This window comes from Archocentrus centrarchus, chromosome 3 (assembly GCF_007364275.1).
Source record: "Archocentrus centrarchus isolate MPI-CPG fArcCen1 chromosome 3, fArcCen1, whole genome shotgun sequence".
Lineage (NCBI taxonomy): Eukaryota > Metazoa > Chordata > Actinopteri > Cichliformes > Cichlidae > Archocentrus > Archocentrus centrarchus.
Genome location: NC_044348.1, coordinates 4360436 through 4648793, shown reverse-complemented (window position 1 = coordinate 4648793; position 288358 = coordinate 4360436). Strand labels below are relative to the sequence as shown.

General features: G+C 38.6%; 2 protein-coding genes across 5 annotated transcripts; one reads left to right on the top strand and one right to left on the bottom strand.

Annotated features, from left to right (window-relative positions):
• Window positions 1-75648: 75648 nt before the first annotated feature.
• On the bottom strand, window positions 75649-224278 carry luzp2 (leucine zipper protein 2). 3 transcript variants are annotated; one of them, XM_030726331.1, is made up of 12 exons: window positions 224015-224278; window positions 152783-152900; window positions 146663-146733; window positions 142674-142755; window positions 138654-138716; window positions 115038-115100; window positions 102708-102770; window positions 97724-97798; window positions 96999-97166; window positions 88259-88363; window positions 82593-82667; window positions 75649-76583 (listed from the first exon to the last, which is right to left on the bottom strand). In XM_030726331.1, exons 1-12 carry the CDS (start codon window positions 224074-224076, stop codon window positions 76476-76478), a joined length of 1053 nt encoding a protein of 350 aa, XP_030582191.1. In that variant the 5' UTR covers window positions 224077-224278; the 3' UTR covers window positions 75649-76475. The 3 variants fall into 3 exon arrangements, with proteins under 3 accessions (XP_030582191.1, XP_030582192.1, XP_030582193.1); XM_030726332.1 differs by lacking the exon at window positions 115038-115100; XM_030726333.1 differs by lacking the exons at window positions 152783-152900; window positions 224015-224278 and adding an exon at window positions 147296-147299.
• A 25831-nt stretch (window positions 224279-250109) lies between these two features.
• On the top strand, window positions 250110-267429 carry lingo1b (leucine rich repeat and Ig domain containing 1b). 2 transcript variants are annotated; one of them, XM_030758220.1, is made up of 2 exons: window positions 250110-250343; window positions 264054-267429. In XM_030758220.1, the coding sequence occupies exons 1-2, from the start codon at window positions 250338-250340 to the stop codon at window positions 265821-265823; spliced, it is 1776 nt and encodes a 591-aa protein (XP_030614080.1). In that variant the 5' UTR covers window positions 250110-250337; the 3' UTR covers window positions 265824-267429. The 2 variants fall into 2 exon arrangements, with proteins under 2 accessions (XP_030614080.1, XP_030614074.1); XM_030758214.1 differs by having other exon boundaries at window positions 250110-250349; window positions 263964-267429.
• The last annotated feature ends 20929 nt before the right edge of the window (window positions 267430-288358 follow it).

Genomic DNA, 288358 nt, shown 5'->3' with positions numbered 1-288358 from the left:
TGATGACTGACAGGGTGCAGGTGTCAAGACTTGCCTTACTCTCTGCAGGTATTAGGTGTTTGCAGCTTTCCTAGCAGCCTCTTCATGGTTCCCATTTTCCTGTGGGATTCCAAGGTACTTATAGATGTCTTTAGTGTCTGCAATGTTGCCTTCTGGTAGTGTAATCCCCTCAGTTGAGTGTGAAGCAGCTGGCATGAGAATTAGTGCCTCTACTGTAAGTCTGAGGCCATGGTCCTCAGCCGGAAAAGGGTGGAGTGCCCACTCCGGCTCATGGACAAGTTGCTGCCTCAGGTGGAGGAGTTTAAGTATCTCGGAGTCTTGTTCACGAGCGATGGGAGAAGTGAGCTGGAGATTCACAGACGGATTGGGGCTGTGTCTGCAGTGATGGGGACGCTGTACCGGTCCGTCGTGGTGAAGAGGGAGATTTGATGGGCAGACCCAGGACACGCCCGACAGATTATATGGAGATTATGGAGATTGGATGGCCTGGGAAAGCCTCAGTGTCCCCCTGGATGAGCTGGAGGAGGTGGCTGGGAGAGAGGGGAGTCTGGGCTTCTGTGCTTAGGCTGCTGCCCCTGCAACCCAGCCCCAGATAAGTGTAACAAAATGGATAGATGAATGGATGGATGGATGGATGGATGGACACGGTAGCATTTTATTCCTCTTAAGGAAAGTGCGCAATTAAGTACTCCCACAATTTAGTGTGGGACTTGTAAATTTATCAGGTCTAAATTAATATTTCTCTGTCTCAATATAGTCCAGTCACAAATAGTCTTTAATAGAATGTTTCCCTCAAAACTCAATATCCCGGATGAATTCCTAAAAAAAGCCACATGCTGCCTTTTGACAGTTCTCATCTCTTTGTCTCCTAGAGGTATTCCTTTTAAACATGATGCATGTGCAGCTTTAACTATAATAAAAGACTGTAGTTATTGGTTAGCTATCTTTAAGACACATTTATCTTTATAGCTTCCTATACCCAAATATAATTGCTACATACCCACTCTCACACCTATTTACAATGTGTCTGTAAAATTAAATATTCTTAAATGCTTTAAATAAACCGAACTTCTAAATATTCCAGATGAAGCATAATATATATATATATTTTTTTACTTGACCTAAAGTGCATTAATATACATCACTCATTAAATCAGCAGTTAACTAAATATGCTCTTTGGTCTTGAAGTTGAGCATCATCGAGGGGATCACATGTGATAACACGCGCTGGGGGGGTTTTCAGTCAAAACCCCCCAAAAGGAGGACGTGCTTGGTGCTGTTCCAGCTCATGTGCTCTTTGAAGCTCAAAGTAGACTGAATCAACATACATGTGCATTTCAGGGTTGTATTAAATTACAGGACTCTCGTGAGCATCAACAGAAACATCCCGTTTCCCACGGCACAGTAGTGCAAGCCTACTTTACTGCATGGAAACAGCTCTATCTGTTTAATTACCCTCCTCTGAGGCATCAACACATCTCAACTGCCACCCCCACCACTCATGAATTAATGATGCACATCTCTAGTTGTTATCAGTAAGCTGCACTGGGAAAAAGACTGGTTGAATTTCATTGAGATTCAGCTGTAAAAAACTTAGTTTTGTTCTTGTCTTCATGGCAGTAGTTGTTGAAGCAATAAATAGATGCTGTCATTTGTTACAGTAAGGCGTGCTGCCCTTAAGTATTAGCAGTACACCATTTGGATACAAGGCCTTTTGGTGTGGCTTTGCTGTTATCTTGAAAAGAAATGTTTCTGAGTAAACTGAGGATTATTTTTCATGGCGTGTCAGTGTGTTACAGTAACTACCTCTGCCCTGATCTATTTCCCTGTGTTGCCTCTGCCTTCAGCCATGTTCTGTCTTGCTCACGGCGCATTCCTACGGACCCACCCAGTCTCTGCCATTCAACACCTGACCACCAGATACCCTCACACTTTCCCAGCAGTCTAATCACCTGCTCCCTATTCCCCAGTCACCCCTTCAGCACTTACTCCAGCCATTTCCACCTGCTGTCTGCTAGATTGTGTTGTTTTGTGCCCTTAAGCCTGCAGACTTTTAGCATAAACAAATAGATTCATGTCGGCCTTTACTTTTTACAGGTTTTACATCTGCTGTGGGTACAAGTGGTAAGTGACAACAGATCTTTTTCACCACATTATATAATAGTACGTAAAAGGAGATAATTATCTACTATTACTATTGCCTACAATTTCAATGAAATCACTGCAATGTGATAGGTCAGTCAGTCAGTTTAATGGCAGTTTCCTTGGGCTAGAAATGTTAATATTAAACTGCAGAATTAGTTCATTACCTAAATGTTTGCCTTCCATAAGGAAGTGAAGTGCTGCTGTGCCTTTGCAGGCCATGTTTATACGAATATTACATGCTGTTCAGTTACAGAACTTTCTGACATTAAAGTCAAAATTTCTACTTTTAGTTTAAAATCCATTGGAAAATAAATTTTTCTAGCATCTTTAGTTGTCTTTACTAAACGATTATCTACAGATTCATCAGGAAAAAGCAATCGCGTGCTGAATGTGGTGCAGAAAAAAGAAAATGCAGATGTAACACACAGTGAACGATAATAATCTGCTAAATGTTACAGTGCTGGATGACAAAGAAGGGAAAAAAGGGATTTGATAAATTTTCTAAACCTCCAATATGTTTGTTTGCAGTATGAACAGAAAATACATGTATATAAATACATAATAAATGCATGTGTGCGTGTCTTTTACATTTGTGTCTCTGCCTAATCTCATCTTTGCTCTGTGTTCCTTAGTGCTCTCATTTCTTATTGTTGCTATTAATTTCCTTTTGTCCTCACAGCTTAAACACAGCTCACTCCCAGCTCCACCCAGAGCACCAACTTTAAGCTGCACAAAGGCAAAATTACAGAAAAGCAAAATATACTTTGTTTTCATTGTTAAAATCCTGTCTATTGTCCATTCAGATTTAGGCCCACATTACACTGTGCACAGTTCTTCTATGATCTTGATGTATCACAGCAATAGTGAGTAAAGCCTTTGAATGATGACAAGGTGTGGGTGATACATTTCACAGGATTACCTGGCATGTCTTAATGCAGGCAAACCTTATTCATTACAAATCTAGCACATTGTAATAAAGAAGATATTACTAAGCAACGGCGCTTTCAGATCTTTTTGAACTTTGGTGCACAATTTTTCAGATGATGCCAGGATCTGATTTCAATATCAGTATGCAGAGTTCATTAAAGTGTTTGGCTCCTGCAGGGTTAAGCTGCTCTTTAGGTACAGCTAATACATGGTGATTTCAGACAGGAGGAAAGTTCTGTGGCAATTCAGCTTTGTATAATAAATGGAAAATGTTTTCTGATTCAGAGTCAGATGTGATTAAAATGGCACACAGCATACATTTTTAGGATGCAATGATGTCAACTTGTTTATTATTTGTTTAATGGTATTGTTTTTAACCAATACCAAAGAACAGATCAAAGAAGGCCTAACGTATCCTGCTGTCAATAGATTGTCAAGAAAACTCTTACAATTTCAGCCACAAATGTATCATTTCTTTTTCTGAAATTGATCTGAAATTTTGAAGTGTAAGGGAATAAGATGATGACAGAGCAGCTATTGAGGGCATGCTTCTGGAAACAGAGTCTGTGCTTCCAGTCTTTCTGTGGGCATTTTTCCATCTCCAGTTCTTGAGCATTTGATGATTGGAGATGTGCTGTCAGCGTTCCCGGTGCAAATTAGCCCTGTATGGCCTATGAATGTGGATTCAAATCACTTTCCAGTTTTCAAAAGCTGCACATGGTTTGGTTTTATCCTGAAAAAAAAAAAAAGAAACTTACACATAACAGACGTGTCCATCTGTTGGACAAACAAACAAATAAAAACACATTATTTTATTCATCAAAGAGCTGGTTATTAATCTTAGTGATTAAAAAAAATTACTCAGTTTTATGAGAGTCTATCTGACAATAAAGTTTAAATTAAATGCAACTGATCTCACAAAGGTTTTTAAGGCACAACCATAAAACTCTTAGGCTTTGTCATATTTCTGTGTTCACAGGGTTGTAGTAAAAATGTCTTCTTATTTTGCTGTTACAAATTTTTTGCCAAATAAGTACTACTCTAATTTCTAAGGAAAAAATAATTTAAATTTCTGATACATATGTCAGGGACTGATTTTAGATGCCAATCAATGCACTTTTTGTAATCACAGACTTATAGCAGCTTCACTCTGTATGTGAGATTTGGACTTAAAAAAGAAGCTTTAGTATCTATTTTTATTGTAATGCTGAAACACACCAGGCTTTTAGCTCATGACTAGTGTGAATCACGCCTACACTCATTATTTATAATAACATTGCCAAAAATAGTTTTTATATAGCTCCTTTATATGCCATGTCTTAGAAAACATGCATGAAGCCAAAATTTAGTAAGGACAGATTATTTGCATGAGCACTTTTACCAACTAGTTTCTAATTTATAAAGTAAAAATTCCACTACAAAAGAAGAAAATATTTTGTACAGATTGAAGTGATTGTAAAGAAGCTACATTTGTCCTTCATATAAGACACTGTATAATAGTATATAGCACTCACTGCTCTGGAATGTCATGTCTTTGGTACAAAGTGTAAGGGAAAGCTTGAGTGACTTGGCATTTTTTTTCCTGTCTATCAATTCTCCCTGATACTGTAGGAGAATTAGCTGTGAGGAAAAAGGCTAAATTCACTCATGCCTATCTTGGAGCTGTGTGCAAAACACATTACAATTCAAGGCTGAATTGGCAGTCTGTACCCTTGATTACTTGTTCTCATTTAAAATACCCTGAAAAACCTTACAATTAAAGTGCACAAGCTGCACTTGAATATTAACAGCTTGGTGACTTTCCACTCTTCCAGGTTATAAGAAGACTTACAGTATATGAATGGTTCTCCATCCAGCATGTCTTAGACTCTGTCTGGGTCACTTTAATATACTCTTACGTCTTTATTTTGTCTTTTCTTTAACACATTAATGAAGAACTCATACAATGTCAAATTCATATATGTAAACTTTAACAAACATGACCTTTCTCTAATAAATTCCCCAGATGCAGATGATTCAGGGACAGACTGTGCCCGTGGAATGATGGTAGATAAAAGTAAAGGTCAGAGCTAATATCCGTTTTGCAAATTTTGAAATACTCTCTTGCTTGTCGTTTTAATAAAATTCGCTAAAGTTAACTTCCCATAGTGTAGACTTCTAAGGGGAAAAAAAATCCTATTGATCGAGATAGTTGCGGGGATTCTCCCAAGCTTTTTCACAGCACATTTCTCCGCATCAGCATTGCCACAGGGCATCATAGTGAGCAGCAGAGTAGTGTAGCTCTTGAGGAGAAGGGTGGAGGAACTTGATACAGGTGAAGTGAATATAATGACTTATCTCGACATTCCAGGGAGACTGGAGCACTTCAGGGCTCGGTAACATCTCAATAACTTGATCCCTTGTTATAGACCATTGTTCCAGTGCATGAGCTTCTATATTAAGAGCATAGAATTTAATAGATATCAAAATACATTCAAACTTTTTTCTCATGTGCTCAAAACTGAAACATCTAACTAGGTCCAATATTTTAATATTTATACCATTCCCTCCTTTGATGTACCACAAAGCAGAATGAGTATTAACTAAGTATCACATCAAGGTGTTTGCAATAATAGTAGCAGAGGTATTCACAGTTATATCAGTAGTGCAGAACAGCAGCTACAGTGAAGAGAGGAACAAAACGATTGAATTCCCAAGGTGAAATTTCTAAACAACTCATGGAATTAATGATTACATTCAGTAATATGAAAAAGAGACTTTTCTTAGGATTCTACGCAGTCATGTGAAAAACTAAGTACACCCTTACTGCTTCTATAAAAATTAAGACAGGAAGTAGCGGCCAGGTGCTCCGAATCAAAATAAAGCACCTGCTAATAATGTTCCTTTAATGGACTGTAACATCCAAAACAGGTGAGTAAAGAAGTAAAGAAGAGTGGATCAAAATTCCTCTACAACAATGTGACAGACTGATAAAGTTATACTGAAAATCATTCTTTTGTCTTTCTCTTTCTTTAATGTAGGTTACCATGAAATTAAAAAAAAAAAAAAATCTCCCACTGCTATTGTATTGTACCTACTAGTACTAGTTTAAAGACAATGTAGCAGTAAAAATGGTGGTGGTCATATGCTCTTTAAATTCATGTTAGTAATATAAGTAATCACATGGCATATGTTTAAAATTGATATTGACACTGTAGTGTTTTGCGGAATACGCCAATAATATCATATACAGAACAGAATATTTAATAAAAATTCACAAAGAAATAACAATATACAGTAGCATCCTCAACTGCAACAAAGAGTAAAACCGTTAAATGTGGATTATCAAGCATTCATGTTAGTTCATGTTAGTAAATGATTTAATAATTGATCAACATATTGATTTATTCTGCCTTACAGAGACCTGGTTACAGCAGGATGAATATGTTAGTTTAAACGAAGCAACAACCCCGACTCACACTAACAGTCAGACTCCTCGAAGCACAGGTCGAGGAGGAGGGGTAGCAGCAATCTTCTGCTTCAGCGTATTAATCAACTGAAGAACCAGACAGAGTTTTTATTCATTTGAAAGCCTGACTCTTAGCAATGTATGCCCTAATTGGAAAACTCAAAAAACAGTTTTATTTGTTGTTATTTATTATCCACCTTAATCAGAGTTTCTGTCTGAATTCTCAGACTTTTTAATCTGATTTAGTGCTCAGTTCAGATAAAATAATTATAGTGAGTAATTTTAACATCCATGTAGATGCTGAAAATGACAGCCTCAACACTGTATTTAATCTATTATTAGACTCAACTGGCTTCTCTCAAAACTGAACATTTAACAGTATTCCCTGAAAACACTCTTTTTTTCTGCTCATTTTATAATAACATTTAAATTAGAAATAGTGTATTACACAGCAGTGGGGAATACATTTCATTACAGCAGAAGTCTTTCTGAAAGTGCGTTTAAGTTTAAAGTAAGTTTAAGGATATAATTCCTCCACTGTTATATTCTTCAATGCCATGTGCCAACACAGTGCAGAGAAGCTACCCAAACTCTGCTCCCTCAGAGGTTGATTATCTCGTCAGTAGTTTTACATCCTCACTTCATATGACTCTGGGTACTGTGGCTCCTTTGATAAAGAAAGCCTCAAATCAGACATACGGTATAACTCACAATTGCGGGGCTTAAAGGAGAAAACCTGTAAGCTAGAGAGGAAATGACATCTCACTAATTTAGAAGCTCTTCATTTAGCCTAGAAAATGAATTTGTTGTCCTATAAAAAAGCCCTCCGTAAAGCTAGGACATCTTACTATTCATCACTAATTGAAGAAAATAAGAACAACCCCAGGTTTGTTTTCAGCGCTGTAGCCAGGCTGACAAAGTGTCAGAGCTCTGTAGAGCCGAGTATTCCTTTCACTTTAACTAGTAATGACTTCATGAATTTCTGCACAAATAAAATTAAAATCATTAGAGAAAAAGTTATTCATAACCATCTCACAGACGTATTAATATGTACAGCTACTTTCAGTACTATTGATATTTAATTAGATTTTCTCTTGAATTGAGCTTTCTGATTTAACTTCAGTAGTTACTTCCTCCAAACCATAAACATGTCTATTAGACCCCATTCCTACAAGACTGCTCAAAGAAGTCCTACCATTAATTAATGCTTCAGTCTTAGATATAATCAGTCTATATGTATTAATTGCCTTTGTACCACAGGCCTTTAAGATGGCAGTAATTAAACCATTACTTAAAAGCCATCACTTAACCCAGCTGTCTTAGCTAATTATGGGCCAATCTCCAACCCTCCATTTTATCTAGTAGTTGTAAAATTCAATTCAATTTTATTTATATAGCGCCAAATCACAACAAAGAGTCGCCTCAAGGCGCTTTATATTGTAAGGTACTTTACTTAAGTATTTATTTTTCTGACAACTTTTTACTTTTACTCACTACATTTTTTCACAAGTATCTGTACTTTCTACTTATTACATTTTCAAAACAAGCTCGTTACTTTATTTTTAATGCATCTGATAAACGTTTGCATTTCCGGACAGTGCGGGAGGCGGCTCCTGATTGTGAGCGGTTTTTTCTTGGAAGTCGCAACAACAGGGTAGGCGGGAGGGAACAGACACCCCAGACGGTAAGAGGGAGAGGCTCCTGCAACGCTCGCTTGGAGACCAGAAAAAGCCAGAGGAAGCTGCACTTTACAAAGAGGCTGCACGCCGGAACGGTGAGGAAAATAAATGACAGAAAACGTAAAGGACAAAAAAAGTGTGTGCAGTTTTGTCACACAGTGTGTCTGCTAGCTAAAAGAACAGCTGCTGTATTTTAAGGGAGAGCAAAGAATGAGTGATAACTTCACTCAGATGGAGAAAGATGTAAGAAAGAGGTAGAAACGTCCTCCAAGGAGCTACTTTTACTTTCTTACTTTGAGTAGATTTCAGAGCCTGTACTTTTTTACTTTTACTTGAGTACAGAAGTTGAACCAGTACTTCAACTTTTACCAGAGTAGTTTTTAACACAAGTACTTGTACTTCTACTTAAGAATGTCAGTACTTTGGCCACCACTGCTCAACAGTCAAAACGACCCCTTTAAGCAAACACTTGGTGACAATGGGAAGGAAAAACTCCCTTTTAACAGGAAGAAACCTCTGGCAGAACCAGGCTCAGGGAGGGGCAGTCTTCTGCCTGAGGCTGAGGGGAGAGAGACGGGACAAAGACACGCTGTGGTAGAGAGCCAGAGATTAAAAATAACTAGTGATTAAATGCAGAGTGGGGTATAAACAGAGTAAAAATTGTGCATCATAGGAAACCCCCAGCAACCTAGGCCTATTGCAGCATAACTGAAGGATGGTCACCTGATCCAGCCCTAGCTAAAAGCTTTAGCAAAAAGGAAAGGTTTAAGCAAAATCATAAAACTAGAAAGGGTGTCTGTCTCCCAAATCCAAATTGGGAACTGGTTCCACAGCTAATCAGAATCAGAATCAGAAGGTTTTTATTGCCATATGGGTGAACAGGTTCACAGCATTAGGAAATTGCTGCGCTACTTCGTGCTTACAGAAAAAACAAATAAGTATAAAAACTATAAGACAATATACAAGTATACAAATTGCAAATATACAGAGATATTAGAGCTATAACTATAACACAATATTACAAAATTACAAAATATACAGTGCAGAGACTAATTAAAAGATAAAAGAATGTAGACTATATTCCACTAATATGTACATCAGTGCAGTCAGACAGGTGCATAGACATAGGGTCATCAGCGTTTGTGGAGGGTGGTGGTAACAGTCTTAGGGTAATTGTTCATGAGTCCAACAGCAGAGGGGAAGAAACTGTTCTTATGGCGGGAGGTTCTGGTCCGTATGGGCCGTAACCTCCTGCCTGAGGGGAGAGGGTCAAAAAGTCTGTGCCCAGGGTGAGAGTGGTCGGCTGTGATCCGACCTGCACGCCCCAGTGTCCTGGAGGTGTACAGGTCCTGGAGAGATGGGAGGTTACAGCCAATCACCTTCTCAGCAGAGTGCACAACGCGCTGTAGTCTCTGTTTGTCCCTAGTGGTGGCTCCAGCGTACCACACAGTGATGGAGGAGGTAAGGATGGACTCAATGATGGCAGTATAGAACTGCACCATGGTCCTTGCTGGCAAGTTGAATTTCTTCAACTGCCGCAGGAAGTACATCCTCTGCTGGGCCTTTTTGACGACAGAGGTGATGGTGGGCTCCCACTTGAGGTCCTGGGTGATGGTAGTTCCCAGGAAGCGAAAAGAGTCCACTGTGGTGATGGGGGTGTCAGTCAGGATGATGGAGGGTAGAGGGGCTGTGTGCTTCCTAAAGTCCACTATAATCTCCACTGTCTTCTGGGCGTTCAGTACCAGGTTATTGTGGCTGCACCAGGACACCAGACGTTTGACCTCCATCCTGTAGGCCGACTGGAGAGGAATGGTTTATTTGAAGAGTTTCAATCACGTTTCAGAATTAATCACAGTATAGAAACAGTATTAGTGAAGGTTACAAGTGATATTTTTATTGCTTTTGACGGTGCATTTACTGTGCTTGTCCTGCTACATCTCAATGCAGAATTCAATACTGTTGACCATGAAATTTTATTATGGAGATTAAAGGTATTAAAGGTACATCTATCTAATAGACTAATTTGTTCATGTAAATGGGGAGACATAAGGCGTAAGGTTCCACAGGGTTAGGTGCTAGGACAAATTCTATTTACATTATACATGCTTCCCTTAGGCAGTATTATTAGAAGGGATGACATACATTTTCATAACTATGCAGATGATACCCAGCTTTATCTGTCCATGAAGCCAGGTGACACACACCAATTAGTTAAACCGCAGGAATGCCTTAACAACATAAAGACCTGGATGACCTTCCTGCTTCTAAATTCAGATAAAACTGGTTATTGTACTTGGCCCTACAAATCTTAGAAACATTGTGTCTAACCAGATTCTTACTCTAGATGACATTACCTTGGCCTCCAGTAACACTGTTAGGAATCTTGGAGTCATTTTTGACCAGGATATGTGCTTCAGAGCAGGTTGTCCTAAAAACTCCCTGAAAAGCCTTCAGTTGATCCAAAATATTGCAGCGCGTGTACTGACAGGAACTAGAAAAAAAAAAGGATATTTCTCCCATATCGGCTTCTCTTCACTGGCTTCCCATTTAAACCCAGAATTGAATTTAAAATTCTTCTCCTCTCATACAAGGTCTTGAATAATCAGACCCCATCTTGTCTTGAAGACCTCGTAGTACTGTACCATATTACCCCAGTAGAACATGTCACTCTCAGACTTCTGGGTTACTTGTGGTTCCTAGAGTATTAAAAGTAGAATGGGAGGCAGAGTCTTCAGCTTTCAGCCCCCTCTTATGTGGAACCAGCTCCCAGTTTAGATTTGGGAGAGAGACACCCTCTCAACCAAGATTACACTTAAAACTCTCCATTTTGATCACATCATATAGTTATGGCTGGATCGGGTGACTCTTAACCCTCTCTTAGTTAAGCTGCAATAGGCCTTGCCTGCTGGGGGGCTTTCCATGATGCACTGAGTGTTTCTTCTTTACTCACTTCTTGTCTCTCTCTGTGTTTATACACCACTCTGCATTTAATCATTAGTGATTATTAATCTCTGGCTCTCTTCCACAGCATGCCTTTTGTCCTGTCTCCCTCCCCTCACCTCAACCACTCACAACAGATTTTACAATATATCATTTTATTCTGCATTATACATGTTTTGTCACAAATGTTGAGTTTTAATTCTAGGGAGGTACATGGCACTCAAAGAATCCGGATTGTTCAGTCTTCAAGATGGCTACTGAGTGACAAGACTTGCTACTAGAAGGATTTGGGTTATATCCAAATAGTTCTAGTGGGATTAGAAAAAGCAGTAATATTATATTACACCGCACAGGATTATACTAATGCCACACACATCCACCCTATAAGATATTAATAGTACGCACATATACAAGAGAAATAAATCCACAGATGACTCCTGAACATACTTATTACCATAGGTTATACTGACTACATCCTTCCAGGAAGCTAAAATAAGCTTCACATACCCCGCTGAATGGGATTAGTACTGCAATTATAGTGTATCTCTGTGTTCTGAAGTCACAACACATTTTGTTTATTAAGACTTCAAAACAGGTTATTGTATAAGATGAGGAGAGATCAAACAATGCTTAAAAATATTTACAGAGCTCCATGTTATTAAAGACAGCTGTAGTAATCAGTGTGTCTAAGATGGTTAATCCATGTCTTTCAGTCACATCCTAATGCTTGGATTTAAACATTTATTAAACAGTTTTTCTGGATCATTTTGATAAAATGAATTTAAAGGTCTTTAAAGATTGCTATATGCATTATATAATTTTTTAGTTGACTTACTACATTGTCAGTTTTAAAGCAATTATCTCTTGATTTTAGACAGTCATTCATGACTGCCAACTCACAGCTACAAGTTGGCTCTGAGTTCTGCTGGCGTAGCAGTTGAAGGAAATGCATGTTGACAAATACTACAAGCCGAAGGTTAAAAACCAAAAAAAAAAAACAAAAAACAGTTTTGGCTCCAGAACAGAGCATGAAGATGCATAATCACCAATGGAGACTAAACATTTTCTCTTTGATGGGTAGAAGATGAGCCAGCCTTTCATAGCCCTAGAAATACCAACCTTATTCCCTAGTCTATCAGTTACAACATGATTAATCACATCTGCAGTGGGGCTTAGGTCAAGTAGTGCGAACACTGAGCACTTACTGGAGTATACATTAATCAGATGATAATTAATAACCCAGAGAATGGTGATTTTGGTCCTGTGGGGCTTAAAAATGTTCCTTTATTGAAATATGTGACATTTGGAATGAGACGTGTAACGAGACGTGTAACAAGCTCTTATTTGTCAAAGAAGTTTTAATAGACTAACAAACTGGACCAGAGCTATTCTGCATTTGTTTACACCACCATAAACACATCTCCACTGACCTGATAAAACGCTGGTGGCAGTCTTGACTTTCCCAGGCTACATACAAATTAGGGTAAGTTTTTCTCCTCCCGTGGCTCTCAAACACCACCAACTCACTTAAATGAAATACACTTATGAACTATGAGCAAGAAAAAGGATTAACCATCTTTATGGTCTCTCATTGAAGCAATCTCTTGCAAAGATCATTCATTGGTTGCGCTGATCAGGAATGAGATAATTGCTGTAACAGCTCTGTGCAGATTTGATACGACCGTGCGCTGTATGTACTAAAACCACTGAAGTCATTTTCCCTGTCCCAATTGATGATATAGGGAAATGCACAGGTAATTTAAGTGTAATTTAATTGTACCTTGAGCTGGTATTCTCTCAGCGGACAAGTCTCTAATCACTCTGGAATGCTTATTGGGTACATTTAGGCTTTGCTCTTTTGAGATCCACTTCAGATGAGTGAAATGAATAAGAGAATATGTGGTTAAGGAGTGTGAACAGATTTCATGACTAAGCCAGTGCGGAAGCAGAAACTACAATCCATGTGAGGACCTTTTTGAAGGTCTACAGGTCTTTTGATGGCATTGAAGATGAGTGTCTTAACAAGTGAGCTGTCAAGTAAATAAGCTTTAACCGGGAAGTGACGCACTGATAATTACGCAGTTAATAATTTCTCCAAGTTAACACTCAGGAACACCTGTCAGGGCAGCGATTACAAAGTGATTAACGGAAGGGAATAAAAACCTGCAGAGGTGAGTTTAGAAAAATTTAATTTAGGTCCAGATGATCTAATTGCTGATTGTTTCCTGGATGGAGCAATAATATGCACAGCTGGGTAAAATCATTACCAGATTCATTGTGGGAGAGACTGAGCCATTTGCACTCAAACTGACAAAAGAAAGACTATTCTGTGGGATGTTCATTAAAGATGTGATAGCACACAGCATGCTCATGATTTGCTATGGCTGCTGTAAAAAAGGAATGAAATAACAATACACTTGCGATCAAAGAGAGAAATAGATGCTCCCCTTAGGAGTATTTAGAAACAGACCAGACACAGAAATGGCTTGGTGTTTAATTCAAAGTAACTGCTAAATCTAAATCCAAATAAAACTCAAAACTAAAACCCAGTATTAAAAACCTTCAGCCCTGATTCAGGGGTTTTATGAAATCTGACAGTAAAGCGATGGAGAAAAATGAGGCAGACAGCCCCATGAAATGGCTGGTGATAATGACATTTAAACAGCGCATCAGGATTCCATTGTAAACCTTAAGCCCACATAACTTTTCAGCAGTTTTTATTGATCAGCAAGTACAAAACGTGTACCACGTGGAGGTCCGCTCCTTGTATGCGCTCACATAAGGACCATACCCCATGTAAATACAAAAAATGTAAGAGGGTTGTGGTTGGTATAACATGTTTCAAAGCTACACCCAATATTTCCCATCTAAGTTTTAAGTTTCATGGCCTGTTTGACATCTTTATATTTTGCACTTTGCTTTTGTTTGCTTATTTGTTTCCTAGCATACCAAAATCAGCACAGGCAGTAGATCAGACTGCAAGGATGGATCAAAAGAACTTTGGACTTAAACACCGGTTGTTTCTTATTTCAAATCGACAGTTCATTTTCTTTAGGGACCGTGTAATGATGCGATTGTTTATGATTATGTAAACATGCCCTATTAAAATTATACTGTCTATTGGCATAATAAGGTCTTTAACCTTGGTCCAGCTTTGCTAGCCACATTTTATAAGTCGTGTCCTGGCAGTGCCTGCCTTCTCCTCCTTTCTTCCCTCCTCTCTCACCTTCTCCTCCTCTCCTAACTTCTCTCAGTTCTCTCAGGAGTCTCCCAGGTCCTGGCTCGAGGCGGGCCTTTCAATTAGTCCCTGGTTGCTCCACCTGCATGCACTCGCTAATCACGCCTTCATCAAGGCATTTAAAGAACAGTTCATTTTTCAACTCTTCACCAGATTGTTGTAGCTTCTTCAAAGTGTAACGGCTCAAGTTTATTGTGTGTTTGTACTTGTCTTACTTACCGTGCTTCTTCGTCTCCCCCTCCTAATATTCTTTGGTGCATCTCTGGCTGTCCTGGTGGCTGGATTGGATTCTCCCTGCCTGTTTGGAGTTCTCCCTCAGACCCCTGCCTGGAAAAGAGAGGTTTTTCCAACCCTTCCACTTTCCACTATTCTCCTGTTACTGTCTCGAACTTGTTCCTGGTGAACATCGCCTATAGTGTTTGGTGCCTGGCCTGCTGTAAATAAACCACCTTAAATGTTAGTTAGTTTCTGCGTTTACACTTGAATACTCTTAATTCTTAAATTATGACATATTTGTTTAGGTGAGAACATGCGATTAACAAGATAGATGTGCAATGGAGTTTATTTCTATCACTATGCAGGTTGTGAACATAATTCCAGCTCGTACATATATTCTGCCATTGATCACACTGAAGTTCAGATTTCCTCTTTTCATGACACACTAGCCTGTTGCTGTGGTATTTCACATGTTATGCCCCCAGGAAGAGTTTAGCTTTGCAACTTAAGAAGGGAAAGAAATCTTGAGTTGAATTTCAACTCTCACTTTTTCTGTCTCTGTGAAATTTTCTTGGAACTATTCTTTTAATGGCTTTTTATTATGTAGTGAGAACTTTTTTTTTTTTTAACACGTTTATTAAGTTTACTTTCAACCACTTCTGCATAAGGAATGGAATTTAACCCTAAGACTTCATATTTGTATTGTCATTTTCAGTTTCATCTCCCATTCTGCTGGAGGGAACCTGCTCTGTACAATCTGATCTGTGCATAATTATTCTGCATATCCTTGTCCTTGCATTATTAAGGATTTGGGAGGAACAAACGCTTGTCCTATTAAATACTTATCATGTCTCTTATTGTACCCCACTATCCTGACCAAAACGTATATATTTCCTTAGATGAGCTTACTGCTGGCCTTAAAAATACCCAACCCTTTCAGAAAAAAGTCATTTTTCTTCTTGCTTTCAAATCCCTTCTGTTAGATAACTCTCATATAACACTGCAAGATCTCAGTCTGGTGCTCTGTGCGGTTATGGATCCCTTGAAAGACCATTTTCAATGCAACAGTGGCCAAAAATACTCCCCTCATAAAACACGATGATCTCTGAAACTGGCGACTTTCCACTCTCTGTGTCAGACAGATTAAGCTGGGTCATTGCGACCTGTCTCTTTAAAACGACTTTCGATATTTCTACTACTTCTAATATGTTTCACCAAATACATTTTGCAGGAAATTAGTAATGTTAATTTCTTGAAAATGTATTTGTTGTTGTTGGAGCGTTGGCAACTATATAATAAGAATAATTTACGACTACGCTTTGCAACAAAAATTAGCAATATTATCACCCCTTGCAAAAAAAAAAAAAAGGGGGGTCTATGAGAGAGAAGAAGCCCATTTCTTCAATGAGAGATGTGCTGTGGAGGTTTTTCTTTTTTGTGTGTCATTTTGTTAAGGGAAAACAAAGGCTACTGCAGCTGTCCTCAGCCTTTAGTCATGGATTTTTTCCCAACCAAAGATCCACAAACTTTAACTTGTAAATGCTGCTTCCATAAGAAATTTGAATACCTCAACACACTTTTCTGTCCTGGTAGTAAGGGATGGCAATATCACCTGAAGGAAAGGACATCACGGTAAGAAGTGCGCTTTTGGTGGACTCTGAACAGATGGCATCAATTATGTTTTCATCCACAAGTAGAATGAGGCTGAATCCCAAGAGGAAAAAATGCTGAGGATGGCCTTGCCTGCCATTGGAAGGAAGTCAATGGATTTTAAATTTATTTAACAGAAAGCCTGATGGTGCACTATTTTCTATTCCTCTTTTCTCTCACTAAATCTATCGTTTCTACTCAGCATTTCATCTCTGTCACTTTAAACTGTAAGTGTTGCCTTTAAACCATCTTTATTTTTTTTTTTCTAATGAAATACTTTATCAGTTTGACAAAAAAAGTTACAGTCAGCAGTTTATTCATAGGAAATAAGACAATAAATTAATGGATGGCCTCAGCTGAATTTTCTAACCTCTAAACCATTTTTCTGCCCTGAAGTGTAAAGCATGTAGTTTATTCAATTCAGACCCACTGTATAATTGTCTCACTGAATTTCATCTAATGACTGCTGTGAATATTACTGCTGACAGCTGCTGAAAGACCGTGCAAAAACAATAACAATAGCAGTAGCTGATCGTGGGGAAAAGACCCAGCTGAGGATGTAATGGGTTTGCGACCCATGAGAGTTGTATTCAAGGCCAGTTTAACTTGCTACCTAAAGCCAAACAATGACAGCTGTGAACATGAGGGCCAAAAACAAGTAGAAAAGAATAGAAAAGTTCTGCCCTTTGCTTTGTTGGAAAGTAACAACTTAAAATGACCTGGGAAAAAAAAAAAACCTAGAGAAAAAGAAAGAGGTGCTTGACAAAAACCAGACGTCACATCACAGCACCCTGTGACAAGTCAAAGATAAAATCCTTTCAAGTCAAGTGACACATAATATACCACACTGTGCACAAAAAAAAAAAAAGATGGGTCTGGAAAGTCAAAAGTTTAAGCAGCTAAAGAAGGAAGTGACCAGCAGGCAGAATCAGCCAAAGTAAAATGGCCTGGGGCTATACACAAAAGGGAATCCTGAAACTAGTTTGAAAACAGTATCAGAGTGGCTAAAAGAAAGGATGGGAGAAGAGAGAAGATGGAGCAAGTCAGAGGATGTTACGCAGTAAATGACTCAGGAGAACGTGAGTTCACGCAAACAAAGAGGTGGCATCAATGAGGCAGCAAAATTAAAGTGGTACAAGTGACAGCAAACCATTGCAGTGTGAAAGAGAGACAGCTCCAAAAAAAAAAAACGCAACGGAGAAAGGAAGATCAGACGGATCAGAATCGAAGTGTCGATAAACTACGAGTAAACAAAGACTTATTTGATACTGACAAGAGTCTTTGAGGGAAAAGAAAAAAGACGCGACAATGAAGAAAGGAGTTATGACAGCATTTTACGAGCACCTCTTTAAATATGCAGAGCATCTCTGGAAATGATTGAACTGCTGTTATATTTTCTTTTTGTTCTCAACAATGATTCCCCAATAATTTTCTTTCCATTATGTGTTGCCCATATTGCCATAGCTTGAGTCTGATTATGCTTAAGTGACACAAGTCCATTATCTAAAAACCTTAAAATGCTGCATCAGTTGTGTTCTTTCATTGAGATTAATATGGTTAGTGTAGTCCATCAGACAGTGAAAGGAAACTAAATAACTATCATAATGAAACATAATCTAATCTCTGACCTCTGCTTTGTGGAATTGCACTTTCTATATCGTATCTGGACACATATAAAAGCAGAAATGATTGGATGCAGATTGTTAGACAGCAGTTGTTCTCAAACAGTGGGGCAGGCCCCACTGGTGGGACACAGAGACACTTGGGGTCGGCTGCAGACAGTCAGGTGAAAAATAAGGCGTAGAACTAAAATGGGCCAACATGATTTTTCAGGGAGAATTAACAAGAGCTTGTGTAATATTCAGTCTGGATCCTTTTTTTTTTCTTTTTGTGAATTTTTGATAGAAATTCTGGGAGCTTTTGAAGTGGATCATGGCATAAATAGTTTGAGAAATTAGTCATTTGTGTTTAATTTTCATCACTTAAACAGACAACTGACAACAAGATCCATGAAAAAAAAGATTGTTTACAAAGCTGTTGAGGTCACGAAACTCATTTCCTTGTCTGTGCCGGTGAAGCTGGGCGATCAGTGCTGTGTGAACACGCTCACCAAAAGCAGAGTTTTTGGAACTCTCCAAAAGATTTTTAAAAGTCATGTGGACTTTCCTTGAAAACAAAGTTTCTGTTTACATTTATGTGTTTTGTCCTTGTAGCATCCTTGAAAACGAACAAATATTCTGAATTAATTTTCTTTCTCATAGAACATTTCTGAAACTGTTGAAAACCAGCACTGTTTATTTCTTGCTAGCAGTGATCGTCTTCATTCCCTTTGCTGGCTTTGACTGAGTTCCTTGTCAGGTTTCTGCCACCTGCTGCATGGATCAGTCGAATAGCTCTGCACCTCTGTCAGGAATGTGTTTGCATCACCTACGTACAGGTGCACCAGAACAAAGAAGTGGTGTCCCTTTCTTAAAATTACCATTACCTGCAAAAGCTCCACAGGATACCTCTGGGACATTTTTGAAATCTTCCCGTGAAGTGTTTCAGTGTCATTTTAGAGAATTTATTCTTAACACCAATTTCTTATACTTTCATTTCATTCTTCATTGTCATTCAAAAATAGAAGGAAGTGCTGCTAAATCCAAACTATTATGCTGGTAAATGCCTCTTTTTAACATACTGTATAAATAAATGAGAATGTGTCCCTGGGAATACTGCAAAATTGAGCAAAAATACAGTCAACACTGTGGCAGCTTGTTCCAGCACCTTGTTGTGGACTGGCACAGGCAGCCATTCTGCCACCCTTGAGCTGCTTCTCTGCCACTCTGCTATAGTACATCTTGTCTGCAGAGCTTCCACCACTCTATCACTGCTTCCCTGACACCCTTTGTGTGATTTTTCTCTTTCTTCCCTTTTCTTTTCTGCCAGTGCCAGACCACCATGAAGCTGTTTCTTTACATCTATTTCTACTCTTAAAGTGAAGACTTTACCATCAATTGTATTTTGTTTTCAAAGACATAAAAAATTCCATACTGATGCAATTGAATATATTTACATTTTAAATTTGAATGTGTTTGTTCTCGATTTAGTGAAACGAAATGCTTTGATTTTTATATCAGAGCTTAAAATAATTTTACATAGACTTTTAAAAAAATTCATTCAGAAAGAAGGAATTATTTCAAACATCATACTCCAATTAATGATAATATTCAAACCCCACAACTGACAGTTGAACCATCAGAAACCTTTCAGTTTTTAGCAAGATACATAGAAAATCAAAGCTTTATGAAGGACATGTTCTTTGTGCAAAGTGCCTTGAAAATAGCTCAAAAAAAAAAAACAAACATCTGACATGATTTCAACTGAAAAGTCAAGTTCAGCACAACAAAGCTTGATACAACAAATACACTGCACTTCTTGACAGCTACTGAATTACCTGCTTGAATCACCTGAAACATAATGTAATAATTAGGGGTGGGACTCGATTAAAAAAGTTAATCTAATTAATTAATCGAAATTAATCGCATTTTAATCACATTTCAATATTTAACATGATAAATATTAATTTAAGTTTGGTTGATGAATGAATCAATATACATAAGCTTAAACTTTATTTTCCCACCAGTCTACTACACAGACCAACGATGGGTGGAAGTGCTCCATCCTTCGAAGGACCCGTCCTACGCAGACCGGGTCCTTCGCGGCCCACGAAGACCGCAAAGGCTGGAAGTGAGCGGCTGTGAAATTGGACGGTCTAGCCTTCATCCTGAAATATCATCCAGGTTTTCATGCCCACCACAGCACAGCTTGTATCAAAGTGACAAATGATTTATTGCTTACTGCTGACTCTGGTCTCTGTGCCATTTTAATTCTTCTGAATATGAGTTTTGCATTTGATAGAGTTGACCATGATATCCTTATGAACCACCCTGAATGTTGTGTTAGTATCAAGGACGCTGCTCTTGTCTGGTTTCTTTCCTGTTATAATGGCATAATTCACTTCTTCCTCAGCCCACCCTCATGTGGCAGTCCACAGGGCTCAAGTTTGGGTCCCAATTTAATCTCCATCTACATGCTTCCAGTGGGTCAGATAGTGCAATGTTAATTTTCACTTCTTTGTGGATGACATGCACTTACATGTTCCAAAGAAGAGAAGTAAAAAACATACAATCTCAAATCTTATTGCCCACTTCTCTGATGTTAAATACTGCATGCCACAAAATGTCCTTCAGCTCAATGATTCTCAGAGGTTCTTTTATTCAGCCTGTAACTTGACCTGTAATTTAGAAAGAAACCCTGGAAATCTGCACTCCAATATTAGAAATTCTGCTTGAAATTGGAGTGTAATCTTTGACTCTGAGCTTTGTTTTACCTTACAAATGACCAAGTTCTTACATTCATGCTTTCTCCAATTAAGAAATATTGCAAATGTTATTTATTTATATATATTTCAATATATTTCAGACAAATGTCTATTTCCCACCTCCAGCTTGTTCAAAACTAAGCAGCTAAATGTTTAAGAAAATCAGAGAGCAAAGTCTACATCACTCCCATCATTGCCACGCCTTATGAACTGAGCTGCTGCCTGCATTATTCCTCAGGTCAGACACTCCTAACTGATCAGGCCTCCTCGTTATTACAGGAATCAGACTTTTTTTTTTTTCAGAATGGCTCCCTCGCTTTTTTTTCTAAAGAAACAATTCTTATTATTACTGTCTTTCTGCAAAAGATGCAAAAGAGAACAGAAAATTTTGACTGCATGTGTGCTGGTTGAGCAGGACAAAAGTTAAATGAGAAACATTATATACAGGGTAACATAATATTTGAAAGTAATGTCTAACAATGCTAAGAGCCTTACTGCATTATATCCCATTTTGTGATTTATTTTACATGGCTTAGGATATAGCCACCATGAATTCAGCAGAAAATGTGACTAATGCTAAAACTTAAACATTTCTTTGCTTTAAGTCCTTCAACAGTCTAAACATGCCCATCATATAAAATCATAGGTGATACACTGTACTGCCAAAAGCATTCACTCATCTGCCTTCACACGCATATGAACTTGAGTGACATCCCATTCTTGATCCATAGAGTTTCATGTGATGTCGGCACCACCCTGATCCCGCTCTGTGATTATACATGGCCTACCACTTTGTGGCTGAGTTGCTGTCATTCCCAATCGCTTCCACTTTGTTATAATACCACTAACAGTTGACTGTGGAATATTTAGTCGTGAGGAAATTTCACGACTGGACTTGTTTCACAGTTGGCATCCTATCACGGTATCCTGCTGCTGAGAGCGAGCCATTCTTTCACAAATGTTTGTAGAAGCAGTCTGCATGCCTAGGTGCTTGTGGCCATGGAAGTGATTGGAATACCTGAATTAAATGATTTGGATGGATAAGTGAATACTTTTGGCAATATAAAGTGACCCTAACTGGCGGACTATGTGTGTGTTTGCAAAGGATGGTGGAGGGGGGAGGGCATCAACTTCAACTTTACATGCACCCTGTATTGCCCTGCATTTGAGACATGCTCACAACTGGCAGAACTAATAAAGGTTCAAGAACTAAATTTACCAAATAGTCTGCAACATTGCAAACCCTTCTTTTGGCATCAAAATAAAAATTTTTTTTTTTTTTTTTTACTGGCCTTATTACATATGCACACTAGAGTGCATAGTCCAGAGCAAAAAACTTGGGGAGAGGAATATTTAAATGACTCATATATATCTGATTTACTACATTTTTAGTGCTGATTGTACCAATATTTGACAGAATAAGTCCACAGTTGGCGTGGGTGGATTGCTCAAAGCTCTGAGTGCAGTACCAAAATTTTAGTCCTGTAGCTCTTCATCCTGTGTATTTTGAGCTGCACCCTGCATATTTCTGGTCCTCAGCACTGAAATTTTAATGTAACAGAACAAAGCTTGACGTCAAGCATCAGAGGGAAGCAGAGAATAGCAATAGAGAATAGCCCGTAAAGCCATGGCTGTATTACCGGCAGCAAAATTATTTTTTACAGTAAGCAGAGTGGTTTGCGGTGCATCAGAGATCAGTCCATAATAAAATCTCCAGAGAGCACAAAAGTCTCAGTGTGCTTTTACTCAGCAGAGCACGTTCACATGGCTCTGCAACATGACAAATCAAATGGACTTTTCTCTAGTATCAGGTACATCACACAACAAACTGAAATGCTGCTAAATTACAGCGTTCAGTGTCACTCAGGTAGATCAGGTAGATGTTAGAATTATTTCTGATTTCTACAATTTGAGAATGAATAATAATGATAATAATATTATTTATTTGCAGAAACTGGTTGATGCTCACAGGTGGCTACGTGTCTGATTTTGGTTTTCATTGACTTCGATAAATTGAACTAGAACTTGAACAATAACTTCATCAAAGTGCGGATGGGCCGGATTCTACAGGTCAGCTGCTACAAACACCCTTTAGGTTTATAGAATTTACCTGGTTGGAATAAAACAGCACTCCTCTAAATAAGTCCTGCATTTCATTTCAGATTTGTCAAGAGATCAGCTGCTCCCACCTCAGAGATCCCACATAGTCTCCATTCATTTTAAACAAAGTTCACACTCACAACAGAGGATCTCAGTTCTTCTTCAGCTGCCACTTCTTGATCTAAGCTGTCAAGTGTAAAGTCTATGATTATGCTGTCTTATTTTTGTCAGGTAGATTACTTACAGTAAACGCCATTTTTGACCTGTTAATTTGGGCTGCTATTGGTAGATTGCATTAGTCATTACTGCAATGAAATGACTGCATCTGTGTTCTTAAATTAGTAAATTGTTAGCAGATCACTTTCCACTACCATGAGAGATTAATTCTGATTGTTGTATCACGCCCTGCTTAGTAAACCAGGCCACAAGTTTCAACACCTTTTATAGCTTCATCCTCATATTTTTTTCATGGACTTTATTGTATAGATGCTCCCTGGTACACTGCAACTTAAGCTCCCAAACCCCCACCAAAAAACATGGGTATGTTTGCAGAAGCACAGGAATGTATTAAGTCAAGATTTAAACATTTGAAAGAGACACAGCTGTTTAAAAAGAAGGAGACTACATCATTTACCTAATCCCACTCCAGAAGATCAGATAATTTTAACAGTAAAGGTGGGATGTTGCAGCGGGGGGGAAAGATGTCTGAAATCAGCGTGAAGCAGATAAAATAAACACCTCTTCTGAAGGTAGTCACACTGCACCCACCAGTCAATCTCTTTGCTATCCTAGCATCATCTGATGCTTAACCTGCAACCCTTGACTTCCACGTCCCCTGTTCAGCTTCACACAGAGGCTGTCATCACTCTTCTGACAGAATAAATGGCAAGACAGTGGCACAGGTCAAACATGTTAGTGGAATAAAAGAGGAAGTAGTAGGAGCATGATGAGACGGGTTTGTCAGTTACTAAGACCAACAGGGCGGCAGCAGCAGAGCCACAACAGTGAACGGGTTTGTGTGCTTCTTAGCCAAGAAAAACACATTTGCACAGATGGTTACTATAAAAATATAACTGTAAGTGCAATAACTGGTCAGATTAGAACTGAAAATCTAGTACTGGAATTATTACCACAGTATGTATTTGATAGAGGGCTATGAGGTTGCCGCTCCTTCATTAGATGAGTGCTGGGTGAGTTTTCTTGAGTGTCGATTAGTCCAAGTTCATGAGCTAAAAATAGTTAATGGAATGCATCAGGTCACTGGTCTCTGCTGTGCCACTCAACAAAGATTTATGCTTTAATTTTCATACTAATGGGTATTTTAATATTTCTATTAACTTATAGCTTTGTTCTGGATGTTAATGTTATTTTGCAGTTAACGCATCAATCTTGATTTAGTAACTATTTTAGCCTATATGGACGTATATATCTCTGCTTTAACTCAGCCTGATGCTTACTCTTCATCTCAGCTGTCATCACACACACTGTGCTCTGCAGCTGTCGCTCTTTCATCCACAGGTTTAAACAGACTTTATGATCATTTTGGACAGCTTGAGTTACAGATCAGCTGATTGTTTGTGCTCTGGTACTATATATATATATATATTTATTTTTTTTTTTCTTTCTTTATTTTACATACTAAATGTCAGTTCAAGTGATGAATTGAATCACATTTTCTCATTTAAAAAGAATTTCTTTGGAACATCAAATGCAAATCTAAAGTAGTTGAACTTCACCTATCACTCACAGCAACCAACCATGAAAAACAGTCACAGTGGAAAAAGTTACTGTGACAGTCAAAATGAGTTCAGGGTGCTACTGGTTCACCTGCTTTTCGTTTTTCACTTGCCAGGCAAAGTACATTCAACCAAAAAGTCAGAGACCCATAAAAATATGTACAGAACTGGAGCTAATCACAGGTTACAGTTTCTGAGTGGAAATTTGCTTCCAACTTGGCAGATGTGGCAATGTGAATAGTCAGTGAAAAACTAATTTTTCCCTCTTTGGGTGAGAAAGTTTCTAGGAATGCAATTTTCTGCACATCTGTGGCGAATGCAGTATTCAGTAATGTTAGAATATCTGCAGCTTCAAAGACAATTTCATTTGGGTTTATACAAAAATATTCAGATTTAAAAGCACTGAGTCTAAAACCTATGTGTATATCAGTCTTTCCCATCAAACAAACCAATGAAAGTGCTGTGTATATATATATATATATATATATATATATATATATATATATATATATATATATATATATATATATATATATATATATATATAAATTGATGCGGCAGCCAGAGTCCTTACAGGTACGCAAAAATTTGACCATATTACCACAATATTAAACACACTTCATTGGCTACCAGTCGAATACAGAATTACCTTTAAAATACTTTTATTAGTTCATAAAGCTCTCACTGGTTTCTCTCTGAATTGCTCACTGTTTACAACCAAGTCAGACCTCTCAGGTCATTAGGTGCCGATCTTTTAACTGTTCCCATAACAGATCTAAGTGTGGTGAAGGTGCTTTCAGTTATTGTGGTCCTGTTCTTTGGAGCAAGCTCAACAGACTCAAGACCTTTTTATCTACACAGGGCTACACTCAATGGTTTTTTGGGGGGGCAGTTTTCACTGCTCTAAGGCATTGTAAACCTACACAGGTTTTTATGTTTTTATCTTCTGTGTTAAGAACATTGACTTTGAGTCCTCACATATCGACACTTGCTGAGGACCCCTTAGCATGTTTAGAGTTTTGTGTTTTAGAGTAATTTTTCAATGTAGCATCTTGCCAGAGGAGGAGGAAGAGAAATTGATGTGAGTACATTGACCAGGACCTCACAATCGATCCAGAAAATACAGTTTCACCAAAATGCCCTCATCAAGCCTCAATATAGTATGTGACAGATGCCCTCACAGGAGCAATTAAAAGAAAAAAAAGCTTATTTTTGATATTAGTGGTTTGCTTAAGATGTATGATGGAACAAAAATTATGATACAGTCATGAACTATGAAACTTAAAAAGAAAAACTCCCCCAAGAGGACAGAAAAGAAAATAATTGTAATTGTAATAATTGTGTTTTTCTGTTTCTAAATCTGGAACTATGTAACAATTACTGATTAATCTTTTTTCAAATGAACAATATGAAAAAGCATATTCAAAACTATGTTAAATTGTCCTGTTAAACAATATTAATGGGCACCTTTAAGCAGTCAATTAACTACCGTATAAAAAGTTATAAAGAAGAAGAAGAAGAGTAGGATAGCATGAAAACAAGATGCAGAGGAAACACAGGACAAAGTGATAAATCCCACCAGGTTCTAAACTGCTACAGGCCCTTCTTCAAAGTGCAGACATACATGTATGTACATCTAAGTCATATTCAGAGTATGGCACCCACATACTTCAGCCACATCTTTGTCATATACCATGCTCTCTCTAGTAGTCACCTAATTTGTCATTTTGCTTTCAAATAATGGTTTGTGGGAATAGAGAGACAGGCAAATCATTTGATTAAAGTGGGACATTACAGTGAGTGTGGAAATCAAGCTGACAGAGAAATGTCCCAGATGTTATGTTTTGGACAATGAATATGCAGAGGGGGTGAGACTCTTGGCAGTTGGCACAGGTTTATTCCCTGCATTCGGATGGCCTCATTCCTGTCAGCCACACAATGTCCGTCTGGAGAGCTAAAAATAGTGATGGAGGCAAAGAACACTGGAGAACTGTGCTCTCTTAAGACTGTTCTGACCTGAGCACACTCAACTAAGTTGCACTGTCATACATCACAACTTTTTTCAGTTGAGTGCAGTGTAGAGAAAGCTGTATAAATCACCAGATTAGACACTGAAAACTACAATGCGTCTCCTTCCATAATCACTTGTGTTTTTTGTTTTTGTTTTTTTCTGTCAGGCACTCAGCTGCCCTAGATAGAAAAACATCAGAAATTCCCCTGAGCTCAACTAGCTTCTGTTTAAGTCACATATGGTCCAAAGATCAGTCCTCTCCTGATCATTAAAATGACTGCAGCATTTGAGTTTTTGATGGCTCCTCACTTTTGTACTGAAGAGATGACCGTCGGGCTGTCAACCATCTGCAGTCACGACTGCCTGCAGCCTCCATTCTCTGGGTTTTCATAGTTGGCTCTCCTCCTTATTGTTGCTTCTACCATTTCTCCAGAAGAGCCAGCTTTCAAGTGTGAATACTGCAGACAGCTGTAAAATATTCGGCCTGTCCATGCATTGTCGCTACAGTGGTTTTCAGGAATTTGCACAGCTTTCTTAGGTCAACTTAAGATACACAATTGGTATTCTTAGCTGAGGCAGCAGCTTTCCCCCTGCTTTTCTCCCTCACCACAGATAGTGTCTGTTTCATCCTTCACTACTCGCTTGAAGAACCTCTTCTACTCAATGTCACTTTTGCCTTTCATCCAGATAATAAACCGAATAGTTGGGAGGCTGTTAAGTTTGTTCCCTATGCCACTACCTGTCCCAATCCACAATGGTACAGTTGATCCTACTGAGCTGGATCCTGCCCCTTTTAACTTCCTACCACTCTTCACTTTTAAGTGAGAACTGTCAAACTTTATCTTTAAACTTACACATCGGGCAGCAAGGGATGGTTTGGAGTAGCTAAGTCATCCCTTACAAAGTCACTGCCATGTCTAATGCAAGAATTTGAGCGCCAATATAAGCATGAAATTACCATCCAATAGGCATGTCAGGAAAAAAAAGAGCTTTGGAATTGACAGCTTATCACTTTTCACTGATTGTTATGTCATGTAGATGAATAAAACTTTACTTTAGTCATCTTTAACCCTGTTGGTCCCTTGGCAGCATCGTGCGCATCACCTCATGTTGGTGTTTCTTGAATCTAAGAACAATCTTCTGAAAAGTGAAGCCAGTCCATCTAATGATGGAGCGGCAAAGTGCTTTATTCCTACATTCTTTCAAAAGGTCAGCAGGGGGTTGACTTCTCTGCTTGCAAAATTAAGTCTATTTGCATCAACATATGTGATTTATAACTTCATTTCTCTGATGAATCTCAGTTGCTAGTTTTAGGTGTGTACATGGTGTTCTTTTGGTCCACCTCTCACTCGTGACATCTGACCCCAGTGTTAAAAGAATTTGAAAAAGCTGTTTCTTTTCTCTATCGCCAGCCTCTCCCTTTTTCTTTTTAAATAACTTGCTTATTTATTGTGTATTACATCCAAAGCCTTTGATGGTATTTGCTAGTAATTTCCAAGGTCTAGGCCCAAACATCAGCTTGATAAACAAAACATTCCAGTGGTAAAAATGCCAAACTTTGGGAATCAAAATGGCAGCCCACAAGCCTGTTGGTGAAATCATGGTAGTCCATGTCTATGTGCTGCATGCACATAATGAAACCACTGCTCATTCTTAATATGTTGCATTCATGCTGTAAATACTATTTGTTATTCCATAGTTTCTTGCATTATGTTTGTATTCATTAATAAATATTTATTAATTCATCAATGTTGGTCTTTATTAAGTGAATATAACAACTGCCAGAATTTTTTTGTTGGGAAAATGGCCAACAAACCACTTCCACTCATTCTGATTGAATCTGTGAATTTATTTAAATTTAGATTTGTGTCAAATATATTTTATTTGTGACTGGTGTGGTAGCTATAGACAGATATGACAGTCCTGACTTTGTTTTCAGTGGTCCAAACAGCTAAAATAGCTTCTTGATGTGCCTTTCTGTAATAAGCTATTTGTGCAGGTGCAACGTGTACATATGTTTTTTAGAGTTGGACTGCAATCACCTGCTACACACATTCGTTAATGGGCTTTTTGAGTGACTTGCAGCAGCCAATTAATGTAGATAAGTTGGAACGCCCACAGTGTGAGGCTGATGGGTTTTTATGGAGAAAACACTTATATTTTAACTAGCTGCTGTGCATTAGCAAGTCTACTGTGCCATCTCATAGCTTTTTGGCATTTTTAAAAATTGCATTCATCTTTGTGGTTGGTTGTGGTACACCTTTGTTGTGTGCATTTTGTTGTCAAACAGCATGAATTTTGCAGATCACTAGTTTTAGGTTAGGTTTAGAGTGGCCTCTCTGCATAGGCTCACAGAGCTCTAACCTGCATCTGTGATTAATGGCAGCATCATCTGTTATACCTTGTTATTACTGGGAAACTGCAGAGATAAAGTAAATGCTAGATAAGACAGAGACTGTGTGTCTGAAGACATGCAGTGTGTCTATGTGCTTTATTAATGTATATTCAAAATTCCAGATCATTTGTTATCATTTTGTAACAGAAGTTCTAAAAGTGAAATTGTAGTCTCCCCATTCTACTTAACAAAAACGAATAAGCTGAAGAAAATGGATGGATGGATTAATAAAAGAATGAAGACAAAATTTAGTCATTAACAGATCAGTATTGTGAAGGATGAGTTCAGTTATATCACTGCCTGAAGAAAGAAACTGCTCCAAAGTCTCATGATACTTCAGCAGGATAGTTCTGCATTGCTTGCCAGATGGCAGCAGGTTGAACAGGTTGTGGCTGTGCTCGTAATCTTTTAGTATCCTTTGTGACTGATGCTCTGGTTTTTATATATATATATATATATATATATATATATATATAAAACCTGTGACATTATAGGAAATGTGTAAATATAATAATGCAAAACACATTCAATGCTATTTTGTTACAGTGAAAATGTGGATTTGGGATTTTTAAAAATAGAGCTGGCAGTGCAGAAGAATTACTGCTTTGATGTGTTCTGAGTTATGTTCAATACTAATTACCCTCACTTCTCTACTGAACTAGAACTTGTTGCTAGTATGACCTCAATAATGGCTCGTATGAGTCCTCTTTTTGAACTAGAAGTGGGGATATTTACAGATTTTGATGGCAGGAGAACAACTTGCTGTGGGTGGTAGAATAGGCTTCATTAATGTAGCTTTCACAACTTATTAAACTTATCAAACGTATTGATTTTCCCAACAAAACCCTAAAAAGCCTAATTTGTTTAAGAGAAAAGAAACAAGTGACCACATGGCTGCTTCCAGCAGGATAACGCATGATGTGACAATAATTTCACTGCACTCAAATGACCCCCACAGTCAGCAGCACATCACCACACACTGTAAACCCAGATTTTGATTCCATTTAAAAATATTGAGTTCATATTACTTAAAATTGCCTAGAATGTGAACATTACTTGTTAATGCTGAGTAGACTGTACTTTTTGATGGTCTATCTTATTGTAATCATGTGTTTGAGTTCAAACAACTTAATATCATCAAGTTTTGCAGCTGCTAAAAATCTAGTTTATACCAGTTTTAACAAACTGGATTAATGCGCAGCTGCATGGTGGCATGATGGTTAGCAGTGCTACTTCACAGGTAGAATACCATCTAGAAGGTCTGGGTACAATTCCGGCTTGGCCCAGGCCTCTCGCTGTTTGGAATAGTAGACATTTGGTGTTTTTGTTTGGTTTTTGTTCACAACGCTCTCTCGTATAGGTTTTTATTGTTCCATGGACAAATGTTATTTGTAAATGTTAATGTACCAGCATTCAGCAGGGCTGAGTTTTATCATGTTTATTTACCAAATTTAAACAGACACAGTTCAACACTGTAAAAAATATTTTTGTTCCTGGGCAGCATGGTGGCGTGGTGGTTAGCACTGCTGCCTCACAGATATTATAGTTATAGTCTGGGTTCAATTCCACCTTAGCCTGGGACTCTTGCTGTGTGGAGTTTGTGTGTTCTCCCTGTGTCTGTGTGGGTTTCCCCCCCACAATCTGAAGACATGCAGTTACTGGGGTTAGGTTAATTGGTCTCTCTAAATTGCCCACAGGTGTGAATGGTTGTCTGTGTCAGCCCTGCAACAGACTGGTGACCTGTACGGGGCGTACCCTGCATCTTACTGCCTTGTCAGCTGGGATAGGCTCCAGCCCCCACCACCCCCACACAACCATGAAAAGGATACGGGAATTGGTCAAAAGACATTTTATTTTTTCATGAACTATAAAAGATAAATTTGGTCAATTAGAACATACAATTTAGTTCAATTGGAAATGGAGTAGTGCTTACTTAACAGGCTGAGTTAAATGAACTGTTTCATTACTTAAAAAATTTAAGGCAACGAGTTATCTTGGTTTTTTTAAGTAGATTCAACTTATCCGGGTTTACGGTGCACATCATGTGGATGCAGCCTGCAACTCTTGACCTGTTCAGTACTCTTGATTCCTCCTGTGCATCTCTGGCTACTTTTTCACTGCAGTTTTTCATAAATTTCAGTAAATTCCTGAAGGGAGGTTGCTGAAACTTTTGGAACTGATGTGAGGGAATGTACAGCGAAGTGGGAAAACCTGAGGGACAAATATGTTTGGCTCTAAAAAAAAAATGATCACAACAAAGAGCGGCAACCCCAGAGGGAAAAAAGTCCCACCATTTTATTTGTTTCTATCAGTTGGTGCCACATATAAAACACCGGGACACAACCACAAGGTAATTAACACATGATGCACAACACACAAGCGTAAATGACGTCGGCCACTTACAGGTTACATCATTGGCTCCACAAGGATTCCCCACAGAAGTCTAAATCAGGCCTTAGAAAGTGAAGTGGGGAAACTGACAAACCAGTCGTGATAAATTTTATAACATACAATAAAGTCAGTATAACATACCTGAATTTTTTAATCATAAATGATACAGCAGTAAGTCAAAGGCTTTTTACATGAAATCATTCTGTAGCATCAACATGATTTATTACTCACTGTGGCACTTTGGTAATGACACGCATGAAGCAAATTCTAACTGGGCTTTTAGATAAAGATCAAAGACTTCAAAACCTTGCATCTAATTCTCAGACACACAAACACTACACACACACACACACACACACACACACACAAATCCAGCATTTTATTTGAACATTTGAGCCACAGAGGGCCTTGTGCGGGAAAAACTTTAGGAAGGGCCTAAACATGAAGTGATGCAATTTATCTGACATATCCTTCAATAGGTGTGATTGGAGAAGCTAACAATTCACTCTGTGCTTGTGCCTCTTCCCTGTCTTCCAGTGCCTGGCTGATGAGGGTGCAGTGAGCATTAAAGGGCTGCTTTGAACAAAAAGATTCAATATGAAAAGGAATGGGATATTAGGCGCCATGAAGGGATCGCAGAGCTGCAGCTCTCCCTCCCTTGAAGCTGTCATATAATTAGATAAAGGTAGATGCTCTGCTGTGAGTCCATCCCCATTGCGAATTTCCTGCGACCCACAGGTCAGCCCGCAGACAGAACGGCAGGGAGAATGCAAGATGTTTCTACCTTCATGTCAAGGTGACATCACCTCACAATAATGAAGGAAGGGAAAGAGGGAAACACAAAGGATATTGTATAAGGATCATTTGATGATTAAAAAAAAAGAAAAACAGAAAAGAGGACATCTCTGCTTTTACCTTACAAATGACATATCTGTGAGTTAAAAGAAGACACGCTGAAGTGGTCTCACCCTTGCGCTACATGCAGTCAGACTGGTCACAGTTTAAACCAAAGTCAGGTGTTAATAGTAACCTCTGTGGCACGTGAATCATTTTTATCATCCTCTCCTAACAATAAAGCGAGGATTTATTTGTGGCGAGGCAACGTGAGTGAGGAATATTTGGTCAAAAACGTCTTGACGTGTGTAATCTCTCACTTGACAATTGCTGTTCTCTGAAAGCAATCAATGTAATGCTCACTGAAATATCTTTATCTGAAAATCTCAAAATATAAATGTTCAGTGCCTCAAGTCAGACACCCCGTGTAGTTCAATCAAACCAGAATGCTTGACATGCTTTAATAAGCATAGGTGCACATTTTCCACTCTCAAATCTTTTGCCTCATTCTGACCCAGTTTTCCCAAACCTTGTGTGATGTACTGACAGACGAGCTCCTCTTCTGCACACAAAATGCGCTGAAACTTGTAGAATTGCAGGCCTTTGGGCAATCATTTTCTTTGGATAAGTGATATAAATTCCTGGATATTCAGCAAAGCAAACCAAAAAATTGCCCTAATACACAATCATTCACATCCCTTTTACCAGTAAGCTGATATATATGTTGTTGTTAAGGTGTTTTGCGTCATTGTGTAGGAGGCTGCAGCTGTGAAAAGATGAAATATTTATTTGAAAGTATACCCTTGAATGACTCTAATTTCTTCACAGTTTTGCAAGTTGTGCATTGTAAAAATGAATTCATATCCCCAGTGTCCGTAAAAAGATGCTTGATTTAATGATGCGCAAACAAAAAGTTTTACCTAATTATATTATTTTTGGTCTTTGGTTTCTTGTTTCTGTGATTCAGAGACTCAGAAATACATTATTTCTTAATTAGCTGTCCAAGGTCATAATAATACCTGGATGATAGAACACTTATTATATTATATTAGTTCATATACTGAAAAAGATATAAGTTAAGGGGTGACAGAATGAAGTTTCTTTTACCTTTAAAACACACCAGTAAGCATCAGTGAACAAGCAATTTTCAGGAACAGGAACTACCCTTAAAACGAATGTAGTCCTCATTTCCACCTCTACTCACGTCTTTTGTGAAAAGATTTATAAGCACAGACTACCAAGGACCAAGGAGAAAAAAAAAAAGCTCTCACGAACACGATGGTGCCACTATGTCTTTGATGCTTAGTCTTCTAATAATGATCAAAAGTAGACTGGAAGATCTCTCACGTTGGCAAGGAATTGAGTAGCATGACTTTCTCACTAAACTCACTAATCTCCCTACTTTTGTTCTTTAAAGTTCGCCAGGTTCAGACAGCATGCTGAAATAGAAGGCTCAAATGAAAGTGACAGCCAATGCAGTAATATTTTGAAATTTTCTGGGGTTAAAGAATCCACCCACCCACCCAAAAAAAAAAAAGTTAATTTTGGAGAACCTTGATAGATATAAATATAGATATAGATATAGATAGATATATCTATATCTATATCTATATATACTTGTCATAGTGAGCAGATAGATCAGCTTCTAGTGTTTCAGATTTTTGATGATGATGATGATGATGAATTGTCTTTATTTCGGACATATAAAACAGCAACAACAATATATACATATACTGGCATATACATACACACACAGACATGACTATGTATACACTTACACACATACCCAGAAACGTGCACAGACAAAACCAAACAAACTCCCCATGCCCGAGATGGAGTAGGAAGAAGAATGTACCTACTTATTAAATCCCTACCCCATTTATTAATCCCTACCTCCAGTCACAAATCAACTTTCATGTACTTCTATTTTCTCTCTACTATTGGATCATTACATTATATATTGAAATAATGACCAAACTACACATATTAATGTAATTTAGATCAGAAGTGTGTAAGAGTAATGGCTGAATCTAGCAGAAAAAAAGAGCCATGAACACATGAGCCAGCTACAGTAATTTTATCCACACTCAGGATCTGAGAGAAAACATATTTTGTGTTCTGCACATCTGACGGGTCAGCTGTAATACACCGATTTCAGGTTTATACAGTGGAGCTGTTTGTAATATAGCAGCCCTTATCTGGATAAATCATGTGCATCCACTAAGCTAAATGTATCCAGAGAATAGCTACCCCAATCTCCAAGACCCGGCATAGTCTCTATCAGCTTCTAATGTAAGAGTTCACCCTTATATCAGAACATAGTGATTCTTTTTTAGCTGCCTCCTGTTGATCTCAATTGGCATGCTGTTTCCAGAGAGAAACACATACACAAAATCTAAACTTATACTGTGTTTTTGTTAGCAGTTACTCACTCCCTCATCAGGTCTGCTTGTTTTTGACCCAATAATTTGGTTTTGGTACATAGTGTTGGTCATTATTGAAATGAGCTGACTGCATCTGTGTTCATGAATTTGTACATTTTAAGCAGATCACACACACAACTTTCTGCTCCCCTCGTGATAATTTACCCTGCTTAGGAAATCTGTCCCTGAGTGTCTTTGCTTAATTTTCCAGATGAGACCCCTTCTGTGTCGGCCTGCGATTACAGATTCCCCCCTCTGCTTGTTAGATTTATGGCTCGTTCCATTCTAGACATGTTTTGTTGTAGGTGAATGTCAAATGTTTCATTAATAAATCAAACAATGTCAGGTAGTGAGGCAAATGCTGTAATACATCTTATTGTAAGTGAAGCAGTAGGAAAAGGCTAAATATCAGATAGCATAATGTGCATGTTAACACTGTATGTTACAGTTTGTGTAATTAATGCATTTCCAAGTAACACTGCAAACACCTTTAATTTACTTTTGGATAACTTGTAAGTTTTAGCAAAGGCAGACACAGTACAGTGCTTTTCCATTTGGAATCAGACAGGAAAGATAATGCAGTTGTTTACCAGTTTCATTGTTTACTATGCTATTGATAAATTTGCAGTCTTTTTAGTCATTTTTTAATCCAGTCAAGCCACGTACAATGCCAGATTTAAAATGTGCAAAAGCTGTGTTAATTTGAAATCATTTGCTTGAGAGTGCAGGCTGTTGGATGGTTTATATTGTGCAATTTTGAGCTATAAGTTGAGTCATGCATGTGTGGCCCCAGCTGTGGCAAGGCAAGTTAACACTACACCAATACTTGAATATCAAAAAAAAAAAATAAAATAAAAAATACCACAAATCCTAGATGCCAATAAAGGAGCAAATCACTGATTTTACAGGTGGCCATGCTCAGTAACAGCACACACAAAACTCTGCCTCCCAGTACAGCTGACCAACACAACCAATACACACTAAACCTTGGCCTCAGAGGACTATAACAAAGGATGGAACAACTTAAGAGAAGTCAGCTAAACAGAATAAACAAAGCAAAATGAAACAACAAAACAGGACAAGTGAAAACCAAACAAATCAGCAGTGGAGGCTAGCGTCTACAAGTTTAAGCACTATTTAATGGTTCAAAAGTATTTTACCTCTCCAACCTATGATTGCAGTACTTGAAATGCTTAGCACGAACCTGCAACATAATTACTACAATTTAATGTAGGAGTAGGGAACCTACTAGACCATGCAGAGACCTCAGGAGGAGCCAGGAGAAAACAGCATCCCACATCCTAGCCTAGCCCTTATATCAATGGAGGCAAAGTTAGAGGGGTGAGCTACAGTAGGCTAGGAGTGACAATCAGCTACCAGCTACAAAAAAATGTGTTTACATTTACAGTCCTTTGCCAAAACAACATTCCGTGTTTTCCTTATGACACGCTCACATGACCCATGATTCTTCTACTCTAATAAGCAATTACTCTACAAGAACTTATTGTAATGCAAAAAAAAGAAACAAAAAGACCGGGACCAATTGAGTCCCTGCACAGATTGGCAAATGAAAATGAGAAAATGGCCGCTAACAAGAACGACACATTTCATTAGCGTTAGTGAGGCAGCCAGATAAAATGTAGCATTTATAGTGATTCGCCTGTTTACACAGCATATTGATACAGAGCAGGGCAATCACAGTTGTGGTCTGGACTGTGCCGGTGTGTAGATAAACACCAAAATGTCTTGGATTGTATCCATCCCTGTTCTTCTGCCTATCCAATTCAGTCATGGGAGGGCTGTAGCCTATCCCAGCTGTCATATGGGGTGAGAGGTACACCCTGTACTGGTTCCCAGTGTGTTGCAGTACACATGTTTGCACTTGTTTAATAAAATTTCAAGGCTAACCCTGATAGATTACTATTGCTAATGGATGACAGCTGCCAATGTAAATACACCTCTAGCATTAATTCTTGTAGCAAATCTGGGAAATTTCATACTGAAATGAATGGTGGAGTGAATGTGAGGGGAAAGAGAAAACAGAAAGGAGAGCATGGGGAGACAGGGCAAAACACAGGCTACGGGAGAGAGAGTACAAAAGCACAAGCATAAGACTGGTGGAGCCGGATGATAGAGTTGGATGATGTAGCGCTGTAATTCACTAAGCATTTGTTGCACAGTCTGACATCCCTCAAATAGATTTTGTACAGATTGAGACCAAGATTTCATTTGATCCATCTCGCACAGTGTGACATGCAACTTACACAACTGTTGCTGTCACACAGTCTAAGATTTCCTTCAGGGAGAGATCACCTTCATGGTTAAAGGAAAACATTGCTAACTTTAGAAGGAAGAAAATACCTTTTACCTGCAGTCTGTGCTAAGAGATGTCAACCTAACACTCATTCCTGCTTTGGCACTAAACAGAAAGATTTTCTTTTTTTTAAAGAAGTGGACTCTGCTGTACAGGAAAATGAAAATGATGATGCAAACGTATCATAATACAACTGCATGAGGAATGATACTAAAGCTACTCTAATGCACTTTATTAGAAGCATCTCTCAAGAAACAAATTACAGAATAAAGGAAATTAAATGAAGCGAATGTATAAAATGACACCAGTGAGCAATAAAGACTTGTCCTCTGTTTTACTACCCGAAGAACTGATTGCTGCTTACCAGTCTCTTCCAGTGGGAAGTCCTTGCATAAGAAATGTAAGCTAACATGCACTGCATTAGCAGCTGAGTCACAACAACCCTGCTGGGAAAACCCTTTTGAATATTTGGTGCTGCGCATCCCTACCCACCAATAATTTACTGAGTTTCGGCGGCAACAGGAAAAGCAGCTGGCGGCTCTAGCTGGATAAGCTATGAAAATAATAACTGTGACAGATGCTTCTATTTATCACTTTAACCCTTTTGCAAAATCTCAATTGGGTAGCAAGCAAAATGCTTGCAGACCCCGAATATATGTATTTATTTTACCTTAAGTGTAGCCACTGTTTTCTTGTAAAGCTCAGTTCGTGAAATGCTAAATAGGACCTTTGCACTCAAAAAGTTCAGTTGATGTCTTAATGTTCGATCAGTTCATTTTGGGCATGGAAATAATTTTCTTTACATGCAGGGTATGAACATTTAGCACATCAGTATTTAGAGGATACTGATGTGCTCGGGGCTGAGTATTGGGTCTGTATAAATGCAATCAACATTTACTTTAGGTCGTAGAGAAGCAGATACTACTATTCAGTTCAAAGCTTGTTTAATAATTGTTAAATTAATTAATTGTTAAATTAATTAATTATTTATTAATAATTATTATAATAATTAGATTATTTTTTTAAACATTTAACTGCCTAAGGGCTGTTTGACACCAACCTATTTTTAAAAATGTATTTTGCACCAAAGCAGCAGTTTCTGTGTTCTAACACATTTTTGTGCCATCTTACTCGATACCATAAACAACACAGCTGAATACTGCTGGATACATCCATTCAACAAGATGTGCTAGTTTCTGATGTTGCTGGCAACATAAATAAGCATCAGTCAGAATACATTCCTATCTTGCTGATGACCTTCCAGCTCAATAAACAGGAGGAGAAGGAGGAGGCGGTGCAGATGCTTGACTTGCTCTACTGTCCTCTTCCGTCAAAACAGAATACTAAATCAAAGCCCTAAGCCTTCCCTAACTTCTTACCATTACTGTTTTTTTTCAATAAATATAGATCATCCTAGTGGATAATTGCATAATTGCACAGGGTGAGACATGACCAATCTTCTGCATTACTTTCAATTTAGTCCAAACAGTGTATTTATTCACAAAAAATAAAGAAATGAATGCAATTTCACACACACACACACATACACACACACACGGGCACGTGCGTGTCAACATTTTCTTGATTTATAAGTAAAACAGCCTAGATATAATACTGAAAAATGAGTCCTTGTCACGTGCAATTATCACTCATCTTACTGTTTACAAGACCTGAGTCTTAGTTTATTCGTAAGTGCCAGGAAGTATCATGAAGGCCTAAAAGTGCACTTGCAAGTAAAAGCAAATACCAACTAAATGTCAGAGACTCTGCTCTCCTACCAAATAATTCATCGAATCATATCACTGTGTCCAAACTTTCTACTGGTGCTGTGTGTGTGTGTGTGTATGTATATACACACACACACCGTGTGTGGGAAATTAACGCGTTAAAAATTTTAACGCATTTGAATCGCACTTTGCACCATGGAACGTTTCTCAGTGCAGAGTTCCAGGCATACAGATTATATCGACGCACAATGTCCAAATTAGGGGCCGCATCCTGCGAAGGACCCGGCCCACGTCTTTCGCAGCCCACGAAGACCACAAAGGCCGGAAGTGAGCAGCTAGCCTTCATATCAGCTGCCGTCACCTCTGCGTAGCTCATGTCGCCTAGCAACCGTGAGTGCGAAGCACAGCTGTGTAAAAGCAGCTGATTAAACGGAGAACGAACTTTTTCTCCTTTTTGTGGTTTAATTTTAAGTCTTTAATTCAAAATAAGCTGTTAAAACAAGCATAACACATTTCAACATCAAGGAATACAGCTGAGTGAATGATTAATTTCCAACTATAACAAGTGAGACATTAATGTTGAATAAAACTATCCAGTTATGATGCTTAACTTTAATTTCAGGAGTTTATCATAGGAGCACTTCCACCCTTCATTGGTCTGTGTAGTAGACTGGTGGGAAAATAAACAAAATTTTGAAGTTTAAGCTTATGTATATTGATTCATTCATCAACTAAACTTAAATTAATATTTCTCATGTCAAATATTGAAATGCGATTAAAATGCGATTAATTTCGATTAATTAATTACAAAGCTTGTAATTAATTCGATTAATTTTTTTAATCGAGTCCCACCCCTAATATATATATATATATATATGTATATAGTAGGGGTGGGACGTTAATATATATATATATATATATACCCTACTATATATATATAGTAGGGGTGGGACGTTAACACGTTAATTATGATTAATTACGGGGAAAATAACGAATTAAAAAATTTAACGCATTTTAATCGCACTTTGCACCGTGGAACGTTTCTCACTGCAGGAGTCCAGGCATACAGATTATATCTATGCACAATGTGATTAGCGTTATGAGCTGTGTCCAAATTCATATCGCTTAATTGCAATAAGTGCTCGGAGCTGTCCGTTGCCGCTGTTCTACCAGCAGTTCGCCTCGCTAGCTGTCAGCTGACCGGGCTATCCAGGTTCGCTTTAGCCGGAGAGAACGTCCGACTGCCGTCACATCATTTTCAACCTCCCGCTGAGTGCTGAGTGGAAGTTAAACACAGATATAACTCATTCAGACAGGGGCGTGGTGACCATCGGGAGGTTCGGGAGGTTTCCCGAACGGCCAGTGATCAGAATTTTTTTTTTTTTTTTTTTTTTACCCAGTTAAGCAGGCAGCGCTGGCTGCAAATAAAGTTCTCTTGTCTTAAAATTATGGTTTGTCCATTTGCCTCTCCAAACCTAGCTCCTGGGCTGAATTTTAACCCCAGCCCGCCCCTGGTTGGAAATTAATCATTATCTCAGCTGTATTCCTTGATGTTGAAATGTGTTATGCTTGTTTTAACAGCTTATTTTGAATTAAAGATTTAAAATTAAATCACAAAAAGGAGCAAAAATTCATTCTCCGTTTAACCAGCTACGAGACTACGCTGGGGGATGGGAAATTTAAATACAAGAAACTTCCAGGTGGAAGTACAGGAAAAAAATCCTGAGTTTGCTTATCACAGGAGCACTTCCACCCTTCGTTGGTCTCTGTAGTAGAAAATAAACAAGATTTTGAAGTGTAACCTTATGTATATTGATTCATTCATCAACCAAACTTAATCAATATTTCTCATGTTAAATACTGAAATGTGATTAAAATGCAATTAATTAATTACAAAGCTCCTAATTAATTATATTAATTTTTTTAATTGAGTCCCCCCTAATATATATATATATATATATATATATATATATATGGGCTTCTGTTTTATTGATCTGGTCAGGTTAGTAGCAGAGGGGTTTTTGATCAGTTTCAGCTGCTTTGGTGTTAATGAAATTAACAACAGGTGTACAAAATGAGACAACTCCTCAAAAACGAATGCTTTGGACACTGACATTTTTTCCTCCTCATCTTTTATGACTCTTTTTTCAGTAGTTTTGCACTTGGCTAGGGTCAGTGTCACTACTGGTAGCAGGAGGTGATACAGTAACTGGACGCTACAGAGATTGCACAGATTGTCCAACTCATCCAGGATGGCACATCAATACATACCGTTGCCAGACGGTTTGTTGTGTCTCCTAGCACAGTCTCAAGAGCATGGAGGGGATTCCAAAAGTCTCTAGAAGAGCTCGACAGGGCCGTAGAAGTTCCTTAACCATCAGCAGGACCGGTATCAGCACACAGAATGAGCACTGCCAGAGCTACAAAATGACCTCCAGCAGGCCACTGGTGTAAATGCAAAACTATATATATATGTATATATATATAATATGTGTGTGTGTGTTTAATTTGCATTTATCAATGGCTTTTTAAGCAAAACAAAAGACATGACATGCTTTGGAAACTTTTCTTCTTGTCTGGGCCCTGAATGTATGAACCAGTAACATCCTGTTAATAATCCCTTTGTTTGGCCTCGTCAGACATCAAAGGATAAAACACCACAGGCGTAGCCTAGTTTTAGATGGGGGTTTCGTCTAGGGAACTTTAACACTTACAGTTGGGAGAAGAGTATGTAATTGGTAGTGAAGGCTTTTTTTTAATTATGTCATTTATTTATTAAATTCCAGTCAACTACAAGATTCTGCGAAAACACGAACTTGTCTGTAGCTGGCTTAAACAATGCCACATTCTTGGAGCACTGTAACAGGGGCGTGTTCGGTCTGCTGTAGGGCTGCAGCACTTTGTGAGGAGGCTAGAATGGTAGACTCTTTGTTTCCATGGTAACCCTGCAACTGTGTGAGTGAACAGGAGGGGAACATGGTGGAGATGCTTGAGGTGAGTTCATTTTGCAAAATGATGTGACTGCTTACTTTTCCTTCCTTAATCACTGGGCACATCTCAGATGTGTGTGTGTGTGTGTGTGTGTTTAGTCACATGTGACTCACACTTACTATACAGTAGTTTTCTCCTAAAATCATTCTTGAGGCTGAAGAATGCTGATGGTACATTCAAGGTGGCAGGCTGACATTCCTGATGAGGTTATCTTTCCTATTTCTTCTTCCTCATTATTTCAGAAAGGAGAAGAGCTTTGATCTGTAAGAAAAAAGCCTCTAGAGAGTTGAGAAGTGCGTGTATAATGCATAATATGTTTAAACTTACAGCAGCTTCGGAATCTCTAAAGTCCTCCTTAGAATTTTTTATTTTTCCTGACCTTTATAAAACTATCATGTTTATTCCATAGTTTAGTCATTTGTTGGATATCAGACTTTGATTTTAGAAACACAAAAGGAAGAGGGTAAAAAATAGAAGTTGCAAATGTCAAGATGATTTCATCTACTGGCAGAGGCACATTTTGCACATGACGCTGAATATTAAATGTTTGTTATTGTGCTTCTATTTGATTTGCTAAATTTATCAACTGGCAACTAAATTCTCAAAGTATGAAGAAAACCAAATTTCATTTGGGTTTGCTTCTGCAGAGCTGAGGCAAGTACAGAGGTTGCATTTTTTTTGTGAAGTTTATATATGATTTTCTTTCAGTAACTTATTGTAGGTGAGGTTATATTTGAATGGGTTCAGCATTAGTGAGAGTGACAAATGTCACATTTAATTTAAGATGAGATGTTTACAAATAGTTAATTTTCACTTGTGTCCTTAATATTCTCATCTTTCATCAAATTACCTCAGACAAAGAAAAAAAAATCTCACCTTTAACACTTCAACACTTTCCTGTGCTTTTCAAATGTGTTAAAAGAACATTAAATAGAAAATAAAGAATTAATCATTGTCTAATTTAGGGGGTCATGAGCTAAAAAGGTTGAAAGCCACTGGAAAATTACCCTCATGCCAATCAGCTGTCAGACACCAACAGCTTACCCTTCACAGTTCACTGAAGTACTGCTGTTTTGTCTCCACTTTCTGGAGAGAGATTTAGCTCTGTCTCAACTTTTACTGAAAATTAAAACATGGTAAATTAACTATGGTTTTGTGTCCACTCCTGCAGTTCCAAATAAATACGATCTTTTGGCACCACTACTGGAGACCAGTAAAACCTGCTTCCTAGACATAAATGGTTGGCTTGATGTACCACCACAAGCCTGTGATAGAGTTATCTTAGAAAGCTTTTGGATTTGCTGCTGGACAGAGACCAAAGTGCTTTAAAAGTCCATCTGGAGGCAAATACAGCAGATGATAATGCTTTGCAGTGCCATTTGCAAATATGATATTCTTTAGCCCAGATTCAGCCCTCATCTGGGCAGTTTTCTGTTTAATATTGTATTGAATGTGTAAGCCAAGATCAAAGAGTTTATGATAACAGAATTCATTGTATTTGTAAAAGATGGCCACCCAGCAGTCAGAATATTTTACATGGATTAGGAAAAGAGTAGATGAAAGAGTGAAATAAACACAGTCAAGCCTTTCCATACCTTCTTTCTTTGTTCTCTTGAGAGTAGCGGGGATATTGCTGCTTTCTCGCACTCCCACCCACTCCTATTACAAGATGTGTCTTATGTCGCTGTTGATGTTTATTGCTCTAGCTGCTGGCCATATACCAGTGAAAACTGCAGCTCATCCCCTTCCAACAAAAAAAATTCCTACTTGGTGTTCCTACTAACGTACACCCATAGGACCAAACAACAACAGTATGCGCTCCACCATGAGGCATTTCATCACAGGTGATGTTGTGCTGGTGGAAGCAGTGGGAATTTTATTCCGAATCAGGGCAAGGACTAACCTCTGGAATGCATTTGCTGGATATTTGAAAAACATTATGGATTTTGCAGAGTGATTTCATTACCCCTGTGACCAATAAAGCGCTACATCATTTGAGGTGGAAACAAACACTTTCCCCTCAAGCAACTCTGCAACAGCTACTCCTTCCTGGTCTCATTATGGGGCAAACTCTTCTCCAAGGCTCCTCAGATAATAACATGATAAGTCAGATGAGACTATGTGCCTTTGCATTAGTTAGATGCCAAGGGCTTGCACTGGCCTTCCATACTGTGCTTGGGCTTTTACAGAAATGCAGTAAAGAGGCTGGTACCACTCTGTAAAGGACATGATTATGGCCGTGTCTTATGTATGTGCATATAATTTATTTACAAGACCTTAAAGAATTTTATAATGTGCGTTTATATGTCATTCCTCAGAGATTTTGATCCATTTTGACATGATAGCAGCTACACATCCATGATACAAATCTCCTTTCCATCACATCCCAAAGGTGCTCTATTGGATTGAGATCTGGTGACTGTGGAGGCCGTTTGAGTGCAGTGAACTCACTGTCATGTTCAAGAAATCAGTTTGAGAGTTTTTTTCTTTCCTTTTTTTTTTTTTTTTTTTTTTGGATCATTCTCTGTAAACCCTAAAGATGATTGTGGTGGAAAATCCCAGTAGATCAGCACTTTCTGAAAAACTCAGACCAGCATATCTGGCACCAACAAGCATGCCACACTCAAAGTCACTTACGTGACCTTTCTTCCCCTTTTTCTGAGCCTCGGTTTAAAATTCAGCAGGTTGTCTTTGCCATGTCTTTATGGCTAAACGCATTGAGTTGCTGCCTTATAACTGGCTGAGATATTTGCGTTAAAACAAGCTGTTGAGCAGGTTGAACAGTGGCCCGTGAGTGTAAGGTTATTAGCAATCGTATGACACAACACAATATTTATGAGGACTTATGAGCTGTATTTGCAAGTAAAGTGTTAAAGCTTTAAATCTGGATTGCACAGATTTCAGTTTTGAAAGACCCTCTTTTATTTTACTTCAATTTACCCAGTGTGAGCTGGCTGAGCTCACTACCAGCAATAACAGCACATGCTCACATGTGCACTAACACCTTGCTTAATGCCATGGTGCGAAATTCCCACCTGTGCTTGGAGATTACCCAGTACTATCCACTCTTGTACCATTTATCACCGCGTATGGTGTGAGTTTTCCTGTTTTTGTCAAAATAAAAGCAAGATTTTTGTAAGGAATTGCATATTATTTAGTACAGTGTATAAAATAAAGTTTATCACAGAGTGCAAAAAACTAGACACTACCTTCTTACTTACCATGTCATTTAGTTTCAACTCACGTCTGATTACTGTACACAATGGTGCTTACACCAACAGCAGCAGATAATTATGATAGTGTGGATCGCAAATTATTGAAGGACTCTCCTCTGGCTGCCCTGCTTTCATCACATTGAGCCTTTCATTGCCCTACACATTAACCTCTATTTGAACTTCACTGCTTTTCCATGAAATGTCACTGTCACTTTACCAATGAGTCAATTTTGTGTGACACATTAATGATTTTACTGTTGCTAAGGCCACATATAAATAACTTTTGCTGCTCTGTGGTGTAAATGCAACCTTGACTTATTTTAAAGGATTAAATGTCTCTGATGCATCTCGGTGTGCTGTAATTGGACGCTGGTTTCATTATGATCAATTTATAACATTTGGCTGTCTTCTCTGAGACACTTCTTTGGGATTCTGTTTGATCCAAAAAATATCATTTGTGCAAGGAAATGAAATATGAGAAAATGTTTCCATGAATTAAAAAAAAAAACTGCTCTGTGTTTTCATTGACCTTTCAGCATCACGAGGACCTGCAGCTTCTCTGCTGTAAGGACGAACTGATCAAAATGGACTTCAAGCTTCATGTAAACAACAAGTGAATGAAGCACATCAAATGTCAACATCACATGACATTTTTTCTTTTTAGTGCAAGTTCTCTTTTTTTTCTTAAAATAAAAATGATTAAAATGTTATTTTGTTGTTTTTTTATTATTTTGCCTTCCTTCATCAAATGCAAGCCAAACCATGAATTTTGTCTTAATTTGGCTAATCCCCATTTCTGTAGTCTGGGCGAAACACTTTTGTTAGCTTCAGAGGCAGAAGAAGCTTCTTCTGCAAATCAAGAATCACTTTGTGATTTGGATTTGAGTGTTTCACGTGTACTGTGAGAAAGCAGTAATCAAGATTTCTTTTTAAGGAAAAATAGGTCTGCAGCCAATGCTTACCATGAGAATTACAAATCTCTACATGTTGCCTCCAGTTTAGTGCAATGTAAGTCAGGAACCAGGAAGGAATGTTTGGTATTCTTGTATGAAAAATCACTTAAATAAAAAATCTAAAAGGGCAACAACGCACTTTGGCATGCCAATTATTTGAAAACAGTATTCTAGGCTCATATTCTCTGCTACCTTCTAGTGGCCTATTTCTGCCTTCTGTTTTTGTGCATTTTGTTTGTGTTTAAATGACAAACACTTCCCCCAGCCTTCTCAGATACAAATCAGTTTTCCTGGTACAGATGAGAAATGTGTCTGAACACTGTGTAGGTATCCACTCCCACAGTGGGCAGGACAGCAAAACTCTGGGTTTGTTCTTTGACAGACGACGAAAAATCAAAGTCTTTGTCGTGTCTTTAACAGATTGTCACAAAAATACAAAGCCAAAAAAAAAAAAGTTTCATAAAATATGATGTGGGTGTCTCAGTTTGAGTGCTCAGTATGTTTACGTCTCCTCTGAAAAAGCAGGTGCAAGGTTTACTGATGAAAAGGCTTCTGCTGGCAATGGCCTTCGTCATCTGTGCACAATGGAGGCATGCTGTGTATCTCACATAAATGTGCTGATGCAGGCACACGTGCTGGGTCTCATTATTTCTGGTAACTGAGAACATATTTTCATATTATAGGCAGTTGGACTATAGATGATCAGGACAGATTAATACGTATCAAACTACAGATGCCTCTTTTTGTGATGATGAAAACAGCCTTGACCATGATGAAGGCTGCATTGACTTCTGTGTCCCCCCCCATACCCATGCTGTTTAACGTATTCAGCCATTTGATGTCTTGAAATTGCTTCTCTTGTCTGACCAACAATCTTAAAATGCAAAGGTATGCTCATATCATATTAATATTAGAAGCTCTAAAAAGGCAGAAGCAGCAAATCAAACAAACAAACAAACAAACAAAAAAAACAGTTGAACACATTATTTCCAAGTCAGTTGCGGATAACTGTGTTCACTGACTGGTTCACTGAATAATAACATCTTTTAAAGATGTAGAAAGATTATTTGAACCAGACACAAGTCAGTCATGACAATCATAACAAATGACTGCTACCAGCGAATATTTTTCCCAGCGATGGCAGTGTGTTGTATTGTTATCCAATTACTGACAAAAAGCAGTGTCTCAGTGGTGGCAAAAATGAGTGTGTGTGTGTGTGTGAGAGAGAGAGAGAGAGAGTGTGGGATGTATTTTACAGTTCCCTTTCAGCTGGTTTAGTGAGTTACAATATATCATTAGAGGTTTTGCTATTGTGGGAGAGAGCAGTTAGAGCATTTCATGACCTTTGCTGAAGCATAAACAGCTTCTGGACTGGCTCATTCTCTGGGTCATCTGCACTTTACCTCTAAACTCCACAAACGCATTTTTTGGTTTTCAAGTAACTCTGGAGTACAGATTGTGAGGCACCTTAGTTATGACAGTGCTTCAAATTTCAAGCTTTTTAATGAGTATAGAAATTGAAATTGAATAATAAAAACTCATCGTTAACTCAAATATCTAATCAGCCAAATGCATGGATGCATGGAGACTTGGTCGAGATGACCTGCTTAAGTTCAAACTGAGCATGAGAAAGGGGAAGAAAGGTGATTAAAGTGCCTTTGAACATGGCATGGATGTTAGTGCCAGACGGGCCGCTCTGAATATTTCAGAAACCGCTCATCTACTGGGATTTTCACACACAATCATCATTAGAGTTTACAGAGAATGGTCCAAAAAAAAGAAGAAGATGAAGAAGAAATGATCCAGTGAGCATCAGGTTTCTCTGTTAAAATGCCTCTCAAACTGATTTCTCAAATGTGACAGTGAGTGCACAACCATCTCTAGGGTTAACAGAGAATGGCCCAAAAGAAAGAAGCTATCCAGTGACGGCAGTTATCTGGGCCAAAATGCCTTGTTGATGTGAGAGGGCAGAGGAGACTGGCCAGATTGCTTCACATTGACAGGAAGGCAGCAGTAGCTGAAATAACCACTTGGTACAACAGAAGTATGCAGAGGAGCATCTGTGAATGGACAAGGCCACACCAAGTTCATTCCTGAATTTCATATTTACACCAGAATTTGGTGTAAACAGGAAAAGCATGGAACCATCCTGTGTTGGATCAACCGTTCAGTCTCCTGCTGCTGCTGTAATGGTGTGGGGGATATTTTCTTGGCACACTTTGGCCTCCTTAGTACCAACTGAACATTGGTAAACACACAGCGTACTATTGCTGACCATGTCCATTCCTTTATGAAAACAGTATACCCATCTTACGAAACTGTTTCCAAAAGGATAATGGGTTCTTGAACATGACATTAAGTTTCCTGTTAAAAAACTTTATGCATCAGCAAGGTGCTGAAAACATTCCTCAGAGATTTTGGTCCATATTGAAATGTTAGGATTGCAGAGTTATTGCAGATTGATGGACTTCATATTGTTTGGAAATGGCTTCATAATGATGAGCAACATTCACTATTTCTTTAAGATCATTGCTGATTTCTTTTCTCCTTGGCATTGTGTTAATACACACTTGGATGCTCAGACCTGCAAACTGTTAAACATTTCTGCGTTTATAGAGGTGCTCACTCCTGCTGATGGTCAATTAATCAAGTGCATTTGATTAGGAGCACCTGGTGCACTTAGCTTTTCACACACTGCTTAGTTTTTGTTAAATAAATAATGGCACAGTGTTGTTGTTTATCTGAGGTTTTATTTTAATGATTTTAGAAACTGGTAAGGACCAGATGATTTTGCATGCTATGTAAAAATTTAGAACTGGAAGAGAGAGTGCTTTATTTGTCCTTTGACTGAATCTATAGGTATGGGAAATATTTTCTAGCTACCTACGAGGTTATATGTGCTGAGCTCCTGAGAACTGCAAATACGTACCTGGTCTGAAAACCAAAAATTAAAACTAAAAATGAAAAGAGAGAGAGAGAGAGAGAGAGAGAGGCTGTGAGCGACTCTTTGAAAACACTAACACATTATCGGCACATTTGGGTACCATTTTGGTACCAACTTAGAGCGGGCTGTGCTGAAAGCATGTTTCCATGTGTTATGTCATCTATAACACAATAACAGCTGCTCTCTTCTGTTGATTTTCATAAAATCTTGATTCAAATGAACAAAGTATTTCAGAATACATGCAACAACGTACTGCAAGGATGTGAACTGCATGCATGAGCGCTTAAAAAATTGATGCTCTGTTAACATTTTAATCAAGTAAGTTATAGTCGGGTGGTTGGGAGCTCTGCCTTTAACAAGCTGCCCTCCTATATTGAGCGATGATCAACAAAGCAGCGGGCTATCTGCCAATTATTCTACAGAATATAAGACATTTATAAGACATTTCATACTTTATATTTCATTATTCCTCATTCTTATCTTCTTGCTTTTATAGCTTCATTGCCAGAATAACTAATTATTCAATCAGAAAATCATAAAATGCTTTTTGTTGTTTTAATTTTCTTTTCTTTTCATCGTCTTCTTCTTTTCTTGTGTCTTTGACATTGTAACAAGGGTATCTGCAAATTTTGGATGTCAGCCAAAAATCCTTTTTCAGTTGTGAAGGAAAGTTTGGCTTTCCCAAAGAAGAAAGCACAAGAAAAACAACTCCCATGTGCTTAGTTTGTCAATATATTCACAGGTAGTTCAGATACTTAAAAGCAGGTAAAATATGATATAGCCAATTATGGAGCCATCAAGCTGAGGGGAGTGACATTTACCATAACTCTGTTACATTTAGCCTCTTTAGCGTTTGCTCAGTGTGAGTATGGCCCGTCACAGTTGGCAGTTACTGGGAAAGTCGACACTAGTAGGTTCAGCATGCAGTAAAAGAGATGACATTTATGTCGATATTTATTTAGGCCAGTAAGTAATTTTTAACATTGTAATTTTGCTTCTGTATGCAAGCACGATATATTTAAAATCAAACAATCAAGATGTGCTTGAAGTGCTGACTTTCAGCTTCAATTCCACGGGTTTAACAGAAGTACTGCAGTAACGGTCATTTTTACACAGTTCCCAATTTTCAGAGGCTCAAAAGTAACTGGACAGCTGATTGGCTAGGAAAGGTCTTCTCTCTCATTATTCCATAACAATCTGAGCAGATAAAATATCTTGTCACTGGAACTGCCAATACGAGGTCCAAAGAGATGTTGATGTGAGTGAAGGAAGCCTTCATTAGGCTTAAAAATCAAAATAAACCACAGAGACGGCAAAAACTTATTTTTTTTTTTTCTCATTGCTCTCATCAAAATAAAGTTTGCAAGTTGTTTTTTTTAGTGGAACATGTCACTACCTGCTCAGTCATGGTTCGTTGTAGAGAATGTGTAAAGTCATTTTATAAACTGCACTCTCGCAGCAATCCGAGACTTCTCCTGTGCACTCCTACACTCTGTAATGTCATCCTAAAAGCTCAGCCATCACCCTGGGGGTTTTAGGGGAAGTCGCCAGACATTTGGATCCTTTTGGTTGTCTACTTCAATATCAGATATGGAAGATTATGGAGGAGAGAAGTACTCCACCTTCAATGACCCCTCACTAGTAAAAGCACACTAAGACTCAGTGTCCTTGTCTGTAGGCTTGATAAGTTGTAATGAGAATATAAGGTGAAGCTCACAAATCGCTGAGATGAACACATTTTTTCTTTGTTGCTTACTACCCCAAACATTTCTATAATTCCATATGTATATTCAGCAGAGAAAGATTCAAATCTATATCTGAAAATCTTTGTTGCATCTGGAGTCACAGTGACATTCAGTTTATCAAAGAGTGAAGAAGTGCTTTGACATTTTGAGCATCACATCAGAAAGGTTGTAAACTTCCTGTGTTGGGAGTTATTACATGATGGAAATAAAATGTCAGTGTCTGGTGACCAGGAAGTTTCTAATATTGATGTAGTCTGGTGCCAATACTCATGCCTCATCTAATAAAAATATTATGTATATAGGCCTCATTTAGAATGTTAAATGTTAAAGTTCATGAAAATACATTTACAGTAAGATTAAACAAGCCTCTTCTGTCTAAAAAGAACATGGCAGCACAGCTTAGGATTGCAAACAGGACTTCTTGGGGGGGGGTTCCTATGATGCACTGACTGTTTCTTTTCATTCATCTCTTTTTATGCTCTTTCTACCCCACTCTGCATTTAATCATTAGTTATTATTAATCTCTGGCTCTCTTCCACAGTGTGTCTTTTGTCCTGTCTCTCTCCCCTCAGCCCCAGCTGGTCACTGCAGATGGCTGCCCCTCGCTCATCCTGGTTCTTCCTGTTAAAAGGGAGTTTTTCCTTCCCACTGCCACCAAGTGCTTGCTCATAGGTTTTCTCTGTAATTATTGTAGGGTCTTTACCTTACAATATAAAGTGCCTTGAGGTGACTGTTTGTAGTGATTTGGCGCTATATGAATTGACTTGAATCGAATCGAATCGAACTGAACTGAACTGAATGTCCTTTAGACAGACGAGACCAGAGTGGGGATATCTGGCCATAATTCAAAGCGCTATGTTTGGAAAAGCCAATCACAGGATATCAGCACAAACACCTCATACCAACTGTCAAGCACGGTGGTTGCTTGTTCTCATGAAATTCAGTGTTGCCACAGCACAATGCTACTGTGTTGAAATAGAAGTGTACTGATGTATTGTGGGTATTCTCTGCAAATAAGGTGAACCAGCTCAGTGGTCTCACACTGTCTTGTCTGTATACAGTGCTATAGTGAGGTAACATGCATACAAGATGACATGATGTCAGATCGGTACATATCATGGAAGAATAGTTTAAAACAAATACCAAGAGCTTTTGACAGTAATAGATAAATGCTCAAAGACAAAGCTGGACCATTCGATCCAGAATTGTATCTTTTGAAATCACTTTTCCACAGGGGTGGATCAGGAATAAGAGTCTGCATTTATGCATAAACCGGGCAAATGAATGGAAATTCTGAACCCTTGGCCCCTACAAAGGGATGTGGTGATGTTGTTATGCTGTGGGATGGCATTTTGCTTGCATAGTTTGGTTCCACTTGTGCCCTCAAAGGGAAGAGTCACTGCAAATCAATACAAAGTTATTCTGAGTGATCACCTTTGTCCTGTACTGAAATGTTTCTATCCAGATGGGAAGCGGTTTCTTCTTGGTTGACAGTGCCACCATCAATAGATAAATGATTTGAGTCACACGCTACGGCCTTCGCAAACGAGCCGGTCTCAATCCAGTTAAACACTTATAGGATATTTTAGACTGAAATGACACATATGAGTTTTTCCACGTTTGCAACAGCAGCAACTGTGTTGCATATTTTACGATGGGAGTGAGAAGATGGAGAAAACACACATCTGGAGGTGGTGACAGTCAACCACACTCACTGCGGAAAAACTGGTTTGATTACTTATGATTTTTAATCACATCAATTAGCTTCAGAAAATAACTTTGTTTAATGATTGAGTAAGAATTAGGAAAATAATATCAGGATTGTACACTAGGTAAAATAGAAACACTGTTCACCACATTTTACAAGTGAAACTTCTCCTATCCTCAACAAGCTTATAACAACATCCCTGCCTTTCTGAAAATCATCGTACATGCTACAATATATCCACTAACTCTACCAGCAACAAGAGGTTTCCTCAAAATTGGTGTGTTTATTGAACTTTGGCTGCTCTAGAAAAATGTATTTTATGTGTTCAGGGCCGTTTCAAAGAGTTGTAGATTCTGTGACAAGGTGCTCCAAAGATGTTTGAGCAGCATGTCGTGGCCCCGACACCTTACTAAGTAACATAATGTTAATTTTACCTTTAGCCTGTTTGCCATCATTAACTGAAAGTCTCATTATAATATATTAATCACAATTCAGTTACAATTATTAACTTCTGTGAAGGTGTTTTTATGATACGGTTAACAGACTGTGTCTGAAAAAACTGTTCGCTAGAATATGATGTGTAGAAAAGTGACCATCTATAATAGAATAACCACTTAACAACAAACTAACAAATTTACACTACCAAAAAAAAAAAAGGGATGGAGCAGCTTTACACACGGAGTGGAGCACACAAAGAAAACAGAGATGCTAGTTGAAATATAAATGACACAACTCACTGAAAAGATTGTGTATGCATTAGGGCAAATGTACAGATAAAATATTTTGTTTTGTCTCATTATAGTTCATGAACCCAAGTAAGTGGTAGGGGAAACACTGCAAACTGGACAATATACCAGTTAACAGAAAAACAGACTTATTTTATTTTTAGTGACCTGTCTTCCATAATTGGATCCTTACATATAAAAGAGATGTGATCACAGTTCTAAATCCTCCACTCCCATGTGCGCACTGTAGAAAAAGCATGTAAATATTTAAAATTTCATAAACAATTTAGCAGAAAAATGCATGTTGGGAAAACACCAACGATATTGTTATATGTAATTAAATCTGAAAAACCAAAGGTGACAGTACTCTTGTTGACTCTGTTGAGACTTGAAAATGCTGTGTGCGCCTTGGGCGGATTTAAGGTGAAGCAGCCTGGGTCCTCTTATTGTTTTTCTGGATGCTATTTACACAGCCTTCTTCTAAGTCAGTTATTGAAGCAAAGGCATGTTTTAAGAAGCACTGGCTTATTATGATCATCTCTGTTTGCCATTTTCAGATCACATCTTTTGCTATTTCATTGTTTACATGCATTTAATCTATTCATTTAAATATGAATCCTTTACAAATTTAAGTTTAAAAAGTATGGCAGTAATATATTCCTTACAAATGTTTCACCATTTGAGGGGGAATAAATAGGCTTTCCAAATAGAACCTTTGTCAAGACTATATTAATATTATTACTATTATTGCCATGGTGGTAACTGAATACAAAGAACAGGGCCAAACTAAATACAGGACTGTAGAAAATGGCTGCTGAAAAGAAGCCACACTCAGATCTGCCAGCTCATGCTGACAGATGTAACAAATGCTACATGCAGGATACCACCAAAGAAATGCACACGAAGGAGAGAAAAGACACTACACGAGGTTAAAGATGTGCAAACCTTTGCAAATTCATGTATGAATTTTTAAAACATACTGTAATAGTTTTCATAAACATGTTGTGTTTTATGTCACAGGCTGCAGGTCAGAGGAGGGGCCGTGACATTTATGAAAACATAGTTTTCATTAAAAAAAAAAAATACTTCTTTAGAGCTGCAAAGTAAATGAAAAATGTTCAGAAAACAAACAAACAAAAAAGATTTAATTTGTATGACAAAGACAGCTGCACAATCGCAGAGAACCAGTTTTTTTTTTTCAAACTCCAAGGCAGACAGCAGCCTTAGCTCCACCGCCTACGTGCACCTGACCCCAGTTCTGACAGTATCTTTAAGCTGCTGGCACTCAGCCATATCATTAACCACCATTTACTGAAGACATTTGATTGGGCTTAGAAATTAAGGGATGCACAGTAGATGGGATTGTCATTCTTTGGTTCCACAGTTTCTCAGTGGTATGAATTCTGCATTTCATGTTGTAGAGATCGAACAGCACTTTAACTTCAATAGCCTAAAAGCCTCGTTAATCAATAGTTTTACATTAACATTAAATCAAATAACTTTAATAATCTGAAAAGGGCTGCTTGCAGTGATGATCTCAGAGAGAATCAGCATCCAGCATATCTTTAAACAGCCTTTAAATCTTTTTTTTTATTTCATTGCTTTGGTTTTATGGCACATTTATTCTATGGATCAGTCTCATCAGCTGTTTTTCTTTTTTTGTTTTTTGCAGCTGCAGGCAACTCTTCAACAAACAAGTAGTATTACTGGAACAGGCAACGCATCTACTAACAAACGCTCCAGATATTTTTCAGGGATCACAGCAGATGATGGCGTGAATTATACTGTCTATGTTGTTATTTGTCATATTTAAACATATTTATTAGTAAAGCTCAATATGTTTGTTCTGTGTGTCTGTTAAGCTGTTCCTTCCTTTAAATTTGACTACAACTGTACCATTTACTCTCTTGGATTAGACCCTTGCTTGATCTAAATTAAGATTGCATGCCACCAAGCCAACAGTCATAGCTGCCTCACAGTCATAGCTTTATGGAAAACATAAAGGAACCAAGCCCTTGTAAACAACATTTGCCTCACTTGTGCTTTTTTTTTTTTTTTTTTTTTTTTTTTGCCACGTTGTGAAAAAAGTCCATAAACATGAAAACTGTAACTCCTCCCGGCAAAGCAAAAATCATGCCTATAATACAATCTTTATATAGTCCTGAGGAGGTGTCTAATGAACTAGAGTACCTAAAACACCTCTGCAGTGAAGTATGCAGTCTGTAAAACTCCAACACATTATCAGCGACAGCGACATATTTTTCTTCCTCAGGTTTTTATCTAGAACACAGATTAAATGCTTTTTGTCCAGTTGATGCATAGCACTCACATTAATCTCATACAACTGAATATCAACAGAATCCTCAGAAAGGAAATGAAAAAAACAAAAACAACTTGTGCCGACCTGTGAACTTCTTTTTGTATATTCAATGTAAAAAGCCATTACTCTATCTACTGCCAGCTTCAGATCTCAGAGCAGTAAGCACATACATTTTTAGATTCTATTTAATTGTCCAAATCAGTGGAGCAGATGAAAGTGCATTTGTTCAGTATATACCTGAGGCAGACAGGGGTTAAAGAAATGACTACAGAAAAAGCATTTCTGTTCAACATGGAGTAACACTTTGGGCCTTGGATTTGTCTCGATGCAGTGCTATTTATTATCTTTTTAACTGAAACAAGTAATTATCTTGGATCCTTTGGAAGCAGAAAACCAGTCGCCTTTGGAAAAATTAAAAAAAAAAATTCTGCAACCAGCCCTCTGCAGTTTTCCCCCCAGACATTTTAACCAACAAACAGATTTTTTTATGATCCAGCAAAAAACATGTAAATATCTGCTGCAGCTGCCGAAGGTTCAGTTTGCAGAAAGCACACTCTTCTATGGTGCTGCTTAAGAAAACACGACTTCATGACTGAGTGGGATTTACCACTAAAACTTTAATATATTTTAACTGCTTTACTCAAAGACCTAGTGTACTGGCTTAATGTCTTCCTATAGCATTATGTAAAAATTAGTGTGCATGTCCTTGGAATAGTTCAGTCCCATCATGCCCAGTGGCAATAGTGTGAAATACCTTTTGCGTTGCAAATGCTAACTGTCTTGAGAGTTGAGAGAGATGCTTTTGACCATTACAGTGTTTTGTTCTGCATTAGGCTGCTGAAGATTAGCTAGATCCATGGCTGCTCTGGGGTGTATTTTTATGATCCCAGCTTTAATGAGGGAGTTAACAATGGTTATAAGTTTGTCACGGCTGTGAGCTTTAATGAGTGTGTGTTTTTTTTTTTACAGCCTCTAAGATTTAAGTGCACAGTTTTCCACACAGACATGTATATGTCATTTCTAAATAATTCAAAAAATGGTGTTTTAGCTACAGCTTATTTTTAAATGCTGTCTTTGGAGAATGTCTGCTATCCATGAAACATGGTTCCAAACTTTAATGGTGCCCAGTTGTTTACTAAAAATATTCAGACTGCTCTCAGCAAGTGCCCAATTGTGTAACATTTTTGCTGGAGAGTCTGACCCTTTGTAGGCTTTTGAGTGCACAATCCAGCAGTTGCTCCTTCCACATAAGAAGAATTACAATTGCATCTTTTCTATTCTTGAAGTCAAGCAAGCGCTAAATTATTGCAGAGCACAAAAAGCATTATATATATACATTTATGTATATAAAATTTGGATTCATCACTTCATAAAACCTATTTTTTTCCACTCATTTTCACTTCAGTTCTTGTGTAATTTGGCATACCTCAGCCTTTTCTCCCTGTTTCCCTTCCTTAAGAATGGCTTCTTGACAGCCACCCTTCCGCTGAGACCATTTCTGATGAGGCTTCAGTGAGTAGATGGATCAACTGTAGGGCCAGATTCATCTCTCAAGTCCAGTGTCAGATCTTTGCTGGATTTTTTTTCCTGTTTCTTAAGGACATGATTCTGTTCATCTGCTGTAAATAGTTTTTTTCTTCTTTTGTCCTCCGCTTGTCCAGTTTCCTCAAAACATTTATGGACAAACTGCACATCGTGGCAAGATATGCCAAGTTTTCAGCTCTTTGGGAATTAACTTTTTGGTCTAAAAAGACTATTTATGCCAGTGAAGCTGTGTTTGTATTTTTCAGAGAGTCAACTAAAGGAATGATAACAAATGATGTGTTTTTGTGTCAGGCTGCCAGTAACAAAGATACAATTTAAAAGTGGTCCTTTGCTGAGTCGTCCATTATGCACAGACACAACACAGGTTAAATTAGAGGACCCTTTTATTCTGAAAATGGTCAGATACAAGGACTGGACTGAAAATAAGTAAAAAAAAAAAAACAATAGATGGGCATCCCTGATCCCAGATCTGCCAGTGGTTTCTGTAGGTTTTCTGTCCAACTGTTAGATCTGTAGAAGTTTCTCATGTGGCATCATGCACATATTGTATTGGCTGTTGCTGGTTGATATTGGTTACAAGGAAGGTACTGAACCAAAAACCTCCTTGTGATTACTTTTAATGGTTGTGTAACCAATCCCACCTGAAGGAGGTGCAAGTGCCTACAGCGTTACGTAACACTCACTCAGATTCAGACAGAGACACAGACATTTTAGTAAAGGAAAACATATTAGGAAATGGCAAAAAAAATAAAATAAAATAAACATCAACAACCAAAGAACATTGAAACCTAATGCTCTGGTAGAAAAAGTTTCTGTAAACAAACAGAAAAAGGCTACAGGATGTCGCCTGTAGATATTATATCTTCCTTTAGTTCATGGTTGTGCACTTTTAGGGCTTTGCACATACAGTAGGTGAAATCAGAAATACTCATCTTAAGGAATGCAGCTCATAAGATTAATGCTCAGTTGAACCTTCCTCTAAAAGGGGAAGATGTAATGGTATGATGAGAAGGTGGTGCACTGTAGCAATAACGGCATCTGAAGACGAGGGGGAGAAGAAGAATAAAGACTAAAATCTAAGTGCAACCTAACTTTTGTTTCCTTGAGTTATGCAGATTATAGAGGAACAATGCATTCCAGCACAAACATTCCCATGAGGTAAAACAGAATTTTGCACTCAGGTCCCAGTTAAGGCCAACACCAATAACACACATAAGAGCAATGTATACAAAAACAAGAAACATATTTACAGTATAACAAGAAACATAAACTTCAGCACAACTCTGATTAAAAAGTGTTACTTTATATTACTTTTAACAACTTTATGTTACTTTATATATAAACACAAAAAGTAAGGAAATTTGTGTTTGGTCAATTATTTATTTGCTTATTCTCTTATTGACTCTTGTTTGGTGTCTTTTATTGGATTGGATATCTGAAGTGCGAAGGAACAAGACATATTGACAATTTAACAGTTTATTCATTTAACAAACAGGGGCCTCAGCAGCATGTGGAAGAACCATACACCACCACAACAGCCTGGCCACTCCTCCTCATGTTGGTCACCAGCTTGGTCACACACTGCTGTGGGATGGCATCCCAATATTCAACCAGCCAGTGTGGCTGCATTGGTCACTGGCATGAACAGCACACCCAAGCTGATCCCTCGAGTGTTCAGTGGGGTTGAGGTCAGGACTGCAGGCCTGCCATTCCATCCTCTCCAATCCCAAATTCTGGAGGTAGTCCCTGATAAACCCCCCTCTGTGGGGGTGAGCATTGTCATCTTGGGGGATAGAGTTCAGTCCCAGACTGTGGAGATACAGGATTGCCACTGGTCTCATCTCGACATCTCTCTGCATTAATATTGCCTCCAATGATGACAAGTCTTACTGTCAGCACCAGGAGTACCAGAAGCTCCAAACAAGAGTCAACAGCAGTATAAGCTGTGTGGCATTGACAGAGAAGATTTGTTTTTCATGGGCACAACCCACATACTCAACTCTGCTGCTCAACCCACAAATGCATTTCCTTACAAAGGCGGCACCAGTGTTTCTACTACTGTTTGTGTAAAACATTTTTGTAAACATTATATATAAGTGTGATTTTTTTTTTTAGGACACTTGAGTTTAACATTAGCTGGCATATTGTCAGCTTATAATCTGCTCTTGCTGTTTAGCTGACTCATCAGACGGGTGGGTCTAATCTGTTTAATGTCTAATCTGTTGACAGTAAGTAATTGCAACAATATTATGAATAAATAACCCTGTTTATGCATGTTTTTTTGTGTGTGTTAGAGCCCAGAATTCAGTTCAGGTGATAAGGCTTGAGGTGTGTAGGAAGAGGACATATTATCTAGATGCCGGGCGCATTGTCTCTTTCCTTGCTGTTTTCACTTCGTTTGTGAAGGGGAGGCCTTTCTCAGAAGATAAACCATAGATATGATCCTTCATATCTCAAGTCTGAAGGTGCAGGCATAAATTAAAATTTGCCTTCACAGCACACAAATGCCTACAGGCTCTCTTCTCCTCTGCCTTTGGTGTACTACGTGTGTATCTCTAATCACATACATATAAAACACGATAAGACAGAATAATGATGTCCAGCTTAGTCACTGTATTCAAGATGCTAGGGCAACATGGTCAATTTGTTGAAGGATGTAATTACACACTAATCAATGGATATTTATGAGTACAACATTATTTTTTTCTGTTAAACAAACAAACAAACAAAATCCTCAACTGACTGTACCTCTAACCTCCCTCCTTTTGTTTCCACTCAAATGTTTCCACACTTGCTTTTGAGATAAATATTATTTATTTCCACAGGTAGAGTTCCAGCAAAAACTGATATTTTGACATTAACACCCCTTGTTCACAGCTGAAATTAAGTGTTAATTGATATGAAGTAACCAAAAATAAGTTTCCCAACAACAACTCGGCGTTAATGGATCCAAACTTTGCATGTTTCTATTGTAATTTCTCACTTTTAAATCCAACTTTAACGGAAATTTAAAAAATAGCATAATATTTTATATTGATAATTCTAACCTATACCAGCTGAACCAATGCTTCTGCTGAGATATTGTAATACCATTTGGACAAACTACCCATACAACTGCAGTACACATACAATAATACTAGAACTGGTAGTAATAATAATAATGGAAATTCCCCAGTGCGGGGATGCTTCTCCTACAGTATACATTATGATTACAGCCTTGTCCAAACTACTTAACATGTGAGGCAACTAGTGAGGCAAGAAGTTTTTTTCAGTCTTAAGGTCTGAGAAGGGACATGGTCCTTTAGTCACTGTGCATTCTGCTCTAATAAATGAATTGTACACAAATGAATGCAAAACACCATCAAAGCTGAGTGCGCTGAATAGTCAGACACATACTGTGCATTAATATTTTTAATGGTAATTACTTTTCTATTTATTTTTCTTTTCATAGGTCATTTGAAATGGATTCTTTGTTGTGTGACAGAAGATATTTGCATTATTTGAGGAAAGCGCTCATCATTGTTGCTTCAGAATTTCTCAAGGCTGGAAAACTGTGTTTTACAATGCCAGATCTCACTTTGACTGGCTTTGAAATTAGAGCTTATGTAACCAAAATATGTGAGTGATTATAAAACAGGGCATTGGGGTGTGAGTCCTCTTGGTATATATTAGTATCCACTTTTTTCAGTTATCACTATTTTTCATTAATATCTGTAATGAGCAACTGTTGTTTGGAATTGTACCCTTTGTGTTTCTCTTTACATTATACTTCATAATTACATAAATTCTGTTTTATTTAACTTAGTGAAAATTAGATTCAAAAGGTGGTGTAGAATGGTTTTTCAGTTTTTTATTTGTTAAAAAAGTTTGACACATCCAATAAATTTCATTCCACTTCACGATTGTGTCCCACTTTTTGTTGATTCTTCACGAAAAATTACAATTTTATATCTTTATGTTTGAAGCCTGAAATGTGACAAAAGGTTGAAAAGTTCAAGGGGGCCGAATACTTTCGCAAGGCACTGTAGGTCATTAGGTGTCAATCTGTTAACTGTTCTCAGTATTAGATGAGAATTAGAAGTTTGCTGAGGTGGCTTTTAGTTATTGTGGTCCTGTTCTTTGAAACAGGCTGCCTGCTGACCTGAGATCAATTACATCTGTGCATACATTCAAAAACTGACTCAAAACCTTTTTATTCACACAGGCCTGCACTTAATAGTTGTTGTTTTGTTTTATTTTTGCTGTTTTCACCATCTTAAGGTGCTGTAAACTTAAACAGTTTTTTTTATGTTTTAATCTGTTAAACACATTGAATTTCCATATTAAAAAAAAGTGCTATATATAACATTTCCATTGGGTATACAGGGTAACATACCTCCAACAAATCAAAAATAAAATGTATTTGAAACTTCCATGATCCATTCCTTAATACTTCACAAATTCAAAATGACTCTACAGTTGACTTACAGTTTACCTCTGCCATGCACAGTGGTGTTCTGCTGTTAGCTGATCTCCTAGCTCTCTTCTGCATAGTGACTGAATCAAGATTATAGCATAAATTTGCCCCACTAAAGCTCCTAATTCACTGCGAGTTGCACTTGCTCAAATACTCCCCAAAATAATGGTATATCAGGTCTGTTAGCAGTTAGCAATTAAAGCAACGGCTTCCATGTTATCCATATTTCTGCTCTCTGTCTCAGATGTTTAGTAACTCCTAGGTCTCCTTTAGGCCTCAGTCACACTAGAGTAAAAATTGAAGGGCAACCTCTGTGCTACCTGGAAAAAATGGTGGTTGGCGAGTGGTTGCACTGAAATTATTTGTTGTCAGTTGCACGTAGTTGTAGTTGCCCAAGTTGAACATGCAACACCCTCAACCTCTGGGCAACCAAGTTTGGTCAGAAGGCTATTGCACATGTCGCCTGGTGGGAGGCAGCTTGTCTCGGAATGACTACAATAGCACTCAGATTGGTGAATGCAATTAAGCGCCACGTAATGTATACATGCAGACAGATTGCCAACATGTTGCAATCAGTCAGAGTCAGTCTGCACTGATGAGTGCAACTCCTCTGCTCCATCAAATAATGAAAAACACAAACCTGAGTTACTAAGGTTTGTGGCAGGCTATTTACTGTAAATTGCACTAAACACTGAGAACATCTTATTTTGTGCCCAATAGTGTTTGTTGTCACTGAGTGGGTTCGTTTATTTGGAATGAGAGGGGGAGATGCTATCAGAACAGGTGCGGAATTGGTGCGGCTGGATGAATCAGAGCTGTGAGCACAGTATCAAACCTTTGGCTCTGTCCTGTCACTCTTTACTCAATGCTCACTCTGAGTGTTTAGAGCTGATAATACTGGTACTTTATTTAAACGGAGCAGAACCGAGCTGAACTTCAGACGGAGGGAGGAGGAGAATCCCAATGCAAGACGCACACAAGGATGCATCTTCTTTCCCTTTTTAAAGTGAGCAGAACAGGTTCCAGTGTTTCAGGCTTTTAGCCACATTCCTACACAGAGATCGATACACAATGAATCTCTCCCTGTCTTTTGTCAGGAGTGCGCACAGACACAGCAACATTCATTCATTCATAGTTGTAGATGTGTAAGAAAACAATGTGCTTTGATGACAGATTTTTCTCTGCAGAACATGGCAAGCATCCCCAGCGGATAACTATAATTCAGTTGCACACACCTAGACATGTGCGCATTTACCCACACGGCACAGTAACGATGTCTTCATTAGTACGCGTACAGCTGAGGATCTGACAGTAAATAATGTTTTGCATTCTTTTACACATTGTACAGGTCAACTGTTACACACAGAGTTCAGGTTTTTACGGATGAATAGTTATAATAAAGCAACTCTGGAAGAATCCTGCGCTCCACCTGAGTCTCAATTCTCAGGACCACACAGCAATTTCTAACAGGAGAGTTCACCTTAATAAACTTACTGAATCTTCCTCAGCCTCCTCTTATTAATCTGAACTGCCACACTGTTTCTTGAGAGTGATACACATGCGGAAAACTTGCACTTACACTGCATTATTTTGTTAGCGCCTCCATTTTTGAGCTGCAGATTTGTGCTGCTAGTGGTAGAAGGCTGGTCAATAATGAAATGTTAGATGCTGCAGATTTTCATATCTAGAAACATGGTTGCATTAATTCATTGCCAAATATAATATTCAGAGTTGAGACTATGAAGCAGAGTTGTAGATTTAAATCTTCATGTTACCCCCCTGAAATCCCACCCCGTTAAATTTAAATAAAACTAAAATCATTAAAATATTAGCTATTTATAGGAACCCACCAAGAAAAAAAATCTGACTTTTCCATCTGCACCAAAGAATAAAGAATTAAATGTGGGCCATTATCAGGTGACTTGATAATTGATCAGCATACTGATTTATTTTGAATTACGGAAAACTTTATTTCAGCAAAAGGAAAATGTCACCTTTATCTAAATTCTCAGATAGCATATATGATACAGATAAAATAATTAATCGTAGTGGGTGATTGTACCATTCACATACAGTCGACGCTCAGGATGTTCACAACAGAGTAGTTGTAAACCAGCTATGTGATCATTTGAGAGGACTGATTTATCTGAAGTATTTAAGTTAGAGTGCACCATAGCACAGAAACAGCATTAGCGAAGGTTACTAATGATCTTCTTATGGCATCTGATAGAAGACTTGTCTCTGTCTCTGCTTGTCCTGCTTGATCTCAGTGTAGCAAAAGACATGGCTGATCACATTTTGTAAATTTGACTGTTGTAATTCCTTATTATCTGTTTGTCCTAAAAGCTTACTGCAAAGCCTTCAGCTGATCCAAAACACTGTTCTTCTACTAACAAGGACTAGACAGATCACATTTTCCCCACATTAGCTTCTCTTAGTTGGTTCACTGTTAAATTCAGAGTTGAATTTAAAATATTTCTCCTCACAGACAAAGAAGCTGACAGTTCAGGCCCTCAGGCTTTCCTGTGGTTCCTGCCCCTAGTTTGGATTGGGTGATGTTGGGAGACAGACACCATTTCTACATTTAATATTAGGCTTAAAGCTTTCCTTTTTGATAAAGCTCAGGGCTGGATGAGGTAACCAAACCATCCTTCAGTTGTGCCATTATGGAGTCAGGCGAGTGGACATCCAACTCCACTCTTTATATGCCCCTGCTGCATGTCATTAATTTGTAACTTTTACTCTCTCCTGCAGTTTGTGTTTTTTTAACCTGTCTGTTCTTGGTGGTCTCCCTATGCTCCCGGTTTCTGTCATCTCTTTCCCCTTGCCCAACATCTGGTTGTAACAGAGGTGCTTTCTCTTTCTAATATTGTAGTTTTTTCCCCTTACAATATGTAGCACTGTGAGATGACTGAACTAAAGTTATATAAAATAAAACTTAGTTAAATTGTTCACATTTTGGTTGTTGCTTCAGAATTAGATTGTTGGATAAAAAAAAAAGAAAATCATTACTTTTAGCTTCCACATTTGGCTTTTGGCTTTTTGTTGGACTGTAATATTGGCACCTGGGGGAATAGCTGCAGACTCAGTCTGCAGCTTGAATAAAAATCCAATGCTTTTATTTGATAGCACATTTTGAGTAGGGAATAATTCATTATCTAATTTAAATTTTAGTAATTAAAAACAAGTTATACACTTGCCAATTCTCTTTTTGTTTAATATTCCATATTTTCTTCACTGATCTCATGTGGAATTCTGGTTGTAATCAGTTAACCCCAGTGGCCACAATATATAATGGGTGACAGGCAGCAACTGGAAGACTAACAGAAAGACGCCACAAAATGATGGACTACATTTATCAGTCACAGTTAAAATGGTAAATAAGTATTTCTGTATGCTTCTTTTCTGATCCCACAACTGACCTCAACGGTTTGTGTGAGTGTGCATGTATGCGTGTGTGTTGATGTGGGTGGGTTTAATAATAATGGTAGAGACCATGCAGATATTTTTTATCCTTGAATTATATAAATCAATTCAGAAGTAACAACCTAATATGAACAATACAGTAAGAGTCATTTGTGAATCATGAACACTGACCTTAACAGAGACAAGTGAGGCCTGCAGTTTTTTAGATGTTGTTCTGGGTTCTTTTGTGACCTCCTGGATGAATCGTTGATGCGCTTTTGCCACTCCTGGGAAGGTCCATCACTGTTCCAAGTTTTCTCCATTTGTGGATAATGGCTCTCACCGTGGTTCACTGGAGTCCCAAAGCCTTAGAAATGGCTTTGTTACCCCTTCCAAACTGATTGATGTCAGTGGCTTTGTTTCTCAGCTGTTTCTTTAGATCGTGCCATGATATTTTCCTTTTTGAGAGGTTCCATTTAAGTGATTTCTTGATTCAACAGGTCTAAAAGTATTCAGGACTCTGTTGTTAGTGAAATTGAACTCAGCTTTCCAAAAATTGTGGTTAATCAAAGTTAATTCGTGATTTAAACAGATGGGATCAATTATATTTTCATAGGGCCAGGTAGGTTTGCATAGCTATTTTCCCTCAATAATTTAAATCATCATTCAAAAACTGCATTTTGTATTTACTCAGATTATCTTTGTAATAAAATTTGTGTTACAAATATGCAAAAAACTAAGAAATCAGAATACCTGCTTAGTATTCAGGCAGCAGAAACCCGAGAAAGAAGAGGAGCAAAAATAGGAACCATCACGGAAGGATAGCCCTGCACCACCGGCTGATATCGAAAAATCCTACCAATGGCTGAACAAAGCTGGAATGAAAGACAACACAGAGGCTGTGCAGAGATGCCCCTGAGACAATCCAGCACATAACAGCAGGGTGCAAGATGCTAGCAGCCATGGCATACATGGAACGCCATAACCAAGTGGCTGGCATAGTATGCAGGAACATCTGTGCCAAGTATGACCTGGAAGTCTCGAGGTCAAAATGGGATACACCCCCACAGGTGGTCAAGAATGACAAAGCTAAGATCCTGTGGGACTTCCAGATACAGACAGACAAACTGGTAATGGCTAACCAACCAGACATAGTAGCGGTGGACAAGCAGAGGAAGAAAGCCGTAGTGATAGACGTTGCAATACCAAGTGATGGCAGCATCAAGAAGAAGGAGCACAAAAAGCTCGATAAATACCAAAATAGAAAGGATGTGGAAGGTGAAGGTAACAGTGGTCTCTGTGGTAATCGGAACACTTGGGGCAGCGTCCCCCAAACTGGGAGAATGGTTCCAACAGATTCCAGGAACAACATCCAAGATCTCTGTCCAGAAGAGCGCAGTCCTGTGACAGCTAAGATACTGCGCAGGATCCTCAAGCTCCCAGGCTTCTGGTAGAGGACCCGAGCTTGGAGGAGAAACAAAGTCTGATCGTAGGGCGAGTGGGAAATTTTACATGTACGTATGTATGTTTATATGTATATAAAGCTTCGTTCATGAGCAAGAACACCAGTATTCTAAGTCATTTAGGTTGTTTGTGTAGAACTCATATGACAGTAATTGGACTGCCTAATTGGTTAGTTGGTGATAAATTGAGTAGAATTGAGGAAATTAACACTTCTTAAACACCTGGGGTTACAAGGGTACGAGACATTTGTATTTGCAAGTAGTTTCCTACTGCTGTTGTCTAATTAGCTGCCAAGTGGGTGGTGTGTGCCAAGTAGGAGTCCTGCTATTTATGGGTATTTCATAGCAGAATATTAAAAGTCAAAACTAATCTGTGACTGACAACTACCCACTTGGACTCACTCATGGTCCTTATTCTGTTACTCAAAACAACTGCTTATAAATGATCTGCATTCAGTTTTCTGATTCAGGTTTGCTTTCTCCCATGCTCAGAATTGATGGGTGTGCAAAGCAGCTCTTCCATCACTACCCTGCACCTCATTAAAATCATTTACTCTCTCAGAACATTAGCAAGCTGAGCTTTAAGAGCTGTGGAGAAAAGAGGAGATGAAGTGGGCAATCTTGACACACTTGTGCACGCTCGATAAAGATTTTGCTGTCATTCGTGTGTGTCTCAATACAGCAGAATTTTAAAAAGAAGAGGTGGCTCCGGGCTGTGTAATTAGAAGGAGTGTTTAATTAGGTTTTTGAGCTGAAGATGTAAGCTATTCACTGTCATAATACAGCTGACCTTTGCTGTCTTAAAACTTATCCATGGACCTATTTAGCCATTTATAGCTGTAAGAGAATGTCATCTTTTAACTCCTTTGACTCCAACAGGGTAGGCAAGCGGGTGTAGAAGAACGAAATTGAATAAAATGCTTGCTTAATTTCTCCCTCCTGTTCATACCCTCAGGAATGATTTAACTGATTCACTCTTGAATTTGTTTAAGAATATTCAGGCTGGTCATCAATATGTTGACCATAATGATGGTGTCACTATTTATAGTGATTCTGTGATACACAGCATGACAGTCACCTACAAAGCATAACAACATTTGTGCCCCAAAAAACAGAAAAGGCATTTTTACCCTGTGAGTTCCCAGCAAAAATTTTGAAACTGCATAAACCCTGGCTGATGGTCTTTTCTCTTTCTAATTTTGGATGAAAAATTGTTCCAAAATGTGTAAACGTAATCAAAACATCACCTGGATGTCACTTGCCAGACTTTTAAGCAAAAGAAAGCTTGTGTTCCAAAAGTGTTTTATTTAGTTTCATTTAATCTTGTTTTTTTTTTTGTTTTTTTTTATCAATTTATCAAAAGAACAACACAAACTAAACAAAACATTCGCAATCGAGAGAAGAATAAGAATGTCAAAAGACCTCACACTCTAAGGCCCATTTCCCATTTGTCTGAGCTTCTGGCTTACACAGGGAAATGCTCGCATCACAGCTTTTTAATGATGACATCAAAGGCCAGAGTTGCAATTGTTGCAACTAGAGATCCAACCAAGGCAGGGATGTTATACACATTGTTTGAAAGTAGAAAATGAGCAACTACAAGAAGCATGAAACAAAGAACGAAAAAGAATTTTTTTTTTTTTCCGTGAAAAGTGGTTACACAACATAAACAACAACAACATCAGCCTTGTGTCTCTCTTTTCAGCCATTACCAAGTATTTTCTAGCATCACTGTTAGATAGATAGGATTGTTGTTTGTCACTTTCCACTCACATTTTCCCCTTCATATATATTTTCACTGTTATTAATATTTTGTGGCACACACAAGTAAATACTGAAGCTTCCATTACAAGAATGCAAATGTGCAGCATAACATGATGCTCTGTGTTTCTTAAAAGCATTGCTGCTGTCAGCTTTCAGAGGACTGAAGATTTTGCCACGTCAGCTGCAGAGAGAATTAAGTTATTGATTCAAAAATAAATGATAGTTCAGAACCATAAAAAAAACTTTATTTTGTTTATATAAGAGTGAATCTTCAACTGAAAATGCCCTCGAAGGTCAAATTGAAAGTTTTTTTGTGGACAAACAAGGTTAGCTCAGGTTTTCATTGATTGTTACTCACTGTAACACATTTTGTATATCCTTAATTTCCAACAAACATCCAAATTATGCCAGCTGTCTGTTACCCTTCACCTCTTCTAATTTGAGTCACAGCATAGACCTCTGAACCTCTCAACCCTGTTCCATGCTCTCTGGATAACATGTTTTCATATGGCCTGCTTTCTTTTTTTTTTTTTTTTTTTGGACCTGTCATGTCTGGCAATTTTCGCAATCGGAATGGTAATCCGAAGGCATTATTGTACCAAACATATTTGCTTTTACAAGACGTGCTCTATAATTATTTTCTATAGGCTATTCTTGTTAATTGTTTTTTTTTTTTTAATTTTATTTATTTTATTTTATTTATTCTTGCCAGATCTGACAGGCAGAGAAAGAAGAAGAGAGAGATGGAGAGGAAAAAGAGAAAAAGAAAAAGGGAAAAAAAAGAAAGGGGGGGGCAGGAAAAAGAATAGAAGATAAGAGCTACACATACATACATACACCTTCACACATATATATTTATATATATATATATATATATATATATATATATATATATATATATATACACACATTCATATATATATATATACACATATATATACATACACATACATGCATGCATATATACACACACACACACACAGAGTCTTGCTGTACTTTGTAGTAATGTATATGTATTCCTCTGTCATTGAACGTACTCAATAATGAGGACAAGAAGCCGCAACCACCCTCCCACGGGATCTAGAGGCAGCCAGAGAAAGACCCAGGGGACCCGGGTCATCCACAGCCCACCAGGAGCACAGAAGACCCGAGACCACACATTCCAATGGCAACTGCGCGCACACCAGAGAGGAGGAAGACCCCAGACGGGGCCCCCACGGCCAACGGGCAAGAGCCCAGAGAGCCAGAGGCAATGAGCAGCCCGCCCCTCCGGCAGGCCGGCCCCCCCAGCACGAGCCAAGAATGCAGCCCCGAGGCCCCAGGCGCCCAGGAACCACCCGACACCCAGCAGAACCCCCCCCCGACGCCAAAGAGGCCCGAGCCACCCCCAGGCCACAGCCGCCAAGGGAGCGGGCCAGAAACCACGCCAGGACACCCGACCATGCACCCCAGGACCCCCAGGCACCCACATCCCAGGGGCGGCCGTGACAATCCGTGGGGAGCAGCGGGGAGCGGTAGGCAGGGATAACTCCTGGCCTCCGCAACCGTGTCCCATAGGGGCCAAGGCTCAACAAGCCACAGACCCAGGACCAGCTGTCCACACGCACACACACGTCATATATTCATACACACACATACATGCCAGTCACACACCCATGCTCATATACACAGACCATACATGGACATTCAGTGTGGGCAAGCAGGCACCAGCACTGAGCCAGCAGCGCCCCAGAGAAGCAGCCAACCCAGCCCCGAACTACTAGCCAGTCCCTACCCCCGGCAGGGTGCATGAAACCCGGGTGTGGGAAGACCCGCCCACCCCCTCCTCCCACTCAAAATGTTTGGGATGATATGTTCGGTCTATGTGGGTGCATGTATGAATGAATGTACATGACTGTATGAAAGCTATAGTGCTATTAAAATTGGGGGGACAGATGTAACATGCGCACTGGACAACAGCGCCCATCCACACCATCCCCCCAAAGCCCTCAATGTCTAAGATGTAGATAAAATTGAGGAGCAGGCAACAGCGAACAAATAAGTGGAGCCACTTCAGCGGCTCCCCCCACTAGCCACGGTGTGATAGACCTGCCCCCCAAGGGCCTATGTGTACTATGACGTTCTGTGAGCTGTACGGTGTAATTAAAAAAGGGGGGGTGGGACATCATGCAATGACCCCCCTGCCCCCCCCCAGACCCTACGTGTGTGTTGTGTTGTTGATTGAATAGGAGGAGGGGAAGGGCCAGGATACATATGACCGGGAGTAGTGACTACCCCCGGAGGAAGAGAGCCAGCTAAATACTGGCTCATTGGACACCCAGGTTTCCTACACCCAACCGCAGGGCAGGGAAGGTAGGTCCAGGGCCTGCAGTGGCCACACCCCCAGGGCACCGCCGTGCCCAAGGCCAGCACCCACCACCCACACCGTAGACAGACACAAACATGCATACCTACACACACACACACACCTACACCCACACATATCTACACCCACACATACACACACACACACACACAAAAAGACGACAACAAACAACACGCCCACACTCAAAAGACAACAACAACAAACATCCTATCCACACACATACACAAACACAGTGGTCCCAAGTCCAGGACCAACCAGTCCCCTGTGAGAACCGCTGCCCCCACACCTGAGCGCCCCACCCCCCCAGAGGACATGCGGGCACCCCAGCATCCCGGAATGCCGGCCAGACATCCCGACGTAGGCCAACCCACCCCACACGGCGGTGCGCCCAAGGGAGCACAGACCCCTCCAGCACAGGAAGGGGCCCAGCCAGGAAACGGGCGGCCCCGGGCACCAGGGCCCCAGACCCACACCCTAACCCCCGCAGAGGGGGCCAACCACCCGGCCCAGGGCTAGCCCCCACCACCACAGGCACCCCAGCCCCCAACCCAAAGACCATAAGAGCATCCATCCAAGCCCCTCCACCAACCAGGGTCCGCACATAGACACCCCAAAACAGTAGCCACAGTCCTCCAGTCCGGGAACCATCAGACACCCGGGCCCCCCGGCCCGTCCCCAACCACCCGCCAGGCCCCAGAAGAGACGAGACTACAGCCAATCACCCCCACTAAATGATGGAATTGATCAGCGGGGACCAGAGATAGTCAAATTTGTCCAGTTGTTGGCCTGCTTTCTACTAACACACCGTCCAAGATGTCTACGCTCCAGTTTTGTGAATTACTTACGAAAACGTTTAACGTTAGTGTGACTTAACGCTACCTTTACTTAATGCTAGTTTGCTGTCTGTGCGATGCATCCAGACAGTGTTTGGATTCACTTTACAGTTTACAAGTAGTGCTACTATGAGCATGCACCCCACTGCCCAAACATTCTGCCACTCAAAAACCAATATGATGGTGTTCCAAACGCTAATGTTGAGACTTTAAAACGGGGCTTCACAAACGCATGGGTGACGTCACAGCAGCTGCATCCATTCTTTATATGCAGCCTATGAGAGAACTGGGAGAAGAGGAGAATCTGAAGAGGATGGCACTGGTGGCAGAACTGCTATGACAACCTTAGTAAAGACTGGTTCTCATTATTATTTATGATGAAAATCGAGGTTTCAACTAGAACTAGTTCCAAATAGTCCATAAGACTGGCCTCCATGTAAACCCCAGAGAAATTTATTTTGTCATGTATCACATGTTTTTTTTGTTTTTGTTTTGTTTTTAATCACTTTACAAATCAATTCATCCCCAATGAAGTCACATCACTGTTTTCTATTTCTTGTATTTTGATTAGTGCTTTTTTAAAAATACAAATATTTTGGGGTTCCAGGAGACCACAGTCAAAAGCACCTAATTCAAACTATGAAGTTTTAATAAATAGAACAATTTATTCAGTGTCAGCAAGGTAGGAGCACTCTGTTAGTCATTTTAAAGAAGAAAGATTCCATTGCTGCATTAATCATGTGGATGGGGACATTCCCAGACTGGAAGTTATTAGAATTTTGGAGAGATCACCGGATCTACCTGAGACAGCTGGGTCATGCTACAAATGTAAAGCAGGCCCAATATTACTGCACTAAAAGCTCCAATTCTAGCAACAATGACTGCCCTGGGAATGAGGAAAACTCCACCTGCTGATGTGAATGGCCAAGGCTTGGCTGGAAAATCTACTCAAAACACCTTTGATTCAAAACACAGACAGGACGTTAGGAACTGTTTGCTCCTCCTATCACATGCCAGTATACCCTGAGCATAACATAAGGGAAGCTGTGTGCTATAACTGCCGTTAGTGTCTGTTTATAGCTACTTCCAGTTCCTGTAGAACCATAGTGTGAGCTTGGTTGCCAACAATAAGTCAGACTCACTCTTGGTGGATGGTGGTCTCCATGAGGGCTGTTCTTTGTCAACAGTTCTGTTAATAATATTTATGGACTGAATTCCTAGGTGCAGACAAGGGGTGGAGGGTGTCAGGTTCAATTGTCTCAGGATCTCATCTCTACTTTTTGCAGATGATGTTGTTCTCTTGACTTCATTGAGCCATTCCAACTTGCCTGGGTCAAATGTGAAATTGGTTGGGAGGAGAATAAGCACCTCCGAGTCTGAGGCCGCGGTTCTCAGAAAATGAGAGTGCCCCATCCAGGTTGGAGAACAAGTTGGTGCCCCAAGTGGAGGAGTTTAAGTATCTCAGGCTGTTGTTTGTAAGTGGAGAGTGGCGTGGGAGATTGACAGATGGATTGGTGCTGCAGTGATGCAGAAGCTGTACTGGTCTGTTGTGGGGAAGAGAGAGCTGAGCATGAAAGCGAAGGTGTCAGTTTATGGGTTAGTCTATGTTGCTACTCTCACATACGGCCACAGGCTCTGAGTAGTGACTGAAAGGATGAGATTGCAGATACAAGGAGCAGAAATAAGCTTTCCCCTGAAGGATGGCTGGGTTCAGCCTTAGAAACAGGATGAGGAGCTCAGTCATTCAGGAGGGATTCCTCCACATCGAAACGAGCCAGTTGAGGTGATTTGGACATCTGAGCAGGATGCCCCCTGGGCGCCTCCTAGGAGAGGTGTTTCAAACATGTCCTACTGTGAAGAAGGCCCGGGGCAGACCCAGGACATGCTGGAGAGATTACATCTCTGGGCTGCCTGGTTGTGTGTTTATTTAAGTTGTTTTATGTTCAGGGTCATTTTGATATATAAATGACCCTGATTGGTTTCATCATCTGAATATAACACATTTATTTGAAATTACTGAAGACAGGGACACTATAATCAAAGCATCCCAATGAGCCTTTAAGTAATAATGTGGACTGTACTTTGGATAAAAGCTGCAGCTACTAAAGAAAAGTATATAATTTTTATTTTAAAAATATGCAAATTAACAAACTTAAAAATAAAAGTAATGAGCAATTTTTTTCTTAACATAAATAATAATGGCTTGAAGGAAATAAATTTTGCTACTATTATTATTTTGTTATTATGATTGCTTCTTACACTAAATTATTCTAGGTGTCCCCAGGGACCCTGTAGCCCGTGTATGATAAACATGTTGGTAGGATGAGGGTTAATCTTATTCTGAAAATGCTGTACAATGCAGGTACAACAATAGGCCTGCTGCAACCTCATTTGTTCCAATGATTGGGGACATGTTATAGGTAAACAAAAGCCAGCAGGCAAAGGTATCCGGACCTTTTCAACAAAAGGAGAAAACAGAAGTTCCAACGACGGGAATCTGGACCTGTAAACACTATTATGGACAGTTTTATTTGCTAACTGCAACATTAGAGTTTGCAGGTTACTGTCATTAGTCTAGGAAAATAAAAGACTGTAAAGAGTCTATACTTTAACAGCCAACGGTGTATAATAGTTTTATGTGATTGACTTGTGTTGCAGTGATATGTTGTACATCTTTAATTTTAGTTTTTGTTGCCTTTTCTGATTAAATGACACTTTAACCAGAAAGAATTCAACAACAAAGCGTAATGCCAACAGTGTTTGGGATTCCATTACCTTCTTTTCATACCTTTTATAACGTCTCTCTCCTAAACAGTAAAATAAATTGGTATTAACTTTCCAACAGTCAGTGCTTTGTGTGCACACTGAACAGAAACCAATTCTCTTTGGTTGGTTCTATTTGAAAAATAAATTCTTTGTGTAGGTCAGCTACAAATGAAATCTGACTCACTGTCCTTGAAAAAATACATTATTACAAGCAGTGACAGGGAGGCAGTGAAAAGAGTACGTCACATGGACACTGCATTGCCACTTTGATCAAATCCCAGGCTTGTCTATTTGATATGAAAACTTAACCTAGAGTTTTTCTCTCCAATGCTTTGGCCTCTACAGTATTGGCTCCAAGGTGTAATGTCGCCATTAGCAGGATGCACCGTGGGTCTCCAAAATCCTGGCAGTGGTCCTTTTCTTTTCTTCTCAGCAAGACGCGGAGCCGACCTGGGAAAAGCTGTCAAACTTACAGAAAAGATGGATTATGGACCTTAAAATAGCATTGTGCACCTGTCGGCTAACATTTTCCAGAATGGTCACTGTTGAATTCAGCGATGATAGCCAAATATCACATGCAGGGGATGCTGTGAGCATAAAGCTGCTTAACACAGTTGTGAACTTTCAAAGCTCTTAAAGGAGCCACAGAGGTTTTTCATACCTAACAATACAGTATTATCATTTGAGAGTGATGGCTAGCAAGATTTGGAAGCTTTTGAAATGCTGACAGTGATATAACATAGTCAACACTGTAAAATGACACTGAAGACAGACCCTTACAGTACACACAGAGACTGGTGGGTATTTTTTGCTGACAGAGACAGTGGTGTGTTGGAAGTGGCTTTCATAATATATATATCGTACATTTTAATGTTGTTTTTTTGTTGTTCGCATCCATTCTTTGTGCGATTCTGGCTGTTCTCAGCGACCCCATGAGATCTTTGTTCAGCTTCAGTGTCTTTTCCCCTATTCTGTGCATTTTAGTCAAATTGAAGTCATTAAGGCTTAACAGAAGTACAACTGTTACAGCTGCAGCTGTTTGTCTGGTATGCTAATCTGTCTGTGCAGGTGCCTGGATGCGGTTGGTGTGGTAACCATCTTGCCTATGGATGATTTGCTCAGGTTGGGGGCCACGCCCTAAATAAGACGCCATGAGAGGATCATTTGTGTTCCCGAGCATCCAACCAGCCACAGCAGAGAAAATTTGTGTGTGTGTGTGTGTAGGTTCTATTATGCCTGAGAGTGTGTAGGGGTGAGCTGCCATTTTGGTTGTGATATTGTTTTCTCCTGTTTTGATCCTAGGTAGGGACTGTGTAAAGTGTTTTGGTAATTTTTGGGTAGATTTGTCTGTCCATGCTCACCCTGATGTAAACCACTTTGTATTTTCTGTGTGACCAATAAATCACTGTTTTTTTTTACTAAGAAGTGTTCGTGTGGTTGCTTGGGTCTTGGGGATGAATGATGCCTTTTTCATGTTGTGCTCCAAACCCCTAGTCGAGGCATAATACCAACCTTACTGAATTTGAATCAGTTTTTACCAACCACATCTCTGCATGAGATAAAACTGAACATGGCAAATTTTTTTAAAATCAAAACATTTTTTTTCCCCACTATGAATGATAATACTATAGCATTTATTTGCAGAAAACCTCGTGCTGATGTAAAGATGTCCATATGTTTTATTAGATGTTTACTATCCAAAAAGTTCATAGACTATTTTAATAACCAATTAAATATTAACTACATATTCAAAGCCAAATCACTGAGGTGAGTATTTATTGGATTTGCTCATTGAACTGTATGGTGAATTTATTTATTTATATTTAGCTTTCGTAATATTGAGCAGACAAAGCAATATATCGGTTGTTGCTCCAAGAACTTTTTCTTCCGTTAATCACAAACATACTCACTCATTTCTTTCCCACAAATAACCATTTATTCTTCACACATTTACTGAAAATTACAGTTTATTGAAAGGACACAGAAAGGTCAGGTAACACAGATACATGTAGCTAGGAGTTACTACTCAGTGCATGGCACATTCTCAGGGAGACGACCCATTGTGAGTCTTTGGCTCTTTGCCTCTGGAGTGTTAAAGGCAGAAAGAGTGCTGAAATATTAAATGTTGAACAGTTGGCCAGCCAACTTGAGCCTCTATATTTTAAAATGTGGAGGAGTAAATTAACCTTGCTACAATGAGTGACAAACAATATTCTAAGTTGGGTAGTAGTAGTAGTAATAGTAGTAGTAGTAGGAGTACTTTTTTAACTGTATTTGTCAATTGATATACTTATCACAGGATACAGTGTCAGACCTCACCAGTGCAAAGGGATTTTCTAGAAAGATCACACATTTAGAAAGCAGTGTCCTCACTTGGAACAAAACTCAGATAAGTAAACAACAAATGAACAATCATGAAACAAGTTACCAGTGCCATTGCTACCTTTGAAAAAAATTTCTAAACGCATGCCATTTTACTATGGAGGTTTTTCAGATGACAGTTTGAAATTTGTTGACAATTCCAGTGTCTCAGCTTTTGCTAACGATGCTGATATGCGCATGTGTGCGTGTGTCTAAAAGTGAGTGTGTGTTAGTGAATTTGTGTGTATGTATGTGTGTTTGTGTGTGTATGTGTGTGTACGCACACGCATGTTTTTTGTAGAAGTGTGCGAGTATGTGCTCTTAGAAAGATCCTTCAGGCAATGCAGTAGCTCTGCGTTCCAGTTGATATGCCGTCTTCTCAGTTGTATTCATGGGGCTTTGTCTTTTTGCTGCTGCCTGCCTCTGCCTCGTCATTGTCGTGTGTGGGCTTTGTGTTGAATTTTCCAGTCTGCTCTTGGCTCCTTTGCTGTTAGGTTCAGAAGAGAAAGATTCATAATGAGTAAGACTGACACGTTGATATTCTACAGTGGTGGTTTGTAATCTCGGCAGAAAATGCCCCCTTAATCTATGTGAAATACAAAGAAAGTGGAAAAACACGGCGAGCGTTTTATGACCATTGCTACTATGCCTTTACATTTGCTCTGAGCCCCGGCCATGATGCTATCTAATATCTGCCCTCCGTAGATGCTACAGCTTCACTTGATGCAGCCAAATGTGTTGCTTTTGAAAGACTGATAGTCACTGGCCTGCATCATCCCATCCTCCTCAAACATAATAATTCACCACAGTGTAATTGCTGGTTGTCACATCCCCAGCCACACAGGCACCAGAGCTAAAAAGTGCATTTGGACAGCCTTTTTGTAAAGATGCCCCAACATGTTCAAAAAACCACCAACAACTGTTTTTTTTCTTGTAAACAAAGGAATTTCCATTTTTCTTTCTACAAAAACACAAAGTGCATCCTTCAGTTTGAACCAGCATATAGGAACCTTTCCTTTTCCTAGGTGCAGATTATTATTTTTTTTAAATCCTCGATTATTTACATCAACAGTTGCCTGCTGGCAGGCCTTTTTTGTCACAGCTACTGTTGATACGCAGATTAGAGTGGAATCATCTCCAGGATTTGGATCGCAAAGCCTGCTTACTTGTACTTGTGCTTTATTGTGTTTACTTACTGTACAAAACAGAGGGGCCACTCACATAAAACACAAAACTAGAGGTCAAAACTCCACAGACGTTCATTAAAAAATCATTGGAGGCAAAACTTACTGTATCAGTTGGACACAATGACACAGTTATACAAATCACAATGCAGTAATCTTCACAAAGAAAATATGTGCTGGAGTTAATGTGATATGCCCATGCATGAAATGTTACTGCATGGAAACGGGCTGTTTTTTTTTTTTTTTTTATTACCTGGCTTGAAGCAGGACATAGATAAAAAAAAAAAAGAAATTTACTTCTATATTTATCCCATCACTTTCAGGGCAGCATGAAAATAAACTCTGCATTCGTCCCATCACCATATAATTTGATGCTTATTTGAAGTGGTCTTATTGCCTAAATTGGTCTTATCAAAGCTGGGCATGAATACCAAATGATTTGCTTGTATTCCATCTTTAAATTTAGGATTAAGATATTTTATTTTAGTTTTTTTAATATGGACATGGATAGCACCTCCGCTTCAGCATCTGACATCCCTCTGACTCACATTAGCAATCATCATGCTCCAGTTCACATAGTTTTTGACAACTTAGTAACTTTGTTGCTAGATTTCGGGACTCCTTTGACATTTTTTACCCCAAAAAAGTGCCAAGTAAAAAATATAGCAAATTCTTTGATAATCAACTCGCCATAGTACTTTCATTTTGTTGTCCATCCACAGGCACCCCTTGCTCTACTTTGTTCAGTTAGTGGTAGAGGTACCATATTTGCATGGTGTGTAATTTAGTGTGAGTCTGTGGAAAGAAAATAAAAGACATTTTTTTATACTGACTCTCTCTTTGTGTGATAATTTTATAAGTAAATTTAGCCATAATCATAGCACAGAAGTCATCTTTGACTTAATGTATGTGTACTCATCTTGCCAGATGACTTCTGGCTGTAAAATCAAACACAAGGCCTCCACAAGCCATGCTCAGTCTCCCGGGAAAGGAAATGCCATATCTGAGACTTGCCAATAAAAGGCCAAGACTAAGATGGGCAAAAGAACACAGAGAGGGGCAGGGGGAAATTGAAAAAAAAAAAAAAGTGTTATGGACAGACAAATCTAAATTTAAGGTGTTTGGGTCAAATGGAAGATTGAGACTAGGAAATGAAAAGATGCTGGAGGTGTGCTTGACATCTGACAAGTATGGTGGAGGAATGTGTTGCTTTGGTGGTGATAAATTGCAATATTTATTACTAGCAAAGAGATGGGATAAAGGGATCTTAAACAAGAAAGGCTACCACTCCATTTTGCAATGCCATGACATTACCCTGTCAGCACCACTTGACTGCAATCAGTTTCCTCCTTCAACAGGACAATGACCCAAAGCACAACTATGTGAACTATGCAAGAACTGTTTCAAGAAGAACCTGTCAGCTATCAAGCTGTCTATAGTAGAGTGGCTAGCGTGGATCTCTGAGCTGTTGTGGGAACAGATTGTCTGCATGTAAGAATCGGCCCTCAAACCAGTCATAACCATTGGAGGCTGTTGAGGAATTAGAATCTGATTAGGGTTTGCATGACACAAAGTCTGAAAAAAAAAAAATTCATATTGTATTGCATTGTAGATAGACAGTTCATTCAATGGATAGACAATTTTGTCCTTTAAACTTTGCTTCAAAGTTTGCTTTTTTGAAAGAATCATACATCTGATCCAGTGGCCGAGAATCAATCATACTTCCTTTCATCTGTTCATCTGCAGGCGAGCACGATTTCTCACTTAATACACTCTTGAGGTTTCTTTCCACCAACTTTGATGTGAGATTGGGATTTTTTTTTTTTTCTGTGTATATTTTATTTTTCAACAGCAACAATTCTCTTAAGGACATCCAGTAGTTTATATGGTAGACTTCTGGAAAAACTTGAAGCAGTTTTGTCAGTAGCAGAATGAATGTCAGCTTTCAAGCTGATTTAAAATGAATGTAGACTGTAATATGTCTTTTATTTGTACTGTTTGTACCCAACTTTGAAATCATTCTGACTCATGTGAAATGTGTATTTAATAATAAATAAGTAAAAAAAACAATCTTTAGGACATATGCATTTTTTTTTAAGTTTGCACAGAAACTTTAGATTTATACACTGAAAAATTACATTCAATGGAAATGTTTAGCTTTTTGAGATTTTTGGACAAACCAATGCTTGATCATTTTTTAAATAATGCCTACAGATGCATTTCTCCAACAATAAGTAAAAATATGCTAGAAAGGAAGTAACTGTATGTGAATGATGTGTCTTTACTTCATGGGCAATGCCATCAATGAAAAATAAAAAAACTGCTGTATATAAAACCTATCTTCACTTTTAAAATCCTCGTTACTGAATGCTCTAAAAAAATACATGCCAGGGATTGAATAACATCATTATTAGCAAAGCAGGTGAAAGCAGAAAGAGTTCTTATGAAGCCTAAAAGATATTTTGCTCATTTATTTTTGAATCATAAACAATAACTGATGATTTTGAATGACTGCATAGCTGCCTTACTTGAGTTTTATCATTTCCTCAGTCACCCTTTGTGATTTTTGTATTTCAGCTGGTGTGCTTCCACTTGCACATTTTTAATAAATTCAGGAATGTCAGGCACAAACACTACTCTGTTATGCTTTTGAAATATGATCTGTTGCTGAAGAATGTCAGGATGTGCTAAAGTGTTATGAAGTTATACAGTACCAGTCAAAAGTTTGGACACTGTGTCCAAATTTTTGACTGGTACTGTATACATGTTTGACCTAGAAACATAAAAAAGAAAAACTTTGTTGTTAAAGAAACCTACTGCACTGATGTGTATATGATATATATGTATATATATATATATATATATATATATATATATATATATATATATATATATATATATATATATATATATATATATATATATATGGCTGTACAAAGCTGGACTGACAGACAGCACAGAGGCACTAATCATGGCAGCACAGGAACAAGCTCTAAGCACAAGATTGATGGAGGCTGGGGTCTACCACACCAGGCAAGACCCCAGGTGCAGGCTGTGCAGAGACGCCCTTGAGACAATCCAGCACATAACAGCAGGGTGCAACATGCTAGCAGGCAGGGCATACATGGAATGCCATAACCAAGTGGCCGGCATAGTATGCAGGAACATGGGATATGCCCCCAAGGGTGGTTGAGAACAACAGAGCTAAGATCCTGTGGGACTTCCAGATACAAACAGACAAACCTGTGATGGCTAACCAACCGGAAAAGCAAAGGAAGAAGGTCATAGTGATAGATGCTGCACTACCAAGTGACGGCAACATCAAGAAGAAGGAACACGAGAAGCTCGATAAATACCAAGGGCTCAGAGAGGAGCTGGAAAAGATGTGGAAGAAGATGGTAACAGTGGTAATCAGAACAGCAGTGACCTGGTAGGCTGGGAGAGTGGCTCCAGCAGTTTCCTGGAATAACATCTGAGATCTCTGACGAGAAGAGCGCAATACTGGGAACAGCTAAGATACTGTGCAGGACCCTCAAGCTCCCAGGCCTCTGGTAGAGGACCCGAGCTTGGAGGGCAAAAAGACCACAAGCTGGCATTTGACTGATTTTACACACACACACACACACACACACACACACACACACACACACACACACACACACACACACACACACACACACACACACACACACACACACACACGTTTCTCCAATCTCCATGTTGTTCACATTATAGATTAACTCACTGAAAACTCCTCTGTGCTTTTGTGCTATTGGTCTGTCAAGCTATGCATGTCGAGGCCACATCAATGAGCCTCTTTGTCTGATCAGTCTGCCAGAGGAGGCTGAGTGAATACACGAGTATTGTGCAACATATCTCACCTAAAGTGTAGATGTTTCTCTTTTTCCTTTTATCACTACTGTTGTGCTGTACAAAACACAACAGGTACAAGACTACAAATCCCTTTCTCTCAGAAACATCAGAACATAAGAAGAAATGCCACTCAGGTTCTCAGTCGCCCCAAATCGAACATGAAAACACGTAATGAAGGTGGAGAAGTGACAGAAATACGGAGCACCTAAATGCAGATTGATCCAGTGAGACTGGAATGCAAATTACTACTAATCAAACTGTTTACTACAACATGAATGGCAAGTGCTGTGCAAGAGGGATGAAACCCGACACCAGGAAAAGAGTCAATTGTACATTTAGTACAGCGACATAATATGAAAATTTCCCAATTAGTTACCTAAGAAGGATGATAACTATATGACCATAGTATTATGTCTTGAAATGGCATTAGACAAACTAGATTGGTGAAACCCTTGCTACTGGGGAAAAAAAGAGAGGAATACATCAAAATAGACCATCTTTTTGTTTAAAGAAAACAATACTAAGATTAAAAATGTACTTTGTTCCCTAACAAGGATTTGTTTCTGTGGTTGTATTTTTGTGCTAGTCTTGCATCTTACATTGGCATAGAAGAACAGCAATGCCTTGGGGAACGCTTTTGACTTCACTAACAAGTAACAAGTAACATGCTAGATTTAGTTCACTATATTAAATCTAAATAGAAACAGGATTATATCTTGTAGTGTTATAAATCAGTGACATAGTCCACTGTGCTGTTACACAAAAACACAATTGTCAAACTTTCACTGAATATTTTTCTGGCACAAAATAAACCCGTGAAGTCAAATAAGCCCATTTGTCTCCTTTGCAATATTCTTGTATTCGTTTGCAAATACTCTGCGTGTCTAAAAATGGATTGCTGCCACTTGGAATGCAAGACAGTTGCTCAGTTACACTGTATTGCACTGCATTGAAATGAGATGCATTGTTCTGCTGTACCATCTGCCACCACCAAACAGGTGTGACTCAATTCAATAATAGGATGAGGGAGGCAGTTAAGCATGGATTTTGACAGGGCATTGAATATCACATCCTGTAGGTGACATTGGCACACCGAATAATAGATTTTTGAGGATTGGTTGCTTTTTTTTTTTTTTTTTTTTTTTTTTTAATTTTAGGAATGTGATGTAGGTGTTGTGTGTCTTGCTTACATCTTGATGAGTCATCAACTGCACTTTGTTTGATGTCTTCATGATGAACTTCATTACAGTTTTAGTCAGTACTTGTCCAGAAATACGTTCTCAATACATTGCATGACTGAGAATGTATTGAGAAAGTATTGTCTTTTCCCACTGGATTGGGATTTGATAACAATAAAAATAAAATAAAATAAAATAAAATAAAAATGACTAAAATGTCAGCATTTGTTAATATTTCCATAAACATCATGTGAGGCACACCTGCTGCGGCTCTGGTAGCTTTCTGCTTTCTGGAGCTGATTCCTCCGTCTGATTCTGGAAGCAGTCACTCCCGGGCTAAAAAGAAGACAAAACAGAATAAAACAGAATATTATTGCCATTGCATGTGACACATAAAACCAAATTTGTTGTCTCTCATGAATGAAAGAAAGCTGCACTGCACACATGCCCAATAAAAACAAACAAAAAAACAATATGGAAACAATAAAAATATTAACACAATCTAAAAATTCCATCCATCCATCTTATCCTATCCACTTATCCTGTTCAGGGTCGCGGGGGGGACTGGAGCCTATCCCAGCTGTCATAGGGCAAGAGGCAGGGTACACCCTGTACAGGTCGCCAGCCTGTCGCAGGGCCAACACAGAGAGACAAACAACCTTTCACAATCACATTCAAGCTCTCATTCACACCTATGGGCAATTTAGAGTAGCCAATTAACCTAACCCCAGTAAGTGCATGTCTTTGGAATGTGGGAGGAAACCCACGCAAGCACAGGGAGAACATGCAAACTCCACACAGAGAGACGAAGAGGCCTGGGCCAAGGTGGAATCGAACCCAGGTCTTCCAGATGGTATTCTAACTGTGAGGCAGCAGTGCTAACCACTGCGCCACCATGCTGCCCATCTAAAAAAAAATTTTATTTTTTATTTTTTAATGGACAGAATTTCTAGGCACAGCTACGTGGCAGAAGCCTTCCACCTCGGTGGTCTCAGAATTTCATCTCTGTTCACTGCGGATGATGCAATTCTGTTGGCTTCATCAGGTGGTGACCTCCAGCTTGCCAGTTGCCAGGAGAACGGAGCTTGTCTGACTGCACCGTGTAAAGTTTGGTGGAGGGGGGGGGGGGGGGGGGGGGGGTCATGGTGTGGGGTTGCTTTTCAGGAGTTGGCCTCGGCCCCTTAGTTCCAGTGAAAGGAACTCAGCATACCAAGACATTTTGGATAATTTCATGCTCCCAACTTTGCTGGAACAGTTTGGGGATGGCCCCTTCCTGTACTAAAATGACCATAAAAACATGGATGAGTGAGTTTGTGTGGAAGAACTCGACTGGCTTGCACAGAGTCCTGACCTCAACCTGAGAGAACACTTTCGGGATGAATTAAAGGGGAGAGTGTGAGCCAGGCCTTCTTTTTTAACATCAGTGTCTGACCTCACAAATAGGGAAGAATGGTCAAAAATTCCCATAAACACTCCTAAATCTTGTGGAAAGCCTTACCAGAAGAGTTGAAGCTGTTATAGCTGCAAAGGGTGGGTCGACATCATATTAAACCCTATGGATTAAGAATTGAATGTCACTCAGGTTCATATGTGTGTGAAGGCAGACGAGCGAATACTTATGGCTATATAGTGTACCACAGGGTAGCTTCCCAACTGTGTGTATTCAGTTAAAACAGATAAATACACTCACATCAGTCAAATTCATATCCCTCTCAATTTTTACAAAAACCTACATGAAATACTAAACTTCTTCAACAACCATATGATGAAGTATGAAAGCAGTTGAGGTTTATATGCACTCTTTAGTGATTAAAACTATTTATTTATTAGATAGTTAATTATTCAAGATGAATTGGGATGGTTGTAAAAAATAAAAGGAAGGCAGCACTTTGATATCTAACACTTGGACATGAATATTTTTCACTGCTTATTTCATTATTGCTTATTTGAAAGTATAAAAAGTACTAAAATGATCATTACTTACAGCCACTGTAATGCTTTTCTTCTACACAACTGAGCATATGGCCACAAGCAATGTAAATTTGAACAATGATAAATTTGAAGCCATTTGGTATCAATGATTATGATTTTGATTACAGTGTTGCAAATTTTCATGACAAAAACAACAAGAAAAGCAAAAAAAACCAAAAAAAAAAAAACAGTTTTACAGGATACACATTGTCACTACAAAGTCTATGAATTCAAATTTGATTAAAACAGTAAGGAGTGAATTACTTGCTTGAAGCACTTGCTGTACTCTATCTTATAATATTTGGATGCGTGTAACTACATGTGGGTTGAGTTACAAATGAAGGTTAAAGCCCAGATGCTTCATGCCAACCTCAATAAGCTCAAGTCTAATGCTTTTTGCTATCAGCTGAATGTGAATCCTGTCTATAAAACATAAATAATTCGTTAAATTGCAACAAGGCCATCACATTTCATTTTCAAACTGAAGCACAGACTGCAAGATATACATGCTCATACAAACTGCCTCTCCTCATTTCCTCCCCGCCTCCGCAGAGAAAAGGACAAGGGGGAAATGTGGCAATGATCACGGGCAAACACAGGTCTCTCTTTCAAATATGTCTCCTCTTATCTGCATCAGCATATTTCTCCCTTTTCACATCCCTGACAAAATTATATAATCAATTATGAGATGCCAGTGAACATTGTTTTTGGCACAATTTCATTAAGGAACAATCGCTTTGACACAGTTTCCACACAGGGCAATTTCCTTCCAGGGCAGCATTCCTCACTATTCCCCTGTCTCCTGTAGTCTATCAACTTATATCTGTAATAGTTCTTGATAGCCACTTGTCAAAAATCCTTACAAGTCCTGCTCACTTCCTCTGCCTTCTTCAGATCCTCTTGGTTTTAACACTGTTGGAAACACTCTCTCAGAGTCTCCCTTATAGCTGACTGCTCACAGTTGCCTGGACCTTGGAGAAGCAAGTCTGTTGTCTGAGGTACCAAAGTCTTTCATGAAAAAAATCTGAATAGGAGAGGGCAGTGGCTGCACTGAGTGAAGAGCTCTTTGAAGTAAGTGTGAATGTGCAAATTTTGTCTTCACTGCAACTACAGTATTTTCCCATGCAGTAGCACTTCAAATGCACGCAGTAGACTGTTAATGAGATTCAAGGATGCAACCAAAAACATTTTCCTTATCGATTAATGTGTAGGATTTTTTTAAATTAATTATTTTCTTTACATTTACATTACACAGATACTGCTTACAGCTCAGATGATGTTTTCATGATACCTTTTTGTTTGACCCAGAGTTCAGTACACACACAGAATCAATTTATAATGCTAAACAAAAAGAAAAGCACCAGATCAATACTGCCAAATGACCATCTGTTTATTCAACTAATTGAAAGAGAGTTATTATGCTTATTTACAGCTGTACACGGTTTGTACGAGTCTATTCAAGGAGGTTTGCATGATTCCCAGTTAATCCTTATTTATTTTGGACTGGGCCTCGCTGCAACGGCTCAGTTCATCCATTGTCTGAAACAAGTCCTTCAACTCATCTAATCAGGCTTTCTCATGACTACCTCCTTCTTTAAACTGAAGGTTTGAACTGAAGGTGAATAAATAATAAATAAGTAATTGGAAAGCTTTTTGGGGAAAGCCTGGTCTTGTTAGGAGAGACGGCATCCATCCCACTTTGGATGAAGCAGCTCTAATTTCTAGAAATCTGTCCGAATTTACCAAACTTTCCAAAACATGACTATCCAAATGAAATAAAACTAAACTAAACTCACTAAACGTCAGGTCTCTCTCTTTTAAGGTTTCATAATTGATTAACATATTGATTTACTCTGCCTTACAGAGTCCTGCTTACAGCAGGGTGAATATGTTAGTTTAAATTAATCAACACTGCCAAGTCACACTAACCGTAAGAATCCTCAAAGAGCAGGCCAAGGAGGAGGTGTGGCAGCAATCTTCCACTCCAGCTTATTAATAAAGCAAAAGCCCAGACAGAGTTTAATTCATTTGAAAGCCTGACTCTTAGCCGTGCCCACCCTAATTGGGAAACTCAGAAACCTGTTTTATTTGTTATTATCTATCGGCCACCTGGCCCTTACTCAGAGTTTCTATCTGGTTTCTCAGACTTTGTATCTGATTTAGTGCTCAGTTCAGATAAAATAATTATAGTGGGTGATTTTAACATTCATGTACTGTAGATGCTGACAATGACAGCCTCTACATGGCATTTAATCTATTATTAGACTCAACTGGCTTCTCTCAAAATGTAAATGAGCCCACCCACCACTTTAATCACTCTCTGGATCTTGTTCTGACATATGGCAAAGAAAGTGAAGATTTAACAGTATTCCTCTTTTGTCTGATAATTTCTTAACAACATTTAAATTTACAATAATGGATTCCAATGCAGTGGGGAATAAAATTTAATTATAGTACTGTAGATGTCTTTCTGAAAGTGCTGCAACTAAGTTTAAGGATATAATTCTTCCACTATTATCTTCTTCACTGCCATGTGTCAACACAATGCAGAGCAGCTACCTAAACTCTACCCCTACAAGGGTCAATTATAATAGTGTTACATCCTCATGGCGTACAACTCTAGATATTGTGGCTCCTCTGAAAAAGAAAGCCTCAAATCAGAAGTGCTTAACTCCTCAGTATAACTCACAAATGCCTGGCTTAAAGCAGAGTACCCGCAAGCTGGAGAGGAAATGATGTCTCACTAATTTAAAAGATCTTCATTTAGCCTGGAAAAAGAGCTTGCTGTACTATAAATAAAAGCCCTCCGTAAAGCTAGGACATCTTACTATTCATCACTGATTGAAGAAAGACAGCAAGGGATGAGTAACTTAAATAACTACTTAGTACAACCAAAGTATGCAGAAGAGCATCTCTGAACGCACAACATTTCGAACCTTGAAGCAGATGGGTTACAGCAGCAGAAGATTCCACCGGGTGCAGCTCCAGTCAGCTAAGAACAGGAAACTAAGACTATAATTCATATGCCTTAATCAAAATTGAAGAAGATTTTAAAAAAGCTGCCCGGTCTGATGAGTTTTGATTTCTGCTGCAACATTTAGATGGAAGGGTTAGAATCTATCCTGCCTTATATCAGTGCTTCAGGCTGCTGCTGCTGCTGCTGCTGGTGTAATGGTTTGGGCGATATTTTCTTGGAATAGCATTTTCTCATGGAACCCTTATTACAGCCTACTTGACTACTGTTGCTGACCATGTCAATACCTCTCTGACCACAGAGTACCCATCATATGATGGCTTCTTCTAGCAGAAGGCCATATCACAAAGCTCAATTCATCTCAAACTGGTTTCTTGAATATGACAGTGAGTTCACTGCACTCAAATGGCCCCCACAGTCACCATATCTCAGTCCAATTGACGAGCTTAGGGGTGTGTTGGAATGGGAGATTTGAACCGTGGATACAGAGCTGACAAATCTGCAGTAAGTAAGTATGGTATCATGTCACTATGCACCGAAATCTCTGAGGAATGTTTCCATCATCTTTTTGAATCTGTCACAAAGAATTAAGGCAGTACTGTATATATGACCAAAATAATTATAATAAAAAGCATATTAGGTCACCTTCAATCTCCAAAGCATTGCAACACTGCATTGTTGCAATGCTTCATGGGACACAGAGTGACTGTAAACCTTTAATTATGTGTAACAAGAGTCAACAAAATTACCGTTGAACTACATAAAAACTCTTAACTAAAGATCTTTTATCAAGTTGAAACTTGTTGCAGACCCTGCATAAAGTTTTGCAATTAATGAAACCTTTGAGGACACTTGGAATAAAAGTGGCTTGTTTGATTTTTGATGAGGGACTTGAGTATGAATTTAGCGAACAGATGAAACTCATGGATATGAGCCCTCAGGTTAGATAGGCCATTACATTTTAATTACTCTAAAGGCTCACCTTTTCCATCTGGCACTCTTTAGCTCCGCCATTCTCTCTCCTCATTACGCTGATGTTCATGGGTGATTTACTGGCAGTGACAATTCTCTGAACTTTAGAGATATCCTGTAGAGGGAAAAAAATAACTTGGGGTTAAAAATACATGAGTAAATGGGTCAATGATACAGCGGCAGCTCTGAGGTTCTTCAAAAGTAAGTAGTTCTAATTCAAAAATTCACATATGTTTTATTTATATTTAATCATGTATTTAATTTATGGAATCATGTTGAATTTAATTCATGGTAAAAAAAAAAAAAAAAACAAGACAAATAAAGTGCTTGGAGAAAGCTTTAAGTTGAACTCTATTCAACAACTTCTTTGAAATTAATGCTATTTCTGTAAAAAATTCTACTGAGATCAGAATCTAAGTTCCTGCTGTTATTAAACTGGATAATATTTATCCAATAGTTGTTGATATACATATTATTTATTTTAAGATGGGAATATTTTGCTTTTTGCATATTTGCATTTTCTTATATCAAGAAACAGTGATATCAGCTATTATGAATAACATTTCTAATTTCACTGACTCTTGAATGTAGTCTATGGTTCTAAAGAGTGAAGCCAATGTGAACGTGCTTTAAACTTGCTTAAAAACTTTTGGCAACTCTCTGAGATCTCAGATGTTGGACCTTCAAACAAGAATACAGTTGATGTCTGTATAGATGTCTTCAGACCACCTCAGAGTGAAAAGCAGGTGCAGTTCAGAAGGTAGATTTGGGATTTACTACTATGAGACCTGCATATGATCAAGAATGTTTCAGTGAAGTGACCCACTGCAAACAGAGCCAAAGCAATTCTGAGATAGAGGAAGGAAAACAAGACGGACAGCCAGAGATGAAAAGGTTTTCTCTGGAGGCAGTAGAGCAATCCATATCGCTACCACCTGAAATGATGTCCGCATAGAAAACATGACTTTTGCAAGGCTGATGTACTTTAAATCAGTAGGGCTAGAAATGCTCTATGCTTGAGTCCAAAAAACAAAAAAAAATAACAACAACAAAAAGTAAATAAAAATGGATATGGGTTTCTGGGGAGTTACATGACAGTCAACATTTTCAGCTGCGTACAGGAATCCATTCAAATACTGAAGCATTTGAACATGACTGGAAACTTCTCAGGGAAAAGAGGCATGTTTTCTCAAAAAGCTTCACTATGAATATATTCATGTTTCTCATTATCTTACTAAACTCCTGATGTCATTTGAAATCTAATTCACAGCCTATTTTGCATAATATGATTGATCTGATGAACATTTTAACATTGACATGCACTTGCTGTCGGTAAGAAAAAAAAAATGCATCAAATTGAAACTTTATCAGAAATGGTTGTGGTTAGAGGAGTCACTGCTGTGTATAAATAAATGGAGAGTTACTTAATTTGTTAAAACAAATTCTTGCCTTACAGTGTATTTAGAAGACAAATATCACCTGTGCTAATAATTATGTGAGGTTACTTAATGGTGACCTTGGTCATCATGTAAATGGACATCACTGTGAACTGCATTGCTCTGACATACTAGTAGCTTTGGCAAAACACCAGTATTTGATTTGAGAATGTCTTAAGCTGATGGACAGTTAGGTCTGTGTCTTTTTAGGCAGTAACACAACTTTTATTATTTGAGCTTTTTACCAAAAATATATTAGGTCATAATTAAGAAGCCTGTATATAAGCCGATATTTATTAAAGGCTTATATAAAGGCTTAAAGTGCAGCTTTCTAGCTTTAAATTGAGGGTACATTAGTTTTAGTTTAGTTTGGGTTTATGCATCAAAGCTCTTTAATATGGCACCCTTCTTTTTCAAGGGACAAAATGTAATTTGACAGTTCACTCAAAAGTTGCTTCACAGCTAAAACGTCTGAAGTTAAAAGAAATGTGACATCAGCACTTGTCTCCATCCTCATAATCCACAATATGATGGCATGACCATGCATGTATTGCATGGCTTCCAGTAGACATGGGTCGCAGAAGTAGGTGCATGAATTCTGAAGTACATGTAAAAAGCAAATGACAGCAGATGGACATCCCGGTCACCTGATCTCAGCTGCACTGAGCATCCATTTCACTTGCTGAAGGCAAAGCCAATAATAAGACAAAACAAACAGCAACTGCAGAAAGCTGCACTAAAGGCCTGACAAAGCATCACAAATGAGGAAATCCATTCTTCAGGCAGTCTATAAAAATGATTCCACTTTATTATGGTCTAGTATTTTCATCCAGACCCTTGAATAAAAGTTTAAAAGACGCTATCTTTTCACTTGTCCACTTATCATCCCATTTTGTCTGGTAAGGACCAAGTGTTAAAAGATTAATCAAGCTTGCTGTACCAGATCTTTCTCCCAAAGTATCTGTCTGCTGCAGCCAGTCTTCTGCACAAGGATAGTGCACTTTAACTGGGTCAAAAGTGGTCTCTTGAGAGCATAAAGGAAGACAGTTGCAAGATGAACATAAGCAATCTTAAGCTGTCAGTGTCAAACGCCATTCTTATTGTGTCAGGTGAAGCAACCTCTTTTTAGGCAGGTTCAGGAGAATTGACATTACCTGTGGAAGTGACCACATTTGGGTGAACATTTCATACACAGTTCCCCAACTTTTGACAGCAACTGTCAGAACCAGCCACACTTTCCATTTTTACCATCTGTTTAACTCGCCATAAGGACCGTGATTTTCCATCTTTGGTGTTTACTGTAATTGCAGAACTTTTTTCTGAGTAATAACCATCAGAGTTATAAATTGTTAATTGATAATTTCTTAAACTTTAGTAACGCGTTATTTTACAGCTAGCAAACAATTCAATAATGATTGGTTGATCAATACTTGATGTCAATGTTTACATATAAATAATTAGTTTATGAAATTTAATTTATGAATTTTATAAATGTTCTACCATTGAGGATATAAAGTAATAATTACATCCTGAAGACATCTGGACATATAACCTTTTATTTATTAATGATTAACAAATCTTGTTGTGATAAAAGTTTCAGCAGTGCTCACTGTGAGCCTGTCCTCATTAACAGGGTTTCAAAAACTGATGTTCAGTCAAGCCCACCGCAATCTCACAGATACCAACATAGTACCATCCTGCAATCCACCTGCAGTGCCCTAACTAGTGTTATGCTCAACTTGATGTATGTTAATGCAAAACACAAACTCCATCTAAACCTAACCATGTGGCTACGGTCTCTTGCATTGACCAAACATGGAGTGAGTGCTGAACGGTGACTGGAGGACACAAACACAAGTACAATCTCGAGGTTCACCGGGTTGTGATTTTTGCAACTCTTACATGAGGAATAACTTACTTAAGTGGGTTTCTTAGCAACATTTTTCATGCTCATTGTACAATGCAAATTTGATTCCAATGTATATTTATACCAATTTTTGGACTGTCAGCTCTCTACTGCCTACCCTTTGTCTGGCAGAGATGGAAGTCCTGTTGATTTTTATAGACAAGGAAACAATCATAAGAGTAAATAGTAAATGCTTACAGTGGGGTAATAAAATGCCTGATTTTCCTCCAGCCTAGTACTCTGAGCTTCTAAGATATCATCTCCCATTACTTTGATGAAAATTGCATACTATCGGACCACGAGACTTGGCTTTCTCCCCAAGACTGTTAAATATGAAGCAACTTCCACTCCAATCTTGCTGATCTCTGCATCCTCACACTAATGAATCTTTCACCAGCAAGAAGAGCTTTGTGTGTGTGTGTGTGTGTGTGTGTGTGTGTGTGTGTGTGTGTGTGTGTGTGCGTGTGTGTGTGCGTGTGTGTGCGTTAGGCAAGGTCTGGGAGAGTCTTATCTGTGGTGTCTAACAGAGCTTAAGGCCCATTATGGTAACTCAAACTACGAGCGTGAAGCTCAAAGTGGTGTCACTGAGTGCTTAAACAAACATCCCTGCACTCAAACACTTCAGTTTAAGTATGCCGATGAAACTCAAATGTTTGTTTTATGATTCAGTTTGTGAATCTGGATTTATATGTAAAATCTTTGGTGCAATCTTTTTTTTTTTTTTGTAATCTTTTGACATAGTGCAAAATAATAGCTTTTTGGTCATCCATGACATTCACCATATTCTGTAGCATTTTATTTCAGAAATATTTACATTTCTATAATTGATGCAATAAACATACAATATTTAAGATTGATCTGTTTTATATACATTCTAAATTAAAACAGTATTAAACAGTATGTCAATGATGTGCAGTGATACAACATTTATTTAAATTATCATGCTAATCAGTTGGCCCTCACATCATTAAGCTGCTTTTCATTAGCTTCATATTCAGGAGAACACCATGACTGTAACCAAGCATCCTTAGCATGACCCATTCTCTAACAGGAACCCATATAAATCCTCAAGCATAATAGTAGTGGGTTTGCCGTAGGATCTCAAGTTATTACACTTATCCATAATACAGCCTAACGTTAACTAACTCACTTGCCTATGCCTTCACTGTGCAGCTGGTCTTCTCTGGATGCCAGAATTGGCAGAACAGTGTGTGCTTCTTATTTAAAGTTTCTTAAGAATGGTGCGCTGAAGAGGAGTTGGACTGATATTATGAAGAGTTGAAGGCTCTCAACTAACTCTCAACTCTTCAGAAGGTTTTACTAATTTTGATTTGAGTAACCTGAGATTTACAGATAGTCAGCTACTGCTGGTGAACAGGTCAAACTGACTGTGACACTGTCATCAGCAGTACACGCTAATACTGCTTTTGTTGTAGTAAGAACTGCAAAGTGACAAAAAAATATACCACAGCTACAGTACAGTGTACTTTGAAATTTTGCCCCCTTGGCTGTGTGGTTCAGCTAAAAAAAGACCTTAGCTCCATTTTGCCAGCTCAGTGTCGTCCACTTAAGCAGATGTAGGAGCTGTCAATCACGGCCCTCAGTTAGCAAGCCTCCAGTGTTTCAGAGAAGAGAATGCTGCTGTTTTTTGTTTGTTTTATTTTTCATTTTGATAACTCATTTTTATAAAAACTCAAATTTGGCTGGGTGGTTAACACATTTTTCTATGATGTGACACACACAACGCACACAACACGTGTTCGTTTCTGCTTTACATGGATTAAAACATGAAAAGTAAGGCCAGGAAACGAAAGACAGGGATGCCTCCTAGAGTAAGGTATTTAAGGTATTTTATGCATCACACTTTTACGCTACAATTAGACAATCTTAAACATGGTCCCAAACTATAAAAGAAACCAGGGTAAAATAAATTGTAATAACACTAACCAACTGCTTTTATGCTGTTATTAAGAATAACAAAGAAGGCCAAGTTATTCTAAGAGCAAAATTCTTGACATATGTCTCCTCAGCTGTGGAACATTTGGCTCTTTCATGCCCTATAAGTGCTGCTATGTGTTTTTTTTTTCCTTACTGCTTAATATGAGATACATTTGGCACTGACTCATATAGGATCTGACCCACCTCTACATATACAGGCGGAGTGGACAGATGGAGCACTCCAGTAATTTTTACTGTGAGGGCATGCTCAGATTTATCAGACAGCCCGTCAAGTGTACAACAGCAACAGGAGATAATGAAGCTAGCAACTGCTCACAAGTGAAGTGCTGCTATTTGTATGCTAATGAAGTGGGAAGTAAAGACTTCATTAGCATAAAAAAATCAGCCCACACCTTTCCTGAATTTCCTTTACTTGTCTTTTCTTTTACATGATGCTGATTTTGCTCATGCACTTGTATTTATTGGGCTACATCTTTGAAATGAAGATATGATGCAAATGCATATTAAAATGGGATCCTTCTGCTTCACCGTAAACACCAACCAGAATGTAAATGTGAACAGAAGGTGTCAGTTATAGAATCTTGTTTCATATGATGCCACAGCAAAGGTGCTGCAATGACATTGGCATGGATGGTATTCCTGAAGCATGATAAAAAAATTTTAAAAAAGAAAGAAAAATACAAAAAAAAAAAAAAATCCTTTAAATGGCATGTCAAATCTCTTAGGCACCCACGAAAGAGACACAGAGTAAATTGTGACTGCTTTGAGGAGAGAAAAGCCTCTTAAAGCCAGAATTGCTCACCAGTATCATGGCAGATAAGACACAGCGGCACTGTGGCCGACTTGATGATTTCAAAGTGACTGCAGTGACTGCTTTTCAGAAATCAGAACTAACACAATCTCTGATTGAGGTTGACATGACTGCTCGGTAGGGGGTAAAACAGCCAGGGGTACTATAAAATATCTTTTCAAGAAATAAATGTGATGTGTATATTCAGCTGTATATGAGTTGTATATCTTTTTATTCATGTGCACAAAGCCACAAAAATACTTGTAGAAATGTTTGAAGAACAAAATGCCATTGAAATTTGACACTTGTCATTAGCCTTAAAATGTGGTTCAGTAGAAAAATAAGACGCAATATCCTCACCAAAAGCATAATCCTACTTGTGGAATGAATCCTCTTGGAAGTCACCTTGTTTTACTCCTAAAAAGGATTAAATCCTGAGCTCTTAGTTGAGTCTGCTGTGGCCCTGACTTTAAGAGGCTCCAAACAAGGACTGTGTCACATTGAGTTAATAATTTTCATAGAGAGCAAGTCCAACATGCAAAAAAATCCTGCAAAGCCCTAAAATAACAGTGTTTTACTTCAAAAGCTATAGAATAGAATACAAAGACTAACATAAATATTTAGACTGCTGCTTGATTTAGACATGTTATTATTCTGAACAACCTCTGGAAGTGTGTTTGCCCCACAGTTATATTTGGTAGTAATTATTTCCAGGCCTATTTCACTCTAGAGAATGATACTCAGGGCATCAGATTGACAAATAGCCACTTGAAAAGGAGGTAATAATCGCCTGACTCTTAAATTCATATCGCAGACAGTGCATTATGCGTGCTCTGATGTGCGGCGAGGTGAATATTTTGGCACAGAGTTATATTCCATGATGTCACTAAGCTGGGAGTTTCTATGTGAAATGAATTTCAATTTGAAAGTGTTTACACAAAGAGAAGAGGCAAAAAACTGCAGCCTGCTTTATCTTATCTGGAAAGTCAGAGGGAATATTTTACTGCACCATTACAGAAGCATATCCCAAATCCAACTTTCTTTCCACTTTACTCTGCAAAGCAAACTTTTCAAAATTTTATTTTATTTTTCTGAAGATGTTGTAATGGGTTTATTTGGACTGGAGTCACTGACAATCAAACTGATCACATATTGCAAGACAAAGTCAATGCCAAATGCCATATACAGATACACTACATGGACAAAAGTACTGAGCCACCAACACATTATACCTACAGGAGTTGCCGTTGAAACCCACACCATGAAGCTCTCGGCACACAGTTTGTGTGCTGATGTTCATGACAGAGGAGGTTTGGGACTCTGCAGATACTGAGTCTGCTGTGTGTTGACAACTTTCATGTATCATGCGCCTCAGCACTCAACGACCTCGCTCTTTAACTTTAGGTGGTCTCCCACTTCCCGGCTAAGCCGCTGTGATTCTTAAACGCGTCCAGTTTGCAATAATACCACTCACAATTGATTGTGGAATATCTAGGAGGGATAAAACTTCACAAATTGACTTGTAACAATGGTGGCATCATAGTACAGCACCACGTTCTAATTCAATTAAGTCTTTAGAATGACCCATTCCTTCACAAATATTTGTAAAGGCAGACTTCCTGACAAGGTGCTTGATTTTATACATCTCTGGCAATGGAACTGAAAACAGGTGTAACCAATACTTACAGAGTCCTTTGACATGCCAGAGTGAAAAAAACAAAAACAAAAAACCCACAGATGTAACTAAAGCTTGACATGTTTTAGGGCACTATTATTTTGCATACTGTCTCTCTGACACACCTTCTGGTGATGTACTTAAATGATGTGGAGCCATTGTTAGTGGTATTAATTACACCTTTGCTTTTCCTAGTATGGCAAGTCAAAATGTCAGCTGTGAAAAAGGCCCATTGGTCATGCTTCTGGTAACATGAAAGGGCTGTAAAATTACATTTTGTATTCAGCCTGAATTATTCATTCAAGACCACTATGAATGAAGTGGCCTCGGAAAAAAGTATTGTTCCAACAATGCAGTCAGCCATGATTACAGCGTGTCTCCATGGCAAATTCTGTTACTCTGATTTTTTTTTAATTACAGCTAATTACACTGCTAGCACTATTCCTTTATCATAACACTGTGCCCATCTGTAACATTAATAGACAATTATTTGTGTCTAAAAGGTGTTTGTTTTTTTTTTAAGTCCCAGATTGAAACAGAGAAGTCTACCAGCAACTAGACAGAAACAGTGGCAGTCTACCTTACCATCTATTTGATCAACAAAGAAAATATGGCGCCATGTCACCAGAAGCACTGGAAATAAACAGGGCAGTAGATGAATACATGTGCAGGAACCGGCATTGTTCTAATCTTCATTTAAGAAAATAATTATGCCTATTAATTTTGTAATTTTTTCCCCCTGTGGTATCAAAAATGGTGCTGCCTATCAAGTTTGAAATTCTAGTATCATGACAACCCTACTTGAGACATCTTGGCAGAGTAATTGGACTTCTTACAGTGAAACATTCTGATTATTCAGTACATACAGGGTCTGTTAAATCGAGCAGATTCACACAGATATAAAATAGTTGGATTTCTACAAAATTCAGTCCATCTTTTTGAAAAACATTAAATTGAATCAAACTGCACTGGATTCTGAATTACCTTGGCATGTGGCTGTTGAAAGGTGACTCTAGAGCTGTTGATGAGCGATGAGTATCTGAACAAGTGGGTGGGGGAGGTGGGAAATCTGTGACTGCTGCTGGGCTGGTTGTGCAGGACGGCTGAGAAGCAGATGTGAACTGTGTCCTTCAACGCCTTCAGCTGAGACTCCTGTCCCAAAACAAGATTACACACACACACAAGAAGATTTCTGAATCACTCCATGCTGCCTTCCATCCATATGAGAAATTTACTTAAGCCTTAAAGCCATAGGAGCGTATCCTTTAAAGTGATTTCAGAAAAGCTTGAAGGCATCGTTAGGCCAGACATAAAGAGTAAGAAGTCAAGAGAGCAATTCAAAAGAATGCATATTCAAAAATAATTTGCTTTTAATCAATAATAATAAACAAACTATTAGCTTAACTTTGATGTCAGTATCTCTTTTATCAGTTCTTCTCTCCCCATGTGATTTCAACTCATTCAACTTAGCACATCCAGTGAGTAACATGACACCCCCACAAAATAAATCTGGTTCATGTGCGTGCATGTATTGAAGCTCAACATTGTGATGAGAAAATTGCTATGACAACCATGCTATTAAACTTCTACACGTAACCTTCATCACTCCACTCTCTAAAACAAGTCTTTATGAAGACTAATATTACTTCACATCATTTATTCATTCAATAATTATTACTCATTGGTGACACCCCATCCCTGCTATTCACCTTATCCAGTGCAGTCTTCTCCAGTTCTTCCTTGGCCACAGTTAACTTGTGCTCCAAGTCCATTAGCTGCTGCCCCTGCAGAAAGACATGAGTTTTGAATCAGCTGAGTCCTCTTTGTACTGTGCAAATAAAGCACTTCTCCAGCTCCACCACATATCTTTAGCAATATCAATAACAGAAATCTATAGTACAAAGGATTGAAGCTCCTCTTTGTTATTTTGCAGATCATCACTGTTGTTCTTACTTTTTAAAATATGTATTATAACGCTTGACATGTGCATGCGCGCACGCACGCTCACAAAGTTGTAAATATTTTGTTATGTCTTAGACTGAAGATAAAATGTATTCATTTCACTGTTTCCCACTTGAATCTACAAACAGTACTCCACAATGATAAAGTAAAAACAAGAGCACCGCTGAGTGGATACCAACGCTTGGCTGAGGGTGGGGGATGGGGGAGGGGGGGGGGCACAGTGTTGTGTCACATTTTGCATCTATGGTGTCAATTTGAACATCCTAGGTAACATCTTTTTCAAGTTACTGTGTTCACAAGATTTTCAGAAAACTCAACCTCTGCCCTTTGGTTTGAGGTATGGGGGGGGCCGAGACTCAATGAATTTGAACATCCTAGTTTTTGTGGAACAGACGCTGCAGACTATGCCAATAGCTGGAGTTTTTTCTTTGAAGCAGCCGAGCTAATAATTGCTTTTGTGAATTTACCAAAATTCTATAATCTCATAACAATGCTCCATGAGATGCTTAATTTGAGTCCACCTGTGTCTAACTGAATTAACACAATCTATAGATTATGTTAGAATAGAGCTGAGAAGTAGAATAGAGCTGAAGGTGTATGTCAGCGTGAAAACTAAGCCGTGAGACTGAGAGAATTGTCTGCCAACATCGACTTGATCACCCAGCTAAACAGAGTTTTTGGGAACAAAGGTCTTGATAAGGTGAGCAACCAAGAACCAAGGTCAATGTGACAGACATCCCAGGGATCCTTTGTGGAAATGGCCGAACCTTACAGAATCACATTCAGTGCACATTCTTTTATGGCAGAGTAGCCAGATAGAAGTCAATCCTCCCTGTATGACAGCCCACTAGGAGTTTTCCATAAAGTACCTGAAAAAGTCTCCAACCATAAAGGCAAAATCTCATGGAATGAATATGGTCACAGTTCCAAAAAGCATATGTGGAAGAAACTAGACTCTGAGTGTCACCTCATTATTATCATTCCTGCAGTGGTGGCAGCATCATGCTGTGGGAATGTTTCTCCACAATATGGACTGGGAGACTACTCATGAAGGAAAAGATTAATGCAGAGCAACATAAAAGAATTCGGAAGAGACATCAAAATGACAGCCCACTGAAGGTGTTCTACCCAAGTACTACATGAAAGTGAGGGGGTCCGAATCAGAAAGGATATAACTGTCCTTTATTTTTAATAAAACCCTAAAAAAAATATCTGTTGCTTTATTTGTCATTGTGGAGTTTTGTGTGTGGATTGAAGATGAAAAATAGAACTAATTTATAAAATGTGTTATGAGCCTGAAACAACACAAAGCTATGGAAGACTCTGGACACATTGCTTAAGCAATAAGCCACATGTACGTCGTAGTTCTCAGAAGCCTCGTTGGGGTTATTAAAACTGATCAGAGATCTCTGTAACCTTCCTAATCAGTGGTACCTGGAAGTTGTAAGAAACCACATAAGCATGAATTAATTCACAGCGACACTGAAAAAGATCACATCTGAGTATTTGAATGTGGTCATTTATAAGAACAGAACCCTTGAAACCGTCAATCTGTTAATGAGCAATTTTTAACACTTTAATCCAAGGACTGAACACCCCACACAAAAGGGCTGTTTTTAGCAAATGAACCAATATAACTCCTTATGATGATCAACAGAACTTCTTCTGAGACGTCTTTTATTATTGATAAACTCATCAAAAGAAACCCGCACTGGGATCATTTACATGCAGACTGTGTAAAACTGGCCTTGCTGATGGACTTTGAGCTATAAACTTTTATTGGATGTCTCACTTGCCTCTGGAAATGATAGACTACACAGGCTTACATTCTGAAACACCCAAGGTCAGGTAACCCAACAAACAGCACCTCCAATCTCTGCGCATCTCTCAAGTGGATGAAATTTTAGAGAGCGTTGATGTGGCTGATTAATAGTTTTCGGTAAGCATTATCAACTTATGTGGCGCCTCGGTGAGTTTTCTGACAAAGTGTGGACGCTTGGCATGTTCACTGATTTCATCTCATTTTCATGTCAATTTCTGCCAGTAAAGTGGTAATTGTAATGATGAACATGTCTGCCACTTCTACCACTCAACGGCGCAGTAGAAACGGTGTTTAAATTCTTTCTGACAGATGAGTCATGCAGTGACACTCAAGGACAGAGCAACAATCAGTACTATGAGTTTTCACTGAAGCCAAAGAAACAGATCTCACTGTCAGGAGGTCTGTTTTTTTTTTTTTTTCATACAGTGAGTTTGACACAGTTGCACAAAGTCATTTGTAGTTGCTGGGCTTTGTTTGAAATGGAGTCCTAAGCTAATAAAGAACAGCTTATGGTCACAAAGCTTTATAAAATCCTTATAAAATCTCTTTGTGGCAAATGAAGATATTTGGTAATACACATCTGAATGACTTTAAAAATAAGGGAAACTAAAAGGTACTCAAAAATCAGTGCAATTTCTGGAGGCTGGTGACATATTGTCAGATACGCGCCCCTCACCCCGCTGCTTCTGAACAAAAAGCTGTTAAATTCTATTAGATACAAAACATCGAACTTTTACCAAGAAGTTTAGAGAATAATAAATGAATGAGCTAGAGAAATGATTAAGCAGGAGTCCAAGGTGAACTGGCTCCAAAGTAAATAAAAAAAAAAAATGAAGCTCAATATTAGTTTGTTGTCTAAAAGATCTAAATCCATGTGTGCAGTTTTATAGTAAAGGCCATTAGATCCATTATAAAGAGCATCATCAGTGGATAGTCCTTTGAGCACTGCAGGCGCAACGGCACTGACCCAGAAATGCTGACTTTCAGGGTTACTGCCCCCAAGTCTAAAGCTTCATATTTCTGTGCTGAGTCCATTATAAAGGTGTGGGTTGAGTGGGGTACTGGCCACTCTGCTAGATGAGGCGTGTGACGACATCTGTTTTTTCTAAGCTTAAAAAGAATCAGCTCTAGGGGTAATTTTAGTGTAGTGATGTAAAGTAAATTGTGAAAGCTTGAATATGGCTCCTCTGCCACAAACACTGTCTCACAGGGAAACACAGGGGAAGTCACTCTCAGTTCTGCTTTTTTCATGACGTAGTTAGGAAAGGCAAGGGAAACGTGCATGTTTGTAGTGTATACAGTTTAGAGCTGAGTCACGAGTTAGTTTCAGAGTTTCTGCTTCCTTATTGGTGGTCCTTCCATTCTGAAGGCTAGTAACAAAAGTTGTCGACTGAAGAAGACACTGATAGCACTGGCTTCTTTTCTGTTACTGGAGCTGAAGCACTGTATCATTTTGCCAATCTGCTTTTTTTTTTTTTCCAGGAAAAAAAAAAATATTCATACGATTTCACAATTCTGAGTTTTGATGAGTCTGCTGTATGGCATCTTATGAAGCTGTTTTGTTTCTTTCTTTTTTTACTGTGACATTGTGTTGCAAAAGGCACTTTGATAGGGTACAACAGCTGTCATAACCAATTCAACTGCCTCCTGGTCAAGGTGCCTTGACTGACATCCCCCCTGTGATGCTGATGACATTTCTGTATCTTGAGTGACTCTCCTCCACTTCCCGCTCCTGTGGCCCCTGCTGGGCTTTTGATCACAGCACATGGGGAATACAGATGAGTTTTCAGGAATAGCCAGAGGGATTGGACGTGATGCATTTCTCTCTGACCTTTCCACCGGAGGGGGAAAAAAAAAAGCCGTTTCTGTCATCTTCGAAAGATGACTGTTTTTACAAGATAAAGAGAGGGATCAAATTAGCCTTATCTGTCTAATGCTGCAAATCATTAAAGACCATAATGTTTCAAAGGTCTGCATGAAATGTTCGGTGACACTGAGCAATAGCGGGTTTTTTTGTGAGTGACTGATGCAATTTAGAGACAACGATTTACGAGCGGTGACACCAAGCAAACAAGTCAATGCATCCATCATTCACAGACAGAAATAGAACAAGGAACAGGACATCCAGGGACAATATATTCAGGTGTAGGGCTAGAAGCATAAAATTCTGTCCTCGAGGACAGATTCCTTTTTATTCATTTATGTCTGGCACAGCTTTAGCAGTGATAGGTTTAAAACATCAAAACATTTAAGAAATAGCATTACAGGGCATTGTGGCAAAAATGCCGACTGACATTTTAACACCGCAAACAAGGCCTGAAAGGTCAGTCCTTGTACCAGTAAATGCCAATAAATATTACGTGAGCGCTGAGATCTGAGAACATTTAGTCCTTGCAATACATGGGGCAGTGGAGTATGTATGGGTGGGCAACAATACAGAACAGATACTTGTGTGCCATTGTATTTAGTGTGCTTGCAGAGGAAGTATGTGAGGAAGAGGCAAATATCTAATTCCCTGAAATGGGCGTCACCTCTTGAACTGTAGCAATACATGGTGTCATCTGTAATTTCTGTCTTGAAGATTCCCTTATATGATCTAAATGCATAATTCTGTATCAACTTCATCCACTGCTGTCCAAGTCATTTATCCGCATACACCCCAAGATTAAACAGGATGGGGTGAAGCTTTCACAGGTGGAAACAGAGGACAAGACTTAGCAGTATGTTCACTAAGAGCTGGCCGATCGACTTTGCAGCGTGCTGCTTTGCTGGATGGGAGTTTATAATTGTAGACTGAATTAATTGGAGCCCCTTCTGTGATGGGATCATCCTTTGAAGGTGGTATGAAGTACCTGTTTACCCCTGGTCTGGAGCTACTATAAAGCCACCTACCTTCAGTTTGAGCTTACCTTAAAAATTAAATCCTTTTTCCCGTACCGCAGTTCTTTCAGTTGAGCCTGGATTTTTTTGGACTGCAAGAGGAAGATAAGGAAATAAGTGTTAGCTTATTCAAATAGCGAAATTGGTTTTAGATCACGTAGCAGGATTCTGCCAGCTGCAGCAGAAGACTCCTTTGTGAGCATTCCCTGGGCAAAGCTCTGGCTTAAAGGAAGGCCCTACTGAGAGGGAGAAAATATCAAATCTACCCTTCACTGAACTGCATAGTCCACACAATGATGCCGTCATGCACTGGATTCTTGCCCACTGTCTAAACCTGAATTCTCACTCCCACTACACACATTACTGCCACCATCGCTACACACATGCAGGTTCCTTGGTTATGACAGTGTCTCGCCAGTCTTCAGTAAGCAGCTCACACAAACAGAGCGCTTCTTTACTGCCACCCCCGAACATGCACAGTGACCAGCTCAGCCTGACATTCACTCTGCTGCTCCACATCAGTGGGCACCTTGCACACAGAGACCGTACCCTAGATAGCCTGATACATGGCCATCCTCAAAGCTGCTCATGATGTGAGCATGAACACTGAAAGCCTCGACATGGGATACAACAGAATTTCAGCGTGTTAGTCTGAGAGTCCTCAGTGAGGCTGAGTGATGTTTTTATAGTGCAGGTATTGTAAAGCCTTTCATGATAGAACTGTACAGTATGTAAATAAAATTGCTTTGGCTCAACTTGAACCCTAAAGAACTGAAGTTTTAAAGCAACATTTTTTATTAGTTATGCTTTAAAATTCCAAATACAGACAGACATTTTTGTATATTTGTGTCACTGTCTTATTTCTTTCCATGTTTCTATCTATCTCTACATTTTCTTGGCACAGTCAGTTAAAATGTGACATGAGGTCTAATCTTTTACCAAAGCACACTGAGCACAATGCCAAGGGACAAATTCACTTCATAGGGTTTTGTGTAGTTGACAAACACCTGTGCCTTTTTATATGAGATTCTTTATCTTATTTTTCCTCTTCCCAGGGTGATTCCATGTCCCAGGACACCTATCACTGTCTCGTGTAACTGGATTAAAAAACTGCATCCCGGTGCTCCTCATAAAAACAAGCTGTTAGGTTAAATAAACACAGAGGAAACCTTATGACTGCGTCTCATGGATGTATGCAATTTGAAGTGGTTCAGTTTGTTTTGTTTTTTTTTCTGTGACCCAGGTCATTAAATAAAATGTTAGCAAATTAATTTTATTTGCATCCGTTAAGTGGAGCTTTTGAGATACTTACCGGTAATAGAATGAATCACTTTAAAAGGCCACAGAATCATGTGGAGTATTAACTCAGAAATGCAAATATCTGAATGTACTGCACTCTCTGGATTACCAAAGCCTTCCTGGGTTTTCTTTTTTTTTTAGTTAGAAAATACTGTGTGAGCCATTTCCTCTGTCAAAGAGAATCACCAAAGTGTGTCTTTGCAGTTGTACGCTCAAACTGTGGGGTAAAAGTCTGAACCTGTTTTTATTGACACTGACAGAAAAAGATGCCTGAGAGAAATGTTGAAAATCCTTTAAAACACAGCAAGACTAAACCTGACAGTTAGCAGGCTAGTTTAGTGGTTTCAGTTACCTTGGATACTAAGTAGGAAAGCCTGTAAGACACAGTAATGGAACAGGATTCTGAGTTAAATGAAGGAGACTTTTCAAAATATACTTCCACTACCTGTCTTGATGGCATACACAGCCCTGCTGAATGCAATAGTGCATTAAGTGCATTAAAGTTCTCAGCTGGAAAAGTATGGATTGTCTGCTTCAGGTTAGGGAGGACTTGATGCCTCAAGTGGAGGAGTAACTCGAGGGCTTGTTCTCAGGTGGGGGGGGGCAGAACTGAGCTAGAGGTTGATGAGTAGATTGGTGCAGTTTAGGCATTGAAGCAGACGTTGTGCTTGTCTGCTGTGGTGACTAGCGACCTAAAGCTGAAAGTAAAGCTGTCTATTTACTGGTTCATCTACACTGCTATCTTCACCTATTGCCACGAGCTGTGGGATGTGGCTTAAAGAACAAAAAAAGACACATGCAACGAAAATGAGCTTGCTCTAAGGGTTCCTGGAATAACTCTTGAGGATAGGGTCATTTTGGAGGGACTCAGTGTAGAGCTGCCACTCCTCCACTTTGAGAGAAAGCAGTAGAGCTGTTATGGTCATGTCCAACTGAGAGAAGACCCCAGAGGCAGGCCGAGGACAACAGATTACATCTCTCAGCTGGCAGCTGGCCTCAATACCCTCACACTCCACCCAAAAGCCCTGGAGGTGGTGACTGGGGAGAGGGAGGTCTAAGCAACTCTGCTTAGACTCCTGCCGCAATGATCCATGCCCAGATAAGTGGTAGAAAATGGATGGATGGATGGCTGTATGGTGTAGCAATGACCTGTGACTGAGACAGATCCCCAGGCAGTATGTTTTGCTGCAGCATGCTTTCATAATTTTGTTTCACTGTGCTCTGCACAAATTCAAGGCACTGTGAGCAAGACACAGCAAATGAGCTCTATAAGGTAACTATGCTTCCTCCATTCACAGTGGGGAGATGTCCTTTTTTAAATGTGTCATTTCTTGTGAACACAGAGATGATGTGACTTACCAAAAAGGCTGTAATTTTGTTACATCTGTCCAATTGCTAACAAACATTGTCTATTGTTGATATGCATAATAGTAAACTCCAGTCAGGATTTTTTATGCTTGTCTTTCAAAAGTACTGGCATTATTATATGGAGCTCACTTTAATGTGTTTCTTGAGGTTAGGTTCGTGCAAAGAACTTAAATTAATATTAGCATTTGTAGGATCATCAGGCCTGGCCTCTAACATGACCTCTTGACTATTATTTCCCTTCTTTTTTCCTCTATTTTGTTTTACTCTGTCACAAATCTGACTTGATGCTAAATGAAAGCACACGTTTTTTACTTTCAGCCAGTTCACTAAAGTAACCACAATAATCAATCAAAGCACTTCTGAAAGGTTTGGCTAACTTCAGTTTTATCCACGGTTTTATAATCCACTGTGTACTCACAAAAAACCAAAACAATAACATCAAATGGATTAGAGTTCCCTGTATTTTAATCAAACAGTATTGGCATGTCTGGTTTGCTTATTCACTGTTTAAACATGTAGTGAAGTGGACAGATTTATATTTTCTTCCAATAACAAGCTGAGCCAACCTGACACAGAGCTACTCAACATTATCCAGCAAGAAAAGTACAGCGAGAACTCATTTTCCCTGCATTTAGTATTTTTAACTTTTGATCGATGGCTTTGAGGAAGCAATATTTTTTTCAAGAGCTCTAACTTGACAGAAATGCCTTCAACTTTTCCGACTTTTTAAGAATCCATGGACTTCTTATGAAGGGAGCAGCAGAGCATGGTGATAATGTTCCGTGGACTTATTAGTATGAGCGACATTTTTCTCATTATGCAGTCATTTAATCTGCCATTAATATAAAATACTTATTAGTGCAGCTATAAATAATGTTTTATTTATTCCCTTGTCAGACAAATGAGAAAATGAATTTGTTTGTATGTCAGAATGCTGATGTCTCTCTAAATGTCATTACCCTTTGAACTGGAGAAAGCTCCGATTGTTACTGCACGCACACACACACACACACACACACACACACACACACACACACACACACACACACACACACACACACACACACACACACACACAAAGAAAAAACAAAAAGATAACAGTAACATCTTTTACTGTGAAAGTGAACATTTACCATTTGTGGTCTGTGTCGCATTTTTCAAGTTTCACTACTGCTTGGTGGTTAGTTAGTGAATGTTTGCAGACAAATCAGCATCTTCCATGTAAACTGGAGGCAACCAGAGAAATCTGCTGGCAACAAAAGCGATCACAAGGAGGTTTTTGGTGCAGTCCCCCCCTCTCTTTTCACCCAGGGACAGACCGCTACCTCCAAGAAACCACTCCGTAAGTGGCTGGGGAATACACATTTGTTTTCCTAGTGACAAGAAGGACAAGAGACTGGTTACTAACCAGTCTCAAAGCCTGTTCGACTGAGGCCTAAGGTGCAACAAAGGTGAAATGGCACCAACAGATGACGGATAAAGGTGTCCAGGCATATATATCGCAGGTGCAGTTGCAGCATCACAGATTTGTCTCCTTCCACATTGAAACACATTGTCCTGTTTGTAAAGTGTGTATTGGCTGAAGCATGCTAGCTGGGTTCAGACCGGGGACTGGCTCACAGCCCAAATCATACCGTCTGACGTATATATTTTACTTCAATCCTTTCAGTCAGGGTAATCTGATTTATTCAATGCGGATAGCGATGTACAGTTGCATGATAATTTAATTTTTTATTTCAATATTCTGCTCTTGTACGCTCCCTTTACACAAAATTAATTATATTGTAGGATATATCACTGAAGCTGAGAACACATATCTCCCAAAACAAGGTTTTATTGACGCAGCCAAACAAAACTGCTTTCATGTCTGATTAGTGGATGAGGCATTCTATTATATTGAATTTAACTTCATGGGTAGAATAAATAATAAATATGTTAAGACTCAGAGATGCAAACAAGGAGCAACAAGAAGGACATAAATGATGAGGGACATGTGTCTGACACAGCTCTTGATATCTTCCCTGGTTTCCATATGCATAGAACATAACTGGCACTAACGCATTTCATTCCTGATTCATCTGAAAAATATTTACACAGCTAACTGTTTGGAACATGTCAGTGAAATTGATATATGCCCATCACACAAACATGGTAAGATCTATTTTTAATTCTGTGCAAATCAGCTGCATGGAGTTTTAGTTTTGCACGCAGTACAATACCATAAAATAACTTTTACTGATGTCAGACTAGCACACATGCTATTTGAAGAACTGTACAGCTCCTTCTTTCACACACATGCAACTAAAGCCTAATAATAAATGGAAGCAAAGAACATTTATTAAAATAAGTGATGCTTCGTTGGGAAAGACTTGTCTGATATGTTTCCCAGCTCATTAATTGCCACAAAACACACAAGATGATGATGGCACACTGCTCTATTCACAAAGCCCTGTAGAATTAATTACATGAGGCCATTCACCTTGAAATCCTTCATTACAGGAAATCCTCCCAAATCCAGCATATTATATCTTATCTGCATATGTGAGGTTTGGGTTACTCAGTGTTTTCATTAATCCGAATGCAACAATGAGAGGTAATTCCAATGATAACGGCGCTGAAATATGGAAGTGTGACATTCTTCATCCGAATAATGACACCGTGAATTTAACAGAATAGGAAACAGGCGATAAATTCATGCTGGTGAGGAAAAGTTGTGCAGTGGATTACATCGCATCTCTAATGTTATGTGTCAGTCTCCTTTACTGAATGGCCTTAACCTTGACACTGACTCAAGTTTTGTAAGCTATCAGATGTTTTCCCCTAGGATATCACTGTCTGTCTGTGGGAGGGTTGCATGACATTTTTCCAATGAAATGGATAAAAAGAAAAAAAAAAATAGCCAGATATGTGTAGCAGCCAGCAGAAGCTTCATCAGAAGTAGACATGTTTCCTTTCAAATTAAAATGCAGGGCTTAGATTGGCAAGTTTTTGTTTTTTGTTTTTTTCTGTTATTGGTGAAACGAACACACTCTCACCTGACACACTGTGATAATAATGATTAATTCCATTATTGTATTTCCAGTGTTTTTCAGAATCAAAAATAAAATCTTATCCTATAATGAAATTCAGTAAAGTCAGATTTACTGAAACATTCAAATTCATTTAAAATCAATTTAGTGCAAATGATTACACATCAATGAATTGTTTTCAGTGACGCTCAGGCAAATTGAATAACACAGCCAAGAGTCTAATTAGCCCTATTAACCCTCATAACATCGAATGGAGTTGTCTGCTCCTTATGCTCAGATGGAAGAAATGAGTTTGAATTAACAGATCAACTGACTTGGCAGCACTCTCACATACTCTGACACTTATATTTGTTATTTTATAGCTGTATTTTATAGCAGAAAATGATTAAACATGAAGCCTGGTGCCTGCTTAATATTTTAGAATTGCATATGATGGCATTATAATTTAATAGAGTGATGAAAGCCTCAAACCTGCATTTCCAAAATTTATACATAACATGCTTATATGAGTAGAGAAAAGTATTTTCCCCTGTGCTAAAGCTACAAAAGTTAATCAATTAGTCTCTGATCAGAGAATTAATAAGCAACTGCTTTGATGAATAATTAAGTGGCTTAAATAATTTTTCTTGCAAAAACTTCAACCAATATGCCCTGGTACTAGCCTCGCCACTCAACTTACAGTACTTTCTAACTTTTTATGTTATGCCCCCTGTCATTACCCTGTTCCATCTAATGGACTCAAAATACCAAACAGTGTATCTTTAAAATAGTAAAAAAGTATTAGTTTATCCTCTCCCTTAGAGATAGGGCGAGGAGTGCAGTCATTCAGGAGGGGCTCAGAGTAGAGCCACTGAACCTCCACATTGAAAGGAGCCAGTTGAGGTGGCTCGGGCATCTGACTACGATGCCTCCTGGGCGCCTCTTGGGTGATGTGTTCTGGGCATGTCCTACCGGGAGCAGGCCCCGGGGCAGACCCAGGACACGCTGGAGAAATTATATATCTCGGCTGGCCCGGGAATGCCTTGGGGTCCCCCAGGACGAGGTGGAGGAGGTGGCTGGGGAGGTCTGGGCTTTTCTGCTTAGGCTGCCCCCCCCGACCTGCCCCCAGATAATTGGAAGAAAGAGAGCGAGAGAGGGGGAGGGGGGGGGGGGGGGGGGGGGAATGGATGGCATACACACAAATTTCTTTTCAAATCAAGACCAGATACAAAACTTTAGTCAAAAGAAGGCCCAGTATATAAACAAAAGTATTTTGTTCTTAAGTGCTCTCACTTTATACTAAGAGCATAAAATACACTCACTGGCCACCTTCTTAGGTAGACCTGTTCACCTGGTGATTAGATATTCAGTAAAGCAAATATCTAATCGGCCAATCACATGGCAGCCCAGTGTAGACACGTATAGACATGGTCAAGATGACCTGATGATGTTCAAATTGAGCATCAGAATGATTAAGAAAGTTGATTTAAGTGAGATGGTTATGTGGCATGGTTATTGATCTGATTTTCCCACACAGCCATCTCTAGGGTTTACAGAGAATGGTCTGAAAAAGAGAAGATATACAATGTGCATCAGTTCAGTTCAGTTATGGCTGCTTCCATCAGGATAACACACCATGTCATAAAGGTCAAATCATCTCAAACTGGTTTCTTAAACATTACAGTGAGTTCACTGTACTCAAATGGCCTTCACAGTCACCAGATCTCAATCCAATGGAGCACCTTTGGGATGTGGTGGAACAGGAGACTCACATCATGGATGTGCAGCTAACATATGTGCAGCAACTGTGTGATGTTATTATGCCAATATGGACCAAAACCTTTGAGGCATGTTTCCAGCATCTTGTTGAATCTGTGCATATTCAACAAGAATATAGGCAGTTCTGAAGGCAAATATGAGTCTAACCTGGTATTAGCAAGGTGTACCTAATAGAGTGACCAGCAGAGTGTATATTTTTTAATGGATATTTTCTTTAATTTATTAGACAGTTTGTTGATGAGTAAGTCATAAGTACAAAGTCATCAAGTTTATAGTAAGGCAGAATGTAGGATCAGGCCATGCATATGACTAGAACCCTTACAGTGTTGTTAACATGTAATCCAAAATCTTTTTGGCTGAGTAGTTTTCACAACACCACATGGATTAAGAACATAGCTCCTGCTATGTGAGGCTGATCCTCCACCTCACTTAGCAAGAAAAACCCAAGTACAAGTTAAATCAGCTTTGTAAAAACGATTCCCACACCAAATGAAATACATTACAATATACAATACAGTAATTCCCAAGGCTCACAGCTCTCAAGATGAGAACAAAAACCACACAAAACATCATGCTGCTGTTTGCTCTTACAAAATCCCAAAATGTATCATGTGCAAAACAAATGGAATTAATTCCTAGAAAGTTTATCTGAGGTCAGCTGAAAAAAAAGCCTAATCTCAGTTCTTGGACATCGCTTCAAAGAATTGATTTAAGATTCAAAGATGCTATCACAAAAAGGAAAGAAAATGAGAAAAAAAAATTCCCTGACTCAGTGCTTTGAAAAAAATCTTAACTAAGAAGATCTTTGAAGATAAAACCATCATTTTCTAGGGAACAATTACATAATGCTCTTCAGTGTTAAAAATGAGAACAACTTTATGATGCTTTGAGCAGGTATTCATATTCATGACTTTATATAAAACACAGTAAAAAGGCAATAATCAATACAAATAGTCAAAAATAAAATTATTACATCATAGTGTTATACAGAAGGAGCAGTCAGTCTCAAGCTACTTGTCATTTCTTTATATTTTGCTTGCAATGAGCCAGACGTTCTTGTAAATTTTGGTCTTGAGCAGTAATTCTCTGGGCTTTCTTTCTGAAGGTCCTTCACAGTTTTCCTTTGGACATTGGCTGCTTTTTCACTCATTTTCAATCCAGTCCTTGTATCCAACCATTTTCAGAGGAATGTTTTTTTATTGTTTAAGCCACTTAATGCTGACCATTGAATCATTTATGCATTAAAAAAAAGCTAACTCAAGGGCTGAACCAGTCAGTGCTGTGTCTACATATAATAGACGACTTGGCAAAGAACAAATTTTCAACTCTATCTTTAGGCACTTTAGTAGCAGCCTGTCACAAAACACATAATTTGCTCCCATTTCTTTATGCCAACGATAACACAATTTGACAGGCATAAAATAGTATTTTTGCACCAACACGGTGATTCCCAAAGAGCTATGAGCTGAAATCTTGGCTTACGTATCTTGGCATAATATGCAGCGTGTCCTCAAAAAATCTAAAGAAAAATGGACCAGTGGAGGACAAAAGAAGAAATAGCAGGCCTAGACAACTATGTACAGCAGATGATCAGTATCTTAAAGTCATGCCCTTAAGAAATCTGAAAAAAATGCAGCAAAGATTTGACACAGGACATGAGAAATGCAGCTGGCCCTTCACTTCATCCATGAAGTGTTTGCAGAAGCCTCAGTAGAAGGGTGACTGTCAAGAAGCCATTCTTAAGGAAGGGAAACAGGCAGAAAAGGCTGAGGTTTGCCACATACATGAGAACTGGACTGAAAATCACTGGCAACAGGTCTTATGGAGTGATGAATCACTGAGGACAGAGAGAGGTCCAGCAGTGAGTGTCTACAACCACCTGTAAAAGAGGATGGAGGCTCGGTCATGGTTTGCGGCTGCATTTTGGCCAGTAGTTTTGGGGATCTTGTCAAATTTGAATAATGAATCCAAAAAAGTACGGTCAGATTTTGATCCAACATGCAATTCCATCTGAAAAGCATCTGATTGGCAGCAACTTTTTCAGCGTGATCCCAAACACACTGGCAATGCAGTAAAAACATACCTGGACAGAAAAACCGGACCTCAACATTATTGAAACAGTGTGGGATCATTCTGACACAGAACAGAACAAAAGGCAGCCAACATCCAAAGAAGAGCTTTGAATGTCCTTCAAGAAACCTGGAGAACTGTTCCTGAAGACTAAAGAAATGAGAAGAAAACTGGCCTAAGAGTGTTCAGGCTGTGTTGAAGAATAAAGGCGGTTATATTAAATGTTGACTTTGAAGATTTAACATCAGAATTTACAAACTCTGTTTTTGCCTTACACATTGTATTTCCATGTATGCTGACACATATTTCAATAAATCGCTGTATCTATTTCCCAGAAATAAGTCATGTCTGAAGAATCTTTCCCAGTACTGTATATCAGAATTGAAACTCAATAAAGATGTTTGAGTAAGTATAACTTTCTTTCCAGACACCAGACAAACTTTTAATAATGCTGTTCACAATTACCTCTGACAATTTGTTTTGTAGCTTTAGAATCCATCACTTTCTTTGACTCCACAATCATTACAGTGTGATTGCAGGCTCAGTCTGTAACCCTTTTAAACATAAATAACTTTCTGGGATGGAAGAAAGCACATGGAACAATGTTCTTCTTGCTGATTTACTTCACCATTTAAAGTCTCCCAAAGGAATTGAAGACAATGACCTCCATCTACCTGTGGTCACGAAAAGTCTAGTAGCTATTTGCTCCCTAAAGATCTCAAAGTCTACTAGCCTTGATAATAGATCTTCAGAAAAAAAATTCAGGCTGGCACAGAATGAGGACTGAGGATGGGATATTATGGTATATTAACTACAAGCATGCAATTTCTCACTATTTTGATGACTGCCTTTGCATGAAAATTCTGGCTCAGTATAGAGTGACCCACAACTTCAATCAGTATCTCTTCATTGCATTTGTACTCTTTCCAACACTTCTCCGAAGTGGTATAATCAGACAGGCTTCACAGTAAAATGTGCCATCAAACATCTCGGAGTTTGAATATGTGATGATGGCTTGGATAAGATTAACTGGTGAAATGTCAGGGATCTACAGCTGGAAGATTTATAGAAGGAAAGGGGCCTGTAATTTTCAACACCACTTTCCCACGTCTCAGTAGGGACTCAAGAATAACCTTAGTCTTGGGGTTGACTTTGAGGTCAATGAAAAGCTCTTCAGCGTGTAACACTTTTCAGCACGACGCTTTAGCTGATGATGTTCAAGACATTATGTCAAAAAAACAAAAAACTTTGCTGCATCTGTTTATTCTATGTTAACAACAATGCAGGATCCGAACTTAATAATTCACAGTCTCAAATTGCCTAATTCAGTCAGTTAAAATGATAAAACTCAGTTGACAATAGCTAACTTTAATCAACAAGGATAAGTGGAAGAGAATGGATGGATGGTTAGCTTCATGCTTTCATGCTAAGCTGTACTGTAGTAGCATTTGTCTGACTAAATGTATTCTGTTGCCAAGTATATCCACCATGCAGTCTAATATAACAGCTTTGCAAATAAAACACAGTTTTCATGTTTGTTTTAATGTTCAGTGTTTGTTGAATTTGTATTGGAGGAAGCATACTGCAGTGCTGTGGAACTTTCTCCTATTATACAGTCGGCTGTTTCTGTTGTGAAATAGAAGCATTAAGGTTAGAAGCATTTGTGGGGAAAAAAAAGTAATTTACATCTTTTTTAAGAGTACAGATTGCATACTCATACCTGCCAGGGTTTGAAGCTGCCCTGCCATTTTTACCTGAAATCATTCTGTCACTCAAAAACCTTCATAAAATCATCTGCAGCACTGATCAAACAAGCCTCTGATGCCTTTAAGGAGGTCTAGCCTACGGTCTTTTTCTCAAGAAATTCTCTATCCCCACACAGTGTCATCTGTCAAGCTGTCCATATCACCACATTGCACTAGGTAGTAAAAATCTTAAGTCATCCCACATACTGTAGCCTGAATACAGGAAAAGCCTGGATTTACCAACTGCATGAGTGCATAACTATAAAGCCCACAATTACACACCAGCTGCAGTGACTTGAGCATGTCATCAGGATGCCTGTAGGATCCACTGCCTTGTAAGATCCTGCATGGCTAGATTATAGCATGAGTGCTGGCCATCAGGAAGGCGACAGTGGCAGTTCAAAGCTCAGCTCAAGGCCTGACTAAGGATGTGGACCTGGTGGAAACTGCTGACTGTAAAAACTGGAAGCAGCGAAGAAGAGGAAAAGTGACAGCAAAAATGACACTGACCAAATGCACTCAAAGCTACTCTCACCACAACCTGAGTTTCTCAGATTGCACTGCACAGCCATCAAAAAGCTCACACTTAGAGACAAGTTGTTCTGAGATTCACTGGGCAGCCAAAACAAAGGCTGTGTGCTTACAGTATGTATGTGTGTGTGTGTGTGTGTGTGTGTGAGGAAGTGGGGGAGAGCGAGAGAGACAGGGGAGACAGAAATAGACCATTTTTAACCTTTAGCTGGTTCTTTATAAATCTTTCACCACATACAGGTTGCACGTTTTCTGATTAGAGCAGCAACTAATGAGCTAAATGATAGTGAATAACCATAATTCAAATAAAAAGAGACAAACATTCAATTATTTTAACAATTATAAATATGTTAATACTTTGCAGTAAATTGAAGATAATCACATTACATTTCTCAGTCAGAAAATTGTTTGTGCTTTGTTAAGACTACTTGCTCACAGCATGTCTGCAACATCTTAGAAACTGCACTTTTTTTCTACGAATAATAGACAATTAAGTAGCTGGAGCTGAATATTAACTATGCATGAGGTAAAACAGAATGTACTAATTGAAAATTCTTACCTCCTCAGCATAGGCATCGCAAAGTTTGTTCCCCGAAAGTAGCTTATTTTTCAAGCTCTTGTTCTGTAAAAGAAAAAAACGTGAAAGTGGTAATGACATTTGCATCTGCCCTGTACTCTCCTCCACTGCATGTTTCTTTAGCATTTCTGCTGCTTTATAAAAAGCACTGTTGACTCAGTGGGCTTTAGTTTCTCCAGCTGGGTATTTGGCTGTATAGGAGCTCTCGCAGCAAGTGCTTGGTTGCCTCTTGATTTCAGACTCAAAAGCAGTCAGGAGTGGCCTGTCTGACGATCTGAGAGAGCACTCAGTCTCGTAGGCTTCTTAAAGGTCAGAAATGTAGCTCAGGGCCAGACCCCCACTGAACTTTAAACTTGATCAGTAAATCTTAAAATCATTTGAATAGCAGTAAGTGGAGAGATGCCAAAGCATGGCCCTTGCGCTGTTGGTGCCAGTTAAGATCTAAATCCGGAGACAAATGAGTGATTTTGGACTTGGCAAGCCATACACACAGTGCCTGTTACATTAACGTGGGTTAGATGCATTAAAAACACTTATAGACAACTTTTTCAAAGTGCAGGGTAGCCAAAAAAATATACTCTGTTTTGTCCTGGATTGCAAATTCAGTTTATTCATTTGGGAAACATGGTTGAAGGCAGCAAACCCCCCCCCCCCAAAAAAAATATGCATATGAAAATGCACTACTATACTATACTATACTATACATGTTCTGGAAGTCTTGTGGGAACACACTTGAGCAGGAAGAACTCAGGAGACTAGGAGAACAAAATGATCACATGTTGACAGTGTTGTCGTCTATTAAGTATTTAAACATTAGTTGTTATTAAATTCTGACTCTCTTCCATGGCATGTCTTTTGTCCTGTCTCCCTCTCCTCACCCAGGCGCAGCAGATGACTGACCCTCCCTGAGCCTGGTTCTACTGGACGTTTCTTTCTGTTAAAAGGGAGTTTTTCTTTCCCACTGTCGCCTGATTGTTGAGGGTTTTTTTCTCTAATATTGCGGGGTTGTTACCCTACCCTTGAGGTGACTGTTATTGTAATATTAGCACCATATAAATAAAATTGAATTGAATCGAATAGTACAGACACCGGCTTTGTTTCTCAGAGGGCGTATTCGTACTGATTATTCACAACTGCAGTTCCTTCATGCCTACTCATATATTCAAATAAGGTTAACGTGGCTCCTTTATCGTTAGTGCTGACGAGGAGTAGGAATGTTATGTATGCAGAGCCTGTCTATTCTCCCAAAAATTAGAGGAGAGAGGCTCCGCTCAAGCCTTGGGGCCTAAATCATTACATTCTTTCAAGAGATTCCACTCTGAATGACCTTTGAGACCTTTCCAAATGGAGAGAGTCTTGCTTTAGTCAGGAAAGATCCTTTACAATATGTTTAAAAGGAAGTCTGTAATGACACAGTCAGGAGAGAGCAAATAAAGACAGAAGGGAAAATTGCCGGAAAGTGATAACAGCATTTGAGAGGGAGGGAATTTCCCTTTTTAATTGGCACTTTTTTAATTGGCACTGATCTGTTAGCAAGATTGGTCCTAAACCAACTTAATGCTTAACCCAAAGTAACCATCCAGATCTCTAGATGACTAAATCAGATAACACACTCAACCATGACAAAGGCTTACAAGAACTAAAATTGGACTGTGTCCAGCACCTGCAGATAGGAGAAAGTCATTCAGACTGTCTCTAATGTGATTTAAAACTAGACTGTCTCAGAAATGCTACTGCAGAGAGCTTCTCGGTAAACCCAGTATCATGTAGACAGATCATACCGCACCATACAAATAATGTGTACATTCTCCTCCCGCAGTTCAAAGGTACAGATTTAAGTGTGGTTCGCTGTGTTTTTGTGTATGCCTGATTGGTGACTTCTTACAAAGTATCAGCTGGAGCCCAACAACCCTAGTTAGATAAGTGTTTAAGAAAATTAATGGATGCATATTTGAGGGTTTTTGAAGGTGTGCATAACTGTGTTTCTCAAGGGGGGAAAAAAAAAAAACACATCATGTTTAGAAGTGTCTGCAGCCTTTTAACTGGTCTGTAGAAAGGCAAGACTCCAACTTCAGCTTTCTTTGGTAAAGTTCAGTTGTAAAATCAAGGGATTTAATTCACAGTCACTACATTTTCACTATCAATTTTATATTGGAGATTCTTTGGCTGTGTCCAAGGTAAACTGAAGAAGATGCCTTGAAAACAAAGATGTTTTGAAATAAATACAGGCGTCTAATGAATTATTTTATATTATTAGGAACAACATGACTCACCACAGGCAAGCAGCAGAGATATCTTCTTGTTAAAATTTCACAACTCAACAACAACCCTGGCTAGGCATAATTGGCAGCGTGGAGAGTGAGACAGAGATCATCTTCTTGTTAAAATAATGCAGTCAAACACAGATATAAATAACAATTCTATTTATAGCAAAAAAAAAAATTAGATACAATAACACCCTTTTGAAGCACCAGTCCAAATACGTGTAATTGTACTGTTTTGTGTTGGTTGTAACAGAAGAAAAACCTTGGTCCCCATAAAGTTGTTATAACAGTGTTTGATTGTTAGTGCATCAGGAGAGGTCACCACTTTCTCTCCTTCAGTAAAATATTCTATTAAAGCCGAGGTGCTGACACCTTGAAAGTGGCAACCCCTCCTGATGCATTTTACAGTGCCGGTATCATTGGTTAGCTCACATTCTTGAGTCTATGAAGAGCTGAGTTGACTGACTAGAAAAAAAATAAAAAATTCCTGAATCAGCAGCAAATAGTGGCGCTTGACTAGTAAGACCAAAGAATCATAAGTAAATGGACATGCAAATTCTATCACAGATACTGTAGACTGAGAGATGCTGGACAGATACCAGTGCTGCCATTGCTCTGAAATTAGAAAAAAGATCAGTTGAGTGTGCTTTCCAAACTTCCATTCAAATGCACAGAGAGCATTCATGCACGGAAACAGTATATTCAGCACCGACTGGGTGCAGAAACATTTGCCTGTACCCTGAAATTCCAGTCCAAACTTGCTATGGGACTCAGACAGAGGAAGATCTAAGCAACTACTGAGTGCCTGGAAATGCTAGGAACTCAGGGGGGGAGGCTTTGCTGGGAGTGGTGGGGAAGGAAATGATGTTGCATTATTTTAGCTTGGGGTTAAAACGAAATAACAACAAAAAAAAAGTAGTAACTGAATAATTTAAACCAGAGGTTAAGGACGGGCCTATGCATGGACGGGCCGACCAACTCATTTGGTTGCCATTTTTTTCTACCACAGTCAAACATGATACAAAAACAATCTTGCTCCCAGACATGATACTATGGTTACATACCAATTTACACGAACTATGTCCTGGACTTTTGGGAGATTTTGGTTTTTCTAGCAGGAAGAAGCTGACCAGACATTTTAGGGTATTGTCTAAATGCACTCATTCAAAACACTAACTTGGATGACCTCTGCATCAGTTGATTGAGGAATCCAAACAGTGTATTGATTAAAACTAAATTAAAAGTGAATCCAAACAGCAAAAGGAATGATGGAAGAAAATTCCCTCTGCAAGCATGGACACAGTCCACAGCCACCAGTTCACTATAAGGGCCACCAGACCCTTTCTGGGACATGCCTGGGATTACGCTGCTTTTCAGTCATAACTATAACAACCGCATTTCTTCTTACCTCTCAGATTAACGTCCCTGCTCACCATCCCTGTCCTGAAGCTACACAGTCACACTGTGGTTTGTAAAGTGTGAGTCTCTGTGAAACACATCAAAATATGCTCACTGTGTTCCCTCTGGACTTGGAACTGCCAGCATGATCAGCTGGTTAAGATTAAAGAGTATAATGCAAAAAAGCAAAGAGAAATGTGCAAAACTTGACTTGACAAAGCTTGCAAATCAAAAACATAGCAAACCAAAAAAGAGCCAATTGACTTCGATGGGAGATAATCATTAAAATAAACAACAATGTAATGTGCAGGGGACAAAAAGATACAGTACATGTCTTGTTTTTTTAGCAGAAACAGGGCTGTGGGCTTTCGAAACATTACAAACAGTTGCCTGCATGTTAGCATTTAGCTCAAAACACAGTGCCCACATAGAAATACACAGAGCTGTTAGCATGTAGACTCTGATTGATGGAACATCAGAATCAAATTAGTCTTATGTCATCACCAAGCAGAAATTGTCCTTTGACATTATAGATAATTATGTGACTGGATCTAGTGTCATCAAGTATAGTATCTGCTGGCTGGATAAAAGTCTGGCAGTTTCACCAACAAAATATTAATGTGCAACTGAAATATTGCTGAAAGACACAGAGCCAGGATATCATTGATTATCTGGCCCAATATTTTCACAGTCAAACTACTGATCACTGTGTACTTGACATTTTCTTTTGCATTACATCATAATTATTGATTATTTCACCATAAATTATTTATGGTGGTGTATTCACTTTGAAAAAACAGGCAGTTTTCTGAACATGCGATACATTCTGGACTTTCCTTTTAATTCATTTTTTACGCCCACACCCGTAAAGTGCACTATACACTTCATCACATACATAACACAAACTCTTAGCTGAGGTAATGAGTTGTTTTGTGAGTCGATGAGGCAAAGCTGACCAAGTCTCAATTTCACACAGTGACACCTTCTTTCACCACTACAGAGGGACCACCTTTTGAGGACATGTAGAACTGGCAGCCATTATAAAATGTGAGCCTCAGGACATACTCAGAGAGAAAATAAGATTCTCTGGAGCTTATACTGTATGTCACAGTGCATTAGCCAAAATGAGATGCAACATGCTGCACATGGCATGATGTGTTTTTCCCGCAGTATTGTCAATATGCAGGCCTAAAAATAAAGACAGAATTTTACATGTTCATGTTGTCCATATTTTTATTTAAAAATGCAACAGCATCTAAAATAGGAGTACAAAATAGCCTTCAGTTTCTCACAGGACCTTATGACTGTCCCTTGACTATCGGTAACGCCTTTCTTTTGGCTATGTGATCATTTTGAATACACAATCATATAAAGTTGAACAGGAATTTGTTGATGAATTTAGTGAAATTATAGCAAATAATTCTAAAGTAAATAAAATGTAATGCACACAGCAATATAGACTGTCACAAGCACCTAAAAGACTTTAGCACAAAAAAAAAAAAGGTTATTTCCGCACATTGTAAAGTGCTGTTATGCTCACAGCCCCTAAGTGCTGATATTTACTGTCCATCTAGGTCAACTTTCATACTACTCAACAGCCATCAGTGCAGGATCCTTTTAGCCTCAGTGTGAAGCGTCAGAAACCAACTCTTCTGGAAACACATTTTGTATTTAATCTCAGTCAAGTTGTTCCCACATTTACACCATGGAGTGTGAATGCAGCGTGCATAATAAACTGCCATATTTCATATTTATGGATCAAACCCTCCCACGCGGTGCCTTCCACCCAGCCCTGCAAAGTTTAAATAAACTATGAAAAGTGCATTGCATTTACTGTTGACATTTTTATTTCAAACAAGTAGAGTCACACTGGCCGTGGCGTGCACATTGCCTGACACCACTTGCAAGTGCGGCGCTGTTGTCATAACATATTTCGGCTTAAAAGGTCAATAAGATTCATTGTTAATGGCAAAAACAACTCAAAAGGACAAGATGATTCTGTGGCATCTCTATTTTAACAGCTTACGTGTCATGAAAACATGGCTTCATTATTTATGTTGATTAAAGGCCACAATAAACTACTGTATGCCTGCAGAAAACAAAAATGCAGCCACCGGCTCTATCCATCCATTAGCTATACACGCTCTGCCCTGGAGAGGGTCATCGGAGCTGGAGCCCGTTCATGCTGACATCAGGTAAGAGGCGGGGTATACTCTAGATATGTTAAAGTCAATCACATGGCTAACACAAAGCGACAGACAACCATCCATGCATACAGTCATACTCATGGCCATATATGATAACAGATTAAGCTAACCTGCATGTATTTGGGATGTGGGCAGAAACTGGAGCGCACGAAGAATATGCCAGCACCACCCAAAAAGTCACCAACAATGCACAACCCTGTTTTGGTGGAGAAATCAGAAGGAACTAAATGTTTTTTTTAAAATATATATAGTCTCACTTAAGAGTTCCCTCTAGGATTTAGTGAATGTTTTAAGAATAGCAACCACTTCCAACTTTATAAATAATAACTTTATAGATGATGTTTAATGTCAGCACTTACACTTACTTAGCTGGACAAAAGGAACTCAAGTCTGTTGCTGTGCTGACCGTGCTGCAAACCCACCAGTCTCCTATTATCTTGAGAGCACACACAAACATTTGGATGTGAAGTGAAAGAACTTGCTACAGTATGTCTTAAGGAATTAGACCTTTTTTTTTAAGTCCACGACTTTAATTATGGACTATTTAAAGAGTTCAGATTAAGTGAACAACATATTCCTTTGTTAAACATTCTCATTATTGTTTCCCATGTGGTTTTGGTTGGCTGCTGTAGCATCGTTTTCAATATAATAAACTTGAAAACATGCAGTTGTTAAAGTATTAGGAGCACTTTGTATTGTTCAGTTGTAATTATGTACAAAAGGCTTGTAAATACCAGTTGTTTAAAGCCCATAATTAAAGATCTTGAGCACGACAGAAAATCAGCATCTGAAGCAAGACTGCTTGATGTAAAAATATGTAAAACTTTTCAACTGTACATTTTCCAGATTATGCCAGATATGTCAAAAAGGTGATCACAAAGGGTCTGTTGATCAAGCAAAAACAGGAAGAACAAAACAAACCCTGACCTTAACACCAGAACCTTTGCTTATTGTTCAGTGTGAGATCAGGTCATAAAAACTACAATAAAAACAAAAAAACACACACAAAAAAAGAATAATGTTGTGTATTTTGCCCTGACCCTCAAATTTATGCTCATTATGAATTTCAGCTTTAGCCATATTTTTACTCAACAAATGTTATTTCTCTTGGATCTCAGCCTCCCATGGGTTAAAGAATGCACGTATTTAATAAAATAAAAACTTCAGTTTATTTGACAGCCTCTGTCATATATTAATGAGCAGATTCCACACATAACATAGCCAATTCAAATCACTGTCAGTACAGACCCATAGAAACTCACACTGGAAGAAAATTAAGGTGGAGCCTGCACAAGAAGCTGTGTTGCTGTCAAACGCATCTAATATACATTACAGGCATTAGCAAAACAAATATTTTGCTGCTGATAAGCTATTAAATATAACATACCCCCTGATATCTTATACAGGCATGCTTGACAGCTTGAGTTGAACTTGTCTTGGCAGATCCTTAAGGACTCACGAGGGGGTATTATGCATAAGTGAACAGACTGCTTTCTTGTCACTGGCCCATTGTTCTGATGTACAATCATATGCTGCTGCTGCGCGCATGCACACACACACACACACACACACACACACACACACACACACACACACACACACACACACACACACACACTCAAGACCAGCAAGAAATGGGAATGAAATGAAACAGACAACAAAAAGGAAAAAAAAAAAAAATCACAAATAGCTGTGTGTTTGCAAATTATCAATCCTCCAGTACAAAGACACTCCAGTATTTTCTCAGGCATTTTTTTCTCAGTCAGGATGCCTCCCTGCATAATGATGGTGCATTAGATTTTGCTTTGATGGAAATATTGTCCATATATTCGTATGAACTGACCACAAGCTTCATTTCAGTGCTTCTTTATAGATATTGCCTCTCTGCATTTCTCATCAAGTAGCTGTTGAGACGTGCCACACGATGCCTGACAAGGCTTCAGGCTATTCGAAGAAAGGAGATAAGATGAACTCTATTGATCCTCTCAGGGAAATTGGGAAGGCTTGGTGTTTCAAAAAAGAGCTGAAATATTCCATGTGATGTAGCCTGATTTACCACTGGCATAATAATAAAGCTGCAGTGCATCCCTGAACACTAATACTTTCTGGTCATTTGATTCACTGTCATTCCCTGTATTTTTTCCAAGCTGAATCAAAAATTTCTGGAAGAAGCTGATAAATCAGATGGGAATTATGATAGTGAGACATCTATAATGTAGAAAGTGATTATTCTAAGAGATGAATTCAAGTAGCTCAGCTATAAAATATGAATAATGACCAGATAAATGGACGTAACTTCAAGCTGAATAGCTTAAAGCTGGAAATACACAGTGGCCCAAACCTCTTCTCTTAATCTAAGCATTTTGGTGTACATGTTCAAAGTTTACTTCATGTGGCATTCATTATGATGTGCACAGCGAGCACAGTTAACATAGTTGGCTTAATAACCAGGCATAACTACATTTTTTTCCCCCTCTCTTTAAAGTTTAAACATGTCAATAACAAAATAAAACGACTATGCTCATAAATATTCCTTAACAGGCACCAATAACACATGATGACACAAGAGTTGTGGTAAGGCAATTAAAACTATTCAGCTAAGGTTAGGGAAAGAAGTGAATTTAGCTCCAGTGTCAAATGGGTTAGCCATAATTATAAGCTGCTGCCTGATTTTTACTTGCAGGAAAAGATTACTGACATGGTTACAAATACCCAGTGATAACTACTTGTTCCAAGAGATGACACACACTTCATTACATCTTTCAACTGCCAACTAACTTTGTCACCTGACGAAGTTTGTGCACTGAATTGTTTTGACACCAGGGAAGATTTGGGACTTTGGAGGACAACAGAGTTTTATTAATCAGGTTATTCCAAACTGTCAGTGAGATGAAAATGAGGTACTCTGTTTAATTGGTTCCAATCAGAGAAAAAAAAAAAGTGAGCACACCACACTGCATGAAAATTAACAGCTAGGTGTGATGATGTGTGAAGCGATATTTTGCAGCAGTAGAAAACTTCTCTGGTTCCTGCCAGTTTGTATTTGGTTATAAGGCTGCCACGGTGCATGACACGGGAAGTAAGCTAATTCAGTGCACTTTCCTAATACAGTGCTAAAGATGTGACAGCGTTTCCTGTAGCTGTAGTCATTATGTAAATGATGCTGCATCTCACTGAGAACTAACAAGTTTGTTTATGAGTTACATTAAACACCTGCAAGGAAAAGTAAGGGAGTCCTCAACAATAGAATCAATAACATCTCCAGAAGTTGTCAGTTTTGCTGCCTGCCGTTATCATCAGCTAGAACTGTTTGGTATGATATGTGTTTGTTGTTACATCAGAGTTGCACTTGTTGTGGTTTAAATTAACATCATGCACATAAGGACAGGTTTGGCTAAGCAAAATAAGAGGAGACTGTAAACTAGCTTAAGAACAGTGAGAGTAAAGCAAAAACACTGAAGCTACAAAAAGGCAAAATTGTGCAGATTTTCTTCTAAAATAAGAAATAAGAGGCACAGATTTTCTCAGAGGGCCCTTTTTGTGCTTTAACACAGCCCATTCCTTTTGTTAATGTCAGACCATCACTTTTTTTTTTTTAAACAGGCTAAAAACAAAAGGCAATATTAGACCAGCAGCAAAACACTACACGTAAATAAACACGCACACTGAGACAAATAAAGGGCAGTGAAAGCTGCTTCAGATGCCTTTCCTATCTAATTTTTTCTTGTTTCTTCAGTAGTGTTTACCCTCAGTGAGCAACGTAAATATTGACTGAAAAAAAAATACTCTTCTGTTGCTGGAATTGTCTCATATAAACAGAAATAAAAGATTAATGTATAAACTGGATGTGTGATTATAGTTATTTACTTTGACAGACACACATGGTCATAATGTCCTTTCTCACGTCTTGAAGGAAAGACTTATCAAAAATCATTAATTTCTTCCCTTTCATTAAAAATATTTTTATTTGATATCACCATCTGGCATAACAGTCCTGCAAAATATTGATTAATGCGTCTTCAAGTTCTACCATTTCCAACTAAGGACTTTGTGGAATTCATGAACACATTAGTCATTAAGGTGGTGATTTTACAGTGGAGGAGCGAGAAGCAAGGGATGGTTTGATGGTAAAGCAAAGCAACATGTCTGTATGTTGAGTACATTGGAAAAGTCCCCCTGTTGTTGTGCAACAAAGTTGACAAAGTTATGAACAGTTTTCACAGAGCTTCAAATATTGTCATATAAATAAAAAAGCAATACATGCACTTCTCTGGTAATGTTACCAGATGGCCTCTTTCACCACTATTTTACAGGTAATTTGCAAAGTTTGACACATAGCACATAACACAGGATCAGATGGGCCCTAAAGTGTCATATTTCATCACCAGTGGAGCAGTCGCCACCAGAAAGGCCAAGCAAAATATGTGATCAGCATCTACCAGTTTTATAATTTCATTCATGAATGTAGGGGAAAAAATCTGGGAGAGGAATTCGTTCTAAATTGATTCTCCCTCCCTAGGCATGTTGGTTAAAAAGGTAGGCTAAGTTGCATAACCTCCATAATAGAACATATGCTCATGTTTTCCCAAAGTGCAAAACATTAGCACATACTCTCACTGTTTATTTTGCATAAATGAACACTGACAGCTTTTAAATCGTACTTCCTTTAATGTTCTGCTGATCTAGCTCTGAGTCTCAGCTAAAGTGAAGTAGTCATAATCCTTCTCCTCGCATACAAGGTCTTGATTAATCAGGCCCCATCTTATCTTAAAGACCTTAAAGTACCACATCACCCAAACAGATCACTTCACTGTTAGACTGCTGGTTTACTTATGGTTGTTAAGGGATTTAAGAGTAGAATGGGAGGCACAGCCTTCAGCTTTCAGGCCCATCTTCTGTTGAACCAGCTCCCAGTTTGGATTCAGGAGACAGAGACCCTCTCTGCTTTTAGGATCAGGTTTAAAACTTTCCGTTTTGATAAAGTATATAGTTAGGGCTGAATCAGGAGACCCTGAACCCTCCCTTAGTTAGGCTGCAATGGCCTTAGGTTGCTGGGGGGGTTCCCATGATGAAATGAGTATTTCTTCTTCATTCATCCCTTTTCACTCTGTTTATACTCCACTTTGTATTTAATCACTAGTTATTATTAATCTCTCTCCCCTCACCCCCAACCAGTTGCAGCAGATCGCTGCCCCTCCCTGAGCCTGGTAATGTTTTTCTTTCCCACAGTCACCAAGCGCTTCCTCATAGGGGCCGTCTAATTGTTGGGGTTTCTCTGTATTACTGCATTACATCTGTATCTCTGTATTACAAAATAAAGTGTCTTGAGGCAACTGTTGTTGTGATTTGGCAGTATTTAAAAAAATGAGAATTGAATTGAATTGAATGATCACAATCTTTTAAGCTCAGTAAAAATTTCATGGCAAATTCTGACCAAATTAAAAATCTAAGAAATGTGGTTATCATTGATGCTACAAGGCCGCCTGGGGTCCAGCTTCCTGTCAAAATAACGATACAGAAATATTTAAAGTCCATTTCAATATTTTCCTTTAGAATAAGCCTCTATTTTTTTGCTATTCTCTGATGTCTTGACACTGTCCCATAGTGTCAAGACATTTTGAAATTGAAAGTCCTGTGAAGTCACAGTGTTTGTTCAAACAGCCTCTAGCTACAATAAAATAAGGGGAGGGGGGGGTGTAATTTTCTGAACATCTCAAGGAAATATCTGCAGTCACAGCCTTCATCAGCTGTGAAGTACTTGGATATATTTCTGTAAAAAAAAAAGGTGGGGGTGGGGTGGGGTGGGGGTGGGGGGTGGGGGGCTCCACTTTACAGTGTCACAGCTGACTACCACAGAAAACTGGTCACTTGTCTGGAAGCTGAGGGCCAGAAATCAATATCCATGGCGGAGTATGAGGCATAAAGCAAAACTGCTAAGTGACAGCATGGCATCAGCCCCCTGCACACATGCGGCCTCTCTCAAACAAGTTTCTATCATTTGAGTTTAGTGCCCGTATCCATGAAGCCACAAGTAGCAAAATTCTTCTATTAAGTGCAAAACAATGTGGAGAGTGACACAAATATGATTGCACTTGTAACAGAACGTCTAAGGCTTATGCATAAATGTAGGAGATGCCAGCAGGTGGCTGAGTTACCCAGACATACATCCCACACACTCCAAACGAGGAAGTGTGATTTTTTCACTTCAAGCTGACGCAAAGCTCAGACAGAAGTAACACTTTGAGGGCAGAGGTAACTTTGTGGCTGATTGTTACTCTGCTTCCACTGTGGAGCTGAGACTTGCAATGATTCATTCATGCCCATGAGTTTTCTAATGACTTATGAAATGCAACAATATATACTTTAAGTCATCAAACCTCCCACTAAACCACCCTCTAAGGCAGTGTATGTGTTAGGGGTGTAATTGTTCTCAAAAATGATTCTCAAAATCCACCTTTGTTTGTTTTTTAAGAGGAGATGATTATGGAAAAATGGGGGAAAAAAGTATTTTTACCCAATGCTTGAACTCTTGGTCCAGATAGGCTTATATTGTTATATATTTGTCATGTACGGCTGTGTTGCAGGTAGAAAGTGGACCCCAACGCAGGATACAAAAGACGGAGGTAAGATGTCAATTCAGCTTTTATTTGGCGTGACCAGGACAGAAGGCAGGGCTGGACCGAACCAACAGCAAACTCAGAAAAACAGAAGAATAACTTGACTTGAATTCTGAGAACTTAAGCAAAACACAGAATGCACACAGCAGGGGAGCAAATGACGACAACGCGACAACAGGCTGAGAAAACCTAAATACACGAGAGATTAACGAGGGGAGTGGGAACAGCTGGGAACACGGGAAATACTAATCATAATGACAAGACCAAGGGACGCAAAACTGCCCATGACAGACAGAGACCAAATGACTATCAAAATAAAGCAGGAAGCCAGACGGGGGAACAAGGACGCAGACCTGACACATGGAAACACAAGGAAATGGAAACAACAAACTGAGGACCAATACAAAATATAACAAAAAACACTGGGCCCAGGACCATGAAAATATTCCTTTACCTGAATAACCTTTAAACCTTACAGCTTTCACCAAACTAGCATGCTTTCCAAATATCCAATGAGCATAAGCAATGTGAGCCTGTGGCTAATTATCTTAGTCCATAATATCAGTTATGTAAATGTTTTAAGTCATTAAAGTTATGAAGCTATTTCTCGTTCTTGTAGTTACACACATAATGTTTACACAACGCAATACTCTTAGTAAAAATGCTTAAAGAGGCACTCAGTTAAACCGAGTATTTTACTACAAAGCTTGGCTGACATATTAATATTGTCCTTGCAGTTCTTAGCCTACCTATTTATAAGTATTTATATGTATTCATATGTATTTAACTGGTAATTATGTGACAATGCACCTCATGCAGTACGACGTAGTAAATAATGTAATGAATTGCTGTCACCAGGGAGTCAATAAATAACATAGTCCATTATTTTTTAAAAAGATAAGTCATTTGGATGCTGTCATTTGAGTAATTAGCCCAACACTGGTGATGTTACATAGTTCAGACATGTTTAAATTGATTTGATTTGTTTTTTGTTTTTTTTAGATGCATAGGTTGCATATGTATAGCAATCTCTTCAAAAACATTTTACTTCCTTATACTTCAGTGTGTAGTTAGGACGTACTTTCTAGAAAAACAATAAGTTTCAAATAACCCCAAATATATTTGCAGTTACAGTGTTCGTAGCCCCTTAACTGGCAAGGGCCCGGTGACGGGCCGTTTGTAGTCCCTTTTATATGGCAGGCTCGACCCTCCCATTTTTATTGACACGTCATTCGGCCAATCATGTAACTGGCTGCACCAAATCACCTGACAAAGCTACGTGACGCCCTCTGAGTATTATTGGCTCTGGGAAACCCATTTCTTAACATTATTGGCCGAATGAGGTGTCAGTCAAAATGGGCGGGTCTAGCCTGCCATATAAATGCACTTCATTCGGCCCGCGGACCAGACGCAGCCGATTAATAGGCTATGAAATGGGTTTTTCAGAGCCAATAATAACCAGAAGGCGTTATGTAGTTTTTGTCAGGTGATTTTTTTGCTGCCAGTTAAGGGGTTAAATTACACTGTAATTTTTTAGAAAGGGAGTGCTTTTTATCTATGAATTCTTCATCTGCAGGTTTGAGGATATTTTGGGTACCCATGTTTACGTTTACTGCTATCTGCCATAGACAGAGAAAACAAATTTATGCTTGTTTTTTTTCAGCATTTGATATTTTCTGACAAAGTGTAAATGCACTGCATAATAGTGAAAATCTGACTGTAACAGCATCTCGAGTGTTTAAATCACTCTACATTTTGGAACAGTGAGCGCTCCTAAATTTTGGACAGAGCAACTCTCTTCTACATAGCACTATAATAGATCACACACTTGCAATTTCCAGGCTGTGGTTTCAAACTAATTGGAAAATCTCAGACTATAAGAATAAAATATCGAGATTCTGAAACTAATGCATATTACCTGTAAATAAAACAAAATTGCTGCATTGGCTATTTCACAGCTGGTAACTGCAATTTGTCTTTTTGCATATTACAGCACTTCAGCAGCGTTGGGAAGAAACACAGATTTAATACAAACCGCCCTCTGGGTCCCAGGTGGAACACGCCCTCCTGTTAGTATGAGACATTAAACCCACACACTGTATTTTCTGTTTTACCTGCCACTCCAGATTTCATTACAGACAAGCAAGGGCAGAATTACTGTACCTCATGATTTGCATAATCTCTAAATAGCCTTTTTCTCCTCACAGACTGTTCAATTAGTTTATTGTGTTTATGTACAAATTCACTGTCTATGGAAGACAGCTTTAGCTATCTTTGCAAATTCTCCAGGTGTGGGTTTTCAAGTTTAAATAAAAAAAAACAACAGCAAAGTATTAGGAAAGTGAGTGTCATATAGTCCATAATATTAAGCATTCTGACATCATCTATTGCATAAGACTGACGATAAACTGACAAGAAACAGCACAAGAAAGCAACTTTAGCACAGCAGCCTCTGCTATAGATGATAATGTTTGCAGCCTCACCCTGATCACAAAATCACTCCAATGCAGGTATTATCCATATTGCTGACTGCATCAAAATCCCATACACTTTCAGTCTTCGCCTTTCCTTAAATACCTTATGTCTCCTTTTTTCTCACCTCACACAGAAAATGAAAAGATACCACATAATCTTACCAAAGCTAAAAACTAAAAATGAAATAAATAAATGAACAAACCTACATCAAGTAACGTTTACTTTGTGCAGAAACCCTAATCAAAACAAATGATGTTTCAATAAGGAGCCAGACAGTCACAGTGCCAACACTGATTTCTGATGCACTTAAGCCGGAATACAATTAGGGCTGGGCAACACTGCTAAAAAAAATTAATGTCTTGATACGCATGTTTACGAGAAATCACAATATACAACAAACCCTAACAGCATTTAATTTTACTATTGAAATCACAGATCTGAACTAAAATAGTTTCTATACATCCACAAAACTAACGGCATATTTAATTTAAATAAAAGTCTGTAATTTTAAATGATAACAATTCAGATCAGCAGACATCCAAGGACACGCACAATGTGTTGAAATGCACTCCACTGTTCAACGATGGGCACCTACGGGTATTGGGCTGGTTTTGTCATGCAGACCTGGAAGTCCTGGCCTTGTTAGTGCTCTTTGTGGCATGTCAGTGACTCCCTGTTGTGACTGTGCAAAAATTAACATTACCACCATGAAGCTGCACACACTCTGAAGAGCATGCATAAAAAAAGTACTAATTTACTTGAATAGAGAAAAAATATTCCGTAAAGCTATACGTGTAATAGTCCCATTTGTGTCTTATTAATCATGTGTATCCAAAGATAAACATCATTTACCTTAAAAAGATTTGTCCTCAGTTGAAATACCAGAAAACTGCTGTTCACCTTTATAGTTATCGTCATATAAACTGGCAAACAATAAGGTGCATTTGCCGTATTTACTCCTGAAAGTTTTAGACACTGACTGAGAAGAAGCGACAGTCTGTTAACCCACCTACTCACCCCGAGCCACATTCTATTGAACTCCAGGCTGTCCAATGAACTGAAGTGTGTGTGTGGTTTATGGCGAAACCAGAAATTCAATGACAAGCCTCCTGGGTTTCTCCCCTGATCTCAGTGGAGGAAGAATCAATGCTGCGAGTGAAGAGTGCTGAGGTAAGAGCTGTTTTGGTAGTGGAAATTGTGTGAAATGGACATGACATCATAACCTAAAAGCACTTAATCTCTGCAACAAAAATGAGAGAAATTCAAAAGGAGAAACAAGAAACAGGCCTGGCACTGCCCGTGTTTCACTTTTATCATTATATTTTATTGAAGCTTGAATCCATAATCAAAGTTTTATTTTTCTACTTAAAGCCTCATTTATTTGATTTATCTTCAAGGCAACTGAAAACTGTGAATTTGTTACTCAATATGTGCTAATTGTGTGGGTGGTCTCAAATCAGCTCTTAGAAATGTCATCAATGGTTGCTGATTACTCATATTGTTTTGTTTTTTTTTTTTCCTTTTTGTTATTGTCATCTTTATTTCCTGGTTTTACATGTTAGATTTTTAAACTCTTTCATAAGGATCCAAAGAGTAACATCTGCTCTCACTTGGTGACCAATTTATATGTTTTGATTTATTTGCATCTAAAAAGGTCACACCATCCTGACATCTGGGCTACCACGGACAAGTCTGAATGAAATATGGTAGCTGCTACTGTGCGGATTGAACGGTAAATTATGTATCTACATGTACTGTATCCATGGCGAAATACTGTATTATATGTTTATGTTTAACAACAAAAGACATAATCAAAAATGGGTCCGGCCAATATAATTAATGTGATATGGGGGGAGTAACTTATCCTCAAATTATCTTTCAAATTCTGGTTGATTTGACAAGCTACTAAAAACTGTGAATCACTGCTGTGTAGTGTACAAAAAGCTGCCAAATGAAGCCACAGATTTAGTACTCAAAATGTTTTATTCCATCTTCAGGATTTGCATATTAATTCTTTTTCTTTTTAAGTAGACACTGGATGCCATCACCTACCTCTCCACTCCTCACTTCACTTAAACCTTGATTTTTACAGACTCCTTCCTCTTAATGTACGTAAGTGATCACATGTGTGAAATGAACTCTGATAGAGTCTTAAGGCCTTTCTTGTGCTAATGAGGTCGCTATGCAGTGCTTGAAAAGTATCTGGGTAAAGAGACATTCTTCAGCACTAACGATGCAGTTATGATGCAGCAGCTGCGCAGAAACACTAAAAGTCTGTCGTTTTGAACACCTACTGTCAAAATATGAGCAAGCTGTGTTATATCGAATTTTCTCTATTTACTTTATATTCTATTTCACTTGAACCACTTTAAAGCAGAATATTGCTGACTTCTAGCGTGTTCACTATCACTTGCTGCTCCTGATGAAGTAGTAAGTTTGTGGCATCAATCTGTGGTTGTACAGAAAAATAGGGGAAAAACTGCATGGTTTGCCAGACCACGGTATAAAACCACTGTTAGATCTGCTGTTCCATCTGTTTTGTTTTTGTCCTCTTCAACACACGTAATGACGCAGTTTCCCTTATCTGCCTACTTCAGTTCCTTGTTGCTCCTTCCTTTTCAAGAGCATCACAGAGAGATCCAGTAAATGCCCTGCTACATGACTTTTTTTCTGCCATTTAGCTGCTGAAATTACATCAGGAAGACATGAAAGGAAGAAGACAATGTCAGGAAGCCATTTTAAACTAAAAAAAAAAAAAAAGTATCAGCAGCGAGGAGCTGAATGTGCGGCTGTCTATTGCAACGCTCTGTCAGAACCTGATGAATCCCAGCAGGATCCAAGTCAGCCTGTAAATCATTTTCCCTCAAAACAGTCATAATAAGCTCTGAAAGCAAATCACTGATAATGACTTCACAGTGAATTGCAGCCATAAAGCTTCCCCTCTGACACCACAACGCCATTCACAGCGATATGCAACATAAAACAGATTTTAAAACCCAACACTGTTGTAAACAAAGGATATCGCTGGATTTACAGATGTTCCTTTCAGCTTTGTTAGGAATTTGTATATACTTTGGCCACATAATAATAATTCAGAAAATTGCTGCAAAACAATAGACACTCACAGGTATACCTCAATTCGTTAGGTATACCTGTTCAACTGCTTGTTAACGCAACTAATCAGCTCATCACATGGCAGCAACCCAGCGTATTTAGGCATTTAGACACGATAAAGACGACTTGCTGAAGTTCAAACTGAGCATGAGAATGGGGGGAAAAAAGGTGATTTAAGTGACTTTGAACATGGCATGGTTATTAGTGCCATGTGGACGGGTCTGTTTCAGAAACTGCTGATCTAATAGGATTTTCCCACGCAACTAACCCTTGGGTCTTCAGAGAATGGTCCAAAAGAAAACGTCCAGTGAGCGGCAGTTCTCTGAATGTACAACACATCGAACGTTGAAGCAGTTGGGCCACAGCAGCAGAAGACCGCACTGGGTGCCGCTCCTGTCAACTAAGAACAGGAAACCGAGGCTACAATTTGCACAGGCTCATACAAATTGGACTGCAGAGGGCTGGAAAAACACTGCCTTGTCGAGTTCTGCTGCATTCAGGAGGCAGTGTCAGAATTTGACTAAACAAGATAAAAGCATCTACCTATCCTGCCTAGTATCGACAGATCATGCTGCTGCTGCTGCTGGTGAATGGTAAAGGCGATATTTTCTTGGCATATTTTTTGGCTCCTTAGTACCAACTGAGCATCATTTAAATGCCACAAACTACTCGAGTGTTATTGCTGACCACTTCCATCCCTTTATGACCACAGTTTATCTATCTTCTGATGGCTGCTTCCAACAGGATAACGTGCCATATCATAAAGCTCATCTGAAACTGGCTTCATGAGTGAGTTCACTGTACTTAAATGGCCTCCACATTCTCCAGATCTCAATCCAATTGAGCACCTTTGGGATGAGGTGGAATGGGAGATTTATGTGCAGTTGATAAATCTGCAGCAACTGTGTGATGCTATCATGTCAGTATGGACCAAAATCTCTCAGGAATGCTTCCAACACCTTGTTGAATCTATGCCATGAAGAATAAAGGCAGTTCTGGAGGCAAAAGGGGCCCAACTTTTGTAAAGATTTATTTTCATCTACAATAAATCCTCCCCTGTCATGATATATATATTTTCAATTATGTTATACTGAAAAATGTTTCTAATATTTGGTTGTGATGATAATCAATAATGATACATATGGGGTGGATAAAATATTATAAACACCTCTAAGCAGAACACTAATCAATTCACCGTTATTGAAAACTGCACCCTGTGACTATACACATCTCATTTGCAGTATCAAATGTGAGGTTTGTTGTTTCATATATAAGATACTCACATATTGTTCACATACACATTTAATTTTTTTTTATTTATAAACTATGAAATTTCATTTTTAGAACATTTGTGAAGCACTTTACAGTAACCGTCATCAATGAATTTCTAATAGACTGATGTTTAATTCAGCCCTAGTAAATAGTTATTTTGCACATTAACAAGGATAATATTACTAATGTTATAATTCAAAGCTGCTCGCACCTCAGAGACATGTATAAGATGTCATTTGATGACAGACAGAAATGCCAGAACTCCAATTATGGAAGTTATTCTTTTCTTACCTCGCTACCCTGAATTGGATAAGTGGAAGATGGATGGATCTTTTCCAGTCTGAATCTTTTGTGTCTAAGCCTACCCGAACGGTAAGAGTAAGCAAAGGCAAACAACAAGTAAAAATTAAACTATAGAGTGAAACAGGCCCCAAACCACAATTGCTGGGTTCACCACAACTTTACACCACCACCACCACCACCCAACCTGCTGCAATATATGTTCTTTAAAACATGCAATATGAGTATCAGTTTCCAATTTATAATAATCATTTTCATGTTTGTAAATGCACTGCAGATCATTTACTAGTCATTTTAAAATTTCATAAACATCAGTTGAAAATTATAGAAGCCATTCAGCTAATGCCCAGAGATGCTTTACAATAGTACAGTTACCAACAACTGTTTTGAGTGGTGCAACTAAAACTGTGGCATCTTTATTTATTTATTTTTCCAGTAACTTCAACTATTGTGCAGAAGAAAATTTGATTAGAAAACTTAGTATTACAAACTGAATTCAAGTCTAAACTGCACTACTACTTCCTACTGCATCTCATTTCCTTTTACTTATTTCCTTTTTTGTGCTGCTGTTCTGGCTAATTTATGCTGAAAAAGTTTCTATACTTTAAACTTTATGTTTCTAAACTCGGTTAAAACCGCTGAGGTAAAAATAGTAAACATTTTGAAATTCTACCAGAAAGTGCAGTTAATTTGTTAAGTCTCAAACTCTAATTCAAATCTTACTTTTAGCAAAACTTTTTGCCAAGACTGGTTTGTGCATAGATGGCCATGTGATACAGCAGGAGTCCTGAAACATGTAAAAACTTTAAATGATACAAAAGCTGCAGTGATCGTGACCAGCATTAGATTAGACTCGTGCTTCTTTGTCTGTGTGTTTTATTGTACTCCCAAATCAAGATGTTGTTTAAGAGTAAAAGCATTTCTAATTGTTCATTACAAAGTCAAATCATGGCCATCTTTATGGGTCATTTAGTCAGTTAAACTGATCTGCCAACATGTGGAAGCTCTTGCTGGGAAAATCGCTTGATTGATTATAGAAGTGCTTCTAAATTTACCTCTGATTACCCCCAAGAGAGTTAAGCAGGCTAAAAAAAATAGCAGTTAACAATAGCCTAAGGCAGGATTTCTTTTTATACCTTACCGTACTGACTATACCCTACTGACAATACAGTAGGGCTGAAATGTGTTGGATGACCCAGTGACACTTGTTTCTGCACATCAGTGGGCTGGACAGAGATTGTGTGAGGGTGGCAGTGGCAGAGTGCTTCCCTCATTAGCCACGAAGAGGGAAAAAAAGTGCACAAAGCTTCATCTGTCTTATGTCACTCACCTGCCAGTCAAAAAATCTAAATAGTCGCAAACCGTGACCTTTTTCTTATGTACTAGTTGCTTTAATACTCCATCCATCCATCCATCCATTCACTTCCGCTTATCCTGTTCAGGGTCGCGGGGGGGCTGGAGCCTATCCCAGCTGTCATAGGGCGAGAGGCAGGGTACACCCTGTACAGGTCGCCAGCCTGTGCTTTAAAAAAAAAAAAAAATAATAAAAATTGCTTTAATACTAATTTTTATTTATTTATTTTTTTTACAATATTTAAAATAAAAAATTGGTGAACTGTTATGCCATAACTGCACCCACCCTAATCAGGTTAAGATTTTCTGCTACCTCAGATATTACCTATTAAATGGAATAATTAACCAATTATGTTTGAAATATTTTATATCTAAACTGTGCTTTCTATTACTCACTGTAGAACTATTCCGACCTCCAAGTGCAAATTTTGTGAATTATTGAAAGAGGACTGTCTTTGTGACAGAACAGTAGTATTTGACATAAAAATATGTAAAACCTTTTTGTCTTTGGCACTTGCTTTTTTGTTCTTAAATGTACTTAAATGTACTCAAACAAAGAAAGAGAATCACAGCATGCAGGTTCATTACCAGCCACCATAGATCAGTGGGAATATTGGAGAGATTAGACACTCTGTCCCCTGTGAATCCATATGACAAGCACAACAATGACCTTGGGGGGAAAAAATAGAAGAAAAACTGCTCCATGATGCTAGAGGTCAGAAACTCCACAGAGAGCAATTGAGGACAGCACGCAGCACATTTACACAATTTAAGATCAACCTACACAAACTCTGTAAAATTTAGTACTATGAAACAGAAGGAATTGTACTACCAGCATCTCTAAGGAGGGAAAGGGCAAGATAACAACATCATTCACATGATTTTTGTGATTAAAGAATGCTTGTGGTCTACTGTGTTGCTTACATACATGTGTGATAAATCCACAGAAACCTGGACTCTGAAAGGTACTTCTTGAAACAGATTGATCTTAGTAAACTGATGTCATTATGCGATTGTTTGGTTCTTCATCAGAAGCACTTGATCATGTTACTGAAGCAGAGCTCGGGCAAAACTGGTCTCAAATTAATTAGAACATCTGGCAAAAATCATTTTCCTCAGCGCAACAGTGAGCAATATGGTGTTGTAATTTTCCGTATCTGTTCATCATCATTTCCCATGATCCCATGATGTAATTAAATAGCTTTCTTGCACTTCAAAAAAACTTTACCATAGGTGGGAAACAATACGTGGCGTTACATTTGCTCCTAAACATATTTGTTGCGTACATATGTTCATGTTTATTAGCTTATTAGCCAATTTGTTACAATTATTAATTACGATTAGAGCTCTTATTGCTGATTGGAGGAAGCTGTGGCATGAGGCCGGAACTAGCCACTGGATGAACCAATCTGAGAAGGCCAAGTCTAAACCACGGTTCTCTCCATCTGTTTTGAACTGATGCCGTTTGTAGATAGTGGTAGCATAAAGTGTTATGTTTAGACTAGAACCTTTGCTCTTCTTGGGAGGTGGGGGGTCACAGCCAGCTACTGGGATGGCCTGTGATTTCCTGAACCAAGAGTTTCTATGTACATGTAATTCTTCTGATTCTTTATTAAACGTTTTAATTTTAAACTAAAGTGATTTAAATGTCTTCCTTCACAAATAAAAAAAAACACAACGTAACAATCTCCAAAGTCTATCATTCTTATTTGCATTCCAATCTGCAAATTCATAGAAAAATGGCTTAAAAAACAGCCTTATGTCATGCAGATGCAGGTTTATTGTTTTGTTTTGTTTTTTCTTTTGATTACTCAACGAACTGATGTGTTCCATATCTCTAAAACTCAGTAAAGTGGGCGGTAGTGTGCAATTTAGATTTACTTGTCACAGCAAAGTCTACAGATGTCGACTACATTGCTGACAGACAAATGTCTCTCTCTCAAAAAATAATAGAACAGTCCAGAGACCTGAAGACCTTTAAAGGCAGCTGTTACTGGTGTCGCTGTGTTACATTTGCCATGTCCTTTTGATTCTTTCTGTAGGGATAATTTCTTTGCTTATATTTTTATTCTTATAGAAATCAACGTGGAGTCGTATTTTCAGTAGAGCTACAATGGTATCTGCAAACTGAGCTTTTTTTACATTTTTTTTTTTAGCTGTCTAAGGCACCAGCAGTAAGTGTTAGATGTTGTGTCAGAACCTCAGAATCAAAGAGAAAGAACTTCTTTTTAGATGAACTACTTTGCACAGATGTTGAACAACCCTGCAGAGAAATCCTTCACTGAGGTTGCAGACGAAGAGAGCCCAGATTCTTAACCAGTGGAAGCCATGGCAATCATGATTGCAAACATGATCAAAAATATTTATTTTTCTTTAAAAACCTTTCTCAAAGTGCCTGTTAACGTGAAAACATTTGAGAGAAACAAGCTTTCCTCTCAGTCCCAGGGGACAAACAGCTTTTGATTGGTAACTTGGTGACCTACAGTAACACCTCACTTAGACAGTGCTGTGTTTTTCCTTCATTTCTGTTTGTCTGTCTGTATATACCTCATGAATGTATAGTGTGATTCAGTTTTAAATAACATTTTGATGACTCACCTCTTGCTGTAGATCCTTGATGATTTTGGTTTTTTTCTCCATTTCCACTTTAAGAAATTTAATCTGAAGACAGGAAAGACAAAACAAAGATGATCTCACAGAAGTTGCAGCTGTATGTATGCTTTTTTAAGTTGAAGTAGTGCATGTTTAATTAACTGCACTGAATATGGACAATTCTGTATCAGAAAGCCCCCCCCTTCTCCACACACACAGGAAAAAAGAAAAAATATATTTTCTTATATATATTTTCTTTTTCTTCATTTTGGATAAAATTCAAAGTCACTCTAGCAAGGCACCCTGGGGAACTGTAAGCTAGACCACAGCAGGTGACCGACATCCCCAACCTGGCCAAGTTAACATCAATATTCAATCATTGTCACTGTCCCTGAGAAGAAAGAGAAAAAAAAAAGGAGAAAAACAAAAACATACATACAAACCAAAAAGAGAAGGAAAGAACATCCTGGTTGACTCATTTTGTCTCTGAATAAAAAGAACATTTCACACTTCATCTATGCATCTGTGCAATAGCACACTGAATGCTTATGATTATGCCAGCATTTACAAAAAAAAAAAAAAAAAAAAAAGGTAGTTAGCATTTATTTATTGCCTTCAGTTTAACCTGTAGGTTCAAATCAGACAACATAAATAAGGCTTTTACCATAAATGAATGCAATTAGATGCAAACTGACAGCGGCACAGGGGCCCCCATACTGTGGTTACATTTCAAAGCACAATTTCTCACTTTTTCGCTGGCTACCACAAAAACCTGAAAACCTTTTTTTAAAAAAAAAGCCATCACATATTACATTTCTGTCATGCTTTAAAAAATAGGTTTGGCATAGCAAGTGTCCAGAAATGTTTCACTGGAGTCTCTTTGATTGCAGCACAAGTGAGATATGTTGAGGTATTTATTCCTTTAGTGAGCGACTCCATATTTTCCACTGTAAGTCTGATTTAATAGCCCACATGCTTCTCATGTCAGAGTAATATCTTTGTTTATCAAAATCCTTTCATCATGAGCTTGACATGTCTTTCCCATGTGAGCCTGTGGCTTGTGTATGTGTGTCCACCCACTCCACCAAAAGGTATTTGTCACCGCATTGATACATTTTATTTTTATTAGAGCCCTGCCACTATATCAGCCAATATCAGTGATTTGCTGAAATAATCATGAACAAAACAAAACAAATTAGTCAGAATAAATTTGTCTTAAAGACAAAAACAGTGAAAGAGTGAAATGGTGAACTTGTATGTGTGTGTGTGTGTGTGTGGAGCTGTTGCAGCCATGCAGAGGTTCAAAAACTGCTGCCATGGGCTACCATATATCTAAGTAAATGAATTCAGTGTGTAAGACAGATAGGTCAAGGTTTTGTCTTTGTTTTGTTTTTTTTTAATTCTAGAAAAAAAGGTTTTTTAAACATGGTGTGTCCTTGAAAGAGGTCATCATCATAGTCCTCAGGACAAAGACGAAAAGATTCATGGGTCTGGTGCCCTCATGTCAGGTATACGCCCTGGGGAGCAGTAAACTAAGCCTCACCAGTTGACTCACATCCCCTAGCAGGGCATGATAACATCAAGGTTCATGTTTGAGGCTTGCAGTCACCACCACAGCCCCCGGGAATGGTTAAAAAAAAGAAGAAAAAAAAACAAACCTTTTGCAGTACTTAAGTATTTCAAGACTCATAACGGAAACAAAGTCTCAAGGTGCTTTTTTCATATCACACACACACACACACACACACACACACACACACACACACACACACACACACACACACACACACACACACACACACACACACACACACACACACACACAGTTGTGTGTGTTTTGAAATGTAAAGAATGAAATCAATGTACCATAGCTTGAGACAGGCATTGAAATAGTCCTTTTGGACTAGCAGCAATAAACATGGACTTAACAGATTGGTCAACCAACAAATCAAAAAATACTGACCTTATTTATTGTCCATAGCAAAGAATCTACAGCCATGCTAGTGACTTTTTGAGTGTGTGGTCAGATAAATATGTTAACATGTTAACATTATATTTATCAGGTAACATTCACCATTTTCACTATCATAATTTAGTATGTTGGTCTGCTAATATATTAAAAGTAGTACTAAACAGAAAGTACAGATGAGGGTGATGGGAATGCCATTATTTTTTGTATTTATACATAAGTACTGAACAAATTAAGATTCAACAGGACAGTCAGGGTTAATGAAAACATCGACTTAGTTATTGCAAGACATAATTCAAATTCTCTGGCAATCCTAAAAGGTAATATTACATTTTATTCCACAGATGTTGAATTTATTGTGACACAAAGAAAGCGGGCTGCCAAATTTAGTCCACTTAATATATGTGCTAAATTTCGTACATTTGACGGTTCTTAAGATATTTTCATCTTTATCAAAGTAAAGCATTAAGCAGCCAACCAACAGATTGCCATCTCCATCCACAGAAGACGTACCTCTGCTTATGGTAAAATACTGCCTGAAGTAGAGACCAACTTGAATGTAATTACTCACATATATCAACAAATGTATAGCAACTTTGTGTCATGTTGTTTTTGTGACTTTGCAAGCAATGTGCTTCTCTTTATATTTCCATTGTTCTCTGGGGACCAGATAGAGTATTTAATTGTTTTGTTGAACATGTGTAGCATTTGCATGCTGCTGAGGTGTTCTTTTGAATCTTAAATCTCAGCAAGTGTGATAAATGCCATTTTTCAGAACGTAAATGTCAAACCACAAAAACCAGAAACTGGGATTTGTCACTAGGCAAAGGAAAATGGCACCACTGTCATCTGAAATATTACTGTACTGTTGTTTATCTCGCTAAGAGCCCATGATTTGATTGTCGATTGTAATGTCATGGTGCCCATTAAATGCTGTGACTGTGCATAAGAAGCCAGTACTGTTACAGGACAGATTTTCATTAGCATATATTGAAAATCCTAGAAGCATTCCAGGACGTAGCTGTCAGTGCAGCTAGACAGGATTTATGCTGATTTGTTGATAAGGAGAGCAGTGGAAGAACAAGAGAGGGTTTCTCTGAATAGCATGACGGTAGGAATGTGGGGCAATACAGTAATGCATACCACATACAGTATATCAATACAGCATCACTAACACATCTACAGAGCCACATCCAATGCCAGAATGATTTTTTTTTTATCTGAATTCTATAGCAGGCCTCAGCGTGAGCCCTTGTACATTAAAATGTGTACCTACACCTTCATCAAGCAGGTGAAGAAATAAAGGTTTGCTTTCAAAATTAGGCCTATTTCCTATATCAATTTATATGTGCAAGTATTCATTGCCTCTCATATTGTTTGGTAGAAAAAAACTTTTTTTGAGCTTCTTAGAGGTGCATTTCTTTTAAATTGTTCACTAAATAAAAGGTTGTGATCATTAAAACTGGAGTCAACAGAAATAATGAGTTCTGCTGACACCAAAATCCTCCTTATTTTAATTATAATTCTGTCAATATATTGGAGTCATAAAAAAATGGGAAAGAATCAATCGCGGTTAAATTTGATACATGTTCTTGTATTGCATGTTGCATGCTTGCATGTATTGCAAGTTATCACAGAATCAAACATGCTTTTGTTGCTTTTTGAACTACATCGACACATTTTGCATCTTCAGTAACATTGGCAATTAGAGCAGAGTATCATCTGCATATGTGGTTATTTCAGATGGAGCTGAATATGATTTGTTGATCAACAGAAAATTAATCACTTGTAAGGACTACAATTATTTCAAACCGTTGCTAATTTATTTATTTATTTTTTATTTTATTTAATAATAATCCTTGAATTCTGTGCTTTTGTTCAAACAAAACACAAAGCTTTCACTCTCTCTGTCTGAGAGTTTCAATTATATGGTGAAGGATGGAGGTGGGAGCTCGCTGCTGGGTAATGAGTGTGGATCACTGAGGGCCCCCGTGTGACAGGTGACAGTGTTGGTTAGACAAGACCGGATGTTGATGGTCAGGTCAGCTCTGTCTTACCGTGGCCTGCTGCTTCTCCGCTTTCTCATTTGCCTCATCCAGCTGCTTCTGCAAGGCTGCCTGCAGGGACTTCATCTCCTCTCTGTCAAGCGAAAGGGAAGTGAGAAACACTCTGTTAGCACTTCCTCCTCACATTCTCAGAGGCCTCGACCGCTCTACCACAGAATGACCTTCTTAGATCTATCACTTTAAAAGCATTTTTTTTTTTTTTGCACAGAATTTCTAGGAAGCAAATTTCACTATTACCTTTGTCACCAACTTACATCTCCTCTGATCTGTTGTAAAGCAGTTGACAAAAGTTCAAAAAATATGATGGTTTATTAAGAATGTGTAATTATCCAAACAGTCTATTAACAGGGTATAAACAAATTCAGGAATTTGAATCAAAAGGAAATATTTTCTTTACACACATATTTTTTTAAGATCAAAACCTCGCCTTAATTTATGAATGGATGATGCAATAACACATTACTTAACTGCAATTAGGGTGTAAAGGACGGGGGCATTGGTTAAATATGTGCAGCTGAACTGATTACCATTAGTGTTTTGGAATGTTTTTGTTTAGGTCTTTATTTTAATACTTTGGTTGATGGCAGCCACACATTTTTCTTCAGTCCATTTTTATTTATATTTTATTTTCTACAGTATGTATGTTATCCTTAACAAACATACAGTCTAACAAACACTCGCATCGAATTAATAATAAGAAATGGCTGTAAGATTGTAGGAGAAAGAAGAGATGCAAGATGACTTAGTTTGCCGCACTGTCTATGTTGCTTCTTGTAGTGTATTAAAATGCTCCACAATGCTATTATTCATGCGGTATGATGACTAATGCAGAATTAATTATGTGTTTAACATGAAATTAAAATTTTATGCATTAGAATATAATTTGTAATTCAGTACAGTTTGGTGCTCCTGAGCACAGATAACAGGGAATTATAAATCAAGGAGGCAAGGGATATGGGTCAGTGGTATCAAAAACGCTTGTAGAAATCACATCACAAGGTAACCCAGTTAAAATTAGGAGTAACAGCCTATTTAGCGTTTCCAAGCATGGCCTAAGTATATGATGTATGTCACAGTCACCCAGCAGTGTAGTCAGGCGACATTATCTTTCAAGGCAGTGCAGCAACACTCAAAGTGGAAAGGATGTCACTGCTCAGCAGTCATACACTGCTGTATTTTATATGCCAGTGGTCTTGTCTCTTGGCATAAGTTCAAACTAGAAAACATTTTTCTTCACAGTGACCAACCAACCACCCCTGCTTTGGTATTTCATTTATATTCGCATCTCCTGCATCCAATACTTGGAAGAGTTTGCACAAAATATATCAAAACTGTCCAAACTGCCAAAAAAAAGAGACAGTAAATGTGAAACTGACATACTTTGAAGGGCCAGATGATAAGTGAATAAAAACAGGCTTGACAGTAGGTTAAGCTATTTTAAGTGCTGTTTTAAAAACTTAAAATGTTACATTTTACTACCAATAACCTCCTCTTTTGATAAACAGCTTTGTTGCATTGCAGTTTGTGGCAAAAATTATTTTCAGGCGCCAATCAAATCTCTGTTAAGACTTGTCAAGAATAAACAACCTGCAATGAATCACCTGTCTGCACTCGTGATAATGGAGCCAGCTGGTAATCACACCTGGCAGACATGGAACTCCAAAGGTGGATTAATAACACTTTGAAAAAAGTTGTGGCTCACAAATGCTTGGTAGGCAACATTGAGCCAAGCTGCTGCTTTATGGTTTCTTAGCTTGATGACATGTGAGAACTGCCACGGACTGCTGATAGACTATTGATTGGCTATCAAGATACTACACACACAAGGCTGGACTTCAATCAGGCTGACATTTCAGAGAGGATGGAGGCCATGAATGACTCCAAATCATTAGCAGTCTCATTACACAGAACATTAATCAGACAGTCCTAACTGGTAAAGCACTTAAGCTAAACACTTTTTCAGCTCGCTGGCAAAAAAAAAAAAAAAAAATGAAGTGGTAAATCAAAGACGCTTGGTTTTTCACAAACTGAAAACAGCCATATCAATTTGAGATATGCATTTATGCGATTTATGATTGAATTATGCATTATCTATCTGCTTTTGGGTGTACTGCAGACACACTGGCCAACACCTGAGAATTAGCAGTCTCAGTAATAGTGAATAAGTTATTATTTACAAGCCATGAAAGCTGTTTTTCTCTATCAGCTACTTGATGTAAATGATGTGATTAAATATGCAAGGACATTTTTTTTTATCTCTCATATGACAAAACAATGTTTTGTTTTGTTATTTTCACATGAGAGGTTTCAGTCTCAGTAACTATTTTGCAACATGTAAATCTGAAAATATGATCAGCCAGTCAAATCTGATTAAACCACAAAACAGTCCCAACAAAACAGATTGGTTTTAATGTTGAACCCTTTGCTTTTTAATTGAGCTGCAGTTTATGTAAGCATGAATTCTTAGTGGCAATAAGTAATTGTGGGTGCTGGCACATTCTATGTTCAATTTCAGTTTCGACCATATACTGTAAAACCTAACATGAGAGAATTAGCTAACCAAAAATTCTATTTATGTAACAACCACCAGCCTGGATTAGAATGGGAAGAGGAAATGTGGAGGGAGTACATTAGCTGTGACTGAAATGTGGTGTGAGCTCAGAAATTTTACTGCAAAGGAACAATTCTGTGGCCTGAACGTTGAATTATGAGCTGCTGGACTGCGTCAGTGCTGTTGTTGTTTCTTGTTTGCTGACGCAGAGGTCGTCCACATGGGCGTGAATAATTAGTGGATCTAGATCATCCTCTGCACCACTTACTGGACCCGCAGCTGAACACGTTCTCTAATATCTGTTTGGGCTCCGCTGCCACAAGAACAGACAGAAAATTTTTAACATCTCATACCAAAATATTCATATGTATTCATTTCAGATTTTAAGACCTTTATTGCATGATATTTAGATTTAGATTTTTTTTTCACTTTGGTGTATTTTTTATTTAATTAAGTACCTTCTTTAGTATATATATATATATATATATATATATATATATATATATATATATTTTTTTTTTTTTTTTTTTTTAACCTTTCTGAGCTATTTTGTTCTGTGGTATTGTATTATATGTTGTATGTTGTTTTTCATATGCTGGCTGCTGTACTACAGAACTTCCCCAATGTTGGGATAAATAAAGCATATTCTTATTCTTATTATTACTCTTATTTCAACAGAGAAATTGTGTTTTGTCATGTTGGCATGGAGGGTGGCTCAAATGAATACTCAGAAGCTTTGAATGCTCTTTGTGGTTGAATTCATGAACAAAACAGTACCAGTTGATGAAGTCATCCCGAGTCCTCGATCTAAAAGTGAATTGGTTGTCAGCTTTCTCAGAACTACAAAGTTTAGCTTCCACAATGACATGTAACAGAATCTGAAGATGTCACTAGATGATGAAGACTGAAAAGTGGTGTAATCTTGGATATGCTACTGCTGCGTGAATACTGAACTGCTAGTTGGTGGAATGTGTCCGTATTACTTTTTAAGGAATTTGTGATTGCTGTTTGAATCCAGTTTGAATCAAAACATGACTTGGATTCCTCCATTAGCTGACACAGATTTCATCCAAATGACTGTGGCAGTGGTAAATGGCTACAGATAATCAATGGATCCTGGCCACCCTTTTATTGTATAATATATCTTCATGAAAAGCTCCTCCTAAATTTAAACTTTTCCTTATTAATCATTTATTTTAAATAAAAAATATAAAACAAAATGTACTTATCTTGTTCATCATAATACCAATAAGCAATTTGAGAGAGGTTCACAAATATACCAACTACATACCAGAAGACATGATTTGATTAATCATCATGCATTTTTACTGATGGTTATTACTTCCTAACCTACTTTTTGGTGGTATTTGTGAGCTGCACAGGACTGTTGGTAACTCATGTCTAAGTCATGCATGATGCCCCACTTTACCTCTGTTTGTGGCTGAGCTCCAAAATCCTCTGCACATCTTTCTTGGCTACTGAGTCATCATTTTTCAGTGACTGAAAGAAAACAGAGACACTGTGTTTTTGCAGGAAAGGCACAGTTTTTATGGTAGCTGAAAAACTTCAGAATGAAAATGACTTAACAGCACCACCAACACAAAATGGAAACAAATAAAGAGAACACACACTCCTTCAACTGTAAAAGGAGTGTGTATACATTTACTGTTTGGTGTGACATTTACTCTACAGTAAACATTACAGAATGTTGCTAGCTTTTCACAGTTCCCTCAAGCTCCTGAGGTGGGTGTTATAAAATGATGCAGCAGATGTAAAATGTCGAGGCACCCCATCCCTCCTCCCAAATTATATGGCTTTTAACAATCTGCTGATGAATGTCCTAATGAGGGTACATGCAGACGTACAGATTGGGTTCTACTGGTGCCTCAGCACCTGCCTGATGGGTAATTATGAATTAGTCAGGTCTTTGATTGCCCTCCAAGATATTTTTATTTGTTACGAACTGAACAGAAATTTACAATGTTGTAAGAAAATGTGGACTCCAAGGGAGAGATAGTTTATCTTTACTTGTTATTATCTGTAACAATTAACACCACATTACCATAATGCCTGCAACAAGCTCCTCCCCAGCTGCTGACTTAATTTCATGTTAACCTATGTTGACGATGAAGAATAAGAACAGCTTCTGTTTACAAGAGACAATGTATATGCACTCAAGTAAATACCATCCATCCATCCATTCTCTTACACTTATTCTGTTCAGGGTCACGGAGGGGCTGGAGCCTATCCCAGTTGTCACAGGGCAAGAGGTGGGGTACACTCTGGACAGGTCGCCAGCCTGCCACAGGGCTAACACTGAGAGACAGACAACCATTCACACTTATAGGCAATTTAGAATCACCAATAAACCTAACCCCAGTGACTGCATGTGTTTGCACTGTGGGAGGAAACTGGAGTACCCAGAGAAAACACACGCAAACACAGGGAGAACATAAAGGGCCCGGGCCAAGGTGGATTCGAACCTAGACCTTCTAGCTGTGAGGCTAACCACCACTGTGCTGCCCAAGTAAATAGACTAATACTATCCATTTAGAATGGTGAATCTCTGAGTGATTTTTATCATTGTATGCATGTTGCATGTCAAAGAGACATTAACTGAATAGACACATTTAGGCTCCCCCTCACATAATTTTCACAAAAAAAAAAAATTGAATATAAATGATAATATAGCTTTAGCTGTGCCTTTTACAAGCCTTCACTGTTATCTAAAACAGCTTTATTGTTGAAAAAAGAGAAATTTTACAGGCTGGCTGCACTTCCAGTTTAACAGCTCACACAGATATTCTGGCCATTTTCCAAAGCATATCACACATTAAGAGATGGATGTAAGTTTCCATTCACTGCATGCAATTCAAGGTACAGTAATAATAATCCATATTATTTTTATTCAAATTTTGTTTTGTTTGTATTTATTTTAACTGCATGATTATATTATATTCTGTCAAAATCAAATGAAAATTTGTTCATGGATCATCTAAAAGATTGTCTTGACTTTTACATCTATGTGTAATTATATGATTGCACACTCACTAGCCACTTCATTAGGTACACTTTTTGAACTGCTTGTTAAAGGTATTCCGTTAAGGCATGTAGACATGTTCACGATGATCTGCCAAAGTTTAAACTGAGTCTCAGAATGAGGAAGAAAGATGATTTAAGTGAGAGTGAATGTTGCATGGTTGTTAGCACCAGGCGGGCTGGTCACAGTATTTCAGAAACTGCTGATCTACTGAAGATTTCCCGCACAACCATCTCTGGAGTTTACAAAGAATGGTCATAAAAAGAGAAAATATCCAGTGAGGGGCAGTTCTCCTGCCACTAATAAAGTGGCTGGTGAGTGTATACAGTGCAATGAAAAATTATTTTCCCCCTTCCTAATTTGTTTTGTTTTTGCATATTTGTCACACCTACTTTTGTTTTTATTGGATGGTTTGGATTTTAATATTATGTTAGATAACCTGAGTAAATATAAAATGCAGTTTTTCAATGACGATTTCATTTATTATGGGAAAAAAAGCAATGAAAACCTACCTGACCCTGTATGAAAAAGTAATTGTCCTCTTGTTAAATCATGAACTGTAATTGTAATTTGTAATTTTTTTTTTTTTTTTTAGGAAAGCTGAGTTCAATTTCATTAGCACACCCAGGCCTGATTACTGACAGACCTGAAATAATTTAAATAGAACCTGTCTGACAAAGTGAAGTAGACTAAAAGATTTCAAAGAGCAACACAACATGCCACGAGCTAAAGAAACAGCTGTGAAACAGTCAGTGACATCTATCAGTCTGGAAAGGGTTACAAATCCATTTTGAAGGCTTTGGGACTCCAGTGAACCACAGAGAGAGCCGTTATCCACAAATGGAGAAAACTTGGACCTTCCCAGGAGTGACCGGCCTACCAAAATGATCCCAAGAGCGCATCAACAACTCATCCAGGCGCTAACAAAAGAACCCAGAACAACATCTAAAGAACTGCAGGCCTCACTTGTCTCAGTGTTCATGATTCAACAATAACAAAGAAACTGGGCAAAAACTGTATTCATGGGAGAGTTTCAAGGTGAAAACCACGGCTTTTGGACTGATGAGCAAAAGACAAACCTTTAGGAAGGTTTGAATCCCGTTACATCTGATATAAAAGTAACACAGCATTTCATAAAAAGGACCTCATCCCAACAGTCAAACATGGTGGTGGTAATTTGATGATTTGGGGCTTGCTGCTTCATCCTTAAGGAGAAAGTCCAGCCATTGCAATTCTTGCTGCTAAGGGTGGCATGACCAGTTATTAGGTTTAGGGGCAGTTATTTTTTCACATTGGGCCGGGAAGGTTTGAATAACTTCTTTTATTTATTTAATTAAATTGTTTAAAAACTGAATTTTGTATTAACTCAGGTTTGATAATCTGAAACATGGACTGTAAGTGTGAGAAATATGCAGGTGGGGGGGCAAATACTTTTTCTGCACTGTATGAAAAAGACAGTAATATATTATACTCATATTTTGATTTGGGGAGAAAAAGAATTGCAAGTATTCAAAAATCAACTGTATAAAACAAACAACAATTAAAATCACTGACAGGTCCAGTTTGTGCTGCAGCTACAAAATGGATCTACATTCTGTTAAATGTGCAAATCCTCTCAGGTTATGTGGTCTTGACATTGAATTTAAATAACAAAGCAGCTAAATAAAGCCCACCGTTAACTGCTTCTCAACATCCCTGGAGCTGCAGCAAAGACTAAAGTCCCCATCACAGTAAGTTTAATTATTAGGGTTGCTGAAATGCACCTAGAGGGCAACTCATTCCACTTCTAAACACTTCACATGGTCCACCATTTTTTTTTTCAAGAAACTTTAAAAGATTTATCCTGTTGACTTGATTCTCTTTTAAATGTTGATGATGTTTTCGCCCCCTGAAGAATAGACTTTTTCCACTACACACAAATTCAAATCTAACGCAACCTCTGCCCTGCCCAGCATGCTGGCACATGGCCCACAGCGAAGATGGATGCCAACCTAGCTAGCCTGGAGTGAATAGACTTCAAAGCCTGCCCCAGGGAATGGTGGTAGACAGACTCCATGATCTTTTTCCAGACACACGGGACATCTCTCACAAACACGCACCACTGGTGGAATACTGTGCATATAATTTGTTTGACTATTGATTTCCTGACAATTCCAGTGGATGACAAATTGGCTGAAAAAGCTGAAAAACACTGCTGCACAGAGGAAACTATCACTCAGACTGCAACTTTATGAGTGCTGGATAGAAAAAGAAGAGCATCTGGTTCCCAAGACCGAACCGTCCAAGTGGGAGGCATGTTTTGTAAGACTGCTGTTACATATACTAATGCAACTGAAAAATACTAAGTGATTAAAATATCTGAATTTATAACTGGATTTTTTTTTTCCTTATTACTGCCAGGAGCCATAATGAAGTTGACCTAAGCCGCCTGGTGAGAAGAGTTGTGCAGTATCCAGCACTGTGATAATTGTGTTTGTGAAATTCTCACAGCATTATAATATCTACAGCTTAATAAGGTACATGATAAAAATGTTCAAGACTGTTATTTGGCAGAACCAATTGATACCCCACTTTTTGACAAGCAAAATAATCCTCAAATCAGTCAAACTTGTCTTATGAGCACATTTTTTTTTTTACTTCATGCAAACCACCCTCACTGCAGGAGTAGTGATATATACACATAGTCACTGAGCTTCTAATCCCTGTGTGTGTGTGTGTGTGTGTATATATTAGGGCTGCATAAAACGATTATTTTAGTAATCGAGTATTCTATCGATTATTCCAGCGATTAATCGAGTAATCGGATAAGAAATACTTTTTTTTATTAACAGTTTATCTGCATATTTTAACTTCCGTAATGCAGTTTCTCGCCATGTGAACAAACAGCGGTGAATGGAGCAGCTACAAAGTTCTCTTTTCTTCACCTTAACACTTGCTGATCAGGTGCTTGATGAAGGACCTCCAGCTGTTTCACAGATTTAATGGTGGTTACTAAAAGAAAAAGCTGCTGTTTTGGACGCTGGAAAAACGTTTCCTTTTTCACTACTTGAGCTCACCGTCACAGCTTCGCCTCTTTGCGCTTGCGCAGTTAAAACCGCTGCCTGCTATGAGTGTTTTGAAAAACTAGTGGCTGCGGGAGCCATGGCGCATGTGTGAGTAATGGTGTAATGCTTTGTATTCACAAGCATTCTCGAAAATACGTTTCTACTGCAGGTCTATATTTAGTCACTAATAAGGGATTAAAGTATAAAAAATATTTTGAAGGAGCCCCTCGGTCCTGGGGGGCGGGCCTTCCGGTACCGAACCATCGCTAGTGCTAATGGCCCGCGCTCGCTAGCAAACCAGTTCTGGTAGCTACAGCTAAAGTAAAGACAAAAATAGCAGCTGAAATTCTCAGCGAGCACAACACACACAGACACACAGAGAGCAGTGGAGGCGTGGAAATGCATGTCAGCGACAGTTGCCACCCGTCCCGTAAAGTACGGAACACGGCATGTTACGGAGCCGTATTCCAGGGAGTCCCGTAACATGCGGGGTTCTGTATTTTACGAGACAGGTGGCAACTCTAGTGATGATCCACTCTGTGTTAAATGAAATCCATCGCAGCGACGGAGAGCTTTTTTTAGAATGTGTGCTTGTGTATACGTGAGTGATTCACACTCCAGTCCAGTAGGTGGCGGTAATGCAGTTCTATGTTGGTTTGCCAGCCCCCAATAAACCCACAAAAAAACGTCATCACTAATGCTGCTAATGCTAGTGAGGAGCGCTGCTTACACCGAGACAGCTGAGCGCGGCAGAGTTTAAACGAAGCATCGACACAGTAAATTTGTGTCGATAAATTTTTAGAATCGATTTAATCGAGTTAATCGATGAATCGTTGCAGCCCTAGTATATATATATATATATATATATCTTCCACTTATCCTGTTCAGGGTCATGTGGGGGCTGCAGCCTATCCCAGCTGACACAAGGCGAGAGGCAGGTGACCTGTACACCCTGTACAGGTCACCAGCCTGTCACAGGGCCAACACAGAGAGACAGACAACCATTCGCACTCACATTCACACCTATGGGCAATATAGAGTGACCAGTTAACCTAACCCCACTAACTGCATGTCTTTGGAACCCACACAGACACGGGGAGAACATGTAAACTCCACACAGCAAGAGGTCCGGGCCAAGGTGGAATCAAACCCAGACCTTCATTCTAGCTGTGAGGCAGCAGTGCTAGCCACCACACCACCGTGCTACATTCCCATTAGTCAGCAGTAACAGTAACACATTACGCATGTGACAATGGGTGGGCTTGTTGACTTGAAAAACATTTCAACATTAATATTTAATAACAGCTTTACAGAACATTCATTAAAGATATGTGAGAGGAATCATGAGCTCCAGTCTTCAAATGGCTGAAAACAGGGATTAGAAAATTATTGTACCTGTGGCCCAAAACTCAGAGCCAAATAAACTTTCAAACACTGCAAAGAGAGAAACAGCAAAAATTTCAACCTGGAGGTTGCCTTTTATGCTGTCCAGTTCCTTTGAAGTCTTGGAGAGCTGGTGCAGGATGCTGCTTCGTTCAGTGAAGACTTCCTTTAGCTTCTTTTCCAGCCCATCGTAGCTTTGTCTGTTGAGAGAATGAAAGAATGAAATTTCACTATTAAATGTCCGTCACTAGCTGAGAAAATTCACTCTTTATTGGCACCCTTGGGAGAATGAGGTGTTTTAAAACCAGATTAAGAGCACCATCGTTAAAGCTAAAGGGTAGAGCAATAGGAGAGAAAACTAATATCTACTCAGCACAGTCCCTGGATGAATAAAAGGGAAAGATACAAAAAAAAAAAAAATCTTCTCTTCCTTTCAATCAACCAATTTAGTGAATGCTCGTTTTACAGAGATATCTTTTGACCAGAGGTATAACCCCGCATTTCCATTTAAATATTCATGTAGTCCATCCAATTATTAAAGGAAAAGTTCTGCAGGGCACATTTGTCAAATCCTGTTTTTCTCATTGCAAAAGTCAACTCTGCTGAATGGCACTGCAGAGGCGTTCTTGTCATTTATTACTGAGCTTCCGGAGAGGCAAATATTACTTCACAGCATGTTTGCATGAACTATAGCCCTAATAAAGATAATATTTTTCATTCTTAATGACATACTAGAATCCCCACTGAGAGATGTACTGAGTAGCAGGGCACAAAAAAGTGATTAAGGGGCCATGGTGAGCAGATACAAAAGCAATGATAGCTCAGGAGTTGACTAAGATATGATGTGTTACATTTTGCTTTTGGTAGCTAAAGATGATAACTTAATTTCCGTCTTACTCCCTTAATTGAGTTAAAAGAGTTGAGATTTACTGCACGTTCACTTCTACTGTTGGAAGACAATCTAATAAGAGAAGATCTATTTTTCATTTAATGTAACATCCTTGTTTACTGACTCAAGGACAGAGCCAACTCTTCCAGGAGGTGTTAGAAATTAAGCATATCTGAATGTAGTTACCCTGCAAATAAAAGAGCCCAGAGGCTCTGAATTTTCCCTAAAGCCTGCAAATTTGATTACTTTGATGACCCCTTGAGTTTAATTGGAATGGTTTAATAAGCAGTCACAAAATAGCCCATCCACCATACCCCTCTACACTTTGCGTATGACATCACTGAATCTTAATAATGGTGCTGAATAAATGTATCAAGCCATGACCCACTGTGCGATGATCAGTTGCCCTGTTTTAATTTGTAACTAGAAAAATAGAGAAAAAAAAGTTGTCATGTCCTGGGCCGTTGGCCCAGCGTTTTGTGTTAGTTTATTTCCTGAGTGTGTCCTCCCAGTAGGTTGATGTCTTGTGTTTCCTAGTGTTGTGATATGTCTGCGTCTCTGTCCTTAGTCTGTGCCTGTTCCCCGTGTTTAGTCAGTATGTTCCTTGGTTTGTCACTTCCTGTTTATTTTGACAATCTGGTTTTCCTGTGCTTTGTGTTCAGCTTTGCTTCCCCTGTGTAATTAGTTTCATTTGCCTCACCGGTTGTTCCCTGCTGTTTCCTCTTGCCCTGATTACCCAGTGTGTATTTAAGCCCTCAGTTTCCATGTGTTCCTTGTCGCGTCGTTGACGTTGTGTGCCCGTGTGTTCCTGTGTTCCCTGTGCCTGCCCTCCGTCTCCCTTCCGAGGTTTTTTTGGTATTTGTGTTCCCCCCTTACCTGAATAAACGCCCTTTTAAGTTATGTTTACCTCTGGAGTCCTGCGTTTTTGCCCTTCCTCGCCCGTTTCCTCCCCGTCCATGACAAAAGTGTTTTACCAAATTTCTTCTCTGAAATTTTTCAAAGATGAGTCACAATTACAAGCTTTTTGAAGCAAGGGAGGAAATTTCCCAGGGAGTCCCCCCACACACATAATACTAATATCTATTTCTTTGGGGTCAGCATAACAACAGTGTGGGCTGTCTGAAATACTCCTCCATGCTTACCAGCTAGATAAGTCAAGTTATGTAGCAGCAGCAGCAGTAATGGTTCCTTGCACCCTGACAGAAGTGAGTGATTTCATATCAGATTGACATAATGTGTCAGCATAATCTCAGAGTTTTGGCACATGCACATAACATGCTTGATTTATTGGTGTAAATGATCCCCATCTGTATATCTGCATTTTTACAGCATAATTTAAGAATTTCTGACAAATTATTTTGTGGAGACCCCAAGATCATGGACCCCACTTTCCTGAACTTGATTCCAACAGCATCAAAACAATGAATGAGGAAAAAATGTATTTGCCCTTGTAAACACGTAATTTTAGGAGATTAGGAAGTAAAACCAAGTTTAAAATCTGACCCTATAGAGAAAAAAGAAAGCATCAAACACAAGATATTTTCTTTTTCCACAATTTAAAAGATCAAAACGATATCCACACTTACTTTTTTACGTAATCAGAAACACTAGATGACAGCAATAGCTTCAAGCAAAGCATATGCACTTAATGTAGATGAATAATTTGTTGCTTAATATTTGCTAGTAGCCACAAAATTTCTCACTTATCTTTCTCTCTTTACATGAATCACGCTAACAGAATCTGGCTGACCATCCCTCTCTTGCCAAGCTCAGAGAAAAATAGAAAATTGCTCGCGGATAGAGCCGAGCGCTGCTGCAATATTTTGTATCCATGGCTGTGTTTCAATTCAGGCCATCTTCCAAAAAACCCTCCGCACCCCATGTCATAGATCTCAGGCGCAGATCACACACAATAACGCATAAATCACTAATAGAAAAGCAACACCTGGGAAATAAATAAATAACATGGCATACTGAATCCCACACATGACTTGCTACCATATGGCAGTGGCAGGAAATTTATTACAGGTTCAAGCAACAGAGGGAAGATAGGGTGAGAGAGTCCTCCCTGTCTGCCATATTATTCATTACCCAATGGAACAGACCCTTGGGTAGCTGTGAAATGAATAAGACCCATAATTTGAGGCCCATTGACGCAGAAACATGTATATTACAAGCTTCTGAGATGAAGTCTGAATTTTTTTTCTTCTCAATCTACTATAAAGTGCTCATTACAGAAAACAAATGGTAACAGCTGCATGATTGTACCATGACCTCCCAAGAGTTCAGTGTTCTAGCAGGCTTCTATCAGACAAAGATGCCCCTTTTTTGCAATTCAGTGACGTTAATGACGATAATGACGAGCAGAACACTTGACAAAAAAAGGCTTATGGTCAGAAATGGCACCACCAGGCACACGGCCATAAAAGCCGTGGTGTTTAATAATGAAATCTTTCTTTCCAGGCATCTGCAGATTGAAATCAGTCTTTGGCTGTCTTTATGAAACTCATCAAACTCCTGAGATTGCGTGGGAGGCATCGTTTATAGGATCTGATTATTGAGGACAAATATTTCTTTGCCCTTGGAGTCACAGCAGGTCTCTGAGTTATATGAGGTTGATCCTGCAGTGTGAAAAAGAACTCCGGAGGCTAAAGGAGACAACACTGAACATTACAGTCAACATTCAAGCAACGGCTCAATAAAGGAATCCAAGGTTGTGTCTGGCTCTCATACATGGAGCTACAGGAGCTCATAGCCCACTGTTGACAAGAGATGGATTATGAATATTTTTAGATTCAACTAAAGCAATGGGAACAAATGGTGTGTTTTTGTGACAGGCTGTTTGTAACAAAGTGCCTAAAGATACATTTTAAAATTAGTTCTTTGCTTAGTTGTCATGTGTAGACACAAAACTGCTTTATCCCTTGAGTTAGGTGCTTAAATGACTCATAGGTCAACATTAGGTGCCTTAATAAACAAACAAGCATATACCTTATTCTGAAAATGGTCAGGTACAAGGACTGGACTGAAAAAGAGTGAAAAAGTAGCCAATGTCCAAAGACAAACTTTAAAAGAACCTTCAGAAAGCCTGGAGAACTTTAAAAATGCAAGAAATTCTGAAGAAATTTACTCCTTGGGAGGAAAATATAAAAAAATGAAGGGTGGCTCAAGGCTCTTACACATTACTGTATATAATTAACGTAGCCATAGTGCTATAGTGCTAAGACTTGATTGTAATACTCAGTGCAATCATACAGAGGATATTTCCCACCATTGTCTGCTTAAAGATTAGCAGCATTATTGGAAAACACAAAAATAAATACATTAAATAAACCAAATGAATAAATAAAGTCTCCCTCTTACCAACATAAATCCAGCTATTTATGGAAAATTTGTAGGAAGGAGTCAACAGTTCAGACAAGGACAAATTAAAGAATCCCTCTAGGCTGAGTGTCTTTGGAGGTTTCGTTACCAGCAGACTTTTTAACACCCACTCACAGCTGAATCGGGGCTCTGTCAGTCGTTCATTTCACCTGTCAACTATGCAGATAATTTGGTGACCAAAATAATACTCAGCCAAAAGCATTTTTATTTATTTATTTTTTGTTGGAAAAAAAAAGTTCCTTTACAACCAGAGACTTAACTTTTCTTATTTTTATTTCCACCCACTCCCCCCCTCAACATACATCAAAACTACCCTATGGCCCACTTACTGTCTTGCTATGGTTAGTAAACACTACAGTATGTAATCTTTCATGACACTCAACACATGATGACATGTTTATAATGCCTAATAGCTAATTTAATCCAATACGGCTTGACAGGATAAATTCAGGTCAAAAAGGTTTCCTAAACTCTTTTTCACCTTGAAGTTTACTCTAAAACTGCTGCTGGGATGCCTCACGGCGTTTTTCTACCCAGGTGTTGTTTGCTGTCCCCTGCAACCTGGTCTGTCAATTGATGTGTCAGAGCAATGTGATACAGCACCCAGACAGAAAACATAATTACCCATCAGGTGTGACAGCAATCTTGATGCGATAAGTTGGCTTATTTGCAAGGCGCTCATTTGTCAGCAAGCAATCATAATTACTGAATGTGCATGAACATAGTCAACATTGCTAATGCAAAATGTTCAATATTGGATTTAACTTCTGTGTGGATGAGTTTAAAAGAACGTGGGGACACCAGAGCAGACATCAGAAAAGATCTAAAATGCTGTGTTTGCTTTTTCAGCATAAAAATATAAGGTTAGCTAACAGCACTTGGAGGGCTAAAGTTGAATAGTAAGATATCATAACTGTATACATAAAAACTGTAACATGTAATGTTACATCAAGATCTGATTAAAGTGGATATAAAAGATTGAGTCTGCATTCATCAGTGACCATTGCTTCTGGTTCTTGGACTAGAAAATGAAACTACATGCCAAACAGAGAGAGGCATGCCAGCATGCTAATACACCATGCCATGTCTCTGATTGCACCGAACTTAAATAATTAATATTTTAGAAAGCCACCACAGAAACCAATAGCTAGCATAAAAGGAGTTTATTTGCTGTCATGCAGATTATGGGCAGACAGCCGTTTATGTGGTACTACCAATTTCAGGCTGGATTAATTGTGCCATTAGAAGGGGGGTAAATAAATAGTTTTAATAAGGGGGACAGCCAAGGGCCTGTCAGCAAATTAATATATTCCTCTAACAGAGCATGACCACCATCCAACATCTGCAACAAAAGTCAGTCATGTTTACCAACTGCTGTATAAACAATGCAGACAGCAAGTAATATTAATTGCATGCATGTCTGGGACGTCTGACACTAAATCTGTGTTAACTGTTTAGTTGGGGGGAGGAGGTCAAATAATTTGTGACGAGGAAGCTAATTTTTGCTTTGTCAGGAAAGGACAATGCAACCCAGAGACCTCAATCATCTCAACATTTCAGAACATAAAGCGGTGCATGCAGTACTCCACAGTAAATAGTAGATATCTTGTTACATTAACAAATATCTAAATAGTTTTTATTTGATTTTGTGTGTTTTATTTGGTTGTGTGCATTTTCATATATTGCTGATAACATTTTTATGGCAACTTCTGTGGTTTTGACAGCAACAATCAAATTAATTGATGTCCCCTTCGTATTATTTTTCTCTATCTGTCCTTTTTCGTTCTTTTTTGTTTTACAGGGTTCTCTGCATCTTTCTGAAGGTTTTTTTTTTTTTTTTATTACTTGCTATGCAATTTAATGCCTTCTTCAACAGTGTATATAGAATATTAATGAAAACCTAGAATTAATAACCATATCAGCAGATTGTTCACTAAGCACTATTATTTTTATTAGTACTTTTCACACAGCAAGTTCTACTAACATTATTAGTTAATAATTAACAACAATGCATGTCCAGGTCCACATCATTAATAATGTTCGACCTGTTTTCTGTATTGTTTAAGGCTTTTTAAGTTGACATTCAGATACCATGTAAGTTTAACAGGTGTTCAGTGAATAAATAAATCAATGAATTCTTTAGTAAAAATAGTTTGGAACAATGCCATCGTTCTTGATGAAGCTGAGTAGCAAGACAGTACTGTTCTGAATTAGTAGAATAAAAAGTCAATCAAATCATATAACTAAAAATAATAATTTTACGATAATGATTTTAAAACAAGTACCACTGAATAATAAAGCATGGATCCATCTGTTCCAAAACTGTTAAATGAAGAACAATTTGGTTGTAAGTATTTTATCATTTTGACAGATGAAATTAAAGTAGTGTAAACCAATTTTACACATGAGTAATAAATGCAGATATTCTGCAGCTCACTTTTTTTTAACATCACAAAATGCATTTAAATCTTTCAGAAAGTACACCATTTTTCTGCTTTCTGCTCTGTGTGTGGCTATAAAGATCAACAACATGATAGCAATTTTTTAATAATAAACAATAACAATTAAGTTATTAGATATGTTACAATGTAATTACAGTTAAAATGCCACTAACTGGTTACTTATGGTTTGTAAACCATTGACAAACATCATTCATTTGGATGTTTATAAAACTTTATGGATAATAAGCACTGTGAAGGGCATGTATAAGCATTAGAGTTTTATTAACACACACACACACACACACACACACACACACACACACACACACACACACACACACACACACACACACACACACACACACACATATATTTTTTTATTTTAACAAAGATCTTATCCTTGAAAAGTGATTCCTTCTAATTTGCTCATTACTAAGTTATGTAATTTCCCCCCAACGGAGATTTAAGGCATTGAAATAGAAATACTTAGCATATTAGATGAATAATTCAATGATTACTTGCAGGCATTTTCATGTATAAGTAGGTGCCAATTACTTTCCCTCGACATTTAAAATGATCACTCGCTACATGTACTTAGCAACGATACTGTTTGTTGTGGGGTTTTTTTTTTTAAGTTACAGGAGAGAAGTGTGTACATACAGTACCACTAAAAAGTTTGGACACAAACACACACACATTTATATATAAGTCCTGAGCGTATTTCTCTATTTTCTGCTTGGGTTGAGCTCATCAGACAATCCTCTCTGCTCATTCCAGTCTTACATACAATCCAAATCATTTTCATAGTGACATGATACCCTCTCAGTCAGAATAGCTCCATGCCTGGTAAAGCTACATTTGATTCCAAACCAAGTCAAAGCCAAGCCCATTTGCTAACTAACTCCACATTCATACTACATTTGTTTTATGAACATTCCTCCTGTATTTTACATAATGTGTAAATTTCGGATTAGAGAGCTGTCACAGTTCCATTTTTGTGTGTTCCTTAAGCTTACTGTTTGATATTGATGTGACTCATTCTGTCTTACTATAGCACAATCTCTAAACTAGAGACTTATATCGCACAAATCACAACTTTTAAAACTTTCCAGGAACTTCTTATATTTCCCAGCTACAATTAAATCTTGAATTTGAATGTACGTAATGCAATTCTAGCCATTCTTATTTTCAAAGCTTTGCAACACTGTGATTCCAGCCTCAGTAATTGTTGTGTCAAGCTGGATTGAGATTAGACTTTTTTGTTTACTCTGAAAAGCACACTCTGCCAGACATAAATGCCTACTGCTCTTGCTCATGATAAAGCAACTTCTTGCATGTGGGAGAGCCTCACCTTTTCCCTCAGAGATATTATATGACAATGTGTAATCCAGCTTTGTTCCCAGCCTAGTCAGAGAGCAGTACAAGGAACATGTTGTTTTGCACTAGTGACAACATCCTCAGGATATTAACGCTGCCACTATATTTCTGAATGGATATGACAACTGAAACCCTTAGTCTTTCAGTAGAATATATATATATATTCAGTACCAGTCAAAAGTTTGGACACAGTTACCCATTCATATGCTGCTTCAGGACCTGGACAATTGATGGAACTATGAAAATCCTGAAGAAGTCTGTCTGGTCATCAGTTCATGCCCTGAAGCTCAAGCACACTTACGTTATGCAGCAGGACAATAATCAGAAACACACGAGCAAGTTCACCTCTGAATGGCTAAAAAAACCCAATAAATTTAAGGTTTAAGGAAGGAGGTCGAGGACAACTGCGTGTCAGAACCACTATCCTAGATGAAACAACAAAGACCCATGAATACATGAGGAAGATGGCTGCAACTGATCAGGTGCTTAGTCAGTACCTCAGGCAGCAGAAACTCGAGAAAGAAGAGGAGCAAGAACAGGAGCCATCATGGAAGGACAGGTCTATGCACGGCATGTACCACCGGCAGCTAGAACAAGTGGCTGACATAGAAAAATCCTACCAGTTGCTGGATAAAACTGGACTGACAGACAGCACAGAGACACTAATCATGGCAGCACAAGAACAAGCTCTGAGCACAAGATCAATAGAGCCTGGGGTCTACCACACCAGGCAAGACCCCAGGTGCAGGCTGTACAGAGAGGCTGTGAGACAATCCAGCACATAACAGCAGGGTGCAAGATGCTAGCAGGCAGGGCATACATGGAACGCCATAACCAAATGACCAGCATAGTATACAGGAACATCTGTGCTGAGTATGACCTGGAAGTCCCGAGGTCAAAATGAGATACGCCCCCAAGGGTAGTCAAGAATAACAGAGCTAAGAGCCTGTGGAACTTCCAGATACAGACAGAAAAACTGGTGATGGCTAACCAACCGGACATCGTAGTGGTGGACAAACAAAGGAAGAAAGCTGTAGTGATAGACGTTGCAATACCAAGTGACAGGAACATCAAGAAGAAGGAACATGAGAGAGAAGAGCTAGAGAGAATTTGGAAGGTGAAGTCCCTGTGGTAATGGGAACACTCAGGGCAGTGAGCCCCAAACTGGGAGAATGGCTCCAGCAGATTCCAGAAACGACATCCGAGATCTCTGTCCAGAAGAGCACAGTCCTGGGAACAGCTAAGATACTGCCCCGGATCCTCAAGCTCCCAGGTTTCTGGTAGAGGACCGCAGGTAAAGGACTGCCCGCAGGGTGCGTGGGGATTTTTTTTGATAAATAAAGAAACACACACACACACACACACACACACACACACACACACACACACACACACACACACACACACACACACACACACACACACACACACTTTTTTAACATTTGATTTGATTTATATATTTGTGATATTTGTTTGTGTTCTTGAAACTCAACAAAATAAAAGCATAACAGATAAATTATAAATGATGATTTTTTTTAACATATAAATGGCAAGCAATCTTAATAACTACGATACTTCTATAAATACACACGTTTTGGTGAAACATAAACATCACAGTAGTGAAAAATAGCACTTATCTAAAACATAGCCCTCTCTCTCTCTCTCTATTAGTAAAGCTCTGTGTCTTGTTTCCTCTCATCTGACCGATAGCTAGGAAGTTGAGAACTGGCAACAAGCAGACAGATGCATCTGATTCACATCAAGGGCAATCAGTGAAGCCTCTTCCCAACTTCCAAGTGTCACTCAGGGAAAACACAAGAGGACGAGTTAAGCCAGCCAGCAGGGAGGGAGGAAGGGGGTGTGTGAGGTGGAGAATTTGGAATTGGATGACGGATGTGACTTGATTACTGGTTAACTACCCTGCTGGTGCACCGCTCTGATCTGGATGAGAAACCCGCTGGCGGCTGGATTCTCAATTTGGACTAGGCAAGACTCTATTTGAATCTATTGTTTCACTCCAGGCAGATTGACAGTTACGGGGCCCTCGCCTTTGACTGAACTTATAGAAGTTGGCTCTTTGGGTCCTACTTGCTTCAGTGAATTGCTACCTCACAAATGCTTTAATAAAATCTCCTATCTAGGGTTTCATCAAATTTATTAGTGTTCTGTTGGTGTGCTGAAGCACCTGCCCCAGTGTTCCAAATCACAAGCAAACCTGTTGGCCAAACTTAAGACTAGCACGATCGAAAGCATGCAGAGAGATGGAAGTCTTTTCCCACACTACCGTCTCATGACTTAAGAGCTCAGAGTCAAAAACGAATTAGATGATTTAGAAGAAGAACTAAATAATAATAAGAGCTAAATAATTTCTTCTAAATCATCTAATTCGCCCCCAAGGGTAGTCGAGCATAACAGAGCTAAGCGAAAATGAATGTCACTGACTCCATTTTGGCTTTGGCATATTCTATGACCCTTGACCTGTAGCCTAACATGTATAAAGCTAACATTTTCCTATTTATACCATCTAATTTATGGAATTGATTTTCAGGTCACTATATACATTTCAATCAAACAAAATTCAATTAAATATGTAATGTAGGAAATGTGGCACAAAAAAATTGAGACACGTCCTAGGACAGAAAATAAGACATTTTAATTGACTCCATGCTACAAATTAGTGTAGAAGGTAAAAAAACAAACAAAAAAACAAACAGGAATAAAAAATTACTTTCAATTCCAATTATAAAAGTGTGTTTTTTTAAATTGACCCTACAGAAAACTGAAAGTTGGGAAACCTTTGTCTCTGCTCTCCTCAAATCGGATCACTCTTGAGTCAGAAAAAAATGTATACTGACCTATTTACAACCATCCATTCATTTTCAAAAGAAAATACTCTGATGCACATATTTTTGCTTTACTGTACTGGAATGGAGCCATTATCTGAAACACCCACATTCATACCACCCTGGAAAACATCGCCTCTGTGATGTCTTAACCTCCCGTCTTTCCCAAAAACCTAACTACCACTGTGAGGTTTGCATTTTCATTCCTCCTCTGTCTTACAAATCATATTAAATGCACAGTTTATAAGCTCAGGAATGCACCACTGTCTCTGGTGGTTATTTGTTTGGGTATGCTGTCTCTGATGTTTTTGCTAGTTTTGCACAGATCATCCTGAGGCAAAGAACCACCCACACACAAGTTGCAGGACTGTGATTTTTCTACACAGCTACAAGCTACCAGGCAGTTTTTTTCAATGACCTCAAGAAATAATTTGACACAAAACACTCAATTACCTGCTAAGGCCAAGTTTATACTCTGTGATTACTTATAAACCATCTTAGAAAATTAACATTAAAATACAGCTATGTTCCAGTGATCCCTTTGGCAGGCACTGACAAGCAGGTAGTGTATAAGGTACTGACAGATTTCAGATATCACTGTAGTATTCACAACCCAACAGTTGCAGTGACAGTTGCATTCTAATGTTTTAGTTATACTACTGCTTCAGTTCTTGAGGAATGGAACGTGTAATGAAGCAATTACAAAAAAATGAAAAAAGCAAGCCAAAAACCTACACATGCATGTACAAAGGGTTAAATGTTTGATCAGATATTTGCCTGCTGGGGAAAAAATATGGCTTTGGAAACTGCCCAAAGGCTGTTGAAATTGTCTCTTGTAGTAATATGTTATGGAAGTGAACAGACTTCAGGTGATGGTGAGAATGATGACAGAGTTTCCCAATGTTTGCAGTGTCTTTGATGCACAGGCTTTTGTACGTACTTTGCAGGAGCTCAAAAGGGGGGTGTTATGTCGACACCAGTTAATGCCAAAGGGCTGCATATCAAAGTGTTGTTGTAAACAAGAGAACATTTTTGTTTCATAAATGCATTGATTTAATTACAATAGTCAGGCAAGCTTTTAGCTAAAGTCATGATGGTGACAGTGTTACTCATTTAATTTCCCAACTTTGGGGATAAATAATGTAATTCTTATGTTATGTTATGTTATGTTATGTTATCTTGTTTTATAATATCTGTTAATTATTTGCAGATATTAACAGTAGTTTGCTCAATTTGTTTAGCACTGAAATAATCTAAGTTCTGTTGAAGGAACATTATGTTCACAACCCATTCTGTTGGTCCTTTGAAATGCTTCAAATTTACTGCCTGCTGGTGATTAAGTGCACACTGTGTTTCTCTTTAACAGGGCTCTTGGGAGTCTGCACAGTGTAAGCAGTGCATGCAAAAAGTCATAACAACCACACACTCTGATTAAAGTGGTGACCAGGACAAGGTCCTGTCTGATGAGTAAGATGAGATAAGCAAGTTTTAAGCGCATAAACATCAGACACAGATCTCTTCCACCTTCATGTACGCATTGCTGTGATGCAAAAAAAAAAAAAAAACATTGCCATATTCAGCCAAATTTCACCAAAAGTGAGAAACTAACAGTAAGACACATTAAATGTGTTGATATATTACAAAGAGCAGGGAAGGATTCTTTCCTTGATCTCCATGAATTTCTTATCAAAATTATAATTACACTTATTAGCATATTAAGTATAGAATTCAACCCTAATCTGCAACCCATTTACTTTGCTTTTCATGAACTATGCAACATTATACTCCGTTGAAAGGAAAATTATCTATCACGCCTACAAACATCACTAATCTGAAAAAAAGACTGAAATGAACCAAGGTTAATAGAGGTCTTCGCCCTTAGTTGATAAGAATGAATACGGGCATCTGTGGTCTTGCTTTAGACTGACAGGAAGGCCATTTAAAATATGTGATTTCACTCTACTCCCACTTAGAAAATTATTCAGTTACCATATTTGATAAGTTTTTTCATGACATAGTGCTGCCTTTGTCTTGTCTAATAAATATGAGTAGTGCGAGCTGGGTGCTAAAAGTTGAATACTGGAGCGAGGCTATTTACAGTAGCATGAACATAGAAGAAAATTAGGCTTTTCTAAATTGATTATTTTATGAGCAGTAAGAGCAGGGATAAGAATGTACCACATCATGGCTGATCAGCCACTACTGGTTTGGTTTTTAACTAAATCATTTGAAGACTTCAAACAGCATGTGCTAGAGCTACTTAATATTATGTTATATGGCATCCAGAAAATGAATATAGGGATTTAAATAGACCTAAATATTCTACCAATCCCCCCCACCCCCAACACCACCCCGCCAAAAACCATGTGATCTGGGTCATGCATAATTTAATCCGAATAAATAATAAAAATTACAATAGTGTCATGTTTTTTATTTATGTGAATCCCTCTGTGATTATTCTCTTCATATTTGGAAGTGCATTTTGAATTTCTTATTTCTTTCTGGAAATTTCTCCCAAATACTTAATGAAATGCTGATGAATGACCACTTTGTGTAGAGCGTCGTCTTTTTTTTTTTTTAGGTAGAAACAGAACTGGGGTACAGCATACTTTCAAATCCAAATCCAGTGGTTAAAAAAAACACATTTCTGCCTGCCTTTCTCTTGGCACAACTCAGCTTCTAGTTATTGTGCTAGTTCAGTGAAACCGTCAATCAAATGGTTTGTTGCTGTGCTCCTGGTACCTGGCCTCTCAAGCTTTGCCATCTGTTAACATGCTTAATGTTCTCGATTCTCTTTCAGCTTGACCCTGTCTCGCAGCACATTTCTGCATTGAAAAAGCAGCCAGCTCTTTATGTTGTGCTCTGCTGGCTCAGTATCTTTTTCACTTGGTAAACCGCAATGGGAGTTTTTCTCTGAAAGCTTGTCTGAAGAGCAAACTATTTGATTATTTTTGCTAGGGGAAGCCACTTTACCCTAAGCCAAGGGACACTTTCAAATGGGTTCATCATTCATTTCTCAGATCTTCTGCAATAGGAGTACATGTCTATGAATATTAATAGCATAAAAATAGTCATATTTTGCAGCTTAAATGCTGATGAAAATGCAGTTTTGGTGTCCATTTGCATAACAGTGAGGTAAGATATGGGCATCATCTGCTGCATTTAATTGAGCATGAAACAGGATTGTACAGATGTATTTCTAAATGGAAAGATTATGGTCACACTTCTTTCCTGGATCAGAGTTTACCACACTAACACACATGTTGTATATGATTTCATGAAACATTCACCTAAACATTTACTACTGCCCTGTGTTTTTCCTTGTAAACCACCAGAATAAGTTCTAGTACTCAGAACTTATTGTGGGGAAGTATTCCAAATGCATTTTTGCTGCCTATCTTCTTTTCCAATGGAGAGGTAAGCAACATCAATAGTCTGTAAGTGAAAGATTATATTTGTGTATGCAAAAAAACAAACAAAAATAATATAAAAACAAACGCCTAACCCCAATCTTCACTCTATATTCATTTTAATGGGGAAAAAAGTTAGATTACATTTAAATAAAAAAACTAAAATTACCCTAAAGGTATATGTGTTCATGTGTGTGTGGCATTTCATTGTAGAAGCCTGGTCAGTCACCACTTATTAGGTACACATTGCTAGTTCCAGGTTGGATCCCCTTTTGTCTTCAGAACTGCCGTAACTCTTTATGGCATAGATTCAACGAGGTGCTGAAAAAATTCCTCAGAGATTTTGGTCCATCATGATATGATGGCTTCAGCCACTTCCACGATGCAAATCTCTTGTTCCACCACATCCTAACGGTTTGGATTGGACATCTAGTGAGTGTGGAGGCTATTTGAATACAGTGAAGTCACTGCATGTTCAAGAGACCAGTTTGAGATTATTTGAACTTTGTGGCATGGAGTGTTATCCTGCTGGAAGCAGGAAGAAAACGGGGACACTATGGTTATAAAGGGATGGAGATAGTTAGCAAGAGATATGCTGTGGTACTAAAGGGGCTCAAAATCTGCCTAGAAACTATTCCCCACAATATTACAGCACCACCAGCAGCTTGAACTGTTGATACGAAGCAGGATGGATCCATGTTTTCATGTTGCTTACACCAAATTCTGACCCTATCACCCTAATGTTGCAGCAGAAATCGAGACTCATTAGACCAGCCAATGTTTTTCCACTTTTCTGTTTTCGTGAACATTGCAAATTATAGCTTCTGTTTCCTGTTCAGTTTCCTGACAGGAGTACTATCCAGTAAAGTCTTCTGCTGCTGTAGCCCATCTGCTTCAAGGTTTGGCATCTTGTGCTTTCAGAGATGCTTTTCTGTATACCTTGGTTGTAGCGAGTGTTTATTTCGGTCAGTGTTGCCTTTCTCTCAGCTTAAAGCAGTCTGGCCATTCTCTTCTGTCCTCAACAAGGCATTTTCACCCAGAGAACTGCTGCTCACTGGATAGTTTCTCTTTTTATGACAATTACCTGTAAACCCTTGAGATGGTTGTGCAGGAAAATCCCAGAAGATCAGCAGTTTCTAAAATACTCAAACAAGCCTTTCTGGGACCAACAACTATGCCACGCTCAAAATCACTTATGTCACCTTTCTTCCCCATTGTGAAACTCAGTTTGTCAGCAGGTCATCGTGACCATTTCTACATGCCTAAATGCATCGGGTTGTTGCCACGTGACTGGCTGATTAAATTATTGATTATTATTTGTGTTAACAAACAACAGGTGTACCCAAAGAAGTGGCAAGTGGGTGTATATGGCTTTGTAGTTACAACTCATCATCTAATCTTCATCTGTCTTTCTGAAAGATCACAGAGTGTGAAAGCAAATGTTATGGTTTCAAAATTTCTTCATGTTTATTATGGTGTACCTCAAGGTTCCAAACTGGGTTTCTTGTTGGTCTTGCTGGTTGCTGTCATTTCTTCTACTTGGTTTGTGTCTGTAACATTTGTTCTAATTTCCGTGGAATAGTTATCCTTCCATTTGCAAAAATCCATTATTTAATGTGAAGAACAACAATTCCTCTCATAAGAAAAATATTGTTATATTTAAGGAAATTGTAACGGTATGACTTTTTTTTATGATGCTGCTGTTTTGGCCAGATCATTCTTGAAAATTAGATTTTCAAATTGGAACTGGAATTTATCAGCTAAAATAAAGGTTAAAACATAAATATCTACACATCTGCACAAACTCTAAACCCAAATCAAAACTAGAAAGTTAGTAAACACATTAAGGCAAAAAGCCCAATATTTCTTTGTATATAGAAAGGTACTTTGTGTCGCTGCAAAAAGGACAAGTACCTTTATTAATACACTCCTTGAGTATCCATGGGGAAAAGGTAATACATAAATTTTAGATTAGTGTTTTGGTTATTAAAGAAGAGAATTTTTTTTAATCTATTGCTAAGGCTAAAACTGTTCCCATGTTAAAAACTCCAAACTGTCTTTAAGGCTTAGCTAGACATGTGGTTCCATGAAGATAAAATATAATTAAAAGGATTACAAAATAATAACAGGTAAAATGAAGAATGCATGTTTATCTAAACAAACAGGGAACCTGGCAGTGTTGTGCACAACCTGGCAAATTTAGATAAACAGGTCACTTCTTGACCTGCTGCCCAGTAATAACATCTTCAATTTAAATCCTGTCTGGGACCTTTGCTGCATGCCGTGGCCTCTCTGTCTCTTACAGCTTTGGCTCTCTTCCACGTAAACTGTATAATAGAACTGAAATGCAATAAAAATGAATAAAAATGGTATTTTAAAGAGCACTTATGCAGAAATGCTAGAAAGGTCTGAGGCCATGAATCTGCCCCGCTGTGACCTTTTTTTGCAAGTCTATTTTTCTTGCGAGTTTTGCAAAAGCAGCATGCAGATACGGTTTAAAGGGGTAACTGTCAGAAATGGTTTAGTATGAAGTTTATCATTAAGCAAAGCTTTTTTAACAACACGGTTTTGTTTTTGTGTCTTTTGTCATGTCAACTAAGAAAATAGATGAATGAATGAAAGATGGAAAGGATGAAAACTTGTCTGGGACATTCAAATGTTTACCACTTACTAACCTGAGCTCTTGAATTACAGTGCACTGACATTTTTGGAGGAAACTAAAACGATTTGGTTAAAGGACGGGTCAACATGTTTTTATCTATTTATTCGCAGGCATAGATGTGAACACTGAATCAAGTTTTCTTCTGCATGTCCTCCCTTGCTCAAACCGTCTCTAAATCATCTCCTAATGCATTTGAAATATGTCCAATGGAATAACGTAAGTCTTACATGTAAGTCCTTGTTCTGTACCAAAAAAAAAAAAAAAAAAAAATTGATCCGAGGCTAATATGAGGGCTGAGCCATCCAATTAGCTTAATCAAGCAGATATCTATCAAAGTTAATGCCTTTTAAGTAAGAATTCCCTGCTGCAGCTCAACAGGGCAGCACTGCCAAGGGAAACACAAAGAGGGAATTTTATACTGAAAGGCATAACCTTAGAAGATATCCACTTGAACTTTCCAACCCAGACAGCTTGAAATAAATGTTTACTGACTAAATTTGACTGATTTTACTGTTTTCTTATACATTGCAAACAGGGGGAATAATTACAGCAACCAAACTTTTTTTTTCACTGAATTGAAATTAACATGAACAATTAACATGTTCCTTAAAGTTATTAAAGAATCAATTCTGCACGGTTTTATGTTATCGTATTCACAAATTCTATCCACAGAGAACGAATCGGTGTCTCGAGGACCACATTTTGCCTCGATGAGACTCACACAGACATGCTGAAAATAACAGCAGCCATGCTGTTGCAGCTGGCAATTAAATATAAAATATTTTTCAAAATATTTTTCCTGATCTGTCACACGGCAAGAATAACAAACGCTGAACGAGGCAAGTCTGTTTCAGCACTCTGTGCTGTCAGTGACTTGTTCAGAGCTTATCCATCCTCTTCAATGACATTAATTAACTGAGCATGGACTGGCAGTAGCTAATCCGTTGCACTTGAATTGTGAACACAAGTTAAGAAAAGAAAATGAGAACAGCATTAGCGACTGTATGACTTAGCCAACAGACAGCGTCTTCTCCTCAGGTTCACAATGCAAGATTTTCATTGCAAATCCCGAAAGACGTATTTTTTAAAAAAAATGTCTTTGTTTTGACATTGATGTAACGCTCTGTTTGGGGAAGCATGCTACATACGAGCGTGCTTTGAAAGCTTATGTAACGCTTGCATATGCAGAAGCCAGTGTGGCTTCAGCTCGGTTGAATATTCATAAACACTGCATATGACGAGATTCACTGCATCCTCAACAAGCATCTTGATCCAAAGGAAACAATAAGTGAAGCAGAGTTCATCTCAAACGGTTGAGTTATTTAAGTGTTCATATTTTGTAGAACAACATCATCGAGTGATATTTTTATGGCAACAAACTCAAATGAGTGCATGAAAGCAAAGGGGTGACACATAGTGATAAAACGCCACAGAACTGCAGTATCATCTGAATCTGCTGTTCCCCTCAACTTTATAGTTTTATAACAGTTTTCTGTTTATAGTTTAGCTCTTTTGACTACAGCTTTGCTGACTTGGCTCTCGTTATTGCGCTGCATTTTCTGCAGGACCAGGCTGTGTTTTTCACTAAACTCAAAAAAAAAAAAAAAAAAAAAAAAACCCCACTGGTACGAATGGAGCAGGGACGGGCACCAAAAACAGAACAAGACAAAGAATTCTGGAGTTTCATTCACAACAGTGGCCAAAAAAAGTATGTCATAAACAATGGCTGTCACATAGAAACACTTCTATCACTATAGTATTGATTTTAAACTGTCATCTTACTGCAAAGGCCCATGCAATGTGCTTCTACCGTGAATAGTAATAAATCTGACGTTTGCTTGATGAGGCCCATTTTTCCTCTCAAATTGGACAAATGGAGGAAGAATTACACACTGGGCACGAGAGACAATTTCATCACAGACAAGTCTTTAATGATGCCTCATCTGCATTTTTCAATTTGAAGAGGGCCAAAAATAGATCACTGGCCAGACTTTGTTGAAATGAGTCACGTTAAATGGCTAGCAGTGACAGTCACTTATCTGAGGATTATGTGTCTTCTTTACCAATGTCTCACTGCCATGTTTATCAAAACCTATATTAATACTTAAATGATGATAATGAATATTGATGATGAGGAATGAATACAGTTTCAATGGATGGATGGATGGATGGATGAGGTTAATTTATTTATTTTCTTGCATTTTCTTTAATCATGGAATGAGAGGAATCATTTACTTTAGCTTGGGTTTGTTTACATGCTGGTGGAGGAAAGTGCTTTTCTGAAGAAACCATTGTATAGATTGGATTAAAACAGAAGACAAACAGCAACAGTCACAATACAACTAAATAATAAATGCTAATTATCTGAAACAACTCAATTTGCTCATCTACAACAAGCAACAAAATAGAGAAAAAAAAAAAGTCTGAGTAATTTATCAGGGAAGATTCCACATATTCAATCTTCTCAAATATAGTTTTTTAATTAGTTTTCTTCATTGTAAAGTAAATATTTTGAATATTTTAAACCGTTTGTCAGATAAAACATGAATTAATGGAAACAGTATGTCCAATCTCCATGCAGAAACATGACTTTGTTTCTATGTGCTGCACTGTAAGGTTTTATGTGGAAGAAAATGACTTTAAGTAACCTTAAAGGTCATTATGTGTTCAACTGCAAATATCAGATTAATACAAACCTGTTATACAAATGAATGCGGACCAAACTTGTCAGTATAATCTCCTTTTCTATTGCTGAATCTAATTTACATAATACAAGTATGATATTTGAATATGTCGTGAGCCTTTTATTCAACATGTGCAGTTTTACTTTCCCCTAGGAGTCATTTGCCCTGCTTAAAGCTGGGGCAAAGGCTTGTCCCTCCACTTTAAATACTGGCAGAGCCTGTGACAATACTCTCTCTTTCTCTCTCTCTCTCTCGTTTGCCATTACTACGCAGCCAAGACCATTAACATTTGGGTAAATTCTGCCGAGAAACTGAGGAGAACAGGATCATAAGCTGATGCCTGTGATGAAGTGAGAAAGATAATGGCTCAAGCTCACGCTACGTTAGGGGTCAAAATGCCTTTTTGTCGCTCTGGATTTTGCATTCTTCTCTCAACATGGCTCAAGCTGTAAGCTTCTCACAGTGTCTACACGTCCTCACAAAGGCAGAGCAGGGAGAGCAGGCTTAGGCTCAACACTTCCTCCCTCCCTCCCTCTTGTCGCTTATGTCTCTTTATGTGAGTGTCAAAGTCAGGGGAATCTCTTATTCTTGTTGCTTTGGGTCCTCGAATCATTTATGACCTTTAAGATTAAAGATAAGCCACAAAGTGTTAGCTTCAGTTCACCAGCCCTTTTCTCCTCATTTTCTGTTGGTTGGGTTTTGATTAAATATTTTGAATAGCATTTGAAGGGGCTTCGGAGTGGGCAGATGTGCAAATGAAGCATTGTGCGCTGATGAATCAATCCCGAGAAATAGGTGTGAAGAATAAAAGGCTGGCTGTTGCAAAAAGCTGTGATGGAAGGATTAAAAAATACATAATGGCATATTCCCCTTTGGCAAGACAAACACATCACACAAATTCCAGCAGGTTTTGCTGTTGTTGATTTGCTGAGTAATTAAGCATAGATTTGTTATTCCTTTACACTATTAGACATCACCAAAGCTCTCATTATGGTGACCCACGCCACTGAAGGTCTTCTCTTTTTCACAAAGGTAACCCTGGTGAATCGCCTACAATATGTGTGGAAAAAATCAATTTCTCTTTTACTTCAGAGACGTTAAAACACACAGACACATATTTCTCTACTTTTGCAGTTAACCATGATTCAGGCTGCATCTATAACACAAAATGTATTATACCTCAGCTGCTGTGCACAAACAATTTCAAATATAGGAATGAAATATTCCAAAAGTAAAATAAAGGCTTAGAGTTACTGTCAGCTGAGGTTAGCTCTCAAAGAGAAGTCTTTTCCATAAACCATGAAGTTATATTCCATATCTGCATGCTTTTATTTTGTCAAGAGTTCACATCCATCATTAAAGAGAACCCAGGAAATCAAAACACGAGGCACCAATTAACCACTTCTGTTATTGGTTGCATGACAACAGTTTGGAATGCATTTATTAATTGAATTCATTAAGCTTGTCATCTTAATTAATGTCCTCTATTTAATTGACAGATGGACAGTTTATAGGCGTTATCGGTAAGTGTTTCCCACACACTCTCTCCGTGCTGCCAACATTTCATGCTCACATGCCTACAGGCCTGGTTGTGTAATATTTTGTCAGCCTGAAAACATCTACACAGTTAAATGACATATTAAATATCTCCCCGTATTGCTACACTGATTTACAGATAGTGCAACTCACCGGATATAAATCCCGCATGAGAGCGCTTGCCGTTTTACACGCATGCAGCAAGACACGCAAAAGTCGTGTCAAATTAGTGGAAACCCAGGGCGCTGGATTAATGTCACAGCTGGGTTGGGCGAGTCAGAAGCAAGATTCATTCATTCATCAAAAAAAAGAAAAACTGTCACTCTCTGAGTGGAAGTCAAGCTGTTGATTGTATGATGAAAAAACATATACCTTACCTCCGAAGCTTTCAGCACCAGTGCAAATATTTTCACTCAGTATTTTAAATGTATCGTGGCTTTCTTACATTGTGGGCAAAACGTGAAATTATATGTATAAGCTTCGAATGCACTGCCGTGACATTTAAAATGTGGCACGCTGTGATTTAAAAGTCATGTTTTGTGTTTGTTAATGATACAGAAAGAAAACTGGTGGCCTCCAGTACAAAGATCTAAAATTACAGAGGCTTGTCAGCTCATATATCTGACAAGTTAAGTTTGGAAAACACAAAGCAAGCGTTAAATTCAACTTTTCTCTTTTTTAGATTCGGCGGCATTGATTGAAACAGGGATCCTGCGATCATCAACTTAAAATGTGACAGGTGTGATATGAGGGGGGAAGAAAAGCCATTATGTAAAACTATTAATATTTTTCACCATTTTAAAGCAAGCAGCAACACTTCTACCATGCAGTTTGAACAATTTCACACTGAAAATTCAACAATGCCATGCAACCAATATCTCAGTTATCCAGTACCCGTAAAGCTTAAATCTGTAAAGGGCTTTCTGCACATTGTTCACATCAAATAACAAATGCATCATCAAAGCCAAACAACTGAAACTATAAACTAAAACTGCGTTCTACAAGACAAACTGAGAGCCAATGAAGCAAATTACTCTTTGTGCTCTCTGCTTGAAATACAACCACTAATAATAACAAGCTACAGAGCTGTTGATATATGAAAAATAAATAAATTCTCTAGAAAACCATATGGGGAATATTACACTTTTTTTCTGTAGGCATCACAAACAAAATTTGAAGAAATTTTTCCAAGTGCGCAAACTATTTTCCTTTTTGTAGTAAGCCTATTGACGTCTCTCCAAAGAATGAGAGCAGTATGTTGCCAGCTCACCAGTGCTGCAATTTGTAAAGGAGCCTCAGAGGAGGGTGGCAAATAGAAAGACAGAACAAAACAGCATTCATGATTAATTCCTGTTAAAAATTACATTGTCGGGTTCAGCCAGTGGTAGCGTTTCTAAAAAAACCCCCCATAAAACAAATGCAAACAAACAAACAAAAAAGGAACACTATGCAGTGTGCAAGTTCATATTATTAAACCTTGACAAGCTACAGTATTGTGATAATCAAGCTCTACATCCAGTAAGTATATCAGAATGTGTGCTCCTATGCAGAGCTACGGGAAAGGCTAATTGGGAGGGGAGGGGAATTTGGGGCGTAAGGAAAGCTCACAGGAAGGATGTAACGACATATCAGATGAAGCTGACGAGAGAAGAGCTGCCACACACAGCAGAGTCCACACTGAGCTTAACAGCAGCCAAACAATATATTTTGTGGCAAATTCTTCATCATCTTGCTTCACAGGAGTATTGACGAATACAACCTGTTCTCCTGCCCACAAACCACCCTGCAGCATTGATGCGCTATGGGAACCACTCTATAACGTAGAGTACAAGCTCAACAGACCACGCATGATCACTGACAGATGGCATCGTATGCGTGCATCATACAGTTTTTTACTTCCATGTCAGAGCGACATCATTTACCAGCAAATGTCATTTTGGGCCCTTAGCTGCTCGGGTGGTCCTAACGCTTCAAAATCACAGTAAAAGAAAGAAAAGAAATAAAAAAAAAAACATGCCAAACCCCAAACTGAAACTTGCACTTTAAAGGTAAACCTTCATCAGTGGTAACAGTGGATGCGAGGGTGTTGACATTCAGCCTGTAAAAATAGATGGATTCAACTGCCTCTGTTACTATGGCAAAAAAAAAAAAAAAAAAACACTTGTATTTCATTTGAAGCTTTTGGTGACAGTTGTTTTAATCACACTCACAAGAGCACTGAGCCTCACGAGAGGGTCAGCAGACAGCTTGATATTGATGCCACTGCTTCTCTATGTTTCTGAATGCATTACACATTAATACTGATATTATGCCATTCAAATACCAGTGTCACAGGCATGCACACACTGAGCCCCGCGTCTTTCATGACTTGACATATTATTCATCTAATTTAGTGATGCACCAAATGCTTTCCCAAAAGATGATTTATAAAGCACACCAGCACGTGGCACACAGTGGTACTGTGAGGAGAGGATTTTTAGAGCAAACATGTTTTTTTTTTGTCGTTTAAAATAGATCTTGTAAACGCAGATGGACAGCCTCCCCAGATGAAAGCTTATGTCATCTGTGTTTGCTGAAGTAAGTACTTTTTGTTGTTCAGCATGTAATTTGCATGGCTTTATAGTATTCAGTCCACAGACAGTGAAGGCTAAAAATTGAATGAGCAGAAAAGCAACAAAAAAGGGCTCAAACTCAAACAACTCTTTTTACACCATTAGCGTGCCAAAGACAATATCTTTTGCACTTTGCACAATGGCTAATTCAAACCATGGCACAGCATAACATATAATTTGCAACACTTTAAATATGGAGCTGCCAGGCAGGAGGAAAAGAGGAAGACCACAGAGACGATTCATGGATGTAGTGAAGGAAGACATGCAGAGGGTTGGTATGATAGAAGAGGATGCTAGGAATAGGGTGAAATGGAGGCAGATGATCTGCTGTGGCGACCCCTAATGGGAGCAGCCGGAAGAAGAAGAAGAAGACTTAATGAATGCTAGCACAGGTGTTCATACCCGTTTTATTAATTAAATACCAGACATGCCAACAATGTAGCAGCCTGCTCTAATAAGAAGCAAACCAAAATGATTGGGCCCTATGAGACTGTCTGGGGAAGGGAACCTCCAGTACAAGACATCGAGTCTATTAGATTACCTAATGCATGTGTGCCAGGTGGATCTCGCTCATGCATTACAGTATTCACATGTACAACCTTGTGTTTAACCTTCTTTCACATCCAACACACGCACACACACCACTTCACTCTTTCACTGTTTTAGTCTTTAAGACAAATTTGTTATGACTAATTTCTTTTGTTTTTTTCTCAAAAAGTCATGATTATTTCAGTAAATCACTGACAGTGTCAGGGCTCTAATAAAAAGAAAACGTATTAATGCAGTGACAAATACTTTTGGGTGGATTAATTGGCAAGCGTGTCTGTAGATGTTATAAATATACTAAGAAGTCTAGAAGGGTTTGCTCAGCTAGAATGCAGCCTCTTATGCTCACTGGAAAGTTTATGATGAACAACACACACGGAGCTGTGTTCATTTATTATATTAATAGACTACAATGAGGTCTAGACCATGCAGTCCTGCATGTTTGTAACCTCAAGGGAGCTGACAAATGGTATGCATATAGACCCAAACCCAGGCTTTTCTTTGCTGGGTTCTAAATGCATTTTCTTTTATTACAAAAAATGAATCTCAATGTAGAATTTTACTGGAGCAATATTGGCCATGCTGGATGAAAAAAAAAAATTTTTATATCACGATTGCATCACAGTATTTACTGGTCTGCCTCTTAATGTAATAGCAGACAACAGAAAAAAAAGAGAAAGAAATAAAAACGTCAATCATGATTGAATACCTCTGCCTCTGTGTGAGAGGTTGAAAGCATGGCCAGTGTTGCATTAATCAAGTAGATACCCCTGCCATGTTGCTGTTGACCAACCATCTTTACAGGAGGTCTGTGGTCTGCACGTGTCCGTACATCAACAAGGATCATTCGTCATCTGCTAAAGAATGGTGGGAACTTTATTTAAAGGCCTAAGTTGTCTGGACTGCACATGAGCAATGTCTTTAGGATTTAAGACTTTTTTTTTTAATAAGTGTTGATTCATAATTCTACAAAATTCTAATCTTGGCTCTTGTTTCACTGGGTGACAGAGGGATATAATCCCAAACCTCAAAATGTCAAAATGGATTACATTAAAAGTTAACTTTAAATTCACAGTTTAATCTGATTATTAGCTCAATATAAAACCATTAAGGTATCACAAATATTTTAAAATTTTATAACATGCAGGGGTCTGGAATTTGGGGTTTAGGGTTACACATTTATGGCTCAGTCCAAACTGCGGACACAATTTGCATCTCTAATCACACTTAAAACAAATGCCACGCTATTCACACTATATATTAAGTCAACTGGCTTCACTACACTGACAAGAAGATGTGACTGCGACCGCTGTGAACCTTAAATGTGTTTGGATTAGTGTGACATGACTGGCTTATATGTTTAGGTATCTGCCTTAAATCTTTCTGCCAAAGTACCTGTTATTAGCTGAGACATCAACATTACAACTGTGCAAATTCCACTGACTAATGAAGAATGCAATGGAGCCATTAAAAAAAAGAAAAAAAAAAGAGAGACTATTATTAGACCATAAGTAATTGCTTTTCAAATTTTATATTTTCATTTTTCCCTGAGGTCAAGACTTGAGATGTTTATCCTTAGATTTGTATCTTGTAAGACATAATAAAATTAAACATGGCAGATTTAACTTTATACAGTGGAATTACTTGTTTCACCCTTGCTAGCTATCCTACCATATTATTATTTAACTCATGGCCAGGATTAGGCATTTCCTGCTACTTAGCAGTTTATTTAAATAAGCTGATGGACTTCTGTTAAGCTTAAACTGTCTGCAAAGCAAAAGACTAACTATAAATTGCTCTTAAAAAAAAAAAAGAAGACAAGTGAAACTGAGATTTGTGCCAGTTATATGCCTGCCAGTTGTGTGAATCTTAGTAAATACTGTTATCCCTGAAAGTGTGAAAAGATGTATGCCTTTTTTTTTTTTTTATTAGAGTTATATAACACTTGAGTAAAATATTTTATATTCAGATGACAAAAAGCTTTGGAGTCAGATTTTGGTCTGCCTACAATAAAATAAAATGAAACTAGGTAATATGGTAACTGTCATTACTATGCTCAAATGCTGTGCAACAGCGTGCTCAATAATGCATGCTTACAGTGAGCAAATGCAGAATGCAATACAAACAGAAGATGTACACAAAAAGCTGAAAATACACAAAGACGATTCATTTTCAGTGTAAGATAACACCTTTTTTTTTCACAAGAATGTATTGCTCTGGTTTTACAATCTTAACACATCATGTTAGTGACTCCCTTACAGAAAGAGACAACTGCCAGGTGTAAAGAAAGAAAGGGAAGCAAAGGCAAGAAGTGGCCAGAGGGAGTACACTTTCATCCATCTGGATAAAGACAACTACAGGTGACAGGTAAGCAGTCAGAGATGTACATCTGGGCCTGCTGTCTGAAGTCAAGTCCCAGGTACAGCACGGCTGTGACCTGGTTCAGAGGTGTGGCGTTGCTTCTCTAAAATAAGGTGATGATGAATAAGATGACATTAAGAGTGAAAAGAGTACAACAGTAAATACTGTAGATAACCAAACTCTGAACATCAGCTAGTGAAGAGAGGGGTGGCAGATTTTTTTAAATATTATTTAAGCAAAAAAATAATAATAAAATGTCTAGAAGAAATTTCCACAAATCTCATTCTATCAAAAAAAAGCAACCCAAAACAAATTTGCCTCTACATGAAAAAGTACAGCAACCAGCAGTTCACATTTAAGAAGTTAACAGTGTTACTGTAGTTTGTAGGTTGTTTGCTTTAGACAGTGTTTGAATAACTAATCAACTATTCAATTAACTGAAGGTTTGATCAGCTATTGTTTCACCTCACAGGAGAATAAGATTTTAAAAGAGAGACTAGAAACAAACAGAACAACAGGACGTGTATGTGACAAAGGTAATGAAGGCTAAGACGATTTTGTAAATTCTAGGGAGCAAGGCTATAAATTGGGCTTGCTGCTATTATTTTGGCTGATTACCTGATGTCTTTAAACCAGAGACATGCTGTTCTGCATATGCTGTTTTCAATTTGCATAATTCTGACGGGTAAAAAAGAAATCACTCATGGTAGGAAGGAAGCCTGTTTTCTGGTCTCATTACAGTTCTTATTACAGAGTAGGGTTAAAGAATAATGCAGTTTCTGTTCTTTTTTTTTTTTTTTAAGATTTGGAGAATCAAATTGGTCCCCTCCTTTGTATTTCTGCTTGTGTCTGCATGGAGAGTGGTTGTATTAGGACTCATTTTATTGCTCTGAGAAGAAGTCATTTCCTGTCAGTCATTTTTATATAGTTACAACAACCTCCAAAATTTTAAAGTAAGATAATCCACTGCAGTAAAAACAACATTTCCTTAATTTTTTTTTTTTTTTTCTGTAAAAATGAAGGTGGAGCAGAAATAAGTTGCTAGTTTATTGGGCACATTGAGCTAAAACTATCACAAGAACCTTGAAATAAGTTCTCCTATCTCAAAGGTGATAACATTTAGTTCTGTGAAAAAATAAATAAATAAAAAAGATTGAAGATAAGCCAACATGAACTACAGAAATTCATGAAAATAATTAAAACACTGAAACAAGACTGAGAGTCCGCAGCCATGCAAGCACCCCTGATGCCTTGAGCTAATTGCTGTAACAGTCCTCCTAGTAGTTCAGCATGCTTGAATGCTAGCACCAGCTGATTAGAACACAGCAAATTAAGAGTGAGACTGATAGGAAAGTAAATACATGAACAGAAAAAAAAAATTACAATTCTGGCCACACGCTGCAGAAAGATATAAAAGGATAAGGGTTTATCCTGAAGGTGTGTACAAGATGTCATTACAGCCACTGTAATAGTTTGCACAATAGCTACTGTACGACTAACAGACTATATACATGCATCTCATTGTGGTGCTGTAAATCCTGCCAACTACCCATGCAGTATTCTGGGAACCATGACAAAATATACAAAATATGAAGTGCGCCAATCCTTTTTAGAGATGTTGGGGTATTTCATATCAAATCAGAGGATAACTGGAGCATTTTGGAGCATTAGTCCTTTGGGAATTATGATAAATATGTACAAAATGGTTATCTATCAAAGAAATCACCAGCTTCATATTCCATAACTTGATAATGTTTGCTAGAAATACAAATTGCAGAAAGCAGTTGTGGACAGTTTTCAGTGGTTAGTAATTCAGTGTGACACTGGCATTATTCTTGAAAAGCAGCAGGTTTTCTGTAAAATCATCACCTGCAGTGTAGCAAAGAAGATTCCATGCCGTATCTGGAATGCAGTGTATATCGATTTTCCAGCTCTGTGACTGTGTGTGTGCTGCCGATACCCTTCCCCCCCCCCCCCATTTGAGCCAATGGCCTTCAGGTAGTTTCAGAACATCCACAGTATCGTGAGAGAGCAGATGGCTACATCAGGAAAAGAGACACAGTGCACGCTTGTTCACACAGCTGATTTAAAACGAAAGCTTTCACCCTGAGATGAGACATCGTGGGGCACTCATGAACAGTGGCACTGAGTTATGTATCTGTCCAATTTCATCAAAACCCACTCATGAGATAAGACTGTTAGCTTTACAAACACCTACATGCACGCACACACACATCTACTGACCAATTCTTAACTTTAAAGGGATAGTTCAGTTTCTATTAAGTGAGCTTGTATGAGGTACTTTTTCACAGAGTGTAATGGTAGATCACTCCCAGTCTGAACTACTGGAAGCTTTGCAATGCACTGCAGTGGATGGGGTTGGTAGCAAAAATATATTTTTGTAACAATCGAAAAACATGCCCATTGTAGCCAAAACAATCAGTGTGGTATATTTATTATTCATAATATTTTCACTGCTGTACCTTGCTGACATAAAGCCCTTTCCACTTTAGAATTTTGTACATTCACGCTCTCTTCACTAACACCATCACAAAACAGTAACTTGAAGAACATGTTGCTAGTCTCCTTCTGCCTCCATCAGTTACTTTGTTTGTGTTATTGTATGAATTTGGTGTTTTAACATATCAGTTCAGATCCAAACTAACACCAATGGTAAGGGCCGTCTCATGGCAAGATAAAACAGAGTAAACATTCTAAGTAGAGCACAAACTTAAACCTGTGTTGTCTGCAGCTTTCCAGTTCTTTTGAAATCCTCAGGCTGAGTTAACATCTTTTATAAAACTCTAAATATCAAAATATTTCCTCACTTAAAGGAAATAAGCAAAATTACAGCCACACTGTTTGAACCCTTGGTCCAGAGTAAACCTATACATAAAAAAGCAGTAAAATTTCAGCAACATTAGCTTTCACTGCGGCCATTCATTTTAAGTGTGGTCAAAACACTCAGGAGTTGCTGTCAATAACCTGGAGAAAAACCACATTGCGAAACTGGTAGCATTAAAACACAGTATCGGTCACAAGAGCGAGCAAGACGACCCTCGGTGGAGGTATAAACAGGCGCTCAGAGTGACATTCTGCAGAGTAACAACTGCAGCATCACAGCAGGAGTGAGTGTTGTGTTTTACCAAAGTTACATTTTGGTAACATATATTGTTATAGCCAGTGATAAGGCACAGTTGTTACTATTAGCTTTTTTGTTTGTTTGTTTTTTTGCAGCAGTAATTTTGATATACTCGGTCTGGGTAGGGTTAGGCTGAGAGCTGCATGATATGAAATTCAAACCATTTCTTGGTATGTGGTTTAGCCTAATATGATATTTTATTTGCTGTACTACAATATATTGTGAACACTGACAGAAGAGCTGCCAGTACGAGCATGAAAAGTCAGATTAAGCTGTGAAATCGAATGGAATAAGTAAAATTCAACTGAAATGAAAACATTAATTAAAATTATTGATGCATTAAAATGGCAGTTTGACATTAGAAGCTGATAACATTTAGATTTCATGAGATGAAATGCAAATGAGATTATTTTAAAATCACGTCATGCCGCATTTGTCCACTAGATACCCTCAGACAGTCCTCCCTGAGTCCTCCCTGTCATCCACCACCTTTTATAGCTACTTTACATTAGCTCATTACTCATGTAATATAAATAGAATGGCCTTTTGTAAATCGGTCTAAGATGTTTTAGCATCCTTCCTGTTCTATTTGGCCTTCCGGCTTTTCACCTCTATCTTTTCTGCTGCTGCTGCTGAGCTGTATCCGCCTGCTAAAACTGTAAAGCTGCCTGTAACCACATCCACTTAAAGTTCCATTTGTGTAACATGAACTCCTGATGCAAGCTCTAACACACTTACTTGACAGCTGACATATGGACACAACAGAGAATAAAGGTACCACATGTTCATTTCATTATGATCTTTATGACTGGAGCATGTTAGTGTAAACATATCGTCAGTGAATGATTCTGTGATGCTAGAATATCGGTGATGCCAAGAGTCAGTCAGTTTCTGAACACATTTCCAATATTTTAATACAGCAAACGCACACATTTGTTAGACCTAACACATATTCATTAGTTAAATGAGGCTCCCACTCTGAGCATAAAGTGCAAATTGTATTTTTATGCCACTGACAGGCTGAAAGCTCACAGCGTTGTCGCATTTCACCAAATTAAATCTGAGGGAAACTTTTAGAAAAGATCAATAAACCAACAGTGTTGGACCTCCACAATGAGCTTTTGTTTAAAAAAAAATGTCAGTTGTCCTTGGGCAGTATTTCTTTCTGTTTCATTTTGTTTTAACTTCCCCAAATCTCTCAAAAAGATTTGCCATCAACCTTGAAATAGTGACTGACGGCCTTTAGATTAGAGTCGAAGTTTGGACAAACTTTTTCACGCTTACTACTTGATGAAGAAGCAAATTGCCTGGATTCCTACATTTTTCATTATATACAAACAAATGTCAAATATGAGGAATGAATAAATGTGAATATTAGCTCAAACAGTCTATCAATTATAACGCAGCTGTGACCACACCTGTGCTTATTTGACCTCATGTAAAATTGAAAACTGACAGTTTATATTTACTATTTTTTTTTTTAAAGTTGCACAGTAGGAGCTCAGTCTAGTAATGGTCAGTATAAACTTTTCATTACTGAAATTCAATATTTTTCAATATTATCACCTCCATTTTTGATGACTGAATACCCAAATTTGTAGAATATTCTGAAATTCTTCAGAAAACTTTTTTTTTTCATTTGTTCTTTGCTGAAACTCTTGTGTTGTTCTACCTTTCTCCTAAATTAAAGTAAAAGTATGTTTGTTTTACTGAGACTGGCGTTATGCAATGACCTTTGTCAGATTTCCATTGATAAACCACTTTGCCAAGATCTAGTGGTTTTACAAACACCCTATAGTGAAGATAATTCCCACAACAATGGGAAGATCCTTTGTGCTGGCATGTTAATTGGCTACTATAGTTAGTATCCCATTTAATATTAATATCATAGTAAATCATGGATGTGGCTTACTAAACAAGGTGATGAGCCAGCACCAGTCAGCTGAGCCACCCAGCTCTACCCTGTGACCAACTCTGTTTTCTAAGCAACCAAGAGGACAAATAAATAAATGCTTATATTCCAGTCAGCAGTGTCCTTTCTCCCATAGGTAGTCTTTTCAATCGCTCACCTCAAAATTAAGATGACTTTAACACCATACACACCAACGCTGACTCTCACAGTCATTTGATCTTTTTAAACTTGTCTGGATTGCAGTGACATGCTGAGGTTTCCATCGGTGTTGGTCTTTTCTGTGTGTATGCCCCTTTGACTTTCTTCAATACAGAGTCAAACTGTTAAGACTGGTGCTGTTTATAGTATATTGGCTTTATGTAGAAATAACAGAGCTATGAGTTTCTGCTGTTCATACTGCTTTACATTGTACTGCTTTAAAGGTTTTTAAACTGAAGTAGCCCATATGTCAGGTTCTGAAACAGAGTGGATCCTACAGTCTCCACAATGCTGCTCTAGAGAATTTTTTTTTATTTTATTAAAATCTTTCTTTGGGGCCACAGACTGAATACATTAAAGTTGTGTATAGAATTAGTAGTGGTAGTCCTCTGGACAAGGATTTCTGTGTGTGAAGTCATCCTTTTAATATGCATTGCAGGTTTCTAAACTATGCATTTTTTTTTCCTTGAAACATCATTCCTTGAAAATGCTCCCAGTCAAATGAAATTAGACAACTGTCTGTGTCTGAGTTCCTCTGAAGGTCAGTCTGGGAGTCAAGTGATAGTCTGACCTTCACGACTGCTGAAGAATCAATAAAGAAATCTAATCAAGGGATGTTTGCCAGGGTTCAAAATGAAATTAGGTCAGAAGACAGGGGCTTAGGATTTGTGGGCAACCTGTTAAATTGTGGCATTATGTTAAGTATAATTTAATTAATTGGCTAGCACATCAGTGTTTGCTTTATATGTTATACATCAGGAGAATCTTTCAGTCTTTGTGAATGTTCTTGGCTGCTAATAATCTCTAAGCAATGCATGCAGTCAACCTTACAAATGGACTTTGGAAAGTAATTTTCTTGCTAAATTGGTTCTCTGCTATTCTTATTTATTTTTATATGCAAATTCCACAGATGCATTTACAAGCACAAATTAAGAAGGTTTAGCTAATATCCCTGTATTTACTGCAGCTCGTGGCATTGATAATCAAGTCAACTGCTATGTACTGTATCAAATCCCTTTGCCAGCAAACACCATCAATCTTGTTCATCCTGTCATAAACTGCAGTCATGTTCCTGCCCTGAAATTTATGTTACATCCATGTAACTTAATCACAATTTGTCAGACTCAAGGCATAATGGTGAGATATAAAGAAAGATAGCCTGACATAAAATTTAAAAATCTGAGATACTGTGCGTTTACTGTACCAAACAGCAATTTCATGATGTGACAAATTTAACAGTAAGTCATGTTTTAATCACAAAATACCAGATACAAACAAAGATCAACCTTAACTAATTGGGATGGTAAAATCTCAAAGGTAAACTACTGTAAAACATTGTTTCATAATGACTTAATATAGTCCGAAAGTTTCTACTTTACAAATATAACTAGACCCACTGTGTGGCAAATACACAACAAAGCAATAATTAGATGCCACTTCAAAGAGTCTCTCTCCCCACACTTCAAGATGTTCAAGATGCTGAAGTTGTAGTCTGTACAACCACAACCCTCTGGAGAGGCAGCTGAATAATACTGATGACTGCCACACGGGCAAAGTGGCCGACCTGCTGTTAGGAAAGCACAAGACAGGAAAGGCCCAGTTAGTAGCAACTACACCAATACCATCGCCCTGGGGACAGGTTGGTTGACTGAAAAAAACCTAAACTCTAATTTAAGTTTGGACACGCTCTCCCATTTATATGAATGGGAGTGTGTGTCCAAACTTTTGGTTGGTACTTTACAGATTCACTTCAAGATTGTAAGAGTATAAACTTCTGTGTAAACCCATTCGTAGTCACATCTAGGTATCAAGTGTTGGTCATATGCAGTCATATGAAGACATGAAACTATAGTGAGTGATTTAAACTTTATATAAAACTCATTATGGTTTTATTATTTAATATTATAATACCATAATGCATGAAATCTCTGTTTGCTTGCAAACAGCAAACTGCTCCGACAGAATTTGAGAACTGAGCAACCGAAACTGGCACAGAGGTACATGTTAGGCCCCCAAAAGGTTCTTATCTATATCAGATATTATGGCATCATTATATTGCTGTTGTGTCATGTTGTTCATTTATATCCAGAAAACGTTCATTATACATGACATATTAGGACATCAACATTTTGCCTAGCAACCACAGATGAATGGAATAAAATGACCCATTTGTAGTGTTTTTGAATTTTTCTTCTAAAAACATAAGATAGTTTTAATCCCTTGACAGTTTCAGGTAATTTATGTAAAGAAAACTTGAATTATGCCTAAAATATTATGCATATGTCATCATGTAGCCTACAAACCACCTAACAACAACTATAATCACAGACCGAACAACACTATAGCATAGGCATGTGTGCTGATCATATCAATTTAATGCATTTATTGGAACATAAGCTTGATTAGTAAGCTACTGACAATACTTATGATGATCATAGTTCCCTGAGATCATCATTCATTGGTATAAGCAGAGGTTGGACAAATTAAAAAATATATCAAAATGACTTGCAAAATATTTTTTAAGTTTATATACCTGGTGCCCTGCCCACGTAAAGTCTGATACATGGTGAAGAGTTTTCTTTACATTAAGTCTGTAAATTCCTTTCCTTTAAAATTTAAAAATGTAATACTGCTTTAAAAATGTGATTTACTTCCTGCATTATGTACTTTTTCAGGGTGATTTTCAGGAGTACATTCCGGGGGGAGAGAGGCGAGCTCTACCTCTCTCTTGTGGTTGTTTTTCATCTTTGACATTGGGAACATGGTTTTATGAGTTAATTTTGAGTTGGCACAAAATAAAAGAATACAATATATTACCAGCTTTTGATGCTCTTAAAACAAAACTAATGAAACACACTTGAAAAATAAACACCTTCCCCATTTAAGTGGTGTGCATGTATAATAATTAGCCGCTAAACAGTAATGGGTGGGTTACGAGAGGTTAAAAATTAAAGACTTGGGGAAAGAGGTGGCTTTTAAACAAAGAAATTTCAATCTTGTAATCTTGAAATCAAGTTAGGTACATTTTTTTAAGTCAAGGGTTTCAATAAGTATCATAGTAATTAAATAAGAAACACACTACCCACATAAGGCCATTCTTATAAAGGAATTCTCATGGCTGAAAGCAGACTCGTCAAATAGACTGCATTCTACCACAGATAACAGCAGCTTTGGTGACATTCTCCCCTGTGGAAAATACTTTACCTCATGTGGCTGATTGATTTTAGGGATTGGTTAGGTCAGGGCGGTGAACGTGTCACCACAGTAATGCACTCCTAGGTGAGCATTTAGGTGTGTAGTGGATCAGACTTGGTATTCATAGTTGGCTGTATCGCCATGCATGATAACATGGTGAATGTGCATGAGTTACAGAAGTGAGGCGGTGCTCATTCAAGACCTCTCACGATTCACCAGCCAGCTTACAAGGTTCCAATTTTCACACAAATCGGCCTATGACCAGGGGACTGAGCCAGTGAGTTGAAATTTTGAGCACATTCGAGGCATCTCGTCTTTCTCATCAGTTTTCCAACACAGTCACTCTATCAAGTATCTCCTTTGCTGCATCTCTCCAGCTCCTTGAACAGAACTCCTCTATTAAGAGACCGTCACTCCAGAGTTCTTAACTAGGCTGAAGCATGTGATTTCATTGGAGTCTGGGAGATAGTCAACACACTAAAGTCAATAAACATATTGAGCTGCACTGAGCATCTGATCACAGTTATTCATGGTGTGCAGCATCAAAAATCTCAACTCAGTGCCGGAAGACCATTTCACTGAAGAGAGCGCAAAGGGGCAAAGATTCCAAACCTTAAGGGGCAATAAATGTATTTGCTGACCAACAATTTTTTTCATTTTTACAGCTCAAGCATCCACTTACTATTTTTCCATTCATCCAAGTTCAAGGTTTTTTTTCCGCTTTCTCCGCCAGCGAGTTAGTCTTTGAAGTTACAGTATTTCATGTTCTGGGGCCCAAATTTCCTCTTTGGGCAGAAAGTTTTCTCACTGCAGCTACTTTTGTGCCTCACTTTGTTCATCCCCATGTTATACTGATCAAATATTTTTTACTGAAGTTTGTTGGCATATGTGTGACAAACACACGATTAGGCCCCAATACACAACAGCACAAAGTTACAGCGACATACCAACCAGACATGTTATGTTGAGCTGAAATGGCTTTTAACTAGTTTGACTGTTAATTACTGGTGAATTTAATATTTTCTAGCAAAAATGCCAAACAAATATCTATGATTGTAAACTTTGTATTTAGAGCCAAGTATTATCCAGTGAGGGAGTTAATATCCTGATTTTCTCACATTCACCATCTCTTTCTCGAAAAAGAGACCTGGGAGGAGGGAGCAGGAGTAGTCACTGAAATCAAACATTAATCTACAATATTACATGAAAATTTCAAAAATTAGCAAAAAATAAAAAAGTGAAAAATCAGAAATTCATCTGCAGCATTTTGTATAGATTTGCCAAATTAATACTTGTAGCAAGTTTCAAAAGAATAAGGGAGAAGTAGTCACTGAAGTTAAACCAGAATGTACTGTTTAAAAAAAAAATAAGTGAAAATAAAAGACGCATTTTGAAGCATTTTGTAGAGCTTTGCACATTGAATAATCATATCAAGTTTCAAAAGAGTTGGTCTAGGAATAAGCAAGGAGTAGGCATTACAGGTAAACATTAAACGACTATCTGTGCCACGTTTCAGAAAATTTCAAATAAAAATGACAGGGGAGTAGCGAATTTAGCAAAAAATGACGGACAGACGGACGGATGCCAGATGGCTCGGTATCGGATCGGCTCCACTGACTGTCATCTGTTGTTGACAGTGGAGTTAATAAAACTTCATGAGTAATCCAACCTAAAATGTCCAAAATGAGGACATAACTAATACAAATGCAAAGTTACACTATAATATTCATTTTTACTTCAGTCATTTTAAAATAGCTAATTATTTGTATTTGCAATGAACTTTTCTAAACCAACATTATAAAAATTCTTCACGCAAGGCAACAACTTTAAAATAAAGTAACATAACATTAGCAGTTCACCTGAGGGTTTAAGAAACTGCTGAAAGCTCACAGCAGATCTGCACATTAGCAAGCTGTAGCCAGTAATTTACATGATGATCTGCATTACTTGTCGGTTATGTTAATCATTCACAGTCAGGTACAGTCGGAGGGTAGACTGCTTTGAATTGTGGGACAAAATTTATCTTTTCTTTTAGGAAGGAAGCAATGTTACACCGGTGACGTTCTGTGAGGGCAAGCAAGGCGAGCAGTGCTTGTCTATGCGTTAGCCCTGCAGCACACTGGTGACCTGCCCATGGCGTACCCTGCCTCTTGCCCTATGGCATTTGGGATGAGCATTAGCAAGCAAACACGCACTCTCATTCATCATTGTAACAGATGAGTTTTCTTTTTCAGGAGGTTTTATTGTTATTATAGTTTACTTACTAATTTTTATTTATTTGGGGGGAGGGGGGGGTGTCTCAGTTTCTGCTTGCCTTCCTGTAAAAGTCACGTTACACCATTGTGTTACACTATGCAAAAGGAGATAATGAAGGAAGTAGTGATACACTATCCTGTAGTATTTAAAGAACACTATTTGATCAGCTCTTATTATGGCTACTATGTAAACACATCTAGGTTAGTTCACTGGATGTGTTTACATAAACAGAAAAAAGCAAAATTCATCATTTGACTGCAACCCTACTACTACTACTACGACTACTACTACTACTACTACTACTTCATCTACTTGCAGTTGTATTCAGCTGCCACCAGGAAAAAATGCGGAAAACAGTAGATATGAACAGAATAAACATGATGACAGATTTACCATCTCAATCTAAGAGATTTTCTTACAGATTTCTTTCGGCTAATAATGTTAGGCATACTGTGACAAAGATAGCCGATTCTGATTCCCACATAGTTTCAGAAATAATAAACTGCCAACTCTTACTGTATAAACAAGATAGCATTTCAACGGAAGCCAACATTTTTAAACCACTTCTCTGGCTCTTGACTTTCTACTCAGAGTGCTGTGAAAATAAAAATTGAATTCAACTCGTGTTTAATCGTAAGAGGAAAGGATCTTGAAACTCCATTAAATTATAATAAGTCTGGGATATCATTCATTTTTAAAATGACTTTTGGATATCATTCATTTTTAGCAGAGGAGCAGAGTAATGGCACACAGATTGCAAGGGACTTAGAAGGGAATAGCATCTACAAGCAATGCAGCCTTTGCAGATCACACAAGCCTTTGGGCTATTGCCTCCCCCAAATAATGTACCATTTATAATATAAAATGTATAATATCTGGGTTTTTTTTTTAAATTTTAGAATATATTGTCCCAAGATAACAGTGCCAAAATCAATCCAATAATGCTTTATTCATCCTGTTTTCTTGTCATTCAAAGTGTTATTTTGCTGGACAAATACACTGGTTTATGATCCTGATGGGCTGATGGGTGATCATCTCATCTGATCGCCTCAAACCCTGAACTGGTGCAAAAACAAACACAATAGGATGCAAATACTAAGTGGGATGGCAGATTTCCCCATTATCCTGATAAGCCTCGTTGCACTGTGACTTTTTAAAGTTTAGTATTAGATTTTTATTCTTGGATTTTTAACATTGTCATCCCCGGTTAGGGAGCTTTTATATCAGTAACACTTTGGTTTCCACCAAAGCTCCTCCTTGCCTATTGATTTTTGCAGTAACATTTTAAATTAAAGCATCAACCAAATTCCCTGCAAAGAGTAAAAACGCTTAGCAACCAAAAGTTTCCTAGAAGGAAAAAGCAAAATGATGCAACCACTCATTGCAGTTTGTTAAGCATTAAAAAAATATAGCATATTAAGGTTATTAATACACTTTTTTCACTCCAACCCTTGTGCTAGGAAAAAGTAAAAACAGATCTAGCCTCAAATCTTTGTTCATTTCCTCTTATCTTGTGACATTCTGTGAATTAACTCAGTTAACACCAAAACCATGAGGTTTTTTTTGGTGGAGGCCCAGGGAAGCAAAATGAAAAACTGCAAACTGCAATCCTATACAAGCCCTTTCGGTTAGCTCTACGAAATCGTGTGAATGCTGACAGCTGATCTGTATCAATCAATCGTGGACCAAATCAGGTTGGAATGCTCCCACGTCAACTTTATTCAGTTTATAGGTTTTTTCCTCTCTCTCTCGCTCTCTCTCTCTCTCTCTCTCTCTCAGGATTATGAGCCAAACCTAACAGTCTCACTGGGGAGGTCTAGATGATGTGCCAAGTACGGGCTAGGGGATAATTAACTCAGCTTTCCAATTAGGACAAAGCAATCCTCTGAGGATACAAATAGGGAGCAGATAAATACTCACGCATCAGTATGGGATGAGGGCAGGGACAGGCAGACAGATAAATATATTGAGAGGGATACACTGCCCTCAAGTATTTGACTGTTTTTGATATTTGTTTGTTAGGTAAGCATTCTTTTTTTAAATTTTGTGATATAAACATTCATTTTCATAAAAGTGGAAAGGGGTATGCCATTTCAGCTCTGGCACCTGGCATCCTGCTCCCTCACATCTGTAATTATCACACATCATTTCTTCTCACTGTTGCCAGCTTGTTGCTAGATTTAGCAGATCTCCATACATTTTAAGCAACTTTTTTTTTTTTTAACATCTATATCATCATTTGCCAAACAGTTGCCATGACTCTGCAACTGCAGTACAGAGTGCATACACTGCACTGCATGCAGGGGCATTGGAGGGAGCAACACAGTTGTTCTTGCATTTTGCTACACAGATGGAGGCAAAGCACTGTGAGATGTAAGCAAATATGCTAATCACAATCAAATGGGACAATGCATAAATGATGCTAGGTTGTGTGTCTTTTCCAGCGTCTGCATTTTAGGACCAGTTCTTCAACATGTTATCAGTGTACTGTAATTTTTTCATCTAAATTAAGTAACTAATAGCTGCCATTTTGACATAAAACAATAGGTAAACACAATTACATTAATGGCTCTAGTTAAGGGTGCGTACCAAACAGAACAGAACCTGCAATAATGTCATTAGTAACACATTTGTGTAACTAATACAGCATGTGAAAATGACTGCCATGTATGATAATGATAATAAAAATGTAAATCTTAATGTAATGGGTAGTACGCACTGAATGCAATGCACACACAGACACACGCATACACACATATATATGTGTGGGACAGGTCATTCAAGTTGAAGATCTGAGGTAATGCTGGTGGTATTAATCAACCATTTTCTTTGTCTTGTGTAATGATGTCCCTGTGAAGGTTTAGCTATGGGCAATTTCTTACAAAGGAAAACTTTGCTCTTAGGAATAATAACATTTTGCATATTTTTGCTGATGCTCTTTTCTTCTCTTTAGAAAGATGACAAACAAATCCAGTCTCCCCGTGGTGCAAGGGCAAATTAAAAGGAAAAGAAATATGCTCAATAGGATTCATATTGTTCCAATCATGTTAAACACCCCAATCTTCTGCAGAATTGCTGATCTGCTGGGAGTGAATATGAGCTTGGCATGATAAAATGAACATTTGCCATATTAATTGCTTTAACCTTGAAAAACATTTATTGAAGCCTAAGAAAAAAAAATTGGACATCAAAAAAAATGTTTTTCCTTACAAAACCAGTAATGTAGTATTCAGAGAGTCTAAAAATTATAATGCATGAACTGGTGAAGCTCTGTGATGAAGCAAATTATGGCTTTATCTGGAGCTGTTGTTTCCCACTGACACCGATTCATTTATTTATGGATATTTACCTCATATAAATGTCTAGTGACAGTGGCTAATGGCAGATGAGTCTCTACAAGAGAATCATAAATACAGATTAATTTGAGAAGCCAAACTTAGGAGTCAGTTTCTATTAGCCTGAGAGACATTCAAGAGATTTTCTACAGTTCCATTATTTCACACCAACATTGGAAATAGGACTACTATAGATAATAAAAGATCATTTATATGTGTTTAGCTTGACTAAAAACACAATAGAATCTGGATCTGAAAAGTCAACAAAATAAAAATAGAAAATATGTCTAGAATTTGACTAAAAGCCAGGCGAATACTGTGTAAAGCTCATCATCATAATGAGACAGTCACTTGCAGCGAATTGTCTTGTTGAGTAGAAAAAAGATAATCTATGTGAACATCAATTTATACGACTTTAAATAAAAGCTGGTGTCTATGGATGTAATAAATGCCCAAGTAATTATTTCATGATCATCAAAACAATATTTATTACACAAAATGCATATCTTATATCTTATCATGCATGCATATCTTAGTGAAAAGCAGGATGGCCATACCTGAGCACATGTAATGCATGTTAGAAAGGGATAGGTCATACAGAGCAGGATGCTATATGACAGTGAGACAGCCTGAGAATGGAATTAAAATCTATCTGCCTGAGGGTTTGGTGTTCACTGACAGCCTGTCAGTGTCTTTGAGTCCCACTTTCTCAGTTGACAGTGCAAATCAGCTACACTTCATTCACAGTTTGTCATCATCCATCATTAAAAAATGAAGAGTCTAATTCTGAAGGTACTTGATCGGTTTACTGCAGACACGAGGGAAAACACATCAGAGGTGTGAAATATTGTAGGACTTAAATAGTTAGCATGCTAAAATATTCTGTGCTCTTGAGTCTATAAATGTTTCAGAACAGTAAGTGCCAAAAAGTATTCATGGTAAAAGCTATATTTTGCTTAGATTTCCCTTTGAGTTTTCCATATTTCCTACACTTTTATATATACCTACAACAGAGGCAGAATTCTATCTTTTTTAAGACTAAAGAAAGAAGTCAATCTATCTATCTATCTATATATCTATCTATCTATCTATCTATCTATCTATCTATCTATCTATCTATCTATCTATCTATCTATCTATCTATCTATCTATCTATCTATCTATCTATCTATCTATCTATCTATCTATCTATCTAGAAGAGGATGTTTTTTTTGTTAATAATAATAATAATAAGAGGAAGGTAGACAAGTTTAAGTACCTGGGGTCAACCATCTCAAGCAACAAACAGTGCACAAGAAAGGTGAGGAAGAGAGCACAAGCAGAGTGGAACAGATGAAGTTGATTTGTGACAGAAGGACAGCAGCAAGAGTGAAAGGGAAGGTGTGCAAGATGGCAGTGAGACCTGTTATGATGTACGGTTTGGAGACTGTGGCACTGACAAAAAGACAGGAGGCCAAGCAGGAAGTGGCAGAGTTTAAGGCGCTAAGGTTTTCTCTGGGAGTGACCAGGAGGGATTAGAAATTAGTATATCAGAGGGACAGCTCAGGTAGAGCACTTTGGAGACAAAGCTGGAGATGGTTTGGACATGTGCTGAGGAGGGATAGTGGATATACTGGACAAAGGATGTTGAATAATGGAGCTGCCAAGCTGGAGGGAAAGAGGGAGACCACAGAGAAGATTCATTGATACTGTTTAGTGAAGGAATTTGTGCAGCGTGATGGTGTGACAGAGGAGGACGTTAGGGATAAGGTGAGGTGCGGGAAGATGGTCTGCTCTGGCAACCCCTAAAGAAGAAGATTACTATTTTACTAGAATCATATGTATATGTACTGCATAGACTTATATACATACAGCTGGAAATTTTGGCCAAATTTATGGGCTCACTATTGGCACTTTTGTATTACACTCCCAGAACTCTATTAGGGTTTGTGCGTGTTTTTATTTTGTTGTTGTTTTTCTTTTTTTTTTTAATGGCAGTAAAATTATTAAATAAATAAATAATACTAAATTGAAGTTTGAGTTTCAGTGTCCCTAACTGATCTGACTAAGCCCCAAGGAACCGTTCTCAGCTGTGTTTTGGTTTTCAGTGACCATATGGTGTTGGTAAAAGTTTTGCTACATAGCGACCTGAAACCGTATTTTTTCCACAGTCCTTTGAAAAAGGACTCAGTTTTCTGGAAGCATTCAAATAAATGATGCTCTATCTGCTAATCTGTTATCCACTTCTCCCTAATGCATCCTCTGCTCTAACTAAAGCCAGCTGTCACTGAAACCCACATTAGTGTCAATATGGAGACTATGGAGGTTTCGATAAATTTTATTGATGCTAAAAGAAAATAACTGTTATTTGAAAGCAGTTACTTCCAGACAGACAGACAAAACAGACTCAACAGATATTGCTGCTGTCCTGCACGCTCTGTCTTCTCTAAAGTTTTCATCGTCATGCAACTGCAAACAATACATAAAAGAAATTACAATTTGACTCTGTCTCCAGCGCAATCTCAAACACTAAAAACCCCAAATGAGTGGCTAAACTTTGTTCATCATTACTCCTGGATCGTGGCCCCAGAGTTGATTAACATCAGTGTCTGACCCCATAAAAGCGCTTCTAGAAGAATGGTCAAAAATTTCCAATAAACCTTGTGGAAAGCGTTCCCAGAAGCTCTGGAGCTGTTATAGCTGCAAAGGGTGGGCCGACATCATGTTAAACCCTATGGATTGAAGATGGGATGTCGCTCAAGTTCATACGCATGCGAAGGTAGACGAGTCAATACTTTTGGCAATATTAATGTATGTCCTCAAATGTGTTAAAAACAGAGTCCACTGTAATCCCACTGACATTTGCAAAATGATCTACAATTTTAAAAATTAAAAGTAAAATAACAAATAGGTCTAAAATTTCACACTAGTATTTTACATTATTCTATTCAAGTATGGTGTTTTATCAGTGGCTTTACCAATTTAATGCATTAAGCCTTTAATATTAACTTCAAAGCCAGATTTAATTTATCATAGTAACACAGCTTGCCAGGGACAGATTGCCTGACTGCTCTGTGTCAGGTATGTATGTGAAACCGCACATAAAAATGTGCTTTGTCATGTTGTTGCTACAAAGCAGTGGTTAAGAGGTTACTGCTCTGAGATAAATCAACTCAGCAGGTCCTCTGATGTTACACATCAGCCCCTCTAAGGAAAACTGTTGTTTCTAAGTATCAGTGACTTTGAAACCAGAATTAACTGCAAAACAAGACGGAGTACCTTGAAAAAAAGTAGGTAGCCTCCAGTTTCCATTAGATTAATTAATCTCTGTTTGGCTGCAAAGCTACATTTAAAACACTTTTTTTTTTTTTGAACAACTAAGCATAGTAGACATTTTAATTGACCTTTTCTTAATGTCAAACATGTGGAAAAAATAATATAAACTCTTTGATTAAGCATGCTTTCAAACATTTTCTCAGCTTATATGTGGCTTTTTTTTTTCTTTTTTTTTTAGCTCTGAGGCATTCTGAATTGGCGAGGGTACGCTAATTTATAGTAAATGCCACACAGATATGGGGAAAATTTGTCCTCCAAAGTTGAATGTTTTTGTTGTCAGCTCAAATAAATATCACATCTGCCTTCCATCTGCTAAAATGTCACTTTATCCGGCATTGTTTTTAAATAAACTGGGTCTGTAAGAGATTTTATCACTCACTTTCATTTTGCAGCAAAAAACACATTTTAAGATAGAAATATTTTCTCAAATGTGCTTTCAAACAGATGCTCCATGAATTCATACACATATATTCTTTTGATGTTGCTTAATTTTGCATCTTTCTTGAGCTGGCTTTCCTTTGATCCATCTGTAGACCTCTAGTAGTAATGCCAGTACTGCCCATCTTGAAATAATGTGTTTTAAAAGACAAACAAAGGTCATACTACATGTTTTATCCTTGATATAATGCAGCTGCATGTACGCACATTAAGATTAACTAAGGCTACAATTACTGTATATGAGATGATGAATTCTTTCCAAAAGTATGACATGTCACCCTTCACCTCTGATGTCTCCAGGAAGGCATTTTGGAAGAGCTGTCTTTGACAAGCATTTGGCATTGTAAATCTCATTATGTAAATATGATTGATTGGGGGCATATTTAAATGATTGGGGTGGACAACGAGGTCGAGCTGATAAACTAATACAAAGTGAATATAATTTTTTTTGAACTGATGAATGTGATGATGCAGACAGTTCAAAGCCTCTGGGGGGGCTACTATTCAGTTTGAATGCCTGTCTCAGTGGCATTTCATTACATTATTCTTAAGGACAGCTGTCTATTGCAACATAAATATGTACCCCTTTACTTCCTTAGGGTCAGTGCAATCAATTTCCCCCTTTGGATTGGCTGTCACATTAGATGTAAGGGTAAAAGAATACTTGAGTGAATGAAGTGGTTCATGTAGGTGTAACAGGACTTTGTCTGAAGGACAAGGCAGATGCTAGCTCTTGATGCTGGAGGTTTAAAATGTTCTTTATTAAGAGCATACTGTTTGTGTCATTGGGAGCAGAACACACACAGGGCAAATATCACAGCATGACACACCTTGACCAGTGTAGCAGCAGAAAACTCCCCAATTCTGACAAGGGGACTCTTTTGTCTGACACCAAATATCCATACAACAAGTGCACAAAACTGTATCATACACTGCAGGTATCCTCTGGAAAACAGACGTTCATGTTGGAGGCGCCTGCAACAGGGCTCCATATGTGCTTGCTGAGATAAAACGGAAGGGATGAGCATACCCCCTGTAGGTAAATACTCATCAGACCAGAGTATTGGCTGCTGTGTTTCCAGATTATTCCATCATTTACTGGCACTGTCCTGCAGTCCTTGAAATCCTCTGAAGAGTCCAGGCCCTAGTGGCCTAGAAACTGGCTCAAAAGAAATTTTTCCGCATCCCTGGAAGGTTCACATATGTCTACTTTTTGGTATGTGAACATACAATTCTTAGCCTTGGCTCCTTTTATAGGTACTTACCTAGACACACTTACCTCTCTAGCTGTATAAATATAAGCACATTGTGTCTAAACTGCCACGGCTTGTCATAATACACAGTTTCAACATCTGAAGATTTGGTGGAATAAGGTACACTGTCAAATCTATCTGCTTTAATGATTTGGATATAATTGCATTCTAGTCACTGATCAAATGTAAGTATACAGCATAACATTCACGAAACATGACATTTTCTGCTCGCATGCTGTGGAGCAAAAGTAGCCCTGCTGTTTACATGGCCCTCATAAAAAAAGCAATTAGAAGCAATTCCATAGTCTCGCATAAAGCACAATGGATTGTTCAATGAACCTCAATACAATCCCCTCGCATGCAGTGAGTTTTTTATGCCCCAATGAAGATTTAATAATAGCAATTCAATAACAGGCTTTGGTTTAGTCTTCTTCCTGGCAAGGATAAATACTGTGCCGTAGTTGGAGGAAGATGAGCTAAAACTATCTACACAGATAAACCATGTCTACACCCTTCAACTGACCATTCCAATACAGGATATTGTTGGCTATTATGGCTCTGGCATTTCAGCTCAACCCATTTATGACTGACAGGATTATTTTGTCACCTAACTATTTGCTCCCATAACGCAAATCATGTGTGCTATTCTTTGTGCTCCAGGGTGACCTAGTTGGGATTTTGAACTCTCAGATTCTTCAGCACTTCCAGAAATGATTCACACCAAATCTAGCAAAGGTCACTGCTTTTAAAGCCAAAGCAAAAATTACTTTTGAATTTGATGGCAGCAACAGTGGTAAGTTTAATCACTGTGTTGCATCACCTATTTTTTTTAACAACTCTCTGTAAGTGTTTGCAAACTGGAGAGACCAGTTGTTGATTGGTTATTGAAAGGAAATTATGTCCCCTTGCTTCTTGATAGTAGATTTCAGCTGCTGAATGGTTCATGGCTTCCTTTGTTATATTTTTCTTCTATCCTGTGTTTGATATTTTCGGTGGATGACAAGTCTGGACTCCAAGCAGGCAAGTTTAACACACAGAGCCACACTATGAAGACATGCTACTGTAATCCATCCAGAATGTGGTTTAGCATCAGCTTAATTGCTTTCCTTGTAAATTATGTCTATGATTGACAGCATATATTGCTCCAGCATTAATGGTGTCTTCATAGATATGCAAGTTTCCTGTGATACGTGATACATTTTACAAATGCTTAGTTTGGAATGGCCTCCATCCATCTCTAATGAGACTGGGCCACTAGAAAGTATCTGGATATTGTGTTGTATATATATATAGTTCTATTGTTCAGGTCAGGACTCAGTCAAGTTCTTCCACACCAAACTTGTTCCATGTCTTTATGCACCTTGCTTTGTGCACTGGTGCGCAGTTATGTTGGTACAGCAAGGGACCGTCCCCAAGCAGTTCCAACAAAGTTGAGTGCATGAAATTCTCCAAAACGGCTTTGTATGCTGAAGCATTAAGAGTTCCTTTCACTGGAACTAAGGGGCCAAGCCCAGCTCCTGAAAAACAACCCCACACCATAATCCTCACTCAACCAAACTTTACACTTGGCACACGCAGTCAGACAAGTACCGTTCTCCTGGCAACCGCCAAACCCAGACTCGTCCATTGGATTGCCAGAGAACGTGTCTCCACTTCTCTAGAGTCCAGTGGTGGTGTGCTTTACACAACTGCATCCAACATTTTGCATTGCGTTTAGTGATGTAAGACTTGGATTCCAATTCCACGAAGCTCTCTACCCACTGTTCTTGTTCTCTGCAGAAAGTCGGTGACCACTATGCACCTCACCATTTGCTGACCTTGCTCTCTGATTTTACATCGCCTACTACATCGTTGCTGAGTTGCTGACCTTTCCACTCTCTTCCACTTAGTTATAATACCACTAACAGTTGATTGTGGAATATTTAGTAGAGAGGAAATTTCACAACTGGACTTGTTGCACAGGTGGCATCCTATCACGGTACCATGCTGGAATTCACTGAGCTGCTGAGAGCGACCCATTCTTTCACAAATGATTGTAGAAGCAGTCTGCATGCGTAGGTGCTTGGTTTTATTCACCTGTGGCCATGGAAGCAATTGGAACACCTGAATTCGATGATTTAGATGGATGAGTGAATACTTTTGGCAATATAGTGTAAATATTCTAAGAACTGGCAGCACAATATACATCAAAATAATATAATCAGTTTTTCCAGTTCTTAGGATCTGCCACATATAAATGGCTAACTCTTGAGGTGTGCATGACGTAACATCTTCTGAGTGTCACAGGTACAACAGTAATGGGAAAGCCCAATTAATGGCATCAACACAGATACATGAAGCAGCTGCAGGTGCCTGAGAGAAAATCTGTTTTTCATTACTGAAAGTAGGTGAGTGAACCACTCTTCTTTATGCTTGTTCATTTCAATTGACTAAGGTATGGATGTGATTAAGTATTCATTTATTCATTCATTCTGTATATTTTTACAATAAACACTACTTTTTATCCTTAGAGATTTGCAATAGATTAAAATTTTTGTATAGCGTGTATCTACTGATCTGCATTTAAGTTACTGAGTAGTTTCTGGTAGTTAGCATGTGTTTGTTGTAGGATTTGGAGTTTTTACTTCTGTTCTGTTTGAACTTTCTCAAAGTCTACAATCCTCAAAACTCTCCAAAAATCTCCTACTTCATCTGTCTTCTCACTAAGGTGCTGTGCTCAGCTTCGTTAGAGATTCCTTTGCTTTCTTCCAGATAAATCTTTGATAGACTTAAACCTACCCTGTTCTTTCATTCATTTCCATCTCCTTGTTTAAATATTTTTCATAGTCCAGCAATTCAGCTCTCATCATTTTTTATTCCCTCAAACTGTCTTTGTGTCCTAAAAAGATCTTATGAGTGATCTGTACAGCCCTGTACTATCTGCACATCGAAAACAATAAAAAAAAATAGGAGTGGTGGGGTGACTCATTGTGTGGTGATGCTGGAGGGAAAAAGGCCATCTAATGATAGAGAAATGTGCTGAGGCTTCCAGTAAGTATACTGTCAATCAAACACTCAATATTAATTTGGATATGACAAGTTTAAAAACAAACAAACAGAAAAAGCGTGATATCTTGCCGGAAATATTTTAAACAGTTCCATCCAGTGGCTGCATAAGTGTAAGATTGGAAGCCATTATTTCAGCATTTCAAGATGAAATAATAGATTAGTAGAAAGACCGATATCATGTATAGGAAAGTGTACTGTTTTCGAATAACACTCTGTAGCAGTCTATGATATATATGTGTGTGTGTGTGTGTGTGTGTGTGTGTGTGTGTGTGTGTGTGTGTGTGTGTGTGTGTGTGTGTGTGTGTGTGTGTGTGTGTGTGTGTGTGCGTGTGTGTATATATATGTAGAGAGAGAGAGAGAAATAAAGTAATAAAATTCATGGCAGATGCCAGCTCTATTGAGATCTTGGCATAGCAATGTGCCAAGCAGGCACTTGATTTTATATTTTATATATATATATATATATATATATTTATTTATTAATTTTTTTACATGCATGTTTTTAGTTTGAGGCAATGTTCCATTTGCTTCATTTTATTATATTTTCTATATGTAGCTGCAGGATGAGTTTGGGTTTGCTCAAGAAATGCAAGCACAACTGCTGGCAATTACTGCTTTTATATGTTTGATCTTTGACTACTATGCCACAAACAGCACAAAATAAAATAATCTGCTCAGTCTCTCAGCTTTATTTATTTATTTAAAACTGGTGTATCTGAATTGAGATCTACACCAGACACATCAGTATTGTTTTACTTCATTTTCTCATCACTTTCTTTCTTTTAAATTTTTTTTTGATCAGAGTTACATGGCCAATACTGTAAAGAGCATTGGTTTCAATATGTAACTTGTAAGTATAACTGCGAAACTCAAAAGATTTTAGAAAATAAATTAGCCTTCTATGTAGAATAACATTCCTTGAAGAAACTACTGTATTATTTGCATCTTTCCCTTTTTTTGTTAGTCATGCTGATAAAAGGAGCTGAGCTCTCTAATGAGCAGGAACAGTTTGCAGTTTGATGATGTGAATACTCACAAGTCAGCATGACAGGCTTTTCCATCTGTCACTTTAATTAATTTCATGATTTAAAACCAATATCCACATACTGTCAAGGGCATTATGATAGTCAGTTATTTCACTTCAAAACTTCAGACCTCCCAATTGACAGTACTTTACAGAGTCACCAACACTGGAGTGTTAGGGTGGCCACTCTTCAACAACAATTATTGTACTTCTTGCTTAAGGTTTCGCTCTGTCGCAACTGTTGGCCAACAGGAGGGCTGTGACTGGAATGCTAAATGTGTATTTCTGCAGTAAGAAACCCAGTTATGATTCTGCAGTGCAAACACATCTGCTTTTACCTGTCAAAAATATATTCTAATCCCTGTCAGTGTGATAGGTTGATTTTATTATTCTATTGATTATTAATCAAAGTTCATAATTGAGGTAAATATCTCCATGGGAATTGTTAAGAATATAACCTATCATTCTTCCATCGGTGATCTACTTGTTGAGCCTTTTTGTTAATGTGTGGGATATGTGATCGTTTAGTCATACCTTGCACTGCAGGAGGGGGGCACTCCGGCCGCGGTGCTTCATTCTCAATGAAGCTGCTGAAGGAGAAGCATCGCGTTCGAGTGTATTTATTGATTTCCTTTCCCCTTCTCAGGTATGTGATGAGTGTTTGTGCTCCTAAGCTGTGGAGATATGTGCCGAGTTTTGTTTGACTCTCTGTAGACTGACTCACTACCTGTTCAAGACGTTTTGAAGTGTTATTTCTTTTGCATTTCTTGTAGCATACTGTTGGCTAGCTAGCTGAGCTAAGTGCTCTACGCTGCCGCTAGCATAGTGCACTGCGCCGCCAGAATGTGTGCATACGGTGATGGCGATGCATGTGCGTGTTAGTTCTGTTTGTACTGAACAACTATTGTAGAGAGAATAGGAATAAGGAAAAATGTCTGTTGATGTGTGTATATAAATGTTATTTTCAATACTTTGGAGTTTGATGATTTAAATTTGTGTTTAATAATTTGCTTGGGCATTTATGTCATATTTGGGTTTACCTGCAAGGGAGGACGGGGAAATTATACTGTACCTTGGTTGAAATCATTATTTACCTGTGAAGACAGATGAAGGAAGATCATTTTGTGATATTGTCCTAGAACTGACTGATGTGTACTTTTGTTATAGTGTTTCATATTAATGTTTTGTATCTATGTGTATACTTCAAAATAATTATATATTCTCAATGAAGCTGCTGAAGGAGAAGCATCGCGTTCGAGTGTATTTATTGATTTCCTTTCCCCTTCTCAGGGTGTAACATCACAACATATTACCATTGAAAGCTTGGTGAGCTTATATCCATTAATACAAATAATCTGATGTAACTATCATGTGTCCTATGAAACGGGTTAAAAAGGCAATGAAATGTTTATAAGAATTACAGTGCCTTGAAAAAGCATTTGCCCCCTTCGTGATTTCTTTTTTTTTTTTCGATATTTGTCACACTTAAATGTTTCCGATCATAAAACAAATTTTAACATTAAACAATAATAACTTGAGTAAATGATGACAATGGTTTCATTTATTAAGGGAAAAATCTATCCAAACGTACCTGGCCCTGTTTTACTAGCCACACCCAGGTTTGAATCAAGAAATCATTTAAATAGAACCTGTCTGACAAAGTGAAGCAGGCTAAAAGATCTCAAACAGCAACACATCATGCCACAAAACAGCTGAGAAACAAAGTCATTGACATCTATCATTCTGGAAAGGGTTACAAAGCCATTTGTAAGCCTCTGGGACTCCAGTGAACCACGGTGAGAGCCATTATCCACAAATGGAGAAAACTTGGAACAGTGTTGAACCTTCCCAGGAGTGACTGGCCTTCCAAAATTACTCCAAGAGTGTATCGACGACTCATCCAGAAGGTCACACAAGAACCCAGAACTGCAGGGAGAAAACCACTGCTGACCAAAAAGAACACAAAGCCTCACATTTGCCAGAAAAACATCTTGATGATCCCCAAGACTTTTGGGGAAATATTCTTTGAACAGACAAAATCAAAGCTGCGCTTTTTGGAAGTCCCGTTATACACTGTATCTGGCATATAACTAAGCATTTCATAAAAAGAACATCGTACCAACAAACATGGTGGTGGTAGTGTGATAGCCTCGGGCTGCTTTGCTGCTTCAGGACCTGAAAAACTTGATGTAATTAATGGAACAACAAATTCTGCTCTCTACCAGAAAATCCTGAAGGGGAATGTCCGGCCACGAGTTTGTGCCCTGAAGCTCAATCACACTTGGGTTGTGCAGCAGGACAATGAAACACACTAGTAAGTCCACCTCAGGATGGCTAAAAAAAAAGAAAAAGTAAGAAGATTTTGGAGTGGCCAGACTTAAATCCTATTGAGATGCTTTGGCATCACCTTAACCAGGCTGTTCACTCTCACCCTCCAGTTCAGCTAAATTAAAACAAAGAAAAGTGGACCAAAATTCCTCCAGAGCAATGTGAAAGACTCATTGCCAGTTATTGCTAAGAAGAAGAAGAAACAGCCTTTATTGTCCCACAGAGGGGAAATTTGGGTGTAACAGCAGCCGCAGTTATTATAAATATAAATAAAGATATAATAATTTACACTATTAAGAAAAGAATATATATAAAATCAACAAACAAGATTAACCTTAATACTACTAATAATAACACTATATACAATGTACATGATGTGCCTGTGTGTTGAACCTTAACAGGCCGGACTATTTACAGTATATTATATATTATCCTACATTGTGTAGGCTATTGTGGTTTTTGTTGGGAGCAGTGATGGTTATAAAGTCTTACAGCTGCTGGGAGGAAGGATCTGCGGTAACGCTCCTTTGTGCATTTAGGATGCAGCAGTCTGTCACTGAAGGAGCTCTCCAGCTCAGCAACAGTTTCATGCATGGGATGGGAGACTTTGTCCATCAGTGATGTTATTTTGGTCAGAGTCCTTCTGTCTCCCACCACCTGCACTGAGTCGAGAGGACATCCTAGGACAGAGCTGGCTTTCCTGATGAGCTTGTCTATCCTCTTCCTCTCAGCTGTAGACAAGCTGCTGCTCCAACATACTGCTGCATAGAAGATGGCTGATGCCACCACAGAGTCATAGAAGGTCTTCAGGAGTGTCCCCTGCACTCCAAAAGACCACTTGATTGCAGTTTTTTCTGCCAAGAATGGCACAACCAGTTATTAGTTTTAGGTTGTAATTACTTTTAAAGATATGGTCAGGTAGGTCTAGAGAGTTTTTTTTACCTTAATAAATTAAATCATAATTTAAAAACTGCATTTTGTATTTACTTGGGTTATCTTTGTCTGATATTATCAAATTGTAAAGGATTCTTTTGACAGGCAGGTTTTGCATAACTGAAGAAGCCACATAAATATCAATAGGTATACAAAAAAGTATGCCAGGTTGGTTGGTTAATCTGAGCCTTACTATTTTAATTCTTGTGGCATGAAGTCTATAAACTGCTTGCATTTTCTAATCCCTAGATGACCTAACTTGTGTGTACATACATTAATTCAGCTACCCCTGCCATTTTTCCTCCTCGTTTGTCCAGCATGCATTTATTAGCCCTCCTCCAATCCGTGAACACAAAGCAGTAGTGAAACTTGCTTAAAAAGCTTTGTATGTAAAAATGGTGTTTATGTAGAAAAGGCAGCTCAACAGATTCCCAGGAGCACAAGATCATTGTTAATCCGGTTAGGTTGGAAGTAATATTTTATTATTAGTCCTATCCATTTAAGTAATGGGATTCTGCTCGCTATGCAGCCAAGCACTATATCCAAAGGAACCTGTTGTCAGCACAGGTTGGAAGGTGTTGGATTAATGTAAGTTGTACTGCATATTACACAAGATTTGAAAGACTGTTGGGGATATGACACTTGATATGCTTTTTAATCATTATTTTTAGATTCCTAATTACAGAAACATACACAGAAACATTTTTTAATGAATTAAATTTTCATTAATTTTAATGGTTGGAAGAGCTTAATTTTTGCCCATAGAATACATTGAAAAGGCTCAATGTGGATTTTCAAGCCTCTGCAGAAGATGGATTTACAGACTTATACTTCAGTACCTTTAAGTTACAAATGATTATTTTTCATTGTATATGTATTTAATTACATCTGAATGAAGTGTGAGGATTTAAAGGACTGGGTCTTTGAGCATCTTCTCTGACTCAAATACAAAGAGTTGCCACTACTGAGTTGCAGTCAATGCCCACAGCAGGTAACACTACAGACCCTTTGTCTGAATTGAGGCTGATAAGGAGAAGACTGACAAGGTCATGTTCAGCGGGGACAATTTTTACTCCCACAGGTGACCAGTGTTCGTGTCTTTTTAAACCTACCCAGTTTCCGCCTTGACACCTCCCTTGACATTCTCCTCCACACTACAGTGTGTGTAAGATCCTACAGATAATCTCTGTTTCTCTTTCTAATCGTTTTAAGGGGATTAATGCATATAGTATGACATAAGTCCTGAGCAACAATGGGAAAAAACATAAAAATGTATAAATGTTTTTTTAGGTAAATATAAACTATATATTAGTATTCCTGTAACATATTAGTAACATGTAACATATGACTATTTTCATGATTGGTTTGTCATTTAAGCCTGTGAAACTATAAAAAGAAAATGCTGGATATTTTCCTAGATGTTAGGGTGACATCAGTTGGTAAGTAACTTTATCTCTAAGAGACAACAAACAACAAACACATTTTCTCTGGTCTTCTTCCAATGTCACCTTATCCTTATACAGATATGTAGATAGATAGCCAAGGGGGCAAATTAGTTTTTGTTACCAGGAGTGTAAAAAGAGAAACTCAATGTTGTACCAACCCAAATATGTTCAAATTACCATCATAGGAGAGTGTGAAAATCATAAAATATTAACACTTGATTTTTTTTTTCCCACTCTTGGCGGAGAGATTAGTAAGGGAAAAATAAATCGCTGCAGCTCTAATTGAACAATAAATCTATGCATCATCTAATCCTGATGTAGATGCCTTGCAACAAAATCTGCATCTCTTTGTTTATTTGTAAAATCATCACCAGCCTCTTTTGGCAGTTTGGGATTCACACCACCAATATGCATAATGCGCTCATGAAAGTGAACACATTAAAACGCTTCTAGCAACAGAGAAAATTATTCACAATGCCTGCAGGTGGGCAGACTCCGTTCGCTTTGTTGTGCAGATTTGCACTAAGTGCAGACGCTCACAAATGAGCGCGCACACACACAAACACAGACACACAAACACAAAGTTACAGCTTCCCAACACATGACTGATATATTCAATTAGTGACTTTAAAACTTTGTGAACATACTAAAAATAATGCAACACCCTACACACTTGATGTAACTCACATTGTTTAATGATGATTTCAGGTTGCGGCTCAGCAGGCGCGATAAAGATGTTTTCATCCTCACTGTCATCAGTGATGAGAGCTTAGAAACTGTTTCAGTCTAACGGTCGAATACTGTTTATGTTGACATGTTTTGAAGTTTCAAAATTTGCAGCTTCATCATGAAAATTGCATGCATATTTACATGTGAATTTCAGACTTTATTACGCTTAAATGTGATGACAGGTAGCAACACATTTTTTTTTTAAGTTTATATCCACTAATATCAAATGAAAAACTTAACTAAAAATTATGTTACAGCTTTGCTAAAGGAGAAGAATTTTTTTAGTGAGTTTGACCCCTAAAAATATATACTAAACAGAGGGGTTTTTGTTTTCCACTATGCACAGTACCAGCCAAAAGTTTGGACACAGTCATGAGTGTGTCCAAACTTTTGACTGGTACCGTGTACATTCAGCATTGTAGATTTTGGAGGCTCAACTAAGATTTTAGATTCAAATTGAAACCCTAGGCAAGAATCTGAAGCTATTTTTACCCAACATTAGCTATGGTGGAACCGAATCCTTGCTAACCAATTCTTGCAACATTGTACTATTTGACGATTTTGTAACAATTTGAGGAACTGTTCCAAAAAATAGAACAGAGTCTTGTGTTGTGTTGCACATTACTGCAAATAGAATCAAAGTAATAATGGCCATGAAAACACACTGAATGGCCTGTCCTAGAGGGAGGAAGCCAAAAAAAAAAAAAAAAAGCTTTTATTGCTGTAATTGCAATAATAAATAATTAACACACAAGGTGAGTGAAAGTTATGGACAAAAGCCAAGTTTAAACTTGCACAATAACATTCAAAGCGTCTGCGCTACCTTGGAGACTGCTGTCTTGCGAATGACCTTGTGTATGTGTTTCTATCTAAGCATCCCATCAAGATAAAGAATGTCACTATGACAATCAATTTACTGTTCAAAGGCACTTAATGTTTTTTTGTGCACATATTGTGAGATTCAGAGGTGTACAATAAAAAGCATTTGCTTCAGTTGCACATGGGTAGAAGTGGAGGTGATATGTTGTGATGTGTTCCTGTTGGGATTTGTACAGATAAGGGCATGGAAACATTTTAATGGATTTGGAAAAGAGATTTTCCATTTGCCTGTCTTTAAGAGTATCCTGGAAGTAAGTAATCCCGAAACCCCACATTCATCCTCCAGGGACTTTCATAAAGCTCATTAAATCAGTGTTAATCCAAACACCTGTCATCAAATGCTAATTTCCTAAACATGCCAGGGGAGTTTGCTTGGTATAACTTATTTAACATCTGAGGTGAATTTTGTATATGCATCTCCAGATGCTTAATGCAGTTACAAACAGAAATACTTCTGTGAATTCTAATGTCAAGCTTACAGATTCAGATCTGTACAAAATGTCCCCAGTAACCTCCACGGTCCCCCAACTCAATCTGTGTTTATATATTAAAGGGCTGCTGTGAAACTGTGCCCCTATTAGAGAGATTATAAGATTAGAGACACATTAGAATGCATCTCTAATCCCACAAGTCAAGTCAGGACAGTAAGCAATGCCAGGAAAAGCTCTGAGAAAGAGCAAGGAATGTGCGGCTATATGCTGCTATGCACGTTTGTGACCCTGTATGTTTTTATGTAAATAACCAATTCTCCGTGGTCTCTTCTATTTTTCTTTTTTTGGTGTGTGGGAGCTTCAGTGCTCCTGGGGAAATGGTGCTTTAGAGCCAAATTGACATTCACTGGAGTGTGCCCCCCTCCTGTCATTTTGTCAACACCATCACCGTGTGGAGCTCAGCCAAGCAAGACATCTGACAGACAGGCAAATGGGAGTGGTGGACTTCAGCAACATAACACCCTCTCACTGCCCTCTCTGTGCCTGGTGGTGAGGTTCAATGCGCATACATCCACACACAAAGGAAGAAAGGCCATATCCTGTAACCTGGACTTCCTCTTTGCTCTTCGGTAGTTTGCCGTCTTCTTGGGGGAAAAAAACAAAAAGACCCCAAAAAGACACAGACAGACACAAACTAATCAGAGAGATGAAATCAGGAAAGGAAAGAACTGCATGAGTGGGTTTCCATTTGTTGCCAAATAGTAAATCTGACACAAGAAATTGATTGGAAAGTGACAATACCCCCTTAATACTGAGAGCACCAGCCAATGACTTTTTCAGGGCTAGAAATTATGACGAGGTGTGCTGCTGGAAATTTACAACTTTCCTTTTTGCAATGCCAGGTGTATAAAGGAGAGTAGTAATCTGTTTGAAGAATCAACAATCTATTAAAAAGCAGCACATTTCTAATTTAATGACATAAATGCAAAATGGAAATTTCAGCAGAAAATATGGACCTAATTTCAGTGGGTCATTAGTTTCATAGTGGCCACAAATTCCTGCAAACTGTGGCTCCTTTGACCCAAGCCTATGGATTAATGACATCCCCGGCACTTCACGTTTCCTCAAGACACCATTTTTCTTTTACTGTGAATAAACCGGAGTCTCCAAAGTGCCATCACACGCTGAGGTCTGCAGGCATAAAATCCTCGATCAAAATATAAAACAAAAAAACATTTATGAGATAAACTGCCACCATGGGCCCTACAGAACAGCTTCTCAGTGCTAAATGCCACGTGTCACTGCCGCAACCCACCCCTTCTACATACACACTGAGCAACACACTTATCAGTCAGGTGTCATGGCAAAACACTGGAAAAACAGGGCGATATGGGACACAAATGGAACCAGCACTTGTCAGCCAAGATGGATCCTGACACCGGAATATGCTCAGGAAATGATTAGATAAAAATAACAGAATCCGCCCCAGCGTCTTCAAGGAGGTGTGTTGGTGGCTGATAAAGGATTCAGATTTATGTAGCCTTCACCAAAAGAAGCAGATATTATGTTTCTTGAAAAATGGTACATGGGAGCTTGGCTGTGATGTACAGTATACCCAGCAGAGAGCATAGAACAAATACAGATGGGTTCATAAAAGACAGGAAATGAAAAACACAGTACTGGTTTGGCAGCTTTATGTGATAGCTTTGAAGATTATTTTCAACTTTGAGCAGGAGTTTGTGGTGTTTGTCCTTGAATGTTGACAGTACATCTCTGTCAGAAATCGTTTTTCTTGATGTACCGTAACACAAGCACATAGTACAGAAAGAGTCCCTATGTAGATACTGTAGTTGGTGTGTATATTAGAGAGAGCCCGGTAATCAAGTGGGAAACTCTCGCATCAAAGGTGTTCTGTTGAATTACTGTACACCCAAGACCACTGACAGCTGTGGGGTGAATTCAGGCAGCTCAGACATTCATCCAATCCCTGCATTCAACGCTGATCAGACCTCAATTACTCAACGGCATACCTACACAAAAGCTTACACTGACTCCCCTGCACTGCACCAAATTAATTTCAAATTTGTTTCTGTCTCAGCTGCAATAACCTATTTGGGACAACTGTCCCAAAAGAGCCCGAAAGGGTCCACAACTGCTAAGAAGCCAAACTGGATCCAGCAGAGGCTAATCCAAGAGCTCATGTGAAACCGCCTACTCAGCAATAATTCTACAGAAGGGGAGGGGGGCATGAATCCCCCTGAAGAAAGCAATTCCCCACCTTTGATACCATGTTGTGTTCACATAACACTGAACACAACAGCTGTATGTGCCAGGTTTGGTTCACTCACTTGTTTGATGTAAAGATATTTACAGTAAAAGAATACTGTTCACCACTAAAACACACTTTATCATACTGTTTATATCACGTCACAGTTATTATTACTTAATTACTTAAAAGTCTCATGGATTCACAGCATTTTTGAATCAATGTGTTGAAGTAGCTGGATTTGTTTTGTACCTAAAATGTGCTGTTATTATTTTTATATGGGAATATAAATTCCTATATATTTTATATTGAACCAAGTAACAATCAAGTAAATAATGTAAATCTATGAAAACAGACATTAATGCTTGTATTCCGTGTCTCATATCTCTGGTGGGTTGTAGACATGTCTCAGCATCTTGTGTGTGCAATATCTGATACACACACACACGCACACACACACACTTCAGATAGTGTATATATGCCATAAAAATGACAGGAAAGCTATGCAATAAATATTTTATATTTGTGTGTGATTTCCATATCTGAAGGGTGTGTGTGTGTGTCTGTGTGTGTGTTTGTGTTTGGGATCACTGTCAGGCTGAAAAATTGAACTGCCAATCAGGCCTTTTCAAGATGATACTGCATAAAATCTGACAGTACTTTACTGTATTTATAATTCCATCAGTTTTGACAAGATGCCCAACACCACTTGGTAAAATGCAGCCCCAAACCATGACTGAGCCTCCACCATGTTTTACAGATGGCTCTAGTTCCCCATTTCCCTTCATTAAGAAAGGCGCCCTGATGAGGCTTTGGTAAACAGTAGGAGGATGAACTGAAGGGCCAGATGCATCTCTTAGGTTCTGTGACAGGTCTTTGTTGGATCTTTTTTTCTGAAAAACGTGCCCTGCAGATACAGTCAGTTCTTCTGTCCTCCATTTGTCCAAATCCCTCATTTCTTAAGGAAACACTACAAATCATACAGAGATATGTCAGGTTTACGCTCTTTGGGAATCCCCTTGTTGGTTATGTGTAGACATAACACTGGTTAATTCCTTGATTTTGGTATCTTTTCATGCTTGAATGAGTCATGGGTCAGTGTTAACTGCTTTCTATCTATCTATCTATCTATCTATCTATCTATCTGTGTGTGTGTGTGTCTGTGTGTGACACATTGTATATTTTGATCACACTATTTTTTAAACAGATAAAAATTTAACTTGAGGATTGAGGAAAATACTACAAATTTTTAATCTTTTATTGTTTAGGTTGTATTTCTATAGGAACAGGTTGTTGTTTTAAAAAAAAAAAAATCTTTGTATCATGCTTCAAATGGTGTGTGTTGTTTCTTTTCTTTTCTTAAGAAGAAGAAGAAGAAAACATTGTTAAGACTGTGACCCTGAATTCACAGCACAGCTGTTTGACTGGACTACATTCTTCTGAGCAGGTGTCCCTGGTATTGTGCCTAGAACTTCAGCTGGAACAGAATCTCACATTTCCATTTGTTTATTTACCACTCATTATAATCAAGGTCTTTGTACATTTGCAATTATTCATAAGGTTTCAAGTCTTCAGGCAAGTTTTGCTGTTAGCATCCAGTAAGTGTACTTTAAACATGCTAACAGGGTAATTCTAATTTAAAAGCCACAGTCACGCATTAACTTTACCCTTTACTTCACAGCCTTAGGTGGTTATTGCTCAGGTAAATAAACAAATAAATGTGATTTATGCTAGCATTTGCTAAACAAGGGTGAAAAAGATAAAAACACGAGGGTTGAATGACAGACACTTCAAATGTCGTGTCTTAGATAAATCAGAACAAGTTTTAGCATCAAGAAAAAAAAAAAAAAACAGATTAATGACAGCTTTGACAAAATAGAGCAATCTCAATAGTCAGCCGCACAACTAGAGTGCAGACAAATGATGTAACACAATAAATATATTGATAAAAAGGGCAATTTACTGAACTCTCTCTGTGTATCTTTTAGACGATCTAAGCATTTTGTGTCAACCTGTATTATTTATGATCTGTCTCTTTTGTTCATGCCAAAACCAATACCTCCACATTCTCTGGGCTTTCTGATATTCTGTGAATAATGCCTCTGAGCATTTTGCTTCATTTCTTAGTGAACCAATTATGGCCCATTTAATGGTGGAAAAGAATGAAACAAGGGAAACGGTATTATGGTAGATTACGGGTGGCAGCTTAATGATTAGACAAGTGCTCTGTGACTAAGACCTGAATCTCAAGAAAGGCGGAGAAATCAGAGTGGGCAAGGTGAACGTGAAAGCCCCGATCCCTTCAAAACCACCGCAGCAATAGTCCAGATCAAGCACTAAACCACTTGAGCAGAGTTGTTCAGTGTGAGGGCCAGCACCCTGGTGTATAAGAGTGTAACTATATGAATGTGAAACACGCTGTTACTGAAATGTATCAGAACTATATAAGCATATCTGCTTAGTAACACCTCTCTGAGAATAAATAAAAGCACAAAACCAGAAAAGAATTCCCATAGATTATATTTTCATCTCCCTCAGTTTGAATGGCATTTCTGTTTGGTGTTTAAAGAGGTGCTATTACGCTCTTTTCCACCTTCATATTTTTACTCTTTTACTCTACTGGGGTAGCTCTGTGTGATTCACGTTTTAAAATTACTTTTATTTATTTTATATTTGTGATTTTTGAAAACCTTCAGCTTGATGTCCTTATAAAAACAAACGTCCTCAGCTCCTGCGCCGTTCCCATCATCTGATTAACTGCCCCTTATAGACAGAAAATCTGAACAGAAGGTGGGTGCAGTTTCTGAGATGGCAATATTAAGGATTTCCACTCTTTCTGATATCATGTAGAGCCAAGCGTAGTAAAAATCAGTTTAAAGAGAGTATATAAAGCATTTTAAAGCCAAGTTTTTTTGTTTTTTTCATAAGATTTACTTACCATGTGTTCACCTCATTATTTCAAACTGACTAATTTTTTTAATATAAGATTCCATTATTCTAACAGACAATGGTGTTTTCCCCTTTAAGTCCAATGGACTGTAAGTAATTCTGTTGTTAGTGGGATCATATACACCATAAATGATTGTTGAGATAGAGAAAAAAAACACATTAAGAATAATTTAACACTGTGATCACAGAATTGGAATTTACTTGAGTTATAACCTAGACGTTCCAGACTTTAGATTTTCAGTTACTAACACTTATCAAACCAAGAACTATAGCAATCTAATTTGCTAATTGCCATTCATGCTCTGCTTCCCATTCCAGTACAAAAAAGTTGTGCTTTACTCAGATTAACTTTGTTTAGCTCAGGATTTTGGACTGCTGGTCAGACGAAACAAGATATTTTATGGTATCAAACCTAAACTAAGTGGGAAAATGTGAAGGGCTGTCCCCAATTCCAAGTAACAAGTAACAAAATGGTTTGAATGAATTAGTGCATTTAATCATTTAAAAATATTAACTACGTGGTACGTGTAAGTACAAACTAAACTGAAGTCAGACTTGACTGACACAGATGTCAGGTTCAAACAGCACACAATCATATACAGCGAGGGAAGCATGCACACTATGGCTTAACTCTAATGCCATGACTGATATCTACTACATGAAAGCCTACATGAAAGTCCCTGAACCTCAGTTCACATACAAGAGCAAATAACTACATGCATACATTCTTCCTTAGCTGAAGAGAGAACTGACTTCTGGCTGCAGCCAACTGAAACAACACGGGTGCTTTATATGCAGTGCCATTGTGCAAATGGGTGATGCTCAGCTTTTGTTTATTACGGTTATACATCTTGCACTTCACTGTAATACAAAACAAAACAAAAGAAAAAAAAAACAGGTTGTCCACTAATGACTCCTCACTGAGAGAAAACAGCCATCATGTTTACAGAGACTGTGCAATTAAATGCCTGCCAATTACAACAGTGACTAATATCTGCGCTGACACAGCAATAAAGATTTGCATCAAAGGTATGACTCCTAGCAGCCATAATACTAACCTGCAATGAGATTATTTCAAATGACAATGTGAATGCAAGAAGACAGTGAGGCTCCCCTTGGCTTTGCAGAGTTTTATAGCAGTTGGCTTAGTGTTAGCTGTCCAGTTTGGAACTTCACTCTTTTGGTTTAGATTTACCCTCTGGCAGAGTTTTCAAAAGAAAAAAAAATAATAAAAAATCCAGTGCACACTATTGTACATGCTCAGTACACAGTGGCAGACACAGAAACACAAACCAAAACTCAAGAGCTGAGGGAGAATTTAGTGTCAAAACCCGAGTCAAAAGCAGGCAACTACATTAAACAATTCACACAGTAATAACAAAGTAATAGTGTGTTTATCTTCAATACTTCTCAATCAAATAAATGGTGAAAATAGCTTATTGTGTAATAGCATACCCTGTAGTTTATCTGTAGTTCAAGAGTTTGCAAGAGAAAGGCAAAATATTTATATGACTTCATCATACCTCATCGCATCCACAACAACATTATATTGTAATAGTCCAATTCCAGCTCTGACAAGTGTTGGGCAGAGCAGCACTTTATAAAACTTCAACCAGCTCTGGTGGCGGAAAAGCATAACTTGCTCTAAATGCTCCGTTCTGCTTCATTTCATGAGGCCTGTTCCCATACCATGTTTTGGATAATGATGACTTTCCCTAACGTTACAGCAGGGTGTTCACTACAGCTCAAGACAAAGTATTAACAATAACATATGAAAGCACAGCATTTGATCTATAAGACTTTGCACATGGTTATGAAGCCACAGGAAATTATCACCTGACTCTTACTTCCTCAGAACACTTCAGCATCTTTTCTTGGTTTTCCGACTTTGCTTTCTATTGCAGTTGCTTGTTTCCAGTCACAGTAGGAAACTGTGTTTATTTCTACTTTCAATATACTTTGTTACAGTAGAATACAGTTACTTAACGCATATATTGTGCTTATAGTATTTATGCTTAGGCTCAAAAGTACTTAGTATCATAATTCCTGCCAGCCAGTGTTCCAGTAAAAAAAAAAAAAAAAAAGTATTAATTTTAAAATTAAGATTAATTTTATTTTACATACTTAGAGGAAAAATGTTAATGTGTTACTTTACTGTTTGCCAGTTAACAATACAACATTAAACTCTATCCATTCCACATATCAGACAAAATTCTTGCCTTAGTAAGAGGGGCACGAACAGGATCTTTACACTTTACAGTCACATTCACGTCCTTTCATGCAACAAACTGGAAGAAATGTGCATATCTGCACTGTTTAAAAGTTGTAGACAGCTCTGCCATTTTTGTCTCAGCTCCCAAACAAACTGAGACCAGGTGACAGTTGTGAACGCACACGTGAAAAAGCTCGCTGTTGGATTTCTTTCTACTCTGCCCATGTTGCAGATAAATGAAGAACTTGAAGAACTCAAGTGGCGTAATTGTTAATTAGTAACTGTAATTGTGATCATTGAATTCAGGAACAGTAATATCACCAACACTGGATACAACACTGCAAAGGCAGACACATACAAAATACATTATTCATTAAGAAAACACAAAAGAAATAATATTATGTCTATTTCCCATCACTACACCAATTTTAGATAATTAGCATTTGCAATTCATTAGAAGTGCAGTCATCCATCACTGTTAAATGCAGTCATGCAACGAGCATTTTACCTGATAATGTCAAGGCACATTTGTTATTTAAGGAGAATGATAATTGTGGTAAACCTTTTAAGATCAAGGTGATGGCAGGTCAGATGCCACTGCAGAAGTTAAGCCTGCGTTGTCCTCGCAGGACAACACAGGCTTAACTTTTTAAAATACCAACAACGCTTTTGTTTAAAGGATTGATACCACCTTGGTAACATCTGTTAATTTTTAATCTCTCCATCTGCCATATAATGTCCAACAGCTTTGTTTTTGCATCAAGCTAATATCCAGGTTCTCTTATGGCTCATTGGATAAAATGCTATTAAATGATAAAAGTTTGTGTTCTAGAAATGCAATAAAAAGTGATCTATAACATGCACTTTTGAAGAATAAACACTGCTGTCACTGTAGATAGCTTCAGAGAACATAGCACCTGAAATATGGCCTTGAATATAAAATGCCTAGCTACTCTTCAGCCGGTACCAATCGTGGTCCTTTTAATTACTTTCTCATTTGTAGGAGCCACCCAAGGTTCTGTTTATTGTAGCCCACTTTATTACTGTCATGTGGCCAGTGTAGTTGCCATGGTGTGACCATTATGCCATGTCCTTTGAATTTCAATTATCATTCACAGTCTGATTTGTGCCGAGGACATTACCGGGCTGCACAAATATCATTTTGTCTCATCTTGAGGAGTCCCTGAAAGTCATATCTATGATCATGCTTCTGCTATAGATGTTGTTTGATGCTATGGTAAAGCGTGAAAATAGGAAATCATGCTCGCTTTTCTCCAAGTAATTTTCCACCATGCAAATGTGTTACACTGCACTGGCCAAATCACGATACAGCCGTGTACTGCTGTACATTATAAAGTCACTCAGAGGTTGCCACAGCATTTAAATTACACAGATCCCCTTTGTGTAAGGGTTGGCATCACTTCAGTCTAACACTTTAACCTCTTTCCCCCAAAGTGCTACACTGAGAAATTCATGAATGTTTACAAAAGAGTGTCAGTCGAAAACACGCCAGCGTACACAGACATCTTTCAGTACAAACAAAAGGACGAGTTCATTTGGATAACAATGGTGCTCTTACTCAATAATAATCAAAAAAAAAAGCCATACAGCCAACCCTTACTTTAGGACAGAACGTATATATGTAGGTAAGCTCTGCATTCCACACTTACTTAAGTGAGCTTTATCTTTTCAAAACTATTGCCCTGTTATCACCCAAGTGGTAAACAATGCTCAGGGACAAAAGGCAGATTGTTTCCACTTTGCTTCCACTTTGTCATGATTCCTGCAAACCACCCGAAGTCCCATCACTTCATAGCTATATATTAACATCTTAGGTCTAATTCCACATCAGCCCCATGCTTGACTGGTTAATTCTGACTCTCCCCATGTGCCAGACAGTGTTTGTCTTGTATATGTCTTGTTTTATCCAGAAATTTAAGTACTGCAAAGCCAAACGTAATTCATACTGTGAGTGCTTGTTCAGTGAAATGTCATGTGGAGTTTCTCTCCACCGCTGTCCATCTTGTTTGAATCTACTTTATTGTCACTTGCAGCAAAATATTGATTTGATGTAAATAATGATCTGTGGAATATTTTCAGCTCAGCACACATGTGAGGGGAAGGCAACACCTGCAAAAGCATTTCAGCATCATTTCTCACTACTTAGCTGAAAGACCGAAACCAGTTGCACACTGAGATGTTGCTTTATATTTGAAAACGTTTTCTGTGATGGGAAAGTAGAGATATACTGAACAGTTTCCATGAGGACCAATGTAAATGAAAACAGAATATAAAGTTTTATTGCTTAAGGCAAAACATATGTTCAACTAACTTAACAGATGTCACAATGGAAGTTCCCCCGTTGATTACTTACATATTTAAACATGAATAACATTTCATGTTTGCAGAGAAAACAGTTGCACATTGAGATGTGAATGAATAACATTGGATTCCGAAAGCAATGTTGTAAAAATAAATACGTAATAGAGTACATTTTGTAATCTTTATTTCCGCTTCTCTAAAAGAAGACTTGTTCTCAAGGCTGAATATGCGAGTGCATGAAATGAAAAACAAACAAAAAAGTTCCTACCTACCGTGTTCTGTCTTCAACTTGACCTATTAATGCTCATTTCCTGCTCTACATTTTTGTTCTTGGACTCACTGAAGCAAGTTTGTGTGGGTCGAAGTTCAAACTAATCTTTAATTTACCTTTTACTGTGCCATATCTACCCCTCGCAAATAGGAGGACTGAACAGCAGATGGACGGGAGTGCTATGCTCACAGCCTCGACTGTTAAAAGCCAAATGTTTAGAGTACTCTGAAGTGCAAGTTTTTGATGTATCAGCATTTTTGTAGATATGTTGACATCATGATTAATATGAGAATCAACCACTGTAGCAGCATGAAATCCAGAAAAACCAAACAGGTCCACTTTAAAATGTCATTAATCAACATGAATTAACAAAACTACCTTCCTTTTCATGTCTTACCCTATATTAACATTAAGGGCAGACTCCCTTTGAAATAATAATAATTTACAATATGACCACTGATATGACTACTGCTAGCGATTAATATATAAAGCAATCCTGCTGTACTCTAATGTACAATCCAAGGCTCTCTGTAGTCCTTTTAATTGCCGTACAAAACACTCATAAATATTTGATATTGTGGAGATCCCACCAGATATCCCTGTTTCCAAGAGGAGGCTGCTAAGGTAGGAGGCATCAAAGATAGTGTCAAAAAAATGAGTCAAATGTATTTCAAGAAATGCTCTGAAAGGGAATATGTGAAAGTTTAAAAAGGTGGAGCTGTTTGATCTCTATGGAGCGAAAAAAAAAAAAAAAAAGTCAAATGCAGAGGAGACAAGCTTACTGTAGTAGCCCCACAGTCCTGACCCAGAAGTGGAAAGTCATATCCCATGGGACTGATGTCAATGCAGCCTTGTGTTCTGGCTAAGTACCAATTGATTTCTGCAATGACACATGGCCCTGCACCACTATTATGTGGCCCGAGTAACCCACTCAATTCATTAAAACACCATAATTCTTTGTAATGGACTTAAACGAGCAAGAACTGGTAACAGTGTTTTTAATTTTACAATTTTCACCGAGATGACATTAAAATGTTGAGAAGTCTCACGTTTCTCGTGGGCTTACTTATGTTTAGTAGGTGAGCCCATGAAATGTGTTAGATTTTAATACAATAAAACAGAACTAACCATGGTTTTGGTGGTATCTGGTGGCCAACCTTAGAGCATCGTGTTTCCCTTTAAAAAAACTCAGCCAGTAACTGAAGACTTTAGCCAATTAGAGGTCTTTTCAGAACAGATCAGGTGACAAGTAGAGAGTAAAAGCCAAAACAACTGCCACAAAGTAGGTTCGGCTGGCACACTGGATTGTAGTTCCCTCAAGGCTTTAAAAGTTTTTTTTCTTTCTTATATTTTTCCATTTTTAGTCACAGTTTGCGTGGGCTTATCCAACAAAACTACTTGATTAGGTTAAAATACACCTGATAAAAATCATTAGCCATATATTATAATGTCTAACAGACAGTCCATGAAGGCAATCGCCATATATCTCCATCCTCATCTCGGGTGCGGGTCCTGGAACAGAGAGGGGAGAGCTGCAGGAGGAAAGCTGTAAAGTTTCAAAGTTGCTTTCTGTTTTGGTTTATTTGCCATTGTTTTGTTATGGATGTTTTGCCTTTTCAAACTTCCCCACATCAACTTGAAATAGACCAAAAGGTGCATCAAAATGCAGCCATCATGCATGAAAACTTGACATGGTTCCTATTTTATTAATTCTCATTTCTTAAGGTGACTCTATCAGGTCACAGAACAGAGGCTGCAGTTAACATATGAAATGGATTCTCTCACGCACCACTGATGAGATGAATCAAGCAAAGCCAGGCAGAGCAATACACAGACTAGACAGCTCGAGTCACAATTCATTTTACTGGTGCACATACACCTCGCAGTCAGTCTCTTCAGTGCCACACTATTACAAGAAAAAATGAGGATGTCACAAATGATAAGCAATGTTTGGATCCATGACCTCCAGGATAACAGCAGAAATGTGACAGCTGCTTGAGGAAGCAATCGGCTATTGTTTGGAGCACCAGCTGGATCAAACCACAAAAATCTACCTGAAGCGCTAACGTTATTCCCAGGTTTCACATGTGGCTTTGTTAAAATAATAAGAAAGAAGTAAATGGAATATTAAAAATTGGGGGGAAAAAACAGAATCAAAATGGGTACAAAAGTGGTTCAAAAACATCTAAATGTCTGTATTACTTCAAACAAGTTCTGAAAAAAATAATAATTATAATGATTAAAAACATTTTGCAATACTGTAGTTCAGGACAGCCACTGTCATTACCACAGCAGAACCACTGTAGAAGGATGCTAGATCAAAACACAGTTTAGCAGAGTAATACACAGCTGGCTATTAAAATGAATAGCTGTGTATTTGACACGTCTAACTTTAAACATATCAGCATAGCAGGAGAACTAAACCTGCTCAGTGGAGACCTTTAATTGAATCCACCCGTGGATCCCTGCAGAGGTGATGAATCTATAGAACAGGAAACGAGCGTTTAGCTGTGCTTCTGAGCCCTTTTCACTGTCCTTTTCATTAAAATTTGAAACCATGGCCATCTGAAGACTCACGGTCCTGGGCAAAACCTTGTCTCTTTACACAAATTCACTTTGTCACCAAATCGTTTCTCATATTAGGTTTTCTCTCGTACTTTTGTACAGTCGCTGTCCCTGCTGTACAAACGTAGCACCACTTTATTACTAGACAGAATAAGAGAAACGCCCTTCAGTGTGAGTGTGAAAGTTCACTGGCCGTCCTGGAAATACGAGTTTGAAAACAAACAAACAAACATGTTATTTACGTACTGGAACGACACAATGACAGCAGAGAAAACGTCATTTACAGAAAACCGAAGCTTCAAAAAAAAAAAAAAAAACAAAATCAGCAGAGGAATTCCTTGAAACGGTTGTCATTTTTTTTCAATTACAGCATTATAAGATTAGCTAGTCATATATTTTGCTTCCTGAAGGCAAAGCGGGCAGACGTGGCTTTGCAAATCTGTTTAAGAGCTGGCAATTGCTTCGTTTTCTTTTCTTTCCCTTTTTTCCCCCCTAAATTTTAACAGAAACTGCGGCTCAGAAGGTCACAATTGACCTTTTTCCTGCAAACCCTCTGCTTTTAACCAAACCCAGCGTTCCAATCATGTTATTTTTTTTTATGCTGAGTCTAGAAACAAACCATCTTATAACACACTGATTACATCTGTGTGTTCTGGTAATTACTTTTCATGACTTTCCCCCTCAAGAGGTAGCACACAATCTGTGCTGACCTGCCAAATTACCACCTTAATGCCTTGCTCTCCAATTAGTGTTCAAAAGATTACCTCTAAGACTAATAATGGTATACACGGTTTAAAAATAAATCTTGGGAGACAGCTTGTATTTTAATTAATCAAAGTCAAACAAAAGCACTTTTAGTTTCACAGCTTAGAACATAGCTACAGTAAATGAGTCAACACACACAAAAACAAAGTGATAAAAAAGAATGATTCAGAAGTTGCTGCCTTAAGGTTACTTCTATAGGTGACTTACAGTAAGGGAAAAATCTAATTGTAGGTGTGTTAAAACACATGTGGGTGCTTAGTTTGCTGACGATTAAATGCTAGAGGTTAATACATCAATATAGCCCCTAGTTATGACTCATGCATCATCAGTGGTGTGCCGCTCTGGTATTGACAAATATGTTGGATGTATGCAATAACCTTGACTTTCTCTACAAATCCCCATCCATTTTAACCCCTGAGGGCAAAAGAAATCATTGGTAACCATTATGGTGTTTAGCATGTCACTAACAAAACAGGTACGTGTCTATTTAGTTCAAACCAACAGCAAAACACTGAGTTCAAAGTCATCATTCTCCCTGTGGATGTATTCGCCAGAAACTGCATTCCACTCATTCACCACGAAAAGATGGAATTTTTTTTTTTTTTTTTTTTTTTTGGGCAATGAGAAGAAAAAGGGAAAGGCAAGTTTTATAATGCATGCCTTCCTGCATGTGATGTCTCCATGGTATAGTCAAAGCCCTGAATTTCCTCTCACGGCTCTCATTAAGGCAGTGGTGTCAGGCACTGGCACAGAAGAAAGATGATTTTATCAACGATTTAATTAATCATCAAAACTCTTCCTCTCCGCACAGTTCTCTCTTCATTTGTTCATTCTTGTCCATCACTGTTCCTTGAGCTTTTTTTTTTTATATATATATATTGCAGATAAGCAAAAGGAACACACACACACACCTGCTCTTTCTAAGGCACTGCAACACAAGTCGCCTTGTCCTTTCTCTCAGTTCCCCTGACTTCAACTTGCTCCCTCCCAGACCAGGCAGCAAAAGTCCCAAAAAGCAATGTCGCCACTATTCAGGAGGCAGCGGAGGAGGCAAATCCAGTGAATTACCTCCACAAAAGGACAACTGTCTCTCAGCCTGCTAAGAACTAAAAAAGATAATAGCCTAGTTCAACAGATAAGCCCTTCCTTCCTCCTTTAAGTCTCTCAGTTTCCAACATTCTTCACACACAGAGAGCCACTGCCGGGACGAATTAATGCTTCAGTATTTGGCAGGACTGAACAGACCTCCAGAATATCATGCTTTGAACCAGTACACCCCTTTTGTTTCAGAGTCTCTGGCAGGGTGAAACTGACAGGAAAAAAGAAGATAAAGCAACGTCCTCTTATTTATCTCTTACCTGGTGTTGAGGCTCAGAGCTGGACAGAGAAGCAGTAAGCAAATAGCTTGGATGAATTTCATAGCTGTCTCACACTCCCGTTCCTTCTCCCTTCTTAGATGATTTTTTTTTTTTTTTTTTTTTTTTTTTTGTGTGTGTGCCTTTCCCCCGTGTCTCTCTCCCTCGCTCTCTAGCTCTCCCACTGGCTGCCTGGGTTTTTTAGCGCACTCTCATACACACACGCACCGAGACACACAAGCAGCGAGGTAGACAGATGCAACACAGTGGCTCGGCGAGAGGGAGGATCTCTGGCTTTAAATAACACGGGGACACGGACCGACTTGGTAATGGAAAGGAGCGGGTGGGGCTGAAATCAAGAGAGGGAGATGTGGGAGTGATATGATGTCAGCGCCAGTGCAGCTACAGCTATTGGCGAAAGGCTTTTTTTTTTTTGGCTTTTTTTTTTTTCGCATTGTTTGATGTTGGTTGCTCCTGCAACAAAGCACCTCTCCATTCATTTCATTCTGTTTACTACCTGCATCGCGATAGGTGGAGATACAGCAAAACATTTAGTGGGGACAGTGAGCAAGCCAGGTCGTGGCTGCAAGTAACAGCAAAGTCACAGTTTAGTGAAGGTAAGACATGAACAGATTTATAGAGCAATTATTAATGAAGCCCAGTACTTCAAACAGAAATCAAGATCTGGTACCGAATATAGTGAATGGAAACGGAAAACCTTCACCACCGTAAAAGCCCGAAACTAAAAAAAATAAACCGATGCCAAGCATTTCTTTTTAAATCCTCTATCTTTGCCTCCCACCCCTTAATTCGTTTTAATTTTTCCGCCCATTGGATTCCAATAATGACGAAATGCTTTATTTAAAAAAAAAAAATGCCGACCTAGGACTGACAAAACAATTAGAAACCAAATAAAAGGAGTAATGCCACGTAATTCATAAAACAATTAAAGTCTTAGCGCTGTGTTTTACTGATTTATTTTATTACAATATGTGCAATTTCATTGAAATGCTGATCTACAGCAAACTTTATTTAAATATATGTGAAACCTATTTATAGGTAAAATATAAATCTTGTAAATGCGTATTTGTGTGTGTGTGTGTCTAATCCAGTAAATTAAGTACTTAAGAAAACTGCATTACACTAAAGCATAAATTATTTTAAAATCCAATACTGCCAACACACACACACACAACTCATATCCCACTGCTCACAGTAACTCTATTTCAGTCAGGACCACTATAATCAGAAAAAGAATCTAATTTCCATATGCAGTAATTTATACTGGGCCTTATAGCTCTGTAGTGGGACCTCCTTTGAATTATAGAGCAGCACCAAGATCCCCTGATACAGAACAAATCAGACAAGACATTAATTAAGGTTTCAGCCACATGGAGACCGGTTGGTGACCCCCTCACTACCTGCAGGAGCAAGGGAAAAATGTGTATATACAGTAGCAAGCATATAAAGTAGCAAGTTGTCGCAATCCTCTATATGTGTACTCTACAACTGGTTGGTGAGTGGTTGCAAAGAGGGTGCGGCACCAAAAACCTCTTCGTGATCGCTCTGGTCGCTAGCAGATTGCCACGGTCACCTGTAGTTTGCATAGAAGATGCCGACTTGTCTGCAAACTTGAAAAAGTGTAAAAGAAACAGGAAATACAGAACGCTCACCTTCAAAATAAAAGTTGTCCGTTACGGCTGCAGCCAACACAGTTCAGAAGGCGAGATTGGTTGCCAACTGCTCTCTAGGTCTGTGTGACTACAGCCGAAGTCAGACACAGTATGGAAAGGAGGTAAAGAAGAGGTGGGTTGCAAAGAGGCTTGAAGATGGCAGCAGCTGAAGCAGTAGTATGCCTGACATTTGATTTGCCAATTGGATGCATAGCCATCAGCTGATCTGGGCTGTTGTCAGCTGGTATGGTAAGGCTCATTATATACAGTAGCAGCATATAAAGTAGCTTTTGTCGCAATCCTCTATTATTTTACAACTTGTAAAATAACCAAAACAACCGATAAAACTTAAAATTGGATTAAACTTAGTTTACGATTACTAAGATTATGTTGATCTCACAATATATTTGTTCAAAGTCAGATCAGGTGTTGTACAGTATGCCGTGTAGCTTTAATTCTTTAACTCAACCACACCTGGGCCCTGAGTCAGACCTGGACAAGGACGGAAAAAATAGAACTGTGTCATAATGAAATCATCTTCCCGCTCCGGCCTCACTTGCCCTGCAAATCACTTTGAAATTTGAGGTTAACCTTGTGAAAGTAAGAACAGCTCAAGAACAAAATGTTGAGCACTGAGAGGATGTTCAAGTGAGACTCCGAGCCATGTTATACAGGTAGAATATTAAGCAGTCCATACAAAAGGTGGAGGTCACACACCATAGGCATGATAAATGATTTCCATTATAGGTTTAATAGACTTTAGAGTCTATTGTACTCTAGTAGTAGCCCATTTTCCATACTGAAAGATTTCCATCCATTTATTTGGCGTAATTAGAAGTTCATGCATGGAAACCCATAGTGACCAGTTGTAATAAGTCTGCTAGACCACAGCTTGCCATGGTTACTGTGGAGAGCATCCTCGGTGGACCTCTGTAATCTGTCTCAATCATGTATCACATCAGCCTGAAACTTGTAGTCCCACTGCTCTGAGCCAACCTGTTGAGCATCTTATCATAATGAAGAATAATTACCATAAAATGAGCATGGATTGTTGATATTATGCAAGATTACATTTAGATAATTCCCATATCTAAGCCTGAATGTCACATCAATTGATTTGTGTATTTTGTTTCCAAATGCTTCATTTAAATTTTGAATATTGCCTGAATGGGATGCTTTGATTCAGTCACAGCCAAGAACTGTTCAGTGTTTTTTATGAATTCTTGATGAAAACATATTTTTGTAAACCCATAGTTTGTTTATGTAACACTTAAACAGCCACGATGACATTAGAATACAGTTTGTTTTATGTTGTTAGTCCTCAAAGCAGTTCCGAACATAAAAAAGGTTCTTCGTGTTAGCTTGCTATTAACATGATGATTCCTTTACATTTTCCAAAACACAAAATTACTGCTGACATCAAGTGATTTCAGGCACTTTCCTGCGATCGGATCTTCTTAGAATTCCAGTGTTCCAGCTGTGTTTGTTGCTTGAACTAAATAATTAAAAGGGCTACCGTGGAGCTCTGTAAGGCATGTAACATATTATTGTAAGTGTATATTTTTCATCTCACACTTCCTCCAATCTTGTTATTATTATTATTAGCAAAGTTCAAGCCATCAACACCACAGAGTGATGCTGCAACATAAACCTTACACAAGAATTTTTTTTTTCTTTTTTTTTTTTAAATCTAGCTACAAAGTAAAAGTTAATATTTCACCACCTCGTAATCCCAGTGAGATCACCGTGGAAGTAATGATGAAAACTGAAATCAAGCAGCACAGTCAGGCTTTTGGTCCAACAGAAATTTGAAGTTGCTAATTCACTGATTTTGGGAGAGTTGTTCTGAACTATTAATTGCTGAAAGTGTTACAGTGTCTGCGTGCACTCAAGGTTTGTGTATCATTCTGTAGAAACTTTATACTTTTCTGGATAAAAGAGTTTGGACTCACTTTATCAAAGTTTTTTCAGGGATTTGGTTAAAGGAGATAAAGTTGGAACTACGGTAGGACTGTGCTTAGGATAAAAGTTGAGTGAGGCATGTAATGACTGATACTGCTGAAATTTTAAAATGTTATAATGCTGCCACTGTCCTAAAAAGGCCTCATTTTCATCATCGCATATTGGGATTGAGTACAATAAAGGCTGTCACTGATTAGAAACAGATATGTGTGTGAGTTTAGGGCGTCAAAATAAAATTTTAAAATAAAGAGAAGGAAGACCTTACCTACCCACTGCCAAAATATAAAAGCCAAGGTCAAGGAGTCTTTGTGCCTTGGGAGCGTGTGTTATTTAGCTCAACTCAGTGTAAACAGCCAGCAATGCCTTAATGGTTCAGAAAGGTTTTCCATGTAAAACTGCATATTGTACAGTAGCCTCACATTTTTACACGTTTCAAGCACATTCAGCTGTGAAACTGAAAAATACAACGTATTATGTTAGACCAGCCCGCTGAATGGGCAAATGGGTTGAGTTCCTTGCTAAAGAGCTGTTAATGTTGATATTGGTTCTTTGGGGATTGCACAATATAATAGCTTTTGCTTTTTTTGGTCTGCATTTCCCTATCCAGAAACCCTCTCCTTTTCCCTTCTGGTCATGAGCCACATTCTTTACCTGCAGGCTACAGGAGTCCCAGCAGGCAGCATTTCCACTTGTCTTGCTCTAACATATCCAAAGGCGGTGATATTGACTGACAGTTGCTTCAGTAAATCAAGATATCCCTGTTCTAAAGTGGCTAAAATAATGGTCTGTCAGCAGTGTTGCTGCTTTTACTGAGGACTGTTTACTTTCTGAAAAAGAAGTGCCTCGTTGCTCTTCCTCTTTTCCCCCCACATGAATATTAACCTCAAGACTATAAGTTAGCAAGTACTGCAATCTCCACAGTCCATTATGTATGTTTACAGAGCGTTTGCAATGGAAGAGAGAGAGAGAGAGAAAAAAAAATCAGCATTCCCTTGCATAAATTTCCATTCTCAACATCTACAGTGCCATTCAACATTTTGTGTGGAAAGCGGAAGAGAAAACAAAAAGAGAGGGAGAAGTCTGGCAGCAAAGCTGAAGCTTAAGGCAGTTCCCTGTCAGTTGGTTCTTTCTCTCAGTGCAGGAGTATGGAAATGTGCTTTCACAGAACTGGTGCTGAAATAGGCTCTGAACATCTTGTTTGAAATGTTTAGTTTGTCAACACATGTTAACAACAAATGAATGGAGATACTGGGAAACACAACCTTAATCTCAGTAAAACCGCACAGCTATTGTTGGTTATACTATTAATAAACAAAAGGCAATACAGTAATGCATCTTCGTGTGTGTTACAGAAACCTCCCCCCCCCCCCCCCCCCAAAAAAAAAAAACTAACAAACAAACAAACCAACAAATGGGGCTTTGCAGTGTGCAACAAAACAATTTAACTCTTTGACAACAAAATCCACGAGGAAAGCATACCTGAAAGATTGGAGAAGTTTTGACTGCGCGTTGTATCTGAAGACTTAAGTATAAGGAGAAATAACATATTATAACTGATTACCATGGCATGAGAAAAGGTTATGAAGAGACTTGTTTTTAATTCTGATGTGAAGCCGGTTTGTTTTAAGCTTCTTCAGTTTTCTCCACTTGCGTTTTTGCTTCATACTTAGAAACACGAATGAAGGAATTTCTCTGTTTTTCAGGAAATCTTGATGTCTCCAGAGGCTTCTAGAGGTCCATCACCCCATACTTCACAAGCCATTTGAATAGTGGACCAACAGCAGAAGCTCACCATAACAAGAGCTTCTTGACAACTTATAGTCAGTTTGCTGAAACCTCACTGACTGGGTACAGACCTCTGAATCTGTCCACTCCAGCGAGTTGACTGATTTGTCTGGCATGTGACATGAAACAGCTGTTTCTCAGTTTAAAAAGCAACTGGCTCAGTGACTGCTCTGGCACTAAAGACTAGCCAATCAGAGCCATGGGCAGGACTAACACTGTTGTCAAGCTGGGCACCAAGAGAGATGACAGGAGAAAAAGAGCAGAGTTTACTTCTCTCTTCTCTCATAAAGCAAAGACAAAACCAACATGTTGGCAAGCTTTAAAATGAAATTGGACTCAGGCGGATACGTCGGTCCACAGTGATTGTTTAGAAGAAATCAAATCCCCTCCCCTACGGAAATCAGAGTCAAGGTAATGTCAGATTGCAGATTGAATCAGAGTGTAATAAGTCCGATATCAGGCAGGAAACAAGCAGGGAAAAAAAAAAAAAAATCTGCTGGCACAAATAGATGTAACATGATGCAACAACTACAACAATTTAATTATGCCAACATTTTTCAGCCTTTTTTAAGGAATATCTCAATTCATTTAAATGGCTGCTGCTAAGGAGAAAAGAGAAAAGGAAAAATGCACAATGAGCATGGAAAGAAATGAATCAGGTACAAAAGGTAATGAACACCAAGTGAGCCATGAATCAGGTTCTTAACGCACCAAGACTTCCCCCTGCAAAAAGCATAGAGTATTAACCAGTAAATGTCTTATTTTTCAGGAAGTCTCACATTGTTTAAGCCAGTTGAAGATGCCAAGGCTGAGATACAAAACATGCCAAACTGAATTATTGGGAAAATGCTCAATTGTCTACAACATTTCTGATACAATAACACATCATTGTTTTGAATATTTCAGTCAGTATAAAGGTTCTTGGACTAACCTAAGAGAATCTTGCCAGTACATTAGTTAGAGTAAGTAGTTAGAGTGGCTTTTTTTTTTTTTTTTTTTAGCCACTGGCCATGAAAGTAAAACACAAAAACTGAAAGTAAAACAAGAAGATGGCCTTTCACTTGTGTTACATTACTTTATGTGCCATATTAAGATATCATCACTGAGAAGAAAATAGTCTCTGTGGCAAAAGCCCCCCAGCATGTGTGCTAATAGCTGCAGGACAGCTAAAGAGAGATGGAACGGTCTAAACAGGCTACAAAAGTACAATAACTGAAGTCAGTAGCAAGACACCCACAATCCCCAGCAAGACGCTAAATCAGCCACCCACATTTAAAGCTGGTAAACTGGCAGGACACCAACATGACACCGTAGCAAGATGCCAGGACACCCACTTTAAGCAGTAAGACAGTAGGACATTCATGTTTAGTAACAATGCAGCCACAGATTTGTATTACTGTATTAACAAAGGACAGGGTATTTTAAAATCATGCACAGTCCAAGCCAATAAGGAGAACCTTGGTTATTGTGGCTTTGTTCACTCCAGTGCCTAGTAATGTTCCAGCAAGACCCCCGGAGCAGAGCCTTGGCCTTAACCCACGGTGATGCTGCCACTGGAGAGGAGCATTTGTGGGGGATTGTGCCTCGGTTTATTGTGATTCTGCGGGGTTGTTAGCCAGTGAGCTACTTACCCTGCATCCTCAGAGTGAAGGCAGAGAAAATGGCTAAGAAGCATTTTTCTTTAAATTATTCACCCATGTGATTGTTGTAAGAAGACTATTATTAAGTTAATTAAGTATAATCAAGTATAATTAAGTACTGATTATACTTTACATTTCAGAGCTTCAGTTGATAATATTACTTTGAGCAACAGAAGAACTCCAGCATCAGCAATATAACATGCATTTCATTTTTAGGACTTGGCATAGTGTGGCCAAATTTGTGCTGAAGAAAAGAGCATGGGGAAAAAACAATGAGGTGTAGGAGACTGGGATGGACAATATAGAATTTGCACAGTATTTACAGCTGTCTTGTACAAAACTGAGGTACAAAAAACAAAAAAAAGTTACTCACTTATTTCACAGCCTTTTGGGCTTAAGAGGCGTAAAGAGATGACCTTTTGCAGCTTGATTGCTGCTGTGTCATATTTGCCATACAGACAACAAATCTATTTATTTGCAGCTCTATAAACAGATCGATTTCTAGGTTGTGTAGCGTTATCAGGAGTGTATTGTGATTGGTGTTTTACCATTACATGACCATTTCTGGGACTGATTTTTTACCATTTTACCATCTCTCACTCTCAGTGGATAGACTCTGACCTTTAAAAGAAGACTGCACAAGACAAATACTGGGATATAAGGGGCTATGTAGAATTACTCTTCATGGAGACCATTGGTTTGAAGTGATCGCTGTTTCTTTCCTATTTTAACAAGAAATTCTATAGAAGTTACCTAAACAGTGATGGATGCGTGCGATAACGTTTACAAAAACTATGTATCATCTCACAATCTCTGTGACCGTTAATCTTAAAAACTCATGAAAAAAACGTTTCAATTCATTATAATACATCAACCAGATTTTGTTTATTTCCCATATTTCATGTAACCACAGACCTTTCAGTTTGTGCATAATGACATCAATTGCAGTTTCAATTTCAAATTGAAAAAAAGGGGGGGAAAAAAATCCAATTTGTCACACTACAAAATATAAATTGGATACACAGAGAATTGTGCGAGATTGGATTTGTGAATGCATATAATATTGATTTGAACACCTACTTTGCACCGAAATGAAATGTCCCACTCGGTAGAGCTATTGCTACAAAAATAAAATAAAATAAAATAAATAAATAAATAACAGAACTTCACATTATTTCCAAGTAATTGCTATGGTATCTTCACTCCACTGTGCCATCACGTGGGTGGGTGTTCTTAATACAGTGCTCTAGAGAGGAGGGAACAGTGAACTACAGGAATACAAACTGAACTGTCTGGGGTGGAAGGATTAGCAATGCTTATAATTCAGAGACAAGCTGGTTTTTAAATTCACTGATGGATTTTTACTGCCACCTTCAGGTGGAAGCTTTAACTGCAAGTAATGCCTGGACTTAAACCTTACATAGAGCAGTTCACTATGGTAGAACAAAGAAAGATGCAATAAAACTGCACACTGAGTGTGAAACTGCGCAATTTTAAATAAAAAAAAATTATGGTGTTAATTTGTTTAATATTGCTCTCTTAAATAGGTGGTGAGGCGTCTTTAAGATTTCATACAGTTGCTTCTGTTACACTGCTGCTGCATGACCTGGATAAACAAAATGCTGCAGAGTGCACTATTCACATCATTTCGCTGTTATGTCAGCCATAGTCTAACAGGGATTCAAGTTTGTTTCAAATAAAACACTTGAAGTGCAATCTAATCATTGCAAATTTGACTAAATTCTTTTGATATGATCATTGTCAATCTACCAAAAAAAAAAAAAAAAAATAGAAGCATTTAATTTCAAATTAATTTCATATCATTCCAATTGGCCATCAAATATAACTGAGATATATGTAGAATTAAATGTAATACCATGAATGTCATTATATGACTCTCCAATGATACATGGTGGATAATTAAACTTGGAAATGGAAGTTTTTTAAAAAAACAGCTTTTAAGGTTAGTGCTAGCATAAACGGCCTCTGGCAGATAGCCATTCTTTGTGACTCTATTCTTAAACACATGATTAGCTGCAGTTTTTGACTGCAGTCACAGTAAAGAAACTTAGACAAGAGGACTCATTAGGATTACACTTGAATGGCCTGTTTAAAGCCCATGCATACATAATGAACAGTGAAATGGGCAAATGAGAAAAGAAAGGGTCAAAAAATGTGACCCAGCAGCTGTTGTCTGCAGGAGGAATGGGTACCACGGGGGGATGCACAGCTAATAAAGGATTCACATAAATAACCGCAGGAAGAGCTCAGGCTGCAACATAAACACAGACCTCCAGTCAGTCAGCCGCAGCTCTAGCCAGGAGGACATAAACATGCAGGTTTATCAGTGCATCTCTGAGGCAGCTGCACCACTTGACAAAATGATAAAGACTGACAAAGTGCAGCTGCGGCGCCAGTACGGAAGATAAAAGACTCAGCCGATGAGAGCCAACAGTTAAAACCAGCAGAACCGAGTTAATATGCTGAGGTGATTTTAACTTGTGATTGTTTTTGTCAGATTTTGTTGTTGATGGTAGCACTGAGCGTGTCTGCTGGGAGCTTTCTTCAAAGACAAACTGAAAGAAACCGAAACCGCTGGGACCGTGAAGGCTCACTCCTGAATACTATTTCTACAGCCTAAACTCTGCTCCTATGTGTCTTGCAGCCTAATATACCATTCTCTTTGGTGATGGATGCTAAATGACCAGTAGCTCCTCCAAATGCATGAGAAGCACATTTTTGCAGCGCTGGTATATACTGTAAATTATGCAAGATTGTCGATGTACATCTCTCCAGACTGAAGAGTACTAGACTTACAATTTCTCTCTCTTTCTGTACGCAACCGGTCATTTAGGCTCAGGTGTTCAGGCATTTTCAATGATAATAATAATTATAATAATAATAATAACTATGATTATAAAAATACAAGCAAGGGTTAAAGAAACATAGCCACATAATGAATAAATGAAGGAGAAAAACACACATAATTTGCCACACCTATCATCATGCTTAGGTAGTACACGCCGTACTGTATGACTAGCTGTCTTGCCAGAGGGAAGGAGCTTAGATTTGCCATTAAAGAAATGTGAAGGACACATCAGCATTGTTCCGGCTGTTTTGACAACCTACTGCTGTGTGCCTATGACGGGTCTGAGTAAATTTGGGCTTGGTCCTCCTGGGTCCCACATAGCTGAACTGTTCTGAAAGCATGCCGGTCCCTACCACGGTTCTCTTGAGGGATCACAGGCCCATTTTATGACGCGGGGAGAGGAATACTTAGAGCAAGTATCCCAAAGCAGTTGTCACGTAATTCAGTTCAGCGTAAGATACTGATGGTGGCTTGCAGCTTTACTTCAACCATGCCTTGTCCAAAAGTGATGAGGCATTACAAAAGCCCTTTGTTCCAACTAAGTAGACAGAAAAGAAGTCAGCAGTTCTGCCCTACTTCATCAACACACTCAGCTTTGTTAAATCTTGGTTTAGCTCATGGATCAGCAGTCACATCTTACAGAATGTGTAAGGTGCCTTTTTTTTTTTTACTAGCACATGATTAGGCTGTGTGTTTTCTAAGACAAAGACTACAGTTGTTTGAGCACAGTACTGTGCATGTTGGGTACTAAAAACACATATGAAAACTTGGCAGGTAGATTTTTTCAGGCTTCTCGGAGAACTTGCCACAGTTCCTTTGCTGATTTAGGCTGTCTCAACATCTTCTGTCTTTCCATGTAATCCCAGTCTGTATCCATGATACGGAGATCAGCACTCTGGCAAGTACCCATACCATCTGTTGCAGGACGCCTTGTTCTTCTTGTCACTGTAGTTCCTCATGACTCTGGCTGTATGTTTTTGGTTGTTTTCATGCTGCATAATTAATTTGGATAGATTAGATGTCTCACTGATGGTATGGTGGTAAAACTATGTCAATATATGAAATGCCTTGAACATTTACATTACCATATTATAAACAACTGCCTTTATTCTTGGGAAATAAGGCTTGTGTGCCCACCAATCCACTGTATTTTCTGATTTATTTACATGGATGTACAGTGGCTAACCATAGAAGAAGGAGACAAGCTACAGTGGCTTGCAAAAATATTCATACCCCTTGAACTTTTCCATATTTTGTCACATTACAACCACAAACATAAATATAATTCACTGGAATTTAATGTGAAAGACCAACACAAAGTGGTATACAATTGTGAAGTGGAAAGAAAATTATACATGATTCAAAATATTTTTTACAAATAAAAAACTGAAAAGTGCGGTGTGCGAAAGTATTCAGCCCCCCCGAGTCAATACTTTGTGGAACCACCTTTTGCTGCAATTACAGCTGCAAGTCTTTTAGGTTATGTCTCCACCAGCTTTGCACATCTAGTGACTGAAATTTTTGCCCATTCTTCTTTGCAAAACAGCTCAAGCTCAGTCAGATTAGATGGAGAGCGTTTGTGAACAGCAGTTTTCAGATCTTGCCACAAATTCTCGATTGGGTTTAGGTCTGGACTTTGACTGGGCCGTTCTAACACATGAATATGTTTGGTTTTAAACCATTCCATTGTAGCCCTGGCTTTATGTTTAGGGTCGTTGTCCTGCTGGAAGGTGAACCTCCGCCCCAGTCTCAAGTCTTTTGCAGACTCCAACAGGTTTTCTTCCAAGATTGCCCTGTATTTGGCTCCATCCATCTTCCCATCAACTCTGACCAACTTCCCTGTCCCTGCTGAAGAGAAGCAGCCCCAGAGCATGATGCTGCCACCACCATATTTGACAGTAGGGATGGTGTGTTCAGAGTGACGTGCAGTGTTAATTCTCCGCCACACATGGTGTTTTGCATTTTGGCCAAAAAGTTCCATTTTGGTCTCATCTGACCAAAGCACCTTGTTCCACATGTTTGCTGTGTCCCCAACATGGCTTCTGGCAAACTGCAAACGGGACTTTTTATGGTTTTCTTTTAACAATGGCTTTCTTCTTGCCACTCTTCCAAAAAGACCACATTTGTGCAGCGCACGACTAATAGTTGTCCTGTGGACAGATTCCCCCACCTGAGCTGTGGATCTCTGCATTTCGTCCAGAGTCACCATGGGCCTCTTGGCTGCATCTCTGATCAGTGCTCTCCTTGTTAGGCCTGTAAGTTTAGGTGGACGGCCTTGTCTTGGTAGGTTTACAGTTGTGCCGTACTCTTTCCATTTCTGGATAATGGATTGAACAGTGCTCTGTGAGATGTTCAAAGCTTGGGAAATCTTTTTATAGCCTAAGCCTGCTTTAAACTTCTCCACAACCTTATTCCTGACCTGTCTGCTGTGTTCTTTGGACTTCATGATGCTGTTTACTCCCCAATATTCTCTTAACCAACCTCTGAGGCCGTCACAGAGCAGCTGTATTTGTACTGAGATTAGATTACATGCAGGTGGACTCTTTTTAGTCATTAGCAGTCATCAGGCAACTTCTGGATGCAGTTGGCTGCACTCAGAGAAAAGGGGGCTGAATACTTTTGCACACCACACTTTTCAGTTTTTTATTCGTAAAAAATGTTTTGAATCATGTATAATTTTCTTTCCACTTCACAATTGTATACCACTTTGTGTTGGTCTTTCACATTAAATTCCAGTGAATTATATTTATGTTTGTGGTTGTAATGTGACAAAATATGGAAAAGTTTAAGGGGTATGAATACTTTTGCAAGCCACTGTAGATATGACTGACGTGCAGACTTTCAGCTTTCAGGGGGGTTTACAAAAATTTAGCATTAACTATTAAGTAATTGCACCCATTTTTATACAGTCCGCCATCTCCAGAGTGGGGACTAAACTAACTGGACAGACAAGCATAATTTTAAATATAAGGAAAGTTTTGCTACTTTACTACTACTTTGATACTTGGATGAAAATCCATTGCAGTCTGTTACAGTTCCTAAATTCATGGCTCAAAGGAACCTAAAATATAAGATGCCGCAACACTGCTGCCACTCAACAAACCTTTAACAATGAAAATATGATTACTTACATGGAACCAGCAGAAAAACAGGAGATGGGAGCCCCAGCTAAAACAAACAAAAGAGGAATTCAGGCTTCTCCCCTAAACTAATATCAGTACACTAATCTTGTAGAAACAAAACCGAAAACAGGACTCCCAACTCAACTTATAATTAATAAACAAAGCTGTACAAGCAACAGCTGAAGTGTAGCACTGCTCTGGAGCCCTTTTCCCAAAATGCTGGCAAAATATGGGGCAAAATGAAGCCAAGGCTCAGAAAGTTCAATCAGTGATTAATCCTGCACCAAAACAAATATGTACTCTTAATTTTTTTTTTTTTAATCCTGAAAATGAATAGACAACATTGTTGAATGCCAAATAATGACAGAAGAAGAAAAATGCAGGGCTCCACGACCTTTTTCTTTTCCCAACTCAGACACCAGTACAGAAGGTTTTAATAGTTTCTGTCAGTCTTATTTTATTTATTTATTTTTTGAATAGTATTTTCCACACACGTCTGACATGCTGTTTGTTTATGTCACTGGCAACAAAAGCTGTGCTTATAAAAACTGTTTGCAGCATTTTGTGGCATGTTAGTGTTAATCTGTTAGAAATGGACCTAATATGCCAAATATAGAGTTGCTTCAATATCACTTAAAATTCAAGCTTGTTTAAATTTGGGTTAAAAACCTGATCCTAAGTCTCTTATTCTGATTGTCAGTGTCTGCTATTTCTTACGTATGGTGTTTTTTTCTAAAACATGTGACTTTAACTTACTTATAATTCTGCTGGGCCGCCCTTGCCTTGACCAAAGGATGGCTCTGTAATAATGTCCTATTCAAACAATCACACTGTCAAGGAGACAAATGGAAATCATTAGGTCACAGATTACTCTGAATGGTCACATAATAGGCAACAAATGAAGAGACATTTTTAAGCATCATGCTCACCATATGGTGCTAACTCTGTTCAGGAGTTCCTGTCTCTTACAAGCAATACATTTCAATGACATCTATGTGAAAGTCCCTTTTGAAATCGAATGTATTTAACAAATGTTTGGGTACTTCAGATGTAAAGGCAAAGGGGGCCATGTTCACAATATTAATGCAGGTTGGAGTGCAAGAATAAAGAGTTGATTTATTTTAGTTGGCGGCAGCAGATTAGCAGAGATTCAGACTTAAGTAGGCTCAGAGGGAGGCTGACTGTGAGCTGTGCCTGAGTTGAGCAGGTCGGAAGGTGCAGAGCTGAGCTGGGGAGGGCTGGCAGGTGAGCTGGTGGATCATGGTCTTGAAACACAAAGAACAAATTTACAAAGAAATCAGGTGAATTCACTGAAGAGTAGAGACTAGTAGATGACTGTCTTTAGCTGGCCTTGTAAATGTATTACCGCACTAGCAGATACAACAAACTGGTGAGGAGTGGAGGAGAAAACTGTGTTTAAAGAGGCTTCATCAATCCATTTTCTTACCTGCTTATCTGATTCAGGGACACAAGGGTGGAAGAAATGTGGCAATTTTGAAAGAATATCCACATTTCTTTGAGTGTTGACACCAACTGTTTGACACAGCAATAAGTAATAACTTAAAATGTTATAAAGCAGCTACATTAAGGAAAGAGATGGGGAGCACCATGGGAAAATCACCAGTCTATGGCAGGGGTAATAGTATGGGACAGACAACCACTCACACTCAGTTCAGACCTGTGGTCAGTTTAGATCTAACATGCATGTGTTGGGACTGTGAAAGGAAGCTGGAGTACATGCAGAAAGTCCACACAGATACAAGAAGAACATCATACTCCAAACAAACAAACCCCTGCTGACTGGCAGAGTCAAACCCAGAACATTCCTGCCGTGAGGCAGCAAGGGGGACCACACAACAGGAATGACAAGCACCATCACTGGTGCACCACATCGGTTCCAAATTCATTCAAAGCATGGTAACAACCCCTGTGTCATCAACAGCTACCATATTTTCAGAAGGAAGAAGAATAAGAGGTCCTTCAACAGATGGTAGAGCACCCGCAGAGCCCTGATCTCCTTGAGTCAGCCTGGGATTACATGAAGACAGAGAAACAAGAGACAACAAAGCCAGAGAAAAACTGCGGCAATTTTTCCAAGATGGTTTAACACTACCTTAAAAAAAATCTATGTGGCAGCATATCAAGGAGAATTGGTGCTCATCTAGTGTCATCATATCAGATATTGATCTGATGTGGATGCTTTTATTTTGTAGTGTCTGCGCACTATACAAAAGTGTTGAGAAATTAAAAAAAAAAATAATGTTCATTGTTATGTTTGAAAGAATAACCACATTTCTTTGAGGGTTAACACTATTTAAGATAGCAACATGCACAAACTGGACATTTTATTAGGTACACCTGTTCAGCCGCTCATTAACACAAATCAACCAATCACATGGCAGCAGCTCAGTACATTTAGGCATGTAGACATGGCCAAAAAGACCTGCTGAAGTTCACATTGAGCATTAGAATGGGGCAATGTGGCATGGTTGTCGGTGCCAGACAAACTGTGGATCTACTGAAAATTTCCCACAAAACCATTTCTAGGGTTTACAGAGAATGGCCACAAAACCCCCCAGAAAAGTCTGCATAAAAATGCCTTGTTGATGCCAGATGAGACTGCTTTGAGCTAATAGGAGTTCACACGGGCTCACCAAAATTGGACAATAGAAAATTAGAAAAACATCTTCTGGTCTGATGAGTCTTGATTTCTGCTGCGACATACAGATGGTAGGGTGAGAATTTGGTGTAAACAACAAGAAAGCATGGACGCATCCCGCCATGTATCACCTGTTCAGGCTGCTGTAACGGTGTGGCGGAAATCTTCTTGGCACACTTTGGATGACAGGCTCAAAGTCCAGGTCAGAATCATGAACTAAGTGAATTCACAAAGAATTATCTGCATTATCTGAAAGATCTGGTCACACCATCCATTATCAAAGGAAAGGATTTGATGCTATTCCACAGCTCAAGGCACCAAAGTTTAGAAAAGTGTTATATGAATAGTGGTAACTAGCTATGTTAAAATGGTTGCAATGTAACACAGTTTGCAATGATTATAACCTCCTTTGGCTGTATTGACAGCTTTTAGAATTATCATTTATTTATATGACTTGAAAGCCTCGAGAAAGGCAGCAGTTAATCTGGATCATTTCTACAGCAGGAAGAGAATACATGAGTGGACAGCAGGGTGAGAATTATTTCTTAAAATCACCATTTATTTTAACATTGTGACTAGTATGCTGTCTTTTTGTTTATTCCAATCTCTGCAATGAACTGATGTTATTCACAGTTTGTCCGTTTACAGAACACGGAGGAACAACACTGAAAACATTTAGAAGCATTTAAGATAAACTTTTGTAGTCCATCTTTGGGGGGGTTGTAGTTTGAACACAGCAGAGCCAATGCCAGCCACTTCCATAGTCACAGTATCCAGGAGCCCAGTTTGAGTGCAGATGGATTCACTGAGCACAGCAGTTTTCTTTTCCCAACTCTTTATGAAATCTTCACATCTTGACCTTGATGTTTTCGACTGATGTCAAGGAAAGTGATTAGAAAAACATACAAACTTTCTTTTTCTCTCTCTCTGTTTTTTTTTTTAAACTTTTTGACTGTAACCTTAGACACCATCTAAGTTAGCTCGCTGATTCACTCAGCATTCAACAGGTGTGCCTGCTCAGAGAGCAGGGGCACCTTCAAGCCTGAAAACAGCGTTTTGCTGTGTTGCGATGGGTTTCAAGGTAGGCTTTCAGTTGCAAAAACCTCACAATATTTAAAAGCTTGTAAGGAAAATTTTAGTTTTCTGTAATTAAAATCCAGGAGAGAGACGATCTGAATGCAATGCAATGTTTATTAAAGGCTTGCAAGTCAAAGCAGTTACAGGTAAACAACATCAAGGCTGCTTAGGAGAAGGGCTCAGTGAGGCAGTCTCACTGTCCATCTTTCATACACATCAAATGTCTACATGACGTTACACAAGAGCTCAAACAGACAACAACAGGAAATAAATGAGGAAGCTCTACTTAGGTGTTATCCATCATGAACTCAGAGTTAATAAATGTTTTTCACTTTTAAAACTCTTCATTTCAGGCAAGCATCACATTTCTTAACAAAAACGATGTCCTCGTCAAGTCCCGGTTCCTTCATTCACTCTGTCGTGACCTCCGTGTACTCCTCTCTTCTTGCAGACGCTTCCTCTCTTCATATACAGAGGGGCACAGAAAGTTCAATACACATAATACAATTTTCTTCTTAAAATCTTACTATCAGACTATATTCTTCTATTCCTAATACTATTTCAACTATGCTTCTCACTCTAACATTACCTTAACTGATTTTCTATTTAATGCTTAATCACAAGCAGGTTATATATTTCTCTTAATCACTATGCTATGCTATATCAAAGCTTGATCATGCATATAGTTAACATAAAAGATTAACACTTATTTAAATTTTCCTAACAAAGCCAGTGCACACAGTGCTGCCATTGGGGCAACACATATGTAACATAACAGGGTTTTCAATGCACCATGAACGCATACAGAGTTGGACAATTCGCAATCACAAATGTGTTTCTGTTGTTGTTTCCACACTTTATCTAAACGCAACAAACATTCTGCTGCTACCTCGTCTCCGCTATCTTGCTTACACGCATAGACACACAGCTTCACGCACATACAAACATCTCCAGATCATCTGACTCTCTGCGAGAAGCTAAAACAGCATCCCCTCTCTGGAGATACGGCAGATCTGTATGCGCACCTGACAGCGAAGAAGACTGCACAAAAATACATCAAATCAATATGAATTATGTGTTTAATAATGTTTCAATTAGCAAAAAAACAATTAAAATATATATAACTCTCATTATTATCTTAAAATTAGGTATTCTTTTTAAACCTGTGAGCGATATTTATCTGAGTATGCGTTGTATTTGTTGCATACTGCTTTATTAGTACATTCCTCAAAATGATCAAATGCTTTTATGTCATAGTAATCTTAGATTTTTTTTTTGTCAAGTTTCTATTAATATTTCTGCTCTCTTCTGGACAGGCACCTTGCATGCTGCACCTCTAGGGCCACTCTCCCAGTTTTGGGGTTAAATTCCATAATGTTCCTTTTAGTTTCCTGTTTCTTGTTTATTTTTTCACATCTATCCCAGTTTTTCCCTTTTCCCCCTTCTGTACCTCTCAGCCCTTTCTTTCTCCTTCTTTCAGGGAACTCGGATTATCATCTATCACAAGTGTCCTTTTCTGACCCTTGTCAACAACTGTCTGCTTGGTTAGCCAGCTGCTTGTCTGCGTGGAACTTGAAGTCCCACAGGATCTTAATTCTCCTGCTCAGCCACTTTCTGTGGTGCACTGTGTTGGGACTTGGGGAGTTCTAAACCATATTCCACACAGATGTTCCTGTACATTATCCCAGCCTCTCAGTTATGCTCCTCAGTGAATGCTGTCCCAGCTTGCATCTTGTTTCTTTGTGCTGGACTGTCTTCAGGGCATCTTAGCACAGATGCACCTTTGGTCCCATCTGTCGTGGTAGACGCCTACCTCTGCTGCTCTGGTGCTTAGGTCCTGTTCTTGCACTGCCATGATAAAAAACTTCGGGCTGTCTTTTATTTAAAAAACAACAACAACAAAAAAAAATGCCCACCTACCGTCTGGTAATCCCACCCTGAAAATAAAATTTTAAACAAAAAAAACTGAATTGAAAAAACATCCATTTAAATGCAGGACCTGCTCGACTAAGTTTGGGCTCTAGTAATTCTAAGCTCAAGGGCAACAAAACATACTGAACTGAGAGGATAATTTTACTAGTGAGAAGTGAATGAAAATACACTAAATTAGCACATTTTTTTCTCATGTAAAGCAAGGTCACAGGAAATGGTGCATGACTGTCGAGCATGGATGGGGGACGTGTTTCACAGCTTGCACAATTATACACACTTCGAACACAATCACTTCTGTGCTTACTGGCATTCTCTCTAATTCCGGGGACAGGTGTTCTTCTTTCTTCATACTGCCTCGCTGCAGAAAATGAAAAAAAAAAACACACACACACACACACACACAAAAAACCATCTACAGCAGATATGTCATGCTCAAGTAGCGCACACATAGGCTGTTCTTAGACATGCTCCCACTGTAGTCAGCATCATGCCAGAGAAATTTGGTCTGCTTTTGTTGTTCTGAGGGTTATTCACTGAACAAAACTGCACGTGTCCCTGCATACATCTCTCAGCTGTGTGCGGTAATATCAGCAGTGATGTGGCTTTTGGTTTTGTGTCCGGCTGTGCAGCTGGTATGATTGTTTCAAATGATAGCGCTAACAATGACACACTCGTTGCTGGATGAAATCTGCGAGTCTCCCTCTGTGAAAATCCTGCTATTAATGTGAATGTAAAGTAGTTTCAGTGTTATGATCGTGTAGGTAAAAACCATAATGAATGGTACACAATAAGGGCCTGGGCTTCAGGTTGCTGACAGCTGCAGATGAACTGACTTATTCACAGGAACAAGGATTTACATGTACAAAAAAGTTAAAAATGAAATACAGTAAATACACAATTATAAAAATATGTTCTACAATTGTCATTACTACCTTAAGCCACAAAGTGGCGCTCTTTGATAAGGTAGATAAGCTCATTAGTTTTCTCAATAAGACCCTCCTGATTTATAAAGATGCTCAAGTGTTTTGTAAAATGTATTCTTAGTACAAAGTTTCAAACAGTTTTCTTAGGTAGTCATACCTGAAAATGAAGGCCCGTTCTTCTCCTGTGATTAAGAATATTACTTGTGTAAATTAACAATTCACATCTATCAAAAAAACTGAAAAGCAATATGTTTTGGGATGTGGGTTTCATTATATAAAAAGACAAATGTCTTTCATTGCAGTCCTTGCGGATGACTCATTGATTGTACCACTAACCTAATGAGGGGCTACCGTAAATTAAATTCAGCTGTGGCCTGCATGATTTACAGTACCTTGTTTAGTGAGTCACAGCAGATTTTACTATGATGATAAACTGCAGTATAAAGAAAAATCAAAGGAATAATGAGAAAATTCCCATCAGCTGTGCTATTTGGATGCTTTAACCTGGACGCTTGACCGTGACGCTTTTATAACTTGGATCACGCTATTTACTCCCATCATTAGTCCTCCTCGTATGTGTGTATGTGTTCCCTGATCAAAAGCGTAAGGTGATGACAAATTTACTGTCGTGACCTTTGCGGCAACACTGTGACATCTCTCATCAAACATAAATGTGACACATCCACTGTGTTCGAATGCATCCGTCTGTGCAGACAAACTGTCAGAACTGAAAAACGTCCAGCTGCTCTTACAAAGACAGCGGAATGTTTTATTCACACAAACCGTAAGTGATAAAGTGTACTCTTTATTGATCATCACTTTGTATTTGACTGTCTTGAGAAACGCTTAATTGAACACTGGGAAACATTATCCTCCTTACTTCATGCATATGTGACTGCCAATCATCCGTCTTCCTTTTATAGTGGTGCATCGTTGCCATTCTTCACACATTCTTAGTCACCATCTGTCAAAAAATGAATAATTGAGCACCATATCTTCTGCTGTTTAACATTTGCTTTACTTGTAGACTGACATTCCTGTGAGGGGCCGTCCTCGTGTTTTTTTTTTTTTTTTTATCTGTGCTTTGATACTAATAATGAACCACAACAAAAGAAGCTGCACTGGTGTTGTAAGCAGTCATTTTTACACTGACTGAACAGTTATTTCTGCTCCTACTTTGCAGCTCTGCACTCACGTCTTCTAAAGATGACATTCACAAGCATTTAATTAGCAGCTCGACTGTTTCTATCGGGAAAATGTGACTTTCGGATTAATGTTAACTAGTATCACCACTGTTTCATTCTTGTTGAAAATAAACATGTAGAAAATAAAAATAATCCGATTCTGCCAAAAAGTCATGGATTTCTTCTTTTGTTACTTCGTATGCCTTTATTGGTATCATCCGTGCTTCAGGATGTGTTTGAACATGTCATAATTCTTGTCATGTCATAATTCTTGAAGTGCTACAACATTTCAAGGATAATAATAAGTAAGTAATAGGTAAGCAACTTTTAGAAATGAGTCTGTATCATTCTGTTATTAACTGCATTTTTCACATGTACTGTTTAAAAACAAGTGTTTTGTCACATGTAATTTGAAGACTAACAAACTCTGCATTATAAAACTGATGTGATTGGTGTGTTATTGGTAGAGAGCTGCTTATTTACACACCATCAAACATGAAGCAAGAGTAGCATTCATTTAGAGTTGTGCCCCTGGCCACTTCACAATTGCACGTGCGGTATCCGCTCTAACACTTTCTATAGGGTAGCAATGATTGATGTTGTCCTCAGCAGGATAAAATATCAACTAACCAACTGCACAGTCATTTTGCTTATCAAAGGTTAAGAATGAGTTTGAGTATTACCCCAGATTTTTTGGCAAATGGTTGAAGGCTTTTAGCGGTCACGATGATGAAGATGGGGAAGCTAAATATGCCAAACTCTGACTGACTCTCATTAAAGCTTGAGAGAAAGTCTTTGATGTTTTCAGACTCAGTCACTTCAGTCAATATTAGAAGTAAATATCCCTCCTGCTGTTTCTATGTGAGTACATTTTCTTATTTCTTTCCTTTTTTTTTATTATTGGATGCTTCTTGTGTACTAATTTGTATTTTATTTCTCAAAAGAAAAAAAAATCGGCTTTAAAGCTACAAACAGAGAATGCCTAATTCTTCTCTCAGGCCTTACATTTAACTTCTTGTTCTCTGAGGCACAGCATTTAACTCATGGCCTACCGCTTCCTAATCACCATGACTGAACATGACATAAATGAGTCAATGTGGCTCTGAAGGCGTTCAGGCCCCCACATGCAGCCCTGACTGCTAGCAGCAGAAGTCTCTTCACAGCTGACCACTCACGCTCTTGGTTCAACTCAACAACTTGGTTCCTCATTAGGATGTGATAGTTTTCCTACAGACACAAACTTAAGGGGAAGCTGCTGCATGTATTTGCAGAACTGAAGCCTGACTGCATTGTATATGTAATCATAAGAATTCCCGTGCACATATTGCAAATTTCTCTTTTTGATTCGAAACGATCCGAGTGTTTGTTCTTTTATATGATAAATGGTTGCATCTGTAATGACTGAAATTCCCCCTCTGGGATCAATGAAGTATTTCTAATTCTGATTCCACACATCCACACAATCACAGTTTGCTGTTAATTTCTCACTAATATGTTCAACTGGAGAAAACTACCCTTTTTTATTTACATTATGCCATCTACTGGAGAAATGTTTTCTTAATTCTGTGAATATCTGCATAAATGTAGACCAAATTATGTCATATTGGCCTATTTGCAGTGATTGCTATGAATTTATAAACCACTACAGTATTAGAAAAATTTTCCTCTTTTATGGGTGCTAGAAAGTATAAAGACTCTATGATATCAATATCAAATAGCAGCCCAAAATCCAAAATGTTCCCCCAGCTTAGTGTTGACGCAATAAAACTTAAGTATTCCTCTTAAATAAAATGTTAACAACAAACCCCAGACTAAATTTTAAAAAAGGCTAAGTGGCATGGCTCAGAAAGAGGTAGCTGACTTGTAATTGGATGAGAAGTAGAAGGAGCCTTCCAGGTTGTATTTTCACAGTGTCTAGTAGATTTAACCACTCAACCGATCATGCATGTGCAATGTACTGACAAGTGCTCATCTCCACACACAGCACAGTGCTACAACCAGACTGACAACAAAATGCTGTGGATGTGTGGAGGTAGTTTTAAATGTGACTCAAGAATAATGTCTTTCATAAGCATTTTATTAACAAACTGGCACTAGTGTCTCTGCGAGCACATTTTGTACACGGTGCTGTTTGCTGGAATTTAACACAGTTGAAATGAATTTTCATAAAAGTGTGAATTTCATATTTTTGTCAGTGATTCTCTTATTTATTTAAAAAAAAAAAAAAAAACATATTGAATTGTTCTGCTGTTGCCAGTGTTGTTTTTCCAGTTAAGTCAACTATTTAACATGCTCATGCACAAACCCCAGAGCCCGCAAAGCCTTGGCGCATGTGTTTACAAGCCTACAGCACAGCAGTTTTGTGTTTCTCCCCCAGTATTCACACAGTTTCTGAATTAAATATGCAGGGTTAAAAAGCATCAGCTCATCATTCTGCAACAAGCCCTCAGAGACAGAGCTGAGTCTTGCACTAGTGTTGGTATTTTGGCCAGAATGTGAGCTGCAGATCATCCAACAACCCCAGACTCAAGAAGAGAAGTTCTGTGACACTCATCACAAAAGCGGGAATTGCAGAAAAGTGTGGGAAAAAAAAAAAAATCCCAATCACCACGCAAGTTTGAAAGCTGCTCTTCGGACTGCCTGTTCGCTGAAGTCCAATCAGCAACCAAACCTGCACTTTGGATTTAGACACATATTGAAGCGAGCAGTGCTTCTTATAGAAATAGCTCGGAAGGTGGTCTTTTCTTCGGGTTTACCAAAAATAAAAGCGCAAGAACAAAAGTGTTCTATGGCAACGCTGGTTAGTCCTCACGGTGCAGAAAAAAAAGCCTTTCCTTTAGCAGCACTGAAAGTCAAAGAATGCTGTTCACTAGGTATCCAAGCTGCTGTTATGTTCATGGATCTTGACTTGTTGCCAGGAACCTGCAGCCTAAGTCTTTTAGCACAACATCATGTACACAAACATCAAAGCATATCAACACCCCGTTTCACTGGGTTCGCAAATTCAGTCAGCTCAAGGCCCTCTTAAATAAACTGATGCTGACTGCAGCAAATCAAATCTACCATCAAGACACTAAAACAGTCTCACATTCTGTTTGTAACAAAGAACCTGTTTCATCTGCCGCTGTTATCACTGTTAACTTGGTAAAGCTTGAAAGATGTAACAGCATCAAGGGTGGGGTTTAAGCAGCTGACCACTAGTTCATCCCTACCCTCCTTAGGGAACCGACCAGTCTGCCAGGCAAAACCACAGACAGACACTAATGGACGGCTAAAGGAAAGCAATAGCAACATTTTTTTTTCCCTATAAAACGAATGTGCTGCCAACAGACAGTACTACAGTCAAGGAAGTAGCTCATATCTCTGTCCTGCACCCTTTTAGATGCTATTGCATCTGTACAGATATTCATTTTTGTACTAGTACTAAAATCACATTTATATGTTTTGATGGAACTGAACATCATAATACAAGCACCCTCATGCATACATACATACTGTTTCAGGACCATCTCCCCATTCTCGAGACACTAATCACAGGTTGTGAGTAACATGCTTCTGATGGGAGACAAAAATTCATAGCACCATTGAATATAAATGCAGATATCATGAATCAGCTGTCCAATCTTTTTTTAAGTGGCCACAGTGGGTGTCATACCATTCGAACTGCAAAAAAAAAAAAAAAAAATGAGATTAATTCACTGTCCTCCATGTCTGGTAGCTTTTATCCTAGATGTCATCCAAATTTCTTCAGCACTACTTTTCATCTAGTTTTATTTCTTACGTGGGACATAAGTCATTTCTTTTAGATTAGCTTCTAGTTGGAAAAATGTGCCATAAATTTTTTTTATGTGGTATTGGTGTAGAGTGCGTCGCCTTTTCCAACTGTCTGAATAATTCTCTTCCCCTTCTGTATGCTTTATTGTACAACTGAGATGTACCACCATTGGCTGTCTACATCTCTGTGTACTGCAGTTTGTCTAGCAGATTTAGAGCAGATGTAGGGAGGTTACGGCCCTGGGTCCGAATCCACTGGCCGAGTAGGGCCTTTCTTAGTGGAGTTTACACGTTCTGCCCGTCTATATGGGTTCTCTTGGGTACTCTGGCTTCCTCACACAGACCACAAAACATGCATGTTAGGTTAACTGGCAACTCTAAATTGGCCATAGGTATGAATGTGAGTGTAAATGGCTGTCTGTCTTTCTGTGTTAGCCCTACGATAGACTGGCGACCTGTCCAGGGCGTAGCCTGCCTTTCTACGACAGCTGGGATAGGCTCCAGCCCAAATGCGACCCTGAATTGGATAAGCAGAAGAAAAAAAAAGGGATCGATGGTAGGGAGGGCTCCTGCAGAATGTGCACAGCACGCTAAAACATCTCAGAAATAACAGAAAATTCAAGTATTTGAAATAAAACTACTCCCCTTCCTTACAAAATCAATGTATACAATAAATCATAAATCTCCTTTTCTAGCACTTACAGCTTTTGTCACACGGTTCATTCAGTAGGAGCCCTTCATGTCCACCACCACTCCACTAAATCCTGAGCCTTCTAATCTCCCGTAAACACTCCCTGACTGTGGAGCCTCCTTGGCACCGGCAGCATGTGTGTGCCAGCTCCATATACCCATTAGCACTGTTAAGCCGCTGCTTCTCACCCCCAACTCTCAATGCTCACAGCAAAGGTGAGTTTGTCTGATGATTACCTCACTTTGCATTGTGGGTGGCAATAATCCCTGACTTTGGCAAGGAATCCCGAAAACAGAAACTTATCCATCCCTATCCTCAACAGTCTTAAGTTGCCTGTCGTTACAGGAGAGATTTGCATACTGTTAAAAATGAATTTGCTCTATGTCCCTGTATTTATTTCCCCTCTCCCCTTCATATCCGAGGCTCCCCGTTTGCTCATTTCTATCCATATTTTTAAATATACATTTTAATACTTCTCCCTCTCTAGCCTCCTTTCCTGTCACCACAACTCAGCTTTTCTGCCTCTCACGCACCACCCTGTAATTCAGTTAACCAGATCATTCCAATCATTCCATAAATAGGAAAAGTACGGTAAACAAAAATCAAAAGAAGATGCTGCCAGTGCAATCAGAGAACATTTCTCTCCATTTCTTTTCAACTCCCCTCGCTGCCTGTGCTCTGAGCCTCTCATTCTCCCAGTGCACTGCAGCTCCTCCTTCCACCTCTCTCATCAGCTGCCCCTCCCTCTTCCTCTCTGTCTCTGCTAGGTGCAGCATGTATGAGAGCGTGTGTGAGCCAGCAGAGCTGCCTGTGTGTTTACATGTCAGCCTATCAGTGCTGCCGGATTTAGCGCATCTGGAGAGGACGAAGGCATTTTTCAAATGCCCCTCAGACAAGGGATTCACATCTCTGCATATATCCCTCTTTCCCATTTGAATCTAGCCTGTATTGAATCCTGCATCCCTGTCTCCATGCTTTCGGGGGCATTTTGAATTTCCTTGGCAACATGGAGCTGCCTGAATTAGAATTCTCTGCATGACAGTCCTGGTAAGTACTCTGTCTCTATGGTGGGCTTTGAGCACTGAGTCATTGGATCAGATTTATTATGGTGCAGTGGTGGGGCCAGGGGATCGCCAGGGAGCAAATTAATGTCAAGAATATCATATGCAAATGGGAGGGATATAAAGAATAGGAATTTTACTCTTAGGAGAGCTCCAGTTCTTATTTGTGCTTTGTCATTCAGATTGATTTCATGTTGCTGTTTTGCTCTTCAATCTGTGCTTGTACTGAGAGAACACACACATATGGTGTGTGCATGTAACATCTCACTGTTCAATATGTAGCTCAGATCTCTTCCACGGTGTGTATATGGATGTGTAGTGCACTCTGTACACATTATATTCTAAGAGTTTTGGATGCATCCATGAAAAACTCACATATCCTGGCTTTTTACAACACTAATAAAGGTGTGAACCTGAGCAATAGCGGGTGTGTTGTTTTTTTTTTTTGCCAGGTTGGTTTCTTGCTGCTTCCCAGTCTGCTCATTTACATTCATGCTCCTTCAAATGCCAATAAACTCATGCAGACTGACACTTACACATTCTCAGCAGCAGTTTGCTGTTGGCCATTTCCAGTGGCAAAGAGGGATCCTATGGAGGTGCTTGATTTGCCACAGGTTACATTCAGCAGATGGATGGCAGTAGTGTTGATGGAGAGGGTGGGCGTGGGAGACTGTGTTTGTGTGTGTGTGTGTGCTATTTATGCAGGTCAAATGAACGATCTCAGTTTTAATTTCTATTGCCTGTTAGATTTGCGTCTCCACAATCATGGCTGCAACGCTCCAGTAGGCAGACAGCTATGAGGAGACTCTTCCTCTCCGTTTTCAAGAGCACTAACAACCTCTACAAGCCACAGACCCCCGACAATCTCTGAGTGAAGGCTCTGCTCTTCACATCAACGTTTCATGAGCTAGACAAAGGATTTAATTGGGTCCCTGTAATCAGGTTAGAATGGTTCATTTGAATCTCTTCTTTTGGGGTGGAGGGGGGGGTACTGTAGATATCTATACTTGTCACCGTGTGCACGTCTGCAGCTTCAAAGTAGTCAAGTCTAATTCAGTGAAGTGAAATAAGCAAGGCATGTTCAGGACTGGGATTTCTGATTACAGCTGTTGAACAGCTGGGTGAATGAATCTGTCAATGCTGCTGTTCACACAATTATTCAGCAATCCATGCTACACACTGTCAGTGTCAGCTTGTTTCGTTTGTTGGGTATTCTGCTTTGTGTGATTGTGAATACAATATGAGCACACGTTGTGAAATACACAAATTGGCTGTCATATATCATCACCCTCTTAAAATAATGGCCAGAGTCATGTTTTTCATGTTTTTCAGAAAATACTTTATAGTGAAATGAGCACTGGTTTGCTAATTTGCAAATTTCAGATTCTGCGTCACTGATTTTATTTATTTTTTAAATATTGTTCATTTACTTTTTCCTTGCAGTGTGAAAAATGTCAAAAATGTGAAACCCAAATATGTAACAGATACTGCTGCTAACTTTGTAAGCACCTGCACGTGTCAGATTTGCTTTTCAAACACACTTGACTAACGGCCCAGGCTTCAATGAGAGCCAGTCAATATTTTATCAATAAAAAAAAACAAAAACAAAAAAAAAACAACTGGTAGCACGACAAACCAGCGGAAGCCAACGGCACTGAAAAAATATGTGTCTCGTTTCAAATCAGATGCTAGCTAAGCATCCGAAGCAAAAACTGACGCAGCAAACGCCTGCTGCCTTGCTTTAGGAGGATAAAAAGGCACCAGAAAGGCACAATACTTCCTTACTTAGTCAAAGAAGCTTTCATTCACTAGGATACTGAAAACCAACTGAGTATGACATGAATAACAAAATGGTAACACTGCAGGCAAAAGCCTTTTTAACTAACTATTTAACCCCCATCGACTAAGTGCTGTATAAGAAATATATGAAATATATAAATATTGACTAAAGAAGCTTTGAGGAAGGAAAGGAAAATAATGTGACATCAATCTTCATATCACTAATTATTTTGGGCATTTTGAGAATTTTGTACAGTATAGGTCCCAGTCACATGTTGCACTGATCAGCTCTGTTAAGCTATTATCGGTCCACTATAATTAGGATTATATGTAATTGATTCAGTACTGTATGTACCGTACAGCCACTGGAAATTGGGATTTATTGAGCAGGGTACATTCAGTAGACATTTAAAATGATGAGTATAAAACCAGTGAGGTTAGTGGGGTTAGGTTAATTAGTGACTGGATGGTGATGGATAAAGTATAAGATCATATCTTTTTGTGATCATATCTTTTGAGATTTCTTATATAGGATTTAAAGTGGATCTTCTTCTCAAACTAGCAATTTCACTGTGCATACCTTTGCATTTTAGCAATACATTATACTTGAAACAAGATATAAATACACAAAGGAGACCATTTACTTGCTGTATGGTGACATCTAAATAAAGAACCAAGGTGCCACCAAGAAATCATGCTTCTAAATTTCTCCAGCATGATCTAATTTACTTTTTACTGGCAAAATAGCTGGCTGGATTCCTTTCAGGGGGAATGATTTAGTGAGTGTGTGAAGCACTACACACGGGTCTGCAGAGAAGTGGTTAGAGTAGATGGTGGAATCCAACACCTTGACTCCAGAGACCACAGTTCTGATTAGCTTTAGCCAACAAAGGCACTTTGGTTTCAGTGAAGTCAGAGGCAAACAAGCTAAAATGATATTTTATTCAATTTCAAGTTTGACAATGCTGTGATCGCTTTGAGTAGTTACTGCATGAAGTTAGTATATTTTAGCAAATAAATATAAATGTTGTCAGGGAGCATATTGCTGATCTGCAGTGCCTCCTTAAAAATTATGATCCCATACAAGTAAACTGCTTCAGGGGAAACATATCTTATGTTTGTTTGTGATGCATAACAAATACATTTATAATCAGCATATTTTCTGCTTTTACAACTGTTTCTCCTTCCCAGGCAGCTATTGATATATTAGATGGGGCAGGACTGGCCACCCTCATAACCCAGAAAATTGTCAAGTAAAGACAAGAACAGCACACAGAACTTTATCAGCGTACTACAGTCTGCTCCCTTCCAAACAAAATACAACCCACTAAGCACAATAAAAGCTAATCTGCTCTCCAACCCCTCCCCACCCCTTTTTTCCACAGTGCTTTGTTCCATGTTATCACATGTTTAATATTCTCCGATGCAGTCATGTACATAATCCTGAAAATAGCCATTTGTCAGACAGTGAGATCAAATGCAGATCATCAAAGCTAAGGTGTTGTTTTTATAGTAGGATTACAGTTAAAACGAAATACTAGAGAAGCTGACAAAACACATGTAGGATGAAGTTACAATTAGCAATATTTGTTGGGCAAATTCAAAAGAGACAAGTGTGATGAAATGAATGCCAAAAAATTTCCTTGTACTCTGTGAATGGTTACATTTTTTTATTTAAAGCTTCTGTATGGTCACTACTGTTTCATTTCTTACTGCTCTTTGATACTGGATTCAAATGAAAGCCCATTTCATTACAGCTTAAAATCAGGGCACTCCTCCACATAACAGTTCATTTGTGATGTCCCAGAAAACAGCCAGAAAACATCTAGGGTGTTACTATTAAAACATTTTCTAAAGCAAGATCCAATGTTTAAATGAAGATGCTGCTACATAATGGGCACCATCGACTCCACTGAAAAGGAAACTGTAGAAGTGATTGTGGTGCAGACTGTCAGACTGTGTGTTTATACAGTGTCTGCTGGATGGAGAGGTGACAGACAAAGGCAGATCTGTCACAGGATAGTCAAATTTGCGTTCTACAAATATATTCAGAAGGTCACAGTTCTGCTGCTCTGCAGCAGCCTTCCTCATTTAAATTTGATAATAACAGCTTTATGCAAAATATGAGCCAGTCAGGGGCTAGTAGGATCGAGGACTGAGGTCGTTTCATCTTCTTTCTTATTGGGAGCCTCAAGCTCAAGTATAAGATGGCTTACAAAAATATGAAGTTGGAATTAATGGAATTGATCAAAGTGAAAATCTTGTATTTCTCATTCATCTGTCCATGCCGGTTATTCACCAGGCTCTTATAGATAATGAAATCAGTTGTCTTTTTTTCTACACTGTAAACAGGACAATAAATTACTGATCTATATTTCTGTAATCTCAGAACTGTGAGGATCAGGGCAATAAAGAAATAAGCCTCTGGAATCTTAAGGCACTCCAACTTCATATTTGCACTGTAGCTACTGGTTGTTGCCCAAGTGATTTGGTGAGAAAATCTCTCAAAATCTTTCATTGTGCCTTCTATGAGGACCTGTAAGAGGCTTGTCTGTTGTAAAAATGACTTCAGCGTGGCACCTAGCCCTTTCTTTTTGGTTTCATCCCAAAAATCCCATATTCCCAAATGGCGGGTAGAGGATAAAGGTTTGTGTAATTTCTAGCTCATCCTACTTGACTTTCAGGATGAATAGGTGCTAATGAAGAAAGAACCTCTTTTGTAGTATTACTGTTAGACTGCCAGTCAACCAAGAAACCGATCTGCATGGTAATACCATGTAAGAGGCTAAGTACATTCTAGACTTCTTTCCTGGACAGGATGTTTCTTATCATTCTTCACTGGGCATCTGCCTGCCTTTGCCGTGTAGCCAGAAGAAGCCAAATAAGATGGGATTGGGTCTTAATGTTATTAAATAAGTAGTTGTTAGACCAAAGTGAAATGAGCAATTAAAATAGTGAGAAAAGACAGATAAACAAAAAATGAATATGAAAATATAAAGAAAATGTCTTTAAATGGCAAATTAAATCTGTCTTAAATGACATTTTCCATACTAGCAGAAAATCTAATGATACTGTAAAATGAGAAGGAACAGCCCAGCCTGCAGCTTTCATTCTCTTTCAGTTAATTGTTCTGGTTCATCAGCCTGTCTGGTTGTGTCCCTCTGGCTCTCACTGGCCTGCCCGTAAAGCCGTAGGCAGCTGCTCCCAGCTCAAAAGCTTCCAGCACAGAAGTTCCCACACACTGATTTTAAGGTACTGGACCAGAGTATCCTTTGGAGAGTAGTGTCAGGTAAAGCCAGTTAGACATATAGGTACCCAAAGACACTCATTAAAAAAAAATTAAAAATAAGGGCACACCGACTCTAGAGTGAAATTAATTAATGGGCCATTTAGAAAAATTCAAGTAAAGAATTCAAATGCATACAGAATGAGTATGTAACCATGGGTCAGCCTTGGGCGATGTGGTATTGGCTCACATTACTCACAAGAACACCAAAGTACATGAAGGCTCATGAGTTAGGACTATGCTTTTAGGTCTACTTCCTGAATCTAGTGGCTGCTTCAGATAGCAGCTTTGTTTTTAACAGAAAACTGACAATTCTACAAAATTTTTTTCAAAACAATGCTTTTTTTGTTTTGTTTTTTGTTGTTGTTAATAAATAAGCACAACCCTCTTGCATTCGCTGGAAGCTGATGTGTTGCATTTCAGCCCAGTCTCATGGCAATGTGTGAAATAGTCATGAGAACCTGAATTTCAACACGGCAAACGGGAAAACAAAGTTTTTAAAGATATGACAACTGTATTTTAAACCAAACCATAATTTTATTCTAAATCTAACCAAGTAGCTTTTAATGCCTAACCCTAAACATGCAGCATATTTATAATTAATAACATTTAAAAATTATGAAAAATTATGAAAGCCTATTAATTGAAATTGATCTCTGGCATGAAAGTAAAGATGACTTACCTCCTCCACCACCTCATGGCATCCAAATGTGCACTTTTTCTCGCATTTAATCAGTAAATATAAGAGTTGACTGGTGAAAAATCATGTTCAAGGCCACAAGATAATGTTGGGAAACTTTTTGTCCAGCTACGCAAATCAATAGATTAAAGGTTGTGACTATATCACGAACTGCAGTGAGACCAGGTTGTACAATTACAATTGATTATAATTCCAGCTATTTACATTTCTCATTTTGATCTCTCATTTTATGTCTTTAATGACAGTTTCTAATGAAATCATAACTCTATATCCTGCTAATTAATCTCTCCGTGGCTGATCATCGTGATCCTAGTTATTTCTGTAAACAGCATTGGTGATAAAATGCTCCTTTCTTGTTCACACTCCAGTATAGGAGTTTAACATTTTGGGCAATGTCTTATGGTAATATTTAAAAGCAAAGTCTGACACCATTGGTGCAATACCAGTCAGATTAATGCCAACCTTGAGGTTAAGGAAAAACCAAGGCGGTGAAAGTTAGGTTTTTATTCACGCATAGTTCAAATAAAAGTCATGCTTGAATAAAAGCATGTAAAAAAAAGCTTTTATTCAAGCATGACTGACACCCACATATTTCAGCAGGAGTCTTCTCCAGGGCGTGACATGTAGGTGGAGGTTCAGAACTGTGAGTGCTTTAGATTTTCCTTTTTGCACATGCCTCTAAGCCCGGACTCCAAACGGGAACTTCTAAACGGAAATAAACAGAACTTAACCCTGATCATTAGTGCTTGTCACACTGCGATGTGTCAAAATGTGGTCTGTGAAAGACTCAATTCATAAAATTTCATGCATTCAAATTTTGCCTTAAGCCTTAAGGGATTTTAAATAAATTTACCTGACTTGATTCATAATCACAAAAATAATGGTGCCAGATGACAAAATAGTCTTTATACATATTTCTGAAAATAAGCAAATATGCCGTGATATGCCGAGTACACCACATAAAAAAAAAAAGAAAAAAAAAAAAAAGGTCCACTGAATTGCGACCACTATCTAAGATCAAAGATGATGACGTTGGTCTTGTCCACTGACCACACAGGAGATGAGAGAGGCCTCGAGGATGATTATTTCCAGACCAGCAGCATAGTGGATGAACGTTTGAAACGATGCAGTTTTTACTAACTTGCTGCTGCCCATCACCCTTGGTGTGCCTTTGAGCATAGTGGCGGTCCCTTTGAGGTGCATACATGATCTTCTTTGCAATAGAAAAAGCATAAATGATCAAAAGCACTACGCATCAAGGTGAGCGCTGCTAAAAGACCACATGAATTATTGGTTTATGATGCTGCAAATAGAAAGGTAAATGTTTGTTTTTAGTTGTATGCACTTGTACTATGCATGATTTGAGCTTTCCAAACAGTTCGGTAGTTCTTTTTAGAGGATTCAGAATTGCATTTGTATTAAATATATATTGCTTGGCTGGCCACCACCACTAGTAGCCATGATTTGTGATAGGGGATAAATTCTGTGTTGGTCAGAGCGCAGTAAAGGTACCCCACAAAGTACAGATTGGAATGGAAAGCCTGGATGCCATTATTTTCTGTTCTATTAAGCACAGTTGCTGGTTGAGAGCAGGCTGCTGTGATCACTTTATGTCCCTTGCCGTCTTTAAGGCCATTGATCTACAGCTTCACCTGCCAAACTGAAAATTATAGTATTCATCATGAATGCTTAAGTGTCAGTCCCAGCTTGAATTTGTTGGAGAAACACACTTAAATTTTAGACTAGTATAAAGAGCCTGGAATATCCAAAAGTCCCCAAAGTACTCCAGGAGACCAGTTGGGTGAGAAAAATTTCCAGGTGTAACTCTCCTGGAGTTTGCAGTTGTTTGGCTTCTTAATAACTTGTTATGATGGATTATGGGATATATCTGGAGTAATTTAGGTCCCTCTGGAACTTTAAACTATCACTGCAAGGTCCTTTTGTTTTGGGTTAAGCTAGCAGTGGGTGATTTACTGTGCATTGCAAAGACATAAAAATTGGCAGAGGTTAATAAATATTCTTAAACACTCAAAAGGTTTTTGTGCATTTTGATGTCCTGCCAAATGATCACCTTTATTACCTGGACTCCTCCTGGGACAGTCTCCTACCTAAATTAACATGGATGCGGATGTCTTCTGTGAAGTAACTTCTGAGACAAAATGCCTTTCTGGCTGAGGGACTGAGAGTTGATAGCACACTTCTGTCAAAAATAGAAAGCTCACGTTTGCTGACCCAGGCGTGTTTCTACATGCCAACATGGGTAGTTCCCATGCGCCAAACCATGATGTCCTTCTTTCAGCATTTTTCTTGGCATGGTGAACAATCAGGCCATGTAGCTTCCTTTTAGGTTTCCAGTGAGTGCTACCTTTAACTTTCCACAGGAGATTTGTTTTCACTCCTTCTGGAGGATGCTGATTAGTTGGCAACATTTACTGTAATATATGTTTGAAATGTTCATGCTCACCCAGCAAGTATTTATTTTAATGTTATTGCCATTCAGTCAATATCATTACTGCTAAAGCATATCAGGCTCAGCGCCATGCTAGAGATTTGACTTCCATTTAAATATTTCCCTGCTAATCATGAATCCCCGAACTTAATTTTTGTTGCAGAATTACTGACAGAAGGACCTTTGGTCTTGATAATTAAACACAGAAGATATCACAAACTGCAGGTGAAGTTCACACTCCTGAAAGACGTCTCTAGACACTCTCAAAGACCTGCCTGCTTTTATCTATCACAAACACTTCACTTCCACGCAGCCCACAAGGTTCTCTTGTTTATTTGCTTTGTGGTGTTTAAATGATTGCTTTCAGTTTGTTGTCACTTGAACACAAACACACCAGTGGAAGCAATCTTTATTTCTAAATCCTATGTATTTATTTTATTGCTTTTGAGCCGTACCTTCCTTTTTTGTTTCATTCTCACTATTCTCTAAACAGGTGCAGGATAGTGAAAGGCGTTTGGGGATATGTTTGCCACTAAACACGTTATATATAAAAAGGATGCTAATAAGCAGATTGTTGACAGCAATAATAAACAAAACCAAAGCTAGATGTAGTCTAGCTAGTAGAATACTGTTATGAACACTGACTGGGAAAAAATGGGGTATATACGAAATAAATTATGGATTGTTTGATTTTAAAATACAAGAAGAAGTCTTTTTTTTTTTTAGCTTTGCTAAATAGAGTTTCAAATGTATATTGCTGAAACAAAAAGCACATTCAGCTTTCATAGAAAAGGGCATTAACTCTAATTTAATCACAGTTTCAAACACTGCTACAAAAATGGATCAATAAACAGCACTTCTCTGCTACATTGAAAAATAAAGATACATCATCCGTGTCCATAATGCAGGTGCATCAATGAATGCAAAAAGCAAAATCATTTATGTTAAGGAAAATGCTCTACAAATTCAAGCTGCATTGGTGATTCCAGATGGCAGCTACAAAATGAAACTAGAGCAGTCTCAGAAATATACCCTCACTGGCCACTTCTTAGTTACACCTTGCTAGTACCGGGTTTGACCTCCTTTTGCCTTCAAAACCACCTTAGTTCTTTGTGGCATGGATTCAACAAAGTGCTGGAAACATTCCTTAGAGATTCTGACCCATATTGACATGATAGCATCACACAGTTTCTGCAATAGAAAAAGCAGTTTCTGCAGATTTGTCAGTTGTACATTCACAATGCAAATTCCCTGTTCCACCACATTGCAAAGGTGCTCTATTGAACTGAGATCTGCTGACTGTGGAGGCCATTTGAATAGAGTGAAGTCATTGTCATGTTAAAGAAACCATTTTGAGATGATTTGAACTTTGTGACACAATGTGTTATCCATCTGGATGCAGCCCTCAGAAGATATATATATATATATATATATATATATATATATATATATATATATATATATATATATATATATATATATATATATATGTTCTATTTAAATCACCTAAACACCATTTCGATAGACCTCCTAAGATTATGCTACACAACAGGTACTTAACAATAACTAAGAACAGCAAAAGGGCATGCATGCACTGATGCATATAGGTCATTTGTCAGCATGCTACTTGGAGACATTCAGTGACCATTAGTAGTGCACACCTTTCTCTCAGCTTTCCCTGTATAAAACAACACAGCTCCACAAGAGAGGAGATGCAGAGATTCAAGGCAACGAGAGACTAATGGTGAGTCCAGACATGCTTTTGAGAAAAGAGTATGACAGCGTGAGAGGTCCGCAGAGAAAAATGCAAGCAGTCATAAAAGGGCAGAAGAGAAAAGGCTTGTCCACTCATATTCTCCTCCTACACAATACTTTCAGAAAAGGAATAGAAATAATCAGGGTCATGACAAAGACTATGCGAAGTAGTAGATCAAGGGATAAAATTCTTTCAAAGGAGACAGCATTTTTAAAGCTCACGTTCACATGTGAAGACTATAAACCGTGAACAAGGATTGCAGATGAGAGTTTATTTTCCAGCTTTTGTTTCCAACGTTCCAGCTCAAGGTCAAAACAAGGTGATGATACAGTGAGTAGATATAGACTGTAAGGCCAGATTACACAGATAGTACCCCTGCCCTTACTACACTCTGAATCATAAATTATGCATGATACTCCAGTTAAAAAGTAAGAAAAAAAAAAAATCACCACTGCATTCAAGCTCGCTTGTTTTTCGATCAGCAGTGACATCTGCAAACATCATCCTCATTCATATTCTTGACAAGATTAAATCACATTCATGGCCAAACAGATAATCTATTCACCTAATGTCTTGGTAATATTTCACCACACTCTGAGGTTTAGAATTTGCAACAGTGGATCAAAGTTACCCGTGTGCTTACACTATAAATGAGATTTGGGGGCTTAAATGCAGTGCACTGCCGCTTGTTCATATTAGAACATATTTTAAGAACTTACTGAAAGAGGCTGCATGGAATCCATTTGTAAAAGCATGTAATTAGCTTTCATTCTGTCTAGAGACTGACCTATTTTCATTTCCTTTATTTATTTATTATTTAGGGCTATTACCAATACCATTTATTAGTAATTAAGGCCAATAACTGATATTAACGCCAATATGTGTTTGCAGTAAAAAAAAAAAAAAAAAATTACAGTCTTGTAAAAATATTGAATAAGAGAAAGCCTAGATTAATAAATTTTAACATTATAACAGAAAAAAGCTGCCATTCAGGACTAGAGTAATAATGATTACTACACCTGAAGTAGTATGACTCTGCTTATGTACTTTTGCATGTTTACTTCAAATATTTGAAGATTATCTTCCATATGTCACTGACTATAGCTGAAAATGATCCTGTATGGCTAAAGCTGGCAAAATTTACATGATGGCCCACCTTTCTTCTTAATCTTTCACTGTTCTGGTGCTTTTATTGCTCACTGAAGACCAAAGTTTTGGTTGTCATTGTTTTTCAACCACTGTTCTAGAACAGTCTGTGTCCTGCAAACTTAGCAGCTAGCATAAAGTATCTCTTTATCTGTTTCTGTATCCCACAAAAATAATTAATTTCCTCAACTGTGGCAAGGTGTTGCGCTTCTTGTTCAGTTTTTGCAGATAGGATCTCTCTTCTGGAGATAACCTAGCACATAGTGTTAACCATTCCAGGTGCCTCAACCTAACCAAACAGTGAATGAAGCAAAAAGAAAGAAAAACAAAAAGAGAGCAAAAATGAAGCTAGATACTGACCGAAAAACAAACAAACAAACCAAAAACTTGTGTTTTAAGCCATCTCGACACTTCCTGCCTCTTTATGTGTCTCTTCCAAAGCACTTTTACCTCTTTGTATTCAGTACTGCCACAACTAATGCGTTAAAGCACTGACACCATTGGAAACCATATGCATGTCTTTGTCATGCCAGGGACCTGTGAAAAAATAGCAGTATTTGACACTGTGGAATAAAAACGCATTGCTGTCCTTGATAGCTGCATTGCCACACTTGATAGCTTACCTTTGTGAAACTTATCTTCACTCTGTCTATTCTGTAGATGCACTCTTTCCCTTTGTGCGGCACCGTTGCCTTCAGTGCTGGAAGGCTATTATTTGTGACTTGTAACCAATCAAACGAACCATAGAGTGGTGACTGCAGACACAATCGACTGCATGAGAGCCACTTTTAAAGTTATTTATTTCATCAAGTTTTGTTTAAACGACAATAAAAATGGTGGAAAAAATCCTGAAAATCAGATCTAATAATTGGATGACCCCTATTTCTCACAGCAAGTTTTATTTTCAAATCCCCATACACACGGGACCGTTGCCCATAGTGTCTGACGTATGCAGCCAGCAGAATGAACAGTTCTGGAGGAAGTGAAAAATGGAGGCTGCAATCATTGTCCCATTGGAACTACTTAGACCACAATTCAAGCTGCTTCGGCTCCATACTTTTAATTGAATAAGAGTTGTAATTTGTATGGCTGCACCAAAACAAACAAACAAACAAACAAACAAAAAACATACCTAATCTTCACTACCAATTTAATATTTTTTAAAAGCTGTTACTTCATAGTAGATAATCAAACAAGTTCCAAAAATCAGTGCATAGAAAATTTGAAGTACTTTCTAAAAAAACTTTTTTTTTTTGTGGTAAATGGTTTAGAGGAAAGGATCTGGGGCACCTATTTATCTTTCACACATTATGACAATATGATGAATATTTAGATGCAGACTATTAACCTCTCATAATGAAATATCCTCCTTAAAAAAATACAAAGATATTCCTCTTCATCACTTCAATTATTTCACGAAATAAAAAAATATGAAATTTAATTTCCTACCTCAAATGTATGAGATATGCTACACAGTATATCACAGAGAGTATACTTATGTTTTATTTATATATTTATATTACAACTTTAGCCATTCAGATTCTTTTGTTTTTGTTGTTGTTGTTGTTGTTGCTGTTCAAATGTAAAACATTAATTATGTCAGAGTTATCAACCAAAACAGGCCACCTGTATCAGTGAAATGAAATGACAAAATCACGGTGTATGAGACACTTTGAAGATTGTATCCCACAGATAGAGCTGTGACTTAAATTGTGTGATTGATGTGAGAAACAGGGCTTGAAAGTTTTACCAAGTTAAAGTGCGCCTGAGTCAAAATCAAATAAGGGTTTAAAGTCCTCTGACAATCCTCCTCTCTCTATCTATCACCACTTGGCAGCAATCTCTCTTTTATATCACTTCAAGGTCAACAGCTTAGCAACAGCATGGGATGTTTGGGGGAGCCATTTAAAGATGTACCACAGATTTTTTATTTCATTTTATTTTTTGTCTAATTAAAAAATGTTTCTACGTGCAGAGGCAACGTGTCAGTGATATTTGCAGTAATTGTCTTCGGCACACTCTGAAGACAGAAGCACAGCAGGATTGTTGCACTGTGTGACCAAGCCCTTTTATTGATTGGATAATTCCATTACTTGTGAGGAAAGTCACTATAATGAAATTATACGCAAGGAAAATGGGGGAGAAGGCAGCTTATATCTTTGTGAAGCTGTGTGGATGAAAATCACACAATTGAAACTGTGATTTCCACTGACTTTGAAAGCAAGACACAAAATATGCCCCATATGTTAAGACTGGGATTTCAACACTTCCTTTTCTGTACAGGAAAAAGTTACAATGTCATTAAATTTGTTTTATATTAAATGAAAAGAAGGCAATTAATTTCAAGGCAAATTAAAGATGTACATAAAAATATACTTAATTCATTTGATAAACCATATGTAGCCACATTTGTTTACACATAAAAATCTTATCAAATACACATAACGTTGAATTCCTAAAATCCATTTTTCTGTGTCTCCACAGGTAAGCAGTAGGATGGTGTTTGGAGAGGCAGGAGGGCACAGCTACTTGGTGGCGTGCTGGCAGCCCATCCTGTTCCTGATGCTGGGCACCGTCCTTTCTGGCTCCACCACTGGTTGCCCCTCCCGATGTGACTGCAACGCTCAGGAGCGTTCAGTCGTGTGCCATCGACGGAGACTGGCAAGTCTTCCTGAGGGCATCCCCACTGAAACAAGGCTGTTAGACCTCAGTAAGAACCGTCTCAAGACCCTGGGGCCTGAGGAGTTCATTAATTACCCTCAGCTGGAGGAACTGCAACTTAACGAAAACGCAATTTCTTCCATTGAGCCCGGGGTTTTTAGCAACCTTATGAACCTTCGAACACTAGGTTTGCGCAACAACGAGCTTAAGCTTATTCAGCTAGGGGTGTTCACAGGCCTGAACAACCTCACCCAGCTGGATATTAGTGAGAACAAAATTGTCATCCTGCTCGACTATATGTTTCAGGAGCTGTACAACCTGAGGGCTTTGGAGGTTGGTGACAACGACCTAGTTTTTATCTCACCCCGATCATTTCATGGACTCAGCAACCTTGAAAGCCTCAATATTGAGGGATACAATCTGGCCTCAGTGCCCACCGATGCCCTTAGCCATTTGCACAACCTATTGTCACTTCGATTACGCTATCTCAACGTCAGTGTCATAAGGGATTACTCCTTCAAGAGGCTGTATCGACTAAGAGTGCTGGAGATATCTCATATGCCGTCTCTGGATACCATGACCCCCAAATGCTTGTTTGGACTCAACCTCACATCATTATCCATTACAAATTGTAATCTCACTGTCATCCCCTACCAAGCTATCAGCCACCTAAGGTATCTTCGTTTTTTAAATCTGTCTTTCAATCCCATTCACACTGTGGAAGGGAACCAGCTGTTCAATCTACAGAAGCTCCAGGCTTTTCATTTGGCTGGTGGGAAATTAGTTGCCATTGAGCCCTACTCCTTCAAAGGACTCAACCACCTCCGTGTACTCAATGTATCCAGCAATGCCTTGAGCACCCTAGAAGAGTCTGTCTTTCACTCCGTGGGAAACCTGGAGACCCTGGCTTTGTATGACAACCCACTGGCCTGCGACTGTCGCTTGCTCTGGGTCTTCCGCCGCAGATGGAGGCTCAACTTCAACAGGCAACAGCCCATGTGTGCTTCACCAGAGGTTGTGCAGGGAAAAGAGTTCAAGGATTTTCCAGACATACTCCCTTCTGACTATTTCATCTGCCAAAAATCAAAGATCGTGGATTACAAGGTTCAAGAAAGCCACGTAGATGAAGGAACTACAGTTTTTTTCTCTTGCCAGGCTGAGGGTGATCCAGTTCCTGTGATAATGTGGCTATCCCCTAAAAAGGAATACATCACCACCAAAACTGTGAGGTCAAGACTTTCCGTGTCCAATCAGGGTACTTTGGAGGTGCGTTATGCCCAAATCCAGGACAACGGTACCTACACGTGCATTGCAAGCAATGCAGCAGGCAATGACACCAAGGCCGCTCACCTTTTTGTGCATAGCTACTCCCCGAATTGGCCCCATCAGCCAAACAAGACATTTGCCTTCATTTCCAACCAGCCTAATGATGAGGGTGCTAATGTGACCCGGGCCACGGTTCCATTTCCATTTGATGTAAAGACACTTATCATTGCAACCACTATGGGATTTATCTCTTTCCTCGGAGTGGTCCTTTTCTGTCTTGTAATATTATTCCTCTGGAGTAGAGGGAAAGACAATACTAAGTCAAGTATAGAGGTTGAATATGTGCCACGTAAAGAGGAAACAGAGGAGGCCAGCCCAAATGAGGCACCGGTACAGTTCAACATGAAAATCATGTGAACCTCAAAAGGACATCGTGTAAGCTTACAAACTGCAGTCGGGATGCATACTATACTTGCTTCAAATATGTACTCTGTTTATGAGCGATAGAAATTGCACAGCAGAAACGCATCTTGACACTATACCCTAGACTTTTGTTTTGTTTTGTTTTTTTACTTCAGGGACTGATCTTTCAAAAGAGAAGTGTTGAATTTGGAATATTCTAATTTCTGTAAATTTGTATTGGCAATACTCAATCAGTATGTTAACATGCACTCACTAATTTTGTGCGTCTAACAAAATTGAGGCAATATTTTAAACAAAGCACATGGATTACAGTTTACATGATGGAGGGATTACTATCCGGAAGGATTTGGAGATTAACCTGCACGTATAATCTTTCTATCAGCAGAAAAAGGACCTGTTAAGATCGTCTTCCTGTTTGACGATTTCTGCTTTGATGGGTATACAAAGCATACTAACCCACTATTAGATCCCAGGTTCTGTCTCATATGGGGCCAAGTTGAAAGCTGTTTCCTTTTGTCCCATGACAAGCAGCTGACAACTAAGATATGGATTTTTTTTTTTTAATTTTAGATACCCAGAAAAGAGAGAAGAAAGTGAGAATGGTTAATGCTGTTGAAATTTGACAGCTAAAGAAGGTCATTTTTACACGCAATTGCTATTAAACAATAAATAATCAGAAGGTCATATTATAAGTTGTAATGTTACCAGAAAGCACATTTTTGGATATCATTTCTCTGAAATTTAAACATCATTAAGGATCAGTTGGCAGGTTAGAGACAGAAGAGTAAGTGTTCCTCACCACCTGCTGTGTGTCAGTGAGCAGTGGCTTTCTAACTGTTTTCCAAAAATCATTAAATTGTGTTTTGAAGTTTTCTCTGTACACTCTACTACTGTTTTCCTTCAGAAGACATGTCTAAATACTTCAGACAGTAGGCTGCATCTCCATTAATTGTCAAGGACAAGTGTTTTTTTTTTTGTAACTGGCTCAATTTTACTGTGTCAGAAAGTTTCAATACCTTTTGTGTTTCCTTTACCAGGTGATGGTCAAATTATAAGTGTGCATGTTAACACACTGAAGAAGAAAAATAAGCCAGTATGTGCTCCTTTCAGCCAACAAAAGGAAGTTTGTCATTAAATGTATTGACTTGTTGCGGTATACATATTTTTTCCTGTATTTTATTCTTCCTTGTACATTACGCTATGGCACAATATGAATGCTTTTGGTGGTTGGGTTTTGAACATATTTAAATCTAAAGAGCAGATTAAATAACTAGAAAACATGATAGTGACATTATTATAGTAACAAGTTATAATCACATGTCACAAAGTTTAATTGTTTACCTATTTGGCAGCTCGATAGTCATGAGCACTCAATCCAAATCCTTAGCGTTTATTCTCGCCATACCTATGAAAAGCGGTGGCACTATTAATTTGTTGCCTTAAGTACCCATTTTCCAGCTTTTAGCTGAGCAATACTCAATATTTAGGTGCAAAATGGAGTTTTATGCCTCATAAGGATTTTATATTGTCTAATTAATTTCACAGTTGAGGTCTGCTCTGAAGATAATGTGTTCATTAACTCTTAAAATACTTGATTGAACGGATGGACAGATGGAAATTCTATTAAAATAAAGAACATTTTATACTACGGGGTGTTTATTTTATGCTAATGTACTATAAATGAATTTGAATGAATTATGTCCTATGCAACAACAATCTCTACAGAGGTAATTGGTCTCTGTAGGAGGCACACAGTAAAGCACACTTTTAGATTACCTCTGAAATATTTAATTCGGTGTAGAAATTTGATGTTGATAGCTGCCAAATACCCATAAAATCTTATAGTGCATTCAGAACTGGTGCTTTATTATAGTGTATGGATGACCAATTATCACAGACACAGTATTTATAATTGCGCAGTGTTAACCCTAAAAGGCATGGCAAAGCAAGATCATGTTTAAAATAGGATACCCTATCAAATTATAGTTTCTGCTGTCATAACTCACTCTCTTCAAGCAGACTTTAGCCTCTTTGAACTTCATGCTAAAGCATACTATTAGCATCAATATGGTGTGAAGTTTCAAGTCATACAATGCACAGTGCATAATTGAAGGTAATGCATACCTGCAGCTAATGATGAGATGATTGATTGTCATCTTGATGATGTCTGGGCAGAGGTGTTAAAAGCTAATGAAAAGAGTGATACTTTCTGAAGCGCTGAGTAGTGCTAGCTAGCCGAGCTCTAACTTTTATGATTAAAAAATATGTTATGGAATATGCTTTGTCTTTGCAACACTGATTAGGATAAAGAAGTTTAAAATTAAAATGAAGCTTTGGCCACACAACCACCAGCCCTGCTTGTCCACTGTAGTGCCGGTGTTTTCTGTCATGACATCTGTTTAAGCATGTCGCTGCATGCTTCTGGAGCAGTCAGGATCAAATTACTCCACAGGACAGAAATCGTTTCAATAACTTCTCCATGCATCATTCATTCTATAACGTGGGTTTATGCTTGAAATAAAAGTGCAGCGTTTCCTTAAGGTATATACTTTAAATTAAATTCTTACTGATAATGTCAGTCATACAGTAGTGTATATCATTAGTGTGCATGTTACAGTGCTTTAAAAGCTTGTTATGAGATTAAAAAAAAAAAAAAAGCGAGCACACATTTTTATGCTGCATCTGTGTAACAGATTGTAAGCCTCTGACTTGCTTCACAAACCTTGGTGCTACCTGTTAGCTATAAGGTGCTAATAACTGTACTCATAAAAGCAAGAAAGCATGAAGATAAGGGAAAAATGAATTTCAAGGAGGTGCAAAGCGTCCCAACTTAAAATACATTTGTTGAATACTTCATGATCTCAAAAGAGAAAAAGCCCTTGCCATCCAATGCCATTTTAAATAAGATAGCCTTTAATGCAGCCCATTTTCTTAATTTCCAATGAGCTGACACCAGAATTGGCCATCTACTATGATTGATGAAAATTTTATTCCACTTTCACAGTCTATTGCAGCTGCACTAGGAACATGACAGCTACTGGAAACTGTCCAATACCTGGTTTGAAAGAGTGTTTAAAGGATAGAATTTTATTTATACCTCAATTTCAAGCAAGAGAAACTTGCAGGCCCTACTTTATAGAATTACAACTCCACTGTGGCTTATAAAGAGACAAGCCGTAAACAGGCAGACATTGGTGGACCAAGTAATCACTGAAACTTAAAATCGACTCACAGATTGTAGAGAAGCAGAGAAAAAGTGGATTATATGGCTGAATAAACTGTGAATGAATGATTTAAAAAAATATATTAGGGATGCAGCAATTCAATTCACTACTGGATGTTATTCCAATACAGACTAAAATAACTGGATCAGTTGGATCTAGTGAATTCAGTTCTCTGTTACTCTGTGTTTACTCTATCAGCTGCCAGCAGTGCACCTGTAGACCAGTTCATTTTGCTAGAATGAGAACTAATATAGCAAGAAGAGAGCAAACAACAAAGGGTCAACAATGTGGAGGTATATCATGCTTGCTGTGTCAAAAAGTTCTGCTTGCACTAGTTTGTTAGATAATTGCAACAGAAGAGCAAACAGCAGCCAAGCTAGGTAAGAATGGCGGGAAAACACTGTGCTTTCCCTCTTGACCTCTGTTTCTTCTCTATTGCCCTCTCACTTTTTAATTTTTTGTTGGGAAGCTTTTATTACACCTGCAGCTCAATTAACATCATGATCACTTCAACTGTCAATCACCTGCTCCCCTCCTAGTGTCTGGGGAATGATATAAATAAAGAAAAATAGGGTGTAACAGAGAGCAGAGGAAGAGCGGAGAGAACCTAAAACAACTCCTAATACAATTTATACAACTTGACCAATAGCATATGTATGAGAGCCCTATTCCAGAAAAGAGGTTTAGGGAAAACTCTGAGTTTGTTAGCCCTGAGATGAGGGGAAACTGGGTTTTCTGTTCCATAGAGAGAGCTAACTTAAACCTTCAGTCGCTTGCCATAACAAAACCTAACCTACTCACTGGAAGGTTGTCTTCATCAACCTCTGAATCCCAGTTATGAATATTATCCTGCTGGAGAGAAACAACAACATAATGAAATCCAGTATTATTAGTTTTTCATATGTGTTCTTATACTCCAGGTTAGACGTAAATCCTAGACTCAAACCTGAAGGGCAACATTCGTAGCTCAACCTTACCAACCTGATGCAAAGTTTTGGTGTTATGAAACCCTGTTTCAGGAGATGTATTCTGGTCATCAACGAGGGCTGCAGTTATGTAAAAGAAAAAAAAAAAAGAAGAAGAACATTTCCCCATCGCTTGTAGGAGAGGAGATTAAGATTAATAACATATTCCAAAAAAATAACCTAAGGGGAGAAAAGTAAAGGAACTTAACAACTGAATAAGAAAGGAGAAATTTACACAGCCCCAGATGGAACATTTTAAATTTGACAGGTAAGAAGGGAGCTACACCTGTGGGGGTGATTACAAGCCTCCAACAAGACAAATTTAATTTTGAATACATGTGAAAACAAGTAGTGGTTGTAAGGGACTCTGAAAATAGGCCTATTAAGGAAAATGTATTCTTTAGGTATTTAAGTCAGGCTTTTATATCCTGATAAAATCCCTATCATTTCATACTAATTACAGTCTAATTTCTGTATGCCATCCAATTTGCATCTAGAGTTAAATCTGAGTGAGCCGTAACATAGCAAGGACTGTCAAGATGGTGAAGCAGTGAGAGCAACAAAAGCCATTAGCTGCCAGTGTTCTGGATAACTTCAGCTTTGTGCAGTTCAATCAGCTGGCATAAACCAACCTCCAACTAACACAAAAATAACAATGGGTGAGTTACATTATTGACTAGAAGAGAAGTTTTCTTGGTCCCATGAGCACTCACTCTCCCACTCCACTCAAGAAAAAAAGAAATAAAAAACATAAGCAAGTCAACCATAAGGAATGAAACCACTACAGACAACTCTGTCACCTGAGAAAATATGTTCATGATGAAAGGAAAACCAAAGTCCAAAAATCACAGGAAATCACATGGGGAACAAGACAGGTGGATCCACACATGCATATAGAGAACAAATCAGAACATTCACTGGAAGTTACACAGAACTAGGCAAAGCTGGCCAAAGGACAAAGGAAAGACAGTACTGCACACACACACCCACACACACACACTGAGGGCTGATAGGGAATTGGAGACAGGTGGGGAATAACCATAGCTGAACATAATTAACACAGGTGAAAAAAATCATGACAGAATAAATCTAAAAGTCAGTACATTAGAGTAACAGTGGAAACAAGAACCATGAATCCTAAACTTCAAGCACTAAACCAATAAAATCCAAAGAGAAACCCAAACATCAATATATTTCGCTAACAACCCTAAACTGAAATACATAAAAAGCCTGGAACCATGAAAAACTGTGGCTCTGAGAGATTTTGTGAAGCAGCACCACGTATTTTTTTTAATGATGAGGACACAGTGACTTTAGCAACTTTTTACATTAACTTACCAATTTTTAAAAAGTACAGTGCAGGGGCGCTTAACTGTACTCAATGCAGATTCTGTTGCATCGTAACATCTGACCAAAATAATGTGTAGCCAATAAAAACGTGCACCAGCGTTGTGTTATTTTTCCAGCATGTTCATGGCAACATACGTAATATTGTTTGCAGAGGATTCTTGTGCATGTGTCAACATGTGTGACCAATATTAGCTGGCCATCTGAACTGGTAGATATTAGTGCAAGGCACCTCTGCATTTTGTCCAGAGTGATTATGTTAGGTTTATACTGCGACTTAAATTTTTTTATGATAATAGTATGAGGAATGAGTGTGTTTCAATTAATTGTATGAGTATTATAGTTCTTGCCAAAATAAATTATTATTGGAAAAATAAATTACTGATCAATTAAAACTGAGCAGAGACAATTTGCACAGCACACGTTAAGATGGTGAATCTGAAGGGAAGGTTATCTGAGGAGAATTCACAGCCCTCATACAGGGCGGCTGAATAGCAGAAAGAGATGTCTCATTGGTTAATATTGTACACAGGGGTTGGCTGCACAGCTGGAATCCCAATCTGCTATGGAACCACAGAGCATGCATCCTAATAAACAACATCAGGAATCCTATGGCATGTCTAGAAACTTTTGTAACTTCTGAGATTACATTCTATAAATGAAGAAACTGTAGCCTTTCTGGTCAGCCTAAAATGTGTGCAGTACTGCGCAAAAGTCTTGAGTTAACCCTCATTTCTTTATATTTTGCAAGGAAATTGGAACATATGTGTGGTGATTTGTTGAAATGTGCGAATGTACATGGACATACAGTACAAAAGGCAAAAACAGAGTCAAGCAAGTTTTGGTACGACCATCTTCAGTCTTCAACACAGCCTGAACTCTCTGACTCAGCTTTCTTCTCATTTCTTAAAGTAGTCTTCAGGAATAGTTCTCCAGTTTTCTTGAAGGACATTCAAAGCTCTTCTTTGGATGTTGGCTGCAGTGTGGATCATCTGTCAAGATGCTACAATAATGTTGAGGCTCTGGGAAGGCCAATCCATGAGTGATAGTGTCTATCCCTCCTTAAGACCTGTTGCCACTGATTTTGAGCCGCGTTTTTGTGTACCTCATCTGCTGTAGATTATTTTTTAGTCCTGCTACTTCTTTTGTACTCTACTTCACCAGTTTCCTCAGTTTTTTAAGGACACTGCGCATCATGCTGAGAAATGTCAAGTTTTCAGTTAATACTGTAGCTGTTGGTGCAAAAATACTATTTTATGTCTGTCAAGCTGTGGTATATTTGGCATTTTTCACATATTCAACTAAAGAAATGGGAACAAATTAGGTGTTTTTGTGTCTGGCTGCTAGTAACAAAGTGCCTGATGATAAAATTTAAAATTGGTTCTTTGTTGTCTGTTATACAGTATGTACACACAACACTGGTTCATCCCTGGAATCAGGTGCCTTTTTATGCTTGAGCAATTCATAGGCTGGTCTTACATGGCTTAACAAAATAAAATAAAATAAAATAAAATCTTCTGAAAATGGTCTGGTACAAGGACTGAACTGAAAATGAGTGAAAAACAGCCAAAGGAAAACTCTGAAAGATCTTCAGAAAGCCTGTAGGACTGGTGCTAAAGATCACGTCTAAAGATTATACAAAACTCTGGTTCCTTGGAAGCAAAATATAAAGAAATGAGGGGTGCCTCAAGACTTTTGCACAGTACTGTCTGTGCATTTGATTGTGCCGGCAATATTGCTGCTACATGCTGTTACAGTTCACAGTTATGCCCAAAAACCCACTTAAATGGGGCTTTTACATCAAAGCATATTCAGTGTTAGACTTATTCCCATTTCCTGGTTCACATTGCAGCACTTAAGGAAATATCTCAGAATTAGAGCATATGCTTGTTCAACTTTACCCCCAGTTTTGGCCGTAAAATCTCTGCTATCAGCGTGTTTAGAGTTGAGAAATGCAGTACTGTTTAGCAGATCACTCATTCCACCTCAAGCAAAATAACAAAGGTAGGCAGTTGTAAGTCCTCCTAGTTTAACACTTTCTCACAGTGTGGTTATTTTTTTGTGATCAATATACTTTATTATGTTCTCCACTCAAATATGCTTTTACTTTGTCTAAGCACCCAGTCTGCTTAAAATGGAGTCTACATTACCATATAGATAATATAATTTGAGACTTTGCCATCAGCTTGTGAATGCAGTATGACGGCTTTGGCTGGAATCCCATCTCAGCCAAATGCATTTCGTTTTAATTCAGAGGTGAAAATATAACACTCTTCTTTGTTGGTGGAAGAAACAAAATCCATGCCAAAGCAGCATTAACCAGGTCAGATTATTTATTTTCAGGAAGCCTGAATATTTTAAAATGTATATTTTCTAAGGTTCGGGTTTAACCACAGCTTTGCGTTTGCTTAAAAGCCAAGAAGTCCCCAAGCAAAAATCCATGGCATATAAGACACCAAGGAATAAAAATTTGATCTGAGAGAAGCAGAGTGTGTGTGGGAGTTTGAGGAGGTTGGGCTGCATGTGGACTAATCTGTTATGACATGGGAATGGCCGACTCTGGTTACTTTTGTTTCACACCTCTTTCTGGTTTCATATTTTGACATAGGAGTAGTATTTTTGAAGCAGTATGTTTTGTTTTCTATATTTACTGACATAAACGTGGCTAATGCACTTTCCCACATAAAAAAATAAATAAATTGACGTGTCCAATTGTATATGAGTACTTACCACTTAATGCACCACAGAGCCCTCTGATGCCTTTGTTTATCTTCCTTTCAGTTTATTAAATATGCTTTCTGCTCATTAACTGACTGTCCTCTTGATGCATAGAGAAAGAATGTAGGAGCCATTTGGAGCCATTTACTGTCAGGTTGGGAAGTTGCTCACATTTCATTCATCTCTCAATGATGTTTTAAGTGTTTTCTTTTGAACTAACCTGGTCATTTAATATTAATCATTTTAACATGAAAATTTTTAATAAATAATGTTTCAGTATGAGAGATATCAGTCCTCTTTGTCTCATCTAGAAACATCTGTAATCTACAGAAAATAGTATGACACGAAGTCAATGCAATGTCAAAAAACTAGAAGTGAATGGGAATATATTTTTCAATGGTGAGAGTGAGACACTAACACTTCCGGGTCAGAGGGGGGAATATTCTGTTATGTTTTAATGCCTAGTTAAAGACAAATACATGAAACGCTTCAAAATGCCAATTGAATATTATAGTAATAATATGAATCAATGTGTATTAGAATTTAGTACAGAAAAGTGCTAGAATTATTGGAAAAAATCCACATAATACTTTTTTTTTCCTGTTATCCAACAACAAAATAAAGGACATGCAGATCAAAATCTAATTAAAATGCAACTACAGCAGAAAGTGGCTTTATAACTGTGTTTGACATTTCTGCAGGGCACTGATATTTGAAAGTTTTTCAGATTTCCAAACACAGTTTTAATTAAATCAGTGGTTGCTCAATGAGACTGAACTAATCCAGCTTTGGTCTCTATGTAACGAATGTGTTTACAGTACAGTTACAGTTTTTTTTTTTTTTCCTTCATTATACTGTGAAAATTATATCACTCTGACAAAACCTGCTGTTCTGCTTAGCAATTTACCCATGAGACATCTTGGGCTTAACATGAATCATAAGATACTAGTGGCTTCCATATTGGCATTAATGATTATGTTGTTATGTCAGTACTGTAGGACTATAAGGGTGTATATGGGGCACATTAATAACTGAAGATGGGTTATTATCTTTGCACTGTGAGCTAAATACAAGGTAGGGGCACTTTTTTTTATTTACATTTGTCTGACCATGTGAATTGAACAGTGGAACAGTTCATTTTTGTTTGTACTACTCCTAACATAGTTCCTTTATAATGAGCTTCCAGTGCAAGATCCACAGTCCAGTCTGTGCAAATATGCTTTTTCCAGAGTACATCTAAAGTTGTTGGGTTTGAGTTAAATCAAGTGAATAGCTGTGTACAGTTTCCACAAGTCTGGGATTATTCACTGTATACAGTGTATACAGCATATAATATACACAGAGAGAGACCCTCAGATGCAAGTTACATACATGTATTTTTATCTAAATAATTAACAATGAGAGCTGTTGATCGGTTCAACAACAGTGCAGAATTGTTTTCTTTTGCCACGTAAGTTATTCCTGCACGAGACATTCAAAGCACATTTTAAGTTCATTGTGCATCAAGATGAGCAGGCCGGAGTTGACAGACTGCCGCTGTCTGTGTGACCATATTCCCAGAATGACAGTGATGGAATTCATTAATCATTAGCAGCCTGCAGGCGTCTGACCCACACCCAATTTGCCTACTGTGAGCCAGTCAGCTAGTGCTTTCACACATCGGTGCCGCGATTACTGGGTTATACAAATATAGATCTGCCAAAAGGAATAAAACGGTGTTATTAGGTTTTCAGGTTTGCTCATCTTGAACATCTTTTTTTCACTTTCCCTCTTCAGACCCACGGATGCAGACCGATCACTGACTTCCCCTTTGGCACATGGTGATGTGTGGCACAATCCGTAATGTGAGTGGCCAGTTTCAGAGCAGCAGAGCAAGGTCCATGAGGGAGCAAGCCATTTTTAATGGAACTAAGTTGCCCTCAAGCTTGCTTCATAATTGGACAACTGAGAAATGATAAAACTTTAAGAATAAAAGGAAAAACATTTTTTTTTCTTTTTTTTTTTACAAATTTGTATTTTTTCAAATATCTTGTGCAAATCTTGTAAGAAAAGTTTGTTTGTGCAGATTTATATATCACTTTCCACTTTTCCAGCGTCAGGATGTGACAAATAGTCAGGAGCAATAACGTCGCATTCTTGGGGAGATGCATATCTGATTTTTGTTGCTATGCTACTGTGCTGTAGCATAGACTGAAGAAAAGGTCTCTGGAGCTTTCAAAGTAAGTGAATAACATTTATGATGGTGGTAAGAATTCCCAAGGCATGCTGTTCTTTCTGTGTGTGTGTGTGTGTGTGTGTGTGTGTGTGGTGTAGACAATGTGTTTAAAAGTATTACAGGATTGCAGGTTGTGGTTCCAAAACAAGATCAAGGACACTGCTGTGGTACTGGGTAATTTTGGTTTCATTGCTTTAAGAGAGCTGTCATGGTATGATAGGGTTATTGATCAATCTGTTAGAGTAAAAAAAAAAAAAAATGGCTTCACTTGAACTCTCAGCTAGTGAAATATTAAAAAAAAAATAGTGGTCTACAAAATGGTATCACATATAATCCTAAATCCAACAGTCATTCTTTCTCAGGAATAGTGAGCAGCATTCCAGGGGGTTAATGCAAAGGATGTTTCATAATGTAAATATGCAAATGTTCAAGATCACAGGGAAGCCAGAGCACATCTCCATAGCATGCTACCTAAGTTACATTCATCTGGATTATGAGAGAAAATCAGAACTCCTAAAGAAACCAACACAAAGACTGAGTTTAAATTCAATACTGCAAGGACCACAAGTTACTACTGTAGGCTACAAAGCTTCTGATAAGGAAGGATTTAGTGAGAGTTATTTGTTTAAACATATAACATATATGGATTAGCTATTTTTCAAATTATCCATAGAAAGTTTAAAAATTTCATTAAGTTAATTACTTTTGGTCACAATAATCATGACAAATGTAATGGAAATGTTGTGGCACCCCTAAACAACATATATGGTTCCCCTACTAAGTTGGGAGTCTGGTGGTTTGTGTGAAAACTTACTGACCTCTAATATTGTTTCAGTCTACCCCTATTTATTTATTTATTAAATAAATAAAAGCCTTTCTGTTGTTATTTTTCCTGCTGAACTGTTACAGGCCACATTCATTCACATTTAGCTGAGGTGTTTGACGCGTGACTAAAACAGAATAGGTCAAAATCTTCTGTGTCACTAACTGTACGTTGTAAGCAGAGTGTCACGTAGCTGATGCCCTTTTTTCCCCTCAAAAGATTCATCGTTCTGTGAGGCTGCAAAGCAGTCTTTTCAGGTTTGAGTTTAGACAAACACAAAGCAAGTAGTGATATAAGGTGCAAAATAAACAGGAAATGTAATATTTACTATATAGGTCGGCGGTTTGCATAGCCAGGTACTTGGCCTGGATGAAGGATTGTAGTAAGATAGGAGGCATTAAGAATTAAAAGCCCTGAATTGTTTTTCCCAATGCAGCTGACTTCAACAACAGATGGTGGTGAATATGGATTCACCTTGACATGACAGCTTTTTTGACTGAAAACATCTGTCAAAAAGCCCGACACTGATCCTCCTCTAAATGGAGCAAGTTCAGGAACAGCCTGCAAAGCTTCAATGAAAACAAAATAATAAAATAACAAATCCTGCTTTTAAATAGGGCAAGCCTGCCTTGGAAAGTTAACAGCAACTTCTGACTATAATTCCCTTGGTAGTTTATTGAGGGTTTGGCACGAGGCAGTACGCTAATTAACCAAATTCATTGAATTAATGGTTTATCGCTAACCCTCAAATTTCTCGATTGTGCCAGGCTGCTTTAGAAAGCTGGAACTGCCAGCAAGCTATACCACTGAGAGCAGAAAGAGTGTGATAAATGTGCACTCATGACAAAGGATATACTCAGCAGTATAAGTACTGCAATTTCACAAGACTGTACTAAGGAAATTATTGACTGACAGGTTTTCATAGCAAAAAGTAGAAATAGATCTTGAACATATTATTAGGAGCTAAGGTATGAAAAATATTCCTCCCCAACATTTTTATCTGTGCTCACATGCAAGTACTATGCAAACCTGTCATTTGGCTGGGTTGAAGTAGGATTTGGCCTACGATCTATGATGGACGTACCAGACCTTTTACCATATGACAGTTAGGATAGGCTCCTGTCCCCCTGCGACCCTATATTGGAAATGCGATTAAGAAAATGGTTGGATGGAGTGATGGATGGATGGAACCCTAGGATCTGTAGCACTGCAGTGGGAAGAAATGACTCATTTAGACATAAGTCACAAAAAAACTGCGCTGCTTGCGCTGAGCTTTATTGGTCTTTGTGGATTTCTCTAACAGCATTCTGCAATATATAAGCAGATGTTACATGAGCTATCATGGCTGATTTCCAACACCCAGTCAGTTTAAATGTGGTATATTGATAACAGCAGGTGATACTAAAGTGCTAGATAGATAGATAGATAGATAGATAGATAGATAGATCGATCGATCATTTGTCATTTCCAAACATATCCTCACAGGCAGAAGGTCCTGGGTTCAAATCCTGCCTGGGGCCTGTGTGGGGTCTGTCTGGGTACCCTGGCTTCCACCCACAGTCCGGTTTAGAATCACCAATGAGGTTAATCAGTCATTCCAAATTGACCATAGGTGTGAATGTGAGTGTGAATGGTTTCCCTATGTTACAGACTGGCAACTTGTCCAGGGTGTATCCTGCCTCTGTGACAGTTTGGATGGAGAATGTAGATTTTTCTTTTTATGTTATGTATGTTGTCTTAATGCCTGTTTCATCACTTGGACAGCTTTATTAATGACAGTGTTAAAAGGTGCGATGCATTTAAGCCCCCCTTGCCATAAGCAATTCAAACTAGTGCAACAATAATCTTTGCTTGTTTGTTTATGCTTTGTTTAAACCACTCAGGGTGGTGTAAAAGACTTATTAACAGTTTCTCATTTGCACATTACAGTTACAGAGCGACACTTATTCATTTATAGTTCTGCAACTAGATGAATGTGACAATCTCTTTCTATACGCTGTTTTTAGTCTCCACTGGTTCCCCAGGGAAATTTCTGTCTCTTTAGCTGCTAAATGCTCCACTATGTTCACCAGCTCATCACTGCCTGCATCTGTCTGCTGCTTGGTGCTGAGTAAGTGCTGTGCATTGGGGGTTTTTTAAGCTTTGCTGCCACATAAACAGCTGCCTGAAAACAATACAGTTGGAGGAGTGAGAGCCAAAAGAGTAAAGTCGCAGACTGGACACCTCAACAGTAAACTTACAGTAGTATGAACTTACTATGAAGACTTGGGAGAGCATCGTACGTCAAGTTATGCTGTGTTATTTCGAACTTTCCCATTAAATTTTCAATATTTCTCTTTGATGTTTTTCAACAATTTAGCATATTTTGTTAAGGTTTAGTAAGATATTGAAAACATCTGGAAAATGACTATAAAATTAAGCACATAGTGGGCAATTTCAGTTGTACTAGGTGAAAAATGCCTTAGAATACCTTGCCATTTTCATGTCATTATATTAATAAAATATACTGACAGTGTCTTACAAGACTGTCTGAGATATTGATTATTGATATAATATTATTGGGGGGCATGTTTTTAAACAATGTGAAATTGAGATGTGTGAGATATGTGCACGTGTTTTCTCTCAAAAAAGGAGACAAACAAATAAGAACAACAAAACAGTGCTAGCAGTGAGAAATAGTATAATCACTACCACAAAAGAAGCTGTCAGTACATCATTGTAGTCCCTTCATCCTTGCTTGAGCTTTGCCAGTCAAAGACACTTTAACAATGGTAGTATCAGCTGACAACAAAATAAAAGAAAGGATATTACTTCAGGAATATCAAAATCCTGAGTACGTTGGAAAATGTCTTTGATGTTTGGGAAAACTTTATAACACTGTTATGAACACACACACAATGCCCCCCCCCCCCCCCCCCAAAAAAAAATAAATAAAAATAAAAAAAATTCAAACTGGCAGAAAGTATTTTTTGTTCTATCGGTAAAACATGACATAAGGTAATACAGACTTGGTAATATTATCTTTTTTTTTTTTTTTTTTTTACATAAAAGTAGCTGTGGAAAAAAAAAGATGCCATTACAATCAAATTTAACAAAAAGAAAAGAAAATAAAAGCAAAAAGAGGAAACCAAGTTAAGTCAACCAAACTAAAGAAAAAAAAAAAAAAAACCGTTGCACCCTCGCAGCAAGCTGCCACATCCCTTCTCCTTCTATACAATGGGTGCTTTTCATTATGCTGACATGTCTCCTCGCTTCCCACACTCATGTCTCTTCCTCACGTCTTAGCTGCTCCCTATGAGGATGTGAGGGATGCTTTAAAGAGACAAAAGGAGAAATCCCTGCTTTGTCTTCAGTTTTATGTATGGATCACTGTTGAGTGTTACCAGTTGTATAGACAATTAATTTCATTCTGTTCTTGTTTTCTCTTGTTGAATAAAAGACAACATATATTAATTGTATTGTATTGTTAAAAAACAGCACAAAACAATTAAAAAAAAAATTTCTCAAAATTTAAAATATACAGTTTATTTTGTTATAATAAATAGGGTTTTATATATATATATATATATATATATATATATATATATATATATATATATATATATATATATATATATATATATATATATATTACCTGTACCTTCCTATTCACAACATTGAGCAACATGGTCCTCCAGTCCTCCTGTGATGGTTCACCCTCTCTGTCACTCCTCTTTACTTTCTCTCCCTTCTCTCCCTCTGACTGTACATGTGTGAGATACCAACACCTTGTGTTTCAGGGGTGGGCCTTCCTCTGTTTCCTGTCTTTGGAGCCCTGCACATCTGGGAGTGATGAACTCACCTGTTGGTAATTGTCACTATTAAGATGGAGGAAGCCCTTCAGTCGACATCTGATCGTTACACTGGAAACAGTTTGTGAAGTTGGCTCCTTTGACCTGTGCGCTCGCATGCTTTGGCTCTGTGACTTTGCCTCACCTGTTTGTTCTCCTCTGTGCAGGAACCTGGACCTGCCTGTGTTGGCGTTCAGGACCCACTAACTGAAACTCCTTCTGCTTTCAATCTTGCCTTGCCCTTGCTGTAAATAAACATGTTAACTTTTATGTTCCGAGTCTGCATCCTGAGTCCGATCTGCACCACAGTTTATGATAACACCGCAAATCAAGGGCTGTGACAATAAACTGTATCACGTATATTGAGGTATTTATAAGTCGTACATCAGCTACATAGGTGCTTCTTCACATAAACTACTCCAGAAGCCTCCTCTCCTCTTGTGCCTAGTCCTCTTGAGCACGCTTAGGGGATTGGAAGAGCCTCCACGATGCCGTAGGGGGAACGATTTCTGGGTCATGCGAGAAGATGCGAGGCAGCATAAGTCATGAAAAGCACTCACTGCCCTTCTGCCTCCTTGGCCTCAGCTCCATGGACCTTACCACCTGCACAGGGGCCTCATTTATGAAACAGTGTTTAGAATCCATACTCATGAGGTAGGTGTGCATATGCACACCTGCAGGCAATGTTCCCTTTTAAAGCCAAATGAGTGTGTGTGGATCAGCCTCAGATTTTTGCCCTTTACACACATACACATTCAGCTGTAAATGTTAATAACACTTCATGAATGCAGATGAATAGAAATGAGTCTGCTGATCGATGGTTCTTCAGTTCTTGTACTGTGATGTGCAAAAGTCTTGAGCCGCCCTTCATTTCTTTAGATTTTCCTTCTAAGGAGTCAGACTTATTTTTGTAATTTTTTTAAAGTGGTCTTAAGCAGTAGTTTACCTGGACAACTACAGCCAATGTCCAAAGTTTTTTTTTTACTCATTTTCAGTCCAGTCCTTTTAAGAGGAATATATTTATTTATTTTTTTGTTTGTTAAACCACTTAACACTGACCTATGAATCAAGGGATGAACCAGCGTTGTGTGTACATATAAAAGACAATTTAGCAGAGAACCCATTTTAAATTGTATCTTTAGGCACTTTGTCAAGAGCAGTGGACTGAAAATCAGTGGCAACAGGTCTGATGGAGTGATGAAAACAAATAAAAAATTTTTTTGTTTCAAATCATCATCAATATGCACAGAGGAGGTGAGGAGAGAGGACTGAGAGTATCAACAGCTGTCTGTAAAACACAGCGGAGTCTCGGTCATGGTTTGGGGCTGTATTCCCACTAGTGATGTTGGTGATCTTTTCAAAAGTGATATAATTATGAATGCAGAAAAGTACCTTCAGATTTTGATGCAATACCATCTGGAAAACTTCTGATTGGCCACAGCTTAATTTTTTCACTATAACAATGATCCCATACACACTGCCAATGCATTCAAAGTATACCTGGATAGAAAAACACACAGTGGAACCCCATCAGTCGTGGATTGAAGCCGCGTGGGATCATCTTGACAGAGAATAGAACAAAAGACAGCGAAGATCCAAAGAAGAGCTTTGAATATCCTACAAAAAGTCTGGAGAACTATTCCTGAAGACTACTCAAAGAAATTATAGCTGTGATGGGTGAAGAGACTGGAGAAGGCAGATTGTGAGAAGCAGTCAGAGCACTCTGTGTGCCTGACAGTACAGTTCTGTTCACTGCAACATTTTCACACATGAAACCTATATGATTCTCGGTGATATTAGAGGATAATGAAAGCTATTCACGTACTATTCAATTTATTAATGTTATGTAATGTTGTTCAGAATGATTATTTTGCCCTTCTTAATGAGGTTTTTACTCTTAAAATCAGGGAAAGGTGAGTCAGTTTTTCCTGAATCCTGACACCATTTTAGTATTCCAGCTGCCAGTCCTCTCACCTGTGCTCTAAGCAGCAGGGAATGTGATGGTGGCAAAAATGATGTAATAATGAGCAGAAATGGGTTTTTAGGTAATAAAATAACATGTTTATATGTATATTATTAAACATACAATTATTAGTATACATATAATTATACATATTCACATTTAATTTGTACAGTCTGGTTTAACCACCACCTCACCATCTGCGTTGGCACAGTTTTGTTGCAGTTTTGCACCTTCTCCTGTCAAGTTTCTTTATTAAATCTCAACTTTTGTGTGGGAAGTGGCCTTTGCATCTTTGTGCATGCACAACAACAATAAATTAGACTTCTGGTGAAGGAGGGACATAAATCACACAGAATGTGAATAAATGACAAATGTATCACCTCCTTTCTGCTGATATGTTGTTGAAATATGTGCATATTTAAGCCAAAATAAGAAAAAAAAAAGTGCCTAGCCATAATCTTTGGAATAAAAGGAAATTCCATTAGTAAGCTACCGCCAAACTGTTGATGTGAATAAGGCACTTAAAATTATTACATCGAGTTAAACGACTGCAAAGAATGCGACTGAGATTGGAAAAATTAGATATTACTATCACTCATGTTCCATGCTTTAAGTACATTTACCAGACAGCCAAAAAGTCCAGAAAGAAAAAGACACAATTAATGATTGAGTACTTTTTGTTCAACAGCACAAAGCTGCAGACACTGATGGGCACTTTTAAGAAAGAAGCCCGGAGCAAAAAAAAGACATACCTGCAGAATCAATGCGTAATTGTTCTTTCCAGCAGGAATTTAGCTCGCAGGATAGATTTGTTTTCAGGGGAAGAAGATCTGTTATCCCTGACACACTCCTGGAAGACATCCTTCAATGTATACATTCTTCACATCTAACAGATGGTGAATGCACCTATTGGTGGGGAATGAATGTAACACATAAAGACATTTATTGCAAAAGTGTGACATTGTTTGATCTCTGGATTGCCAAGAGACCATGGACTAAAATAGGTGCATATCTACTCAGATCTGATAACTTTGGACTATTATTCCGTCTTTTGTGAATGATGGATGATGATGTAGTGATACTGCATCATCATATTAGTCTAACAAAAAAACAGCCCTGCACAAAGGCTACTGCTACTACAAACTCCAAGTTAACAGACACTTCCACAGGACTGGTTTTCAACAAGCAAAGACAGGCAAAGTAATATACCCATGTCATAAAGAAGATGGGCATTAAAGCGAGGGGATGTGATGCAAGTTAAGCCTTTGGAACCACACACAACTTGGATGAAGGCCAGTGTGATTAAACCTGCTGTCTGTGGCCATTTTTTTGAAGGAAGTGTTGTCCTCTCAGAGGGGTCCTTAATCCAAGGCCGGTTACAGAAACACAAACTGTGGAAAGTCACAAACCACATGTCCTACTGTCAAAAAGCTGCATTTGGTGACCAGAAGCTTTATACAACAGATTAAATCAGTATTGATCAATATTTAGACACAAACATCTGAAGAATTTTTTTCAGGCAATATCCATCCATCCATTCTCTTCCGCTTATCCAGGGGCAGGAGCCAAAGCAGAGAAGCCCAGGCTTCCCTCTCCCCAGCCACCTCCTCCAGCTCATCCGGAGGGACCCCAAGGTGTTTCCAGGCCAGCCGAGAGTTATAATCTCCCCAGCGTGTCCTGGGTCTATCATGGGGCCTCCTCCTGGTGGGACATGCCTGGAACACCTCACCCAAGAGGCAGCCAGGAGGCATCCTAATCAGATGCCAGAGCCACCTCAACTGGCTCCTTTCGATGTGGAGGAGCAGCAGCTCTACTCTGAGCCCCTCCTGGATGGCTGCACTCCTCACCTTATCTCTAAGGGAGAAGCCAGCCACCCTTCGAAGGAAACTCATTTCTTATATTCACGATCTTATTCTTTCGGCCACTACCCAAAGCTCGTGACCATAGGTGAGGGTAGGAACGTAGATCGATCGGTAAATCGAGAGCTTCGCTTTTACACTAAGCTCCGTCTTCACCACGACAGACCAGTGCAGCGTCCACATCACTGCAGAAGTAGCCCCGATCCGTCTGTCAATCTCCCGCTCCCTTCTCCCATCACTCGTGAACAAGACCCTGAAATACTTGAACTCCTCCACTTGGGTCAAGAATTCGTTCCTGAGCCGGAGAGGGCACTCCACCCTTTTCTGGCTAAGGACCATGGCCTCAGACTTAGAGGTGCTGACTCTCATGCAGGCTGCTTCACACTCGGCTGTGAATCGTTCCACTGCGAGCTGGAGGCCACCCCCTGATGAAGCCAACAGGACCGCATCATCTGCAAAGAGCAGAGGTGAGACTCTGAGGTCACCAAGGAAGAAGCCTTCCACCACCTGGCTACACCTAGAAATTCTGTCCATAAAAATTATGAACAGAATCGGTGACAAAGGGCAGCCCTGACAGAGTCCGACACCCACAGGAAATGAATCCGACTTATTACCGGCTATACGAACCAAGCTCTCACTGCGATTGTACAGAGGCTGAATGGCCCGCAACAACGGGCCAGACACCCCATACTCCCGCAGGACCTCCCAAAGGATGCCTCGAGGGACACGGTCAAATTCCTTCTCCAAGTCCGCAAAGCACATGTAGACTGGTTGGACAAACACCCACACACACTCGAATATCCTTGAGAGGATAAAGAGCTGGTCCAGTGTTCCGCGACCAGGACGAAAACCGCATTGTTCCTCCTGGATCCCAGGTTCGACTAACGGATGGACCCTCCTTTCCAGCACCCTGGCATAGACCTTACCGGGGAGGCTGAGGAATGTGATCCCCCGAAAGTTGGAGCACACCCTCCGGTCTCCCTTCTTAAAGATGGGGACCACCACCCTGGTCTGCCAATCCAATGGCACTGCCCCAGATCTCCACGCAATGTTGCAGAGGCGTGTCAACCAAGACAGCCCTACAACATCCAGAGCCTTCAGGAAATCAGGGCAAATCTTGTCCACCCCAGGGGCTCTGCCACCAAGGAGTTGTTTAACTGCCTCAGTGACCTCACCCCCAGTGATGGTCAAGTCATCTCCCTCGTCCCCAGACTCTGCTTCCACTACAGAAGGCGTGTCAGTGGGATTCAGGAGGTCCTTGAAGTATTCCTTCCACCGTCCGACTATAGCCTCAGTTGAAGTCAGCAGCACCCCACCCGCACTATAAACCGTGTGAGTGGAGCATTGCTTTCCCTTCCTGAGTCACCTGACAGTTTGCCAGAATCACTTCGATGCTGTCCAAAAGTCTTTTTCCATAGCCTTACCGAACTCCTCCCACACCCGAGTTTTTGCTTCGGCCACTGCCCGTGCTGCATTCCGCTTGGCCTGCCGATACCTCTCAGCTGCCTCTGGAGTCCCACAGGCTAACCAAGCCCGATAGGACTCTTTCTTCAGCTTGATGGCTCCCTTCACCTCCGGTGACCACCATCTGGTTCGGGGGTTACTACCACGACAGGCACCAACCACCTTGCAGCCACAGCTCTGAGCAGCAGCCTCAGCAATGGAGGTGCGGAACATGGTCCATTCGGACTCAATGTCCTCAGCCTCCCTCAGAATGCTGTCAAAGTTCTGCCGGAGGTGGGAGTTGAAGATCTAGCGGACTGGGGCTTCTGCCAGGCGTTCCCAGCGCACCCTCACAATATGTTTAGGTGTGCCAGGTCTGTCCAGCATCTTCCCCCGCCACCTGATCCAACTCACCACCAGGTGGTGATCAGTTGACAGCTCAGCTCCTCTCTTCACCCAGGTGTCCAGAACATACGCCCACAGATCTGATGATACGATTACAAAATCGATCATCGACCTAGGGTGTCCTGGTGCCATGTGCACTTATGGACATCCTTATGTTCAAACATGGTGTTCGTTATGGACAAACCGTGGTTTGCACAGAATTCCAATAACAAAAGACCATTCGGGTTCAGATCGAGCAGGGCGTTTCTCCCGATCACGCCCCTCCAGGTCTCACTGTCATTGCCCACGTGAGCATTGAAGTCTCCCAGCAAGACTATGGAGTCACTAGATGGAGCACTCTCCAGCACCCCGCCCAGTGACTCAAAAAAGGGTGGGTACTCTGAACTGTCATTCGGCGCATAAGCGCAAACAACAGTCAGGACCCATTCCCTGGCCCGAACGTACAGGGAAAAAACCCTCTCGTCCACCGGTGAAAACTCCAATGTACAGGCAGCATGCTGGGGGATACAAGAATATCCACCCCAGCTCGCCACCTCTCACCAAGGGCAACTCCAGACTGGAACAGAGTCCAGCCCTTCTCCAGGAGACTGGTTCCAGAGCCTAGGCTATGCCTTGAGGTGAGCCCAACTACATCCAGCTGGTATCTCTCAACCTCATGCACTAGCTCAGGCTCCTTCCCCACCAGAGAGGTGACATTCTGTAATGAAGGTCTTCATTACATATTTAGAGTGGAATATGCACAAATGGTTTTAGCAGACAAGTAAAGGAATGCAGACACATTAAAGGTTTAATATGTTTTATTTGTGTTGTAGATTCCTGTTTGCAGTCTTCTAGCTGGTACTGGTGAAGGTCTGCCTAGGAACAAATGTTGTTTTACTATTGCAGATTTGGTAAATCAACAGGAACTACATCTTAACCTTTATAGAATTAATGTTTTAATGGTTGGCATTTATTGATATTTTTAAAAAAGATAAACATTTAAATTGAGATTGCTTACCTGTGCTTTCTCCAAAAAGGTGTTCCGGCCAAAAGAGTCCCCAGGTTCCTGAGAGCCTTTTAAAGGTTCCAGGTTATACCAAGGAATTGAAAAGGGGATTGAATAAGCAATTACCAGTTTGATTTGTATATTTTGCATGGTGGGTCGATTGGAGGAGTATTTTATGTAATAGATTTTGTGTTTTGTAGTATGTTTGGATGTTAATAAAGTTAATTAGTTAAGTTGTGTGTTTAGTTTGTTAGTGTACTTTTTTTGTGTACCCCAGAGAGTGGTTAGGCTCAAGTGGTGAATTAGCAGCAGTCTATAAAAGGCTGCCAGTTAAGATCAGATGGTGGTTGGAACCCTGCTCACCGTTGTGCTGTACTGTTTGGTTTTAGTTTTGTTATGTTTTTGTGGTATGAATATTGGTGAATAAAACACCTGTGGGTCAGCACGTCACCTCTGCCTCAAGCCTCCTATTTTAATTCAGCCGCTACAGTCATCCTAACACATTCCATGTCCGAGTAGCCGGTCTCGATAGCCGGGGATCGGTCCGCCAGGGCCTCTGCCCTCGGCCACCGCCCGACACACACTGCACCTGACCCCTTCGATGCCTCCTGCGGGTGGTGAGCCTACAGGAGGGCGGGCTCATGTAACCTCTTCGGGCTGCACCTGGCAGAGCACCACGGGCTAATGCCCGGCCACCAGACGCTCTCCCTCGAGCTCCCTCCCCAGGCCTGGCTCCAGGGTGGGGTCCCGGT

Coding starts and splice junctions, on each gene's coding strand:
- luzp2 (XM_030726331.1), bottom strand. CDS start 224,076: ATGAAATTCATCCAAGCTATTTGCTTACTGCTTCTCTGTCCAGCTCTG. Junction 146,734..152,782: donor GCATAAAAGGCAACCTCCAG/GTTGAAATTTTT, acceptor GTTTTCTTTCAG/TCACTGAAAAATGATGACTC. Junction 115,101..138,653: donor TCAAGGATCTACAGCAAGAG/GTGAGTCATCAA, acceptor TTTCTTTTACAG/AACAAGAGCTTGAAAAATAA.